We start from the raw sequence: 288358 nt of genomic DNA on the forward strand, positions 1-288358 counted from the left end.
GAAGCATCAATTCATATGCCATTTCAGAGTGGGCCTGGCTAACAAGCGCTTCTGTTGGAATCCTGAAAAGCTTCCAAGGATATCCAGGCACGGACACCAGGCAAACGGGAGCTGTCTGTTGAAACCCAGTGTCCATCCCAGGAGCTGGACCAGCTGAAAACCCCACCTGGTGTCTCTCTAGGTACGAGGACATCAACAGAGAGCTCAGCAAGGATGCAGCACTGAGACACAGGTCATGTACTGCACTCAGTTGTGCACAGTTAGTGACAGCAAAAGACTGAGGAGGGAATGTGCCACTTCTCAGTGAATATCCAAAGCCAGGAAAGTATAACTGATGTATTTCAGATTAAAATTTCTTAAAAATTACTGCTGTGATTATTGTATGTCTTGACGACTTTTAAAGAGAAGCATAAAGTTGTAATTAAAATTATTATATTTAAGAGAATGGTTGTTCTTTTAAGGATATTTGAATAAAACTAGAGAATGTATGTGCCATGCTAAGAAGAGAAAAAAGGAGAAAAGGAGAAAAGAGAAGAAGAAGAAGAAGAAGAAGAAGAAGAAGAAGAAGAAGAAGAAGAAGAAGAAGAAGAAGAAGAAGAAGAAGAAGAAGAAGAAAGAGAAGAAGAAGAAAGAGAAGAAAAAAGAGAAGTTTTGTCAGGGTTCTGAAGACAACTGTGAAGGAAATTGTGTGACTTGACTGCAGGACATATGCAGCCGACATCCAACCTGTGCTGGGGATGAGCAATTGCAGCTGTGGCAGATGATGGTGGGCACTGACCAGTCATAATGTGGGATAAACAGCTAAAAGCTCAAGAAATCCCAGGCAACCTCAGCAGTTGTGTTTTCTAAAGTGAGACAGCAGAGAGGGGAGTGACATCCCATTGAGAGGTTGCATGTTATGGCTGTGTGAGGAGCAGGCTGTGGAAATGTTGATGAATTGCTGTGCTGTGTTGGGTTCCTGCCCCCGGCAGGGATTCCCATGCTTGGACCATGTGTATATGGTTTATATTGTGGTTTATACACATGGTTTTGCAGAAGGGCACTGAGAGGTGAAGACAGCCTTTTGTTCAATCTATAGGTGGCTAAATGTAATGAACTCCTAGTAGTGCTCAGTTCTAATGACAATGCCTTTCACATTCAAAGGACCTTTCTTCCAAGAAATTTGAACTATTTCAGATTATCAAGGGCAACCTTAAATCTTTGCAGCTTTCTCTACTTATGCACCTTCTGTGCCTCCCATGCTGAAGCCACCCCTTGTTGCTCTCTGATGAGTCCCTCAGGTTTTACTGATGAGGCCATGGCAGAGAACAATCCTCTGGCACATTCCTGTACGTGCCACTTGCAAACCTCAGGCTGCTCGTGGCCCCCACAGCTGCACAAGGAAGGCGGTTCTCAATGGAAAAGTGAGCTCTCCCCTTTGCTTGGGAAGTGATGGGGACGAGAGGGAGAAGGAGGTGTAAATTTCCAGTTTACTGAATTGACAGATGTAGTCATTTGTAATATGTCAGCTTTTCTGAGATGTCTTTCTACAAATTTGTAAAAAATAGACTGCAGCAATTTTGTGCATGATTGATGATGGTGCGTATTTCATCCAGTTTTAAACTCTACGACTTCATGTGCTGAGCAGTTTTTCCATATCACTTTTTGTACGACAGATAAACACTATCTTGAAGTCTGCTTTGTGTGTTTTACTGGCATTATTAATATGTTTTGTGTCCAGTTCAGTCCCATTAAAATTGTATCTTCAAGCACACTCGCTGCTGAATATCTCATCAGGGAGAGATGTATATTTATAATCCCTCTCAAGAGCTTGCCAGTCATACAGTCTCATGCTTTTCCTCCTTCAGAACAACTTCATTTTTCAGTTTATCAGTAGCTGTGACGGCAGAAGCAGTGGGTGCTCTATTCTGAACTGTTTGCCTTTACATTATTACTCCTTAATATGTTATATGGAAGTTCCATCTTTCTATCTCCTTTCCTTTGCTTAGAGCATCACTGTAAATTTATGTTCTACAATCTCCTGTATAACCTCTATTACCTCTTGTACAAGTCTGGGAAAAACATGAACAATACTTTTTGAAGCCTCATTCTGTCCTCTTCAGGAGGACATGCATGTTAACTTGTTATTCATACAGAAGACTAAAATAGATTTTAAATCTCTTCTAAATCGACGTAGCTGGGTGAAAGGAATGGATACTTTTTTATTTCAGTAGATATTTGTGCGATAGTCACATTGCTTTATCATCCTACTCCTTTATCACTTGTATTAATAATCATGTTTATTTTCTATCAAATTGTTCCTGGAACTTACATTCCTGGAGCCATAAATTGTGCTGAAATACATTGAGATTGTGTACTTGTTTATACAATTGCACTAAAGCCAAATTGGATAACAATGGCTGAAAGTGATGAGGCTTTAATTCCAGTGAATACTTTATCAAAACCATAAAATAATAGATAGTAATTAAATGGTGCAAGCAACCTTGTGAAGCTGCACATGTAGTCTGCTCTTTTGCTGCTGTTTCCAAACAAAGGGCAGTGACAGTCACTCTATGCTTCATTGACTTGTGTGAAAAAAACAAAACTTGTACAGCCAGGCCACTTGCATGGTCATTTCACTGCTGACATCTCGACACGAACCCCTTGGGGTCTGACAGGGATCGCTGCAGCAGCACAGTAATGACCTCATTTGGTGCCAGGGAAATCAGAAAGCATTAATGCTAGAAAGCATCAGATTTCGCTCATTATTGTGTTAGGAAAACATTATTAATAACACTTCATGCCTGTTTATAGGAATTCTTAAGAGCAAGCTGAGATACTAAATGGTGGGTGGGTCAGCCATGCTCTTTTTAGTCAGTTTGGATGAAGACAGAGACTCCCAAATTCTACTTTCCTGAGCACATGGGACTTGTGAGGCAGTGCACACAGCTTCCCTCACAGGCCTGTTCATACACAGCTCCAGATTCCTGTCTGCCCAAGTCACTGCTGACAGCTTCAGCCTTACATCATTCCAGAGACCTGGCAAAGACACCCACATCCGGGCAGTATTGTCTGGTATCCATGCACAGCTCAACGCTGCTGACAGGAACGTGACTCATCCAGGTTTTTGTAGGTGAAGTTCTCCTCCAGTTCCACAATTGTTCTAATGTCCTCTAAAGCCCTGTGACAGGTGAGATGAGTCTAGCACCAGGGATCTTAGCTGCAAGTGTGAGGGGCAGCTGTGTACTTGCATCCCCTCAGGAAAGGTTAGAGCTGGTATTGCTGCCTGAGGCTGTATTAACATCTGATGCCAGCTGGCACCAGGGAAATGGTGACCAGGATCAGTTTCTTCAGCTCTTCGGGAAAACACCGTATTATTTCATGCACAGTGGCTCTTCCCTCAATGTTTCTAGAAGACACTGCTACTTCAGTGGAAGGTACTTTCTGGAGATTAACACTGTCACGTCATTTTACTAATGAAACAAAGGCGTTTCCAGCTCTCCTCTGTAGTGTAACACCAGGAAACATCAAACCCCTGGCTACTGACATACTAAACTTTACCTGGCTTCCTGATACCTGACCTGGCTTTGTGTTTTAAAGCACACATATGCATGGGTGCTTCAGAGGGGTGAAGTGAGGTGCCCAGATTCCCAGGAGCGAGTCACATCATCTAAGATGCTTTTTATGGCAGAATGCAAATGTGGCTTGGTGTGTAAGGAGGACAGGAGCAGGTTTGTCTCACTGGTCCCCAGTCACAGGAAAAGAGATGATGAGCACAAACTGAAATGCTGGGAATTCCATATGAATGTCAGAACCTTTTGCACTATGAGTTGGTTAAACACTGGAACAGGTTATCCAGGGAGGCTGTGGGGTCTCCATCCTCTGAGATTCTCAGAACCTGACTAGACACAGCCCAGGACAACCTGTCCTAGCTGACTCTGCCCTGAACAAGGGCTAGGAGTAGATACCTCCAGAGGCTCCTTTTCACCTCAACTATTCTGTGATTCCTCAGAGACCAAATATTTGATGCAGATTAGGTAATGGTGAGGAAGTATTAACTATAGATGTGGGAATACAGGACAGAAGATAGATTCTGCAAAAGGGATAACAAAGAAAATTTTTACACTTATTATCACAGCTGGTGTGTATTTGCTCCTGGAGAGAATGTGGACCTTACAATCACCTCTGAGAGGAAGGCCAGGATGTGAGCTAATACTCTTCAGTGCTTAATTAACCAAGGAAAAATATCAATAGAGGTGCATGTGAATGTCACAGATAATATGGAAATACAGTTTCTAATTTAATGCAGTAAAGTCTCTAGGCATGCCCACTCCATATAAATGAGATCTAGGCCAATATTAAATAGAAAGGGTTATAAAGTAGGGAAAGAAAATCTTATCTGGAACAGCTTGCTGCAGTGTTATCAGAGATGTACTGATAGGGATCATCTTCGCTTCTGAACAACTGTACTTTCAGTTTCATAAATATTGTTTTTAATGAGTTAATTTCTCATTCAGACTTCAGTTTAGTAGTCAGTGTTCCACTTTGGTTCATTTTGGTACATGAACATCTGGGAGGAATGTCCCTGGAAGTAAGGACAGGTGTTTGCTCTGCTCTGATGTTGGGAAATGCAGTGTGGCAGAGAGCTGACATGGTCATTGGTAAGAGAACCCACTCCCTGTTGAATCATGCAAACACAGCTAAATCCTCAAGTGTGCAATGAAAGCCCCGTGATCTTGGATTGAAATAACTCCAGTAAATTGGGCACTGCTGTCTGTAACAGGCCCATATTTGGAGGTCAGATATGCTTCAGTGGCATGGATTTACACTGAATTTCTGAGATGTCAACACCGCAATCTGAAAGGAAATGGCTCTAAAGTAATACCCACAATGTTATGTTTCCCTTTTCTATTGTTGTGGAAGTAATCCATCCTGCTTTAGTTGTGTCCTTATTTTCCTGCTCTTGAGCTCTCAGCTTTGCATAGCAGCCACAATGCTTTTTGCACAGCATATCAAATGGGTTGTGTAGGCCATAGCAGCAGCATCTGTTTCAGTTCTTGATCTAAGCCTCCTTATTCACCCAACTTCATTCTTCACTGTAACTTCTGGGGACTTTTTTGACAACAAAATAGTAAATCTTCTTAGATTTGATAAATCTCTCTGTAAGCATGTGTACTGCTCATGAACGCTGCTGGGCAGCTCTAGAAACTCTGCACCCTTTCCTTATAAACCAAAGATAGTGTGGGCAGTGATGATGGATATTCTTCACAACCTCATGCACAGTGTCCAATCTTCCAAAAATAATATTAATGCCCGGTGGAGGCCAAACAGTTTCTATAGTTTGGGTGCTTTTCTTGTATCAGTGGGAACATCCAATCCTGCCATACAAGGTCTTGTTATTACCTAACCTATGTAAGTTAACAGCTCTACTTAAAACTAAACCCGCTGGTGGTAGCAATGATAATGATCCAGGAAAAACTGATGAGGCAGGAATGCCCACAGGTATTGTTTGTATTATTTGAAGTCTGTGGATTGCATGGGCTACACTCTTTCCCCAAATGCCTGACGGGGAAATGCTAACCACTGATGGAAGGAGGATGTTGTGTGCAGATCCTTGCTTAGCCCAGTGCAGGAGCCATGTCCTTAAATCAGCTGCCTACTCAGGGTAACTGGCTGTTTCAAGAGATCTAAATTAATTTGAGCCAGCAATTTAATTTTTAAATGCTCTGTGTTCCATGACTGTAACACACAGTTCTCTGGTTGTGTTAATGATGACTGTATTCAGTCAGGTCAAAACAGCAAAAAGGGGGGTAGCAAAAGGAATACATATGGAGAGTCTCCTGAGGATGTGTGGAAAAAAATATTTTACAGCACGAAGGCACCAATATTACTGGGGGAAAAGTGATTTTCTGCTAGTAAGAAATACAATATGGGAGAAATGAGGAAATATAGAGATGACTGAATCCATGTGATATGGAGAACGAATATCTCTGAGTGCCTCTATCTTTCACACCATGTAATTGATTTTTAACTAATTGTATACCAGAGAAACTAATCCTTGTGTGAAAAAAAAAAAAATCATTGGATCTAAACCAGTTCTTATTTGGACAAATAGGTCACTGAATTCTGTCCCAGGAAAGCCTGTGCAGTGATACGGGTACAGATGTGTTGGTCTGCACCAAGTTTTAAGTGCGGGTCTGACTGGAATCCACTGCCCCCTGGAATCACTGCAGTGTTGTCAACTCAGGACAATCACACATCCTGGGAGAAGCACGAGCAGCAGCCAGGGATGCCCAGACCTGGGTGTTGCTCTTGGTGCTGCAGTTCCTCCTGCTCCTTTTCTCTGACTGCCCTTGCCTGCAGTGTGCCAAAGCTCCTCCTGGCCATGACGGGCTCTGTGCCGCTCCCGGGCCCTGTTTGCCTTCACAGTCCAGGCGGGGCAGGCTGAGCACGCTCAGCGTTGTTCTCTGAACACCCACTCCTCTGCTCTCTTAAGAAACAACACCAACCTGTACAATCACACCCTGCTGTGTGTTCCCTTTTTGTGCTTCACGCCAGCCCCCAGCCAGGAATATCGCATCGCTGCACAGGAACGTTTCCATTAATGTAAGTGTGGTTTCCTGGTGCTCCAGATCCCTTTATCTGGTGCTCGTATGCACAACTGCCTGTATCTGTGCACTGCAGAAGGGTGCATCCAGAATTCATTTTCTTTCTCACATAACATGAAAGGTATTTCTGAAAGAGTAACTAGTGAAGTGATGAGAATCCTTCAGGCTTTGAAGTCTAAGCTTTGCTGGTGTGATTATTTTAAATGGCTTATTTGCCATTTAGGGAAGTGGTATTGATGGGTTTGGTTTTCTTCACCCCCTTCTTCTGTTTTGAAATTTGATATCACCCAACAAGGCCTATTTGGAGCAAGCTCAAAGCTGCTGTTGTTTCCCAACAAGAGCCTTCCAGTATATGTACGAAGAGGAAATTATCTGGCATTTCTGGACTGTTCTTTTGGTTGCCCCTGTGCTACTGATGCAAGTTTGAGAAGATGGTGGTGGGTGTGTATATACAAGCTCTCCAGAAGCATAGGGTACTTCTCAACATAATTGTTTCTGACTCACAGAGTTCAATAAGAGCAGATCTGAGTCCTCTGTGCACCCAGCTGGACCTTTTCTGCAACACTCAGCTTCCCAGATAATCTCCCACAACGAGGATTTGTCTCGGTGTTTGTTGCCTCAGTCTCATCTCCCCCTCATTAAAATGAACTCTCAGCCAGAATAACCAAGAGACATTTGCCATTTATGCAGTCCAGACCTCCCTGTGGCTGCACATTAAGAGGGACTGTATGATGAAAAAAGTCACCTATGCTGCAGAACAATTTGATTTACCAACATAAAAAAGAAAAAATTATCTTGGAACTCATCATAAGAAACCCCTTACATCATTTAAACCCTCTTTTACTCAACTACTCTGTTCCTGCTCTCAGCCCTGGCTGGAGTGGTATTTCTGTGTGTTGGACTTTTCCCATGGAAAGCCATCTGCAGGTGACAGTCCAACACCTCCGTGGATTGGGTCCAGAGACTCCAGAGCATCTGCTGAAACTCCCGACTCTGCATGCAGAGAACACGGCCTGCTGCAGCTGAGCAGGTTTCACTGCAACCATGGCAAGCCTTAAGTCAGGCTGGGCACAGCCCACAGTGGCAAAGGAGCTGCCTGAATGAGAGTGTGAGGAGGAACAGCTGGGCTATGCTGCCTACTAATAAGGCATACAGACTGTGCATACACCCACTTAGAAAACCTATGACATAAGTGTTAAAATGACAAAGTTTAGGTCACAAAAGTTGAGCTTTCCTATGTTTCCTGTACAGCATTAATTCAGCTATTTTACACACTTGAATGTTGTTAATCTGAAATTACGGGTTTCCACGCTATATTTTTTTGCTTGGGACCTTTATTTCATTTAAGAGCTGGCATAATGAAATGTGCTCCGGAAAGAAATCAGAGAAATCAAGAAATCAAGTAGGGAATGAGCACCAAAGCCTTTCCTGTTGAGAAAGCAAAAGGCAAACAACCAGTGATGCAAGGATCTGCAGAAGGCAAAATGATGGGTTTGTGATGATTTTTCTTGTGGCAAGTGAACAGCACAGAAATGGGTTTTATCTCTAAATGCACCAGAGAGCTCTTGATTCTCAGCATCCTACTCACATCAAATGAAACTTTTCAAGGCTGTTTTCTACTTGTGGGTTTTTCTGGTTTTGTGCTGCACAGCTAAGATCCCAGGGTTGTAAACTGTGTAATTGTTGAGCAATCATAGTTCCAGCTGAGGCCACTGTGACCTTAATCTTGAGTATAGGAAGTACTGTTTAATAGTCTGAAAACTCAGTTTTTAAACAGCTTGTGTTAGGCACCCAAGTTTAGCTGATACTTCTCACTCAGTTCATGTGCCGTAAAAATGGCAAAAACTGTAACCTTAATACCCCATAAAGTTTATAAAAATGAATGCATTGATGTCTGAAGCACTCACACTGTTCTGATAAGCACCACAGAAAAGCCTATGAAGAAATGAATAATTCTGTTTTCAAAGCAGAATCTGAATAGCGTGCAATAAATAATGCCTGGTGAGAGTGAATAATGAAGGGAAAATAAACTATTGAAAGCTACACATTAGTTGAACATTGTTCATTCTGCGCACTGAATGAGGCAAGGGCCTTATGGAAAGCAGCACATGTGACAGTGTCATTTACAGTGCTGTCGTGGTGCCTGTGCACCGAGCACATGAATTACTGTTTCACAGGCAACCACACCACTCTGTGTGCTTGATTAGCAGCCTTTATAACGCAGGCATAGCATAGTTTTTGTATGCAGTAAATAAGTTACATGGTTTTTAACTCATTTGAAGTCCCTATTTCAAGATCTGAGGACTCTGAAGCCTTTTCAGTTAAATGGTTCTAGGGTTACTCTGTTCTTTTATGCGGGGGAACAATTCATTCTCCCTGCTTTAGTTCTCTGAATTATGCAAACTATTTTGTCTGAAACTCAGAAAGAAAATAAAGAGTGAGCCTGGTGCAGGTATTTCACATGATGAATTTTATTTATATTATAAAAACAGAATTTCATCATGGAAACTGGTGGGCAGGGTTGGTAATTTCCTGTTGCACCACTGTTATTTAGGAACATGGGGGTGGCTCATGCCCCTCAAAATGTTTGGAGATGCCAGACTGGTCAGAGGCACCAGGCTTGTTTAGATGTGTGTGCTATGCTGCTGTTACTCACAGAAGGGAAAATGTTTAATAATTATCCCCCTTCAAGGCTAGAGGGGCAGTCTGGTTGGCCTCCAGGCACTGAGGAGGAATTCCCTCGTTTCATAAGTGGGTTTGCTAAAGAAATACTGGACAATACCAATAGGAGTTGAAGGAGACTCTACATGTGAGAAAGCAATGCTGTGAACTGAGATCTGGGCAGGATGGGAGTCAGTCATGAGAGGTGTTCAGGTTGTTCAAAGTCATTGTGAGGATGGATTTATATCAAGTTTGCTGCTGCCTAGATAAATATCAGTGCTGAGGACAGAGAAAGGCGCCAGAAGATGATGGCCAGTCTAATTTCCCACTTGGTAGGAGACAGAGAATTTGGGATTAGACAAAAGCCATGAACAGCCTCAGGGTCATTAAGCAATAAGCGCCTATTGCCCACCACAATAGCCAAAGAAAGGCTACCATTCCACTTAAATTTTGCTTTTTGGCCTTCTTCAGGGGTAATCATTGCTTTTTATTCACTGACATGTTCCCATTCTACGTGTAGGAATCAGACACTGGCTTATTTCATTATAAATTCTTAGGTATTGGCATCTTTTACATCTGAATCCTTTTGCTTGGTTAAAAAAAACCAGCCCAAACCACCATGTTGTACTATGTCAATTGTTTACTCTTCCATTTAATCACTGGATCACTGTCCTGCCCTTTCAGCTTCCTTTGGAGATGCATGAATTCCATCTAAAGCAAATTAGGGGGCTTTAACTTAACAGGAAACAATGGCAAGTTAAAAATTTCATAAGGGTGCCAACCACACTGGTTTAATTTTTGATAAGGGATGATACTACATTTCTGCATTTTTAATAAGGAGACTGACAAAAGACTCACTTAAGAAACCTAGAAAGAAAAACTTCTACAGCAGGATTGTAACTAATTCCAGTGTTAATGGTAAAGATACCAGGACAGTCTGTCTTACAAAAAACATCATTAAATACTCACTGGTGTTGCTCCATAAAAGTCAAGAGATTACTTTTGATTTGTGGACTCATTATACAATACTTTCAGATTCTTAAGATTGATTTAAATTATTAATTATTAATTTAAAATTATTTGGAAATTATTTTCATATTTTGAAATGATGATGTAATAAAATTCAGGAAAATACCACCCCTCACTACAGGTAGAATCAGAAAGAACTTTACTGAATTTCTGTTTGTTCAGGGAATTAGTTTTTGAATTTATATTACCAGATATTTTAATGCATTTCAGAAAGATAAGTAACCTTAGATTACTAAACTCTTAAGAATATGTACAAGAGAAGATTGATGCCATTGGTTCAAATTTCATTTCAAGTCTAGGATATGTGTTAGGACCAGTAGATCATAACACAGGCATATAAGGCACAGTAATGTTTGATTTTGAAATTCTGTACTATCTAGTTTTAAGAAGATAAACATAGCTCTTTAAGAAGAGCTATGCTTATCTATAAAACATTTATATTGTGAGGACCACTGTAAGAAATATGATGGGCATTCCTTTCCAGGCTGGGCTTGTGCACTTTGGCTCTTTTGGTGGGGGTTGTATTGTGAGTTGAGGTCTGTCACCGTCCATGCCTCAGATCTGCTGGATGGCAGATGGGAAGAGGATCAGTTCAGAGGATGGGGAGTAGGGGGCTTCTCAGAGGGTTTTGTGAGGGCCCTGTCACTTGTCACTCCCTCATTGCAAAGCAGTTCCACGGCCCACGAGCCAACCCTGTCACCCCGGCCCACCCATCTGCATCCTGCAGGGTGGCGCAGACGGGCAGAGAGGCCACGGGGCAGGGCTCCCTCAGCATCCCACACACCTCGCTGTGGGGAGCGTGCAACAGGAGATTCCTACACTGCCCTCAGCCTGTGGGTAAGAGCTACAAGGTTGTGATTGTCTTTCACGGAACTGCTCAGCCCTGCCTCATTTTTCTTCCCTCTCTCCTGTATAAATTTTCCTGGCCTGGCAAATTTTTGAGAGGCCAATAATGCTGTCAGACCCTAGATGAACATGAATAATAGCCTGTTTGCACAGCTGATAACTGAGCTGTAAAAACGAATCTGCTCCCAGATGAAACTTGACATGCAAAATTTAAGCTTGGGGAACAATTCTTTGTACGTATTCTGAAAAAAAATAATTACTTGGACTGCTTAATTTTTATTCATCCCTAAAATAAAAAACCCTACAGGAGGTCAGCAGAGAAAGCTCCTGTGTTTTGACATAGAACTTGGAATTAGCTTTAAACATAAAATCCAGCAAATGTTTAATCTGCAATAAAGTTGAATCTGCTCATTTTGCAGAAGAACAATGGCTGAGGGTCGAAGCCTTGGGTTCTGCAGTTGCCAGATGGGATCATTTCCAGAAGGGAATTTGGATGGTAATCAGTGTCCGCTGGGATCCATGCCCACCGCTCCAAGCCCGCGTGCCACAAAGGAGAGATTAGGGGCAGAATGAGAATGTGCAAGGCTGGCACGAATCAAAGGGACTCCCTGTAAAACCTATTACATCTGTGCTCTAAAAAATGCATAGAGAAACTGACAGTCAGGAAAATGCAGTTTTGATTGTGCTTTGATGGCTGGGAAGCTAAAATTGTGTGGGTGGGTGGCTAAGTATAAACCCATGTCCATGCCAGCTTTATTTGACTGGGAGAGCCGGAGTCAGGCCAGTTTTCATTGTCCTTTCAAGACTTTGAGAGCAGCAGGATAAATAAAGGAATGAAATGGGGAAATGAATTTATAGAGTTTGGGTGTCAAATGATTAACAAAAGGCCCAAACCTTGTGTTTTGTTCTATTGATTTTGTTTTGGCAAGGCAAAGATAAGATTGTGAACCTGTACAAAGGGAGGTGGTCTTTACTTCCCTCTGTGCCTTTGTGGTGGCTGGGTAATTTGCTGAATTGAAGTTTCACTTTTGGACTGAAAGCAGGTGTTACTCTACACTGAGATAAAAAGCACTATGCCATGTTTTTGGGGCCACACGGTTGGTTAGTATTAAATCAAAACAGACCACAAACATTTGGGTGGGAATATCTGAATTTCTCCAGTGCTTCCTTTGTGATGGTGAGAGAAATCATCCACTTCCCAAATCAAGGTGAACTACACAAACTTGTTGTGGTCCTTGGGAGCCCCTGTTAGTCCTTGAGGCCTGTGCCCTTAGCAGGTGAGTGCGCCCAGGATTTGAGTCCCAGCCCTCTAAATCAGTTTCCTTAACCTGACCTGGCCACAGGATTTATCATTTTCCAGGGGAAAGGAGCTTCCATTTGTGCAGGGCCGTGACATTGGCTGCAGCCTTTCAGAGCTCCCCTCCAGTGCTTTGTGTTGGTTTCCTGGGCATTGTGGGCTCCTGTGCAAGTACCAAGACCAGCCTTTCATGACCAGTGGGCAACAAGTATCCAGCAATTCTACTACTGTCACTGGTTGTATTGCAATAGAGACGTTCTTTTAAATAAATAGAGGAGTTCTGAGATTAGTTTGGACATGTTTAAGCTTCCTAAAGTGGAAATTAAAGGTAGGCAAGGTTTTTCTGAGACAATGGATTAGCTCGGTTGGTCAGTGCTGATAATGCCAAGGTTGTGGGGTTGATCTCCGTATGAGCCATTCACTGCAGAGTTGGATTCCGTGATCCTTGTGGGTCCCTTCCAGCTCAGGATATTCTGTGATATGAGCAGGAGCCTCACAAGGAACAACTGCAGTGCTTTGAAGAGCTGTGGAAAGTGTTTGTGGAGGTTCAAAGTGTGTGAGTGACAGGAGCTGAGCAGACAAACCAGTGCATCATGCCCAGGCTTCACCCCAGCCACAGGAGAAGGCAGAACTGGAGCCCAAGAAGGCAGCAAATCCAGGACCAGCTGAATTGCTAGGTTAGTTTAGACCTACCAATTATGTATATGCTTGTAGCCTTTCTATCTTGATCCATCTGGTTAGAACTTAACATCTGTGGATCTGAGAGAAACCTTTGCCTTTGGTGAAAGAATTGGGGACGCAGCAATATTTTGAAGGGTGTAGTGGAAAGGGTAAGAGGAGAGCTGTTTTATGCTTCTAGAAATTCATCTCTAGGACATATTAGTCTGAAGTGCATCTATCACTGGATGCTTTATGTGATATGACAAAATGCCACAGGGATTTATCCATCAACTGCTGTTGTTTCAACATGGTGTAGCAGGCAGGGAATCTGAAAAGACGTGTTTTCTGAAACTTTGTGAAAAAAGCTGTGGCTCTGGGAGTGCCAGAGTCACGTCTGTAACTCACACACGCATGGATTCTACACACGGCCTGAGCTCTGTCCTGACATTTGTGAGAAAAGGTTTCTCAGCTTCAATGAAACCAGTCTTTCACAACTCAGTTACACTGATGACTCTTCTCAAACATTTGGGAATGAGGCTGCATTGCACAATTCCAGTGTCTCTAGTGAAGCTATACTTAGAGACTCCCCAAAGAATATTAGCATTGACTAAGCAAATCACCATGGAAAGTGAAGACATATTTGAAACCGGGCCCACATTTCCAAGATGATAATTGGATTATTTTTCTATCCTGAAAATAGATCTTCCAGTGTTTCCCTTTTCTTCCCCTTCTCCCTTCCTCTTTTTGGGGGGGATTTTAAAAGCTAATTTGATTTTATCCACTCTGAAAAACAAACAATTTCCCTCTAACCAAGCTCATCTCTTTTGGTAATGCTCAAATCTCCATTCATTCTCTCATCATTCAAGAACTGAAAGTGATGAGATGGCAATATTTAATGGGATAGCTTAAAAAGATTATTAAATATAAGCTAGTGAATTGAAAGAGAAAGCAAGAAAAAAAAAATTCAGATTCCAGTCTTGAAAAATATGCTTTTAATGAGTTTTCACTTTAAAAAGGAAACAAGTACTGGGTTCACATTCCTTCATACAGAAAGACATCCTTGTCAAGCAGCTATAAGAATTCACAAATTGGATGACAGACTGTGCCCGCTGCTTTAGCACGAAGGCAATAGATCCAGCACGAGCTTGAAAGCAAGATGGGTTTTAAAGTGTTCTGCTGTCATACAGAATCCATACCGAAATAATGAGAAACATTCCACACAGACATCATCCTGAATTCCCATTTGGGTATTATTTTCTCATTGATGTTGTAATTAATGCTAAAATAATTTGTCTGTGAGCCTTCAAGATGCTTAGAGCTTTCCAGAGGCTGCTGGGAGCTGAGGGAATTTGGCACCTCGCAGAACCAGACCTTGTCTCCTCTTCTGCCATCCACACACAAAACACCACTTTGCAGTACTGGAGCTTGAACAAATAAAGTGTGGGAGAAAAACAGAGCAAGTATCTAGCTAGGAGGAATTTTTTTTAACAGGAAAAAAAATCTAATCCAGTCTTGGTGCTGCTCCTCATTTTTCCCTGTTTGTGTCTAAGCCCTTTGGGAGCCACAGAGCAAACACAGCAAAGCCTGTGGTACTAATCTGCTGCATTACAGCACTGGTATATGGTCACTGTAGAGCCACACAAGACACTGTCAACTTCAGTTTTGCTCCAATTCATGATTCCTTTGTTAGCAGTAATAGGATGAACAATTTGAAGTGAGACATCTTGAAAAAATCCCACTATACTTGTTACAAACTGTGGCCTCAAGTCTGCATTTTTGTTGGCTTTCACAGTGATTAGTCACTGTACAACAGCAAAGAGCAGAGCAGTCTACAGCAGTGCTCCTCTGGCATGCAAAGGACCTTGCCAGACACCTAATCCTCACTTTTTTCTCCTTGGTTCCTTCACTCTTATACTCATTAAAATGAATGGAAAAGGTCCCTACAGAGGGGGTAGGTTTGGATGCACTCATTGCCTAGGGGTACTCCTATGGCAGAGTGTTCAGCCTTGGCATGGGAAGGAAGAGCAATTCTGTGTTAACTCCTCTCTAGCTGAATATAAACTTTACCAATGGACTTCAAAGCATCTCTTACCTTCCCCATACTCCCTTGGAAGGATTGCTGTAGAGAGGCAGGAAGGAGAGCATGCAGTGATGGGGATGGAGCTGATGCCATGCTGGAACCGTGGTGTGATGTGACAGCGCTCTCCAGGGCGCTGCGTTCCCAGGGACATGGCCAGGGAACTGCTGCAGGCTGCTGGGTGCGGCTGCAGGTGCTTTGCTGAGGAAAACCAGGAGCTGATACTTAAAGTGGACTATCCTGGGTTGCAGTTATATGTAAAGTTTAAAATCTGTTTGTGTGTAAATGTGGTTATTGACTGTTTTACATTTCAGTGGAAGCTCTGGTCACTAAATGCTGCAGTCTCATTCCTGGACAAGAAGTGTCCCTGAGATTTTGTTTGGCCAGCGGGGTGGCAGTGCTGTATCATACTGCTACACATGCTTGAGTAAAGCAGAAGTGGGTTTTAGGACAGAGAATAATTATGGCTGTGGAAGCGAGAGATCCTGGCTTGCAGGAAAGACAATTCTTGGATGGCAAACTGATGGGGTTTGTAGTTTGATTTAAATCTGATTGTGTCCTCCTTTCTTTACTAGGCCATGAGCTAACTAAAAATAAGGATTCATTAGAAGACCTGGAGCATGTTAAGATGGTTAAATTGACCTTTTAGACATGAAACAAGCAAAAGAAAAGTCCTGATGGCTGTGAAAGGTCCCTAAAACTTGAAAAGGGGAGGTGTATCCAAGAGGCAAAGAAGTACAGAGCACAAATTTAAGTAAAAAATATAAAAAGCAAACCAGCAAACAGCTGACTTAGGGGATTGGAGTTCTCGGAAAGAAGTTGAAGTTAAAAGAGAATAAAATTAAGCTAAGAAACAAAGGAGATTATAGAAGACATTGAACAAAGCATTTTTAAACAATAAAAGTTCTAAAAATAAAGCATAGAAAAAGGAGATCAAAGAGACACCATTTAGTCAGATACAAATAAAAATATGAATTGGAAAAAAACCAAACCAAACTAAAGAATTAAGAACTCTAACTTGCTTTCACACAAGCAAAAAGGGATTTGTGCAAACGAAAAATAATATCTCCTGTCATTAACGTGCCCTTGCAAAGAGACAGATGAGGGTGGCCACAGGGCTGGAGGGTAAAATATTAATGACCATTGATGCTACAGTGACTGTGGTTAAATGCACGAGTTAGGGAAAATTCCTACAGCTACCTGGACAAGAGTGGAAGGATCAGGGAAATTAGTATGGGAAAATTGGAAGTCAGTCTAGAGAAACTATGAAAAGAGGAAAAGTAAAAGAAACTTTTCTGTGCAGTTTAAAATGGGTAGATTTTGAAGAAATTCACCAAACGCAATAGACTAAAGCATCTTAGCAGATAAATACGTAAGTAAAACATTTTAAAGCAGATTATTAAACAACGTACAAGCTAAAATAGGTTTGTGAATCCCAAAAGTAGGAAAGAAGGTTGTGAAAACTGCTGGTTATTTTGAACAGAGCAGGTAAAAAACCAGGAGCTGTGTAAGAATCTGAGGGACAAGTTTTGATCAGAAATGAACCTGTATTTATGCTCTGCTGGGCTTGTGGTTTGTTTTGTGCCTCAGTGGAAACAACAGAAAATAAATTTTAGTTTTACATGTAATATACAATACTATGTACAGCTGAAAACTGACAGTAGCTTTGGCAAGAAAATTTTGTTTTAAAATGTAAATAGTATTGTGGGCACTAACATATCAGTTTACGGTTTAAGGGATGTGGCTGCTAGTGCATTGGTTCAGCTAACTTTAATTAAAAGGTTTAATTTAAATATCTGTTTGCAAAACATATTACATTAGCATATCTAAAAGCTGTGACGGGATTGAAGGATTGCCTTGTTGGAAGACAAGACTGAAAACGTCAGCCTGTTGGAAAGGGCATATTTTCAAAGGTATTTGTTATACAAATAGAGGAGAATAGGTTTTTAAATGTCCATTTGAAAGAAGAAATAAATATATTGTAGAAAGACATTAAATTGTTTTGGGGAAAAGGGAGATGAGGGGGCAGTAGCACCCTCAGGAATAAACAATATCTCAGGAATATAAATAAATATCTCAGGAACTTGGTCCCTATGGCTTGAAGAGTTTCCCAGTTTTCCTGTTGTTTCTCTTCCCTCACAGTCTGTCGTCGTACTTTTTTTTACATTTAGCAAAGATTTTATTGACAAATTAATGAAGCACCCGCCATTCTTCCATTCCTGAGAGCTCTCTTCAGTGGGGGCTGCTCAGCTTCTTCAGCTTCTTCACATTCCCAACTGTGAGTGTGAGTAACGTCGTCGAGATGTTGGCGTGTCTTCACTGGAGACTAGAAGCTGGGTCGTTGTAAAAGCCAAGTCCTTTATTGCATGGCTAAATCAGGCCCATGAAGGCAAAGCTCTCAGAGTCTGCAGCAGTATTCAATCTGCAGAAACCTTCTAACATAAAGCTTCTAAGTCCCAAGGAGAAGCAGCAGCCACAACAATCTTAATCTACATCCGTGAGTGTCTTATCAATGGAAGTCGCAGTAACAGCAACAGCAGTGGCATTGGTGTTCTTTGTGAGTCCTGGGTGTGTGTGCATTCTTATTGTAGTGCATTTTTATTCTATTTTTTAGCCAATCGGGTAGAAACACGAGTCCACTGTTGCCTTGTTGGGCCTATCCTAAGCTAAGTTGATGTGCGACAATATTCGTCATTTCTTACACAAATTCTACGCATATAGCTCTATCTGTTCTATCTAGGAATGTTTAGCAAGGCTATGCTATTTTTGTTATGACTAGAATTTAACTAACTTTGCAAAAGGCAATGTTTCTGAACTTCAAACTAGGCCTTAGGGCCTCTCTTGCTAGCTTGCGTTTCTAGCTCATGTCTGTGTGGATTTAAGTATTTTAGATTTTCTGAAGGTTCTAATTCAATCCTCACATTTCTGGGCACTCCTGAGCCTGTGTGGATTTGGCCCAGGGGGATTCACACTCCAACAAGTAAAACAGCAGAGACTCTGCTCTGACTTGGCACCATCACACCCAGGCTCCCAGTGTTAGATTAGGTGAAATCTGGTGCCCTTCTCTGAGTCAGTGTGGGGGGCACTGGGTCACCTCATCTCACACAGCACCTCTGTGGTCTCTTGGCTGTGGTGTGGACACTGAAACACTCCTGGGCGCTGCACACACTTTGCACACCAGGGGCAAATGCCTGGAGAACATTGCTCAAGATGGACCTCGTTCTGCACCTGTGCAGTGAGGTTCTGCAAAACAAGGAAAGGTGTTCACACAGTGGGCAAAAGCTGGAAACACCAGAGGAATTTTCCACTAAAATAAGTTTGGTGCATCACTTTTCACATGCTCCTGAATGATTCAGTTTCCACTCTGTGATTGGGAGAGTGCATATCTGCACACCTGGGGGAATAAAGAACCAGTGAGTGAATACAAGCCTGCAGAAAATCCAGGGTGCAGGGGGTCAGTTACTCATCCTGACACTGAAGAGACTTCTCTGGTGTATAAGCTGTCACTATGAGAAATACATGAGAAATACATAAGAAATATATAGATCTAAGGGATCAATCATTAAGGTCTGGGTTCTGTGTTAAAAAAAATGGAGCTATAAAAACAATTTGTAAAACAGATTAAAGGAATGGTATGGATGACAAACAGAGAGCTGGCTGATGGAGCTCTACTGAAAGAACATTTCACTGTTTCAATGTATCCCTTGCTCTGTTAGTGGGTGCCTGATCTGTGATTTGTTGTTTAGTGTGCTGTGGTGTGCGACCAACTAGAAGCAATAAACCACAAAGGTAAAAGGTAAATTAGCAGTCTTAACTATTAGAACGTAATGGATGAAATGGTATTTCATTTCTCTTTTACACCAAATGGCTTCCTTTGCCCAATCTACTTCTATAGCAACTCCAGCTTCCTTCTTGCCTCTGCAATTCCTCGGAGACACATACGTCCACAAGATGGTACTAGGCTACCAGTAGCCCCTACAATGGTTGGTCAGCGAGGGCTCTTGAAATTGCTGCTGCTCAGGTGTCACCAGAGAAGCTCACTCAAAAAAAAAATCTCAGTGTTGTTTCCTATGAGAGGCATTCAGGCTAAAACACTTGTTTGGTTGTATTTTTAATGAAACAAAATTCCAGTAGGAATCAGAGCAGATCATTGCTGTGACTGATGCTCTGCACATTACACCTGTTTTGTACCAGATAGCTTCATTGTTGCCTTGGAGCCACTTCCAATTTAAACTAATAAACTAACTTACAAAAGAGAAGAACGAGGCCGTGAATTACAGTGGCTTTATGAATCTGTGTTTTGACACATTTAAAAAAGAGAGATTTGACCTAATGTATTATAAATACCTCATTTGCTTTGAGCAATTATTGTAATCTATCACATTGATGCAGCCAACACAAACATGCACTACATTTCTCACGCTAAAAATTGTTCAAACAGGCTTGAATAAATTGTTAATACTCTATAAGCTGCTAGTGGAATAGCTCAATGATTAGCTCTTCTCTTCACATGATTCAAACGCATTAGTGACACTGCTGACTAATGACTTGCAAAATTTTCCTTAAAGACACAGGTGCATTTTTAAATGGCAGCCCAGTTCTTAAGTCAATGGCATTTCAGACTTTGAAAAGCTTTGTTACATTGGTTTATGTAAAATTAGTGCTTGATTTTATTTTTTTTAAATGACACTCTACATATAATCATGTTAATTCTGTTGTGATGTTAGATTCAAGTTACTCTTGAAAAATATCTTCTCATAATACGAGTACTGGAACACTGTTAATCCTGACTGTATGAACAAGGCCACGGTGTTAATTAAAGACGGTGAACTGCTTTCTCATCAGCACCGTGCAAATGGAATGATAAATAAGGCCCTGATGGCTTGGACACCATTTGTCATTACTGATCATACCGTGTGTGCTTAGGCAGCAGAAAGGGTAAGCAGTCCCTGCGCCGAGAGGTGCCCACCTTGAGTATACTTGGTACTTGTTTTGCTAATTTTAATACAATTAAGTGGAGATGACCACATCAGTATGGTCATAATGAAATGCCTCAGTGGGAGATCTGAAGTAATGAGGAGAACACACAATTTGTGACTTGAGGCCATTTAAAGGAGTCCGCGTGTTTAATTGGCTTAACAAAATTAAGATCATGAATGAGGCTGTCACTGTAACGGGGCCCATCGAGGGAGGCTCGGGACCTGGGGGCCTGACCCAGGCAGGTACAGCAGGGCCCAGGCCCGCCTATCAAGCGAGAGCTCCAGGGTGACCGGCCCGGCCTGGGAGCGCGCGTCCGAGCGCGTCCCCGCCATCTGCGGGCCTTCGGTTCGGCGGCCGCGGGCCGCGGGGGAGCTGTCCCGCAGGTGTCCCTCTGGCGCTCCTCCGGGAGGCGGGATGCCCGCGGTGGCCGCGCTCTCCGGGGCCGAGCCGAGCGGGGCCCGCCCAGCGGGGCGCGTCACGGCGGCGGCGCGGCGGGGCGGGGGCGGCGCCGGCCGCAGTCGGCACGGGGCGGGCAGCGAGCGGCGCGCCGGCTGCGCGCACCCCGCACACGGCGCGCTGCCACCGAGGGAGGGAGGGAGCGAGCGAGCACCATGTGCCGGCCAGCGCTCGCACGGCTGCTGCTCCTCCAGCTGCTGCTGCTCAAGCTGCACCTCGGCAAAGGTGGGTCCGGCGCGGCACGGCTGCTCTCCCTCAGCGCCGGGATTCCCCGGCCTCAGCGCTGCCGGGGAGGGAGCGAGCGTCCTGCCGGCACGGGCACCCCGGGGTGCGCGGCCGCGGGTGCCGCTAGCCCCGGTGCCCTGCGCGGGGTTTGGGACCTGCGGAGGGCCGGGCACGCTGGGGGCTTGCGACCTGCGGGGGTCGGGCACGCTCTTCAGCGGGCGAATGCAGCCCGAGAGCTGGTGACAGGAGCTGCCACCTTTAATCCCTTTCAGAGGGGATTTGTGCCTCATCAGAGCAGCGCGGCACCGAGTCTGCAAAGCAGATTTGCTCCGCTCTCCCCCCGCCCTCAACTTTAGTTGGGTCAGGTCCCTTTTCCCGGGACGGCGCCGGTGCCTGTTCCGCCCCGCGTCCCCAGGTGTCGGTGCGCTTTGCCCCGGTAACGGATGCGCAGGAGGTCCCAGCATCGCGGCGCTTTATAATTTTTCTTTGTCTGTTGTATTTCGGGTTTAACCATCTTCTATTCCCAGGCTCCTTTTCCCTCCGCCTTTAAAACAATGCGGGGAAGCACGGGAATGGCCCCTTTTATCCCTGCACAAAGCAGCTTCGGGATCGCCGCCGTGCTCCCGCGGAGGCGCGTCTCCCCCAGCCCGGCACGGAGCCGCTGTGCCCTGGCGAGCCCGGCCCCAGCCCGGCACCGAGCCGCTGTGCCCTGGCGAGCCCGGCCCCAGCCCGGCACCGAGCCGCTGTGCCCTGGCGAGCCCGGCCCCAGCCCGGCACCGAGCCGCTGTGCCCTGGCGAGCCCAGCCCCAGCCCGGCACCGAGCCGCTGTGCCCTGGCGAGCCCAGCCGTAGCCGCCACCCTCGGCGGCGGCGGCTGCCGGCGCCTTGCCCGGGCTGTCCGCGGCCGGGCCGGGCGGCGAGGCGGCCCCGGGATGCCCCCGCCGCCCGGCCGTGGGAGCGCGCCCCGCTGACCCAGGCGCGGCCCCGTGTCTCGCAGGCGCCGTCAAGGAGTGCGAGGAGGACCAGTTCCAGTGCCGGAACGAGCGGTGCATCCCCGCCATCTGGAAATGCGACGAGGACGACGACTGCTCGGATAACAGCGACGAGGCGGATTGCCGTGAGTATCCGTGCCCAGCGGGGCGGGGGGCCGGGAAGGGCGCGCTTCCCAGCTGCGCTGCGCCTCTTTTTTATGAATGAATGAATGAAGTCGCGCCGTCCCCGGCCGCGGCGCCGATTGGCTGCCGGGAGCAGCAGATCCGTGACGCGGCGCCGCGGGGCAGCGGCTCCTCGCTGCCGGCTGGCCCGGCCCGGCCCGGCCCGGCCGGGACACCCCGAGCGCCCCGCGGCAGCGCGAGTGCGGCGGCAGCCGGCACCGGGCAGCTCCCTGCACTCCCAGGGCCAGTCCCCTCGCCGCCAGCAGCGCTTCTGCTCGGAGCGCCTAAAAGGAACAGCGCAGTTTGTGTCCTCAGGGCAGCTGGGAGAGATGTCAAACCCCGGGCGAGCCCGTACTTAGGGCCAGGGACAGGTGCTCGTGTGAAATGTTGCTCACTCATAATCATCCTGCAAGATGTGGGGTGGGTGTGAGTCGTGTGTTTAAATATGTTTGCAGTCAGGGTGAGAAGGCAGATGAACAAGTAGCACTGCTTGGCTTGGCAGTGTCAGCCATGTAACACTAATTCCTTCATAGTGTAAGGGAAGAGAGAGCAAGATCTGTACTTCTAATCCTGAGAAAATGACGCTCGTTCCTTCTCCTGTGGTGGCCCTGGTGCGTATCAGTGGAAGCCCATAAGCTCTGGATACTTTTTAGTGTTGTGCTGTTAAAACTTGGCTGTTTGCTTACAGCTTCTGATAGCCGGGGGGGAATTTATCTCGGCCATGGAGTGTTAGAAGTGTCTGTAAACGAAATTACAGAGCCTAAATCTTGAAGAGAAGTATCTTTAATTTGGCATTTAAAGTTGCAAATATTGTAGCAAGCACCACATCTCTCGAATTATCTCTGTAGAATAATAGGCACTGAATGTGCATTCAGAGAATGAACTCTTCAAAGCTCATAAACCCAGTGAAAATACCATGAAAAGAAAGGTCACTGGATATGTATTTTTCCATATGTGATTTTCCTGTTGTCTTCACCTGTAAGTTTGTGTCAGGTGATATTTGGAGTGAAGTCTAAGTAGATTAGTTTAAGGAGAGCAGGGATTCCCAAACTTAAATTATAACAAGACGTTCCCTGTGAACACCCCATGACATTTCTTTCTGGTTGCTGTTTTTATTCAGAGGACTTGATTGGCGTTAAGTATGATTTTTTTATGATCTGGGGAGTTAGCAGCATTAATTGAGATTTAGAAATGGCTTTCACAGGAATTATAATGGCACTATTTAGAAGCAACTTAGATGTGGAATGTTTCAAATTGCAAAAGACTCAGGAAAGCCAGGGTTGATGGAGAACTACCGTGGACTCTTGTGTAGCTGTAACTGGGAATGTTTTCTCAGAAGTGCCTGTATTTCCCAAGAGAGACACTAATCTGTGGAAGCACAGGGAGTCTCTGAGCAGGTATATAATGGTGTTCTTAAAGCCTTCTATTTAAAACCTCTGTGTGCTGTGGTACAAAGGCTTGGTGAGCTGCAGGTGACCTGTGGGCAGTTTGGAGCTGCTTTTCAGAGGTTGGGATCGGGCTGGAGGAGCATCTTGAATGGATTCTGGGCCCTGCATTCAGCATGGAAGAGTAGGTTTGTGTCCTGGGCTCTTGCCCTGCATGAGTGAGTGGTTCAGTACCTGGGCTGATTCCTTATTTTCTCCCTTTCCTTGTGACCAACCCTCTGAGCATTGTGTCAGAAGAGAGAGAGTGTGGAACAACATGCTGTTGAACATCAGCTCAGTGTGGATGTGCTGTATTACAATGCTATTGCATCCAATTTTATTTTCAGAGGGGTTTTATAGTTGCTGGGTTTGGGGTTGGTAAAAATATGTTCTTCACTTTAATCTGAATTTGGCATTCATTACTGATTGGGGATCTGACTACAGAAATTGCTCATGGACTGGTAATTTATTTCATATATAGAGAGACTTTGCATTTGCTTCTTGAAGAAGGCTGAAAGACAAAAATTGCATGTCATACGCATTTTTCTCACTTAAATTGTTCTGAACACTGTTTTATTTTGAAAGTGCATACTGCTTTTCAGCATATGGAATGTTTGGAGTTCTACTCACTGGGTGAAGAAATAGGTTCCGTGCTTTTGCTTCTAGATACCGCCTCTGTTATCACTGCTGTAATAAACAGATATTTATTTAAAAGGTATTTTATGAACATATGCAATAGAAGAAACTGTTCCAGAAAACTCAGCATGGCAGAGTGGTGATGGAAAGGGAAATGAATGTGCAGGTAGCCTGCTGGCAGTGAGTACTGATAAGGACCCTGATAACCTCTGTAATTACTTGATGATTCTTTTTCCCAGAGCTGATAATTTATTTCTAATTGCTCATTGCTGCTGGTGTATATTCTCCCTTTTTGAAGAGACAGCATGGTCTTTATCTGTGTGAAGAATTGGTTTATCAAACCAATTTCTTGTGCTAGACAGTCTAATGCACTGGAAAATTTTGTAACCAGGAGTATCTTAAATAGTTGGAAAGAGTTGATTTTTTTTTTTGCCAGGACTCTGTGGGCTTCCTTCCTCTTTGCGCAAGACTGAATTTTTATTTGTTTGTTTGTTTTTATTTGTGTCCCCTTTGTGTTGTGTCCCGTGTCTGTCCCTGTTTCCCCCATGCTCCCTGCCCCCAAGATCTGCTGGCAAAATGTTTTGGATTCTAAGGAGAATGTTTCACTAATCACACTGTATTGCATCCTTGGCCTTTGCTTCCCACTGAGTAATCCTTTTCTGTTGTGGCTGGTAGTTCAACTTACCTACCACGGGACTGATGTGTGAGTTAATACAGCAAAAACTGCAGTCAGTCCTAGTTTTTAAGGTGTGTTGAGTTTATCCAGGATGGGCTAGCAAAGAACAGAAGCCAAGGAGGCTGCCAGGAAGGGAGGAGATGGTGCTCGTTTGTGTGGAGGCACATGACTTGTGAAGTGTTAACGAGAGAAGGAGACACTAATTTGTGTGCATTGTAGAAATATATAAAAGTAAAGCAGTAAACACACTGCCTAAATATGAAAATGTCTTTTTGTTGCCGTGTTTTGGAAAGTTACACCATTCTGACAAAAGGAAAATAAAAAGGGAGTAGAGATGTTCCTTAAAATGTATCTATGGAAAGGGAACTAAACTCCAGAGAGAAACATAGTGGAAGTTCCCTTGTTTAGATTTCTGGGGAAATCAAGTTGTAAACTCTGGAATTAGAAACTCTTGGGTACCTATTGCAGTTTAAACCTGTCCTAAAATGATTTGTTCTGCTCTATGCAAAAGGATTTGCTTGGGCAGAGTGCAGTCTGTGTAGGCCTGAGAAGATAAAACAGCTGGTCACAGCTTACAGCCTGCAGTGCCATGATCTGCACTAAATGTGGTCCATACAATGAGGACAGGGCTCCAGGGCAGTTTTGAATGTGATTTCTATAGATGCATTTTAGTCTTTCCCTGTGATACGTGTTCCTCTTTGGAAATGCTGGAAAGACTCTTATAAATTATTTCAGACAATGCTTGCAGATGCACAGTCACCGAGACATTTTTTGTAATGGTACAGCAGCAACTTTATAGAACATGAAAGCTACTTTTGTAGGGAGAAAAATGTCCATTTTCTGAGGCACAGTGTTTTAGCAGAAGCAACCTTTGCTGAGGTACTCAAAATGTGGGATAGTGACTTTTTTTCTATGTCTGCCTCAGGAAAGGCTGCAAAGCCAGGTCAGACTAGGGATCTGTGTGCTGTGTCCAGGGTGCTGCTGCTGTGTGAGATCACCCAGAATGGAAAATCCTAGAGTGCTGTTCCGAAGGGGGAGTGGCTCTTTGAGTCTTTTCCCCCAGCTTTACAAGTTTATTCCTGCTTGCCATTGTAGCCAGCAGAAAACAAGGAAGCCCTTGCAAACAGCAGCCAGACACGATATATTTGACGCAAAATAGGAGCTCTTACTTTGATAGTTGTGTTTGATTTTATTTTTATGATGTAAGTGTGGTTCACATCTTAACCCAGACCCGAGTGTGGGTGAAAGAGATTGGAAGACCTCTGCTTAAATGTTTCACTGTTGAATAAACACTAAATGTGGCAGAGTGTAGTTGCAAAAAGCAATCAGTAGCTTAACCAGTTTCCTAAAATTAAACACAAGCTGCAGGATCATTTCAGCTTTGAAACACCTGCCTGCAGGGGGACACAGACAAATGCAGAATTACTATTTCTTGTCTAAAGCTCCATTTTCCACCTTTGCACTGGTACTCTTTCTGTGTTGTTGCTGTCTGGTGAGGACTGCTCAAGGGATATTTTATAGACAGATTTGAGGCAGGTTGAGAGTGCCTCTGGTATGAGATGCAGTCTGAACGGAGTTACTGTTTCAAAAACTATTCCCCTGTGTCCAGAACTCAGGGTAAACAGGTGGCATCAGCAAACCTCCCCTACCTCAGCGCTTGCCTGCCCTGTGGCTGCAGAAGGCGGCTGTGTACTGAGACACATTTCCTTTGCAGCTGGGAGGAAGAAGGACTCTCGTTCTTCCACTGGCTTTGTACAGAGAGTCTGCAGAGTCTGACTCCTGCTCCCTGTGTGGAAGCCCAGGAGGCAGCCTCATGGTCTCATGAGGCTTTTCAGTTTAGGTTTCACTAGAGGTGGAATTCGGGAGCAAAAACATATCAAAAAGCCTATTTGAAAACTAAGTTCTGGATCCTGTGCAGAGTTAGGTATGGTCTGGGTGGCTCTGAAGCACACGAGTGTGACGGTGTGCCAGGCTTGCAGGTTTTGGGGCGTGTCCAAGTGACACAGTAGGCACTCCCAATGCCACAGATATTCTATAACTTTTTGTCCTTGTTATGCATTGCTCCAGTTTTTCTTTCTGTTTCGTGTTGAGCCAGTGTCCTGCATGCTGAGTGATTGCTGCCTGCCACTCTGGGGGTGCCTGTGCACGTCACCATGTGGAGTTTTAGGGTCCCTTGACGTGTGCACGGTCATACGCTCTCGATGGTGTCAGTGATAGTTTAACTGTGTTGTGTGTGTAGCTTGCGTGCTTATCCCAAAACTGGGAGCACTAGGAAGGCTGGCTTGAGAGGCAGGACTTGTTTGCTTTTCTGTGTGGCTGATGCCTGCCTGTCCTGGTCTGTACTGGGTGCATGTCCAGCTTAGCCCCAAAACCAGGTTACCCATTTCTTGTGTTCATCAGTGAATGTTTTTATTCATTTATGACTATTTGGATTGCTGCTTGTTGTCTTGTGCATGTCCTTGGCAGAAAAGGAGTCTGCCTGCTCTGGTATGCTCTGCTCCCAGTGCAGTGCTTCCAGCCAAGGGGAAATCCTCACTATTTTATGGTGCATGTGTGGGAAGTGTTGGAAAACCTGAGTGTAGTTTTTCTAATTCCCCATCTTCCATTAAAATTATTAATACTTAGAAACCCACAAGGGAGCGGAAAAGGGTAAAAGGCCCTATGATAAAATTAATGCAGATTTTCTGCTCTGTGAAAAATTCTGTCTGAAATACAAGTGATAAAACCCTGATTAGACTTTGGAAGTTACAATAATACTGTAAGCCAGTTGAAAAATAAAATTAAACCCTTGCACACTGAAATATTTTCAAAAGCCAGATTTTAACCTTCAAGAAGCCAGAAGATTTTTAAAGCAGGGTTGAGAGCTCTGTCACTGCTGGTCTCTGAGGGTGAGATGTCCTGTTTCTTCCCATAGTAATGATGCCCTGGTAGACCGTGCTTTTGTTCCTGGCATGGCCCATGACTTTTCTTCCCAGAGCTGTGGCAGATCTGGCAGCCTTGTGCCTTTCTCCTCATGAAGAGGTGAATAAATGCTGTTAGAGCTCCTGCTCCAGAGTGACTCAGCTGTACAGGAGTCAGCAGCTGAGCCAAGAACAGAAATGAGGCCTCCTACCAACAGTCCAGTGCTCAACTCACACAGCTGCTCCTTGCAGAGGTACCTGTTGGACAGGTGGAAGGCTTTCAATTTTTCCTCCAGGTCTCCTGGTTATTTTCAGCCTAAGCTAAGGCCTGGCAGTCAGTCTAACCTCACACTTAATGTCAACAGCAAGTGTTAGAAACTAAGAGAGAACAGGATTTACAGCTGGCTTGGAGCAAGGCTTACAAGCCTTTGGGCTGCAGCCATGTAAAGTGAGTTTTATTGCCAATTTTTTTTCTTAGATGTTCTGTTTCTGATACTTCAATATTATTAAATGCATTATTAATATTTATTAAATGCTTGAGAGCATGTGGCACTGTACCAGGACGGGAGCAGTGAGGGCTCAGTTTCCATGGCAGCAGGAGCACAGTCCTGTACTTGCAGAACCAGAAGGACTCTTTTTGGCAACTGCTCTCTGTGCTGTTGTGATTACTTTTTATTTTTAACGATAGATACAGTATTTAAAATCTAATTCATTAGTGCTGCAGAATCTTGTCCATCCTGAGTGAGAATTTTCCCTGCTGTAAGTTTCTTTATCTTTTTCTTGAGTTTTAGCTTTGTTTCTGTAGCTTCTGTGGGCGTGATTTCTTTCTTTTCTTTCACTTGCAAAATAGTGAAAGGGGTAAAAGTGTGTGTTTAAAATTCATCATAATAGGTGGAAATTTTCTCAATTTTGTTTAAATTTGAAATGTTACATTGTTGTAGACTTCTTTTCCTTTACAGGTAGATGTAGCATAGATTTATCAATTAAAATAATTGTTGAAGAAACTGGTTTGTACAACTGACAGTAAACTCTTAACTGTACTATGTCCCTCATTTAAATAACTGCTCCAGTTCCAGGTTTAAAGTTTGTATTTTATTTTAACTGGCCTTGTTTCATACTTTTTTCATGCTGCCTTCCTTGATGTGTAATGTGATGTACACCGAGGTGATACTTTGCTTCATTTCAAGGGGTGAATTAAAATTTTCATTTGATCCCAAGTCTTTGTCCTGCTGTGCATTACCCAGTTGAGTTTTTCTGCCTGTCTTTGCTTTCCATGTATACAGTTAATGTGATTGATTTCTTTGGTGGCTTTTCAGGCTGCTTCTGTTTGTGTTGATCTAGGTGAGTAAGACTGCAGGCATCTTTCCAAGTGTGGTGCATGAGTCTCCTACGATAGATACCAGCTGCTTGGCTTGCTGCTGAGTAGTGATAGTATGTCAGTAAACCTTGCTGGATTTACTGGATGTGTTCCATCCAGATATGATACTACTCTGTGAGATCCAGGGAGTAGTTAAGAGCATAAAAATCAGTTACAGCAGGAGTAGTGAATATTCTTGCTCTGAGGATAAGAATTTCGGATATAAACGTACAATGTTCCTGTAGCCTTTTCATCCTGAATCCCTCTTGCATCTACAGAGCTACTCCTAAACACAGAAATGGCCCAGTTTCTTTGATAGCAAATGTCAGTGCTGACTGATATAGGCCAAGAAATACACCTCCTGCCTCTGTAACTCAGCACTTCTATTCTTGTTTGTGTGGTTGTGTTACGCTCCTTACACATTTGTCATCCCGTGGCTGCTTAGCAGTTCAGCTTTCTATGAATCTTCCCATGCAAGTGGGCTAAATATTATCTCAGGGACATGCAAATCCATGCTTGGGGAAGTTCCCCTCTGCCCAAGGCTGTAGAGTGATTCAGCAACTCATTGTGGATGTTAGTGACTCATGGAGAAAGGCCTCAGTTTCTTTTTTTCAGGTGCATTATCACGTTGTTTTACGCAGATAATTGTGTTCCTTGGATTAAAGAACTGCTCAAGGACTTAGCCTTTGCCTTTATCATATACAGTTATAAAATATTGAGAAAACCCCCACTGTTGAGACAATTCACTATTTCAAAATTTTAGTGCTTCAGATGTCTCACTTACTGCATTTACTGTCAGAGACAGAAAATACAGGTGTTTGAGGAGGAGCATAATATTTTTGTTTGTACATTCCAGCATATCCTGAAGCACAGCCTGTGTACAGACAGACATCACTGCAGCCCCTTCTTCAGCTGGTTCAAAAGTGCCTGTTGTGCACACAACAGACTTTTTGTTTGCTAAATAAACTCCATTCTGTGTCTCCAGGCCTCCTTCACCTCCTGCCCACACCTCACTGTTACCTGAGCATGAACTACTGAAGTAACTTATCACCTATGCACCCATTCCTCCATAAATTATTAGTAACGTATCATTTTCTGGAAGGAACCAAGATAAGTGAGGGAGTTTAATTTGCTATTGTTTATTTTATTGCTGCTACTCTTTTCCTTCTTCCTTTCTTCTGTAAAACGACAAAGATACAGTTTCGATTGCACAACTCTGAAGTTTGCACAAGGTGGGCTCGGTAATGATTTAGGAGGGGTAACCTAGATGGGCACTGCTCTTTGGCAGTGATAAATGAAGAGTTTCAAAGGGAACCTCTGGGCCAATCTGTGCCAGGATCACATTGGTGTGTTGAAATTGCTTTACTTCAAGCTCTTTGCTGGATGATTTCTGTTCCCCTTTTTCACAAGAGCTCTTTTAACACAGAAACCTGTCCTATATTTTATAAAATAATGTGTTATGTGTATTTGCCCAAGGTGCCAGTGCGTGTTGATCCCTGAAGTTAAATTAGGATTAAGGAGCTGCATTGACAGGTGCAGAAAAGAATCATATCTGTCCAGTTCTTGACTGCAGGGATTCTGATTGTGGCACGGCACTTCAAAGAGACTGACTATAGAGCAGAGGAGAAATCCTGGGGCACCCTTTTCTAGAGAGAAATGATAAATAATGTACTTCATTTTTCTCCATGGTTGTGGACAAGTATATGCCTGAGCAATGTGGAACCTATCCCAGCTTGCACACAGCATCTCAGTGCCTTGCTGTCCTTCCAGTCTTTCCCTGTGAGTTTGGCCTTAATTCTCAGAGCTCTGTTTCACTGAGTGCCCATCCTCAGCAGCAATGCACAAAGCCTTTGTTAACACCTTCCCGTACCCAGGCATTGCAGGGGACTCTGCAAAGCTTGGCTCAGAGCAGCAGGCACTTCTTCACATTCCATTATGCATGCAATCGTGTGAATATTGCAAGCCTTTATTTGTGCTAGTGCTCGTAGAAAGGATTAATAATTCCAATGCACAAATGCTGTACTTCAGCTGGCCAGAAACTGCTAAGATCACTTTTCCCAGATCTAATCACTTAATTTACAGTATTTTTATATTTTGAGACTAAAATGCAGATTGAGGCTGCCAGGGTGAGAAGTGTTGGAGATTCCAGAGGTGGTGTGGAGCTCCACACCTGCCTGCTGTGGACTCCAGCTCAGGGCATCGTGCACCAGACTGCTGGGCACTGTGAAGTGCTCTGGGAGATGTGTGTCACAGAACAAAAGCCATCACTGTCACTGAACAGTTTTGATCCTCCAGCTTTCAAGGTCAGGACTGAGATACTGAGCACCATGGGAAATGCTGCATTCCTGCAGCAAGTCAGGGTTGGGATGGGGATTCGAGTCCTTGGTTTGTGGGGCTCTTGCCCTGGCAGCTTCATCCCTGACTGCTCAGCACACTGGAGGAGTGTTTCAAGAAAACCTAAACCCAAAATATCCTTTCAGAAGACTCTTTCCTTTCCTTTTCCAAGCAGGCTGGATAGCTGTCAATGAGTTGTCCAGAACAATAAGGGTTGAGCAGTGATCTTTGTTGCTTACTGGTTCATTTTCTGAGCTGCGTTGTGCAGGCTTCATCATCATATCACAGGGTTAATTTTAGAATGCAAAAAAGATGCTTCTCTGACAGTGAAAACCACCGAGGGGGAGGAAGGCAGCCAAATACAGGACCTAATTTTCCCCCTTCCTAAAAGTGTTTTCTTCTTCTTGTGGGGGAGTGTGAGTTTGAACGTGGCATTAAAAACATATTCGGCGAGGGGTTTAGGGCAGAATCTTGCTGTGTTGTTTTTGAAAAGGGTTCTCTCCCTGCTACTTGTTTCTACTGAAGTCATGTGGGATTAGGTTTCCTGAGAGGAAAAAACAAAACCCGGTGAGATCTAGAACAGCAAACTGTAATTCCCTTAATTCAATTTATGGCCGTTTTTTGTGACTATGGTACACCTGAGAGCTGTATCACCTTTTCTGGAGATGGTTGGGGGTGAATTTCCTGTAGATGAAGCATTTTAGTGCATCAGCTTGACCTTTTACATAGAAAAAGGGCATGTGTAAATGTCACTTTTCTACAGTAATCAGTTGGGATTATCTGCCATTGTGTTGGGTTTTCCTCTCCTTTTATAATAGCAGAGATTTTTACAGCAGTTTGACGTGTAAGAATGATGGAGGTTTCACTCCCTTCTGCTGGATAAATTCTCGTCAGTAGATGAGAAGGAGATGATTCATACCTATTAGGACTCTGTGTGTGAGAGAGTTATATTTCTTATTGGGTATGAAGTGGAAGATAGAGGATCTCATTTCACTCTGAACTGTTAGAATTCAAAATGTTAAATGATGAGTGTCTCGGGATTTGGGGAAGATATTTGCTGTGTGTTCCACTCTAATTAATTGCGATGTTAGGTGGGGGTTCCTTATGACTTTAATCTGCGGACAGCACCGTTCTCTGATGTTGAAAGTTGAAGAGAGAAAACATCTTGTCTGTGTGAGGGCTCAGCCTGATCTTGCTGCTGCAGAATTCTCTGAGGAAATGCTGATTGGTTATTTTAGATTGCTGACTAAAACTTGGCTCTGTAGCTTCAGAGCACAGACGTGACCCTCTCCCTGCTGGCGTAGTTCTGTTGAGATTGGCATCTCTTAGCTGGAAAAGCTGCTGCTGCTGTGGGTCCAGAAAGGCTGAAAGGGGATGGATTGGTGTGGTCCATGAGGGAAGAGCCCTGGCTGGGCACGGGGCTGTGCCTGAGTAGCTGTGCTGGCAGAGCTTCACCTCGGGTACCTTCTATCTCCTGAGGTGAGCCTGTGAAACAGTGGTGAGGGGAGCAGTGTTGGCAGGGGAATACTGCATAAAACATGAGTTTTAAGTGATATTCCAAGGGATCTTTGTTCTTTCATAGTTACAGTCACAACTGACAATTAGAAACCTTTCCAAACTCAAAAATCAGTGGCTTCAGGCCTGTGGTGTTCACGAAGTGTTTTCTGCAGCAGTGTTCACCAGGGCATTACCCTGTCTTTCTTTTAGCCTCCAGGAGCGCATAGAGCATCATTGTGGAGCTACAGTACAAGTTCTGGCCTTGGACCACTGTTTTGTTCCAAGAGAGGATTAACTGCTCTCTAATTCTGTTTTAGGGGTGAAAGTACAGCTTCATTCCATTGCTGGTCTCATGCATCCTCCAGTTACAATGTTGTGTGAGGACTTGCCATTGGCAAGCCATGAAAATAGAAATCATCCCTGTTTTATTGACCATTCAGTCTCTCTCCAGTACTACTTTTGCTTGTGTTTCCCAGTGTCCTGCTGAAGAAAAGATCAGTTGCAGGCATATTTTAGTCTGATACCCCTAGTTTTATAATGATCTTGCTTTCAATTTGGATACTGTAAGATTGCTCTCTTAGGCTGCTTAGTCTGCATTTACAGCTCTGCTCTTTGGTGGAAAGGGCCAAGCTCACTCCAGTGCATGGTGTGTTATTCTACAGATAAAGCAAGTTCTTCCTGTGCTAAACTTCATGTGTGTCTTTTTTCTGGGACAGAAAGACCCAAAGCTCTCAGTGGGGTACAGGTGCAGTTCAGAAGTGCAGGAGATCACAAAATTAACATGATATTTGAATTTTATTAAGAATCTGCTTATGGCAGGAAAATCTTCACTGTGGCTTTGACTTTGCCAGTGTCTGTGGTGTTCACCCTGCCCTGAACAGCACAGCAACTCAAGTTTCTCCAGGCTTGGCTCACAGTTTGCAGTTGTCTGTCACAGCAGGAATAGACCCAGGGACGATGAGCAGTGTTCCTCAGTCCCACAAAATGGAACTAATGCCTGGATTGAGTATTTCCAATTAAAGCTCCTTGCCCTGCTTAACAATATTGTATCCATGCCTGAATATGGCTTGGAAAGTCTCAATATTATCGCTTTAATCCACTTGGTTATGAAAAAACTTGGAGTTCATGTTCTGGTTTAGATATTGTGCAATATATTCAACTGACACAAAAAAGGCAAAGCAAGAAAACTCCAACCCTGAGCCATTTGGAGGGGTGGTTTTTCCTGCTAAGCTGCAGGCTATTAGATTGCACAGCCAAACTCTTGGTGAGTTCAAAGCGAGTTTATTGTTGCTGTGTGGGTATTTAGTGAGTCAGTGTAAACCTCTTTAATTCTGTTACGTCAGTAATGCAACTTCCATCCTGCTTTTTCAGTACCCTGTCTCAGGTAACATTAACAGGATTTTCCTGTAATATATAGGTACTAAACCACTTCCAGTATATTAGATTTTTTTGTTCGACTGCAAAAAATGGGCAGGAAGAATTGCCAAATGTGAGCAGGCACATCTCCATCTCTATCACTGCTGTGCACTTGTTTATAAGTGTATGAACTTGATGGATATTTGTTTTGATGAGCTTTTGCCAGGTTGGCCTTTTGTTCCAGCAGCATTATGTCTGACTAAGTGAGTCAGATAAACTGCCGTGGAGTTCTCCAGCGTGCTGTCTCTCCTCTAGATGAAGAGCAGGTAATCGTGACTCAGTCCTGCCAGATCTACTCTATGACAAGAATTTCTAGGCAGGTGCCTGTAGAGTAAATCTGTACTGCTCTTGCAGGGATCTTTGCTCCTGAAGCCATTCCAGGGACAGTTTTCAGGGGGAGCAGGCAGGCGAGAGCCAGGGTCTGAAGGGTCATTTGGGTGCTTTGGACAGTTCTGCCCTCAGGTCTCCACTGGGAAAGAGCTCCCTGTGCAGAGAGCACAGGGCAGCCTGAGTGATTGGGCTCCACACCTTTGCATTGACTTACTCTTGTTGTTTTCCATGGAATTGGCTGCATGCAGAAAACTCCTGCTGTCAATGCAGAGAAATGGAAGGGTGCAACTGCATGTCAGGAAGGTGCTCCTCTGCTGCAATAAGTAGAAATAGGAAAATAAAAATGCCTACCCTACCTGTCTGATTGTTAGTGGGGTGGATAGGCCCCCAAAGTAATACTAAGTTATTCTGTAAATGCCCTATTTTTAAAAATGAAACCAAGAAGTCTCATTATAGCCATTGAGGGTATGTACTCAGAGCAGGGTACCTAGCTGTATTAAAATGTGCCTGATCAGGCAGGTGCAGGGACTTGGTATAAAATCCCTTTCTAAGCTTTTATTCAGCCTCCTTCAATTCTCATTTTCCCAGTTTGCCCACTTGTGAGATGGGGAAGTGGTTTGTCTTTGTTTTCGTAGAATAGTGCAGTCAATAAATGGTCAAAAGAGTGGAACAGGAGCTTGGTATTGCTGTTTAGTTAAATGTGTGTGCTTGCAAACAAAATCAGCAAGTTGGCATTTGGTCAAGAGAAGCAGCTTTCAAGTTTAGAGGGACGGACTTCTGAATCCAGTCAGAATATTGAATGCAACCCAGATGGCATCCTGGAGGGAAGTTCTGTGGCATCAATTAGCTGGTAGGTGACCATGCTTCTAGCCAACTGTGAGTTACTTGGCAGGTTGCCATTTGACTGCTAGTGAAAATTCAAGAGCAATGAGATGAATTAAAGTTCCTCAGAGACAAAGAGAAAGATGTCTTCACTTGAGAAAAGAGATTTGTGGGTCCTATTTCTTAAATGATTTAAGCTGTCTGCTTTTGTACAGCCACATATCTCAGCCTTGCTTGCATACGTTTCTTTGCTGAGTTTGTATATGTAAACCCATTTAAAACTTCTCTCAAATTTCACATGAAATTTGTTCTGAAGAAGGAATCTGCAAATAAAAGGGCTACCAGTAGCTGGACCAGTGCCCACCACTGCCCTTGTAGCTGCTAGAAGGAGAGCTTAATTTAACATTTCCCTCTGGAAATGATGTTCTTATCTAGATTTTAGGACTTCTATATTTCTGCTAAGACTAAATGAAGTTGTTGCACTCAGGACTCAAAAAGAGCTGCCAAATCCTGAAGAACTGGCTGCACTGTAATAGATGGCATTAGCACAGTTTCAGATCATCCCACTGAGGACTGAGGCTAAGCAGCAGTAAGAATAAACACTCATATGGGATAGATGTGATTTATCTGATATTAGAATGAGCTGGGACCAGTTTTTGGTGACTTTGAGTTTGTTCATCAGTAACAGAAATACTTATGCATGGCTTTTTTTTTTTTTTTTTTTTTAAAGTAATTTTAAACGGACTTGAAATCATCTGTGTGTCTCAAGTGCCAACGCTTCAGATGTCTTTTGCATCTGTGCAGTGAGGGATAATTAGGTTTGTAGAGCAGATGTTGTGGAAGCCTGCACTGCAGCATGCCTGCCTGTTTCTGGTCACAAAGATTTACTCCTGGGTGCACTTGCTTTCTTTTTATGGCAAATTAGGAGAATGGCAAATTCCCAGTCTTCTGTATGCAGTAAGAACTTCAAGATCTCATATGAGATTTAAGCAGTAAATGCTTCACTAAGAGCTTTATAAATGAGTGGTTTTTCTCTCAAGAATTTATTTCAGCTGCTTGGTGCTGACTTTTTACTCTGCACTGAAATGTGTTGTGGCTTTTTCAAAAAGAGCAGAAGTGCTTGCAAGGAAGCTCTGATGGTGAGATTTTTTCACTCTGCTCTTCTGAGACATAACAATTTGAAAAAAAATGTCCCCATGGAAAACAGGACAATGCCATTATCCCAGAATTGCATTCGGTTGTGTACAACCTTGTGTTGTGCTGCTTGCTAAAGGGATAAAAAGGATTTTATAAATAGCCAGATAGGAACAAGGCTATGAACTGTAAGTATGGATGTATGCTAAGAGTGACCTGTGACAGTACAAACTGTTCTTCATGACACTTTCTGCTGTGGAGATGTGATTTTGCTCAGTTTTATCACATCACACAAGGTTGTGTGCTTCTCCTGTATAACTGTTAATGAAAAAAACAATGTTTTGATTTTGCAAGCATTACATGTGAACAGCTATTAAGTGGAGGTTGCCTTTTTATCAAGAAGTTTTAACAAACTGACAATATTATTTGCAGAGGTGCTTTCCCTCGTGGTGTCATCAGGTGTGCCTGTTTGTCACAGACAAGGCCTTAGGGAGCTGCTCCTCTGCCTTTCAAAGGCCACCCATTTGCTTTCATTCCAGGAGGGCTCGAGGCTCTTTCCCAAATGCCTTTGCTGGGTCATTCCTCCTGCCTTTACTCCTGTACAGCACACAGGTTTGTTTTTACAACTTCAAAAAGATGTGGTATGAGAAACAACAGCTTCAAGGAAGGACTGGGAGACACAGCACTAAAAAATAAAAGCTTTCAAAGCTTCCCAGGAGTGCATGTATGTGGAAAAATACAACGTGCTCAAAGCAATACAGTGGGAGTTGTGTTGGGGTGTGCTTTCAACTGAGCATCAGAAATGGGCGTGAGTTTCACATTTCTGTCTTACTGATGCTCAGTTGGGTCAGTTGTGTTCCAATGCAGAGCAAAGTCATCTTCAGTTTGAAATTACTGGAAGTGTCAGGGATTTCCTCCACCTGGTTCTTGCTTTCTTAGTGACTGCTGAAGGAAGAAGCATGGGCAAGCACTCCCAGGCATTTTACAGGGAAAGCCAAAGCATGAAGTTATTTTTAGATCTGATTTTTTAAAATGCCTGCTGAAAAAGCTTTCTCTCTCTTCTTTGCATAAGAATGAACCTGGCAATCAGATCCTTATATAAATAAAACCTGAAGCTCACTCAATCAATATTTTGTTCCTCTCTTGGCTCATATAGAATAAAATCACAGCAGAGCTAGTTAGTTTTCACAGTTAATGCTGATCTTGCAACAACAGTCACAATTTTAACAGTCACCTGATGTCTCTACAAAGTCCTGGTCAAAGAATTTTTCTTCTTTCTCCAGAGGCTGCAGTGTCATGGCACTCTTCTGCTCTGAGGATTTTATTTTTAATATCACTTTTGGCAGAATCACATTTGAGAGCTGCACGTTTCTCCTCTTTAAATATCGCAATAATTTGGAAGTCATCCTGACAACTGAGTCATCTGAGTGACTTTCCTCTCATCTTCATACAGGGTGAATTCTCTGCTTGCTGCACAGGAACATTCAATTCCTTCCTCTCATTTACTTCCAGTGCTTTCTGCAGTTCTCTGGGGCTGTGAGAGAGGAGAGAAGCAAATAAATATGGCAGAGGGTTGCCATGAATATACAATTTCTGTTGCTGGCAAAGCTCAAAATCTGTTTCAGTTTTCAATTAATCTTTCCAAAGAATCCCTCCAAAAGGTTCTGTTATCTTGTCAAAGCTGTGCTCCAAGGATCCTGGATGAACTCTCAAAACCCAAAGCCTCCAGACCTTTCCCCATGCAGCAGCAGCTCTGCAAGGACGAGTGGGAGCAGTGCCCTGTTCCTCCTGTGGGCAGCAGCAGGGAGACCTTGCAAGGGGCACTGTGATATTTTAGTACCTGCTGGGACAGTTTATTTTCTTTTGATCTCTGAGGCAGAAAAGTCTCACAAAGCTGTAAAGGACTTAAAATTTGGAAACTCAGCTGCTGATCATCATCACCAGTAGCTGAACTTTGAATCCGATGCAGCCGAAGGTGTCTGAGGCTAACACACTTTTTATATTGGGATGTTTCCACATATAAGATCATTAATCCTCTGAGTAGAACAGATCTTGATTTAACCTCTGCACCCTCTTGAGTGTCTCTTGAGGTGCTGTGTTATTGGTCAGTATAAAAAGTCCAATTTAATCCTCAGTAAGAATTTGAACTTCTGTGACTTTCACGTTTCAAAGTCAGCTCTGCAATCCTCTGGGATCATCTGGTGTGGGTTTATGCAGGAGCTGAGAGGACATTCGTTTTTCCATGAACATGTGACAATTGCTCATGCTCCTCTCTCTTTTCCCCCCCTAAGGCTTTTGGCATGGTACTGCATTCCTATCAAGCCATTGCTCTTGGGCTCATGACTTTCCTAATCTCACAGGACATTTTAAATTCAATTTTTCATCATAGTGGGTACTACTTGGTGGTTTTGTTGAATATCTGATCTGAGTTTCTTTAAAATGCTTTTCATATTTTGTAGGAATGACATAAGGAGGACTCTTCTCTTACCCTCTGCTCTAGTGACTCAGCAGCTGCCTGGAATTCAGGTCAAGTGGCCCAGGGTGATTGGTGCTCATAGTCCCAGGTACAGAGACCAGAAAAAAATAACGTGTGGCCTGGAGAAGGACATCTGTGTTCCTGTCCTCTGCTCAATTCCTGTATTTCTGTCATCTGGCCATCTTTGTCTTTATGTCTGCAAACAGAGTGGTGGCAGAATCTCCCCTGCAGACCTGTTTTGGCAGCACCAAAACCAGAGGGGAAATGTGGTTTGTTTTCTCTGCCTTTGAAATCCTCGTGCAGAAAGGGAGCAGGACATGGGGGCAGAGCTTTCGAAAGAAAAAGCCGTTGGGTGAGCTCAGCCTCCAACCACTTCCCTCTCAAGCAGGAGTGACACATTTTGGTGACTGCTTACATTGACTAGAGATAAAGCAGTATTTTAAGTGCAAACCAGAGGTATCCAGCTATACTTTTTGGGTGTTTGATAAATTCTTCTTGGGATCTCCATTTTTCCAGTCCAAGTCATCACAGCAAGGTTTCAGGACTTCTAATTTCTTTGGCTTCCATTTGACTTTAGTATTACACAAACCTTTGGTCTGGTGCCTCATCTGATTACCTCCTATTTAGTACTCTTCTGAGATGAGTACCTGAAAAGCACAACCAATCCATGACACTAATGCCACTAATTACAACTAATGAGTGTGTTTAAAAGCATTCTCACAAGCAAATCCAGACCCAGCCTAACAGCGATGCTGGTTTGTGCTTGAAGCTACAGATACTCTGATTGGGCTGTCAGTGCATCTCTGACCACCACCAAACAGGATCTGTGCACAGAATTTGCTTTCCTTTAGTTACGATGCTAATTCAGAGCTTTCTCACACAAGCTGTCATCTGAATCTATTAATACAGTCCCTATAAAGATGATAATCTTTGAGACCTACGCTTCATTTTCCAACTTGATTGAAATTAATCAGCTGGTTTGATTAGTAGATATTAACAAGAGGTCTAACAGAAAAGCCATGTGATCATGTAATCATCATGAATTTAAGTTACAAGTCCACAAACAGACTTGACTTAACTGGAGTTCCTCCCCTGTCCCTGCCAGGAGCAGGGGTAGGTTACAAATACCTGACAGTGCTGAGTTCTGCTGTGAACAGAGGCACCACTGATGCATCCTGGCTCTATGTGAGTGCCATACAGGAAAGACACTTCCAAAATACAAGATTATCAATGCTCACAGCTCCAGAATAATGAAAAGTTGAACCTTTGATGGTGCAGTTGACTGTATTTGTTCAGTTTAAAATCATTACTCCTTGTCCTACCACTACAGGCCCTGATAAAAAGTCTCTACATCTTTCTTGTAAGCTCCCTTATATATTGAAAGGCTGCAATGAGGTCTCCTGCAGGAGCCTTCTCCTCTCCAGGAATCTGAAGGATGAGTCTGTGTCTCCTGCAGTGAAAGGACCCTTGAATTCTGTGATACGAGATGAGTTAGGAGTGGCTATTCAGCAAGAACACAGGGAGAAAAATGCAAGGATGGGAGCATTCCAGTGGGCACATGGCAGAGGACACAAAGCAGTGAGAATGTAGAAATCCAGGCTGCTCATGGAACAGAAATTCCAGCTGTATTTGAATCTGAGTGGGAGGCCCTGGCAGATAAAGGCTGTGGGCCCTGATTTAGTTTGGAGCAAAGGCCACTTGGGGAGCAGTGTGTGGAATCTTGGGGCTGTGCCTGCCTGCTGCCAGGCTCTGTCTGAGGGGATTTCCTGGTGTCTGTCAGTGCTGAGAAGTGTTCATTAAAGGAGATGGTGCTGGTGTCAGACGTCCACATGCAGGGTTGTCACAGTCTGGTTATTCTGCAAAGATTAGTTCTTTTATTGACTTCTTGCTGAAGATTGGCATGCATTTCCTGAGGAAAATCTGGACATCCTGCCCTAAAAATAGCCGAAGACAACTGGCTTCTGAGGAGTTTGCAGTCAGTCTGTGGCCTTAGAGGAAACAAATCTGTTCAGGAGCTTCTGGTGAGCCTATCCAATATGTGACTCTGTCCAGTCTTTGATGTGTTCTCTTAGCCCAAAGCTTTGACTTGTTCACCAAATCACCCCAAGTGCAACCTCTCTCAAATTCAGGTAGGATTTAGGTGTGACTGCACCCTTGTGCTGGCTATGGCTGCTCCAGGTACAGTGCCACAGTGGGATTTAGGATCTGCAACCCACAGTAGCCCATGGCTTGGTCTGAGCTCTCAGGCAGTTGAAGCTCTGCTGGACTGGGCTGTGTTCACAAAATTGTGATGTGTCTGTGTAATCAATGAGAAAAATCAACAGGAGCCAGCGTGTGTACACAAGGGACAGGATTGATGGCTGTGTAACTCACTGGCCTGGGACAGGTCTGCAGGCCAGGGAAGGTGATGAGCAGCAGTGTGGACAGTGAGATGTGGAGGTGGAAATCATTTGCTGTGTCTTTGTCTACTGACTTTTGGGAAAAGTGTGACTCCAGTCAGATGGGAAGGGCTGTGAGGTGATGGCAGAGCTGTCAGTGCATTGAGGTGAGGTCTGTGCTTCACTGCTTCTCAGAAATTGCTCTGTCCTTGGCTTCAGCTGCATTTTTATGTGACATTGGACAAATGGCGTGACCTCTCTGGGCATCGTTGCTTAAAATGAAAATGTAAATATTTTCGCCAACCTTTGTGAGCTATCACTGGATTAATGGATAAAAATTGCTGCATAAAGGGTGAGCATCATGTATGATGCATTTAATCTTGTTTATTTGCAGCTGGGCTACCTTGATGTGTCACAACTGCAGAAATGTGTTTGCCTGAGCCAAGATACCTCCAAAACTAACTTCACCTATAAATTCTTCAGATTGGTTTAAAAACAGATTTTAAATAGGGTTTATTTAGTGTTTGTAGAGCAGAACTTCACTTTCTCTAATGGAGTCTTTGAGCTCCATGCTTTCAAAAATTGCTTAGGAAGATGACAGCACAGACATTGACAAGCACGATCTCCAGGAACAAACCTGGCTAGGCAGAGGAAAAGAAAATATATCGTGGTACTTCCAGATAACACATCTTCTGCTTGATTTGTTTCATTCCCTGGATCTTTAACCTCCTATTTTTAAGCAAACTATGCCCATGTATTGTCGTTTTAATTACAATATTTTAAATTACAGTAAGTTTAGTATCTTAACTGTTTTTACTGAGAAGAGTCTAGATACAAAAAGTGACATCTCTCTCAATGCCTAGAGTTAGCAGTCCACACTAAACCTTGTCCGTTGGACTGGCTTGTCTCTGAGGGTGCCCCAAACTCTGTTTTTGTGGCATGTAGCTCTTGCTTTTCTGCTGGGGAATCATCATCCAATCCTCCAGTTTACAGCCGTGCTGCCTCCATCTCTGAGCTGGTGCTCAGCCTTTGGGGACTAGTGGAAGTGGTGAGTTTTGCTGCCAGGTTGCTGCATGTCTGTGGATTCTGTATTGCAGTGGCTGTTCGCTGTTCAGACACATCCTCGTGTACCAGACAGTCACTATTCCAGAGTGAGTTGGAAATCCAGTTACACTGGAGAGACAAAGCTGTTCCCAGCCAAAACAGCCCATGGAAACAAAGGGCCAGTGGGAGAGCACAAACTGGGGCAACACATGTGGAAAATCTGGCTTCTCCAGTGGCGCTTGGTGGTCTGTGTCAGACCAGGGCATCCTGGTGTTTGGCACTCTACAAACACAGCAGAGACCTGTCTCTGCGAATTTTAATTCTCTGCTAGATGCTGACAGCTGGGAAGAAGCACAAAGGCAGAATTTCGTAGCAGTGGGGCACTGTAAGAGCAGAACAAATGTCTGTGAGTATCAGTCCCTCCCTGTCTGTGTGACCTTTGCTATTTCTTCTGCCGGTCTCTTGGATGTATTGGTAGAATCATGTTTTCTTTCTCACTGCTGGAAAAACTTAATGTGGCAAATGTGGTGTGACTCAAGCTGTGATTGGCAACGACTGAGACTGTCCCACAAAACCTTGTTGGGGTTTGTTTAGGATTCAGAAGAACAACAGGGAAGGGTTGGGGCAGGAAAGAATCAGTAGCCAGCAGTGCTGTCACAGGCCAGGCACTGCCATCACAAACCCCTGGCACTCAGCTGGGAGGAGGATGCTGGGGTGTTCGTTTTGATTCCTTAAGCCACAACGGCTGTCTGCTTTTGTTAGTAGGCTTCCCTGTTATCCCACAATCCCTTCAGACACTTGAATTTGTCTGCATTTCTGCCTACATGGTGAGGGGTGTTGGGAGGCTTCTTGTTTCAGAGGCACTTGTGGTCTTTGAATGCGACTTTTTACCCTAATGTGACAAAAAGGAGGCACAAGGCCAGAAATAGCATGCTGTGCTGTTTATTGCTTGATTTATTTGTGGCCATGTCTGTCACACAGATGCCAATATGTTTTATCTTCATTTACAATAGCCCAAAATGTTTCACCTGGACTGACACATGGTCCTAGACCAGACAGGGAGGTTCCATAGGGAGGTTTTTCTTTTTTTCTTAGCATGTAGCTTGCTGCTGTGATTTTTTTTTTAACCCCTGCTTCTCTCTCCGACCTTAAGTTCTCTTGTAAAGCTGTGCATGTTTTCCATGCACAGTTTGGATAATTAAAAATAGCTGCTCACGGCGCTTGGCTTCTGTGCAGTCTTTTATCAATAGTGCCTCTGAGAATACCTTGTGTTTGGATGAGTGGTTTTAAATAGAGTGGTGAGAACTGCAGGGAAGACAAACCAAACAGGCCTCTCTCGCAGTGATCTTTTTTTACTTTGAAATGCCTAGAAATAATTTTCAAACTGAAAACAAAACATATTGGTATTTTCAATTTAATGAGTTCTTGTTGATCTTGTTTTCCAATCATTATGAATTTTTCTTACTGGTGGAAGAGTTCACAGGTCTGGCGTGGGGGCCCATCCTCATTATTCCGTTCTGTTATTGTTCTCAAAACCCAGATTTGCTACTTGATGTGCAACAGGCCAATAATTACACACTGCAGAGACATTGATTATTTATTTCAGAGCTGCACAAACCCGGGTGCTCAGTGGTATTCCACAAATCAAGCACACCAGCTATCAAAACTTTACTATTTGCACCTTTCAGCAAACAAAGAAATTAGTGTTCAAGGGCTACAAGTGACGTAGTTCTCTTATTAATTAATATTCTATTTTCTATTGGTTAATAATTCTCTCGCTTCTCATGCTAATTAGGCCGCATGCTCAGTCCCTCTCTCCTTTTGAGTCAGTGGGTTTCTTGGGTCAGTGGTCATGATCTGCCCCTGCCAGAATTATTTTTTACCCAGTTGGAGCTGATTTCAGCACAACTGCTGAGTTGGCTTTATCAGTTTCCCCTTATCTCAGGAGTTGTGCAAAATGCCCTTGTGGCCCATAAATTCTGCATTCTTTGTGTCCAGTCTCAGTGGGATCTCTGTCTCCCCAGCCTTTGTTAACCTCCCCCTGTGTCAGAGAGAACTGAAACATGTCCAGCCCTAAACCTTACCAAGGCAATTCTACCACCAAATAATTTGTTTTTCTAACACCTGGACATCACTTAGAGCTTGTTAGCTGCTCTCAGTTTCACAGTTAAATCTCCCTTTTTGTTGATTAGGCTTGAAAGTATACAAAGATCAAACACTAAAGAAAAGCCTTTTTAAAGAAAATTTTAACATATTCCACATTTGCAACACTGTGAAGAACGCAGTATGGTGGGCTGAAGAGGATGGGGCCAGAAGCTAGATAGAAAATCATCAGTGAAAGTTGCTACATAATCTCCTTCAGTGCTCATCTTGGGCTCTGAAACTGAAGACATAGCCCATTAAAACTACAATTCCCATTTAATAAAAACCTCTGAATGTACTTACACTCAAAATAGTTGCCTAATTTCTTTTCCCTCTTTCTGCAGAAACCTCCTTTCTCCCACTCAAATCTTGAAGATATGTTTTCTACTGGGAGTCGATTTGTAAATCTTTCACTGATTTATTAGTGACTTTTTAGCTTCCTAGTCTGCCAGGATCTATCTATTGTAAGACATGCAGAATTCCTGATTTCCTTTTTTTCCTGTGCCATTTACTACATTAAAATACTTTCCCATGCTTTCTCTCTACCACCTCTGTATGTTAAACAGTTCAGGCTTGCTGGAGGCAATAGAAATATAAAGGAATTGCTGTTGTCTGTGGCATATTCAGACTGTGAACTTAAATTTTCAAAGCCTTTGTTCCAATATGTTTCATCAGTGATGCATTCACTTAAGGGTGTGTAGATGTAAAGGAAAAGGGTTTCTCCTCTTTACCTGCAAATTTTGAGTCTTGTGTGCTATTTCTCAGAAAAATCTCATGTAGGTCTCAGTATCCTATTTCTTTCTACAAAAAGAGGGGGAAGCTCATCTGAACACACAGAATATTGCATGAACATGAGAAATTCTAAATCATTTTTTAAAAACAGGAAAGCCATCCTCATAGAATAGACCTACACCCCTGTAGTATTGTGTTCTAATCACAACTTGCAAATCTGCATGTGTAATCTTGTCCTGTGCAAAGCTTTCTGACTTTCTAGGAAGCTTCTGTCCATATACTGAGAAGCAAAGACAGAATTGGGGGGGTGTGTGCCTTTTATGACAGGTAATTAATGTTATGTATTACTGCAATATTGATTTTTTTCATCATTGGCAGACATGGTGCTGTCTGAACCATTGATATTTTGAGTCCTGGAATTATAGGTAGGCTGCCTGATAAGTTTGTTACTGTCCTAAGTCATTTTGGTACTGGTTTAATTTTACCTTTGGTGAATTTCCAGTGCTGACTTTGTTGAGAGAAAAATAATGTATGTGGTCTGAAGACTGTTTGTCGAATAACTGTGAAAACATTGCTAGAAAAGCATGGAAGTGGAAAAAAATAATAAAGCCATAAAGTCTTGGTGATGTTTTTTACTCCGTTTTTCTTCCCTGTGCCCCATTTTGCATTCATACTGCAGAGAATTGAGTTAGTGAACAACTGCAGAAGCAAATCCCCAAGGAAGGAGAAATCCACAGGAGGATGTGAATGCTTTCTGCAGGAGTTTGCTTCCTAGAGAAAACCTCATTTACACACTCACTGGTGGTGGGGTTTCCTTTTGGAATTACCAGCTTCCCATCATTCTGACACCCCGAGCAGCCAGCAGAGCTCCAGGCTGCCTCCGTGCTGAGCCCTGTGCTCCTGAGCAGGCAGGCTGGGCTGGGGATGGTTTGCAGTGTCAGTCCTTCTGCCTTCCCTCACTTCTCTTGAATTTAAATGGAAATTCCATAGATCATCAAGGCCTAAACCCTGCTAAGTGCTGACACAGCAACAATGTCCTCTCTTCTGCTGGTGCAGAAATGAATATTAATGCTTTCCTGTTGACCAGCACACTGGTTGACTTGGCTCTTTCATCTTCTGCAGTGAAGTATGTGCTTTCTGCTTTCTGGCTGGGTCATTAATAAAACAGCTCGTGGTGATTTATTTCACCCAAGGTACTAGTTGGCCATTGTGCCTCCAGTGTCAGCAGTGAATGGCTTTTTTGCTGTTGTCATGGTCTCCCTCTTGATAATCACAAGGATTCAGGAGAATGCAAAGGCCCAGCATTGTGGGGAACTCGCTTACCACAAGTCTTGCTCCTGTTATTGTGTTCTTTGTGCAGTTTCCAACTCCTAGGCCACTAGGTAAGAATGCAGGGACCTTGTCACATCCCTCGTGGTGCAGGGCAGGTGACTGCTATAGCTAGCACAAAAGAACACATAAATACATAAATAACTAAATAAACAAACAAATTCCAGGCTGCTGAAGATAGATGCTGTCTGTCTCCTTCCTGGAGGCTCTTACCAACCATCTCTGTGTGTCTGGTGTCTTTGTGGTTCCAAGTCTTGGCTTAGTTTTGGCTGCCATGGAAAAAAAAATACCTGATTACCTGTCAATCCTAGCAAAATGTATTATTTAGAGTAACTAAGTTGCTCTAAAGTCAAAGTCAAGTGTGAACTCAACAATTTTAATGCAGTGAGCATGAGAACATGGTCACCTGCTCTGAATAGAAGATCTATTAGAGATTCTGTAGGATCTCTAGATCATTATATTTAAGGTTCTTTCTCTAGAGAGTGTCAGAAATGGGCTCAAGTTACTTGTTCTGGATCTAGACCGCTGTTCAGGTCAGTTACCAAAATAATCTAGTTCAAATATAGTTCAGCAGTGAACTGTGATGTAGCAAAGAGAGTCCTGGCTTATGGAGACACAATAAAGCTCTGAAATAGAGCTAACAAAGGTGGCTTGGCACATTTTTTTAGTAAAATGAATGTGTTCCTTTCTCCAGCTAATTTGGGGATATAATAATCTTTCCCACTTGTTTGCATTCATTAAAAAATCTGGAACAAGTCCTGGTTCTAGGGCAGTTGTTCCCTCTCCTCTGGTTTTAGTGGAAGCTGCAGATGCATGTGGTGGGTACTGCTGAAGTAGCTAAAGCAGCTCTGAGAATTCTTGCTCATGGATATGCTCTTTCAAGAATGTGATTACAGGTCTAAAGGAGTAAGTAGAGAGCCTCAAAGGCTTCTATACAATGTACATCTTCTTGCATGCAGATGAATTTTTCTGATTTCTTCTTGTTCTTCTCTTCTCATTTTTTTTTTCAGGCACATTTTTGCCATCTGCTGTCAAAAAATTTACCCCTTCATTAAGATGGCAACTTTAAAAGACACTGAAAATCTGAAATAACCATTTCAGCTGGTATAAGCAATTACAGATATTTCCAGACAGCAGGATGACAATTTCAGTGAAGCTTGGACAATTGCTACATAGATGTTAATCAAGAGGGACATGGGCGGATTCCTGAATTATTAAAAATGCAATCATGTTTCTAAAGCCTTGCTATGGCTTAGTGAACCATGCTTAGGGAACAGATTTTGCCTGTCCCAAGCTCTCTTATCTTGTGCAGCAGAGTAAGAACTGAGCAACCTTCTCTCGTTGCCTTTCATCATTTGGAACATCTTTTCAGCTTTGAATTTCCGAGGCTGTTTCATTGTGCTGCCATTCCCCCTCCCACCCTTCGCTTTGTTTGCTTGACAAGGAGAAAAGGCAGAAAGTGAAGCACAGAGCCACATTTCCATAAGCTTACACAAACTATTTCTTTCTTTTTCTTTCTACTCCAGACAGGGTGCTTATAATTAGTCATCCCTGCTGTGGTTGAAGCGGAGTTTTTAGAAGGAAGCTTTGGTGGTTTCTTACCAGCAAGAGTGAAAAATAAAACTCATGCAGTTCATCATTAATTTGGGGGATACTTGTTAGCCTCATAATCCAGGCAAATAATTTCTTTCAGCCATGTTTGTTAGAAATGCTGGAACAGAGACCTAGTGGTACTTTTCCCTGTCATGCTGAGATCAGACAGTGCTGGCAGCATTTGGTGTCTTGAAGCTGAATGCAGAATTAAAAGCTTCTTTAAAAAGCAGGCTATTAAAGTGGCAGTGAGAAAACTCGTTACACTGCTTAGTGGTTGGGGGGGATAATCTGAGATTCTGCTTTTAATTAAAAGTGGACCCACTTTGCAGAATGCAGGCCTGGGCTGAGATGGTGTTTTGTGTGTGTATTTTAAGTCCTCCTGAAACTGGCGGTATTGAGCTCTTGGGTTTTGGCCAATGAGCAGTTCTAGTGTTGGGAGAGAGAAGAAAGAGAAGTGGTGAAATAAAACTTGAAAGAAATTTTCATTTCTGCATGGGAAGTCTTGAGTGTAAATGGTATTGCAGCCTCTTCCTGGTAAGAATTTCTGATGAACTGTTTGGTAAGATGTGAAATACACGATTATTAACCTTTTAGTCTAAGTGTTAAAAGTTATTTCTGTCACTGTTCTAAATACTGTGTCATTATCCTGTCTTGTAAGTAGCTAAAATGTTATTCATCCTTCTCTAACCTTGCAAAGTTTGTCCTTTTTTTAGTAGAATAAGAATGAAAAGAATATTCTTAAAAGTATGTATCTAGACCCTGGCTGTGGAAGTCACGTTGCATTGGAGCAGCTGAAGGGACGAGTCCTTGTAAGTAATGACAAATTTCCCTTGGATTTCCAAGGCACGGGAGTGTTCAGTGCTTGTTGGGCTCATGGCTGAGTGTGCAAAGCTGAGCTCCACGTGCAGCTCAGATGTAGTGTGAGCTCAGCACTTGTCTGCATCCTCTAATGCAAAAATCAGGCCCTCACTGCTATTTTTGCCATGCAATAGATTCTTAGAACTGTTGGCTCCCATTTAATAGATGCAATATAAACACCAGTTCTTCAAATCTGCGTGGTTTCTTCTCTGTTGGTAATCAGAGACAAGTGAGGTTGTTTCCTGCTGTGAACATGAAATTGCATTTTTAAGTTCTGTTTAATTTTTCTGCAAAATTAATTCTTTCTGGAAACTTATATCACTGCTTGACTGAGAAATGAATCAGAATTTCTTGATCATTTGGGGAAGGGGAGGAACAAAATTGATAAAAAGGATTTGACTTTCTTAAACAGTAGAGATTCAGGATTTGAAAGGTAACCAGTGAGGCGCCCAGTTTTACTTAGTTTTTCTTGAAGTAACTGAAATTCTCTTTCAAAGTCCACTACACAACAGATTTACACTTAACTGAGTTTTAATTGCCCCTTTTATTATTATAATGATGGGAATAATGCTTTGGTAAATGTATTTTCCAGTTGCTGACTTTGGTAATAAAAACCAGCCCTAGATTGCGAAAGAGAGAGACTCAGTTTTGTGGAAATAGGCTGTCCTTCCATTGTAAAGATAACAGGGTCTTCTTGGAACCTTGCATGGCACTCCCTAACTTGTTTCCTGTCTTTTCTTCATTATGTTGGCTCCTTGCCTTGAAGAGGAGATGGCTTTTTAATACAGCCACTAAATTCCACCAACTCAGAATCTTTCAATCCAATTACTATGGTACATTAGCTCTTGACTCTCTCCCTCTGCAACTACAGCACTCATGAATCAAGTGTTTGTTTTTCATTGCAAGTTTTTTTTCTAGAATCAAAGGATTTTCTCTTTTTTTTTTTTTTCTTATGCCTTAGCTGGCATTGTCAGTAGGACTCTCAAACGTTAATGACACCAGGTTTGCATAAAGCATCAGCTCAGCACCGGCTGCTGTGCTTTGCAAGATAAAGCTCCTTGTAAAGTTGAGCTTGGAGACAAAGCAAAGGTTTATATCCCAAAGCTGTGAGTATGACTGGAAGGGGGTTTATCCTGTCTTGATCCAAAAGAACAACCTGTCCACTTTCCCCCTCAGGAACAGTAGTGTTTGCTTTGCACAAGAGTTTGTGTTATAGATAGCAGTTTGAAGACAACATAATTGTTAAATCTAAGGAATGTGCCATAAATCCCAAGGGAGACAGTATTATTGTCTGGAAAGGGTAACAATCCTTCTAGAAATGCTAGTTTTGAAATAGTTGTGCTTGGGGTGGTACAGCTCATGAGCACAAGATATTTATTAGAAATTACCATGGGATTTGTTTTTGAATTCTAACCTTGCAGGGGATTCCACTGAGTGCCCTCAGCATGGGGCGTGGTTTGACTTTCAGCACTCTTGGTCAGGCTCTGGCAAGGGAGGGCTTGGCTTTTGTGTTCCACTGTTCCTCCTGTGTCTCCAGGGCCTGGCTGGCTCTGGGATCCTTCAGGTGAGGTCTGCCCTGCTCTGAGCCATGCAGGAAAGTCACTGTGCTGGCCAGGAACCACCACACTGTGACCTGGTGTAGTCCTTGCACGTCCAGGATGTCCTTGGTCTTCTTTCCTTCCTTGCCCAGCTCATTCCCCCTCCTGAGGGACTCCACAGCCATTGCCATAGTACACATCAGCCCCAAGATTATTATTATACTTGGGCAGGGCCAGTTTTGAGATGTAACCCTTGTGTTCTGTGACTTGTTCTAGTTTTAGTCTGTGAAGTTTGGCAGAGAAAACCACCACTATGAGAAACTGGGATGCCTGGATATTCCTTCTAGTACAGAGCTTGGTTCATGTTTAACTGGACAGATTTTTGCTTCCAAATGGGAACTTGATTTCTAAGCCAGTTTCTGCTGCAGTTTAACTGAAAAGTCTTGGAAGTAGCTGGGGCTGGATGCACTGTGAATACATGAAAGCAAATCCTGTATTTGTGCTCCATTCCCTGCTATAGGAATTGAGCATCTGTTTTGACTGGCAAGTGTCCCTCAGCTGTATTCACACATACAACATCACATGGGAGTTGTGGACAAATGAGATGCATCCATCCAGAATCCCTTGTACATTCAAAAATGTGCAAATGCCTTTACTGCTGGTAATAGAAAGAGCTGAACAAAATATGCCAAATGATATGGAATAAATTCCAGGTATTATAGCATTTTTATTATAAGTAATATATCAAAGTTATAGCGTGCTGACAATAGGTTGGAAGTTTTGAAAGCCTCTTTTGTTTTATAAATCTAAAAAGGCAATTAAATACTAAATGAAAGGTAACTTGAAATGTAAACTTGAAACTTGAAATGCAGGAAAACAAGAGGTAGGGTGGTTACCTGGGGTGCTACACAGAGTTAATGTGACTTAGGCAAGGATGTTGAGACACACTGTAATGTTCATTTTGAGCTTTACTCCTCCACAGCCAGGAGGTTGTGTGATTCATCCTGCACTGGCAGGTGATTCCTCCTGGGCGTGCAGGGATCTGTTCCTGTGGGACTGACTGCAGGTGGCTTGTCACCGTGGAAGGAGCTGCAGGAAAGGAGTGAGCAGCCATGAACCACTCCACTTCTCTCAGGCCTCATTCCTTTGAAATCCTTCATGGATTCTGCAGTGGATTGTACCACAAAAATGTAATGGGAACAAACACTCTTAATCCTTCAAACCAGCAATACGTATTCAAATCACTAAGCATCAAATAAATATGAAAAAGGTCTTTGGAAAAAATGTATAAAGTTCACGTTGTAAATGTACTGCAGTAGTTTCAGGGAAGTATTTTAAAGGAGTTTTTAAAAGATTGTATTTAACAAAATAAATCTCAAACTCTGAATACAGCAAGATACACATTTAAGGGAACTCAACAATGTAGAATTTAATTTCCAGTCTTTGCACCCAGCTCTTGGATGTATTTATGCAGAGGTTTATGCATTTCCAGCATTCCCTGTTTTTAGCATCCTGCTGCTTTGTTAGATGAACTAAAGCCTGCTGTTAGCTCACTTCTTGTAAGGAGCCTCCCTGAGCTTCCTCTGAGGCAGTTTACAATTCTGTGCTGTTTTACTCCATTGCTACATCACAGATGGGGTTGGGTTTTTGTAATGCAACGCAGCATGATTCATTTTTATAGGGAGGCAGACTTTATGTATGCACTGGATGAATCTAGCTCATGGGAAAACCAAGCCCTTCCAAATTTTACAATGAAACATGGCACTTATTAACCATCCTGCCTTGCAAGGAAAAAATACCTCAGCTTTCTCACCGTTACTTCAGATTGTTTATTGATTCTTTATTGTATTTATGGTATGGATTAAATTCCTGTTTAAGTTTAGCTTTGGGTTCTACTCCTTCACTAAAATTAAAAGGTTGTGTCACTTCAAATACTGATATCAGAGTTTGGCCTTTCCTCCCTTTAAGAGGGAGAAGACTATTCATATATATATACACACACATGCTCATATAGTCATTATCTAATCAGTGTATTTTCAGAGAGATTCCAAACGTGTGCTTTTCTTATTCCATCTTCATTTAGTTTGTGATTTTTCTAGCTATGTCTTTATTGTCATCACTGTCTTGATGTTCCTAAGAATGGTTATAAAGAAAATGGCACCAGCACACACTAAGCATTGAATTATCATTTAAGAAAGAACAGTGCAAAGAAAGACAAACAAATGAACATTTCCTCATTAAGTATGTTTGGCAGATTTTTCTAGTTTTTAAAACCCTGTCAGCTCCATCAGTTTCTCCAGCAGAACTGGGAATTTGATGCACACTGTTGTTTGTATTATACTACTTAATCTTGTTCTGTGCTTAAAATATTAAGAGGGAGCTGTTACACTCAGGCCCTCCACATTACTAGTGTGGAATTTTGAACAGTTGTTGACAGCACAGAGAACATTGCACAGTTTTAGATGAGACCGTGAAGGGGAGTGTGTTTAAAATAACAGGACATAAAGGCAAAAACATGTTGGAGAGAAATCAACTCTTTTAGATAAGATTTTCTTACACACTTTGCAGCAGAGAGAAGATTGGAGGGTCTGCAAAATCTCTGAACAAGTGACTTGCTGGGTTCTGTGTCAGGCTGAGATTTCTTTACCTTAGGGCACAAGCTGCCAGTGCATCCTGCAGAGAGAACGGATTCTCACTTGAAAACACACAGAAAACAAAAACTTCTGTGGATGCATGGCTCTGCAGTTGCCTTTATAATTTATGCCTCTCTCTTGGTTCACTTCAAGCTCCAGCTCTGGTGGTGGTGAGGAGCTGAAGCCCTTTTTGCTCCTCCTGTCTCGTTTGAGGCTCCGCTCTCGGCGTGTGGTGACAGGGTGACCCAGATTCCCAGGGGTGCCCCGGCAGTGCCATGCTGATTCTCTGCTTTCACACTCCTTGCTTAGCACAGCTCATCCCAGCCACACAATGCCATTTTCTTTCCCTGCTCATCAGTGCCCCTGCCAGCAGTGGTTTAATATTGTTAGCATTACCTAGCAGCGTGTGTGCTGGGAATGGGGGAATACAAATGGAATAACAGTGGGATGAAGGGGCAGACAGGTGTGTTTAATAACACCGAGCAGCAGGAGGGGGTGGAGAGAGGAGAAAAAGCCCACAGGCAGAGGAGGCTCTAGTGGAGCCTGAGAAGCCACGAAGCCAGGTAAACTGGAGGGGGAGGGAAAAGCCACGTGGAGCTGAGGTGAGGGTGGGCGGCTTCTCCCTGGTTATGGGCAAAAGGAGAAGAGGGAGTGGGAACAGATGGCTCTAAATTGTACAGTACTCTGATGGGCTGTGCCTCTGTGGGATCAAACTGGGATTGACTTGTTGTTTGAAGGTGGAACTGTGTCTTTTACAGTAGATACATAGAAAATCAGATCACTAAAAAACAAACCCACAATTCTGGTAATTCCCGAAAATGAAGAAGGCTTGTGGGTGTGTGCCTTTGCTAAAAGACAGTGAGGTGTGAACAGTCAGGAGCCTCTTCTGATGGGTTATTTTGTTTAAAATACACCAGTCTGTTCATCTTGGATTAGTTTTAGGGTTTAGTTTGTTGTGCTCTCCCCCCCACCCCCCCCCAAAAAAAAATAAAAGCAGGGTAGGTTGAAAGATTGTTTTCAGGAGCTTTCTGAAGCAAAACACTGGAACTGGGGTTTGTCTACCAGGAGTTCTTACTACTGCCTGTAGGCTCACTATGTTTAAAGTTGTTTTTGTTGTTTTCAGTAGTGGGTTTTTTTTTTAGTTTTTATTTGTAAAAACAGTTGAATCTTACCTCACAGACACCTCCAGGTGCTGCTCCTTGGCACAGCCTGAGTTTGTAGCTTACCAGAGGAATGCTTTGTGCTTTGGGCACTGCAGGGATCCCAAACCAGATTTTATTTTTTCTGCGCAATAAACCATGGATGTTTCTAGGAAAGCCCACGCTGAATCCTGAGAGGATAAATGTGCCCCCAGACTTATTTGTAACTTGTATGGACTCTCCAGTGAGTGAGATCCCAGGAGGAGAGTCCCTCCTTGGACCCCAAAGCACAGTGGATCTATGCTGGGCTGCTCCTGTCTCTTTACCAGGACAGCTTTTTCAGCTTGGTGGTTTCCTGGCAGTCCATTAGGCAGAGGAACTTTTTTTCTGAAGTTCCAGGAATCTATTACATGATGCATTGCTGTGGACACTGCGAAAAACAGTTCTGCTTTAAAAAGCTTTTAATATGGGAAACTACTAGGAAAAATGGATAGCATTTAGTAAGAATAAAGAATGCTACTAGATTTTATGCAGCTTCTCAAATATTTTTGCATGTTCAGCAGAATAGCTTTTCAGTTTCAGGCTTCCCACCACCCTCCAGTCTCAGACATATTTCTGCTAATTTTACTGTGTGAATTTGGAGGCTGTGTAGGTCTTGGAAGCAGTGTCCTTTGCTTTGGGATCTCACTGTCTTTTATCAGAAAGCTTCAATATATGCCAGTAACTAATGAATTTAGCTCCAAAATAATTATTTAATGGTCCCTGATTTTCTTTTATTTAATTATTATATTATTCCCTTTCATTTTCTATCATACCTTCTTTGGCCAGCTCTTTGTACCAAAATTTTATTTCCTGCGCTCCTCTCAAACATGTTTAATTCAGCTGAGCCTTTTTTGATGTGTTTTGCCAAGATTTTAGTCAAGCCAAGAGGTTTTGTTTGTTGAGGACAAACAAGGCACGGAGTTTCAAACTGCTGGTTTAAATGTAGTTGGCCCAAGGGCATGAAAGCCTTGCAAGCAGCCATTTGCAGCTGCACAGAAACATGGGGGTGCAAGTTAGGAACCCTCAGACTGTGAGACAATTTTGGTATCTCCAGCCAGTGCTGGGATAAGCTGGCACAACTCAGCTGGGCTGCTGCTTTAGGGTGGGCAGAGTTTGATTGTGTTTATGACCCTTTTGCAGGACTGCTGGTCTCCAGTATATTCTTCCCTTGACTGTCTTACTCTTGACCCTTCAGGGAGGGGAACTCCTATCTGTCATGATAATCAGAGCCCTGAGAAATACTGAGGGATGTCATGTCCTTGTTCACCAGCCCCTGCCTCTGGAGATATCAGCACCTTTCTGGGCATCCCTAGGGTGCAGCCTGGGTTTGGCTGTTCTGGCTGAGCTGAGTGGAATGGGATGAGGATGGTTTTAGGAGAGCAGCACGAGCAGACAGAAAGTACAGCTCAGTGGAAAGTTAATGAACACTCTTGGGTTCAGTTCATGGCCTCCATCACATTGCACTGGGGACAGATGGAGGGAATGGAAGTGGCTTGTGACAGAGACTGCAACCAAAATGAGATCTGAGGAGGCAGAGACAGCAGGACAGGAGCTGGGGAAAGGGTAGAGGGTGTTACATGTTGGAAAGGAGGGACTGAACTGCAGCTTCAGTTATGTATTGTGATGTTCCACTTCCTTATGAAGTTCCTTGAGTATTAGAAAAATTGCATTTGTGGTATGGTGTGTTTGGTACAACTCTTCACCAGAATCTGAAAGAACCCTTGGAAATACCCTTTGCTGTTAAAGGCCTCAGGGAACCTGCTTGCTGCTGCATTTCTGGGACTGAGTTATTGCTCAGTGCTGGATTGCAGCCCTGCCAGAGTATTTTCTGGAAGTTTATTCTAGGACAGTCCAGACAGGTGTGAAGGAAAGTAGCAGTGACAGCATCAAACACCTGAGGATTTTGGATTGCATGGTGTCACCTGTCTCAAGCAGTGGCCTGCAGAGAGCTGGTACTGAACTGAGGGCAGGAGGATCTCTCATGGCAGCTGGACAAAAAGGCTGCAGAACGTGGCCAGTCTGCTGTGGGCAAACCCAGCAGCAGTTGCTGCTCTGAATGCCTGATGCTTTTCAACCCAATTTAAAGGATTTCCATGGTGCAAATGACCTTTCCCTCTTCCTCTGTTTGTGGCAGGCATTGAAATCCAACAGGAAGAACACCTGTGGACCAAGAAAGTCCAACTCTAAGATTCTTTTCAGGTTTTGCTGAGATAAAAATTTTATTTTCCTTTTGTCAGGTTGTTTCACAAGACTAGCAGGATGTTTCTAAAATGCTGGCCTATATTACTGCCAAAGGAACAAAAACATATGCAAGAAGGTCTGTTTGCTTGTGAATACTGCTTGAAATTATATCTTCTTCTATTCTGGGACTGTGTTTGTCAATTATTTGGTGTGTCTTGATCATCTCCCTCATAAAATTCCTGTGTTTACTGGTGAACCAGGGCTGAACTAAGATTGTACAACTCTGTGTGCTCGACACTGCAACATACTTTTAAAAACATATATTGTCTAGATAATGCAGTGTGTACTATTTATGGCAACACAAATAATTCAAGATTATGCCTGGAGCAATGACAGCAGGGAGAGTTACAAGAATTTGGAGATTGTAATATGCAAAGGTGGAACATACAGAACACAGGCATTTATTACACTGAGGAAAAAGCTCACTGCTGACACAGATTGCTGAAAATGATAGGGACGGGGTCAGAGTGGACCCTGATATCCCTTGAAATTGGCACTGGACAGCATCATGTGCAAAAAAGAAAGGTCACTAGAACTACAAAATGGGCAAAACTCTCCATTGACAGATCCAGCAGATGCTGGTGGGTTATGAGGAAGCCTGTGCTTAGAGCTGAGTAGCAGGTACAGGCACTTAATCCAGTTCAACTCAGCTTTACATGAATTAATTACTGAACATGCAGCAGCTGCTTCTGTCAGTGATGAGGATCCATCATGTAACATCATTGCTCCAACAGAAAGCTGTAGATGATTAATTTTTTTGAGAACAGTTTGTCTTTCACTACTATTCTCTGGCTGTTGTGAAAACTGCATGAAGAAGGCTGAGGATGTGAAGATAAGAGTAGGTATCTCTTCCTCCATTCTCCTGTGGCATGGTAAAAGTCACAGCTGGGTAGAAGAAAATGCTGTTGGTTTCCACACTACAGAGTCTTTGGTATGTGGTGTTGAATGCTATAAAAATAAACTTGAACAAATATATGCTCTTCTAACTGTCAAAAATCACAAAAACATGCACAAGGTTTGATGAGCAGTTGTCTAGGAATTGTAAATATATTCCTAAGAAACCGGGTTTGACAGACAGGGGAGGACATGCAAGCTGTAGGATTTCAGCAATTTTGAAATCTCATTTTCATTTCTGGACTCTCTATCTTCTTTTATGTGCACATGCACAAATACCCATGAAGGCAGCGTTCTCATTGCAAACCAGTTCCTGACTTTGATGGGTTAGAAGTCAAAAACTGTGTTGTTTGCACCTTTGACGTTGTTGGATTTGCTGTAGCACAGGGGTACCCTAAGCAGCAGCATTCCCACAGGGATGGCTTTTGACTGCTGGGTCTAGAAGAGGCCTTTTTGTGGTAGCTCAGAGTTTTGTATTTGGGGAGAGCTATTTTGGTAAACTTTCAAGTGCTTCAAGTACTTCCCAGCGCCTGATTTTCCTTCTGTACTAATTGCCTTAGGCTTGTGCCAACAGCTGCCCACCCCTTGCATATGGGAGGGTGGTTTTGGGCAGGGGGGCCAGGGCTGGTGGGAACCTCAGGCAGCCCCCCAGTGCTGTGCCCCACGGCCTCCCCACTGCGCAGCCCCGCAGAAGGGTGGGAGGGGACCCCACTGGGGAGCTCCATGGGGCACAGGCGGTGCTTTGGTCTCCAATTCAGGGGATTAATACCACTTTCTGTTTCTTGGACACTGCAGCCACTTGGCCTTGTGTTCATATTCAGTTTGCCCACTTCTCGAGTGCACTTACTTGTGTAAATCTGCTCAAGCGTTTAAGTCTGAAAGAGCGAACAAACAGGGAAATGAACAGACGGCTCTGCTGGCTCTGGAGGGGTCGCTTGCCTCCCTTCCCTTGTCTCTGTGAATGTGGCCCGTGCAGCACACACAATGCTGTCTGCCAGCCCTCCCCTCCCCTCCACACCCGGCCTTTGCTGAGCTGCAAAGCGCCGTCTGTGCTCCGGCAGCTCCGCTCCTTTGGAAGCGCTCCGTGGAAGCCGGACACGCGCTCCTTCCTCTTCCTCTCTGCAGCCTCCGTGTGCCCCAGGGCCAGGAGGGATGGCTGAGCCCAGGGGCTGCCAGGAGCAGCCACCCCAGGCCTGGGGGCTAGCAAAGGCACAGGGGGTGCAGGCATGGGGACAGCCTTGTGTCCTATGAATGGCATGAAGGGTTACACCAAGGGAGACAGAGCCCTTTGGCCATGGATGTTCAAACACCGTGACTTGTCCAATAAATGATGGACCTCTGCTTTATAAAGTAGGGTGGTGAGGGCTGACTTGTTTCACTTGTTTCATGTCATACACAGCCATTTATGAATTTCTCAGGCTCTTATCATCTAATAGGCTTTCAGAAAAGGGCCTCTGATGTTTTATTGTAGTTTATGGCTTGGTTTGATACTTACATGCACTTGTTACTGAAGAAATTTGATTATATTGGAGGTTTGCAGGTTATTTTTCCATTCTTTATTGCTTCTGTAAAATTGCAACAGTTTTGTTAATCCCTTGCTGGTCACTGAATCTCTGGTTTTCTGAATTCTGGTCCCCCAGGATGTTGAAGGGGTTCTTAGAGACACCCTTCTCTTGCTTCTAGATCTCAGCATATGCAGTATTTCACCTTCTGCATTTTGGCACAGAGCTTTCTGTGTGTTACCCTGCACTCTTCATAGTTCGTATCATCCCAACCTTCCTACCTTTCTGTCTTGCACTCCTGATTTGAGTGAGTTAGACAAAGCAAACTTTCTGACCAAATTCAGGTCAGAGATTCAGGCTGTATTTCTCATGGGTAATTTAATTTTGCCTATTTTAAATTTCCACATAACCACCTTAGACATGACATTTATTCCAATCTTTAAATCATCTGTGGCACTGTCTGTACTGTTTTCAAAGGCTGCCACAGTCCATCCTGGAGTATCTGGTGTTATAAAGGTTTAAGGAGTGACTTAGTGCAGAATCAATCCCGACAGGATATTCTGGATTGAAAGAAAACTGTAATGGCTGTTGTTCTCTCATGGAAATCGTGTTCTTTTTAAACAAAGGAATGTCATTGGGCTAAAGGGAAAACATCTAAGACCTGCCACATATTTTAACAGTAATTTCTAATTAGCCCGTTTTAGTCAGTTTAGTGCTTATATGTATTTTGTGCATTGGTGATTGTCTGTGGTTCTTTGGGGCCAGCCAGATGTATTAGGGACCTTCAGAGAGAGGTGTGAGGGAGGGAATGGGGCAGGTTCTGGATACTTCTGTATTCAGGGTCTGTTTGCTCTGTCTGTGCTGGACCTGCAAGTATCTGGCATTTGGTGTGATGGCCATCCATCTCAACTTGTGCTTCCCAAAGCTGACTGGTTCATTTAAAAGCCAATGGTTTTTTAGGAACCCAGTTCTTCAGGCTTTTTGTAGTGAATTATGTTTCAAGAGCTGGTGGATTTTCCTTTTTAAATTAAGCTATGATTTTAGTTTTTTCAGTGGAAGTTCTGTACAAAAGTGGGTCTCAAACTTCTCTGCTTGTGTCCCCGTTCTCTGGTGCAAACTCTTCTACTGTAACTGAATTTTATGTGACTTGTGATGCCACCTGGGATTCTTGCCCTGTTTGCCACTTGCCCACACAGTGCACTGCTTTCTGCAGGCTCCAGCAGAAGCAGCTGCTGCTCAGATCCCAAAGGGTGTTCTTTTGGTGGTACTTTCACATGTTTTAGGTGCAGAATGCTGGGCCAAAGTAATTCCTGACATACTTGGATCAAAAAAGTGACCTACTTTTTGTGTTGATTTTATTGTTATTACAGAGTGTTTGTCTTTAGATTAAAATATCAGCCCTAATCAAACATTCAGGAGTTCCCTGTTGATTATGTCTAAGGTTTCCTCCAAAAAGAGTTTGTATATAAATAATTGCAGTTTCTGTTCAAGTCCCATGTGATCTCCAGTGAAGACACAGCACCACTGATTCTTTTTCCTTCCTCATTCATCAAGGTAAGATGTTTTCTCTGGTGTCTAAAAGGTGCTGCCAGACTCAGCCCTCTGTTGGGACAGTGCCCTGTTACTTTGCATTCATCCAGGTTTCCATCAAACACATGTTTAAAATGTCACAGAACTCACCAGCCTGCCTTTTGCACAGTTCATTTATGGTTATTTATTTTCCTCCTGGTGATGACCTGCTGCAAGTCAGGAGAGGAGGAAAAGTGATGGAATTGCCTGAGACCTGAGGTCACCTCCCAGCTAGAAGGTCACTGTCACAGTAGGAGCACTGAGAGAGCCTCACTGATGGGAGCAGGGAGAGAACCCTGTGGAGTGAAGGTTTGTTTGCACTTCTGTCTGTGAAGGGTCAGTCTCGAGGCAGGGACAGAGGCCTGTCGTATGTTGGGTAAGACACCAGGTAGAGGTGTACATTGTGAGACACCAGGAAACCTTGTCACAGCACTTTATGGAACAGGATAAGAGGAGAAAAAATGTGGAAGATCCTAGGAACTACCAGGGTAGCGATGATTTTGTGCTCCAAGAAATATTTTTCATAAACCCTTGCAGCTCTCTGGGGGATAACCAGGGTGCAGAGTCCTGGGACACAGAGATTGATGGTTCATTCCAGTCTGACCCTGTTTCTCTTCTTGGTTGTCATTGCTGTGTGAAGTTTGGTATTAGCAGTACCTCCTGGTCCAGATCAGGGAATTCCCTCGTGCTAGTGCACTGCTTGACTCACAAGTCATGTTCTCTTTGCCTTTGTTTCAGAGTAGAATTTTGCATCCCTATTAAATGGGTTGCCAAATCCAAACTTGCAGTAAACAGAGGCAGCTTTCTGGCTAAATTCTGCCATCTGTCTTGGGTCTGTGTGCAATATCCTAATCCTGGACCAGGCACTGGGTTCAGTGTGCTGCAGAAGTGACCTGGATTGTCTCTCATGCTCATCTTTGAGACATCTGGACCAGCATCATTGTGTAACTGAACTGTGTCTTAAGGACATTTGCCAAGGCACTGTATATCCCTTCTTTGTCATTTGAGCAGCTCTCTTGATCATGTGCATAGATCTTGGATCTTGCTAGTGTTGAAAAATCCACATCTTTCTGAGTTTGGACACTTGGGACAAAGTAAAAAGAGGTCAGCATGAGGGCAGATCAATTTATTTGGATTTCACCTGCTTCAAGGTCAGGCTTCTTTCCACCAAAGCAAGACTGGTTCATTACCCTGGTGCTACTCTGCACCTCTGCCCCCCTCTTATGAATTTCTTTCGGGGCTGCTCTGAAGCAGTAATCAAATGTGTGATCCTCCAGCATGCCAGGACTCCTGGATCCTTTTTAGTTTTAGTTGATGTGGGGGGAACTGAGAGGCAGAGATGATTCCTGGGAGCCCTTAGAAAAAAAATAGTGTGCCTTGTAAAAACAAGTGATTTTAGTTATTGCAATTGAGGAGTCAATTAACTGGCTAATTAAAGCAATTTCTCATTACATAATTGAATTCTGGTTCATCACCATTTCTACTCTGCAAGACTGCCCCAGAGAGCAGAGCCATTTCTGAGCACTCTTTATGACAAACAGAAGAACCATTCACTCTCACAGTGCTCAGATGTGTCTGGAAAAGGAGGAGGTGGTTTGGTGGGACTTCCCTCAATTGCTTGTGGAAGTAAACAATGGAATGTCATCCATTGATATGTGATAGAGAAAAAGGCAGTTTTCTCACACACGTTTCTAGTGCCAAAGATAAATGAAGAAAGGAGATGAGGAATACTGAAGCACAAAGCCCACGAGGTTTAGGATGCCCTGGGCTATGGGACTCAGGGTTACAGTCTGGAATACACTCTGCTCAAAGCATTACACTGGATTTGAACATGCTAGTGCTCATCAAATATGCTCTTAAATTGGATGTGAGAACTGAAGGCTTTTAAATTGTCAGCTTCCTCCTGTACAGAAAGGTAGACTGAATATGAAGTTATTTTTTAATGAAGGATGAATTAGAAAAGTGGCAGTGTACTGAAATGTTGGATGGTTATGGAAGGTGTGTGTGGGGAAAAAAAGACATGAATTAAAAGAATTTGAAATAATTTAAAATGCACAACCTGAGATTTTATTGGTCATAGTTAAAACATGGTGTCAAACCATGCCCCTGCAGTAGCAGAGGAGGGAGGGCTGGGTCAGTGACATTTGCTGCTGGTGAGCCATGGTTTGACAAGGAGGGACTGTGGCAGAGAAATTTTTGAAGTTAGGATAGAAGTACTTCAAAGCTCAGAAGAAATTGCATTTGGCAGCTGATGTGGACTTTGAAGTCTGAATGAGACACAATTAAAAGAGCTGAAAGTAACATGTTCAGCTTCCCTCACTGGTGAGACCCAGGGACTCAAATGCCCTGGTCAGGCTGGACCTTGGAAACAGGGCTCAGGTGGAACAGAGACCATCTTCTTCTTTAAAGAGGAAACTGGTTAAAATTAGTAAATGCTGTGGATTTAGTCAGAGTTCAGGTATTTTAACTGATGTCTCACTAATGAACTCAAAGTGCTTGAGAAAAAATTACTGTGTGGGAGGCTTTTTTCATTTGTTCGCACTTTTATTTTTGTTTGGGTTTTTGTGTGCTTTTTGTTTGTTTTGTTTGATGTGTTCTTTTTAAATGTTCAGACTACAGACTTGGGCTTCTTCCTGTGTGTGAGACACTGATCAGGTAGCTTGTTCCCTGAGCCCCTGAATTTATTCAGAAATTAAATGTACTGGGCCGTGACATCACAGAAGCACTGTGGGGCACAGGCACTGGTGTTTGTGAATCCATTGAACCTTGTTGATAATGACCTCTAATAAACATATGTAGGCTTTTAAAATTCAGGGGATACTGTACTTTGAGAAGTGCAAACTTGCTGGAAAGGCAGAAATAAGAGAGTAATTAAAAAAAAAAAATTAGGGCCTCTTGGTAATAGCATCTCCAAAGAATGATGAAGAGAGAAAGGAGAAGCGGGTAATGATGGCTTTGCACAGTGAAATATTTGTTTTCTGTACCTGGATTTTTGGTCCAATGGAAGAAAGGGAAGCAATGGTGACAGGTTGCAACATGAAAACTGGGGGAAGGAAGAGGAAAGACTAGGAGGAATAGAAATGCCCGTGTTCACCTGTGTTGTGAGGTGAGGGGAAGTGGGTATAAGACCACTAAGTGGGAGAGAGCATTAGATTGTTAAGGACTGTGTTCTGGTTGATAATGTATTGCCAAGGACAAAGCTAACAGAATTTGGGAAATAAAATCAATGAAAGCAAAGTGCTTCATAAATATTCAACCAGAAGCTGGAATGTAAAAAAGCCCTAGGATGTGTTGTAGGGAGCTGCCTGGCATTGGTGGAGACAGACCACCCATAGAAAATGTCTTGTGGGTTCAGTTCAGTTGGGTTTTGCTGTGCAGGGAGTGTGAGGGAGTTTTTGTTCTATGGGCTGGAGTATGGAAAGGGAAAAATCATGGCAATTTTTCTTTTTAATTATTAATATTTCACTTCTGACTGCCACTTCTTAGTATCATGATTCTGGTGGAGCTCAGTTCCCACCCCTGACCAGCGGCATCAGCTCCATCTGTTCCTGATCCCACGGGTGAAATGGGCATTCCCGATGCAGCGCAGCTGGCAGATGCTGGTTTGTTCAGTGGCAGCCTTTTCCTCTCTCCATCGAGTTATTAGTGTCATTGTCATGGAGCACTCAGCATCTTTTAGCCCTCAGGGAAGAGCAGCCCAGTTTGGAACAGAAACCGGTGCATCCTGACAGCACAGGCTGAAGCACCGTGGAGTTAAACAGACTCATGTTCGCCGTCCCTTAGGAAGCAGTCTAATTCCCAGGCTGGCACTTCTGACATAACTCAATTATGGAATCATAAATAAACAGTTGACACAGGCCAGGGAACTTCAAAGCACTCGGTACAGTTGTAATAGGTTCTAGCTTGATAAATAAACCATGCTGATATTGTCTAAAGGATGCTTAATTTTTTTTTTTTCCTTCTGTCTTAGATCAAAGCTCCTTCCTTGAACAGCAGCCTGGCAACTCTCCCTAACCCCTTTCCTTCCCCCACGTCCCCTGCTGATCTCTTGGTACAGGCATCATTACCATGGGACTGGTGTCTTTGCAAAGTGTACTCACTCCATCTCCTAAATTAATTGGCTACTGATACACAGTTGCATGCAAAGTAGTTTTTGGAGAATGATTCTTGGCCAGCATTTTGTTTTTGTTTACTGAGTTGACTTGCATAGCCTGGCTCCTTGGGTAACAAGGGTCATTTTACCATTGGTCCATTTTTGTGCTTTTAGTTGCCTGTGTGGGAGCTTTGTACCCACATAGCAGGGTCCCAACAAGATCAAGACACAGTGGGGTGGTGGCTGAGATGGAGTTGCTTGTGCAGCTCAGAGATTGCTGAGGCCTTTCCCCCAGCCTGCTCATCACACTTAGAATTTGCTGGTTGAGGCAACTTACCTTCATTGAGCCCATCAAGACATCTTTAAAGGTAAAGAGATCTTTAAGATATCCCATCCTCTACCAGCTTGAAAGCATCATGGACCATCTGACTGTCCTTGAACCAGTGGCAAGCCTTGTGATAGACCTGCTCTGTGCTCAACACCCAGTGTTGGTGCCAGCTGTTTCCTTGTGTGTTGTCAGAGTCAGGAGTGAGCTGGCCATGGGAAGGTGTGGAGGGGAGGGTGCCCTCCATCCGCCTCTGCCCTGCTCTGTGTGAACATCCAGTCTAAAACACGGTCACTGACGTGTCAGAGTTCACAGTTCCAGCTCAGTTTGGAAGTGTGAACCCTCTCAGTGAATATACTGCTGACAGCCGTGGCATGGCCGTGGCTCCAAGGGAAAGGTGCCTTCTGCTTCTGTGTCACAGTGTCAGAGCCGTCACTGTCTCTGGGACAGCGAGGCAGGCAAAGGGGAGAGGGGGAGCAGCAGGTGCATGCAGGCTCCTGCTGGGAGCACTTAAATGCTGACATGTCAGAAGCTGGAAAGTGTGTGACAGGCAGTTTTCCTGTGACCTGGATCCTGGGAGCTTAGGGAAGTCTGAAACCTTTTTTTGAAACAAGCTGACATATTAATGAGAAGTCTATTGTTTGTGTATGTGGGAGAGTGGCAGATTTTCACATGGGATCTGTTTGAGAATCCCATGTGATGCCCAACACCACATATTACTGTGCTGCCTGCTGTCCAGAGGAGGAATTTGCCAAAATTCTCTGAGAAGAAACCAAATAGAAACCTCCTCCTAACTCCAAGTAAACAGGGAAGGAGAAGTCATTGGTGGTGTTAACTTCCTAACAGCTGCCTTTGTGGTGAATGCTGTCACTGAGAACTAAAATCTCCATTTTTAACCGAGTCCAATCTGAGGAGATCATACTTTCTAATGTACCAAGAGCTCCCTGGTTTGCCCTTGACCAAACAGTCCAGAGCCCATGCATTGGTCTTTGGACCAAAGCTGTTGGGTAAATATTTTAGTGTTTTGCACATTTTGTTGCCAGAAATTCAGAGTCTAAAGCTGTCTTCCAGGGAAAGGCATCTTTATGCATGCTCATGTTTGATTCAAGCAATTGTTCTTTACTGCTGCAAAAAAGGCAGGCTTTATAATCAATTCTGTACTCCATTAGCATCCTCAAAGGATGTCTCTGGCCACATCAGAGGCAATCTGCTCTCTCTTTTATTATTTGTTTTGTTTAAAACTTCCTTGTCTATGAAATCATCTGTCACCCTCTGCAGAGACCTGTCAGGGCACTGTCTCTGTATTTGCCTCTCCTTGGGAATAACAAAGAAGTTTCTCCACTGCAGGCTGCCTGCCTGCCTCCCCTCAGCTGAGGGAGAAGTGGTTTGCTGAATTTTCGTGGCCCATTTAGTCCTTGGCCTCTTTGCTTGTGCTGCCCTAAGGATGCCAATTAATGTTAATCTGAAGGTATAAGCTTCTCTGTTAGGTCCTGGAGTAATGCCATCAGCTGGTCCCACATGGGCCACCAGGCAGCTGTCAAGCAATAATGTTTATTGCATTTTTACTTCGTATCCTTTGCTTCATGATTGATCACTGGGGCTTATATAAAACCAATAAAATTGACAAAATTTTCAACCATTGTAAAAGCCAGTAAGTGAAATGTGGGCATTAGAGCAGGGGGTTTGTAGCCTGTAGCTTTCTTACAGTCTTTGAGAATATAGAGAAAGGAGACACAGTGAAATCAAGAGCAAATAAATTTGTGTTTTGTTTAGATTTCATACAGGAACCTTGGAAGTTTTCCTTGTCATGTAAGGATGTGATGTTTAGTAGGACACTTTAATGTATTTATCTTACCTTAGTGATGCTGTATCTGCTGTCTGCCCTTGCACCTCTGCACAGGAACAGCTCTCAGGGTGATTCTTGCCTGCCTGGGGAACAGGAAGAGACTGTGTCACATTTATGCTGCTCCTCAAGGGGGTTATATTTGTCTAACCAGGGAAGGGGACAGCTTGGACCCAGTGCTGGTTAATTGCTTCCACATCAAAAATAAAGGTACCTATTATTTATTTATCCTAAAGTGCTTCTGCTGAGCACCTGGATGAAGTGAGAGCAGGATTAGGCAGGTGGGTCTGGGAGCTGCCTCCTCTCCGAGCACACCGTGGCTCACTCTGGCAAATCCCCGAGCGTGCTGGCCCTCATGGAGCCCAGGGAGCCTGCAGTGCTGAAAATGAATTGCTCTGTTGGACTCGAGCCACAGGCCTCATTTTGATTGTTTACAATTGAGTAAATCAGGCCTGTCCCCATGGAAGTTAATGGGATCAATCCTGGTGTGACAGCAGAGCAAAACCTTGCATGCTTGAATCTTGCATGCTTAATGCAGTCCGTGTTTTCCTGTCTCAGGTCCTTTACTCGTTATCATGTGTCTTTCTTCATGAATGTATTCCTTTAAATGTGTCATGGATCAAAACTGCAAAATGCCATCTGTCAGCATGGGTGAAATCCGTAATCCCTGTGCTGTTCAGGTAACCAGCAAATTGACATTTGTTGGAAATGGGGCCCTTAGCCAACCTACCAAGGCTATGGATTTGCTCCCTTTTTTTATTTTTTTTTTCCCTCCCCTCCCCCTCCAGCTCTCCAGATTATTGCTTACATAATGTATGGACTAATAGTTGCTGTATGGTTTACGTGTGAGATGCTTTCTGGAAGCTGTGTGTAGGCAGGGAGCTCAGGATGACATAAGGTAGGATTAAATAATTGCAATATTGAGTTGCAGTGCAGAAAAGGGGGAGACTGCTGTTTGTGAATGATGCTGCCCAGTTAAAACTGCATCCAGACAGATCAGGCAGGAGGGGCACAAGGTGCAGGTGGATGGGTCCTCCTTGCCCTGTGTTCTCTGCAACTGAAATTCTTCCTGCTTGGATAGATATCCTCCTGTTGGACAGATTTGTGAGGACAGAGCTGTCCTAGTCATGCCACTGTAAATTTAGACTGGATTTACCCCAGTGTCGCTGAGCTTGGAGCCTGGCTCGTACTGGTATTTATTAGCATCTTAATTATGCATAGCTTAGTTTGGTATTCCCCATTGGTAAATTTTGCTAACATTTCACAAATTAAAAATGTTCTGACTCAATTTTCTCCCTAGTCAGCACCAACTTTTTAGATCAACAGTTTGCAGCTTAAAATATAAGCATCCCCGATTTTTTTGTTGGCTTTGTTTGTTTGTTTTTAATTTTGCTTTGGAGCTGTTTGTACCTAAACTGGCTGTGACTCAGTGTGAGGCCTTGCTGCCTTCACTCACATATGCAGGTTTGCTGAACTCAGCTGGAAAAGATTTTTTTGTCAGTGGAGAGTGGAGAGGTGAAGAGAAGTGCTGGAAAAATTCAGTTAACACTTCACTGCAGTGCTATAGCTCAGCTATTAGTATGTCTTAGGAATGTGAGAATGAGTGCTGATTATGAACAACCCAATTTTTTAATATCCAAGATGAACCAAAAAGAAGCAAAACCCCTAAGATGTAGGCAGGTAAGTTACAACTTAAAATCATTTCCCTTACAGATACTCAGCAGTTTCTATAAAACACAACTTTTTTTTTCCATCAAGTGATACTTTTATCATTATCAATTTCTTTTATTTATCCAGAGAAGCTCCTAAAGAAAGGTTCTGTGTCTTTGTTTCCGTGATACTTGCAAATTTCTGCTCTGAGAACTGGGAAGACTCAAGCCCAAGCCTCAGTTGAAATCTCCAGGCAGAAACATTCCAGCAGAGACACAGATGTGCCCTGTCCCTACAAGTGTCTGCAGGGCAGGCTGCTGTCCCCGTGTGCATGCAGGAATATGTTCCCTATCAAACTGCAGGGCTGCCAGCAGCAGAGCCTTCGGGCTCATTATCCCGTGCAGACAATGCAGCGTGACAGAGAAATGGCTGATGAAATCTAATGCTGTCTGTTCAGTTAAAAGGCAGCGTGGTGATTACAGCCGTGCTTTCCCGAGGGCAGCTGAGTGACAGGGATTAGGGAGTGAGGGGACTGTGCTACATCCAGTGACCAAAGGTTGGGCTGTGTGTGGAGCGCCCCACCTGCAGAGCAGCCAGCCCAGCTCTGGCCTGAGCCCACTGGGTTTGTGTCACCAGTGTCACTGTGATCAGCTGAGGTCTGAGCTGTTTCTCCTTTGAGATTATGTATGCAGAAAGCAATTAGGTTAAAGCCCAGGCTGATGTGTAAATGAATGTGTGTGGTCAGCATAACTGTTTATTGATGCTTTGTGGGCATCTATGTGTGCAAGAGGGGTGAAGTTTCCCTTAGCCTTTGATGCTTGTGTGGTTCTGAATCCACAGAATCTCTTCTTCGATGGTTAGTGGCTGCTGTTTCTTGTGTGGAAGTGTCTTCTGTCTTCTCTTGGGAACTGGGAAGGCTGTTGATAACATGGCTGGCCATGAGATATCTGAAGACCAGCTGAAAGTCTGCAGGAATCTTGTACTTGGTGCCGAGGCTGTGCTGTGGAGATAAAGGACATGTTTAATAAGGTGCACCTGCAGCCAGGATTGCATTTTTTTTTTTTTTCTGTGGTTGCAGACATGCACCTGGGATGTTGTGGGTCATCAGTGGAAGGGGGATAAATTAAATCAGAGTAAGTCATGTTCTTCCTCAGTGTGGATTTTCCTATGCAATGATTAATCTGCTTTACAATGTTCTGCCAAGATGCAAATAGCAGCAGCTACGGCCATGATCAGAACTGGACTCTGTACTGACCCTGGAAACAGCACGTGAATCTTTAATTACCTGAAATTCTGTGTTACAGCTTCTCAGACTTACTGTGGAGCATCCTCTGCCTCAGTGGATGTTCCTGGACCTGGCTTTCCCCCTGGTTCCTTGCAAGGTGGTTACAGGCAGTGTCTCTCATGCTTGGAGCAGTCCAGCCTTTGGTGATTTTAATGGAACTTAGCGGTGGAGGGGCGATTCCTGTTGACCCCCATCCAGCCCTCGCAGGGCTGATGCCAGTGCTGACATCCTGAGCAGCAAAGCCTTTGCCGGGCTGCTGCCAGCACCTGGTGCTGCCCTGCTGTCAGTCAGGGGGCTGCTGGCTCCTGAAATGAAATGCTGTCCATCTAATTAGTATGTGTAGCAGCAGCAGGTTTTAATTATATGCTTAAATACACAGAAATATAGGATTGTCATGTGGGATCAGTCTGTTGGCCCTTTGTGGCTGACATTCTGCCTCCAGCAGTAGCCAGTGCTGGATATATCTGTGCATAAAATACTTCTTTTTGCCCTTGCAGTAATATGCACAGGCTGCTACAGAAAAATTTTCCATCTTGCTTTTTTGAAGGCAGTTTGTGTCCAGGAGAGAATTCCTCCTCTGTGAACCGTTTCACTCTGCTGTGGTTCAGGTTAACCCAGGGATTTATGTTTTCCAGGCAAAATAAGTAAGATGAATGAGCTCTCTTATTTTTGCACTGGCTCTGACAGGAGGTTTAGTCTTTGCGCAATTTTCTGAAGTTTGTGGTTTCTCCAGATTTTCCAGTGCTTTCTTGGGTCTAGTGGAAATTCTTCTAGGTGACCAAGTAATGAGCATCTAAAGTGTTTGTTTCTAGCATTCTTTTGCTTTAACCTTTTGGTGTGAATATTTCTCAAGCAAATCAATCTCTCCATTTGTGTTAATAATTTGAGGTTGGTTTAGATTTTGGGGTTTTTCTTTATTACTTTCACTCTCTTATTTGATTATGCATTGACTGCTGGCAGGTAATTATGCAGTTCTGATCTAGAGATGCATAAAACACTAAGCAAAAGTTGTATTTTGGTTCACATGGGATGTGCTGTGTGGTCTCTCTGCTGGATTGGTTGAGTATGAAAAGGATGAAGAGAGCCAAGATTGCTCCTGGTAGTGATGTCCACACAGAGGATGCTCCACCACATGGATGGGGTGTGATGGGGAAAGTTGCTGATTCTTTAGCATTGTGACCATTCTGCCTTCCTGTTGTAGAGGAAAAAAGATGGGAAGCAGCTCTTGGAGGATCCCAGCCCAGTGAATTTTGATTTTTCTCTGTCTTGTGCTGTATGGAGGGCTTTGAACGCTCAGCTGTGTTGGTGGCAGCAGGAATGGTAAAGTCACTCACTGAGAGTCGGGAGGTCACAAAATTTCACCCACTGAGGTCACTGAGTGTGGGAATTCCAGGCTGCATAACACATTTTAATCCATGGCCACCCGGGAGCCTCAGAGCAAGGCTTTGCAGGGTGGGGATGACTCAGCTGAGCCTCTGGGACAGAGGCAGCTGTGTCAGCAGTGGAGTATCCTTGCTGCAGTGCTTTCCAATTTCTCTCCCAGAGAAATCAGTGATGCCTGCAAAAACTACTGAATTACTGGAGTTTAAGGGCACAAGGGTTTTTCCAGAATACAAATACAATTATAAAGTCCCCATGGCCCTGGCAGTTCGTTTCTCAAGCTATAGACCAATAACCCATTTACCTTGAAGAGACTGGGGATCATACACCAGGGGTTGAAATGCAGTTTATAAAAAGGGTCACTGAAAGGCTCTGGAAACTACAAGATGCTGATGCTTCTTTGGATGCTTCCACACAGATCTGGGCACAGTGAGGGTGCAGGAAGATCCTGGAAAACTGGACTGCTGCCCAATGTAAATTCCAGTCACTCTGCAAATGCGTATCAGACTGTGTCTAGTCTGGGCTGAACAAGTGTGGGTGTTATCTTATTTTTCATTGTGAATGCTGATAAAGGATTTAGAGATCCCACTGGACTGAGAGATAAGCCCAACAGGAATTTTCATGATTACTCATTACTCTTTTGACACTAACTAAATTGGAAGGGGGAGGGTGGAAAGATGTGGTTGTAATGGTTTTTACTTTTGATTGCTTTAGATGTGGTTGTGGGGGTGCATTTTCCCTAATTCGGATAATGTTGTTTAGGGCTTTAGGTAATGGATTTTCTCTATGTGTGAAATACACTGGAGGCAAATTGATTTATGGACAAATTAAATGTTACATTTTCACAGGTGGAAAAGTTGCTTTCAGAAGTTGCTGTCCTGGCAAATTCCCAGCCATGGTGTTAACCCCACACCTCAGCCCCCAGAGCCCTCCCTGGGGCTGAGGTCCTCTGGGCCAGTATTACAAGTGGGTCATCACAATGCCTGTGTGTTTTGGGGATTTGTGTGTATTTTTCCTTAATCGTGTAATGCCTGGCTGTGCCCTTCTCTGCATGAGTTCACAGGGGGTCTCTGATAACAGTATTTGGTGCAGTGTAGGTGTGAAAATGCAGCAATCATCCAGTGCTGCACAGAACGTGCTGATTGAGGAGGTGAAGGTGAGAGGTGGTGCTCAGGAGTGATGCTTTGGGTCTGAGAATGAAGGAGTGCAAGCATTTGCAGTAGGGATGCTCCTGTCTTCCCAGGAGCAGCCTTTCCTCACTGGTGCCTGCTCTGTGTCCAGGTGCTGCCCGTGGAGTTCTCCTGCTGGAGATTTCCAGAAGCTCCTCAAGTGCACGGCTGCCTGTATAGATTGGAGTTTTTACCTGCAGTCTGCATCCAGTCCTTGTGCATGGAGGGGAATGATGGGTGTTAGTGGGGAGTGAGGGTAGCTGGACATTTGTTCTTATTCACAGCATTTTGCTGTGTAATTCACAAAAGCATGGCAACAGTTTACCTTGCAATTTATTCTTTCTTTTGTTGTAGATTGCTTAACAAAGACACGTGTTCTCCTTTCCTTTTGGGGCGTTGGAGTCTGTGCATCCCTGGCAGTTAAATGGAGGTAGCAAAGCTACATGTGGTGAACACTGTTCAAAACTTCCATTTTTAAGACCCTGCTTTCTGTTGGCCTAGTTTAGCTATCTGAACCCAAATATATTCTACATTTGCTTCAGGCAGGTTTTGTTGATAAAGCAAAAGATAAGCTATTTATCAGAGAGACAGAAGGAAAATAGTCTCACTTATGTGTGTGTATTTGGTCTTCACTGAAGAACTTGAGTCATTAAAAGCTTGAAATCTGTCATGGCTTTGCCTTTGTGTTGATGATCTGCTTTTAAAAGCCCCATTAAAATTCGGCTGGGCATGAAGCTTTGTGCAAATCTCTGTAGCTTCATGTTTAGCTTCCATCCTGGCACTGTAATTTTTCTCTCCAATTTTTTCTTTCCTTTCCTTTCCAAAACCTGAGAATAATCTTCAAGGATTTCTATTAAAAGAATATTGAAGGCATAGTCAAGCACTCAAAAATATGATATTGTCAGAATTGACAATAGGAGCTGTTTTTTGTAACCTCTAATACTATTTTAATCTAACTCTTTATCTACACATTAAATGTGATAAATGTGATGTGAACCTGGAGACAGAGTCCCACAGTTTCTGGTTCCTTAAAAGGAATTGTACTTTGCTAGAGTAGAGAAATTATGACAGATGATTTAGGGGAGAAAAAATAGACAGGCAGTTGGGAATTTTTGGTGACATTTAGTTAAAAGACTACACTGTAGAAGGAATCATCTCTAGCTTGTGGTAGCACATGGTGGGAACAAGCAGGACCTCATGCTTCTAGCCTGGTGATGACATAAGCTGAGAGTCCAAACTTTTGTCAGTGGGTTCAAGTTGCAAAGAAACTTGAGCAATTCAGCAAACTTCTTTGGTTTTTTAATAATGGATGATGTTATTTAAAACCTCAAATAGAGAAAACAAGGAGCATCACCTTCATGTAATTTAGATTGGTAATTGTCAGTGTCAAAATATCACAATCCCAATCAAAACAAGGCTCCTGTTATTGCTGAGATGTCTAAACAAGGCTACTTGGTGGGTTTTTATAAATTTTTCTTCTTTTTAAAGTGCAATACCTGTTTTCTGTTTGAGCAGCCCTGAGACAGCCGTTCATAAGATTTTCTGCAGCACCTGCTCGAGGGTATCATTCACTACCAGTGGAAGTGATTGTTTGCTGTACCTCCCGTTGTAAGAGGAGGGGATGCCACAAATCCTGAAGCAAAATAAGTCAGAGCAGCCCAGCAGATGCTGTTCCCATTGATTCACAGGTAGTACAAATTCGATTCTGTTATTAACACTTTTTTCTTGCAGTGGAGTTACTGTGACTCCACTGTAACTTTTTATATCAAAGTAGTTGAGAACAAAATTCGCCCCCCTGTGCGTACTGATGAAATAATGGTTCCAGGATACAGCTCTCTAGCTCTGCTGGTATTCCCAGTTCTCCATATTCCAGTTCTTTAGGAATCCCCATGGCTCCAGCTTCTGTTTCTGTGCTTCCCCTGGTGTTGCTGTGCTGTGGGACTGACTGCACCAAAATCCACTTTGCAGCTGCATCTGCCCTGGCCACACACCTCTGTCACATGGGGAGGATCTCTCACCTCATGTTAAATTCTTACTAAATGAGCAACTCCAGCTGTGCTTGATGCATGTTCCAATGCCAGATGTGGCTGCCAACAGCTATTGGCTTTGACTTTCTCAGTTCTAATGTCAGCACCAAGTTGTGTGTCTTATATCTACTGTTATTATTGATTTGTTCCACACTAGAGTTAATTTTCACCTGAGATACTAGAAGTAATAAATGTTACTAAAATAAGCATTTCTACAGCAATTGAGCTGAGGCAGTAGGACCAACTCAGACTGCAGAGGCATTTTTTTTAGCCCTGAGATTGTCCAGAAATTCTACTGTGTTCTGAAGTAGCAGGCGAGAAATTTCCTTCAGTGGATGACGCCTGGTCTCACAGCTTGATTTCTGAGGTGGATTGTGTTTGTGCTGTGCAGCGTGCTGGGTCAGATGATTGGGATTTGGGGTTGGGAAAGCAGCTTAAGTGCTGACTTGCACTGTGAGTCAGGGCTCACATGTCTGGGGGCTGGGGTGTGTTTGAGCTGCTGGATGTGCGTGGGACAGGAGGGGCTCAGGTGAGCTCGAGGAACGGAGAATGCAGCATGTGCAGGTGGAAGTGAGAATTCTGCCAGTGCAGGCAGCCAAGGAAACCTTGCCAGAACAAACAGAGTGAATACAGATCACATAACCCGAGTAATATCAAAGATGATGCTCTGGAAGGTGAGGAGGAGAGGAAGGGTTGAGATTTCTGCCTCCCCATTGAGCAAGACTGCAGAGGCCTTAGAGAGCTGGAGGGGAGCAGTAGGGAAGATGGGGACGTGGGGTCAAAATGGATCCCTGTGATATGCAGAAGAGAGAGGCACAGATTTTGGAGATTGAGGGGCTCTGTGAAAGAACAGGAAGTAAAAAACAACTTTAAAAGAAATGGTGGTCTTTTGAACAATGAACATTTGAATGTTTTGCATGGCTCTTCAGATAATCCTGTTTTATTGTCTTGTTATATGGAGAATAGGTGATTTTTGCTTTGCTTTCCTTTCCTCACCTCTTTGAGCAGAGGACAGCTGGACTTTCCCCTGTAGCTGGGATTTGAAATGTGCACCTTTCATTTACATGAAATGACTTGATAACAGCAAGCCCCAGGTGCCACAAGAAGGATATGAGCATCCCTCCTCTGAGCAGACTCATGGGACTGAGTGGCAGCTCTGTTGCTGCTTTAGGTATCATCCAGATTTCATGAAATTGTGTCATGGAAGTGTTTATAAGGCACACATTGTCAGCTTGCTGTGAAGTTCCACTGAAACTAGAAATAATAGGATAAAAATGTATTATTAATACTGAGATTTCTGGATACAAATGGAAACCATTTGACAGATTTCAAGTGTGCTATGGTTTTCAGACAGAGATAAAGAGAAGAAAACTGCCAGGGAGGGAAACGGGGGGAGATATATGAATCAAGGAGACATCACAGGTTGTGGTGTTTGCTGCGAGACAGAATTAAAGATGTGCTCTTTGTTTTGGGCAACAAAGTGGGAGATTTGGGCTGATGTATTACGGGCCTTTGTGCCACAGGCAGTGACCTCTTCCTCCTCCCAGCTGCCCCCTCCTGCCTGGGAAGGGACAACAGCACCAGCAGGCTGATCCCAGGGAAAGGGATGCAGGTGAGATGGAAGGGCAGACACAACAATGCTGCGAGAGGGGGACATGAGCCTAAGAAAGATAATGAAAGTCTCCACATGAAAAACAAATCTACACTATGCTATAAAGCTTTGTTGCCTCCCCAGCAGGTTCTGTTTGGAGTTCATGCTTAGGAGATGCCCATGGAGTACATAAATGGCTGACAGTTAGCAATGCTGTGTGCAGAGAGGGGGGTGGGGGTTTTAATACAGGAATTGTCCCACAGAACCTGCAGCAAATGCTCTCCTGTCATGGCAACTCCACCTGTTAAAAGTCTTTAAGACTGCACTGAAAGTGCCAAGATCCCAGTGAAGGTGTATTGCTGTGATCCCGCAATGCCAACAGCTCTCATGAGTCCCCTTCACCCAGTTCACACATTCCACTCTTAGCTTCTGCTTTGGCTTCTTGCTCTAAGTGTTGATCTGATAAAATCCAACACGAAGGGAAGACCAACCTCTTGGATGACTGAGCTGAGCTTTCATTGTAGCATTTGTGCTGGCACCAGTGAGTGCTGAGTACCCCTAGAAACTGATTGCTGCTGGGCTGTTGCTGCTGTCTGCACTGGAGCTCGTTCTGATTTCCCCTGCAGCGAGGGAGGCCGGCAGAGTGAGCACCACAGCAAGGGAGAGAAACCCTGAGAGAAAAATGCTAATTACATATTTTGACCCTGTTGCGTTAGAGATGGCATCACCCACATTAGCCACTATTCAAGATCGTTCCCCAGGGCCTGAATTGCTTCTGGACAAGGAGAGATGTCTGGGGCTTTTATTGTGGCTGCCTGGTTAAGTTACAGAATGAAATATATACCATGTAATGGTTTTGGACAAATTCAGTGGTTCTTAGCTGCTTTTTGCCTGTCATTTGTCTTCTGTAGCTGTAAGTAGCTTCTGTAGCAGGCAACAATTACAACACCAAAATAAAATGCTGGGCAGAGGATGGGACTGAGCTGCCCAAAGAGGGGAGGGGTGGAGCACAGTGATCCCTTTGTGGAGGAGGAGGGAAATTGGTCAGTAAATTAACAAAGAAATTTGTTCTACACATTTGCTTTAAATATTGGCAGGTGGCTCAGTTGTTTGTGTGCATGACTGCAGGCCAGAATTTGTGTTGCAACGTTGTCCTGCTCAGTCATCCTTTTAAAATGTTCTTACTCCTTGGTACCTTGTACAAAGCAAGATTTCTCCCAGAAGAGAATTGGTAACGGAGCGAGTTAAGTCTGCTCGTGATCCAAGGGTAGGATGGGAGTGGGCAGAGCAAGTGGGAAAGAGACACTCCGTGAAGAAAGGAGAGAACAAGTTATTTTCTGTAAACCTTCTTAGATTAAATCAGTGCTGTGTTTGAGAGAGGTAGAAGAACTTGGTGCCTAGAGGGGGAACATGACTGGCAATGACTGACTCAATATGCACTGCAGCTTCCCTTTGTGGGAGAAGTGCCCTGCTGCCTACTCTGAATCTGGATAGAATTGGGGCCAGCTTGTCACAAGGTGTGTTCAGCTGCCTACCCTCATGTTCCTGTAAAAACAAGACTTGCACACACTTTTGCATATAGGTGTCTAGCTCCTTTTACTTGTGAACTGGTTTTAATGGCATTTGAATGAAGATGGGGGTCTCCTGCCTCCATTTTTCGAGTTTCTTGCATTTTATGGGGCTGCAGGAGTTGGTCTTTATGTGAGTATATAAGACACCACAGAATTTGCAGAGAGGAGTCATATTCTGGTCTGAAAACCACTTAATTAGTCTCTTTTAACATCTTTTACACTAAATCCTTTGAAAACTGAGCTTCAGAACTGCACAAAATTAATTTGCTTCTCCTGAATTAGCACTGATTCCATGTCCTATTGGTGGGCAGTTGGCTTTACCCCAGTCAGACACCTGCTCATTTTGCAGTAAGGAATGACAAGATTCTCCATGGTGGTCAGTCTTTCAACTCTGCCTCCACAAACTGAATAATCAGAACAGTACAGCACAGTATGGGATGCTGAGCTTCCTTTGGGATTACCTGAGCTTCTAAAACTGTGGAAAAAACCCATAAATATAGTATAAATTTTAAATCACAGTATGACAATATAGACTAGAGCTGCCTTTATCTTTTTATGTTACTCTTCCCTGGGAGAAACCTGTTTAATTTTCATTAAAGTGCTAATTTTCATTCAGGCATTAAGCGGATTGTCCATCTCTGCATTCTAATGGTGTCATGGTGTGGCCTTCAGTAAAGGTACTGACACCTTCTATCCTGGGCATAGAACAAGTTGCCTCACAGGGTTCACCCTCATCTGATTTGTCATTAGTTCATCTCATTTTATAACACTCTATTTTATATTGTGTTGGCTCCAAACCTGGACAAAGCACAGACATAGTCTAAGCTATTGGCTCATTTTTATTTAAGTCCCAAGCTGCCAAGTTGACCCATTTTTTTCATTCTACCGACTGTTCAAATCTTGCAGATTAATTAGTCAAGGAAGGCACAGCTGATCCTGGAGCGAAATCCATACCCACACATTCGTGGTTTTCTCCCCATTCTGGGATGTCAGCATTACACTGCTCTGTAACAGACCTCAGTGGCCATTATCATTAGCAGTGGGTACCAGCTTACAAACCCAGCCATCAAAGAACAAAAATGCTGGCAGCTAAATGGAGAAATCCAGCCAGGAGGAAAACAACCCCGAGCATCAGCCAGACAGCCGCTACTCCCTGGACAGAAGAGGAGGGCCGTGCAGGACGAGCTGGATAAATGCTGTCTGACATTTAAAAACAATTGTTGTGTTGTATTTGAGAACATTGTTAGGAAACCTCAGGCAAATGCAAATTGCCTTCAGCACACCTCAAATTGACCACAAACAGGCTGAACCCCCTTTCCTCTGTGTGTGTGTTTATTATAGAGACAGGCAATTATCTCATGCATTCTGAGGCGCCATGTCCCTCGTTTATTAGAGCCCTAGGATGTCTTTAAGCTTGCTCAAACCTTGGCAAATGCTGTTACACCTGAGAGCCCTATTTGTGTTCACATCCTACTGAATTTCGTTTTCTCCTTCTCCCCCCTGTTCTTTTTTTTCTTCGAAAATGTTATTAACTAGAGCATTAAATGCTGGCCTCCAGCAGGGCCTTCTCCATATGCTTACAACAAATGTTTCCTCCACAGACAGAGGATGTATGTGTGTGAGAGAGCATGCAGATATAATGGGGCAGCTCCCAGATCCAGTCTCCCTGCGAGGCAAAGCTCAGGCACTTGGAAATGGTTATCAGCTCAAGCAATTCAGATGGAAACAGATTGTAACATCTCCCCACGCACCTTTCACCCAGGGTGAGGAGAGGGCTGCAAGCTCCATGAGCAGATTTTTCTCCCCTGTGATGCCTGAAGGTTGGCCCAGCTCCTGGGGAAACCCAGGCTGGACTTTTAATGTGGCAGGTTGGACTTCAAAGCCTGTTAGACTGACTTATCCCTCCCCAGTCCTCTTTAACCCAAGTTCTGTGCACAGAACACGTTTCTTACCATCCACCACGTTCATCCCTGTGAGCAGTTGGGGGATGTAGAGCACCTGCCCTCAGCATTCCTGAGTGTCTCCATGTGGAGCTGGAGGTTTGTGGGTGCCACGAGCCCTGAGCTGCACCATTGCCTGCAAGCAGCCCTTTCCAGTAAGAGACAGGGTTAGAGACTGGTGAAATGCAGTTCCCGTGTCATCAGCTGAACTGGGCATTGCTGCATTGCTCCCCTCACGGCACTACTGGGTGCATTGACTGCTGAGGTGACAGCAAAGGCAGAGTTAATTGATTGCAGCTGTTTGGAACTGGAAATACCCAGTAATATTCAACAGTAAAATCTCCCTTTCAGTCTGTAATTAATTCATGTGCTGACCCTTATTTTATGCAAAAGTGTGGTCTTCACAGTGATGTACTTTGAAGGACTTAACTTTTATTTTGTGTATGCTCATCAGCTGCTCCACCTTCATAATTTGTTTTACTGTGGCTGTTGCCCAACAGTGAAGGTTTTGTTTCTGCTTCCAGCTCAGCAATTGAAATTTAAATGGGGAGAAGCAAATAGAGTTACAAATAATATGCTTTAGTACACATTTTCATGAGGAATAATTGTTTGAACTAAAAGCTTTCAAGATTCATTAAGCACTGGGCGTTTGTGGAAAAGCTATCAGAGCATTTATGAATAATGGAACATGAGCAACTATTGCACAGTGAACTCTGCCCTTTTAGATTATGCATATATTTGTGACCCTAATTGTGTACTAGCATAAACATCTCCTGAATCAGCTCTCACAATTGCAAGGAGAGGAGTGGAAGTAAGAAAATCTGGTTTCCTTAATTATGCTGGTTCCAAAGTAGTTGTAAAAACTCATAAAACAGTTGTTAAAATCAAATGCTGAATGTTAACATTAAAAACATCTTTTTAAATTGGGAGAACCACGCTTCCTCTGACTTGAGACTGGTATATTTATGTTGTCTGACTTCGGGGTGACGGAACAGAATGTACAGCCTGTGCTATAGACCATATGTAGGACACTGCAGTTGAAATTGTTTGTTTGGCAAAAGTTGTTAAGGATGGAAAGCCCAACCTATTATACCTGCACTGCACCTAGTCAAACATCAAAGGTGTATCAATATATCTTTGGGAAAGCTATCATTTGGAAAGCTACCTTAGCCATAAGCTATGTAGGCCATTTCAATCAAGTTCAAGTAAAAATAACCCCACGCTGTAAGATACCCACTTGTGTTCACAGGTTTTATATACGTTACAAACTGCCTTAATGTTCCAAACACGTTGAAAAATGAGAGCAAAATGTAGCACAAAGCTTCAAACATGTCTGTGGCTGTATCTGGGCAGTAGTGATACCCATAGATGGTTTTATTTGAGCTCTCTCCAGAAATTCTTCAGTTTTGCCTGGCTGCAGTTTACAAAGGCTGTGTGGTCTCTATTCTGGAGCTGTGTGGCCTGCTGAATTCTGCTAGGATTAGTGCTTGAGGATGGTGTGCAGCAGACCTGGTGCATTCAGGAGGGATTTGAAGCAGTAAAGGGGTAGTGGATCAGCTGGGAGGTTTTATAAAGGTGATGCCTTTGCTTGTGTCCAACCCAAAGACATTCTTGCTCCCGTGTTTGTGTGTGGGCAGAATCACTGATGGTGACTGGGAGCCTTTCTCCATGAGATCAACAGCAACTGCTCTGGTGACTGCAGAGGAAGCAAAAATGGGCCAGTCCTCTGGAAACTCATGTTCCTTAAGGGTAATTCTGGAAGCCCAACCAAACTAATTGCAGCATCTCTTCAGTTACTGTCAGATGTTAGCATTTCAATATTTTCTTTATATTAACAGCATCTTCCACCTGTTTTCCCAAAACAGCCCCTGCCTGCTCCCCTCAGTGTGTTGCTGCCTTTCACTGGCCTGCACGCACCCGAGGTGATTCCACTCCGCTGAGGAGGCCTTTGGAACCCGACTCACACTGTTGGTTTTACAGTTCATGGTCTGCTGCGGGGGCTCTCTGTCTCCTGTGCAGCCTGGCCTGACGCTCCGAGCACGGCTGGATGCATGGGTGCTGCTCCGGGTGCATGGGTGCTGATCCAGGTGCACGGGTGCTGCTCTGGGTGCACGGGTCCTGCTCTGGGTGCACGGGTGCTGTTCCACTGGAGGTGCCACCCTGCAGATGCCTTGTCACCTCCTGATTTCCCACCTCACGTTTCCTTCTGAGGTGATAGCCAGTGGCATTTGCTTGAGGGAACCAGCTGGTCACTGCCGTGTGTAACAAGGCCTAGGCCAAACTGTTGGTTCGATTATTTTCTGGTGATCCTTTCCTGATTCTTTTAAGAGCTACCTCATTACATCTCAGTGTCTAATGGTTTATGAAGCACATGAAATTATGTTATAACTTCAGGGCTCATTTTTGTAATATCAATTGCAGTACCTAGATAAGTTGGTTTTCATTTTATTGCTGTAGTAGCTGTTCTGGAAGGTAATGTCAGCAGTTTGGCAGCACTGGTGGTGCATTAGCATCTTTCTCTCTGAAGCACGTGCCCTTCTCTCTGTGGGGGCCTGGTCCTGCCCTGGGTGAGTGGCCTGTGGAGGAGGCACACGTGGAAGGATAAATCTTGAATGTTTATTCTCATGTTTTGAACTAGGCTTGGGCACAGATGAGCAGAGCTGTCATCTGTGTGATTGTCCAGGATTTGCTCTTTGCTATGCAGACAAGGTCATTCCCCTTTTTCTTCTTCCATTCATCCTTTCAAAGACCCAAATTTCATTGAGCAGCTTATGCTGCAGAACCAGCACTGGACTCCTCAGTGCTGTCCTGAGATTTACTGGCTCCTGGAAATGATGTTACACTTCCAGTCTGAGCTGACTTCAACCTAAAGTCACTGGAGCACAGCAGAGTTGCCAGCTCAGCTAAATGAACCTTCTAATGCCCAGTTTTTGTTTGCCAGGTAGGTGCTCCCAGCCAGTAACGAAATTGCTCTCCCCATCTGCTTTGATAAGCTACAAACCCTGTTATTTCTGCAAGGCTATAGCACACCAAGAAAAACAACTGGTTAGCCTGACAGGATTTCATTTTATAAACTGCTGTTGGTTGTCTTAAAATTAAAGACGAATGTAATTCACTGCCTTAGCTTAGCTAGAACTGGGATTAGGTTGACAGGTCAATAAGTACTCATTCATTATATTTAAATTCTGACATGACATTAGCTTTCTTTGAGTCTACTGGAATGACATAGGTATTCTAAGATTTAATGACAGTAACCAGTATTTTTTGTTACTTCCCTTCAGCCAGCTCGTTTAAACTCTTGAGTGCATGTTACTTGCCGTAAAATGTCTAAATTTAGTAAGTGCTGTGGAACAGCCTTGTGTACTCAGTAAAATTGAAGTATTTTGTTATCTTCTGTTGTGGAATGGAAGCTATTTTTGAGCACTTTCTACATTATTACTGTCACTTTTAGTGTTTTTAAAAATGTCTTTAGTCTTTAATTTTGCTGCCTGGAAAACGTCTTCTTGTATCACCTTCCTTGAGTGCTGCTTTCAAGTATTCCTGCCCTGCATTTTTTGCAATAATTTGCTTTTTGACTTTCCTCTCTTCTTTATGGGGGTTTTCTGTTAAAAAAGTTAGTCTGCATTTTTATTGGCTGTGGATTGAACTTCAGGTGCAGTATTCTATCCTGGAAATGTGAGGCCAAGGTTTCAGTCCATCATTAGTTTGTAAATGGTTTTCAAGCAGAGTGTCCTGTGTGTTCTGAAGGGAGTCAATGTGAATTTACTGACTTAGCTTCAGCACAGGCTGGAGAAGCACTTGAATATCAAAAACATGCTAAGGAGGGCATATATATCCAAGGAATGCTAGTGACTGTTCCATTATTATTCATTTTCCAGTGAAGTGATTTAGTAATGGACCTTCACCGCAAAGATAATTTAGCTGCTAAATTATATCTGAATTACATGGGCACTTCCACTCTACACAGCCTGTTGGCACTTCTGTTGAAAACAGATAAAGTTTGAATACATTTGGTAAAGGAAAGCACATTACAGAATAGAAATTAGTTTAGTTCTGCTAAACCCATCAACCTTTTAAATATTTTGTATCTTTTTTCTTTTTCTTTCCTTTTCCTTTTTCTTTTTTTTTGAATTGTTTTTTGGCTGTCTGATTTCATGCAGCTTTCCCTGCTCACGTCACCTGAACCAGCAGGGCTGTCCTGGTTCATCTGTTCTTCGTGGGAGAGTTCCTTTGTGCCATCCATGGCTATGGATTAGGAGCTTTCAGTGCATTACTGACAGTGCAATGTTGCTGAACTTAGCAACAAGCTTTTTCTCTCAAGTGTTTTTAATGAAACAGAAGTTTCTTGTTGCCATCTAATAGGTTTAAATACTGCTAAAAAGAAATCCCCTCCATTGCAGTTAATCAGATTTTGTTTGCTCCCCGTGATAACATAAGCTTGCTAGTTCTGACATGTTGAGGGAGATGAGACCTGAATGTTTAATTTTAAGAAGAAAGGCAGAAAAATAAATGGGGTTTGTGTGGGAAAACTTCCCTTGCAGTTCATAAAACCAAGCAGTGGGAGAAAAGAGAGTGTAGTAATAATTTTTTTTTCCTTTACAGCTCGTCTTAGAGCAGAACGCATGAAAAATACTTGTAAATTTATACACAGTAATGTGATTATATTTTCACAACAGTATAGTTTTCCTTCAAAATTAATATCAGAAATTTGCTTTCTTTTTTTCGAAGACCTATAGCATGAATAATGTTTGCCAAACATTCCTGTTTTTAACTACTTCCCTGAAGAGCAGCTTGGGAACTCTCCAAGGATTACCATACTGCTGACTTCAGAAGAAATTAGAGAGTACAGAAAGAAATTTATTTGCAACCCAGGCAGCAAGAGAAGAACAAATCCCAAGTGATCGTAGTAACTGCTGACACGGAATTGCCTGGAAACGACGTTTGGTGCATTTTGGGGTTGGGCTGTTGTGTGACCCAGAGAGGCCCCTGGGTTGGAGGGAGCCAGGGGGCTCCTGCAGCAGAAGCTGAAATTGTCCCTGCCTTGAATGATTAAGAGCTTGATTCTCCCAGTTTATCATTTCTAAAAATCACACATAGCTGGTAGTAATTGTATAGCAAGGGCTCATCTGACACTTCAGATTTATCTGACACTTCAGATTTATCTGACAAGCTTTCCCATGTTTTAACATTTGCCAGTCTGTGACCTTTTCATCTGGCCTCTTCTGGGTGCAGTTGATGGGGGTTATTTTATTGCTTATTTCTAAATATACGTTTTTGGTGAAAATGAGTTAGGGATTGTTGGGAGAGCACTAGAAAATGTCCAAAGGGAATTGCCAGCTTTGCATTCGGTGGAGAGGCTGGATAATGTTTGCTGAAGATCTAATAACCAGGTGTAATATTAAGATGAGGAGCAATGTTCCCTTCCTCCCTGTAACTCCGTGCTCTTCAAATGAGGCTCAGATGGTAGGGAAAGAAAATAGCCCAGGAATATATAAGTCTATTATGCTGTAAATACACAAGGGAGCTCAATTAAGGTTGTTCAGGAAATCTTGCTTGACAGTTTGCTTTGAATGTGTGATTTTATAAACTTAATGCTCTTTTGGAGCAGTAGTTTCTAAACTGCTGTGTGTTTTCTAAAGCAGTGTGTAATGTTCTTGCTTCAGGGGGAACCTGCAAGCGAGAACTGTGGGATGCATTCAGCTCACACCAGAGCTGCTCTCCCAAGATGCTGCTCTTGCCTCCAGAGGAGTGTGAGCTGTGCTGGGGGCCGGTGTGTGATGCCATCAGGACATGTTTGGGTCTCTGGTGTTGGGAGAGGACCCATCATGTGCTCCTTGATCACTCCTGGTTGCTGCTGAGCAGGGAAATCCCAGCACTGCAGTCATGGGTGGTCCTTGTTCTGTGTTGTGTGGGCAGTGTTGGGAGTGGAACGGGGCTGGGAAGGGATTTGCTGTGCAGACCTTTGGTGCTGGCAGCAGTGAAGTGTTCAGCCTTGTCCAGCCACTCCTGCCCCATCTGGGAGGAAGTTTAAAACCTTGTTTGGGTGAAAGATGAAGGCCTGGGTCACCCCTCCTCACCTCAGGCAGCAGCTTAGGGCACTGTGAGTGTCCCAGCTTTGCTGAGACTTCAGCTCCCCACGGGAGCATCTCTAGGGCTGGTTTGGTTCCCAAGGCTCTGCAGGGACGGGTTTGTTGGGCTGTGTCTGTGGGACCTGTGACTCTGGGGGTTGTTTAAAGGTCACCCTGGTGTCCCTTTCTAGCTTTCCTTCCTCTGCTGCCTGGATGGGGAGGAGTGAGGGGTGATGCCCTTCAAATCATTAAACTGAACACAGAGTTCTGTCACCGTAGAAAGATATTGAATAACAAAGGAGTATTACACCACCACATATTGTGCTTCTTGAATACAGGATTAGTGAATTGTCCAGATTCCTGACTTTTAGACGCAGTCCCTGAGGTCTCACAGGTCATGGCCACAAAGGGGAAGTACATACATGTGTGATACTTACATGTTTACACACGTGTCTGAAAAAGTAGGTGGTTGCTTCCCTTAAATCTAGTAGAGTCTTTCTCCTTTCCTATTTCTGCAAAGAATGTAATTTGCTTCTGATCCAGTAATGTGCAATGTAGTCTTTTAAATGGTTGATTTCTTTATTCTTATTTTGGTTTGTTTTTTTACTCTGGCATTTTGAAAGTGAATGCCAGTTGGCATTCTGCATAGGGGAACAGAATCATCTGCTTTGTCAATATTTTACCCTGATGTATCTTGTTCAACGTAAGTTGAAATTAATTGCCTTTTTTCTTTCCTCCACAAAACCAATTACAATTCTGTCATCTATTTAGAATTAATACTACTAAATGTATCCCTTTTTCCAGATAAATATTCCACTTAGTACACAGGTATTCTACTTACCAGGGGCTTGTATGTAGGCAGAAGTTACATCAATTTCAATTAAATCCCTCTTGCCTGTTGTTATAGAATTTTGTGTTTATGTCCTTAGTTTGAGTTAAATGTGACTTACATTGATGGAGTTTAAATAATTACATCACTTAACATAATTACTATTGCAAAATGAAGATTCCAAATGTCCAGTTCAGTGGTTGGGGTTTCCCCCCACCCCTCCATGAGTTCCACCCTGTGATACTGGTACTAGATATATTTAAATATTTCAAATGTGATGGGGACAGTGAAAGAGTGAGAACCTTTGGTGAAACTCAAGATGATGGGAGAAAAGATCAGGATTTTACTTACAGAAAGAAAGACCCTCCTATCTTGGTTTTGAATACCAGATCCTGTTTGAATACTTTGGGTGTTTTGAGTGGACTGACTTTACTGAGGGTGGGAAGGACAGGTTGTCTATATGATATTACTTTTTTTCTCTCTCCCAAACTTTGTGTTTGGCTATATTTTAAAGAAGGAATGGACTGGTGAGAAAGTAAAATTAAGCAATGGCAATTGAAATTAGGATTTCAAAAGTCCTCAAGTCTGAGGATGCTTGGCTTTTCTTAATAATACAGGATATATGTATAAAAGTCCCCAGATTTATCACTTTCAAAGGTATCACAGCTTGTCAGAACTGCCACTAATTGTTGTCCCTTTGTGCCATTGCCAGCTGTACTGTCTCACCCTAGGACCTCTCCAGGCCCTGAGGGACACGTGGAGCACCAAGCCAGAATTGGTCCTGATTATGTAATATTGATCCATACAAGCAGGTAAAAAGGAAAATGATGAAGGCTTTTGCAAGGGCCCACATCTGTCAGCCTCTGCAGGTTTCTGCAGGATTCCTTCTGCTTTCATTTTGTCTGAGTTTGCTTTTTTGTTTTGAGTTCACTAAGTACCAGACTTGGCCCTCAGCCCTTAGTCTGTCCATGCAGGTGGAGTGTGGTTTTCACAGGACTGTGATGTGAACTTCCCAATAATTGGTCTCACCAGCATGGAAATTTCCTCCCCATACACCCCCCATGCTTCAAATTGGCTCTGGAGAGTTTGTTTTTATTTTTTTAGTGAAGTTTAACAAGAAGGAAGTACAGTTTGCATGAAAACAGCTATATATAAATTAGTCATCTGCCCCTAAAGTGATAAAAAGTGATCTAAATACCGCTGGGAGAAAAAAAAAAAGTGTTCTCTAATCTATACACACATTGAAGAATACTTTTGTTTGGCTCAGGAAAGCACTCAGCATGAATTCCCTCCTACCCAAGTACTCCAAGAGCTGATGTTACAGTGAACCAGTCATGTGGCAAATTAAAAAGTCTGGTGGACAGATGATATGGTTCCGAGAACTCAATAAAACTTATTACCTACAAGACTGATCTTTCTATTCCAGTGACATATGTGCTGCTACTTCTGCAACAACAGGAATAATTAAGGAAAAAAAATACTGGTTTAGTATTTTGAGGCTTCATTTTAATGGAACAAAAGAACTAATTTCTACCGTGGTATATACAGGATTAAATGGAAATCTCCCCTTCACTGCCTTCCCAAAAAGATGTAAATTTCCTAGTTGAAGTCATGCTTGTTAAGCTCAAGTGATGATGGAGGCGTGAATATATTAAGGGAAAACCTGAGAGGCTGAAGTAGACAGGAATGATTTGACTTTCCTTATCAGGAATATGAATATATCAGTTTAATATGGAAAAAAGCCTTGTTGCATTTAGACCTAGTGGCAGCTGAGAAACACACAGTTGGTATTCCCTGTGAATCAGCTGATCTTAGAAAACTTCCACTCGAGATAGTTTAAAAACAGAGCAAGTTCTGTCATGCATCTCTGGTCCATGAACTGATTGGTGTTGGTGTGTGATTATCCAGGACAGGAAACAAGAGGGAAACATTCCAATCCCAGCATCCCACGCCAGGCAGAGCCCTGAGTAAGAGTTGTTTTGAACACTGAGGTAAATACGATGAGCAGCAGTGCAGGAAATCCAAACTGCTCTTCAAGATTCTGCCTTTTGCTGTGCCCCAGGGGTACCAGTGGGAGCTGCAGGAGTGATGCTCACTCTTGGCCATTTTGAGATGTATTTGGAAGTTCAGTCTGGAAGAGGGGCACTGATTTAAGCGCTACAAACAGGCTCTGGTCCTGCTTGGTCAGCCCCTGGGGGAGTGGACGATGGAAGTGGAGGGTGGCAGCTGAAACCCTGCATTGCTCTCTGTAGTCTTTTCCTAAGAGAATGCCAGAGAGCTCCTTGGAGCTGAACTCGCAGGCTGTGTGCAGAGGGGACCTGCACAGGACAGCTGGCAGCCTTACAAGTGTTATAAGCACCCTCCTGTTCCTGGGATGGTAGGAAATAATTTTAGCTCCATCGTTTTTTCATGTGAGGGTGTCAGGAGGAGCTAGATCCCGAGTGCTCTGAACTGTAAATCCTACTGGACAGTCATTAAGGTTGGAAAAGATCTCTAAGATCACCAGGTCCAGCTGCTAACCCACCACCACTGCTAAGCCACATTCACACACTTTTTAAACACTTCCAGGGATGATGATTCCACCACTTCCCTAAGCAACCTATTTCGGTGCCTGAACCCTATGATTGTGTATGGGAATTGCAGTATATTTTTAGATCTCAGGGAAAAAATCTGGGGTTTGTCCATATTTATATGGGTTTAGGCTTATGCTGGAGTATCTATTTCTGTGTAAGTCATTCAAAACAACTGTCATTATTTGGTATAGGCCTTAAAAGTAATAGGTAATTCTAACTCTAGGCAAAATTATTTTTATTTTTGTTTCTACTTGCGGCAACATTGTGTACACCAAGAGAAATTCTCATTATACCCTGCTTTTATTTCAGTGGTTTGATGCCAGCACCACAACTCTGTGTCCTTGATCTTCTCTTTCTTCCTCTGAGCTAAATAACTTCAAGAAACATTCTCAGCTAATGATGACCATGCAGCAACTGTGACTCTGCATTTCTGGGAGCTCTCAGCTATACCCATAAAATCAGGAGCTTGACTGTAAGAAGTATTTGGGGGTGTTCCTTTTGTTCTGTTCCCTTGGCTTTCTCCCCTCATTTGCTTATATTGTCTTTGGAAGGATGCGTTTCCTTCATTTGACTAGCAAGGACGGCTTGTGTTGCTGGGTTCTTTTTATAGTCAGTTCTGCTCTTCAACAGAATTTGCAGATGGAGTAATTGCTGTGCACACAGCACCAGCTCCCTTTGTTCCTGCCCTGACAGGTTGCTTTGCGGTTGACTTGACTTTGAAGCTCCCAGTTCTCATTTCTTAGAAATTTGTTGTGGTTTTTTGACATTATTTCTTGTATGTTTACGAAGCTTTCCATTCACGTTGCCTCCTTGTCACTGCCTTTGCACTGGCTGGTTACGAGAGAGGTTTGGGTGTTATAAATAATAAAACAGAAGGAGCCAGTGCAGTTCAGCAAGGCTCTTGGGAAGCAGCTTTCTTACCAATGCTCATCCTCTGGCTGGGGATGGACACACATGGCTCAGGGGGTGCATTGTGGGCTCTCCATGGGTTTTGTCTCGAGGTGTGTTTGCCTTGGACACAGCCTGGCTTGGGTTGTTCAGCTCTCACACAGGATCATTGTGGAAGCAGTTCATGTCTGTTAGCTGTGAACAGATGGTAATGCATTATTTTTGGCATGGGGAAGGAAAAGGAGACCTCACGTTGCATATGAATAGACATCTCTGGGGCTTGTCCTACCAAAGTGAGGATGCAAAAGTAAAAGGAGAGCGAAGCTTGGCTGGCCCTTTGTGCCTTGCTGTGCCCTTCAGTCAGTCCTGACTTTATAACTTTATAGCTTTATGTTGTTTCTGGAAATTCTTTAACCTTACAGTGGATACAAACACAGTAGGATTGATGAACATATTTATTCTAGCTTGTCAAAAAGATACTGTTTGCAATTTTTGGAATAGAAATAGAAATGGGTTGGTAGATGGGCCAGCAAGTTGGGTGAGAAATGTAAGGAGTAGCCTGACTGTAGTAACATGATGTAATTTGGGTTTTTATTATCAGTGTGGTTGGGACTGTGTTGTGTATTGGCCATTGTGTTACCACAGGCAGAAAGACCATTTCTCACAGAGTGATGTTGCATTCCTTGTGTGGGGAAGCAGGGGATGCTGCCATGCTGAGGCCGGGGTAATAACTGCTACAAAAAGCTCATGGCAAGCTGTGTTTGGTGACTGATTGAGAGCAGAGGTTGTGGGGAGCTGGGAGGAAAGATCAGACTTTTGTTTTAGACACACAGACTCTATGATGAGAACCTGAATATTTGCAAGGAGCCAAGAAACAGGCTGATCCTGCACCACAGGAAGCTTCTCAAGTCCTCCCTCCCCACACACACCTCTCTTGCTGTATTTCCTCCTCTCTTCACTCACTATTCAGTGTTCAGTCCAGCTCTCGGGCTGTGTGGGCTGTGCCACAGGGGCCTCGTGACCTCCAGAATAAACTCTGCAAACCCAGAGGTGGGGAGCAAACCCAGAACGACACCGGGGAATTGGAAATTGGGGCTGTTTAGCTTTTAAGATGAATCTTAAAAGGTGAGTGCAGTCAACAGATGGAGGAAAATCTGAGAAGCTGAGAAACTGCAGGAGTTAATGCATGCTGGGTGAGATGTGGCACTAGAGGTTCATCATTTTAGCTCCCAACAGCATTTTCCAGATTGAGGAATGAATGATTCGGGGTGGGAAAGCTCTTTATATTCTTTGCAGAGTCCAGCCTGGGCTTTCAGGGCTGAGGAATGAACGATTCGGGGTGGGGAAGTGGAAAGCTCTTTATATTCTTTGCAGAGTCCAGCCTGGGCTTTCAGGGCTGAGGGATTGCTCTCCAGTACAAAGCCTGGGAGATCCTGAGCTGCACGTGCTGCCTGGTTCCCTGTAGTTTCTTAGTTGTCTGTCTTTCAGGTTGCTTAAATAAAACTTGACTTGTAGCATGAGCGAGTTTTTTCTTGGATGCGTTTTTAATGAGCTCTTCTACGGTTGGTAGGACCCATAGGTAGTTCAACATCATCTGCTCAGTGCTGCTGATGCTTGTCAGAAATTAGTATTTGACAACACTTTGTGATTTGAAAAGCCACTGAAACACTAATTATATATTTTATATTTAATTCTGAATGTTTTACAGTGGTAGGTTGGTTTGCTTTGAGTCGCTGCCACTTTCAGAAGTGACTCCTGTGGTCACAAATGTTTTCAGGTCAGTTCAGAGTTATGAAATGCTAAGACACAATTGCTCATGAGTGTTTGTAAGGTCAGCTGTGAGGTTTGCCTTCTGAGGGGGTCATTATATCTCATCTGACCCTTTAGCTAAAGGTGTGTGCTGTAACCAAGGCTGGTCAGGTTACTCACACTGCGCTGCGCAGATGTGCAAACACACAGGTTTGTATATCAGCTTTTGACACTAGTATGCCATTGCCTTTTAATTAATTCTCATGGCCTTAATGTAATGACCATCATAAGGCATTAATATGCTAAGATGGTAAAAAAAGATGGTTTATGTTTTTACTACAGTGTGAATAAGAAAGCAAATGTTATCAGCATTTTAGTTGTTTTTATAAATGACAAAAACTATCCACTCAAAAAAACCCCCAAAAAAACCAAAAACAAAACACCAAAATTATGGCACTAAATTTACAGAGACAAGACCTGGGCATGTGTTTTAACCCTTTGATCAATGTACCTTGCAGTTTAGTTTGGATCCAAATGGTTTAAAAGCTGAAATATAGATTTGAATTTTATTGATTTCTTTGTAGCAGGCATAAATTGATTTGATCTTTAAGATAAAGGGATAGGGGAATGTTCAATCATAGGCAAAATGATTTTTGGACCAGAAAGAACCACCTCTGGTTTCAGCATGTCTCTGGCAGTCAGTTGGGCTGAAAACCACCAGCCTCTCTAAGCAGCAGTTTAAATACTTTTGCACATCAGATTGGGTATATCTTTAATATCTGCTGTTCTTGTGACAGGCATGTTTCTTCCCTCCCTTTTAAGTAATGCACGATCAAGAGGGAGAGACTCCATGGTGATGGTTTCTAGTGGCTCTAATTCTCTGAGGGAAACCTGTAAATCTCTGGGCTGCTCTAGAGTAAATAAACACTGTCCCTTTCTAGCTGTGATAAATTTCTGAACCTGGTGTCTTTGTGAATTCTTTCTGAAAAATGACAATTATTTGCCTAAATAAGCTCTATAAATCAGCATTCTGTATTTTATCAGGTGTGGTTGCTGCTGCAGTACAGCTGCTGTACTTGGGGAGAAAAAAAGGTATTCTATTTTAATGAAGTAGCAGAAAAGCTTTGTATTTCTTTTCTTGAATTCAGTGCATAATTGAAAACATAGGGAGTTATTTTGTAGTATGTATACTCCATAATACTTAGCAGTAAGTAGGTATCACACATTATCTTTGTCAAGTGAGTGTGAGGGAACAGAGCATGCTACCAGCAGCCATGGATCTGGTAAAGCTTGTGGGTTTGGTGATAAAATTCCCCATTTCACACTTATTCTCAAGTCAAAAGGGACAGGAGATAGCTGAAATGCCTGAGGGGGACAACCCTGAACATCTCAAAGTTTAAAAGGGCTCTGTGGTTGATTGCTAAGTGCAGGCTGGATTTACACTGATACATGCTGCTTTCAGAAAACATTTAAATTTGCTAGCCAGTATCAGTTCCATGCAGGTTTTGTCCACCTATTTTGGGTCTCTGTTTGGCCAAGGTGTGAATTTTGTACAAAATTTTCCTGGGTTTTTTTTTTTGTATTGAGTTAAACACACGTGGTTCTACAGCTGTCATTGGTGCTCTCTGGACAGGGGTGTGTGGTTGTATCTCATCCCTTTGCCCTATGATAAATGTGACACTTTGCTTTGCAGGGGGAAATTGGTTGTTTTTAAGAACAAATTCAGCTCACTGGGTGCACTGGCAATGTCAGGAGAGGCAAGGTGCATAAATCTCTGTCTCCCAGGCTCAGGAGCAGAAGCTCTCACTTTGTTTCACCATTAGGCAGAGTCAAATTCTGGTGTATGTTGACACAGGCTCTGAAGTCAGTGAACCTTTCCAGTGATCTCTGGACACAGATGGTTGTTATTACTTCCAGAGACCACCAAACCTAAGCTCATCAAAGAGTGGAGTGATAAAGCTGGTTCTTGATCTCTGAATCCTAAAGTTCGGCAGTAATGACAAGACCCCCCACAAAAATGGAGAGCTCTCTGGCCTAGAAAAATTCCCTTATGTCCTTGTGTTTGCACCAGCAAAAAGGGATGCAATTATTTCTTTCTGTAGCAAAAAAGGCATTGAGGTTTTTCCTGTCCATGTCTGGAAGCTGCAGCTTTGAGTTCTGGCCTGCCTGTAGAGCAGCCATGAGTTGCTGTGCCTTGCAGGGTGCTTTGTTACCCTGCAGAGATGACTGCAGGAGACCTTAGGGAAGAAGACTGGAAGGAATTGCTGTGCATGGGATTTTCAGGAGATGTTCTCGTGGATCAGAACTGTCCAACTGTATTGCAGAGGTGGCTCACTGAAGGCAGGTGGAGAAACAGATCCATGAGTAGTGACTGCCGTGGAATTGATGCAAGTCAGCTCCTGCCAGCGCTCTCAGCTGTAGGTGCAAGGATGTGAGGCAATTCTTGCAACAATCCCTGAGCATCACTGGGCAGGTTCACATGCTGCCTCTGAGCACCTCTTTAATACTGTGCAATAGTCTTTGTACAAAGTGGGTTTTAGATTTTAACAACAGCTCTTTCTGCGAGAGCTGATATTTCTCAGTGTTCTCACAGCATTCAAAATGTCAGGGCCCTTGGGAAATAGCAGGCCTAATGTACAGTGGTCAGTGCTAATGAAACTTCTAAATATTTTCTCTTGTGTCAGGATGTTGAAAATTCTTTGCTTTTGTTTCACTTGCTTTGTGATTTCCATGCTCTGATTATTTTTTTCCCACCCAGGTTGCTTAATGCATGCCATAACCAGAACACTCGTTTCTCTGTGTGGAAAACATACAGAGAGAAATGCAGAACTTATAACTGAAATGCTCACCTCTTCCTAATTATACTTGGTTTTTATTTTAACTGTTGTTGTCTGTGCTGATAATTGTCAGGTGGTCTCAAAACTCTTTTCTTGAAGAGTGAACTTTTGAGTGTTGTTGGGGAGGGCTGCCTAACCCAAACAGAAGAGTAATTCTTTGTAATCCATAGTTCGCTCTGAGTCAGTTTGTGCTTGTGGAACTGCCAGATTGACTTAAAGCTTTCTATTGCTTCTTTGGGGGGTTTTGGCAGGGAACACGTCTGGCACGCTGGGCACCCTGTCCTTCCTGTCCAGGAGGCTGATCTTCCTGAGAAATAGACCTTGTTCTATTCTCCTCTACAGCTGCTCTCAGCCTGACTTGCTCTGAAACTTTGGGAGGCTCTTTCACAGGCCTGGTCACGTTATCCAGAGCCAGCAGCAGGGGGGGTAAAGTCACCCTGGGCAGCCACCTCCGTGTCCCTCTGTGTGGGAGTGCTGCTGCCTTTTGATCCCAGGGATCAAGATCCCACTGAAAGCCAGTCATTAACAACCTTTTGCATCTGAGGATCTTTATTATCATTGTGTGTTTGCACAGTGCTCATTTCTCTATGCTGGAGGACAGCAAGTAGGAAAAGCTCTTTGGGACTGAGTCTGCAGGCAGCATCACTCTGGCTAGGAGGTGTTTCTGTCCCCATTCCTTTCCATGTCACTGCTCTGTGTGTGACCCTGTGACATTTGCATATGGCTGGAGTCAGAGACAAGACGGTGAAGGATTTGCCTGAAGGAAAAAACTCTGCTAAGAAAAGGAGACTGAGCCTGGGTTATATGCACACAGTCTCAGGGCAGAGGCTTGCTGGCTCTAGATATTGTTAGTGTGGCACAGAAATGAGGGTCTGTGGCTCATGGCAGAGACAATGGTCCCTGAAAGACTGGGAGATCTCTGGCATAGGGAAAAGTTTGTGCAGAAGCAAAATCTTGGGTGTGAAAATGGGGTGTTGGAGACAGTGAACAGCATCATTCCCATGCCAGTTTCTAGCTGTCCCTCCTGGAAATACACATGTTCCTAGGATAATTTTTTATCCTGCTTCCTTCATGTGATGCAATGATATCGCAGATGTTAGACTTGCTCAGATGGAGACTCGGTGCCTCTGTAATTGTTTTCCTTCAGATATCTTAGAAAGCATCCCTGAAACGTTACTGTGTTGATGTCTCCCTGGACTTGCTGAAGTCTAAGGGGCTATTTTCTCATCTATGAGTCAGAAGTGCCGTTCTCTAACTTTTGATCTTAGGTACTTCTTTCCTAAATTGTATGGCTTAGAGTTTATTTAAACATTTTCTGCAAGAAAGGCTCCATGACGTTGCTAGGGTTCACTTAGGTGCAAAGTGACATGATATATTATTAGAAGAAAGAGTGGGGAAAAGAAGAATTGGCATGTTTGCATTACCTCATCTTTTGTATTAGTGCTGCCCAGAGAAATAGAAATGTCTCTGCAAAGAACAAAATCAGGAAATGTTTTTCTTAGTCCTTCTTTCTGATATATGTGTGCCAATACAGCTGGGATCTAGGAGCCTAATGGATTTGTTGGTGATCAGTATTTGTTGTGAGCCTACCAGACTAATTTTTATGTTGCTATTGCTGAGGGCTTTAAAGATAATCCAGACTTTGCTAATCTTCAGCCTTCTGTATGAAGGAGGCAGCTGGGAAGGTGCACCCAGGGCCATTATCCTTGCTTGGAATCCCTGCCTGGATGGTTCCCTCACGGACCTGTCCTGGCTGTTGCTTCCAAGGCCAGCTCTTCCCCTTCAGCCCCAGATGCAGCAGTGCAGCTGCTTTTGGGAGCCCTTAGGCACTGCTGTGTTATGCTAATGCAAGGTTTCTCCTTCTCCATAGTATCCCTATTATATAATATCACTATCCACCAAAGCAGTGCTGGAAAGAAGCAGAATTGTCTTAGGTGTGGTGCAGAAACATAGTTTAACATAGATTGAGACATTCTATTTTTCCTTAAATTGCATATTGCTAATCAATGCCATACCTTCTACAATAATCATTAAAGCAAAACCACAGGTTAAATGATTCCAACTATTTAATGAATTAACCTGTTCAAGGAATATTTTCCAAACCTTACAGCATATTAGGAGGGGCTTTGAAGTGATGATAGAGCTGAGTATTTGAGAGAATGTACTTTCCTTGCATGAGGGCTGCATGCCTGATGGGATTTCCTGACATGGTATGAGCACAGGACTGCTACATGGGTATGAGCACAGCTCGAGTTACATTTGTAGAAGTGCACCTGCCACAGGGGATTTGGTCCATTACATCTCCTCAAAAGTGCTTTTCTTTGTTTCTCACCCTAACTCTTGAGTGGCACTCAGGGCTGCACCAGGTATCTCGTTATTGTCCTGCAAGCATAGCTGCTTCTCAAAAGTGGGGTTTTTTTAGTGCTGGAAGGGACTCTGACATCTAGACTGAAGCTCACTTATTTGCTTGCTCTTTTTCCTCTGAAGAGTAGTGAATTTTGCATGGAATTTTCCTTCTTCAACCAGCCCAAGCAGGACTTCCTGGATCAGGGGAGACTCCACAGCAGCAGAAGAGTAGGAAGCCACTCTTCCCTGAGAGAGGAGCTGTGATTTATGTTCTCTTTCCTCCTGAATGGTTTCAGGGATAAAAGCTGGATCCCAAAATGACATGCTCTGCTGGGAGTTATCCCACAGCTCCATGGAATTTTGAGAGTGAGTTAAATGCTTGTGCTGACACTTGGTATCTTCTTGTAGCCTTGAATGTGGCACTGCCTTGGTAGTGCAGGAAATGTGAAACCAGTGATCTGTGGAAGGGGAAAGAATTCAAGGCTTTGTTTTTTCATGTCTCATTTCTCACATATTGGATTTATGCATGGAATATTGATTCCTTTTTGCTTTAAAGGTCCTCCTACAAAGCTGTAAGTCTGTGAACAAGCTCGATAACTTTGGCTGATAAATCAGTGAACCTCTCTGGGACTTTAGATGGAACACAAGGCCTGAGAACTGTCAGGGAGAGGTGCCCAGGCTGGTGTCCATGAGCTGTGCAGGTGCCTTAAAAGCAAAAGTGACCCAGATGAAGTAAGGGGCTGAAATGGCTGCTGTGGTAGAGGAAAAATGCATGGGGGGAAAAGGAAGGAGTGTCAGGGGCAAGACCACTGAAGGAGACTTAACTCCCTGAGGGATGTGGAAGCAAGTCAGGTTACCAGATATGAAATTGGCTTCTCTGGTAAACTTCCCCTGCTGTGACTTCTACCATTGCTGAGCTGTGGAGGTTTTACAAATACACCTGGTAACAGCACTTAGAATACATGTGTTCATTATTTATAATCTGGCAAAGTGCACATACTGCTTTTGCATGAATGGTGTTGGTTGATGATTGTGTTGGAAGCTTCTGTGATGATGATTTTAAAGCTTGTACAGCAATAAACACAAATCCTGCAGTGTTGTGTGTTTTAAAGTCCCCATTCTCAAACTGATCTGACATTAAAGGACTGAATGTAAACAGCTGTGCAGATTTCTGTAAAGCTACACTGGTTTACATCAACAGAGGTTGCGGCCTGAAATACTTGGGTATGTTTAACACAGTGCATTTGTCCAAAAATATGATGAAAAGTCTCTTTGCAGTGCCAAGAAAATTGTCCCACAAGCAGTGGAGCGCACTCAGTCCATCATTGCCAGTTCAGTCGGGGCTGAATAGCATCTGACAAGCCCCAGAACTGGGTAAATGCCTCTGTAATTTGTCTTCTGACACTGCACTGCCTGCAGCTCTGCCAAGGAAATGGAAAAATGTGGAGAGAGCCCTGAGCAACCCGTCACAACACAATGAATCCAGCTTCCAAAACTATTGTAACTGGGATGCTGCTCTCCTCGCACATGCCAGCAGCTACAGCAAGCTAAACAAGACAAAACAAAAGCAACAACCCTCCTCTTTGAAAGAAACAAAGAGGGAGGAAATCACATATTTGATATTTTATGAAAGTAGCATAAACACGGCAGTTTGTGCAGCAAGGTTGGGAAACAAGAGGCAAGTCTAGATCCATACAGGCTCCTTGCTTCAGGTCCCAGTTTTCACACACCTCTGACCAGCAAGAACTCAAGGAAGCACAGAAGATTTTCCTTTTGGTCGTGTTCTGCAACGTGCACTTTATTGTGGCAGCACATCCCGAGACAGCTTCGGTGAAGTGGAGCAGGAACTGCTCATGCAGACAAAAAACCTCCGCTGGCACCAGCAGGTGAGGTGCTGAATTCACAGGGCATGGCCTATACTGTGTTGTTGTTGTAGGTATAAAGTGAGGGGAGCTCAGCAAGAGGCAGCTCTTGAGGCTCAGGACCCTCAGAGTTTGGCTGCAGTACAATTGCTGCCTTTGCTTTGTGTCGTGGACACGTAGGGTCACGCCAGGGATCTCCTGAATCTCCAGGGTGCTTTGAGAGACAATACAGCTTTCTGATCATGCCACGATATAATGTCCAAAGTATTTTCCTGTTTTTGCCATGTTTCCTCTTTATTTTTTCCTTTTTTTTCAGACATGTTATTAAATACAGTACTTTTTATTCATATAAAGTAGATTTTTTCTTCCGATAAATACATTCTTCAAACAGAACTTGATGGAAGAAATTTCCTGGGCAAAAATAAACCACATCTCTGGGCTGAAGCTGTGCTAGTGAGAAAACATAGCTCCTTTCATCTTCAAAGCACTGTGCAAACTTTAAATAATGGCTGGGATTTTTTTAAAATCAGGCCTGTGAAGTATGTATTAATGTTCCAGATGAAAGATGGGAACCAAGAAGAGAGGTTAAGTCAAAGTTGTTGGGATCAGAGCCAGCTATGCATACTCTCTGAGCTGCTTGGACCTATAGAAGATGAGGTTCATACTCATGCACACTTCTGCCAGTCTGCAATCACAGAATATCCTGAAGTAGAAGGGGCTCACAAGGATCATCAGTGCAGCTCTGCACAGACACTGCAACAACCCCACCCTGTGCCTGAGAGCAGAAGAATTGTCCAAACCTGGAGCTCTGGCAGCCTTGGGCAGCCTGCTCGGTGCCCCACCACCCTCTGGGGGAAGAACCTTTTCCTAAGGTCCAACCTAAACCTTCCCTGGCACAGCTTCCTGCCATTCCCTCAGGTCCTGTCCCTGAGCACCCGAGAGGAGAGATCCGTGTCTGTCCCTCCACTTCCCCTCATGAAGAAACGGTAGAAATTAGTTAGATGTAATAAAACTTACAGGGTGGAGATCCACTAGGAAGAAATTTGTTTAGCCTCATTCCAGTGCCAAGGAGCAGCACCATTGAGCAAACAGTCCTCATTTATTACCTACTTTTGAATAATTAAGAAACTTTCTACCTCTTGGAAAGAAAGTAAAACACAAAGTTTCCAGTGTGCTTAATTCTGCAGCCCAGGATGATGCACACACTCAGGCTGACATACACAGAATTTCGTTGTGGGATTTTTCTTGTTGTTGTTGTTGTTGTTTCACTGGGGAATGTTTTTATTGCTCTGGTATGAGATGCTGTGCTGTCCTTCTGTACAGCAGAGATATGAATGTGGCCTTGGTGCTGCACTAATGACCAATTTACTGATTTACAAGCACAGACCAGTGAACATGATCTGTTGTAAGTGTATAAGAACTTGTAATTGATACTAGCATTTGGCAGAACATGGAAGTCTAAACATCCCTCATTTAAGTCCCTGCAGCCATTGCTGGCAGTGTCCATCCTTTAGTCCCAGTGCCCTGGGAATCAGCAGGAGCAGTTCAGAAAATGTCTTTAATGAATGTGTTAAACAGCTGAGAATGTTCTTAGGAGTGGATTAAACCTGTTTGGCTTTGCCATTGGTATTAGCTGTTCACAGGAAGTGTTTCTAGGACAAGGGCCTCTTACGGGTGTTAAAAAATAAAGTGTATTTGGAGTTTTCAGGCTCTGGAGAAATCTCAGCAGTACCTTCAGGGATGGATGTGAGATATTGCAGGGTGGTGAGTTTATGATGTCCTGGCAGCTGTTGGGGTGGCTCAGCAGGTTGTGATGATAAGGTCCATTTATTCCAAGCGTGGTAACACAAGAAGCATTGTAACTTAAGAATTTAATTTATTTCCTGACTTATTCTTGCAAATGTCACAAGGCAAATAAGAAGAAAACAGAAAATTAGGATAAGATCTGGGATACCTGAAGTGAGAGATTTTTGAGTCCAAAATGTTTTGCAGATGCCAGAAAACTACGTTTGAACCAAATGGAAAAAAAAAGTTGATTTATAGAAGCAACTGTTGTTTATACACAGGTCACCAAAGGAGCACATTATGGAAATTGGCAATAAATTAAGAGGAACTGAAGGCAGGAGATGGGATGAAAGAAGGAGCCTACCAGAGTAATTCAAGCACCAGCCAGTTGAAAGGTCAGGTTATTGAGTGGTAGCTACTGTTCCCATGAGATCAGGCATGGGGAAGGCAGCCAGATGCTTCCCAGATCCTGTTTTATTGTCAGGAAGACTTGACTTACTAAGGAGCAGGATTTCCATCTGGATGTCAGGGGGTTCAAAATGCAATCCACGGTCTAAACCCGGCTTCAGACATTCCTTGTTCTCATAGAGCACTGCCCACAGCCACAGCTGGGCTTGGCAGTCCCTGCCCGCAGAGCTGGACCACGAACATCCCCTGACAGGAGGGGGGGAAGAGGAAGCTCTGCCCCCGAGGCTCCCGGGGCTCCAGTGAAATCTGAGCTCCTTGGCTCTGGAATAGCTGCTGCCACTTGCGGTAGGCTGAGGCTTATGGCAGCTCTGGGGGAAGTGAGCTTTGGGTCCAGCTGTGCTGTTCAACCCAGGCTCTTCTCTGCCTGTGAGACCTCAGCAAAGCTCTCATGGGGTGAGAGGAGTCCTCAGGAGGACTGAGTGTTCCTGCCTGCCCAGTCCTGCCTTGATTTGTGTGCAGCTCCTTGAGTTTGGAGAGCCCTGAGAGGAGCACAGGTTTCCTTTTGTCAGAGCCTGACACTGCAGAAGTGGCTGGGAGGTGTTCCAAGGTGTGGGAGCTGTGGGAAGGCAGGGAGGTTCCCACACAGCATTAGGTGTGCATCCTTTGGTCACAAGATTGCACTTATGTCTACTTAATCTTTGAATTAATAACCAAAAACAGGTACTTGAGCATTATAAACAGTGACCACGTTTGGACAAGCTTGTCTGGGAGGTTGGCATCTTTTCTGTTTATTTTGGTTAAACTCAGCATCTGATTTGCCATGCTGCCTTCTGCTGTGTTTTGAATGATATCTTTCAGACTTAGCGGGAATGAATTAGTTGCTAATCTTCAAAGAAAGTCTTTAAAAAAGAAATTGCTTTAGGAAATGCTGTTAAACATTGTTTATGTATCTCTGTTTTTCTCATCTTTTCCCCTGGACAAAAATCAATATTCCTTCCTACTGGTAAGAGGATGTAAAGCTACAGCAGGTGTTGGCTCTCCAGTGCATACAGATGAAGGAAAAAGAATTGACTGTTTGGGATTGATCTTTTCTCAGATTTTGGGGGGAATGTGGTATTATTCTGTATTCGTAGGTTGTTTGATGCTTTGTCCTCTCATAAATAGTTTAGAAGCAGCTGAATTTCTTGTGCAGGTAGATTTGTTTTGGGGTTTTTTCTGCTTGGTCCTTACATTTTATGTGGAAAGGTCTGTAGACATCTTACTGCTTTTGGTAAAGGGCTGCATGTGTTCAAATGAGAGACTCCAGTGTGGTGTAATGCACACATATTTAAACAACACCAGTTATTTTAGAACTAAATTAAAAATATTGAGACATTACCTTATTTAGCATCTTCTGTGCCTGACCTTGAATTGTTGTCCTTGACATGGAATAGATAAAAATTCCCTAGCTAGCATGCCCTTGCTGCCCAGCACTGAGGGAGGGCCTGGAGCAAGCGGGTGATCCCTAAAAGGTTTTAATAATGTATGAATGGAATTAAAGTAAATGCAGGTAAAATTTTGACCTTTTATATCTATAAAATTACAGAGAGAGGCATCCTGGGAGAGGGGTTTGATATATAGGTGCCCTGGGGACAGGGAGAGAGCATTGTTCACAAGCTTCTCCTGTTCTGCTGGGATTTCTTCCTGGGATCCAGAAAAGGAAGAAAACCACGAGGAAGGCAGCCACAGAACGGGGGTTTGGATAAATGGGATGCATCCTCAATGTCACTGATTTAGGGCTCTGCTGTGCCTTTGGAAGTTTAGAGGGTGGTTTTCATTTTTTGCTGCCTTCTTTCCCCCCTTCTTTTTCATGGTTATAAAACACTTCATTGACTTTATAAAAGAAGATCACAAAAATTTAAGCTAATAAAAGGACTAAGCTACAATGTAAAGCTTCATCCTGGCAGCCTCTTTGCTGCATGAATAAAGACTCTGTGGTGTGGCAAGTTGTACAGTAAAATCATACTAGGAAATAGCAATGAAAACAACTAATAAAAACTGATATAAACCTCTAGTTTTAGGAATTAATTCAAATAGAGCAGAAAACAATGCATAATTTTCAAGGTGATTGGAAAAGGGTGGAAATATCACTTTAGGCTTATAACTTTGTGTTCGTGCAAATCAAATTTAAGTAGTTTCCTATTGCTGACTATGGAAAAACTATTCCAAGCTGTAATTTTGTTATATGCATTTCTTGTGAATGGTTTTATTAGTTTTTAGATAATATCAAATCTCTAAGGACAGGCTTAATGCTGGAATAATTGTAGATTTTCTCTTGCTCTGCTATTTAAAACTTTTTAACCATTCTGGTCTCAGAGCAGAAATGCTGGTCCAGAGGAAAATGGACTTTGAGTACAGGAATCACAGCAGGGATCTATGGCTGTCTGCTTTGCTTCTTGTTTTACTGTAGCTAAAACACAGAAAGGAGCAGATTTGAGCTTACATAAATTCAGATTAACCCTTTAGGAAAGCTCTTCAGGCTGTTTGGAGGCACGGCATGACTTGGGGAAGCAGGAGGTTTTTGGCTTCTGGCTTGGCTTTTGATCAGTGAGGATTTCCTGTAAGGAAATAATTTTGAACAGTGGTCTCCAAGTAGCCAGTAGCCATCATAAGTTATGTTTTAAATATTAGTGACTGGTCTTCATTTGGCCCTGGAGGGCTTGTGGAGAGGACAGTGAGGGTTTGATCTCAGTCATGAGCCTGTGATTGAATGGAGTTAGCAAAGGACTTGATGTTTTCACAGAAAACTTGCATAAGCCTGAAAGCTTCTTAGCAACTATTTATAAATTCATCAGTCTCCCAAGTAACTTTGTACCCTTGTACATAGTGCATCTGACTTTAGGGCAGAGTCAGATGATGTTTTCAGGAGATTGCCAGCAAACCAGTTCATGTTTGCAGTGCAGGACACGTCACTGTGGGCAGTCCCTCATTTGGATTTGGGCACTTGGGGTGTTGTAGCCTCAGAGCTGTGCCTTGCCCCTGTTCCTGTGCAGCAGCCTGGCTTGGAGAAGCCCCTGTGCTGCAAATGCAAGGAGGACAACCCTGAGGGGATCTGACTTGGCTGCAGGACCCAGGGGTTGTGATTCTCTGCAGTGCTCCCAGGCTTTGTGTACATTTGACACGCTTCTCCTTGATAAACAGCTATTCCAGTGTCAGCAGGCCTTGACAGAGTTACTTCCATGGCAGGGGGAAAAAAATACCACTGTAAGGCAGCTCCATTACATAACAAAGGTTATCTGGAGACACAGATACTCTGAAAGTCCCCTCTGTTCTTTTCTATTTCCAGGGACAATCAGCTTATTCTCATTTTAAGAGCTTACTATCAGTTCTGACCCATTTAAAATTCACCTGCCAATTGAATTGTATGACAGGACCTGGCTGACCCAGGAACAAAGGGAAATGTTCATATCTTTTAATGAACTGCCACAGACTGAGAGCCGAGAAGAAAAAAGGGAAAGAATAGAGTCAGCTCTATGAGAAACAAAACTTTTTTTCACAAGGCAGGGAATAGATCTTTCTTAGTAAAATATCGTAAGTGGCTTTGCTCTATTATCTGTTAGCAGCTTCACATCCTTGAATCATTTATTCTTGCACAAGAAAGGAAGTTTGCAAGTGGGTGTTTCTCTGTGCATAGGCCCCTTCCCTTTTCTAGTGATTGCTCTGCCAGCCTGCTCCTCCCTTCCAGGCCTGTCCCGACAGAGAGCTGAGGGCAGAGGGTGGTAAATCTGTGTTAGCTGCTCGTGCAGGACACAGGAAGGACTCTGGCAGCAGAAGGGAAGTGCTGGCCAGTGGCTGTGGTTCAAGGATCAGGACTTGCACAGCCCTTTGGAGAAACACTTGCCCTCTAAATGCCATGCCTTCATTTTTCCCATGTTTAATGTTGGTTGGGTTTTTTGTTTGCTTTTTTGGGATGATGGTGGTTGGTTTTAGATATCTGTACTTATTAATAATTCATTTCATGATATTTGCCACGTGCATGTCCATGATACCTGTTAGGTGATTATCAGACCTGGGACTGAGCTGCTGGGGTCTTGGCAATGGGTTGTACTTTATTAATTTGCTTATTCTTTTACCTATAACAGCTAAAGAAAAGTGAAAACTATCAAATCCAGTGTGCAGTTATTCCCCCATCCCTCCCAGTTCAGGTGGACTGTTTCCTCTCTGTTCCTTTACCAATTCCCTTTCCTTTCCCAGAGACAACTAATGGAAAAAAAAATGTGCACACAGACAGCAAATGGAAAAGTGACCACTGAGAAAAGATACTGGGATTGAAGTTCCCAATGCCAAGTACTGCAGGACAGAGTCATTAAAAGAGCCTCATTTCTGACAGTAGTAATTTGAAGTTCTTTGGATCTTTAGGCTTCCTGAGGGATTGGGGTCTTTTTATTCCCATCTTCTGCTTTTGGGTAGACAAGCAGTTGGTAATGGAGGGATGAGATGAGCCAGATCTCAGAACTTCTCCTTAAGGGCTGTTCATTGTAACTGGCAAGTGGTAGAGGATGGTGAAGAATTTTTTATGCCCTTTTAAATGTTTCTTTTCAGAGTGAAGATTGTAATTGATTCTGTTAAGTCTCAACATTATTTACCAGTATGATGAGTTAGTGCATCAATTATAATTGGTACCGAAGCTGATCATGTTCTTGCCACTGGCTTACAAGCAGAGCCAATCACAGCTCTATCCCACTTCTGGGGGCTTAAAAGTGCCTTTGGCTTGTGCATGTGCAGCATCCTCCTCCCATGGTGTGAAGCAGGATGTCCTGGAAAAATCCTGTCTTCTCCCATCTCAAAACAATCAGAGCAGGACACGGCCTTTAAGAAATGGCTGGTTAGCAGGGAAGGTTTTTAATGCACAGGCATGAAGAGGGTTCTCTTGATTTTTTAAAATAAGCTCTTCTTGGATTTCATCAGTTGCTCCCAGCTGGGCAAGGAAAGGTCTGATAATGGGAGATTTTCTCCCACGTCATCTTCTGTGGGATGATCAATGTCTGAAGTGATTGTGGCTGCACAGAGTCCCACCGGGCAAATTGTCACACTCTCACAGAGGCTCCTGCCTGGTTATGCAGATTTTCCAACAGTAATTTCACCTGGCAGGAGAATGGGAATTTTTACTTATAAGCTGCAGTTCATGAATCTGGTAGGAACGACTTCACCTTAGCAAAAGGAAAGATGGAATAAAGTGGCCAGGCTCACGTTGGCCTGCTTCTGGCTCTGTGCAGTTGAGCTGTTGCTCTTGATACCTTAATAAGTAAATGTTATTGTAGCCAAGCACTTGATAAAGTGTCACTGTGAGAGGGAAAATAAAGGGGTGTGAACACTTCAGCAGTTTCCAAGCAGTCATGTGAGTTACGGACAGCAGGACTTCCCTGCTGGCTTTCATTTCTGGGGAGATCTGCAAAGCTGCCTGAGGGTCCAGACCCCCTGTCAGGGATCTTTCAAGAGTCTTGCTGGAGGAATATAGAGCCTAACAATCAATTTTTAATTTTTCATATATCTAACATAACAAACAAGAACTGAAGTGGCTGTGAATGCTCTGGTAGCAGAGTGCTTTATTTCACTTTCTGTCATTCCCATTGCTCCACTGCTTCCTCCCGAGGGATCCAGTTTAAGGTGCTCCCCCCAAAATGCAGGGTTTTGGGGGTTTTGTTGTGGGAGTTTTTTTGTACAGTCTGCATGAGGATAGGACAGCTGGAGAGGAAAGAATTTGGCTGGAACACTCCTGGCCTCGCCAGGTGAAGTTACCTCCTGATGGAAGCATGAAATCAAGGGCACCACTGGTTTCCTCCTGAGGAACTGGCTCTGACTGTCCTGGCTGTGAAGTGTTTGGGACTTAGTGAAAAATGTTCTGAAAGGGTAAAATACTACTGTATGCCACACAGCTTTAATGGGGGCTGCAGCTTTTGGTGTTTCCCACCCCTCCCTTGTTCTCAGGTTCCAGTGTCTGAGCTTGTCACACATCTGAAATTCTTGGTTCTGTTGCCCGAGTCCTTACAGTTACTCTTGCTGAAGCTGTTTGCTGATGTAATTTTTCAGGGCAGTAATGTAAGTACTGCTGTGCTCAGTTTATCAGCATTTTTTCAAAACATTTTGTACATCCAGAGCATTTCTTTAACACTGAGTTTTGAAAATGCCTCACACATCAGTGCCAAAGGCAATATTTCTTTCTCTTTTTTTCTTCTTTTTCCCTTTTTTTTTAATGCATCTGTTGGAAATAAAATGCAATGCACAGCTCCAGGGTTGTTTATAACCGGCGTCTCTTGGCACCCAAAGCTGCCTGGCTTCCTTACATGTAAAGTTTTGCCCCAACATCAGGCCTAATTTATAGTTGATATCCAGGACAAGGAGAAGTCAAAGGAAAAGTGATGTTTCCTAGGGAATGAGAAGCCCTCGCCTGGCACTCATGAATTACAAGGCTGAACTTTTTAATGTGTCTCTCCTCCTCCTTTTGCTCGGTTTTGTTGCTGCCTCCAGTAACATTTTTCCTGACTATAGTACCATTGACTCCTGTGATAGTTTAATAGTTTCTGCTGTTTACACAGTTGTCACTTAAATTGTTGTGATTTGAATTTGCATGCAGAGTTGGTAAGGGCTCAGAGTTTACGGTGCTACCCCAAAGGTAATTTGTATTCTGGGAGCTGGAGTTGTCTTGGTAACACTTAGGTGACTGGAAACCATTTGCAGAGGGGAAGTTTAATTCTGATATTGCTCACTGGTTCCAGTCCTGGGGATCCAGTCCAGGCTGGATGGTGTTTGGTAGGGACAAAACCTTCTAACTTTACCTTGTGGCTGGGGCCTTCACAGGGTCTTACCTGTGCTGCTGTTTAGAGAAGACTTGGGAGGGACATATGAAAATTGTTCCTCTACTTGTACCTTCATTTCTGACATACTGAGCAGGGAATGCTTTTCCTTCTGCTGGAGGCTGAATCCTTATCTCTGAAACTCGGTTTTCGGTTCTGATGCTACTTTTTGATTTCTGGAGGGTACTGATTAGCAGGGGCTACAGGTCACTTGCTGCACTGCCAGTACATGTGATGTAACAGACATAAAAGATAAAAAAGTTAATTAAAAAAAAGCCTATCGCCTTAAAATTGTGCACACAGATTAATGTTTTAATGTATATTAATGTGGGGACCCAGAAATTTACTGGAGAATTACAAGTTTAGCACTCCATACTGTAGTAGCCAGGCATTTACAGACTGCTGTTTTGAATGGTCTAAAGCCATATTGCTGATTTTTTTATTGCTGGAAAATGTCTGGTGCTAAATTCTAGCTGCCCTGGAGAGAAAGAATTGGTGTTTTCATCACCTACAGGGACCCAGTACAGAAAAGCATGAAAGCATAATAAAACAGTCACCTCAGAGACATTTTCATGGTCACTATCTCCTCTAAATCCATTCATAGCTCTTCTTGTGAAAATCACAGTGACAAAAGACTTAATCAGGAGACAAATGTTGATACAGTGTCTTGAGTTTCTGGGGTTTCTTGCAGCAAAAATACGTCTTCTGTACTACATTTAAATCTGGACTTAAATAATACCAGTGCATTACTGCAATACATCTTGGTGAAAGAGGCTTTTAGAGCTAATCTGAATTGGAGTAGCTACAGTGACTTCAGAGCAGACAAGCAATTTCTCACCCCAGCTGAGGGCATGGTGCACGTTGGGTATTTGGAATTACAGACTGAAATCTGCAGAGCTGTTTCTGTATCATGCAAGAAATACTTTCTCCACTTGTTTTCCTTCCTTTTGTGAATGAACCACAGGAGAATAAAGCCAAAATCCACTTTTGTATTGCTGGAAGAAAGATTGAAGCTTTGGTAGTGACTTATCTTAATAGAGTCTTCTCCTTTTTATATCTCTGGATGGTTTCCATAGGTTTTACATAGATTAATCACTTGGCCTCATGGAAAAAAAAAAAGAAACAAATGTGTGTGGGGGAAAGAAATAATCATTGGGATCATTATATCTATGAATGTCTTTGGCTTATGGTACTTGATCTTTCAGCAGTGTTCATATGGGACTCCATAAGCAGTAAAAAGTTCACAGTTCCATAAAAATTTATATTCCCTTTATTCTCATAAAACACAAGTAATAACAGAATAGTTTGTATTGAAAGAGAACTTTAAAGGTCATCTAGTCCAACCCTCTGCCATGGGCAGGGATGTCTTCAACTAGATCAGGTCGCTCAGATCCTGTCCAACCTGACTTTGAATGTTTCCAGGTACAGGGCACTCACCAGCTCTCTGGGCAAACTGAGCCAGTGTTTTGCAATAATGTAAAAAATATCTTCTTTACATCCATCTATATTCCTTGTATCTAATACTCTCTACAAAAATTTCTTCATTTTTACACTTGTATCTAGTGCACACTCCTTTGGATGCAGCCCAGGACACATTTGGTTCCTGGGCTGTGAGTGCACCTCTCTGGCCTCACATCCACCAGCAGCCCCAAATCCTTGACAGGGCTGCTCTCAGTCCTTCTCAAATACCTTTGGAAATCAGTTCAAGGACACAGGAGACTTCATTATGCTTGTCAGTCATACTTTGTAAGGTTATGTTTTAAGATGCTTTTTTGTTGCAGAGTCATGGGAATTGCTGATGAACGTGATTGCTTAATAATGGAGTGAAAAGAAATACTCCTTCTGAAAGCAGAGAAATCTGTCTGCATCTGATGCTGTGCTAGCAGTGACACAGGGATTGCTCATTAAACCACACCTTCTCAGGGTTTGCTTTGGGATCATTTCCCCCCAGAGCATTAACGGAGGGAATGCTGCTCAGGGCCAAAGGCAGGATGCTCCATCCACATGGCTTTGTTGCATTTGGCTGGAAGGGGCTTGGTTTCTTAAATCAGGGGAAAACTCAATTCATCAACATCTCCTTGCACAAAGGGGGAGGGTTGTTTGTGTTTAAAGGCAGCAGGCAAATTGGTTTCTCTTTGTCTTGGCCTTCCTGTGCTATTGCCTCGCTACTCCTCCATCTCCAGTGAGTCTCCCAGGTCCTTTGTGTCTCCTGCTCATTTCCATGGCAGCCGATCCCGGCGTGGCAGCCCAGGCCAGACAGCCCCGCGTGGATGGGAACGGCCGAGTGTGGGAGCAGGGCAGAGCAGCAGCGAGAATGGAGCCTGTCACTGGGACTGCCTGTACGTAATTGCAGAAATTCCATCCAGTGCATCCCAGGGTTTCGAGCCCCTGGAAGCTGTAAATAATGTGCTTTAATTAATGGGTTGCCAGGAGCTTTAAAGGAAATCAGATTGGACCGAGGGCTGCAGAATTCAGCAGCTGTGGTGGCTGGAGCATATGAGCACTTTGACTAACTGCTGGTTGTTCATTCCATTTTAATTAAATGACTTGCAGAGCTGAAAGCTCCTGCCATCTTCACCTGGGTACTGCTGAAATCCATGATGAGTGGAGCTGGGGAACTGGGCAAAACTGGTTGACAGTAGCAGGGGAGAGACTGTCTGAAGGCTGTGCAGGGCTGTTAACTTCAAAGTCATGCAGACCACAGCGTTTCCTGTATGGCGTTTCTTTGTGTGATCCTTGTGGTTTGGGTTTTAGGTGTTCTACATGTGCAGTGTGATTGGTGGTGACCAGGAAGCCTCTCATTTCCATCCTGTGTCAGCGGAGTGTTAGGGCTGGCAGGGAGAAAGGAGCAGTTGCTCTTTGCAGACGTGTAAAGTTCTGCGGAATGACGTGTGCTGTGCGCGCGATTCGTGCAGCATTTGGTAACGCTCTGAGCTGCAGAAATGAGCAGAATGAGCAGTGTGAGGGCCACTAGAGGGGAGTTTTTGGTGCCTTTTCCTGTCAGTGTCTCCCAGCACAAGCAGGGTTAGACTGACTGTCTCTGCCTCGTTTTCTCTCAGTGTGCACTGAGGTTAATGGTGCTGCCATGTGGCGTGGGGATGTGGTGGAAAGGAGGTGTCAAAGATGGAGCTGTGTCTGTAGAAGTGGGAGCACAGGGTACCTCAGATGGACAGATAAAAGGGGACTGCCAATCCCTGGTGGGGTCCTGCTTACCAACAATCTGCCTGCTGCTCCGCCGACCTTGGATCACGGCAACTGGAGAGTAAGGGGAAATGTGCCCACTAAAAATGTTGACATGGTTCCACCATCTGCTTCTACTGTATTAACTTTCCTGACTAATTGCATGTGTGATGCCGTGCCACATGGTAGCTTTGTTCTTTACATCAAAAGACAAAGCTGCTTTGTGTTTCCTGTGGACCTTTGAACCACACTTGCCATTGAAGGCCCTGTCAGAGTCACACAGTAGCTGTTGATGTCTTCTTGCCCTGATGATTAGAGAGCTCCGAATAAGTGATCTTGGTCATACTTGTTAATAGGTTAAAGGCTATGGATGCATGCATCATAATTTCCATGTTGTGCCTATTCAACCCCCATCCCCAGGGTACAAGTATTTAATATTGCAATGCACAAAAAAGCATCTGACAGCACACGGCGATGGGTGAAGAGGTTTGTGCTCGAATGGGGGAGCTGCGTGACCGATGGCCAGCTCCTAACCTGAGCCCTTGCCTTAATGCAATGCAGGAGCCCCTCTGCTCGTGCTTCCTGGCAGAATATTAACAGACATTTGTTTGGCGCTGTTCCGCCGCAACAGACTTGGATCCGAGGATGAACCTGCTGTTCAGTCTGAAACGATGCTGGCTTTGGAGACGGGCTGGAAAATGCTTTTGTGTGTGATCCCTTACAATTCCCAGGGCTCTGATTCAGTGCTCTTAAAAAGCAAGATTGCTGGCAAATTAGCCGTTGGATACAATGAATGTCTTCTTTACAGAGCAGCTAACAGAGCTGTAGAAAAGGTGTCTTCACAGGTGCATGCACAGGGACATCTGTGGCACTGGTCTGTTTAAAGATCATTAACAACCAGGCTCTATTTTTTTAATTATTATCTTGAACATTCGCAATGCATTGCTGCTCAGTAATTCTCTTTAAGTTCTTTTACTGTAGCTATTGGGATGAGATAAGAAAGCTTTCTGTAGTGGTTGTTATGGCATAAGGGGTTTCTGTGCGTATTTTTGGGTTTTGTGGCATTCCAATTGTTACTTTCCATTTTCCATTTCTGTTTTTGGTGTCTGAAGGAGTTACATATTTCAGGACTGGGGAACTTTCTAAAATAAACCTAGGGAAAATTTTTACTTCAAAAGTACCATCATTTTGTTAGTAAGAAAGTAAATGCAAAAAGGAATGAAGCTGAAAAACACTAGATTTAAGTCTTTAGAAAAATCTCTGTTCCTTTTATTGTTATTGACTCTTCATTTTTCCAAGACACTTCAGTGGGTATTTTACTTGTAATATTTTAGCCTCACAGAAAGTAAACCATGGCACATAGGGCTTTTTCTTAACTGTACAGAGCATTTCTTGCATGTTTTACCCCGCAACTTATTGATTAAAGTAGGACCAGAAGAAAAAGAGGAAACATCGATCCAAGATTAAGCAACTGGACCATGTATAAATTAACATAAAATGCAGTGCTGTTTCTAATTTAAAAATGCATAAATGCAGCAGAACCAAGCAAAATAACAGCTTCATTCCCTCTGCTGTTGGCTGCCAAAAAGAATGCTCAGGTGTGTTGTTGCCCATGTAATTCCCTAACTGAGAGTACAAACCCTCATTGCCTTTCCCTACTGTCCACCCACATGGATTTGTGCATTGAACCAGCAACACCTCCTCAGGCATCCCAGCTCTGTTACACTTCTGGTATCCCCTCTCCCTATTTCCTACCCACACAAGGCATCATTTTGCCACTGCATGGATTGAGTCTTCAAGTCTCTGCTTTAGTCCATTGATCCTGACTCTTCCCTTTGCTTTTTTTCCTTTATTTCCCTTTCTTTGTTTTCCTAGAAATTCGGAGCTGTGTCTTGACTTCTGTTGGGTTTCCAGCATGTCCTTAGGTTTGTATAATTTATATGACAGGTCAGAGATACTTGTGCTGTTAGACATTCCCACATTTTTGGAAACACGTAATGCTCGTGCACAGGAACGTCCTGCACGTGTGTTTTACTGTGCTTACAAACACAGAGCTTGCAGGTGTAAATTTAAGGTTACTGTTTTTCCACACAGTTGTAAGGATCAGTATGCAGCCTGGACCCAGGCCAAGTCCTGCAAAACAGGGTTTAAACGGTGTTTGTTTCTCTTGCTGTTTTTAGGGCTGATTTGCAGAGGAAGTGAGTTAGCCTGCAGTTCTGGGCCCCCCAGTGTGTAATGGTGCTGCTCTGCTCTCAGTGGCAAAGGTGGCTGCTGAAACTGCTGCTGTTCCCTGCAGATGTTTTGTGCTCTCACAGCCCGAGCGAGCTGAGCCACAGGGCTCACACAGCTATGTCAGGGCAGAGCCACCACAGCAGTGACAAATGTGCAGCCAGGGGCTGAGGCTTGCCAGAAGTGCCTGATGCTGGTTTGAACCCGAGATCAGGCAGCTGCAGTGGAAGTGAGACAGGGAGTTCATCGTGCCTGGCTCTGCGCAGGCTTTGGGGCCCCTGGGTTTATCTCCTGCGTGCAAACTTGGTGTGAAATTCTGCTGGAGGTGCCATGTTTTGCTTTGGTGCACTTTAACCTCACAGTGTGTACACTGAATTCGGGCAGCAAGAACTTAAATGCTGTGTCCCGAGCTGTGAAAGATGAATTCTGCACGTGTAAAATCCAGTGCTGTAATGTTTCAATGTGATAGCATGAGCCAGGTGAGAAAAGATGGCACATCAGGCTTCAAGGGTATTCTTTGCTATCCTCGCCACTGATCTTGGAGATCTTCTTACCACCATCTATGAAAAAGGAATCATGCTTAAAAATATCAAACAGAGCAGGGAGCAATGACTGTGTAGGGAGGCCTGCATTTTCCTTGTATCTCACTTGGTGAAAGGATCTGCATTTACATGTCTTTGTCTCTTTTCCTGTGTCCCTGCTCACACGCCTTAGCCTCATTTCTCTAATTTTCTGACTAACTGAAGGCAATTTTATCCATGAAGTATGGCTGTTCTCTTTCCCTGGTACCTGTCTGATAAGCTATGAGCATATGTGTAGGTGGGAACCAAAACTGCTCCATCAACCCAACCACTTCTGCTTTTCTCTTACTGTATTTGCTCTCAGAAATAGCTTTCAGTCTGTTTTGTCCTCAGGAAACCTGGCTTTTGTCACTGGGGCGTTGACTCAGTGCACCAGGGACTTTTGTCATCAGGGGCTTTGGTTTAGCCTGGGGGTTATAAAATCTGTGCTGAAAACAGACATTGTAGGGTGTCATAAAAACATCTGAGAACAATTTTGCACAGAGACCACTGAGACCAGTAATTATTATGGACTTTGGGGATGTTTCATCAGGGTAGAATTTGGCCCCTAGTGTTGAATTCCCAGAAATAGAAAGACAGAATAATATTAAGTGCCTCTTGAGGAATCTGTGGATATCCTTCATTGTGAAATAACATACATGTAGTTGCCACCCCAAGAGCTTCTGTCTTGCAACAATGTCTTGCTTGTTAAAAGAAGGCACAACAAAACCCAGAGACAGACAAAGCTGGCAATTCTGTCAGCAGAAGTCAGTGTGGATGAGCTTCAGTCAAAGAAATATTTAGAAACAAACTGGAAAGTCAGAGCATACCAAATCCTTTGAAAAGGTCATGACTGCAGCAATATGGAGTTCTGGAAACACGCTCAGCTTCCACAGCAGAGCGGTGGCTGCTCTTTTCCGCACGCAGGGAATCCTGACTCGAGCGACAGATACGGCGACCGCGCCGCCAAACGCCGAGGGGAGACACGGGCAGGCCCTTGGTGATGCCACAGATCTGCTGCACAGTTCTGGCGTGTCCTTTAATGCCTCTGGGACGTGTACCTGTAAGGGAGGACACGACTTGTGCATTCTCAGGTTCTCAGAGCTCTTAAGGGGAGAGAGATTTCTGATAGCCCTTCCATTCAGTGCTGCCTTGTATAACCTTTGTTGTAAGAAAAATTCCATTTGCTGAAGGCAAACCTTGTGAGCATGCACTTGGCAGCCTTCTTGTCACTGTTGCTGCTGGATGAGGAAGATTTTGTCAGTGGCGTGTTGTGACACTGAGTGGTGAGTGGTTTCTCACACCTGCTGCACAGTGTGACACAACAGTGAGGTTCATTGGTGGCATCCAGAGGTGGCTGCAGGCTGGACAGGGCTGTCAGCCTGTTTCTGAGCAAAGCTGGAGAGTATTTCAGGTGCTGGTAGGAAAATCTGGCCCTTCTTCCCCTTCCTCTGCAGAAAAACATCATTTTCCAATTTACAAATACAGTTTGGGGGAAGATGGTTGGTTTTCTTGTGGGTTTGTTCGTTGTTTTTAATCCAGAGACTTGAACATTGAGGTGATGGGGGTTCCTGGAGAATAAAAATGAGGAAATTGCCACCAAACCTGGGTTTGTACAGCTTAAAACACGACTTATGAGTGGATTTAAAAAAACTGGAGAGAGCTGAGAGAAGAATGGAGGGAGCAGATGTTGGAGGGAGCCTTGCCTGAAGGAGTGTGGGGCATGTTCCTCTGAAGGGAGCGAGGCAGCACTCAGCTTTCTGCCTGGGCTGTTCCCAGCTGTGAATCTCCGTAGGACAAAGCCCCAGAGCCCCGACCAAGCCTTCAAACCTGCAAGGAGAAGTTGTCCTGAATACCAAGCAGTGTGTTCAGCAGACCTCTATTGCCCTCCAAGGAGCACACCAGCCCAAGTGGACTTTTTGTCCTTGATTTCTCTTCTGGGAAGAAGAAAATTCCTGCTTTTCCTGTTGGTGAAACATGGCTTGTCAGGACAAGTGCTGCATTCACTAGACCAACAAAATATTTGGTAAAAAACAGAACAACCTTTGAGCATGCAGACCCTTTTTAAAGGCTGAAATGACAACAGCAACCTGAGGATAGGTTGGGGAAACTGTTCAGTTTTACCTTGATTTTATGTAAGCAAAATTAGGAAGAAAGGCCTGTATTTGTTAGTTGAAGTTACTTTCATTTCATACATGAGAACAGTGTGTTGTTTCAGCATTCTGCTTTTCATAGGTTTCAATTAGGTTCTGCCATTTTCCTTACATTAAATTCAATATTAAACGTGAAAATGGATTTAAATAATTCTTAATAGGAGCCTATACATATTACCATTTAAAATGTACAAAAGTGGATACTTTGATACTGATGAAAAATCACAGGTGACATCTCTTTTTCTTCTTTTAAAGTCTTTGGTTTGGTTAGATTTGATTTGATTGATGTGAGGAGCTTCAGGCTCTGCAGCTGCATGTTTTGGTTACTTGAGCAGCAGCTTTAGGCAGCCCCAGAGCCTCTGACTGGGTCTCTGTCAATGGGGTGTTGTTTTCTGGGGCTGTTTCAGGGGGTCTCGGGGACAAGTTTCTTTAGAATGTGTTTCATGTGGAGTATCAAAGGGACCGTGGTCTGTGCCTGAGCTCTGGCTCTTTGAGGGGATCTGATTAATCTTGCTTTATAAAAGTAATTGCCTGCTGAGATAGCAGCGTCAAAAGAAGTGGCCAGATTCAGAGAACGGTTAAATATTCCCTTTCATTACTTCAAGGTGTCCTTAGTTGTATGAAAATAAAAAGGACTTGATGATCCACATCCACTAGGATTTCCTGGTATTTCAGCTCTGAGATCTTCTCTGTTGCCATTCTATAGCTGCAAACCAGCACATTCCTGGGATTGCCACTCCAAGGGCTTGGCAGAGGTGTGTGAGGGGTCAGGCTCCCAGCACAAGGGTTGGATGCCTGAAGCAGGGAATGCAGCACCTGCTGGGAGCAGGAAACCACTCCAGGGCAGGTTGTCCACACTCCCTGTGACACTTCCTCCCTTGCAAAATCAACAGCAGCAACTGAGAGGACTCGGCTGCACATGCAGGTTGGGATTTTCAGATCTGCTTAAGGACAGCTAAGACATCCTTGGGGTATAAGATCTGATCAAAGGATTGCGGATCAATAGCACAGATTCTTTTTGAAGGGCAGGGATGCTGTCAGAGTATGTGGTATGGGCTCAGTCTCCAGCTCCAAGTGTTTTCTGAGTTTGGGAGTATATATCAAGTTTGTGGTGAACATAACTTCGAATTTTTTTTTTTTATAATTTTCTTCTGTTGCAGGAATTTCTGTTTGGGAGTGGCATTTGCAGTGTCCTGGTGGCTGTGTTTGTGATTCAGGAGCTGACTGTGGTTATAAGCTGAAAACAACTGTTTGCTGTTGGGTTTTGTGTAGCCCAGAAGCTTTCCTGAGCTGAACCATGAGCACAGCCCTTTCCTTTCTCTGGGAAGCAGAAGACCTCGCTGGGCCAAGCCAGTGACTGAGCTGGGCTGTGTTTTGCTCACTCTGCCACTGGATTGATGGGGGTCCTTAGGAGGTGCAGAGTGACCTATAGCAAGGATATCTTTTGTTCTGGGAGGAGCTGGCTCCTGTCCATTGCCCACCGAGCTGTGGTTGGCACAGGGCAGAGTGGTGCTGATGGGCTGTGTTTGAGCTCCTCAGCTCGGGCAGTGCTGCTTCTCTTCTCCTCACATGGAGCCTTGGCAGGGGCTCTGATAAACAAACCACTGATCAAAGTTGCCATTGAAGTTCCCCAATATGAAATGAAACCCTGTTTTGTGAATTTCAGCGTCTCTGGCCTCCCATCATCTCCCCATTATCACACCCTACTGGGCTGGGCTATTTTATTGCTGCAGAAGGATCACAGCAAAACTTGCATTGTATGGTATTTTACTATATTTTGTTACGTTTTTACGGCAGCTTGGGTGAAACTGTTTTCTGCTAGAAGACTGAATGTTGGCTGCAAATGAGAGCAGATACACAGTTTGGTGGGAAGTCTGGTGTTGATTCAGAAATTAAAATAGGAGCAGGATCTGCGTAAAGGAATGAGGGTAGTGGAACAAATTAAATCAGGTTTCAGTGAGTTTGGTGTCTGGGGTTTTTCATCTCTAATTGCCACCTTCCCTCTGCCATAAGCCCACGTTGGGATGAGATGCAGTCTGGGCAGCCCTGGCTGTCTGGCAGCCCATGGAGCAGATCAGCCCTGTGGCCACTTTCTGCCCTCATCTCCCTCAGTGGAACTGTGACTGTGATTGTTCTCTATTCAGCTCCCAATTTTATGAAACTTGTGGGATTAGATTTATTTTCCACATCTTTCCCCTCTTTTAGAATTGGAAGTTGGCCAAGAGTTACTGAGAGGAGAAAATGGGAAAAGGGCAGGGTTTGCGGGGTCTTTGTGGGTTAGCACTCAAGGATGCTCTCATTGGCCTGGTTTTCTGTCTTGGATACAAAGTCCAGAGTTTGAACAAAACCCTTTGTCTAAAAATCCAGTGTTTAAAGTGTTAGAACTATATAGGGTTCATTGTCTCATGGGGAAAAAACAAACCCTCATTTTCAAGTGTCCTTTACAGCCAAGTTGTAGTAAGAAAAGATGCTTTTTAATGTGGTTTTGTTACTGCTGCTGTTGAACAACTGCATAGAACTGTTGATGAAAGAGGAACTGTGTTCATTCTGCTTTTCAGCTGCTTGTTTGGGGAAATCAGGATTAGCAATAAATGAAACTATTTTAGAGCTGAGTATTGCTTAATATTAAAGATGTGCAAAATAGGAATAAATGAGGCGTGAATTGGAAATTGAGTCATGGAGAGCCTGGTGTCTTACAAGGAGTAACTGGAAAGATGTGCCTGCCTTGTAAAGCCTCTAAAACTGAGGCAAAAGTTAAGTGAAGTTAATTGAGGTGACTGAGGGCAGTGAGTGGATGTTGAGTTTATTATTAGAGAGAGGAAAATAAGTCCTGGACTTTTCCATTAGATTCAGATACCTTGTTTGGGTTAGGGTCAGGGAACTGATCTTTCTGAAGCAGGTATTTTTGGAAGCTGGAAGTCACATTTATATCATCCAGTCCCTGCAGCTGCCCAGTGCAAGGCTTGTTCCTTTCTGTGTATATTTATTCCCTCCAGTTTAATTAAACATGTTCCCAGTCACTGCGTTTTTATGAATTCAGTCTGTAAATGCTCATGCTCTAAACCACTCTCCCTGGGTTCCCTCTTTTTAATTTGCTGTAGGGATGACCCCTGAATCCTTACTTGAATTCAGGATAAGAGATGTGAGTAATGGAATGGAAAAGGACATTCTGGAAAATGAGGGGCCACGTTGGGTTTGATGCAGTTTTATTTAAAATTCAGCGCGTTAGGGCATTTTTCTGTCACTGCTGAGTAAAATTGAAACCTCCTTTCCCTCTTCCCTTGCCTTTCTGGGAGAAGAGAAGCAGAAATGCCTGACTTTACCTAAGGCCTCCTTTGGAGAACTGCCCAAGCCAGGCTCCCTCCCTGTGGTCACACAGGAGCCAGAGGAGCTTCTGGCACCTCTGTCCAGCTGCACCCGTGGGGAAGGAAAGGCAGGAGCCAAAGGCAGATGAAGGCAGAGCCCACAGAGAGGCAGGCAGGCTCTGGTGTCACTGTGTGCAGCCGGGCAGGGCAGGAGATGAAAGCTCCACGCGCCTCGGAGCCACCTCTCTTCTCGTTCCAGGGGCTGCTTTCCCCCCAGGAACAGGGGCTCAGGGGGCTCTGAATACCCACTCCTGTTTGTTTGTGTTCATTTGGAAGAGACGTGTGAGCAGGGCTGCCCGGGCTGCTTACGGCAAAGGAAATGGATCTCAGGGGGACAATTAATTTTGCTCGACTATTTCTGAGCCAGGTGAAACTGTAAAATGAGCCTGTGTCCTCCCCATTGTCTGAAAGGGATGTATTTATTTATTTTACATTTTAATGCACCGCTGGCAATTTATGGTGTGAGCCTCGATGAATTATTGATAGAAGGAAGGTGTATAACATGGGAGATTAATAAAAAGGATTATCAGACTTCAAAAAGAGAAAGGAAGGAAAAAACAGAGCGCTGATATTTTAATTAACTGCTCCCTGCCTGCATTGTGATCCCAGAGACATAAGGATTGAGCGCCAGAAGGTAAATCTGGTTGGAAATAAAGTGATTCCAGTCTTGTATTAGAGGTGAGAAATGAGCCAGGGCTTCAGTATTCTTGCAGTTTGAATAATCTGGGTTGCTGTTTGCAAGAGAAAGTGGAGTTACTGGAATTGAGACAGTCTGCAGAGCTCTGACCCAGTGCTGGAGAGTAACAGTAGTAAAAAGTAACTGCAAATAAAAGATAATATTTAAAATATAAATAACAAAAAGAAAAAAATAAATAAAAGAAGTAAATATAAGAATCATAAAAAGGTTTGAGCTCCCTGTCTCTTAATCCTGCTCCTTGAAGAGATTAGTCAATTTAGAGTCAAACAAAGACCGAACACTTTTGTATCCTGGGACTTTTGGACCTTCAGGAGGGTGTGGGGACACGGTGACACTTCTGGATTCGGCCACTGCTGGGGGGTGGCTGTGCCAGCCTCATTTTGCTGAAGGGAGGGAGCACATGAACCCCTCCCGAGGGACGCCCCAGGACTGGCAGTGAAGCTTTGCTGCCTTTCTATGAGCCCCGGCAGGGAGCTGCTTGTGGTGCATGAGGAGGAGCAGTGGCAGGGAAGGGACAAAGCCATCGGTGCCACCATGCACGGAGTGCCCCTGCCACTCCTCCCCGGGGCTGGCCCCTGGCCCCTGCATCCCCGTGTCCCAGAGGTGTCAGACAAAGGAGAGGTTTGCTTTGGGGACAATGGTGGTTTTATTGCTATTTGGATCTCCAGAGAATAAGTTAAAGCACAGTTTTGCTGTGGAAAGCAAGATATTAAAGCATTGAGAGAGCAAGTACAAAACAGAATACATTTTAAAAATTAGGTTTCTAATGTCTCCGGTATTACACTGGTCTCTCCTTTCTGGCTGGAGCTGTGATTGTTTCATCTGTTGATGCCACAACCTTCCCCTGAGAGCAGACAGCAACATTTCACCCACTGAGCTTCCCAGCAAGCAGGAGAGTGCTCTCACTTCAGCCATGCATGGCTATCTTATCAGTTCCAGCATTTCTGGCCATTAAATACATCAGATTCATTAAAACTCGCATCAAATACCCCAGCAGTGATGTGCAAGAGCCAGTTTCACAAGCTTTGGATTTCTAAAAGGAGATATTGCAGAGAAAGTGTCTTCCCTCTGATAACAGATGTGCAATGTCTTGGGATGATCCTTAGTATGACTGGTGTCTTGTAAAACTCTTGGTTTATATGGAAATGGTTTTTCTGTCCTATATTAGTCCCTAATATGTTTCTGAATGACTGAAGAGAAAATTGAAAATGGTCCTTTTTTTTCCCATTCTCCAGAATCTGGTTCATTTAGCAACAGAAGGGGAGTAAATGTATGTTCTCTTTAAAAAGTGCATTCTGAGAGATTGTACAGCTGCTTAGTGGTGCTTTGCAGTGTTTTCCTGCTGGATGTGTGCTCAGGGAGGCTGCATGTTTTGTGTGCTAGAAAATGGCTTTATTTCAGCCATGTAGGTCTCTCCAGCACCTCACACAGAAATGCTCCATGTTTCCTGTGTGGGCACGTGAGTGATATTGAACGTGACTCCCTTCCTGACAGCAGCTCGTGTAGGAAAACAAGAAAGGAAAGGAAAAGATCAAACCCCAGAGGCTTAGTTGTTGTGTTTAATGCTTTGAAAATGTTTGCTGGAAGAAATATTGATGTAGCAATATGTGTGCACATGACTTGTAAGAAAGAATGGCTTGGCAAGCCCAGGTCTCACTGTGAGGGCAGCTAAGCCACAGAACTGATGCCTTGGAAACTGGAGGCATCAGAACAGGTTGCCCAGGGAGGTTGTGCTGGCTCCATCTTGGGGTTTTTTTCCTTCCAGACTGGATAAAACACAGAGCAGCCTTGTGTGACCTCAGAGCTGAGCCTGTCTTGAGCAGGAGGCTGCACTTGGTGACCTCCTGAGGTCCTGCATTACCTGAGTTTTCCTGTGATCCTCTTAGGTTGTGAGCAGCTTTGCAGGGGGAAGAGACAGATCTCCCTGCCAGCACTTCCTGTGTCAGATGGTGGCTAACAAAGGTGGATACCAGTTAGCCAGAGAGCATTTCACTGCAGTGTGGTGACACTGAGCCCAGCCACTGAAGTCACCACTGCTAAAGCAGTGAGCGAGTGTTGTCACATCAACACTGAGGCCTCAGCCTGAAGGGACCAAATATACGTAGAATTTTCTCTTTCTGCCACAGTGGGAAGATGCTGACTAGAACTGCAGAGCTCGTGGCACAGAGGAATAGACCAATTAATTGCTTGAGCTCATGTCTTGCATCTTTCTCAAGCCCTAGATTAATGCAGGCAAAGCAAAGAGCGTGGAGTGGTTGACATTTAATAAAATGAATGTCAGTGTTTGAAGGAGTGCTTTATGATCATCTGCTGTGGTGACAGATGTACTAACAAGCCATGAATAGATGGCATAGATAGAAACATTATTATTTAGGTTATAGTACTCGAAAGGTGGTACTTGTTTGTCTTGCCTGTCTGTAAATCATGCAGCATGCTTTCAGTTCCATGAGGGCAGCAGCTTTTTGTAGTAAAAGCCTTAGAAAATTATCTTAAAAAAGAACATCCCTGTTTTTTGAATGGCTGGAAAAAGACATGGAAGGGTGAATCCTTGCCAAATAATGGAGGGATAAGAGTTCTAGTGAGAGGAAACACCCATCTATGATATATGTGGGACTGTCATGAAGAAGCGATGCTGAATGTGCAATAAATCCTCTTAGTACAGAGCAATCCATATCGTCCTTGGTGGGGCTGGGTGCAGTGGAGATCTTCTGCATTGTTTATATTCATGCCAAGTACTTTCTTCTTTTCTTGCAGCAAAGAAAACTTGTGCTGAGTCGGATTTCACTTGTGACAACGGGCACTGCATCCCAGCCAGGTGGAAATGTGACGGGGAAGAGGAATGTCCCGACGGCTCAGATGAGTCAGAAGCAGCATGCAGTGAGTAGCACAAAGTGGAGTCCTCAGACATGTTCTGTTATCAAAGCACAGAGAAACTGGAGCTGTTATTCCCAGCACTTGCAGGATAATCTGTCAATTTATGCTCGTGTTAGAACAAAAATTACAGACACAAAAGATTCAGGTCATTCAAATCACATGGTTTACAAACTTTCACATGTTCCTGTTTCCAGACTGTGACACAGGCAGGGCTGTCTAGTCTGGATTTCTGTCTGCAAGGGAGTTGTAAACATCCTGAGCTGCCTGTCAGGCTCATGATCAGCAGCTCTGCGAGAAGGGTCACCCTCACCTGGGATCAGGCTTTTAGAAACTGAGATTTGGTGTTTTTCTTGGTAACATATTGGGATTTATCATCGCTGCAAACAGCACTTCTGTTATTTCAGAGGAGCTTTGCAATGTTACTGCCTTGCTCAATCTTCATTTCTTATTTTTCCTCTGAGAACAAATGAAAAAAGCAGCAGAAGAAAGATGAGGAATGTAAAATAACTAAAGCTGAGAGTAAGTGTTACTGCAGGTAACACCCTTTAAAAACCCAGTAAGTAAAAAGAACATTCTTGATTTTCATGTAGTGCATTTTATCATGTCCTTTTGAGGAGGCCATTTGTGCTCCATTGTTCTAGAACTGTGAAGGGTCCTTCTGATGTTGAATTGAAGGGAATCTCAGAGATATTTAAATGAAAATACTAATATGTAGACTTTTATTTGTGTGCTTACTTGTATCTACAGATTTGTTCTTGCCAGAGCAAGAAACTAGCACAGGCCATTCTATTGAATTTCCAGTCATGTACTTCACAAATATTCCCATGAGTCAGAAACAGTGTTGGAGGAAGTTTTTTATCAGATCTCACCAGATTGGAGTACATAGAGGACTTCAAAATCAACCATACTTTTATTTTTAATCCTAGTACCAGTCCTACTTTCTCCCTAATTAAGGGAGATGAATGTGCTTCTCGTGCATAAAATGAATTGAATCATTTTTGCAGCGGCATACAGGCTACAGAAAAAATTACCTCAATAAATACATTAACATATTTATGTACTGTATTCGTTGGTCTTTCACCCTGCATCCTCCTTAGTTAAAAGCTGTCTCATTAATGCTACTTCCACTACCTGATTGCCTGGAGGGGGGCTGAATAACTAAGCAGCTTCATTTGCTGCAGCCTCTGCCTGCAAATCTCGTGTCAGAGGCCGTAGCACAGGCTGGGGATGGGCCACGCAGCACTGAGATCCCTCAGGATTTCTGTTCATCATCTTCCACTCCTTTTCCACCCATTTCAACTTCCGTTTTTTCCCCTGCTTATTTCATCCTCTGGGGAAATCAGCCTTAAATCTTAAGTATCACGAAAGAAACTTGACCTGAGTCTCATACGAGACTGCTGTCCTCAGAGAAAAGTAATTTGTTCAGATTTTTGTGATTTTTTAAAATTTTTTAATCTTTTTTTTTCCTCCTACTTGAAATTTCTAAGAGACCAAAGTCTGTGTTTCTCTGGTGGTTTTTCAATTCAGAAAAATAGATAGCCCATGAAACATCTTCCTGCAACACGGGAAGAAGTTTGTTCCTGTTCTGTTAAAGAAACTATGAAAGAGTGTTGAGCTCTCCTTGTAATTTGGCCCATTACTGTAACAGACCTGACTCTTCATCTGTGTAAATGTTATTTTAGATGACAGACATGTAATGGCAGAAAATGCAGTGACAGACAACATGTATAGATGGACATTCCTGTAGGATACTTCTCTGCAGTCCCATTTTCTTTCTCCCTGATGAAATCAAGGCTGGACTTTCTCCTGTGTCAAGGGGTGACTGCAGGGCCTGTGATTGTCTCATTTTCCTGCTTAGAATGCAGCACAGCCCTGTGGAGGGGCCTGCCCTGCAGAGCTTCCCTAGGGAAGGGACAGGTTGGGAAATAAGAGATTTCTCTCCTCTGTTAAGATCAAACTGCTTTGTAAAATCAATGGCTTTCAGACAGGCCACATAATTACCAGCACCTCTGCCAAGATCTGGGGTTATTCCTCAGTTAATGCAACACTGGGACATTGTCCATAGTCCATTCAATCCAGGGAGTTTAAGAGCGTTAATAATGCTGAATGTTGCATTTTAGGAGTACTTCCAGCTCCGAATGTGATGACAACAAGGCTGTTCCTCTCGGTGTCTAACCACCTGCTAAAAGGCTTTTTATTTTCTGAATGCTCTTGGGGTGTGTTTTTAAATATAGTTTGTGCTCTCTTTTTGGTAGTTAGGGATGTCCTGTCCCCATCTCTTATGCTTGGGTGAAGGTAACAGTTTGTGGGGTTTGGTTTGGTTCCGGATTTTTTTTTTTTTTTTTGGTTTGGTTTGGGATTTTTTCTACAGAATCAAAATTTCGCTTTGGTTTTTCTGTTTTCCCCAGTCGCTGAAGTTGCTCAGCTTTGTACCTAACAATGTCCTCTGTAGGGACATGAGCCATTCCCAGGTGTTCAGGACACATGACCTGTGTCCTGTTGGATAGGTGAGATGGCATCACAGCTGGCCTGATCTCTGCTGGACCTTTTCTGTCATTCATGCAATTATTGGGTTTTTAGCTGTGTTCTTCAAGCCACTGAATGTGTCTGGGAGTGGTGGCTGTGAGGGTGTTGCATGAATCCCACTGAGTCCTCAGCTAATGAAATCTCCAGGACTTCTCCCTGTTGTGGGTTTGGTTCTAGTTGAAGGTTGATTCGTTTCTAGCACGGACTGATTTCAGAGGAGATGGTTATCCAGGCTTTTGCTTTGAAATGTTTTTAAAGGGTTGTAAATAAGAAGCTGCTTATATTTCTTCATTTTTCTGCAAGACAGGTCTCTGGCCCCTGCAGAAGATTTTTGGTAGCTCACTTGAACTCTGCACTGGGGAGCCACCATATCCAGAGCCCTGTTTTTTGTTAGTGTCACTGAAAGCAGCCCAGCGTGGCTTGGTGACACCCTGGGGCTGACACACACAGGCTCTGCTCATGTGGATGGAAATATTCCTCACCTTTTCCTTACCCAGTTTCTTGGAGCTGAGAGAGGGGGAAGGGAAATAATTTTTCTGACTGAGCTAACAGAGACCTCCAGCAAAATGAATGTTATCCACCTAATGCATTTCCAGCACAGGTACTGAATCATTCTGCTTTTTATATGAGAAGGAAATTTTAAATTTCCCTCTGAAGGATTTAGATTATTTAATCAGTGACTTAAGCAAAAAAAAAAAATCTCAAGAGAAAAATAAAAACAAATGCTAACAATCAGTAACAACTGATGGGAACACAAATTAAAGGGATAGAGCAAGTGAAAATCTAAGCTGGCAAACTCTTGCCTTAGGACATTGTATATATAATGAGGTCGAGGAACGCAGAGAGCATAAACTCACCACTTATTTCTCTTTCAGATATGTGACATTCTCCTGGTTAAGAGCAGAAATTATTGTACAGAAAGGTACAGGGTTGTGAGAGTGTAGGGTGTTAAGAGGAAGAAAAAGAGACTGGGAAACCTTAATTCATATTGCATTTAATAGGGGAATGATTTAATAGGGCAGGCTTAATAAGCAGCAGTTCTGGAAATAGATTCTAAAATGGAAGTAGAATGTAAAATCAAACCCTGAATGTTGGATTGAAATACAGCACCAGTTCAGGCACTTCTTTCTTATTTTGAAGTACATGTCACGAGTGGTTCAGGGAGATGTATCCAAACTTGACAGTTATATTTTTAATGGGTATTTTCCATGGTTCCAGGCACTCTGTGTGCTGCTGCTGTGTGTGCTGATTTCTCACAGTGCTGGTCAGTTCTGCCCTCATTTCCTGTGAAGTTGCCCAGATGTAAAATTCTCTTGTTGGCAGCGCTGGTGGTGTCGTCCACCCCCAAATGCACAATCCTCTCCCAGCTCTCTGTTCAGCCCAAAGGATATTACTCTGTTATTCTTCTTTGATGCAGATCTCCTGCATGACTGAGTGGGTTTGGTGACATTACTGTGCTTTTGTGGAAAAGGACTTAATAAACTGTTCCTTGCCCTTGGAAAAATTTTCCTGGAGAAGGATGGAATGTTCCTTTCAGGGCATCACGTACACTGGGCCATTGAATTCAAATAGCAAAAATAAAAACTAGGCCAAATCAGCCAGGCACAGCCAGATACCCAGGTTTGGGACCTGGGGCAGTAAAGAAAGCTTTTTTTTTCTTCTTTTTTTCCCCAAGGTTAAGAGCAGATCTGTTGGTATAAATGTGATAAGATGCTGGGGGGTTGTAAACGCAGTGGAACATGTAAATTAAGGACTGTTCTGTTGGAATAATCTGTTAGAGATCCTTCAGGGAATCGAATAGGGTGATGTTAATGCCAGATGTACAGGTGTGCATTTCTGCAACACTCCAACTGCAGCCACGGGCTGCAGCCAGCATAAAATACAGCACTGTCCCCTGGCACTGCCCCTGCCGGGCCTTTGGGAGCACTGCTGAGCTGCAGCAGCTGAGGACCCCATCTGTAAAGCAAAAATAGGACAAGATGCTGGATGTGGAAACACTTTTAGAGCCACAGGATCCTCCCAGAGACAAGGCACAAAAGGGGCAGTCTCATTTTCCAGGTGCCCAGATTGGTTTGTAAGGCTAGTGATGAAAGCTTTGATTTGTCAATGTGATCAAATTTATTGAGACAGAATAAAATGAAAACAGCCATGATCATCTCTCCATGAAGTCATGGAATAATTTAAGACAGAGGTTCATAATCTGGACCTTTGGGATTCATCTAGTTCAATTCCTTTCTCAAACTGGACCCCTGTCCTCATGTTGACCACCCCTATTAATGGAAAAAATCCCTTTATCTTGACTGACCTTTCTTTGTTGCAGCATTTTGAGGTGTCTGTCACCTCCCATCCTGTCACTGTGCACCTCTGAGAACAGTCTGGCTCCATCTTCACTATTCCCTCTCATTTTGGAGTTGAAAGCAGCAATGATGTCTTCCTTTACCCTTCTCTTCTGTTGGCCAAACAAGTGCTGGTCCCCCAAACTCTTCTTATTCATAATCTCTCATTTCTGATTATTTTGTCAGGTAATTGGCAATGATGCAATTCTCTAATCAGGATGCAGGTTTTGCTTTGTTTATTCACCCCTGTCAAAGCTTTATCACATCCAAAATATAACTTGAACACTAATTAATGTCTCAGGTTTTAAGCACTTAGCTCCCAGGTCTGCTTTGCAGAGGGTTCCAGACTCCTGAGAACTCCTTTTCCATGGGAGGGTTTCTGTCAGCAGAGCTGTAGTTCCCTGGTGGCTTTCAGGCCCTTTTATTCTCAGTGTCTGTGATTCTTCAAATCCTCACAAATGGACCTTTCCTGCTGCTTGACCCGTCCCATGTCAGCCCCTGCTTCCCAAGGGCCTCTGGATCCACTGCCTGGAGCTGCCTCCAGGTGTGAGCTCACTGAGCAACCCAAACCAACCTCAGCGTCCCAAAGGATCCGCAGGGACCAGCACGAGAAGTTTTTGACAGACTTAAGGAATCAAATCCAGTTTTTCTGGCATCCTGTTCCTTTTCTTGAAGCGTGAAATTATTCTTTTTACATCAAAGGGAATTCAGCAAACTCAAAGCTGAGCAGTTTATCCCCAGCAGTGGGATAACTTCGTCTGTGACTCGTGGGCAGTGAATTACATCTCCTTTTGATGATGATTACATGGCTTTGGTGATCTCAGCATTTTACTTAGCTAAAGATGTAAATTCATTTAGGATTCGCAATGATTGTGCTGCAGTTCTACCAGTGCTGAAAAGTTTTAAGTAATACCTACACAAAATGTGTTTTTCCTTTATGTGAATGTGTTTAGAGCCTAAATCTCAGCATGACCTTTGCAGAGGGCTGACCAAATTCTGTAGGAAAACCAACTGAAAAAACCTGCTGGGTCTGATGTTTGTATTGTTCTGTTCTTGAGCAGAGTTACCTTGTGAGGGAGTCACTTTTTCATGTAGCATTGCCTGCTTGGCCATTTGCAGTGTTTCCATCCCCCAGATCGATTTGAGCTTTTACTTGTTGTTGACAGCTACAAAGTTTAAACACCAGCATTTAAACGGTTTCCCTATCGGTCTAATGCAGTTTATAGACAGGAGGGGTAATAAAAGAGTTGGATGCTTTATGGCTGCAATTAATCTTGCAGTTATTTCAATAGGAGAGAATAGCAGGAAAATGAAAGTTGAGTGTGCGAAGCTCTTGTATGTGTAATTATTTAACAGGCTAATAAATTGAACTACTAAAAATATAAAAGGTTTTCAGAAATCTCAAGTAGCTTTTCATTGCTTAGTGCTTTTGTTTTTTCCATTCTCTTGCTACTTGCTTTCTGAAATTCAGATTACCTGGTTTTGGTATTAATCTTTTTGTTTGTTTATTGAGGGAAGGATTCAGGAGTCACAGTTGTTTTAACTATTATGACTGATGTGAAAAGGAAATAATTTCTGGAATCTAAGGCAAAAGATAATTTGCAAATTGAAATGTTTTAACTGAATGAAATAGTATTGCAGTGCAAGAGCACAGTCAGCAAACCTTTTCTCCTTTTTTAAGTGGGTGAATTATGGTGTGAGGAAAATAAGTGAATATCAAATGACTTTATCTTAACGTTACTGACATTAAAATAGCTGCTGCATTTTAGTATCAGAATGACTTGTATGTTGAAGCTGGGTTTCCTTGTTCTACCACCTTTTCTTTGATGGGTATTTTTCCTCTCTTTCTTCATTCCTAGAGGTTTAAGATCCTGTTTCCATTCACTCGCACTGAAATCTTTTGAGGTTTTAATAAGGGTCTCATGGCACTCCATCCTGCTTCCTTTAGGACTGAGATCTTGATTAAGACTGGTTTAATACGCAGGCTCTGCGTGCTTTGGTCTGTAATTTCTGTAATCTAAGCCCTGCAGTGGAGATTTTTAATGCCTGCAGTGCTTTGGGTGAGGTTGTGCTGTGGGGTGAGGGTCACAGGCAGCACAGGGGTGTGGACCCTCCCTGTGCCTCTGTGGATGCACCGAGAGCCCTCACCAAGGCTTGGCTTTAGCAGCAGCTCCAGCCTCCTTTCTAGGGACACTGTGTTCGTGACTGTATTTGAAGTGACACATTTCAGCTCACTCTTTTTGTCTTGTATTTTAACCTATTACAGCACCTTAGGAATCCTGTGCACTGAGACACAGAGAACTGAGTGCCTTCGTTAGAGCACACGTTGGGCTCACACCAGTTCTTGCACCCTTTTTTGGCCTGTGCTCATCATCTTACCCTGTCACTGGAGCTCTCTGAGTTGTATGAGACTGTGATTCTCTGTTTTGGCAGGGGTTGCAAACATAACCACACTTCTCTTTTTTCCTGTTCAGGGATTAACACGTGTAACGTGTCTGACAATCGATTTCATTTCTAGCCACTGAGTGTGCATTTATGTGTGTAAAATGATACACGTGTATTGAGAAATGCACACAGACACACAGAGAAAAGAACAACTGGCCATTCAAGTATTTCACCAGGTATATCAGCCCCGTGTGGAGTGTGACTGAGAAACAGCAATTAACATCCTGAATTCCACTGGAATTTGCATTGCTGCTTCACAATTCCTGCCTCTAGACATGTTGCAAGTGTCAAACTTGGAGCTGAGTTGTGAGAACCAGCAGGGATATTTGTAATGAAGTCAAGGTGTTGGTGGTAGGGGAAAGTCTTTTCTTCCTCAGCCACGGGTCTACACATCAGTGTTCTTGTGCAACAGCCCGAACACATTCAATTAAAATTGCCATCTAAGCTGCCTGTTTCATCCTCTAAAAAAGAAAACAGGTGGGGGTTTCTTTGTATGTATATAAAAGGTGAAATGTTCACTCTGAGATAAGAAACACAATTATTTAATAGCACCAGAGCCTTTTCAGACTTACTTTCTTTTCCACATAAAAGGGTGAGGACATACTAGAATTAATTAAATCTATGCTTGTCTACTGAATCCTTTTTTTTTTTTCTCTGAGTTCTTCATATCCTCTTGGTTCCTCTGAGCCAGCATTTCACTTCTCAATACCTTTAAAACCTCAGAAGAGTCGTCACTTTAGCATGGAAAAAACAGCATCTCCCCTTGGTATGAGCCTGGGCCTTGGTGCAGCAGTGTCCCGACTGTGGCCATGCAGGAATGGCGTGGGAAGGCCTCCCTGGGGCTGCTGGAGCTGGCCTGGGACACTGCACTCAGATTTTCCTTTGTGGTATGAAGTTTGGGAAGTCCTGAATGCTGTTTTGTTTCATTCAGTCCTTTGGTAGAACGGAGAGGAGATACTGGCCTGGCAGATATGAGGTGAAATACCAATGCTGCACCATCCTCAGGCAAGCTTTTAATTTTCATTTTAAAAGTACAGACTTCAGAAAGCAGGAAAAAGTGTTTCACAATGAATTCTGGCAGTGTCCTGGAGACCTGTATAATTTTTCTTTCTATGATTTTATCACTCATCTTGGCAGGTTTCATTATGTTTGCTCATCAAGGGACCTTTTGTGCCTTTATTTTCCCTCGTGACAAGGAGCACTTTGCGACCATAATCTCTTCTACAAATAGATCTCCTCTCAATGCTGCTCAACTCTATCCTTTGTACAGTTTTGTCCCCCTAGCGTTCTGTGGGGCTTTTTCCTCCCTGTTTTGATTAGAATTGGAATAATCTCTGTGCACAAGAGAGAGAAAGTGAGCCTGGGAGGAAGGAGAATGAAGGAGCAGCCTGGCATGGCTGCTAATTCAGTTCTGGACTCTTCCCTATGACTCTGACATCCCTGCCTTGTTTTAATGATATTCCAGCTTTTCAGAGGAGGAACTGTAAAGCTTTTCTGCTTATCAGGTACCTCTAAGTGTAATTTCTACTGCTCAATTTTTTAAAATATTTGATTGCTGGCATGCTTGGAAACAGCATCTTAAGCAGGTTGCTTCAGCTGAAAATGACTGGGAAGAAATCAAGATAAAAAGCTATTGGTAAGATTTTCTAATCTCTTAGATTTCCCAGAGTACACCAAGCTTTTGTATGGAGTATGTAAAATGAAAATATTTTGTATAGTGTATATAAAATGAAAAAACTCACCCTGTAATAATAGATTTAATTAAATGAATCTGTATGAGGAGAAATTAAAGTGGGCTTTGGAAGAGGTAATTCAAATACCTCAACTATTGTATCTCTAGTCAGAGACCATGTTTTGGTTTTTACAAAGGAAAAGCGTGTCCAAGCTTCTAGTAGGGCTTTTGATTATTTTAATCAATGGTTTCTTTCCAGCTTGCACAATATGTTTACTTCTAAGAAACAGCATTGCTGTGGAAGATCACAAAAGAGCAATCTATGTTTTTTCTCATAAATAAAATTCTATTCTGTTTCCATAATTACCTGTTATCTGATGTGAAACCTGGAGAAATGGTTCCTGATTTGTTATATTCAAGCCAGACAGTGGACTAAACAGCTCTTAAGGGATTAAAGAAACATTGTCACCCTTAAAATCACATTTTTAAGTTCCTTTTTGCACATAACTACTCTACTGCAAGCCCATTCTAAATTGTTCTTCTGTCTGATAACCACCAAGCACTTAACCACCAACTTACACCATGATTTGTAATTTCAGCACCAAGACATGCTTCAGAAAAGCAGATCCAACACAGGCCCTGTAATAGCAGTCCCAGTTTCCTTTGTAATTAAGTAATTGTGTTTGCAGTGTAATTAAGCAATTGAGTTTGCAGCAGGGCATTGCTGCAGCCGGTGGGCTCTGCCCAGGCTGTGCAGCCGCCTGCTGGCTCAGGGCTTACAGAGGGATCTGATATCAGAACAGGCTCGAGAGAAGCAGGAAGATCAGGGAAACTGAGGAACAGCAGGAGGAGTGAACAGAGATTGCAGTGAGGTCAGAGGGTCCCTCACCTGACACCAGATGGGGTTTGAGTGTTACTGAGGTATTTGTATTAATGTAGGTACTGCACATTTAGCCAAAGCAGCCTCCAAAGGGGGCTGTGAAGAAGAAGAGCAGGAGCAGGAAATACGGGAGGGTGCCTGTGCAAAGGGCAGGGTGAGCACAGGTCAGGGGAGGGAAGGGCTGGCAGAGACAGGAGTTTGGTGCTGGTAGGGGAGCACAGCTGGCTCTGCCCTCCGTGCTGAGGCAGTGGTAGGAAATGGAGATACCAGAGTGTGGTTCTGAGGGCACTTGCAGGACACCTTGCCATGCAGCCCTGGAGCTGCAGGCCTGGCAGTGAAGAACCCAGGGTTTGTTTTGGCTCTGCTCTGCCTTGTGGTGGGGCTGTGTGCGACTGAAGTGGTTAAAAGCATCACCATCTGCAAAAGCAGTGGTGTCATTTTGTCAAGGCTGCTGCTGTGTTGTCATACAGGGTGATTGGAGTGTGTTGTCTGATTATATTCCTCTTTGGTAGACACCAGCTAATAATAGGGCTATAAATTGTGATTGGATTTTTCCACTGGGTTAAAAGTGTTAAACTGTGGTACTCTTGTTGACCTAATTTCTTGCCAGGTTTTTTTGTTAACTGAGTAAAAGTTGAGCACATGGGACATTTTAGCTCTACCACAGTCCCTTACCTAAATTTTTCATCCACAACTCTTTAGTAAGACACTCTTAAGTTACTATTTTCCAAGAAGTGTAGGTAAGCAGTAAAGCCTAGATGTTCACAAGGAAATATCTACAGGATCCAGACTGCGACTTCTGAAAGAGCTTGTCAGTGTTTAAAAGCACCTTTTAGGATGCTTCAGTGCAGGCAGCAGCTTCCAAGGTAAAGGCTCTAAATTAATGGGTTCCAGGAAGCAATTCCTTTTGCAGACTCTCCCTCTGTGGTGGTAGCTGGAAAGGGGCATCTGGCCATGCCTGTGCTCTGCTAACATGTGTACATGCATCAGTAGCTCAGTGAAGGCAGCGAGGGGCACAGGCTCTGACAAAAACTGAGCTTAAGCAACTTCTTCTAAACCATCCAAGTGAATGTTTAAAAAAAAAAAAAAGTGAGAGTTTTAAATGTGTGTAGCCTTTAGGCACAGATCATCTCTCCCATATGTGCCCTCAGATTTTGCCTCTTGCTGTAGCTGGATTTTATTGTCCTGAAATGTAAAGGTCACTGTTGTTACTCCCAGCTGCTGTTGGACTGGGAGCATGGATTTTTGGGTTGCTGAGAAGTCGGCCCATCATTGCAGAATGGCATTGTCTCAGTACCATTCATGCTCCATTGCTCAGTGTGTCTTGAGCTATTCCTTGTTGTGTTTTGTGAGCTGGGAATCTTGACTGAGAAGGTTTAAAGAGAAGTATTTAGGCAGAAGTGTGTATCAGGATAACGGAGAAAATTGAGAATTCTTCATATTTTTCCTTCCTTTCATTGTTACACTGTGCAGGTGTAAACATTATACCACTTTTTACTTGAAATGGAGATTTGTCCTTTGAAATGATACTTGGAATGCAAACCAGAAGTAACAGATCTAAACTGCTGGTGGCCTCAGATCAATGGTGGCCTGAATTCTGAGCACAGTTTGAGTCCTAATGCACAAGTTTCTGTTTATTTAATGGTGGCCTTTGCATTGTGCTTGTACTTAACAACTCCTCTCCACCCCTCTGAGTTCTGCTTTACAGTTTCTTTCCACAGAGTACTGAGCAAGGAATTTCCATGTGTTTCTGTTTTCTTTATGAGACTGGAGCCCATGATATTCTCAGCATATGGTATGAAATATTTATTATTGTTTTTAAAGGTTGATTTTAGGAGACAGTCTGTGATGTGACTGCATTTAGTAACGTAAATGAAAGTCCTTTCCTTTTTGCATATATTTAAGCTATGAGGAGTTAGTCATGGTGAGTTCTAAATACCAGGGAGACGACCACTGTGAAAACATTTCAAAAGGAGTAGCTGGAAGCTACAGAACAATGTTTAGAAAAGGCCAATTTAAACTAAATAAAAATGTAATCCCTGTTATACATAATAAATGAAGACGAAATCTCTAAAATTGTGTAAAAGAATTAAAAGAAAAACATGTCTGGGATTCAGGTTCCTGCAAAAAGTGTATTCAATGACTACACAAAATCAGGAAGGAATTTTAGAACTGTGGGGTCAGGTTTTAACTTTACATAGCCTAACAACAATTTTTCATATTCGTCTCCTTCCCTTGGGTTTTTTTCATTCATCTCCTATGGTTTTGGTTTGGAAAAAGCAGTGGTTTTTTCCAGAGTGTAAAGCAGCTGCCACTGGAAGCTGTCGTGTAACGTATGTTCCAGAAGGAGTGAAAGTGTCCCTATCTGCTCATCAAATATTTTGAGAACAAGGGCTGATGTTTCTGCCTTTCAAGACACATTTTCTCTCCTCATGAGAGTTCAAACCCACACATGTGCTGACTGACTTCCTCTGTACTGTAATTACTTAAGCACTTTCCTAAACTCCAGAGATCCTGAGAGATCAAAACTGGCTGGATGGAGAGAGTGGAGAGGTGTGAGAGGGGAGGGAGGACCAGTAGCCTCGAGAGTGATGGTTAGGGCAGCCAAGGATGACACAAGGATTGACAACAATGGAGGCAGAAATGTGTCTGAAAGCAGAATTACTACACGTGGGGCTTGAGCACACTGTGTAGAGTGCAGTGGTTGTCAGCTAAAAGCAGGTTAAGAACTGGAGCTACACTGCAGAGAGACTGGGCTGACCAGGTCGTGTTGTTCTGTTGACTGGAAATCAGCAAGAGCACCACGTCCTCTTCTGTAACAGGCTCACAGAACCTGTGTTTGCTTTTCTGTATGACCTGGGTCAGAGAGACTGGGTACATGCTGGAATGGGGATGCTGGGGTGATTTGTAGGCTGGTTTAATATTTTGTGGCCCCACAGTGTGACCTGTATTGAAAATGTAATCAAGGAATACATTTGAACATGGTTATGAGCACACTTTCCCAGGCATAGTCAATCAGGATATCAGGGGTTTTTTCAAACATGAATATTTTATTTTGATTATTTCACGTGGCTACTCTTGTTTTGGATTGTGATTTTTGTTGGTTTTAATTTTTTTAACCTAACAGAATGAAGCACTCTTTAGGTATGCAGACATTTTTCATACTTCAGTTGCTTTTTAGGGATGATGCAAGAGAATATTTCCTTCACATTCTGAAGGTTATATTGGTTCAGCTCAGCCGTTGTATTAATTCCAGCTGGGGATCATGAGAGATGTGTGTTGCTCCAGGACTGAAGTGTAATTGTGACACGGATCAAAACCTCTGCCAGGCTGTTCTTTCCCTCTCCTAAAGCAGATTAGCAGCCTGGCATCTGTTTTCCTTGGGGAGGATGGCAGAGATGCCCAGAGAGCAGAGGAGCTGCTCACAGCTGCCCGTGTGCCCTCAGTGGAGGTGTCTGTGCCTGCCATGCCCTGTCCCTGATGCTGCAGGCAGGGCTGGGCCAGTGCTCTGGGCCTTGAGGAAAAGCTCCTCAATCTGCCACAGCCTTTCCCCTTGAGCTCTGTGCAGCTTCAGTCCTGCAGCTGCCAGGTGGGAAAGACCTACATAAAGACAGCTCTGTCTCATTGGCAGAGAAGGGTTTGGAAAGGTTGGGCACTCTGAGTGCAGTTATTTAAAGTTCTGACATCAGAGTCCCTCAAGCCTTATGTGGCTGTGGAGGAAATTATAGCTGACCTGCATAGGAAATGAGGTGTACTCTCAACCTGAATGTCACAAAAATTACTTTATCTAGACCAAGTGCAATCTTACTATCTACTCTTACTCACAGGTGACAGAACTTGGTCTCAGAGATCTGTTCTGCTTCTTTTAGTTATGGTAGGTTGAAAGGAAAGTCTGCCTGCTGAAAGCATTAAAAAATCATGTACCAGCCCTTAAGAACCACATTTCTCTGTATTTCTGTGAGCTTTTCTCCTGCTTGCTCTGTGGGTGGGATTTCTGCAAACTAAGTTCAGTCACTGAGTTAGCAAATACTTCAGGAGCACCAGAACTTGTGAATTTGATTTCTCTTCCATCCCTGACTCCCGTTCATTCATGTCCTGGGCTTGATTGACTCCTTGGTGCATCAGAGAGTCAGAATTCCAATTAAAAGTTTCCCCAGTTTCTTCATGCATGGATTGTCATCCAGTACAGGCTGGGCTTTTAGTGGAGCTTTTTTCTTCTGCAGGACATTCTGCCCTGCCATGTATTTTCACTGAAGCTATAAAAATTCTCCTCAAGGTATCGTATTTTTTTTATTTTATTCAATTTGACCACATTTGGCTATGAGGACAGAGAAGCAGATTGTTGGGGGAAGGCATTAATTGTATATGGAAACTTTGTTTCTGTAGGAAATTAGTGTAAGAATCCATAATGTTGAGAATTTAAATTATTACAGTCTAGGTCCAAGGGGGAGTTAGGTGATCAATTCATTGAAAAAGGAGAGCCAGAAGGAAGCATGAGAATTTTGTGTCCAGGTGTAGGAGGGATTGTAAGGAATTCTTTACTGTGTGGAAAACAAATCCATAGTGTGATACTGGTCAATGAGAGTGGAAGTACAGGCTGCAGAAACTGAGTAAATACTGAAAGTATTTCTAATTTCTGTTCAGAAGGATGAGGAAGTTGCATTTGCACATTTAATGACATGCCTGCTTCTCATGAACGGCTATTAACGCTTTGTCTTTTAAAGCAGAAGCACTGACAAACTCTCATTGAGGAACACAGCAAGCCAGTTTTCCAATCTGTACTTTTTTTTTAGAACTTGCACCACTGTTTTTTGCAGATGTTGGAACATTGGTGGAAGCTTCAGTAAGTTAGTAAAAGCTGTATTTTTAGGGTGGTTTAAAAGGTTAAACAGAGCACAGAACAGAAACTGCTGTAGAAGGCCCACAGCCCAAACCTGGAGTTCCTGACTGCTACAATAACAATTCAGCTCCAGAGCTGTGTGTGCTGAACTGGCTCTTGTTCATTCTGGACAAAACCACAGAGAGCCTGATAATGGAACATAATACATCAGCATTTAAAAAAAAATCCATGTCACTGTGTTAGGGAAAACAAGAGTTGTGTCACTTCTCAGCGGTTCTTGATTGAATCATGACCTTGTTAATAAGATACTGTGAATGCTAATAAGGTACTGTGTGTATTTTGTGATATGTGATTTGACTTAAACATAAAGGTTAGAAAAATGTCGTTTACAACATAATTAGAGGTTGTGCTAAGCAAGTTGAAGAGCAGGTGGTTGAGAGGTGGTAAAAGACATGGGCAGCTGCTATAAAGTGGAAAGGTTGTTAGACAAGGGGCTGTGAACAGCTTTCAAGGCTCACATGATTAGAGTTGAAAAATAAACCTCATTAGAAGGGTATTTGGTATTAGATTTATTGAAGAGAGGGTTGAGAGTTTATCAATTTACACCTCTCTCTTTGGTTTCATCACACAGTTGTTTCTTTAGCTGAGCAAGAATCAGCCTGATCCAGGAAACTAGATAAGAGGAACACGGATAAGATACAGCCCTTAACAGTAGTAGCAAATAAAGTGGACTCACTTGTACAGAAATCCTTACTGACTGAAGTCTTTCAGTCAAGATAGGTACCTGTCTTAAAGATACTCTGTTGTTGAAACGAGGTGTTGATGCAGAAAGTCAGCCTTGGCCGTGCAAGCCTTTAATGGTCCCAAGGCTCTGAGCCCTGGGGAGCTCTCTCAGCTGCTGCACACAGGCAACAGTGATGCTCCCAGTGATGCTCCCAGTGATGCTCCCAGTGATGCTCCCAGTGATGCTCCCAGTGATGCTCCCAGTGATGTTCCCAGTGATGCTCCCAGTGACGCTCCCAGTGATGCTCCCAGTGATGCTCCCAGTGATGCTCACAGTGATGCTCACAGTGATGCTCCCAGTCTATGGGTGCAGGTGTTTGGCCCAGCTGCTGCACGGCACAGCAAGCTCCAACACTGGAAGAAACTCCACCTCAGAATCAGGGAATGCTCCATCCAAATCTCTGGGAAGGAATTTTCAGGGCAAAAACTGTGCTGTTCAATTAAGGGAACTCCACAGGTGAGGGAGAACCGCTCTCCTTTCTTCTCCCCAACCACACATCATTATTTGAAGGTCACAGAATCTCAGATTTGTCAGGGTTGGGGATCATCCAGTCCAGTGCCCCTGCTGAGGCAGGGTCACCTGCAGCACGTGACACAGGAACATGTCCAGGTGAGTTGGGAATGTTTCCAGAGAGGGAGACTCCACAACCTCCCTGGGCAGCTGTTCCAGTGCTCTGCCAGCCTCAGCATAAGGAAGTTCTGGAAGAAGTCTCCAGAGAAAGTCATAGGTATCAAGAAACCTTTCTTTCTGTTCTGTGATCCTTGGAGATGTGTTTTTCTCAACACATGGAAACCAGGAGAAATCTTTGAGACGTGCCAGGTCACACTGATGGCAAACATAATTGGGGAGATTTTGCACACTGCAGTAGCTCATCACCTGATTCGTGATTGATGGCAGAGTTTTCATGGAGTTAATGAGTAGAAGTTATCCCATATACATCCATGTAGGCTGTATTATACATGCTACCTGTATCTCACATATATATAGATATTCTTTTCATCTGTGATGTGCACAGAATGTGCCCAGAGATAACGAGGCTCTGTGTTTCAGGTGGAGGGAGCTGTTTTGGCATGTTTTGCTGCTGAGCCCGTTTGAAGTCGTTTGCAGCCTTTCAGGATTGGGAGGCGACAGTCGCGCTCCAGCAGCCTCTGTTGTCTGAGCGAGCTCGGGCTCCTTCCCTTCTGATCAAAAGCATTTGGTGAAAGGTGCAGCTTGGATCCTCTAAAGCATCTCATTATGGGTTATATTTAGAAGTGTGAAGAATATATTATTAATTACAAGGATGCTCCAAAGCAAAGAAGCTGTTTTATCCATGCCCTTGATGAACAGAAAAGTTCCTGTGCTGAAGGAAGGTTATGCAATTAACAGTATATTCATTAGGAGTTCATCAGATAGCAAACTATGCTTATCTTCAGGATGGTACTGGAATATCAGACAATTTCCTAGTTACTGCCTAAGTGATAAGGAAGAGCGAGAGACAGGAACTGCCAGTTCCTGATATTTAAACTTGTATAAATTTCTTGATTATATAAATTTTACTGCCAGTAAAATTTATATAATACAGTTTAGATATCTGTTATATGCTAGTTTTATATATATATAATATTTTACATCTCAATTTACATACCAAGTACTCTCTTGCTGCCATCCTGGAAAGAACTGGGGGTGGAAGTTGACCCCAGATATTTCTTGGTTGCTAAATGACAGTGTATGGATACTGTGAGGAGCATTACAGGTTTTTGCTCTCTTTTGTTCCCACAAAACCCCTCTTACCAGGGTAGCTGTCCCCTGGGTTCATCCAGTACCATTCTGGATGTTTGTTTCAACCTGCTCAGTACTCTCAAATCCAGTCTGTGCTCTGGGCCTGTGAATTCTTCTAACTTAAGGGATTTTTGCCATTATTTTCAGTACTTAAAAAATACAATAAGTTTTTTGTCTCCAAATTCAGACTGGCATCTAATAATTGGTTTTTGCTAATTGCAAAACAGTAAAGTCAGGTGATTTTTTTTAACTGTGCTTTAAAACTTAATTTTGAGTTGAGCATTAATTTGCTTCCAAAGAAGTGGAGAAGTCAAGTGCCTAAATATGCCAGAATATGTATGAAATAAGCTGCCATCTGGAATTTGCTTCTGGATTTGTTGTAATAGGAATGGAGCAATCTGGGATGCATATTTTGGGGCATTCTAGAAATTAATATATAGGAAGAAAAATAGAAAAATCTGTCCTGGTGCTGTGCTTAGCTGCTTGTATGAGAATTTGACAAGTGACCAAGGTGATAATGTCTGGTGGGCTTGGACTGAGTGAGATACTGCCAGTGGAGAGAATGAATTATTTTTAGAAACTAATTTTTTTAAACAGTTCAGGGTCACAGTGCCAACAATTTGAAGAGAGCCTAGACAACTCTGTCAATTTTATCTATAAACTAAAGCCAGTCAAATAACATTTGATTCAATAAAAAGTAAATTTGTCCCTTTTCTAAAAGTATCTGTGCAGAAATTGTTCCAAGATGCTTTCAAACTGCTGCGTTACAAATCCACACGGGGAGGGATGATTGATTTATTGTGTGCTGCAATCTGGAGTATTTTATCACTGAATCTTTAGTGAAGCGAGTTGATGTTGTTAAAGCTGCAGTGTATTTAGACCCAGAGCCTGGGGATAAAGCAGGAAGCATTATTGGATCAGTGGAGATCAGGAGAATGTTGCTGGTACCTGTGTTTGTGTGGAGAGCAGCTCCTGCCATGGCCTCTGCAGCTCACTCCGGTGGGATGGGCTTTGCATGCAGGGTGGGCTCTGGTGTGCCCGTGGGAATTGGGTAACGGGAATCAGGGACACGGGTGACACCCGGATAGGTGACAGGAGCTTGTGATGAGTCCCATCTGGGGGAGGCTGGGGCTGTCCCCCCTGTGCCACCCCCCGAGTGTCCTGTCCGGCAGCGCAGCGCATCCATTTGTCACCTCTGGCTGCGTGAGAAAGCTGCGGTTGTTCAAAGCTCTGTTTGCCCACGGGGCTCCGCAATCGCTGCCCTCGGGCACGGAACAAGTTTCCCTTTCAGAAGTTGCATTTCTCGGGGTTAATGAGCTGACTCCATTCATGCCCAGCTTGTGCCGCTGTAACCTCCCGACTCTCATTTCTTCCTTGACACTCCCCGTTCTTCCCAGAGCACGTCTGGGTTTGAACTCTGCTGATTCCCAGGCTGTGCTGGGTCAGCTGTCAGCCTCGGGTGCTTCATTCTCCTAAGGCTTGCCTGAATCAGAACTGCCTGAAAAGCATCACACACCACTAATCAAGGGGGAACACAGAGGATCGTGATAGATTTTTAAAGGTTGTTTGTAGCCAGACTTAGTTTTTCACAGTAGGCATCCCTGGGAAAAAGCAGAGGTAGAAGATCGGTGTTGAGAAACAGAGCTCAGCTCTCAACCATGTCAAAGATTGGAGTTCCATTTGGTTTCTGGGCTATAGGAGAGGCAAAACCCTTTTATTTTTTCATTTTTGCCCCCTTTTTTTCTTCTTTTTTCTCCCCTGACCTCCCCCATTACTGTTACTACAGAAGGGAAGGCTGAACTGCATTGCAACTGGCAATGTGTACATAGATTGACAGGGTAATTATTGATGTAGACAGCGGTGGAATGGGAGGTTTGACAGGACAATGTTGTACATCACTCTCTTTGAAACAAGCTGTAGAAACAATAGAGTTTGAAGAAGATGTTATGTTCAGGGTAGAAAAAAGCAGAGTATTTTTTTGACCTTCTTAAACAAAACCATGTCATTGTTGGAAATTTTTTTTAAGCTCAGCTTTTGATTGAGCATGAAAAATGCCTCTCACAAAAGGGAATATTTAATAGCTTTTCTATTAGAAAACTATCTCTAAAAAAATTTTTGAGTCCTGGGTTTTGCTGGCAGGCCTGGGTGTTTGCTAACTACCAAAGTCAACTGTCAGTTTAATATGAAACTGTTTGAGATCAGCACTGCACACTGCTGCTTTACTTCTGCCAGGAACAGGTTCTTCTTCAGCTGTTCTGCTTTCTTATTTTGATGTCTAGGATTTTCCCTGTGGTTTTTATTAGTATCTTTTTGCCTCTGTGCCAAGCTAAGGGCATGACCAACTGATCCTTGAGAGAAAACCACCAGTGAAGAGAAAATAAAATTTCAAGTAGTACAAAGTGATCTGAAGAAATCTGATGTGGAAGCTCAGGATTTCAGTAGCCAGAATAATCTCTTAGAGATACAACTCCCCTTGAAGGCAAGGTCTGCTCTGGTTTAGAGGAGGAGCAGAGAAAAAGGCAAGAGTTTCTGGTGGTTTCACAAGGAGGGACCATGTTAGGGTTTTAAACAGCTCTCCCAGTCCAGGGTAAATTATGGATTTTCCTCTTCCATCTAGAAGACACGCAAAGGGCCAGTGTTGGTAGAAGTAGGGGGGAAAGTTGGCAGATGGCCTCTGACTTGAGTTTATCAAAATCCCCTTTTTGTTCCTCTAAACAATGAGGGCTGTGCTTCACTGTCATTAAGCAGGGCTGTCACTACAGGGCAGTATTCATTTCTTCTCTGGATTAATCTGAGTAAATGCTTCTCATGACCATATGGCTGTGGTGTCAGGGAAGATGAGAAGCTGGCATTCCGAGGTGGCACGTGGCTGCTGGCTCTCCCGTGGCTGCACACTGTGCAGTAATGCTTTGCTCAGGTGGGGCTGGGCTGCACCAGCCTCGTTCTGTTCACCTTTCTGCCTTTTCCCATGGAGTGGAGCTCACTCCACAAGTGTGGTGTGGTCATGGTTATTGTGTGTTGTGTTGGTGTGGTCCAGATTCTATGGAAACTGGTAGCAAGGAATGAGTTGGAATCCCAGGGTTATCCCATGTCTCAGTCAGGTTTATTGAAGGATTTGTGCATCCCTGACCAAAGCAGGGCCTCGAGGCATTTCCCGTCAGAGCCATCAGGGCCCTGCTGATCACACAGGGAGGGCTGGGTGCAGCAGGAAGGCCAAGGCAAGCCAAGGACTGGCCTTGAGGGATTGCTGACAATATCTGTGGGAGTGTTCAGTTCCCCCTGGAAAGGCAGCTTTTGTCTCAAAGTGCTTGGGCTTAAAAGCTGCTTTAGGAATGAACTTTTGCAGAGAATTCTCATGTGTGCAATGTAAGGAGATGTAGTTTGTTGGGGAGCAGAATCCCTGACTCTATCATGTGCATCTCTCTCGTGCCTCATAACCTGTCGTGGTTTCTCTGGGCACAACCAGACTTGACAGTGGGGGAATGTCACAGCGTATTCTACTGACACCAGTTTAAAAACACTGTTGTTTTACAAGCACTAGATGGTTAAAAAATGGAATTTAATGAGGATCAGCAGCCTTATATCCTCACTGCTGTTAAACATCTGATCTTTGTAAATTCTGACATTTTGGAAGTATGACCATGAGGAACAGTTTAAAGGCAATTTAAAAGCTTTCTGATTCTACTGAAAGTATCACAATATTCCTGCAGTTTGAGACCAAGGAGGATCATGTAATCATCCAGTTTGGCCTCCTGTTTATCATGGGGCATTGACCTAGAATTGGATTTACCCAAACAGACAAACTGACTTGAATTGAAGGACTTTATTTCTCAGCAGCAGGACCTGTTGGGCACATCAGGAAGAGAACAGAAGTGCCATCAGAACAGTTTCTGGAGAAGCTCTGATGTGAATTAGGTGAGATGTAATCAGATGATTGCAGCAAAAGAGCATTTGCTGTGTTTACAGGAATACAAAATCAGCTGAAGTCCTGCCAGTCAGACTGAGGGAAGGAAATGCTTTTTGTAGCCAAGTTTGATGGTAGTGTTGATTTTTGCAGTGGGTGAGTAAGACATAGGAGTGGAAGATAAAATGGTGCCCTGGAAGCCCGAGGGCAGCAGTCCTTTCTGTGCAGCTTGCTGCCCTGGGCTGTGGCAGTGTTCAGGGTTCCAGGGGTGCCAGGATAGCTCTGAACCTGGGATTCTTCCTGACCCATGCAGGTGCTCACGTGGTGAGACATGGAGCTTAGCTAAAACCTGATGCCATTTGTCTTTGCAGCCTCCTGTGGAGATCTCTCACCTCCTTGCACTGTGCTCAAATGCAATTATTTATATTGTTTTATACACATTAAAACTATTGGCACGATACTAGAGAATCATTTTGTTACTTGAGGTTGTTTGTAGTGTCTGTGCTTTCAGAACACACTTTTCCTATTAGTGTTACCTCACTGTTATTCTGACAGTGAGGCTCTGTTTCAGTAATTAGGATTAATCCTGGGATTTTGAATCTGTGATTATTTCACTCTGATGTCAGAGGTGGTAATCACCAACGTGCTAATCTGCACAAAAGCGAGGTTCCTGCTACCTGTCTGTTTTAGCCAAGCTGAACCCTTTGTGTGCTAAGCTTATTTCCTCCTCCAGTTTTAAGGTAGAGGAGTTGGAGATTCATCAAAGACTCCTAAGACGTGGTGTTGTAAAGGAGCCCCTCTTACAAGCACACAGGAATGGAGTTAATAAGGGCTGTACTGTGCAGTGCAATGGAGGGAAATCTGTGCAAATCCTCTTCTGTAACCTGGGAACATGAGTCATCATCAAACAAATCACACCCCTGAATCCAACTATTTATCAGGTGTATCAGTTGTTAATACTTTGTTCCTGACATTTTACAGTATAATTCTTTAGCTGCCTTTCCTAATCTGTCTTTTGAGTTGCTTAATGTATGTTGAAGGTTTAAAGGCAGTGCCCATAAGGTAATTATCTCTTTGTGCAGGAAGAACAGATTTTTCACTGTTTCTGTGCCTTTGCAGGCTGCCACAAAGGTTATGGCACATCAGCCTGCACTCACACACTCACAAATGCAGAGTTGGGCAGCTCCTGGGAGTTGGTGTTGTCAGCGTGCCCCAGCTGACCAGAACAGTTTCCTGCGGGAGCAGATGGATGGGGCGGCTGCCTCTGTCAACAGAGGCGTCACTGGTGGTGGGCTGGTCTCATTCCAAGTCTCACTGCTGTAATCTTAATTCACTTAAGCCACTAATCATGACATTTGTTTTGGCCCAGGCTGCTTTCAGCTGAAGTTGTGGAGTTGCCTGTATTTTCTCAGAGATCTCGAGTGTCTGTGTAATACAGATATGGTGAGCGACCCAAGTGCTGCTGCTGGATGAGTTGCACTGGCTTTGTAGAAGTTACAAGTTCATGTAAGTCCTGCTGTCCCAGCAGGCTGATGCTTGTACTGTGCTGCTTTACATGACAGAGGGGAGTCAGTGCCGCTCCTAACCTTAGTGAGAGCAATTCTGTGATTGGCATTCCCCACAGTGTGTTCTGTCTCTGTGCATTGCTGATGCACAGATCAAACTCAAGCACCCAGCGAAAGCCGAGGCCTCAGGGCAGTCCCTGTGTGCTCACAGTGCTCTGTGCACCGGGGCCAAAGAAACTCCCAGGACACGGGAATCACCCACCAGGGGTGCTGCTGTCCCCACACAAACACTTCTGATCCTAACGTGTCACAGGGAGGGCATCAGGGAGATCAAGTGTAACAAATATGATGTAACAGACCTTACAGAACCACACCCAGAATCTGACGTGTCTGGAAGGGTTGAGTAAAGCAAACTAAACCAGCAGTGACCTGTCCTGAGTGCTGAGCAGAGTGACCTGGTGGTGAATGGGCACAGGCCAGTGTTCCTCACACCCACCTGCAGCTGGGATAAGGGGCAAGGCAAGGAAAGCACAGTCAGACACACCTTCAGCTGTGACAATGGTTTAGGTCAGAGGATGGATTTCAAACTGTGCTTCTTATGCACCTTAAATACTTCAATGGGAAACTTTGAGTTGTAAGTCAGTAGTGAGTGCAGACTGTGATATACATTGATACACACACACATATAAAGAACTGTACATGCAAACTTGTGACTGAGATTTTTTCCTGAATCACAAATCTTCAGTGATTGAGAACACTGAGTTCTGAATTTGCCTAAGCAATCTCTGCCTGTCAGCTCCCTTCTCTCTGCAGAACAGTTGCTCATTTAGCAGTTGGGCTTGTTTTGTCTGAAACAAACTGATTCTAGTGCTGTACTGAGCAGGTAAGAACACTTATTTTGTTCTTGGTACACCTCTGAGGCAGTTCTGCCTGCTGTGAGAAAGGAAGATTTAAGGGCAGTGTTTGAGGAGGGGAGGTCCTTGTTGGAAAACATTCCTTTAAAAACAAAAAAGCTGACAACTAAACCATTGCTGGTGGAAAGAAGGAGGCAGGAATTTTTAAGTTCCATTATAAAAGTATTGGAAATATTTATGGGAACAGTTCATTGCCATGACAGAAAATAATTAAATCATTTTAGTATTGAGTTTTCTCTGTTGTAGAAAAAAGAGTTCTGGGTTGGAGCTTCTGAAGAACCTGGGAAAACCACAAGGGGCAGTCTGGAGAGGCCGGGGAGTTATTTCAGCAGAGATAGAGGAGCTGTTCAGACCTGTAAGATGATGTATTTCCACAAAGGGCGTTCTTTTCAGTCTGCTGATGAAAAGTCTTGTGGGTTTCCCACCAGTAGAAGCTGCTTAATTGCATTTTGTGTATGCCCTTAGAGTACCTGTTTGGTGAGAACCTGACAAATGGTCTTCTGAAAGTAAATCAATTTTGTTTTCTTGGGCTTCCTTGAATATACATGATGTCCGGAGCCTGAAAAGCACAGCAGTGGCACAAGAGGAAGCAAACAGTGGGGCGCCAGTTAGGCTCTATGGTGCTCTGAAAGACTTTGTAGCCTCCTGTAAAGAGAAAGAAGAATGTGCCATTGGCGGTAGTGAGTAAATGGAACCTTCTTGTCTTCTTTGCTCTTGTCTCCCTATAAATAAACCATTGTTGTCCATCCTTGGCATTTGCAGTTCATTGTGATAAATTGGTGTTGATGTGTCTGACATTTCAACCAAGTTGTTTAATGGTGCTTTTCTGAAAAGGCAGATCTTGCTATAACTCGCCCTGGTCCAGAATGCATCCAGGGTAGGAGCACTGCCCATCACACACGGCACTAACCCTTTCCTTTCTGGCTGCACAAAGAGGGGAGGAGGAAGTAAAACATTTTGGTCACGTCGGCCCAAGAGGCCTGGGTCTGTGTAAGCCGTGCACAGAAACAGAAATGTTAACTCTGGACTGCAGTTGCTGAAAGCCTCTCTAATAGTGTGGACAGCATGGACTCCACTTGCATCTGCAGCCTCTTGGCGGGAGGAGAGGAAAACACCCAAGTTGCTGGAAATGCAGGTGTGTTTTCACCAGAGTTTTGCTTTGAGTTTTGTGTGAGATCCCCTCTCTGTCACCTGCCAGTGCTTGCAAGTCCTTGGCTTCCATGCAACGATTGCTTGGGTGCAGAAACCACTGGAACGCAGAGGTTTGAACTGTGACCAACAGCGGCTTCTCTTGCTGCATCCCTGGAAGTTCAAGCTTTGATTTACATATTTAAAATGCCTTTAATTATTCTGTCAGGGAGATGATTAACACAGAGATTGCTTTCCATAAGTAGGAGCCTTCTGTTCATACCTTTCCAAACCTTTCACTTCCCCAAGCTATTAAGCATCTGCCCACAGCAGCCAAGCAAAAGTAATGCCCATCCTTTAAACTGTGACCCATGAGTAACCTTTTGCTGGTTAGTGAGGCCACTGTGTGACACCATTTCATGATTATAGTTCACCTTCCTCAAAGCCAGGTGTGTGGAACGTGTTCTCACCTGTCTTGACCCGCTTGGTTCTCAGTGGAGAATTGCAGTGAGGATGGAAGACCTGGTCTTACTTGGCATCGAAACAAATTCTCCTTTCCAACACCATTGCCAAAGCAGAAAGAACTAGAACAATTTGGGGGGGATGCAGACCAATAACCTGATTAAATGTCTCTGTGACATTTTTGGTATCCCAGTTTTCCCAGTATGCCAGTCCAGTCCAGACCTTGCTGCAGCTGAGAGGGATGGGGACACAGGACCTGAGCTGACAGATACACTGATCCTGGTGGGGTCTTGCTGGGGAGCCTTTCCAATGTTTTTTATCAGTAATTTGCTGGAAAAATAATCCCAAAGCCTAACTAAGGATCTCTTTTCTCCTCCCCCCCTGTAATCATGCAACATTCATAAATGTTATTTAGGTATGCAAGTGAGCAAATTTCAACAGAAATGCTGTCATGCCTCAGGGTTCTAAAACTTCATTACATCTGTTATTAACTGTCTGTCTGTGGCAGGACCTAATTTTTCTTGATGTATTGGTTGCCCACAGCTTCTTGAAACTGCTTCTTATAACACGTTGAGGCGCTAAGACAGAGCAATCCTGGATTAAGTGGCACTGCTCTCCAAGTGGCTGATTGATGCTCCGGGGCTGGGAGATGCCCTTTCACAGCCTCCGTGTGGAGGTGCAAGGGGAGCTGTAATTTCCATCCTCTCTCGCTCAGCACTAGGGAAACTGATTGACTTTGTGTAAATACCTTTACCAGGGCAGGATAATGTGAAGGTTTTAAGTCAGAATTTAGGTTTCCCCCTGCTCAGTAGACCTGCAGCCATACACAGCATTATTATCATTAATACCAATGGAAGAACTATTTGGATACACGTCATTTTTTGAAGAGAGAAATTGGTCTGTTTAATAAGCAAATCCTGCCAAACTAGATGATGATTCCAGCATGCTAAACAATTGTTTAAACTGTGGAACATTTGCATTTCAGCAGCCTTGTCACAATAAATGTAGATCTGTTGCTCTTTACACTAGTATGAAGGAAAAAAATAGGAATTTTAGCAATGCAAACTAGTTATGAGAGAATGAGCTTCACAGCTTACTTGGTTCCAGATAAATCTGGCAGATTCTTTTTCGTAGTTGTGTTCTTGCCTGTACTGGGGTTTTTGCTTCTGCAGGTCCTCCTGTGTCTCCATGTCTGACATCACAGTTGCCTTCAATTTACGCACTTACAGCTCAATTTGTTAAATATCTGTAAGTTCCTGCTTGTCCTTGCTGCTTTTTCCTCAGCTTTGCTGACCAGTCTGCCCAGATCATTGTTTAGAAATTGCTTTGCCAAACACAGACATACACCTGGTACAAAAATGAGGGAGTTTGTTTTTCCTGCCTTAGCTGGAGATGGTTTGTGCTGTGCTGTATGCGGGGGGCAGTGACTGAACAGCTCCACTCAGTGCTGGGCAGGGAGGCAGAGCTGGGCAGTGCTGGAGCTGCACTGAGCATCCCTCCTTGCTGCAGCCAGCCCCAGATTCTCAGCTGGAATCCTGCTGGTCTGTTGGAACAACTTTCTCAGTCCATTCTGGCTGAGTTGGGCTCGCAGTTGAGAGTGAGGGGTGGTGTTTATTTTATTTGCAGCTCCTGGAAGGGGTTGGCTGGGGCAGGGACAGGGAGGGCCTCGTTCCCAGGGCAGCAGACCTGACTGAAGAGGCAGCAGGTGGACTTGGGATTTCATTCCAATATATCTCAGTATTGAGCCATTCAAAGTAAGAGTAACTTTACAGCATAAACAATGTTAGAAATGTTTAGAAATGTGTTTCACTTCTGTTTATTTCTTTGGTTTTTTCCTTCCAGCCAAACAAGTGTGTCCATCTGAAAAAATCAGCTGTGGAGACTTGAGCAACAAGTGCATCCCGTTGTCCTGGAGATGTGATGGGCAGAAGGATTGTGAAAGTGGAATTGATGAAGCTGGTTGCACTCCTGGTGAGTTAATGTGGATGCAATGTCTCCATTTAGGACTATGAAAGTCCTGGAGTGACTGTTAGAAATTCCATGGAAAGGGATGACTTCTCTTGCCAACAATTTACTCACTCTCCTTTGCAGTGCTAAGTGGTGACTTTCAGAAACAGGGAGGAAAGAAGGATTCTCCAGTTGGGGCTGGCTGGAGAAGGTGTGAACTCTGAAGAATCAAGTACTGTTATTAGGGTTAACACCAGGGGATATGGAAAGCACTCCAATAAGGTTCACACCTTCCTGTGGTAGCTCAGCAGGTTCCTGCCGTGTCCTTGTCCCTGCAGGGTGGGGACAGACTCAGGCTGGCTTCTGCTGAGGTAGAATAGATGGGCCTGGACATTGGTGGCGTGTTGGTTTCAGTGGACAGAGACAGAGAGATGTACTCTGTACCCATCACTGTTTTAAATTCAGTCCCTAAGTGGCCACTGCCTTTCATCAGGCCTTTCTGTGCTGAATGAAAGAGCCCTTTAACAGCATTTAAATTTCACAGTCTGTGAAAACTCCTACACCGTGTGATCAAACCATTTCTCAGGCTGCCTTTTTGATAGACCAAATATATTTATTCTTTATGCTTCTTGATGCCAAATATTCTCTTCTGAATGAATGCTTGACTCATTCTTGTGACTCTCTTTGGTATTTCAGTTGGTTTTCCAACTTTCTTTTTACACAGACCACCAGGATTTAGGTAATATCAGTCTTGCCAGTCTGTGCAGAAGTAAAATCACCTTTCTAATTTCTGATACTGTTATGATTAATTCTTTGTGTGTTCACATGATCCCAGGCTTTTAAGAAGCTCTCTGAGTTCTGTGTATTCACCCATCCCTCAGTATTTCTAGTGTTGCATGTGGTATCAGCAATGTTATTTTCAGTTCCAGGTTACTGGTGAAAGGGTTGAATGATTACATTCAAGCACAAATTGAAGTTTCTTCATTTGAAAACTGGATTTTGGGCTCTAATTCCTGCCCAGTTCGTAATCCACATTATATTTTTATCTTTTCTTTGAAGCTGTATAACAAAATATGTTTTACATGAACATTTTGGGGCTCTGAGTAGAATGCTGTGGACAAATTGATTTCTTTGCAGTCAGATTTATCAAACAAAATATTATCAAAGCTTTCACTTTGTGAGCAACTTGTTCCACTATTTAATTCTCTTTGTAAAAGTACTTTTCCTTGGTCATTTTTTTCTTTTTCCTTTTATTGGTTTTCCATGGGAAACTCTTAAGCGTTTTCTCTTTAGCGTGTACATTTTTTTCTTTGAATGGGAGGCTTGAATTAGAGACAAATTCAGAAGAAAATTGTAACTGCTATTTTCCTGATATGAGTTAGTGAAATGAGAGCAATTTTTACACTGGTGGCTGCCTCCCCTGATTTAATGCTGCTGCTGCTGCTGCTGCCCACACCACTGGGAATGGTCTCACAGAGTCTTTTAGTTATAATAAAAATCTACTTGAAATTGCTTTGAACTTTTTTTCAAAGCCTTAGGTAACCCCCCAAATGAATGTAAATATGTTCTGAATGCCACATAATTTCAGCATAATGATGCTGTTAATGGACTTGGAAATAGCTGAGTGTTTCTGTTCTGGATGTTTCAGCATCTCTGCTCTGAGTTAGCTACCGGTGTTAGTGCATGTGCAGGTTCTTAAAAATGGAAATCTAATCCAAGGACAAATTACCACATTTTGATGGTTGTTGGGTAACTGGTGAGAAATTAATTAGTAGTTTTTAACCAATTTGTAATGACTGAGCCTTGTCCCCACACCCTGGAAATCTCTGCTGAGCCTGGCTGTGGGATGGGCCATTCTCTGGCATGAGGACCAGGGGAAAAGGCACTCCCAGGTAAACCTGGAGCATCCTGGGTGGGTGCAAACATCAAAAACTTTCAGTCCTGAGATCTCAACTCAGCACCTTCCCAAGGTCAAAACTGGCTTTGAGAGGGAGGCAGGAGGCACTGCTGAATGGCTGCAGTGGGAGCACTTTCAGGGAGGCTGCCTGTCAAATGAAAGTCTTTTCCTCTTGGATGAGAACAATTGAGTGAGCTGTTTCAGCAGGGAGCTTGTGGAGGATTGATAGCTATCCTCTCCCTTATCCAAATCTGATAAACCTCACTAAGCTATCCACTGATACTCTGTTAACATCCCCATTTCTTCTCTGGTTAGAATCCTGCTTTCTCTGTTTCCTCTTATCTCAGCAGCACACAGTATCCTGACCACTTCAGACCTCTTCTTCTCTTTGTTTTGTTAATTTAATCTCTGCTCTCGGGTTTTTGTTCTCATTTTATAAGAAGCTTCAGCACTGCCTGTCACCCGCAGCCCCTTGGAGCTCAGCCCTTGTCACAGAGGCTGCACTTCTCACAGAGCTGACCAGCTTGTCTATAAATAACACATCTTGCTGGATAAATGTTTGGAAGGGCATTTATTTGTGCACAGAATAATTTCTGTGGTGAGAGGCTGCATGTGCAATAAACAAGGGGATGATGACTTGAAGATGGCGTGAGTGAGGGCATCCAGAAGAAAAACCCCTAAGCTCTTTCTAAATCCATGTTAATAAAGCTATTACTGCAACCTCATGTGACACTTCAAAAACATTTTAACTGTGTAAACTCCTGATTTTTTCATGGGAATAACTGGCTCTTGGGTTTATAATTATTCAAGAGGATTTAACACAGAGTTTGTGAACCTTATTTATGCCTGCATTTCTGCATTGGTAGTTTGTAGCAGTAACAAGACTGTGCTGGTATCCAGGAGCAAAGCTTGGCTGTGCTGAGGCTGTGCTGAGCCCGTCCCTGTGTCAGAATGTTCACAGCCCGGGCTAAGGGAGGATGTCCTGCAGGAGGGGATGTAATGATCATGGTACAGAACCATCCACAACTGTAGGAACAGCACAAGTGTGTTATGGTTCTTCCTCCTCCAGCAGTTTCTTTCCAGCTACTGCTCTGAACCTTGTAACCCTTGCTGGATTTCTGCTCTCAGAATGATACCATTGCTTCTTGAATCCATGTGAAATGTGTCCAGTGCAGACACTGGCACAGGCAGCTGTTCAGAGACTCGGGGGCAAAAGTAGAGAATGTGAACAAGGAGACAAAGCGGTGTGGTTCTCACCCTGTGGAAGAACTTGACAGGGAAGCAATGGAAACTGCAAATTCTTTCAGCTGCCATGGATAAAGCACCAATGATCAGGGATCCAGGCTCTGCACAGGCTCTAGGTGCAACAGGGATTAATTGCAGGTATTAATCCTTGTACATAGGTAGTTAAGTGCCTAAATAATTGACTTCAAACAGACAGGCTTTAAAGAACACTACTGCCTTCCAGTGCACAACGATTTTTGAAAATGCAAATATCTGCCTTTAAAAAACAAGACTATATAAAAGAAAAATCTTATTTTTCAGTTTTTGCAGCAGAGGTATTTAGAGTCTTCACAATACCGGGTGTGCTGTAGTCATAGGTCAGGGTTAGCAGTCTTGAATTTGCTGGCTTGGAGGTGCTGGCAGCCTGCTTATTTCCCTGGTGAAGGTTTTCTGCTCCCAGTGCACCCAACCTTTGTCACAATGGATTGGACAAGCTTAGGAATGTGTTTACTAAGGATAAAAGAGAAATTATGTATGAGAGGCTGTAATTAAAGCAACACAACTCGAGGTCCCTCTGTACTTGGCTAACTACTGCAGGACTTGTTAAATCTCTGCTGAGAGAGACAGTGAGCAGTGTTTTGTCAGCTGCTCAGGAATGCAGAGAGCACTCGGGTGGCTTTAGAAGAGAAGAGCTGCAGTGGCACTGAGCCCCTTTAATGCACACATGTTCCTCCTGAGAGGACTCTGGGGTGCTCACAGAGAACAAGGCTCTGGCCCCATCTCTTCTGCCTGTGTCACTGGTTCTCACCTGAACCTCTGCTTCTCTCACTGTGGAAACTGTCTTGCAAATGAGGAACTGGCAGTGCAACCCTCTCCCAACAGCCAGGTGCAGTGAAATGATGTATTCATGGATGTATTGATAGCAGAATAAGCTGTTTATCCATACCATGGTTTATTCTGCTAAACTATAGCACAGAGACAGTGATCACAGGGAGCTTCTGCAGGCAGTGGACTGCAGATACTGACAGCAGCCCCTCCAAGTGAGGAGTCCTTTTCTTGGAAGGTCCACGTGCAGAAAACTTTGAGTCAGCTCTTGCCAGTGCCCTGTTTAACAGCCCTAGGTCACCTGAGAGCCACTGGCTGAAGGCAGGATTTAAAGCAGGCTAAAGCTGTTCATCCCTGCAGCAGATCCACCTGGTGATGAACCAGCTGAAGGGGGGAAATTGCAAAGCTGATTTAGAGTCACCTTCCCCCACTCTGCTCCTGCACCTGCGCTCACATGAAGTGACCTTTCTATTGACAGCTAAATTGTTTTATCATCTTTTAGCATTGTCCTGTAACTATAAAGAGCATCCTGTTGTCCCAGCACTGTTTTCTTCTTTGTGCAGTAAAAGGTCCCTGTGCTTTGCATGAGTCTCCCTTCCAGTGCTCCCTACTGGGATCTGACCATGCTGATCCAGTCCGTTCCAGATCTCCACTGATCCTACTGAGACCTTTTAACTTGGTGACAATGTAACACTGATTTTATCTTTCACTGCAGTTTGATTAATGTGTGCTTTTGTCAAAGTTAGTTGTGTTTACGAATGAACATTCATTATGTGCTGTCCCTCAGCTCAGAGGGACATCAAACCCAAAGGATCAGATTTTGCCACGCATTCTCCTTGAGAAACCCACCAATTTTAACAGGGTTAAAGCCCATAGCATCACAGTCATGCCTGTAAAAGAACTATTTATCCACTATCATTATTCATTATTTTAGTATGTGGTGAAAAGAAACATGGCTGGTCTGGAATTCCTGGCATTTTATAGAGGGTAGCTGTAGCTTCAGTGCACTTGCCATGGTGGAAGAATTTACATTTCCAAGAAGGAAAAAAAGAATTTCTAGATTTAACAAATGCAAGTCCTTCATAAACAAGATAAGGTAGCACAGCAATGATATCCTCTGGGCTTTACATGATGTTTAATTACTGGACAGCTGGAGGGATTAATGCTTGTGCATTATGCCCTGGCTCTCAGAAATTAAACATGTACAGCTGCCACTTTATCACTGCTTAAAGTATTAGAGCTCCTTCAAAAGCAGTAGTAATTTGCAGAAAATCCCCATTGTTATTTAGGAAAAATCTCAACCCATAATCATATTTGTCCTTAGTTTCTTTAGAACAAAATGGCAAGAAAGAGAGATTGGGAGTTACTTTTAATTGCATGCTGAGAGGAAAAGTGAAGATAGTTGCATTTTTAATATATTGGATGCTGATTGTAATTCAACATAATTAAACAGTGTGTGAACTTAGGTTAGAGGTAAGACAGTCGTTGTGTAAATCCAGAATTAAACCCCAAGGCCACAGCCCAAGCTGTTCCAGAGCTGTACCTGCAGAGGGTGAAATGGCTTTGCCTTCCCTGCTGCTGTGCCTTGGGTTTGTAGAGGAAGACGTGTGGCACATCTGCCAGCACAGAGTGGGGCTGTGGGGCTGGCCCTGTGCTGATCCTCCTGCAGAGAAATTGTCCCCATCAGTGTCCCATGAATAATTTATTCTCTACAGCAGTAGATGAAAACACAACCTGAAAACAAGACAATGCAGCAGTGGTGCTTCTGCAGCGCTTCCCTGAAGGGGCGTGAGGGCAAAGGGGGAAATGCAAAGAACAGCACGAGCACACTCACACCCCACACTGACACAGCCTTCACACCCCAGGGGAAATCACTGCTCACAGGGTCTGGAGAGGGCTGGGAAAGAGCTGCTTTTGTACAAAGATTTGGGGATCATTAAAACTAAAGCTTAACAGAGCTGGACTGCGGCTACCTGTGCACACCCACACGAGCTTTGGCCTGCTGCTCTTTCTGCTCTTCAGCTGGAGACATTGGCTCTGATTCTTCTTTCCAATCTCACACTACACTGGCAGAGGAGCAAGAACTGGCCTGTAATTGTGTTTATCTTTTGGGTAGTCTGTCTTTCAACAGTTAGAACTCCTAGAGTTGAAACAGTCAAGGAATTACATCTCTTATTGCCAAATACAATTGTATTTCACGTCCCTGAAGTGCTTTCTTCATAAGAATGCAGCTATAATTTTGAGCCTATTCATGCAAAAAGCAAGAATCTGTTTCATTTTATTCAGGGAAATCTTCTGTAGCTGGCAGTGCCAGTGATGATGCTATGATGGCAGATATGTGGGTAGGAGTTGCATCCTGCAGTGGCCACCAGTACATATGTGTTACACTAATTAGCAGTTCTGCTTCCTGAGCATATGATCTGAAGGCTAAATCAAAATCAGTAGCCTGAGCTCAGCACAGTCCTACGCAGGAGAGGACCATGTCATGTTTGATGCAAGAGGAAAAAGGAAAAAAAGTTGGTTTATGAGTCATATTAACAGATAAAACTAATCTGAAAGTCATCTTAGTGGCTGAAATACTCTTCATAGAGGATGATATAAGGGTTGGATTAACTTTGCTTTTACTTTGCAAAGAAATTTGTTCATTAGATAAAATGTAATGAGAAAGGTTTAGCTCACAATGAACACCACTTCATTACCCATCTTTTTTCCAATAACTTTAAAATAATTGCTCGTGTTGAACATGTGAGTCTTGATCTCAGCCCAAATCCAGGGAAGTGCTGCTTTCATTCCCAAGTCACAGAAACTGCAAAGCAAATCCTAATGCCGTAGAAATCTCATTGCTGTTAATGTGAGCACAGTCAGCACACGACCCTTACAGGTTTAATTGCAGTGAGTGTCACTCAGTGATTAGATTTTCCATTTGAGTAGAAAATCCAATACTGTTTTTTGAGAAATGATTGCCATTCTTTTCTGGAGTTGTGGCTACATAGCTACGTTGTCTACATCACATAATAGCTGTGCCCCCTAATTATCACATAACTGAAAACAGTCGGGGGCTGGTTGTTTCCTGAGCAGTCTGACAGTCTCTCCCACTCCCAAAATCACCACAGGGCTCTTGTGTTTATGGACTTGGTCATTACAGGATGTGCTTTTATTCATAACCTTGATTGGGGCTACACCAGATTCTGCCAATTGCCTCGTTGCATCCTCAGTGCTTCTTTAAGGTACTTCTTTCTCCCTTCAGATCTGTTTTGCAAACTGTTTTATTTCAAAAGCATCTTTTAATTGTTATTGAACCAACGTTCAAGCTCACTTTGGTTCGCTTTCCTAGAGGAATGTGAGACATGGTTGGGTAAACTGGGGAGTTTGGAAGGCAGAGCTTTCAGCCTTGCTTTTCCTGAGCTCCAGGACAGTTAACAGAGCATGTTCCAAATGCAGTGAATGTTTAATAGTGAAACAAACTGCAGTAAGCAACATCTCCTCTTACAGACAGTTCTCACCAAGCAAAGTAAATTAGTGGAAATGGAAGTTTTATGGGGCACTGACCTCAGTGCTTGCAGTGTGAGCTCTGCTTTGTCCCTCACTGCTCAGGTGAGTTCAGGCCTGTGAGTCAGCAACCTCCAGGATTCCCTGCTTAGTTACAGCCTGGGCTGATTCTGGGGAAATGGCTCAGCTTTGCCACTGGTTAAACTGGGACCATCCCTGTGCTTGGGAATGGGTAAGGGGACAGTGGCAGTGACGTGGCTGTGGAGCCATGGACTCCTTGCCTTTCCCACATTTTCCTAACAATAAACCCAGTTGTGCTGTCATTTGCCAACGTGACTGGAGTGTAGCTTTTAGGATTTTGATGAAGTCTCTCCCAGGCTGGATGTAAGGAACCAGGAAACAGGCAGGTCCTGTCTCTGTGTCAGCAGATGAGCATGGAGTGGGAATCTGCCCAGTGGGTGGAGGGTGGCATTCATGGATTGGCTTTTCCTGGCAAAGTGTCTGTGATCTAAACTCCACAATGGCAAAATTAAATCATGATTGTGCAGAAAATTCATAACCACAGGGAGTCCTGCCAGATCCAAGAGCTCTGTGTGTGCAGTAATGTGGGATTTGTGTGCACTGTCCCAGGATGAAGCCCTGCTCAGGAATGCCCTGTTCTGCCTGCTGAACGTTCATATATTCCTCAGAAATACAGAATTTTGTGTGATAACATTAGAGCAGCTGTTAGTTTAATGGCTATTATCAGATGTTTCTGAGGGATTTGCCAAATTGGTGTAATTTGTAAAATTGCCATTTTAATAAGCAAGTCGTGTCTAAGGGAATAGGAGTGAGATTGTCCTGTACAGGCTCCAATTTTCAAAGTCAGGAAAGAACTCAGTAGACACTTCACAGCACATTTGTTTTCCAGTTAAATTTTGGCTAGTACCAAACATCTCCAATCTGATTCAGCTGATTATATTCCAGTCAGAATATAAAAAATTAATAATAATGTCTTTATCCTCATGAGATCCCTGTGGGGTATCTTGGATTGTCACAAAAGCAGGACAATATTAACCTTTGGTATTCTGACCATCCATTTTTGTCTTTCAAGCTGCTTTATTTTACCCTTAAGCCCTCTACACTGGATTCAGTTGTTCTTATTTTGAGGTAATTTCCTGTCATTTAGCCAATAGAACATCTGATAAACTTCCCAACCCTTTCCTGGTTTGAAGGAAAACTGAGGAGACCACAGGTATGAGTTGCAACCTTATTGCACATAAATAAAATTAAAGGCAGACAGTGCAGAGTGTGGATACCTTTGTACATAAACTGCTTCTCTCTGTAAATTGGGGGTCATAATTAATTCTATTTCCAGATAATTAAACCACTTGGAATGAATATATGAATCTCAGGAAATACATTCTAAATCACCAAATAAATTTTTGAACCACCTATTATTTGTCAGCAGGGGCTTTGGCATCTGGTTGCTGGGTTATAATTAACTGATACTATGCAAATAGTGCTGCAGAGAATGGGAAAATGACTGATTTGTGTTTGAGGGCAGCGTGTGACAAAGGCAGCCAGCACATGCAAATATTAATTTGCAGGAGGGCGTGAGATGGCTCCTGAGCTCCATTAGTGATTTGAACAATATCAGGAATTACTATTCCTTCTGCAGCCTCCATCGAGATGGGCTTTTCGGTATCAATCACCATAGCAACAACCACTGGTGGGAGTGAGGCTGCAATTCCGCTGCATTATTCCCTCCATGGGAGGCCTGTCATTTTTTCAGAGCAATGAGCTTCAAGGTCATCTTCATTTACCTCCATCTCTTTTGCTGTCCTTCCTGGAGGGCAGCTTTCCATGGGAAACTTTTCCTTCCAGGCATGAATCCTTGCTTTAAAGACTGGCATTTGACAGAAGATCTGTATGAAATATTCAGGTATTTGGTAAGCAATTGACTGCAGGCAAAATAAATAATTTAGACAGAATTAAATCTGAAAATAAATACCAGTTAAGCAAAACTAACATGCTGACAGAGCTGCTAACTGGGAGTCCCAACATAATCTACCATGTGTGCACTCTGTGACCTCCTTATCCGTGGGCCAGCTCGGAGATTGGTTCCTGTGGGCTGGGGGAGCTGGACTTGCACTTGGGACAGAAAGCCCGGGCAGATGGAGTCAGGAATTCCATCCCTCAGCCCTGCAGAACCCAAATCCTAAATCTGAGAGCTTGAGGGAGTTTCTCAAGTCCAGCAGCCTCTCCTGCTGTGTTGAAGCAGCCATGAATCAACAGCAGATCTCTCCCTCCCTGATGCAAATGTTGGTATGCACAAATCATCCTTTGCCTGCTTCAGAAGACCCATTATCAGATTTAAAAAACCATAAATTTTCAGACACATTTTTTTTAAGTTGCTTTGGGGACAATGTCAGAAAAATACAGTGTAATAATTCATCTTACTGTCTTTACTGTCTTGTCTTCAGCATCAGTGGATAATTGCTGCTATCCACTTTATCACAAATTTTACCAAATAATTATCATTCTTTAAGCCATTAATGTAATTTCAAGTGGAAATGGCTCTTTTGGAGGAGAGATGAATTAAACACCTCAGTCTTACTGAAAAGCTATAAGATCTTTAATTAGAGATTAGCAATGACAGCAGTTATAGTCATTGTACATAATTCCCAGCTCCTGGTAATGATGGACATACCATTTATTTCATTTTTTCAATTTTATCCAGATTTGAGGATCCATGCTTGGTAGAGTTGTTCATTGTAGAAATGTTATGTACAAATATTTATTTTTTGAAATGACAGTTTTTAATGAGCACCCTGTATTTTTAGAGAATTCTATTTCTTGAGAGCATTCTGCTTTTTTCTAAAAGCACTTAAAAAGCACGTGGCAGAATTATCTGAATTTTTGGTGCCATGCCTGAGCTAAGATTGTCCCTGCTGCACCAGACTCTCACTAAAGCCTCTGGTTAAATCATGGCTCTGGGCAAAAGAGAACCAGCCAGTACTGAAACACTAACTCCACAACTGCAATCTCTCTGATCTTCTGTTATTTTATTATTTCTAACTTCCTCTGTCCCAAGGCTGCTTCTGCTCCACTCTCCTCAGGAGAAGTGACAAGAGTGCAGCTGCAGGCTGTGAGGCAAAAACTGTGACAGATTGGCACATAGCACAGGGCAAAAAAAATTAATGCAGAACACCTCTGGTATAGTTTGTCTGTAGGCAAAATCACATCTACATAACCATTTATGTGTGATATTTTATTTCCTAAAACTGTGAAGAACCTTTACACATTACAGTGCTCTACAGTAAACTGGTGTTGTAATTATGCTTTGAAGACTGTTGGTTAAACACATTGACAAACATTTCCAAGATTTCTGTTGGGATCACCCACGTTTGAAGTAGGCTTTCCACCTTAGAGTACAACATTTATTAATTTCTTCTGTGCTAAAGAAAGCAAATTATTATTTGATTCCTTGGTCTTGAGTGACTCAGTCTACAGTAGGACAGGCAGCAAATGTGGAGAATGCAAACAAATTGCTCAAGTCAAAAAATACCCCAGTGATCATTTAATTACTATTGGCACATTTTCTACTGAAGTGCTCTGGAGGCAATGAAATACTGCAGTGATGGGACTGCGAGGTACCCTGACAGATTGATGGAAGGGGATGTGAAGTAAACTGTCCCTGGGGCCTTCCTGCCCATGCCCATCTCTCCAGGTGCTGTGTAAGATAATCGTGGTGCTTTATTTATTGGGCTCTCGGCTCTGGTGCCGGGCGGGGCTGCAGGACCCGGCAGCAGCGGCGGCTCTGCCCCGGCACCCGGGCACAGCTCCGCTCCCGGGGCTGGGAGCTGCAGCCCGGGCACAGCTCCGCTCCCGGGGCTGAGAGCTGCAGCCCGGGCACAGCTCCGCTCCCGGGGCTGGGAGCTGCAGCCCGGGCACAGCTCCGCTCCCGGGGCTGGGAGCTGCAGCCCGGGCACAGCTCCGCTCCCGGGGCTGGGAGCTGCAGCCCGGGCACAGCTCCGCTCCCGGGGCTGGGAGCTGCAGCCCGGGCACAGCTCCGCTCCCCGGCCTGGCCCTGCGTGCCCTGAGGATTTCAGCCGTGGGAGGACGAGGGAAGGGTGAGCGGTGCTGGGACGCGCTCTGCCCTCCATGGAAGCAGCAGGGCACACGGGAGGGGTGGACGGAGCTCTGGGCTGGGGGCAGGTGTGACCCAGAAGGAACTGCCTGATCCCCTTAAGGGCTGTGGGGTGAGAGAGGAGTCACCACCAGCCACACCGCTGTGCTTGTTCGTGGAGAGAGAGCTTGTAGTCTCTAGTGCTGGCAGCACACTCAACTTAATTTTTAAAAAGAAATAAAATAATCATGACCGTGCAATTTTTCTAGCTAGCAATTCTTAGGCTTCACTGAGAAAGTCCTCATGAGAGGTTACAAAAGCTGAACTGCTTCTATTTCCTGGCTGTGATTATCAGTAATTTTATATCTGTACTGGGATTTGTAGGTGCAAAGGAGGAGCTTTTGTGCAAACTTCCATTGTCTGTATCCCACTCCTATGGATACAGTCGCCAATTTGCCAGTGCAGCAGATTTCTGAAGGGAAATATGTACAAACAGGAGGAGGGGTGGAGGTGGGACCAGGAAAACAAGGAGGGGAAAGAGGGGCTCATTACAGTTGGTGGAAAGGAAATTTATGCACGTTTGGAATGTGCAAATCATTACAATCTTGCCCAAACATTAGGAATTAAAGAACTGTGCAAGATTTTTGCCCTCTGATCTGTTTCTGAGATTCATGAAAATAATGCCAGAAAAGCAAATTCTTCTTCTCAGCCTTTATCTGTTACAGAAGCTGTACATAGCCATAGAAATATCAGTTTTCCCAATGCCATTTTAAAATGGTTTGGCAACATTGTAACTGTTACCTTGAATTTCCACTTTTTGGAGGAATGTTCCATATACAGTTCCATTTAATGGCTCCTCTGAAGACAGGGTGAAGTTATACAGCTGTGTACTGATCAGTAGGATTAATAGATGATTTCTGGTTATGGGGTAAGGATAGAAAAATCTGCTGAATGGAGATAAAGAGCAGAATTTGTGCTTACACTTTAGGTCCTTATGAGAAGGATTCACCTCCTAGTGTTAGTTGTCTGAGCTCAGTTCCTTCTGTTCAGACAGGAGAAACTGTGGCTGCTCCAAGGGACAGGTGCCTGCTGAGGGCATCTCATACCTCAAATACTCTGCCAAGTGCAGAGGGAGCGCGAGCAGCTCCTCTGTGCCTCGCTCTGCTGCGTTCTGTGATTGGTGTCATGGGGCAGCTGAGATTCTCCTTAGCTCCTGGCCAGTGCAGGGTAGCTTTGCAGCAAGGAAGGCAATCCTCTTTATTCTCTAATTAGGTGGATTGCTGTGCTCTGACATCTGGAAAACTTGGGACTAAATGGGACAGAGCACAGGGCAGGAGGGGAGAGGTGTGTGTGTGTGTATATATATATATATGTATGGGTGTGTGTATTTTTTCATGTTCTGATGTAAAATGAGAGGCTGCTTAGGTTCTATCAGACAGAGCCCAGCAAGTTTTCCAAACAGAATGTAACTAGGCATCAGTGCAAGTGGACATGTTCTAAATGGCTGGATAAATACAGCTTTATTCTCAGGTATAAACTAGACATAATATTGCAGTAGAATCCCACTGGGTTCCTGTCACTGGCTGAAATCTGGGATGTGACAGGTCCTTTAGAGGGATTCTGCTGCTTTCCAGGGGCAATTGCCATTGCAGTGATTGGTACCATCTAAACTCTGGTCTAGTGTAGGGGCTCTGCAGATATGGCAGTAATTAGTTCTGCTTCTGAAGACAAAAATATTCCCAAGTGCAATTTTTTTTTTTTAAAAAAAAGCTTATTGTAATATCTATGCATTTATATTCATTGTACTTGTAATTTGTCAAAGCCATAACTTCCCTGTAGAGGGCTGAAAATGCAGAAGAATTCTTTTGGAAGTAACTACCTCAAAGTACTTACGGAGTGTTGGTTCCCCCACACCTTGATGGGATGAAGTGACTTCGAACTGCACTTTGTTAGGAGTATCTGAAAGTTTAATTTGAGCAGGCATCTCTGGTTCAGCTGTCCATTAGCCTTGCAGAGGAGAGTGCTCCACTCAGCTTCTATCTGACAAGAGCTTCATTTGTATGTTAATGTTGAGCTGTGATTTCCAGGGAAGGCATTCAGCGTGTTGTAAAGGGCCTTACTGGCAGATTGCAGCTAAATTGATGCTCGACTCACTAAATATTTACCCTACACATCCCACTTAATATGTCCAAAACCAGGCATACTGTGAAATCCTGAAACCTGATTCTGTGCTTATGAAAGTCAGGAAGCTGGTAATGTCAGCATGGAGCCGAGCAGAGCCCGGTGCTGCCAGCACAGCCCCATCCTCTCCCTGCAACCTCCCATTCCCATTCCCATTCCCATTCCCATTCTGTGCTGCTGCTCTTGCCCAGGGCTCCCCTGGCTGCTCCTCAGTGCCAGGGCAGCGCTGCCCCCGCTTCTCCCATGGGCAGCTCCCACAGCCCTGCTGCCCCTCCTCCTCCAGGGCTGCCCGTGCTCCCTGGAGGATGCGTCCCGAGGCACAGCTGAGGAGCGCTGTGGCCTCATCACCACGTGGTAACCACTGGGAGAAACGTTCCGGGGTGGGACAGCCGCGGTAATGCCTCTGTGCCTTTGCTCTGACATCCCTGATGTGCTGAAGTCGGGGCAGTGGTGAGGGCTGGGTTGGAGACCTCCCAGCTCACCTGTCTGTTTTTATTCCCAAGCCTGTTCTCCCAACGAGTTCCAGTGCAGTAACAAGTCGTGCATCTCCATCATCTTCGTGTGTGACGGTGACAACGACTGCGGGGATGGCAGCGATGAACGGAAGTGCTCCCCTCTGACCTGCAACCCCAACGAGTTCCAGTGCAACAACAGCATGTGCATCCCGGAGCTGTGGGTGTGCGACAACCAGCCCGACTGCGAGGACCAGTCGGACGAGTCCATGGAGAAGTGCGGCTACGACGCCAAGGCGCTCAACACGTGCGCGGCCCACGAGTTCCAGTGCGGCAACGGCGAGTGCATCCACCTCAACTGGAAGTGCGACGGCGACGAGGACTGCAAGGACAAGTCCGATGAGCAGGACTGCCGTGAGTGTCCGCAGGGGAGGGCCGAGGGCTCTGCGGGCTGGGTGGGAGGGCAGGAGGCTGCTGTGGGCTGGGTTGGAAGGCAAGGCTTTGATGTCTGAGCAGCAGCTGTGCCAGACAAGGAGCGCTTGTGTCCCACATGACGTGGCTGGGTGCCCAGCCCAGCAGGGTCAGGTGTACCCCACACTCCTTTGTGCTTTTTCCTTGAGAATCCGTAGAGGAGGTGTAAGAGCTGTTGGATGGTACCGTGCCTCAGAAGGGATCTGTTTCACCAGAAAGACAAGGAGTGAAAAATGGGAAAAATGTTCAAAGCCCTCAGGCTGCATGGTGAGGTCACAGCCTGGAGGTTAGAAGCTGCTGTGCTAAAGGGAATATATGATCAGCAGAAAAAAATAATTCATTTTGTGCTTCTGGAGTTGGAGTATACTGAACAAGGCAGTCAAGAGAAGTACCTCTGAAGAATCCAGTTTGAAATGCATTTTGAGCTTGGCTTGATAAATGCACAGAGCTAATAAATAATGGATTTCTTTTCAGCTGGCTTTATGCATTTAACATGCTGGTGTTGGTATGTGTGGTATTTTGAATGTTTCATCCATTTTTAGCCACTAAACTGTTCAAGCTGGTCACTTACCTGAGGAATGAGAGAGAAGAAAACAAAAGCAAAATGTTTTGCTAGAATATTCATAATGACAAGATTGAAATTAAATATTTACATAGCTGTTTATATTTAGCAGCTCTGACATTGGGCCACCTCTGGGGAGAAGGGCAGCAACCAGCTGCAAACTGAGGGATTTTTGCAAGGTATCTAAGAAAATTTATCACTTTTGCCAACACCATCTTTACCATGACAACACCAAGGCCAGGCTGATGAGCAGCCGTGTGGGAGAGCCCTTCAAGAGCTGGGGATCAGACTTCCTTCCAGGCAGAGAAGCAGATGTAAATTCAGTGGCTTCTTTAACAAGAGGAGGGCGTAGTGAATCCTGGACACCACTGTCTGGACTGCAGGAGAGCAGGAGGATGAGCCACAGGTTACCCTGGAACTGCTGTGCCTTTAAAATAGCCAAGGACTCCTTTAAGAGAGGCAAGAGCTGAACAAGAGAAGCCAAAAAAGTCTTGTTAGGAAGACAGCAGCTGTGGCTGCTGGGTGCAAGGCTGTCAGCCCCTCCCAAGGAGGGGGGGATTTTGTAGGCTGTCTTTTCCCTCATCTCCAAGAGGGTGCTAAGGTTGCTGACAGAGCTCTTGGGCAGCAGACAGTACTGCCAGGGGCCCAAGGATGATGAGGACTGTGGAGTCAGAAGACAGAGCTGGTTCCTGACTCTGTTTCAGGAAAGCCGTGCAGGAGCACAGCTGCTGGAGATGGGCCCTGCTGGCTGGGGCAGCCTGCGTGGTTTGGTGGGTGCTTTCATTCTGACACCTCCCGTGGGCACTCCTGTACCCTGTCCCCTCCAAACCGGGAGGCAGTGGCAAGGGCCACGTTACAAACAAAGGTGAAGAACTGGTGTCTGGTACAGGGGACTCCAGCAGAACTGATGTCTGTCCCACGGGATGCATTCCCAGCAGTGACAGCAACGTGACAGGATGGCTGAGTTTGGACAGCCCAGGAGAGGGAAAGGAGCTTCCCTCTATTGCCAAGTGGAGAAAGAGGGGAGCAGCTCACTGATGGTGCTTTCTGATGAAATGCCTCATATTTCACCCCCTGTTCAACTTGAGAAGTTTTCAGTCTTTCACAGGCCCCATTTATTCTGACATTGTGCTGGGTGAGAGGAGTAAGGCTGTGCCCAGGTACCTTCCTGAGGCAGAGGGCCCACTGCTCCCCAGCTTCTTTCCTTGGTGTGACGGGCACCAGCCGTGCCCAGCCGAGCTCAAACTGCCGAGCCGTGAGCCCTCAGCCAGCAGCACCTGCAGAGGCGCCAGAGGCAGCTCCGGGGGCAGAGGACGCAGCTGGACACCGCTGCAGCACAGCACGGTGCTGACAACCAGTGGAGAAAAGGGGAAATGTGGCAGAAGTGACCATAGAGAACTCTGAGCAGTGGAGATTCAGCACAATGAGGGTCTCTTTCCAGAAAGTCTCTGCCCAACACAATGTGCAGTTTGTCCACCTGGGAGAAACAAGCACGTGAGCTGATTCTGCTGCCTGCAGTCCTGTGGATTGGGAAACAGTGGGATTCAAAGCCCATTGTTTTAGCTACCTCAGTGCTCCCCTGCACAGAGTGCCTGGTCCTGGTTGCACCCCAGTGCCACAGCAGTGTGTGAAGCCATTCACACTGCATGGGTGGGATTCTCTGAGGCAGCAACCGGGAGAGGCCTTGCAGCACTGAGTGCTCGTGTGGCTGATGAGTTGGCTGGGTCAGAGCCAAAATTAATGTTGCTTCCCCATACTAAATTCAGCTGTTGCTGGCGTGCACCTGCCTGCAGTAAGAAAGGGACATTTGGGAGCTCTGGAAACTCAGCATCACTGCTCATGTGTTGGACTGAAGAGTTTAGGGACCTTAATGTTTCTTTTCATCTCCAGAAATTCTGTTTGAGATCAGTATCATGGGGCATGCAGAGAGTTACATGTGTGTGACACAGCTCTGTCCCCTCAGCAACAGGGATGGCACATGGGCCCCTTGGCTGGACTTGATTAAAGCTGCAGATCCCACCACTACATCTTCCCTTGCAAATGGGGATCATATGGGGTTTGTGCAGTATAAACAGAGGGATGGGAGCTAATGCTTTAAACAAAAAGTCATGAGGCCATCACCCATCATTTGTTATAAACATTTTGGATTGGGAAATGAGTAGAGCAGAAATGAAGGGTGACAATTGGTGAACAGGTTTTGGCAGCGAGACAGCAAATAAATAGGAGGGAATGAGTCATTTCAGGAAAGCTGTGTGAGAACATTGGGTGGCTGGGGTTTTTTCTATAGCATATCTATTCAAATATGTATATATGTATATTTATAAAATGAACATTAGGTTAGATTTATTCGTCTCCAAATCTGGAATGGTTATATTTTAAAATGTCCTTTGCAACTTGCATTAGGGCATCCAGGAGGGAGAATAAATAACGCTTACAACTGACAGCAAGAAAGCAGACCCCTTGAGACCTGACCTCACACTTTCCTGCCTCTATCTCCCCATCTATAAAATTGGATTGATGCATTTTGCAAAAGTTGGGATTTTCTTTTTTGGGGAGGAAGGAAAAAAAACCAGAATCCAGAAGAAACTGAGGCTCAGGTTTGGAGTCTGGAATAAACCTGCTGAGTTTGGGTGATGCAGCTTTGTCCCCAGGATCTGTAAATGGGAAGTGTGTCTCTTTGAGGGCGCCTGTTAATTTAGCAGGGCTTTGGTAATTTGTTTTGTATGTGATTTGCAGAGGAGATGGCTGTAAAAATACTGAGATTTCAGTGATTTAAACCTTCCAAATTAGGCACATCAATTTTCTGAACATCTTGTGCAAATAAACAGCACGGCTCTTCCCTCTTCTTGGACCATTGCTTTGCCTTGGGAATAGCCTTAATGGGAACCTGCTGTCAGCTCTGCCAGTGGGACTCAGACGGGTCAGTGTCCCAAATCCAGGATAACATGGAATTCTCCAGAAAAATGCAGCAAAAATTAGAAATGCCATACATGCATTTTAATGCCTTTGTAATCTCTAGGAGCTGTTACTGTATCTGCCTTTTTAGATGTCTGTTAAGAGGCTCAGGGGCTGTTCCTCAAAGGTCTGAACTTCCACAGCTCTGGCGGGGTGAGAAGCGAGCCAGGAAACGCAGCCTGCTCTCCACACTTCTGTCTCTTCTTGAAGCTAAGCTTTGTGCAGTGGAGTACAGCCTCACATCTGTGTTTTGCAGTCTCTGTAGCAACTGAGCTAAGAATTGTGCTGTCATTCTTCTCTCAGTCTTGTGGTGCTTGTGCAACATTGTCTTTGCAATTCCTACAAAATTCTCCTTAATTTTAATTCATTTTAGGATTAGAAACCTGTCTGTTCTTAGCATTTAGCTATAACTGCTTTTTAGAAGAGCTTTGAAGATTACAGTTGAAGACAATTATAGGTTTTATAACAGCTATCTTCCAAATCTGTAGCTGTTGCCATGCAGATTTACTTGATAAACTGGAGACCTGTTTCTGCTGCAGAAAAGACAAAACCCCATTTGCTTTAATTACATGTTACACTTTTGTGAGGGGTTAATATTTATAGTCAGAAATGGAGGACCATCCTATCCTAGCCCCACACACAGAAGTTGCTACAGAAAAGGTGAAGCAAACTGGTTTTCAGGTTAGGGGTGAAGGCAGGAAATAATTGTGGTAAAGGAATTCTCAGTGAGACAACAGGAAAAGCCTTGCAGTGGCCAAGGCTGAGCTTGGCAGAAGTCAGGGGTTCCTGGGGAGGAGAGTGCTTTCTTCATGGTCAGGGCTTCCCAGGCAGGTGTCTGAGCATGCCATGAACAGTTTAAGCAGAAGTGACTCTGCCTTCCTGCAAGAGTTCTTGGTGCAACTCCCAGACCACGGCTTCGTTTCTTTCCCTCCTTCATTTTTCTGCATTTGGTAGAGCAGCAGATCCCATGTGCTTCGTTTGGAGCTGCTGTCCCAGATGTCCCACGGAGGGTTCCCATTCCTGTGCCTGGCTTTATTAGCTGAAACATGGCAGCACAGCTGGTCCCATAACTGTGCTTATTGCTTGGGACTTTTTTTGTCACTTTGCAGCTTTTTATGAATACAGTGCATATGGCTTTCCTCTCTAAGGAGCAGTGCTATTTCCAAACTTTCCTCATGTGAACACTGTATTTCTAATGACAGGATTTCTCCCTTCCCCCACCAGCCTCACAGTTGTGGCTTTTCCTGTCTCTGGTGTCTTTTTTTGGCTGAAGATGCACTGGAACTGTGGGAATGCACAAGACAGAGTCAAACAGACTTGATTGGCATAGCTGGTTTGATAACCAAGATGCCATGGCAGGAACAAACAGAAGTGTGAAAATTACAGAAGATGGGATTAAACCTGCTTATGGGAAGAGAGAAGATTCAATCAACTTCTGCAAGCAAAGAATTGTCATAAAATGCATGAGTTTTCTGTGTGATTTTTAACATGATTATTGTAGTAGAAATTATTACCCTCTCTGAAATAGTATATAAGCTTTTGGGAAACCTGAGTAAAATCGAATTCTGATCACTGAATCAGTCTTCCCATCCCTCAGTCAATTGCCAATACTGAACTAAGTCCAGTGAAGCATCCATGAACCTGGATCCTGCATCCTGAGGGATGCAATCACCAATAACGTGCAGTCTTTGTGCCACTGATACTTTATGGTATTGGTGCTGGCTCACTTCATGTCTGCAGCTCTTCCTGAGTTACCTGAGAGTAGTCATTTTTATATTAGAACCAGTTTGTCAAACTGTGCAGGGAAGTCTGAGACAGCTCTCACCTCCCATGTAGTAACACCAGTGCTGGCCTTCCTCACTACTCAGAAGCAGTGATTTTCTGCCAGACCATACCAGGACACAATCACGTGATGAAAGGCTGGAACCAGGAGCTCCCCAGGGTGTGCTGCCTTTATAGGATTTTAAGAATACACCTGATGGCCCCCTCAGAAGGAAGCTGCAAAATATATCCCAGGAGTGAGGAGCCTGTTTTCCAGGCTGCCTGTTCTGTCCCTGTGTCAGCACAGGGCTGGTCCCAGCTAGGGAGGTCTCTCATTCATTGTAACTTGGGGAGGGAAATAACGACTGCTTTTACCATGGTCAGTGCAGGTGTCTGGTTTATATTTTTCCCCAACTTTGCTGTTTATCAGATGTGGTTTGAGTCTGTTATAATCTGACCTGGACAAATGAATTTCAGGCATGAAAACTGGGCTGATATTGCGGATGTGTTTAGGGCTGGAAACCCCAAGAAACACCACAGTGCGGTGGAGCTCTTGTGTCTTCCAGTGGGCTGTTGGCTCGTGGCCATTTGGTAACCTGATGATTGGGTCTCGTTGCTGCCTTCATCCCTGCTGTGACCACACTGCTTTGGCAGAGTCACTGCAGGTCCCTTGCCTGGGCCTTAGCCCGCACGTGTTCTGAAATGGATCTGAAATGTAATTTCTGCTGAAGGAGGGAGAGCTGAGGGGCAGTTGCCTTTGCCTACCCAGTGTCACTGTACCCTCCCAGCTGGAAAGCAGCCTGGCCTCACACAGACTGCAGCCCCCAGAGCTGCCCCACTGCTGGGAGTTCTGCTGCCTGCTTGCTTTGTTCTGTGTCACCTGAGAAGCCTCACTGCTGGCACTGGGTCTGTTTTGACTGGGTGTCCTCACATGGGCTTTGATGCTGTTTCCCAAGGATGTAGGGGGTGGTCTGGGACAGCAGAGGGGCACAGGAGAACAGGGGCTGAGGCAGCTGCTGCCTCTGCTGCTGTGGTGGAAGCACCCTGACATTTGCTGACCGAGGATGCACCCCAGCAGTCAGAGGGACATGGCTGATAGATACCACACAAATGACTGAGTTCTGCGTGGCTGATGCATGAATGTGTTGTCTTAAAGCTCTGGTGACCTGCCAGCCAGATGAATTCCAGTGTGGCGATGGGACCTGTATCCATGGAGCAAAGCAGTGTGACAAGGTGCACGACTGTCCTGACAAGAGTGACGAGGCCGGCTGTGTCCAAGGTGGGTACAGGTGCTCCTCATACTCCATGGGGTAAATCTGCCAGGCTGTGTGGCCTCTGGAAAGGAAAGAGGCCTGTGCTGCTCCTCTGGGCCATGCCAAGCTGCTTCCTGTACAGTTTTAAGCCCTTCTGGCAGGGGGATTGCTTGGGAGAAGTGATTGTGCTGACCAGGCAGACTGCATGACTTGAAAAGTTCTTTGCATGCTCAGGCTCAATGTTCATTTGCTTAATCCCATCCCATTTCTAATGACGCCCTCCTGAGCTTTATGTCAGCCTGTTTGTTGTCACGAGCCTCATCTAACTTAGTTGCTTTCCTCTCTTGCCCAACATGACAGAGTCAGCATGTGAAAGTCCCAGCAAGTTTCAGTGTAAGAGTGGAGAGTGCATTGACGGAGGCAAAGTGTGCGATTCACATAGAGACTGCAGGGACTGGTCTGACGAGCCTCTGAAAGAATGTGGTACAGTACTTGCCTTCTACGTGTTGCTCCTGTTGTAACTGCTTCCCCTCTTCTCCATCTGCTGCTCACAGCTTTGAGTGTAACCACATGTAGCTGCTAATGCTATTTCTCACTCTGCTCCTCTCTCCTTGCCTTTATTCTCTCATCACCCTTCATATGAATATAATTAGTAGCTTAGTCTGATCATCTGTAAGTTTGAACTGTGCCCTTCTCCACTCAGTTTTTATTCTTGGAGGGATGTATGAACTGAGCATGGGACTAGGAATGAGGAATTCCCCCTCCCCAAATACTTGTGTCCTCCACAACACAGACCAGTTTATTTAGCCTCATTGCCTAAATTATCTTTGAATTCTAAGATGGTGATAACAACATAAAAATATAGTGTTGAAGGTGAAAACATGTAGAGTGGCAGCAACCCCTGAGACAGGACTTCAGCCATTTCTGGGTTGTACATGTTGCTGCTTCCCTGCAGTGACAGCAGGCTGCTCTCTGCCAGCTCTGGGCTGTGGAAATGCCAGCAGGGTTGGGGCTGTTGGAGCCAGAGGAACAGAGCTGTGCCCCTCTCCACAGGACAGCCCTCTCTTGCCTTTCCCACCAGACATTGTGGGCACCAGCCCCGATCTGCAGCATCATTCAAACACATCTGTGTGTAGTTTTGTGTGTTTTTTGTTTTCCCCAGTGCAGAGATGTCTCCAACAGGCATCTCCTTCCATGGCATCATGGAGCTCAGTGGCTGCCCCTTAAGTAACTGCAGTTCAGGAAGAACTGTCAGTCTGTCCCTGTTTCACACAAGGAGGAGTGTGTGCATGCCTAGTGCAGGTGCTCCTACCTCATGCTTCCAGCATGCCCTTGCTTTCTTCCACTAATCCACATCTTACTGACTTAATTGGGTTGTTTCCATTCCTTCCAAGAGCAATGGTTACATGGCTCTGCTATGCTGCTCACATGCAGAGGGCAAGGAAGCAAGAAGTAAAAAATAAATGAAAAATTTGCCTTTAAATTGCATTATAGGCTGGAGCAAATTTGTTTTCCTTGTTCTGGTGAGTCCACTATCTCAGAAATCCCACAGCTCCTGTTCAGCAGTCTTCCTTAAGGAGAGAACTTCCTCTCACCTTTTGTAGGTCAATTACAACAAGAAGAAATGTTTTCTCTGACAGGAAACCAGCTTTTCCCAAGCTCTCATTCAGTTCTACTTTCAAGAATCCATTTATTCTGTTTTTCATTTCAGCACTTGAGAGCAGGATCAGAGAGGTGGCCTTGGATTAGAAAAGGCCCCAGGAGAGGATGGGGGCTCATAAACTGCACACTGGGGCTGCTGGGGGCTGCCAGCAAAGACTCTTGTGGGGGATGTTTTTGTGGGAGGACTGTATCTCAGTGCTAATGGAGTATCTCTGACAGACTGCACTTCAGTGTTTTCTGGAATTTTTCACATAAATCATTTCTTGGAGCTAGATGGGAAAATAGTACAGTATTTCAAAATAGCTGGCCCTTGGGAGATGAGAGTCCCCCAGCATGAATTATTAAAGCTCAGAGAGACTGTTCAGAAAAGTCAACATGAACCAGCACACGGGGAAGGAGGAGGATGCTGGAGAGAGCCCTCAGGTCCCCTGGAAGTTTCTCACATGTGGCAGAACAGCTCAAAGCAGCACCTCTCTGCTGGGATGAGATGCAGAGACTCACATACGCTGTATCCCCAGGGCTCCCCATTCATTCCGCCACTAGCTTTGAGTCCAAATGATCCCCCAGCGTGGGTTTGGAATAATAAAGAGCAAGAAAGTGATACAGTGGAGGCTTCCTGTCTCTGAAGGCACTTGTGCTCTACAGGGCCAGTACCAAAACTGATAGAAATGGGGAAATTTCTGAGGAAATCTCTTCATTTTATTCAACCTCACAACTAAAAGCTCCCGTTTGTCATGGGTGATCTGTGTATCCCCTGCAGGTGTTAATGAATGCTCGATGAACAACGGTGGCTGCTCACACATATGCAAGGATTTGAAGATCGGTTACGAGTGCGAGTGCCCGCCTGGATACAAGCTTCTGGATAAAAAAACGTGTGGAGGTAATTGACATGCAAACAGCAGTCCCTTGTGTTTCACCATAGAGAGACGTGATTATATTCACTTGAGCATTGCTCCATCACAGATGGTTTGATTTCAAGTTATTGATGGGTTTCAAACACTCCTTTCAGACATAGATGAATGTGAGAATCCAGACGCTTGTAGCCAGATCTGCATTAATTACAAGGGAGACTACAAATGTGAGTGCTACGAAGGCTACGAGATGGACACCCTGTCCAAGAACTGCAAAGCTGTAGGTAAGACAACGCCACAGGCACTAAAACTCTGCTTGCTCAACAGCACAACTCCGATAAGAAAACACGCTCGCAAGGCTGAGGCAGGGGAGCGGAAACAAAAGGAAACACGCGAAGCAAGCAAAGACGTTTCACTGCGAGCAGCACAGAGCTGCTGCAGCAACAGCAGATGCGTCTCTAGGCAAGAACTACTGATCGTGCAGATCAGAATATTTTAACAGTGTACAGAGCAAGATTGCAGTCACTACTTGGCTGTTTGAAGCTGAAACTAGAAAAGAAAGTCTCTTGACAGGTGTTATTGAAAACAGTGCAGCAAAAACATTTAGTAGTAGTATTGAAAGAAAGAAAACATCCCGGTTAAAACAGGGTATCTGAGCCACCCCTCCACCCTCCCAGCTGTACGTCACCAAAATCTGGCCCAGGATTTTGTGCTGAAATGAATTGAAGATGAGGCCATTCCCCAGAGTTTTGCTTGTGGCTTAGCAGAACAGGCTGTCCAAGTGCCAGCGTATGTCCAGGGAGCACGGGGTGCCTGCCTGTGTCAGCACTGCCTCTGGAGCAGTTTCCTCTTGCTTCCAGTGTGCTGTAAAGCTTCTGTACAAACACAGCTATCAGTGACTGATAGTTCCATTGCTGTTTGAGAAATGAAAGCTGAATCCAGCCCTTGGGACAGCTGCTGAAGTGACAAATGTGCTGATTCTCTGTGGTAGGCAAGAGCCCGTACCTGATCTTCACCAACCGCCACGAGGTCCGTAAGATAGACCTGGTGAAAAGGGACTATTCCCGTATCATTCCCATGCTGAAGAACGTGGTGGCGCTGGATGTGGAGGTGTCCACAAACAGAATATACTGGTGTGACTTGTTCTACCGAAAGATCTACAGGTAAGGGGCAAGAGGGGATGTGTGTGTTGGTCCCTTCCCAAAGCTGCATTCCAGCTGTATCCCCTGAATCAGTCCAGAGAGCAGTGCAGGGTACAGGGCACCTGAGGGCTTTTCTGCCCTGACAGGATTACCTGCTGTGACCCAGACTTGGTAATCTTTTTTGGGAATTGATAAAGACACTAGAGGCTTGTGCAGTTATCCCTTTGATAATACAGGGTGACTTTTCATCAATGCTGCACTCATGCAGTTAAATGTAGGCTCTTATTTCCTGAACCATGGATTCTGCAAAGCAGGGCTGAGGCTGCAGCCACGCTGTGAGTGTTGTATGGGAGGCCACTATGGACCTGGCATCTGGAAATGCAAAGCAGGTGAATGATAGGAGCAAGGAGGCAGCAACACAGGCACAAGCTGCTGCCCACTGTAGTCTCTGGTAGACTGGATTTAAATTCACAGCACCAGACCACATTACATGTTCTGTAACTCCTTCTCACTCCTCCTTCAGCTGTTTTTATGGCATCCATCACAGCTATTATGTGCTGGGGCTTGTGAGTGTGCTTAGCCAAAAAAGCATTTAATTTATGTGCTGAAAATCCCCCGTGCATATCCTGATTTGCACAGCTATTGCAGCTTCTGCAGTGGCCTGCTCTGGGTTTCAGCTAATGACCAGGCACAGGCTGACTGGTGTCAGCACGGGGGAGCCGGGCCAGGGTTTCTACAGGCTCTGGTAGCTCCCATGCTCTGCAGGGATACCTGCCCAGGCTGTGCAGGCTGTGGACCACCAGTAGCTGGGCAGGTACCCCGAGGGGCCTGTGGGGCTCTGAAAGGGGGGGGTATGGTTCAAAAGAAAGCTGTCAGCACTCACTGGGTCTGTCTGGGCAAGGGCTGAGTTCGTACACAGAGAATTATCCGAGACACTGCTCCCAGCAGCAAACATGCTGGGAGTCCCTGGGAACAGGCAGTCTCTGCTTGACAGGCTATTGCAAGGTGAAAACTGCAGTACAGGAGGTAATCGCTGGCAAGAGATCCCTTCTTTCATAATGGTCACCTCACTTGCCTTTCCAGATTCTGTCCTGTTGAGGTGATGTCTCCTTTGGGGTGTCAGATCTTTTACAGTATTTAGTTACTGCAAGAACTGAAATGTCACCTGGACTTGAGCCCTTCCCTTGAAGATGCAGGAGCCTCTTGGCTTTCCCTGCTGGGCAGGCATAGGTGAGAAGCAGGGAACACAACTGTTCCACTGGCAAGGGAGTGCCTGGCCTGGAGCTGTGCACTGAGAGCACAGGGTGCTGCTCACACTGGAATCAGGGACTCTTGGGAGCACTGTCACATGCCCATAGAGCCCTGGGTCAGAGACAAACCAAAACCGTTCTTGTAGGGAAGATGCAGCAGTGTGCTGGTGATCCAGACTGACTCTGCATGGCTATTCCAGCCCTGACTGCAGACTGTAAAACTGTCAGGAATTCCTGGGTTTAGACGGTTCAGTTCCAAGGCTCTCATCTGATACTGGAGAACTCAGTTCCCAGACAATTCACCTTCTCATTCCATGAGCAAAGGCAGGATGGGCAGTGAAGGATGTGAAGCATCTTACGATTTCAAATGTTTGGGGTGAGGGGCAGAAACTTCCTGCTGTTTTAGAACTGTTTTAAGATGTACTGAGATATTCCAAGAGCCAGACAAAGCTTCTACAAACACTGATGCAAACTCAGAATAACTAATTTCAGTTCACTCAGCAGAATTGCTATTGAGAGCAGAATCAGCCTGTGTGGTTGTAGGAGCAACATTCCAGTTATTTATGAAGCATCCATGTGGAGTCTGCTGCCTTTCGTTATCATTTGGAAAGATTTTAAAGCTGCCACTAATATTTAGTGAACATTTTGTTTGTATCTAGTGAAATCACTTGCCAAATTAATGCAGCTTCATGAATTCCTTTGATGAATCATAATTAGCTACACAGCCCCTAATTCTGCGGTACATTTAAGCACATTTATTGCATGCTCAGTTCAACTCTGTTCAGCAGAGCCCTGGAGATTATATTTTTCATGTCTATAAATGCCACAAATCAATGCTGTTGAACATGCCTGAGTAAAATGTTTTCGTGAATTGTGCAGTTATGATAGGAAGCAGGTAGAACAACGAAATGAGCAGTTCCCTACTGTGGAAATGCTGCTGGACAGGAATGGGGAAATAAGAGGCTGCAGGAGAAAGCAGAGGGTTGCAGGAGCACTGTAAGGGTTCCTGTGTCAGCCACAGTGCCCCTAGCCCAGCCCTGGGAGCTGTGTGGGAGCCCTGTGCCCCCTGTCCCTGCAGCGCCTACATCGACAAAGCGAGTGACACGGCCGAGCAGGTGATCCTGATCGACAGCCAGCTCAACTCCCCCGAGGGCCTGGCCATTGACTGGGTGCACAAGAACATCTACTGGACTGACTCTGGAAACAAGACCATCTCAGTGGCCACTGCAGATGGAAGCAGGAGAAGGACACTCTTCAACAGTGACCTCAGCGAGCCCAGAGCCATTGCTGTGGATCCCACACAGAGGTAGGTGTGAACACCACAAACACCCCTTTGCCAACAGAGACATCCCAGCCTTTTTGCCCCTCTGACAAACTTGAGGGTAGTTTTCATCTCACCAGGACTTCAGATGCCCTTTAAGATACACCCTGCAGTGGGACTGTGGAGACGCTTTAACTAACCCTTGGCAAGGTCCCTGCTGTTAAAGAGAGTTCAGGGCCAGTTCATGTGTTCAGTGGGCCTGAGCTGGTCCTGGCACAGAGGTTGTGCTGAGAAATGAGGTCTGTCTGACTTGTGTCTGGGCTGTTTGGATGAGTGAATGCCAGGTACCTAACAGGCACAGAGGGGAGTTTTCAGGAGTTAGTTACTGGGGTGAGATGCTGCATTTCGGTGCAGGTTTTGTGGCAGATTACCCAACAGGAGAGATGCACGTGGTTCCACCAGCAGAATTAACTGCTATAATAAGGAGAGAACCTGCAATCAGCAGTGCAGGTTTCTTAGTCAGGAGTCCAGGTTATTGGTGTCTGACCTCTGCCTCTCAGGTTCATGTACTGGTCTGACTGGGGAGACAAGGCCAAGATCGAGAAGGCCGGTCTGAATGGCGTGGGGCGGCGGGTGCTGGTCACCGACAACATCGAGTGGCCAAACGGCATCACCCTGGGTAAGTGTGCCCAGTCAGGGCTGCAGCACCCCTGGGGCTGGAGGAAATCCGCTTTTATTGTAAAGCAGGAAAAACAAAATTGTAAATGCTCAAAGGCACCTGCACACACAAACTGATCTGTCACTACTGCTCACAAATGTGAGTTCCCTTGTTTCAGCAGCACAAACAGGAAGTCTTGATGCAGTCAGAACCTCATACTGCAGGAGCTGCCTGTCATTGTGCCTAAAGCAAATGGAAATTTTGGGGTAGGATGCAGAGCTGTGACAACCCTCTAGAAGTCTGAAAAGCTCTGAATCCTCGGTGTTAAATGTCTCTGTATGGGCCTGTCTCAGGGCAGTGTCAGGATCCTGCTCTGGACTGAAGAATGATGCACAGTGTATCAGGGAACGGCACAGGGCCTGCAGAACCCATTCCCTGTCACCATTCCCTGCCTGTCCAGCTGCTCAGGGCAAGTGGAACCCATCAGAGGGCTGTGGTGGTTCTCACTGCCACACCAAGCAGCAGAGTGGGCAGGAGGTTCCGTGGAGCAGCAGGGAACATCCTGCTCTGGAGTTGGAGCTCTGTGTGTTTAACACTAAGCAGATGTGGGGTTCTCTCCTTGGCTTTGAAAATGCTGGCTGTGGCACAGATGGTGGAGGAAATGCTGCTGCCATTACGTACTGCTGAAGTGCTACTGCTGTGAACAAATAATGTCATCATTTAGTAATTAAAAAATTAATTAATGACTTGCTTAATTATATAACTTGTTTTGTTGGTTCTCATCCACTTGCATTCTGTTCAGTGAATCCCATCCAAAATGAGTGAATTTGCTCCAGAAAGAGAAATGCAGTGCTTAGCATTCCAAATATTGGATCCTTTCCTCCCACTCTCACCTGCACCCTCCCCAAACCTGGCTGGTTGTGGTAGGGCTATCCCCACCAGCAGGTTGTCCCAGCCTGCAGCATAAGAAGGGTTTCTGGGCCCAGGATCCTTCACTGAGAATGTGTGAACCTGACAGCTCCTTTAGAGAGGGGTTTCATTGGAATCTCAGTAGTTGTTCTCCAGCAAGAGGCCAAGGCCTGAACAACCTTGGGAGGGATGAAGCTCCTCACTCAGGCACTGATGGAGGGAATCTGGGAAGCCCAAACTGCTGCTCCCCTGCTGCTCCTGGTAACAAAAGAACCTCATTGTACAAGGCTGTCAGTCAGGCATTCCCCACACACACACACAGCAGAATGTTCCTCCTTTTTAATCTTATTTATAGGGTCTTATCCCAGCATATCTGGGCACTGATTCAAAATCAGAACTAGTGTTAAAAAAAAAGAAGCCCAGTAATAAAGAGATTAGTCATGCTGCCAGCAGGAAAAACATGCTGGGCAAGAGCAAAAGAGTTGCAAGAGCTGTGTGTAATTTTGCTTCATTGTGTTTTACTTTCCAGATTTGCTGAATCAGCGTCTCTACTGGGTAGACTCCAAATTGCATTCACTGTCCTGCATTGATTTCAACGGCAGCAACAGAAAAGTTCTGATCTCCTCTGTGGATGATCTGAGCCATCCTTTTGGCTTGGCAGTGTTTGAGGTAAGAGTGGAAAACGGATGCAGAACAGACTGGAGCCTGTAAGAGGCCTCAGAGCTCCTCTTGATGAAAAGCTCTGCCTTTTGCACAGCACAGAGCTCAGTGTGGGCAGTCACTGCTATAGAAACCGATTAACCTCGTGTGGGTTCAGCAGGGAAATTGGTTACTAAAGCCCTTAATCAAGAGCAAAGTGTTATCTAATGCTTTTACCTAATGCAGCACCAGTGCATTAAATGATCAGGGAACAAAGGCTTCAACTTTGGTGCTCTCTGTAGGTAAGTTATAGCAGGGAAAGGTCCAGTTGCCTTGTGGCTCAGGAAAACCCTTGTCCTTAAATCCCTTACTGCTCCTATGTGAAGTGTGATATCTGGGCATCTAACTTTGGGCATAGGTTTCTCCAGGTCATTGTTGTTCTTTAGCGCTATCCCTATCAGCAGCATTTGGAAAGATCTCTGAAGTTATTTCACCTCTCTCCATCCTTCCTGGTATGAATGGCTGAGCAGAATAACAGACAACCCTTTTGCTTTTGCTGAGCTGCTCTTGTTGTCCAGCAGTGTGGCCCTCCTTACAGAAATACACACAGGCTGAGGAGGCAGCAGCACACACGGGTGACCAAGCTGTTAAACTGTTTGGGAACTATGATTCCTGGGTAGCTCTTCCACCAGTAGTTCTGCATCTCCAGTCATAGTACGCATGCAAAAGATAGTAATATAAAAGAGAAACGAGTGCTCAGCTTCCAGATGTGCTCTAGGCACTGGCCTCTTCACCTGTTTAATGCAGGTCTTATCTTGGGAAAGGAGGAAAAAACCAGCAAGGTAACAAATGTTTCTAGTATAGAATGTATGGCCCTTTGCTCGTGATCTACCCCAGCTTACAAAGAAAAAGCAGTCCAGAAACAACACGGATGCACCCTGTCTGTACCTTACCAAATTTCTGCTCCCCCACCTCAGTGTCAGAGCTACTCAAAATTCCACAGCACTCTGTAAACTCGTAGGAGTGCTGGGCTTTTGAACATTGCCCAGAATAGAAAAAAGCTGCAGACAGAAGTGGCGTGAACAGAAGGTGCTCCGAGGTAGGAGCATGGTGCACTGACTTTGTGACTGCTGGAGTTTAATCCAGCTGGAGCAGGATTGGAGCAGGCTGGGTCAGGAGTCTGTGCATTCCCCACAGGACAGAGTGTTCTGGACTGACCTGGAGAACGAAGCCATCTTCAGCGCAAACAGGCTCAACGGCTTGGACATCTCCATTCTGGCAGAGAATCTCAATAACCCTCACGACATCGTGGTGTTTCATGAATTAAAGCAGCCCAAAGGTAAGAGGTGTCCTCAGGATGTCACGGCCCTGTGAATCAGGTTTGTTTGAGCTGGCAAATGAAATGCTCCCTGATGGTTCTTGATGAGAGAGAATGCTCAGGTAATAATGGGAAATCAATGCCTAATGTTTGAAGTTCCTGCATAATTAATTCAGCAGCAGCATTTATTGACGAATCTGCAATTTGCTAATAGCTGTTTAATTAGCATCTTTGATAACAGTGAGTTACTCTTGTCACTGTGATGCTTCCCATTCATTATGTATTTGGGAAGTTTTTATAATACTTTCTAAGGTTCCACTCCACCATATGAACTGTAAAGATGCTTAAGCAGCCTGATAAATTGAGGTAGGGAGTGGGAGAAGGTCTTTTCGGATGATCTGATATTTCTTTGCCAAGGGCAAGAAATAAATAATTAGAAAAATAACTTGTCTTTTCTTCCATCCTTGCACAGCTCCAGACTCCTGTGAGCTCAGCCCCCAGCCAAACGGAGGCTGTGACTATTTGTGTCTTCCTGCACCTCAGATCTCCCCCCACTCCCCCAAGTACACGTGTGCCTGTCCTGACAATATGTGGCTGGGTCCCGACATGAAGAAATGCTACAAAGGTAAATACAACCACGTCTGCATTTCACTGTCCCAACAAAACCATACAGTGAATTTATCTCCTGATGGTGAAAACACAAACACTAACTTCTGTGTTCCACTCCTTGCTGCCCTCTGAGCACAGCAGCACCATGGTGCCCTTTGCTGAAAGCTTGCTTATTTTGGCAATCTTAACCAGAAAAAGATACAGCAGGAAGGGGGGGAAAAGGGCTAGGGACCAGCACTAAAAGTGTGAATAGTCAATAAACCATTAAATTGATTACTCATATATTGACATATTGATTATGTAATCTATATATGCAATATATACTTCTATATATTTAGGTATTTATATATCTATCTGTAGATAGATACCAGATCTGGAGAGGCCACGGTTGTTGCTGATAATATCCCGAAGAGATGAGTGGCTTCACTGTAGTTTTTCCTAACATGCAATGAGTTCCTGGCACAAATTCAGAATCTTAGGAGGTTCTCAAAAACCCCCAAGTTTATGAACTTCTTAGCTACCTTCAACACAAAGTGCTTTTTTTATTAGTATTTGTATTAGTATTTAATTAATCAAGTTGTGCTTCAGGAAATCATTTCTGTAGCTTTAGGCAGAGAACTGTTGATAGTTTGACTGCCTGGGAAACAGAACTGGAATTTGGTTTCTGCTTCTCTTCATTAAACACAACAGCCCTTCCCTGTTTGTATCACCATTTGTTTGGTGTCCTTTCTTTAACCAAGTTTCACCGTTGCTCTTGGTTTTCAGACCTCCCAACCCCTGCAGCTCCTGCAGTGGTTTCCACAAGCACAGCGCCCCGCACTGGTGGCACCACCACCATCGCCGCTGTACCTGGCAGCGCCAATGACACCACTGAAGTTGTCCCCAAGGCTGTCCCAGAAGCTACAATCACCACCCCAAGTCTCCATCTGCCTTCCACCACATCCATCCTGATAGATTCTGAGATGACCACTGGAAACAGCAATTTATCACAGCACTGTAAGAGAATGAGATTCCTTTTCCTCTTCTGTATCACAGCTCCTGGTGCACTGATGTCTGAGTTCCAGGGGGTCAGGTGCAGGCACACGCTGGTGCACAGCAGGAGACACCAGCTCCTCTCTCTGCAGGCACTGGGTTACGATGGCTGCTGCCATTCCAGTCCCTTGGCATGTCAGGAACTTGTATCAGCTTTTATCCAAGGCACTTGAACAGCCCTGAGAGTTCACATCAGCCCTTGCCTTGTGCCCAGTACTGGCTCATCCCAGCTTCAGCACTGCAGACAGTAGAGTGGATGATTCTGCAGGTGCTTCACCTATTTTAATTGTTTAATTATTAATGTGATCCAGCACAAGTTGTGGGTGAGAAATTCCCCCTGTGCATCTTTGTGCTGCTGGCCGTGTGGAATCCCTACAGCCCAAGACAAGCTGCCTCTGGTTTGTGTGGCCGTGCTTGGCATGTAAATGTGGCCTCATCATGACACAGGTTTGAAGTTTTGCATTATTTATCAGAAGAGCATCCCAGTGGAGAGCACTAATAGGCTCCCCTCAATGGAACCAGCCTCCATCTCAGAACCATCAGGCAATCCCTCCAGGTCCTGCTGCCAAAGCAGAGCAGAAAGGCTGAACTGCTGTCCAAAAAAAAAATTCTAGTCCAGAGAGAAGATTTTGCTCTGCAAGACCTCAAACAGACATGTATGTTTAAAAACAGTAAAATGCTGCTTTTCCCCAAATGTTTCACTGTTTCCATTACTTCTGTAAAGCAGCAATACATCATCCCTAGGTGCAGAGCTGTACTCTGTGAGGAAAGCAGAGTCCAATGGTTAAAATGCTTCAGTTCTCTTTGTGCAAGTTTCTTTCAAATGCAATAATTACCTTTTTAATAAGCCACGGAAGCGAGGTGCTTTTATTGCCCACTTTGGAAATAGTCTGGTTTGTTATTAAGTAAATAACTAATGTTTCAGCCTGCCACAGGGAGGTATTTAAAAGTTGCATGATTTCATGTATCAAAAGAAAAAGCACAGTTAGTTTCTCCTCTTGCAACTCCTGATATTTTAACAAAAGGAAATTTTCTCTACTGACACCCTACATGAGAGCTCAGAGCGAACATTTTAAAGTAGAGAACTTGAAAGATTATATTGAATTTTTAAAATTATATTTTCTGTATTTTCCTCTAATTGCTTTTTTCTCTTATAAGTACACTGTTGAGTCTTAGGACCATTCTTGCATGCTGAGGCAGGCTGCAGCAATGAGGGATAGATGTGTTCAACTAACTCCTTAGCTGTAAATAATGAAAAAAAAAGGAAAAAATCAAACAGAGAAGCTGTGCAGATGGCTTTGAACTACATTCTTTTTCTGACAGTCAGTGAGTCATTAATTGTGTCAGTACTAGAAAGAGTTCTGCTGTGGATTTTTAGGAGCACTGTTTACCATCGCCTGATCTGTGCATGGCATTTCCATTAAATGTCAGGTTTTTAAAACTGGCCTCCTTTTTTGTGCTTGGAAATTGAAGGCCCGAGCACAGTCACCCATTTCTGGTCAGAGCTTCTCTGGCAGCCCTGGACCAGTGTGTCCCTGGCCCCGAGCTCTGGGGTGTCCCTGTCCTGGCGGGGCGGCAGTGCTGCAGGGACCGCGTCCCTCAGGAACTCAGCCCCGACCTGTGTGCGCTGCTCAGTGTCACCAGAATAATTTTATTATGAAACCTTTTGTAAATTCTTTAATTGCAAAAGCTTTCTGATGGGCAGAACAGCACGGGTACTAACAGAAAACATTCTTTAGAAGCAGCAAACAAGTTAAATGATCACAACACTTCTGTAATTACAGATGCAAATGATGATGAAGGCTTCGGTTCCACTGTGACAGCAGCTGTGATTGGAATTGTCATTCCTGTGGGTAAGCAGATTGGATTTAACCTTTGAAGATCACACCAAAATATTGTATTTACCACACTAAATACACTTTTCCAGTTTGCAAGGGTGGGGTGGGAAAGAGTACAGGAACTGCTAAATTGGGGTAAAGTAGCCCAGCTTTGAGAGAATGTTCTGAGGATGGCTGCCAACATGGGACCAGCCCAGCAGATCCTGCCTAACAGCCCTTTCTCTGCCCTTCCTCAGTGGTCATTGGCCTGCTGTGCATGGGGGGATACCTCATCTGGAGAAACTGGAAACGGAAGAACACTAAAAGCATGAATTTTGATAATCCAGTGTATAGGAAGACAACAGAAGAGGAAGATGAAGACGAAATCCACATTGGGCGAACTGCCCAAATTGGACACGTGTACCCAGCAGTAAGTACCTGAGGGGATGGCTGGTGAAGATGATTCATTCTGTTGAGAGTTCCAATACAGAATTTAGATTAGTGTTGCTTATTTGCCACGTAATGACAAAAACCAGAGCTTCTTTAGTATCATTGATTAGGCAGAAGCCTTAACTTCTGGCAGCTCATGCAGTTGTCTTAGAATTTAGTGCTCTGGGTTTGATACTCTGCTCAAATGAAGAATAATTGTCCTAATCAAGGTATCCACCTGACAAATGTAAAGCTCCCTCAAGAGCTGCCTCAGGATGGGACAGGTGATTACTCATCCTCTACTGGATTCCATTATATCTGTGCTTAGGCTGCTACCAACTGTCCAAACTATCCTAAGGGTAAATTGAGTTCCTCTACAAACCAGGGAGAGTATTTTCTCTACAGTAACACTATAAAGAAAAGTCACATTCCTCACAAGGAGAAGGGAATGAGGTTCTGTAAGAAATTAAGGAAAAGGATCCTCTGCCAGAGCAGCATCCCTGGGGAGAGAAGCACTGGCAGCTGTAAGTGCATTGTATTTTCAGAAGAGAGCAGGAAGATCCAGAGCAATGAGTGAAGGCAATACAGCTCCTGTAGGCAGGCAGGTGGGTGGATAATGTCCCCTGTCATCTGACAGTCCCACACAAGATCACACTGGAGAAAATGCCATCCCTTACAAGGAATTTTATCCAAGATACATGGGCAGGAAACTTCCCAGCACCTCTTTAGTAACACTTGAGCAAGTGACCTCATTTGAGGAGGAAAAAAATCATTATCTAGAATAGACTTGTCACCAATAGAGCAGGGACACCCATGAGAGTTCTACCAAGAAATACAAGCTAGCACCAGTATCACAGTTCTCAAGAGTGTGTTTTTCCCTCCCCAGCGTGTAGCATTAAGCTTAGAAGATGATGGGTTACCATGAGGATGAAGATGCTGCTCCAATCATCTGAACACTGAACAAATCTGCTTTGGGTCACAGAACCTGCTTCTTCTTTTTGATCGTTATTTATGTTGCAGAAGGGTAACCACAAAGTTATAATGAACTGCAAACATCCAAAGGATGTGAGAGTTTTGTATGTATAATCTTTTATACACATTTTAACTTGTTGCACTACCCATTTGTGATAGTGAATAAGCAACAGCTGAGCTACTAACTCAATGTACATAACCAGCCAGGCTGAAGGTTCGGTAGCTATTGCTTTATTTTAAGACTATATTTATAGATATTTTGTAAATATGTTGAATATGCTTTGTGGCTATCCATCAACATAAGTAAAATAAATTCTGTACAGGCAGTTTAGAAATATTTATTAACAAAATCTGGATTATAAGATCTGTTCTGTAAATATAGTAGAGGGGTGAGAGTATTTATTTTTTGTATGTTTGGCTTGCTGTGCATAGATTATCTGTGTATATATCTATCTGGACAAGATAGATATATAGGTATATAAATATATACATATATAAAAATATATATACATATATTTTAAAACTACTAGCCTACATTTATGAAAATTAGGGATAATTGAATTTTTACAGGATGTTTGCTTTGAAATCTAAAGACACTATATAAGAAAGAGCTGTAGTGTAAGGTAGCTGACCAGTGAAGCACTCCAGAACAAACAGCTCCCGATTCCTATCCTGACTCTTAAGGGCTGCTTTCACATTTTCCAGTCTATCCATGAAGAATCCATGCAAGTGCATTTAACTGGAGAGCTACTGCCTACAGCATTTCAGTCAGGAGAAACTCCTACAGCACCCAGGGGTTTTGTGTTGTTGCTTTTTTACAGCTCGGTACAAATCTGATTTGGTTTTTGTTAGTTTGTTTTTAAATGTAAATCTAAAAGCTTTTCCACACTGGGAATCTTGCACCTCTTGAATCAGCTCAGATTGAACAGAAACAAAGATTTAGCCATGTATTTCCACACTCCCAAGTGAGCACTCCCCCTGGCTCATCAGGAAAATAACACAATAACAGAAGTCACTTCCCTCCCTCCTTGCCCTTGTCCCTGCTCATCCTGATAAAAAATCCAATTTCAGGAGCTGCTGTGGCACACACAGAACTCTTCCAAAGCTCCAAACCCATGGAACAAGCTGCCCCATGGCAGGAGCACAGGGCACTGGGCAAAGAGGCCAGAGCAGGTTACAGACTCCTGGCCTTTGCAGCGTCTCTGGCTGAGTCGTCCTGCACCTGGCAGGAAAAACACTTGGTATTTCTCATCTCATTCTCTGGGATTTCCTGGGAATTCTGTGGGAAGTGAATACACTTACCTCCCACTGCATAATGGACTAGTGCTTCCTGAACTGTACCAAATCCTAGAGAAATCTTCATCAGTTTTTATGTCAGTCCAAGCTTTTGTATTTGAGTGAGTAGAAGAAACTCAGGCTGAGTAGGTTTGGGGTTGTTTTTTTTTTCCTTTTGTTTTCCTTTCTATTTGAATAAATTTACAGAGTGATGTGAGCTGGAAGCTGATTCTTGACTAAGAGAAGGAAGAAAGTGTGTAAAGCCCTGGTATGCATTACAGACATAATACATACTCTCAAATGCCTCATGGCCTGCATAGACAATACAGAAGTAATCAAGCATCCTTCTAGTCCAAATTTTAGATTTTAAGGCAGTGACAAAATGAGTGACATATCCCATTATTATTGTTTTAAGGTATGAAGCTCTCTTTCTACAAATCCATGCACTGTGTGCATGAAGAAAAAAGCTGAGAAAGGCTGTATGTGATAACACTGTAACTAACAGACGAATGTAAATATATATGAAAGTTCTACAGTTTTGATACTTTTTTAAGAACACACAAACAAACCTGTACAAACCATGTGTAAAAGGCTGCAGGTTTTTTCAAACCATTGTAAATGAACTCAATGTGCAGTGCTGATTTCAACCTTTACAGATTTATAACTACTGAGAAGTCAAACACCAAATTTGTTTTTTAAGAAATTAATTATTTTAAATAATGGCTCAGATTGGTAGGGTGATATTTAACATTGTAATCATTTCTGCTCTGTCTTGTCATACTGAAGTTCTGTTAGAGTAAGTTCTTGCTTGGTGCCTTTTGTGTTTCAGTTCTTACCTTCCAGACAAAAGGCCCAGGGAGGGGCGGGGGGGCTCTGTGTAACACTTGCTGTACTGGAAACCAAATGAACACGTTTGTAAAACAGTGCACTCTTTCTATAGAAAGATTAAATTTTTTTATCTGGGATTGCTGAACTGATTACTTCATGGTGTCTGAAAGGGGACTGTATCATATTTTGGTGTGAGTTTTCCCTAACTCCAGAGTGGGGTTTGGGAGCAGTGCTGAGTAATGCAGCTGTCCAGCTGCAGTGTCACAGCAGCAGCACTGGGGACAGTTCATATCTCACAACAGAGCACTTTGTTCTCCACTCTTTTTCTGCCACGTTGGTATTGGTCATCTGCAAATCACATGGCAAACAGCACCAGCTGCATTTCCTTCAGCTGAACAAGTCCATCAGTGCTGTGGCTGAGTAAAATCTCCTGTGGTACAAGTAACCAGTCCTTACCCAGTGTGAGAAAATGTCCCAGAACTGAACAGTGCCCACAACACAACTGGTGGGGTTTTTAACCTGGACTATTGAACAACTAATTGCAAACGACTCCATTTCTTCCCTGAGCTTTTGGTAAAACACCTACAGAACTGCAAAACTCCCTAGAGCCACACTTGTGCCATCTAGGAAAAGAAAAAGAAATACTGCTGTTCTTGGAATCGTAAGAGGGAGGCTCAACTTCTTTTAAACATACAAACAGTCCCTCCCATGGAAGTAAAGCTGGAAAAAGGTTCACTGTACTGGAAGTACGACAATAGTTTTGGCTTTACACATAAATGACTCAGAACTAAACACACTGTTAGTTTGCTCTCTCTTCCCTCTCTCCTGAAAAAATGAAATCCTGGATGATACAATGCAATACTACACAACACAACCTTTCCCCACCATGTTATTTAAAGCCCTTGGAAGCAGTGCATTTATTGAAATTCTCTTTCAGTCAGTTGTTGGTCCCAAAGGAAGCAGCCAAGCAGGTAAAACTTTTCAGGCACAAAGAGTTATTACCAAACTAACATGGACTGATGTACTGGTAAATATCAGTGGTTTAGTTTTCTATTTAACTGGAAATAGGTTTTTCTTACTTCAGAACATTCTTCCCTTTCACTTAAGTATTTTAGCAAAGTAATATGGTAGCAAATAGGAAAAAGTGGAACAACAACAAAATTCTCTCCAGGTCTAAAAGCAAAGACAGCACAAAATAAAATTGAAAGAGCCTCCTAAGAGAGTCTCAAACCTACCTCCCAAAACAACTCCCTTTTTGACTTACTTATGCTGTATTAGCAATAAAACTATATTTTTTGTTTCACTTCTTACATACAGGGACTGTACAGTCTGAGCTAACCCACACCAGCCCTGTTCTGCCTACTCCCATTAAGATGCTCTGTGGACTGCAGGGACTCATCTGTGTCCCTCAGTGTTTATATAACACATGTAACTCAGTCACCTTTCTGCCTGCTGCAGGAATATGTGTGCTCATTTCCTTCACTGTTTGTTCTCCATCAAATCAGCCCTTTAACTGTGGGAAACACTTTCAAATCTGTCTTCCTAATTTACATCCTTGCCTTGAGGGGCCTCCAGCCATGGGCTGTTGTGAGCTCTTTCACTGCTCCAGTGCAGGCATTTATAGAGTCGTGCCAGTTCCAGTTGTTTGACTTGTGTGGCTTTGAGCCCAAACTCCCTTGCCAAGACACAAACTCAGAGTCCAGCGTTACACAGATAAAGATGAACTTGTGGCTTTTGCTATAACAGCAACAGAGACCATGACACAACCAGCCTCAACAGATCACCTCCCAGAGTGTCCCCAGAGTGTCCCCTGTATGCCAGGGTGCTGAATGTGGATTTCTCCTCCCAGCTTCCAGAAGAAGCCAACGAGTTCCAGTCCAGGCTGAGTTCTTGTCTTTTACAGGAGGGCAGTAATGCTAACCTGTATCTGCACCTATGCATCAGAAGCAGAATGAGAATTAACATGCTTTAAAAATGATACTCCTTTTTCAAATTTCCATGTACCTCAGTGGGAGAACATTTCCTTTTACAGGATTAGCCACAGCTGCCTGCTGAATTCCCCACACTATCAAGGAAAGCACTGTAATCTTGTCAGTGGTGATAAGGCAGTGCCTTAGCAGGGCTGAAGTTATGTCAGTGAAACAAGCAAATCTCCCTGATAGTTTGATAGGCCCTGCCCAGCTCCAAGGATGATGGACACAGGATTACAGGAGGCTGCACTGATAATTTTGTCTTCACATCAGTTCAGTTCTTCAGCCTGTGCCTCAGCTGGAAGTCAGGTGGAAGAGGAGAAGTTTTACACACAGTTCTTGGCCAGGTGCAGCTGAGGCCAAATAGCAAAGACATTCCACGTTACCCTGTTCAGGACTTTATCTGCTGAGCCTGCCAATCAAGGAATCACTTAGTTCCTACTGCAGTAATTTCTTTTCATCCATGTATTCCCCCACTGGGGCTCAGCTGAAAGCTGCAGAGGAGTGGGTGAGGTTAACAGAATCTCTTGCTACAGAGGTCTTTGCAGGAAAGGCCAAAGTAGAACCCTTTTTTCCCCTTTGGGAGATCAGAAGACATAAGCTCCATCCCAGGGTTGTGAGGCATGAACTCTCTAAACTACATCTCTCCTTGTTTCTCCATTTTTTTAAGGTGATTTAAGAACTATCCATACAGACTCTAATCATAAGAACCTACTTTGTCTCCTGCAGACTAAGAGACAAAAACAAGGTCTTGGCTCACAATCCCCAAGGAAAGTTGTTCCTTTGCCTTGGCTGTGGCTCTGCCCAGGATACAAATAAGCAGTGATGCTTTAATCCTTACAACTTACATGCACAACCACCAAATACAGAACATTCTGGTATTTTCTTCAGTCATGCTGTCGGTTTACAGAAGCTCATAGAGCTACAATATTTGCTGGAGAAGGGCTGCAGTTTCTCCATCCATGGAAGTGTGCAAGGCCAAGTTGGTATATCCAGGTTTAGTGGAAGGTGTCCCTGCCCATGGCAGGAGGCTGGAACTGGATGATTTTAAAGGTCCTTTCCAACCCAAATCATTCTATGATTCCATGAATATGCACGGCACCAAGATGATTAAACCAGAGAATGTATGATATTCAAAGTATGATCACTGGCCCAGAATAGACTCTAAGTAATACAAATATACACAGATAGGGATGCACCCCAAGCCTGATTTATACACAACCAAAGACATGGGCCATCTGCAGACCTAGATAAATTAATTGAGAAGCTGTGACAAGACCATATGATGATGATGTGTTGTTTGTAACACATTACTCTGGACTTTGAGCTACACTATGCCAGGAATTAGCTACAGTTACGGTTTCCCATAGCAACACGATATATGGGACAAATTGCTCAGGAAAACCCAGCTGAACAGGAGCTGTACCTCCCGTGGTGAGCCAGGCCAGGTGTTCCCTTGCTTTGCAGGAAAGTGAAATGCAGCTCCTCCATGTGCATGTGCAGCATTTCTTGAATTTAGTCAAAATGTGCCCCTTTCATAGCAGCTGGCGTTTTACCACTCCCACACTGCTTCAGACCCTGCAGACGAGCCTGGTCAGGCCAAAGAAGGATGGAGTAAACCCACTCAACTTGCCCCTAGGTTCCCTGTTGTTATTAATTTAGTAAGTCTTGTGCACAGGAGGTGCAGATGAGGTCCCTGTCCCTGCACACTGATCGTGTTTAAATGCACTGCAGAGCACTGCAGGTGACACCAGTGACTGCAGATCTGCACGTCCTGACCCAATAATGACACCCAAAGTGTCACCTGAGACAGCTTCTCTGTTGGGATTTCTCACAGAGCAGGTGGGCATTAGGCAAATCCACCCCCCAGCACTGCACAGGGCAGGGATGGGCCAGGGGAGCGAAGCGGAGCTTTCGGGGGCAGCACAAACAGCACAACATCAAAAGCCTGCTCACATCTTGGCCAAAACACAAACACACACCAGCATTTGTACTTATATTTTAATGTGAGGCAGAATTATCTCCCTCTTCCCTCAGGGACCTGTGTGCCATCTGTGTGACCTACACAGACAGGCTACCAAGGGTTCAATTTAATCCTAAATACTTGAGCAGCACCTTCTAATGAGCAAGTATACAGAAGTCTTTCAATTTCAATGAGTCACTTCAAGGCAAAAATACTAATGAAGACAACATAATTTGTAGTGTCAATAGCTATTAGTGCTATGAGGGCTCCAGAACACGATGAGCTTTGATTTAATGTCTCCCTTTTAGAGCACACTCTACCTTCAGAACAAGAACAAGGCCAAAGAGGAATAACCTTCAGGTGCTCCTGCAGATCAGGAGTCCACAGCCATACATTACTTTGATTACCATTCCCTCATTTGAGAAAAATCAACACAGTGCTATCAGAATATTTATGTCATCAGACCAAATGAATCTCCAACAAGATGTGAAATAATATTCATAAGTATTAATTACTGCATTTTTGAGACTCTAGAGAGTACTTCTTGTTTTTGGGACTACAGGGAATCCATCTTTTCCAAATCAAGCAGTAACTTTGCTGGGTGACACTGATCTTATGCAGTATCAGTTTTGCCTACTTACCCCCACCTCTGCAGCAGCAGGCCTTCAGTATCTCCTTTTCTCCACCATTTTTTAAAGTAAATGCTGATCAAAGTATAAAGTTTGCCTCCAGAGAGGGTGAGATGAACTGATAAGGAGGGAACATGAAACAGGAATGATCCGAGAGCAATGGCAATTAGGAAGAAACAAAGAGCAGCTGGGCTGGAACTGGGGGAGGGCAATGGCCCCAGCTGAGACTTTTTCAGAAGGATTTGATGATTCTCTAAAGAGGGATTTTAACATCCAAGTGCATACACACAGGTGCTGCTGACAAGAAACAGAACAACGATAAAGAAAAAATACAGAGGATAACTTTTTAGATGTGAATTCACGTCAGCCTTTGGCACCTGATTATTAGTACCAGCACTTAGTATAAAGCAAAAATATTTGGCAGTTTGAAAATTGTGTTCACATGTAATTACTGTGCTGGCATTCACTACATTCAAAGGAGCAAAGAACTGCATGGTAATTTCTGATAAAAAGGCAACTCCACCAGCTCCTTCTTTACACTGCTGTGACAACACAGGAAGACAAAGGTGATTACTTTCTCTTCTACCACTACCCTAAAATTAAGCCTTTCCCCAATGACACTCATTTGGCTTAACAACTCTGATTTGATGAGCACATTGAAGGAAAACTTGTCTAGTTCTCCGACCATCTCAAAGACTGCTGGAGTAGAACTGAAGTAAGGCAAACAAGTCAGTGATGAGCTGGCTGTGAAGAAAATATGATTTCCTTAGCAAATGACTCACATAATAAATTTTCCATCAGACCTCCATACTTTTAAATATTTTCATTTTTCTTTCTTACTCTGTGCAAAAAACTCAGTCACTGTCTTCTACTTACACTTCATTTTGAGACAGAATGCAATTTACTCCCCTACAAAAAATACCAGAGTGGGTATCATCTCTTCAAACTCTTGAATAGTGAACAAAACCTGAAAACAAATCTATATGAACCTAAACAGCTTATCAGGCCAGCACAGCCAAGACATTCATGTTTCTATAACCCAAACAAGACAGGTACAGTCTCATGCAGGCACCTTTGATCTACCAGACTGCAGGACAAACCACCCAGCTGGAGCTGAGTTCACTTAAGACAAGTGAAGTTGGAGGGGGGAAACAAAGAGAGGAAAAAATGCAAGGAAAGAAATTCATCTTTAGCAAAAATAATGCAGTTTTAATGGACCACAGAATATCAGACCCAGCAAGAAGATGACCTTTTCTCCAGTACTGACATAACAAAGCAATAGAACACAAATGCTGATAAACCAACTTCAACTTTACAAAATCAATTTATGTGAGAATACAAGAACAAAATCCGTGACCTTTTCTTTACTATTAAATAAACCAGATCCATCTACTGAAGTCTTCTTTTTGAACAAAAGTGATTGCCTGACCTTTCTTATTCCACTGCAGGATGCAAAGTGACTGGGTGATTTAAGCTCTTCTGTTCTTCCCAGATCAGAGGTTTGTGCCACCACAGAGAGGAAGCTGTGCCCATCTCCCCAGCCCCAAGACAGGAGCAGATTCTGCAGGTACCATCAGAGATCTGTGACACGGCCCCAAAATGAGGGACAAACACCAGGCAGGGCTGGAATAGGAGAGGATATTTAGGCTGGAAATTGCCTGTCCATCCCAACCAGCCCTTGTCTGCACAGCCTCCTGCAACACACAAGTATCAGCTCATGACCTGCTCAATGAAGACTGTTAAAAGTGATACACGTTAATAGAATATTTTATCTTGTATATCAACACCATATTATATACAGAACACTGACATAATTTTGTATGCTATTCTCAAAGAATCAGAAGCACAAAATACATTATCTGAAATTAACCTTTTCTTGATAATTTACTGGATTCTCTATACACACAGTTTTAGAAACACCATGAAATAAAAACATAATGTAAATGAATGATAATTACATAATTAATGTAATGACAGTCTAAACATAATTTTACCTGTAATATTTCTCTTGTGGAAGCAATGCCCAAGTAATGTTCAACAGATGGATGCTGCTGCCTGGGATAATGGCAAAATAAGTTTATTCATCGAAAATAGAAGTGTTTTATTATCTCCAATCCTTTTAATCCCAAGAGCCATCTGTGGGCAAGGCCTTCTGTTTGACACAGAAAAAAAAACCATATGCAAGTGCATTTGCCTGTGTGGAAATATATAAAAATATATACATTAATTCCTGAAGCTGGCATCCAGCACTCTGTCAAAGGGCTGTCAATAAGGAGATGCTTGTGCACCAGCCCTGGGGTTTGACAGGATGGACTCAGCCACAGTAATCCTGACTGACTGGAAATGAGGAATAATTCCTTGAGAGAGACAGATCACTGTATTTTGAGAAATAACTCCCTGGCCTCTGGAAGGAGATTAGTGTATTACAGCCAGTATCATCCTTTTCATCTTGGTTGTTTCCATTCTCTTATTTTTTCACTTTTAAATCACTGAAAAAACTGCTAGTGGTATGAACATGGAACAGAACCAATGTGATGGCTCCTAGGGGCAGGAGAGCCATTACACACAGCAGAACAGAATCTTGAAAAAGATGACCAAGAATTCTCAGAGATGAGGGGAAAAGGACAGGGGAACATCAAGACTGAGAATTGTATCTCCTGGCTGCAAAGCAATAATGCTGAGAACCCAGAATCTGAGATGATATGGTTTCATGCAGTATGGAAGGGACAGTTTTCTGCCAAAACCCAAGAGGTGGAGAGACTAAATGCTGGTATGCTCAGAGCTGAAGAATAAAGAGCATTAGTGAGCAACGAGCACCTGTGACACTGCTAATTTCAGGGCCTGCCCACCTATTGCTCCTAGGAGCAATGAGACCCCTGAACAAAAGCCACGGGGTACTGTGGAAAGGTGCATTTACTGATAAAACAACCTTTTCCTGGATAAAGAAAAAAAAGGAGTTGCCATGACAACCCTGAATGGATTCAGCACATCACCTGTGCATGAAGTGTCTCTGCAAGGGCTCTCTTGAACGCTCAGGGTTTGCTTCTCACTTGGGACTCCTCAAAATTGTACAAGGTTTTAAAAAATAAGGATTGCACAGGAAATGGATGGGACTCCTGCATCCACCAGATCAAAGCCTGCTCGAAGGCACAATTATCTATGCTAGAGGAAAGAGGTGTATTTTTCTTGACAAAATTTTCAAATGACTGTGAATATGGGAGAGTCTGGTGCGTGCAGGGGACTAGCAAGGCTGGAAGTCTTCCATGAGAAGGCAGACACGCCTGAGGTGTTTCCTGTTTGGCTAATGAGGCCTTATGCTTGGATTTACTGACCTACTACACCAGTTTCTTTCTTTATAGAATAAGAGAAAAGAAAAAACTCAAATATTGGAATCAAATACATTGGAAGAATGAGTGTTTTAGAGATTATGACAAGCATAAGAAAAAAAATGCAAAACCAATTAAAAAGTACACAGGTAAAAATGTTATAAATAAATAAAATTCCACTTAACTTTTTGTCAAATTGTAACAGAGAACATGAGGCCCACTTACAGCAGTATAAGCATGCCTAGAGGTAAAATCTAAAGTTTCTGTTATAAAAGCAGTGCCCCAGGTCTCTCATCTCTGTAAAGCTTGTGAAATTCTGGTGTGTCAAAAGGTTCTGTCACAGCTTGGATTTAAAACAAACAAACAAACTTGATAAAGCATTTCAAATAAAGAAAAAATAATAGAAGAATATTTATTGAAGATAAAGCAAAGCCACGTGGAAGCAAAGAGAAGTTCCTTTGCAGCCCTTGTCTGAAGTGTCACCTTGAGAAGCTCAACACAACCGGGATGTCCTTCCAGTCAAGGAGGTAAAATGTCCAACACTGCTTTGATATTTCCACATTTACAGAGACATAACCCACCTCTAGAGCAAGGTCATGGGCTGAAGGCTAAATAAATACCTGTGCTCACTCCCTGCCACCAGGGAAACCTTTAAAGAGTTTGGCAGATTTGTTTAAATAAAACCAATTTACACAGAAATACATGACTGGAATACAGCACTTGGCTAATGGCAAAATGAAGAGCCTGAAACATGCAGTGACATAAAATACATCTTTCTTATGTAGTTCTTGGGGAACTACTTAGAGGACAATTCACAAAGGCTAATTTCAGTCTAATTGTGCAGATTCTTCCTCAGAAGCAACCACTGGAGATAAACTCCCCATGTCAGCCCTCATAACTATCTCTGTGAAATTTTGAAGTGAGAATTAACACACATCTGTTTTTCAATAAGAGCAAATCCTATTTTGTGTAAGTTCAAGACACAGTTCTACCATGAAAAATAAACAAGCCATTTAAATAAGTTATCTTTGTTTTCTTAAATGATTTGTGGCAATAAACTCTAAAGAGTTGGATTCATCAGTACTGGAGCCCAGATATTCTTCTCAGTCCTCATACACCACTGTACCCCAACTTCCAGCCTTGCCAAACCCAGCAGACTCAGATGGGGGCTGACTTGTTAAATGAGGAAGTCAGTTACATTATAAATTTGCATTTGACACAAAAACAATCTGTAGAAAAAGCAGGGAAGCAAAATCAATCAATAAAAGACTTCCTTAAAACTCACACAAATGTTCAGGTGGGAGAGCAGATCTTGTCTGAGGGCAGGGGGATGAATACAGCAACAATGACAGACCCTTCCAGTCCTGCTTTCTATTAATTTCCATAAATCTTTCTCCTTTTCAGGCACTCATTTACACTCAGGAGTCTACGCTAGGCTTAGGATTTGGTTCTTCTAAAGCAGAAGTCAATACACCCCATTTTTGTTTACTAAGTCATCACCAGTGAGAACTGCCCTGTGAGCAAACAGAGCCTTTCAGTCAATAACCAGCCACTGTGGGGGGAGCCTCACCTCAGAGGAACAGGATTGTTTTACTTGGCACCAAAATAATTCATGCTCTTTCTTAAAGAGGTGTATTTTTAACCAAGTAGATGAAACTTGGCCATATTTGCAATTCCAAAATACAAACTCTACTAAATTCTGCATAAAAATGTAAAGTGTAGGGTTAACACAGCAATCCCCAGTTTGTCTCAGCAGCCACAACACACTGCTGACTCAGCCGGGTTTGATACTCATTATCTCTCGCTTAATGAAGAGGCAAAGAAATTAACATTCCTCAAAACCAGAGCCAAATTCTCTTCCCAGCACCTAAAGAAGTTGCACAGGCATAACAAGGATCTCTGTGCAAAGTCAAGATCCACACCATGGAGCACGTTAAATGCTACAGAATGCATTTTAAAGAAGTATTTTAGGGATTTGTTCACTTTCAGAGATTATATTATCTTAACTTTCCTCAGCAAAAGCAGTTTCTTTGCTAGGGGAAGCAGTAAGAATTAGAGCCTCTGCAGATACAAGGAAAAAGAGTTTTATAAAATTCTCTGTGTTTGGAACACAGTTTCACAAGTTACAGACACAGAAAAACATCAGAAAACAACCTATCACAATCTGTGAAAAAAATTCTGTCACCCCGTTCTCCAAAGTGTTCAACATTTCTAGTAAAGAGGAAAAAATAGCAGAAATACAACTATTTCAAGAAACAGTCACAAAGCTTGCAGTCTTAAAACTAAGTTAAATTATGGATCCAAAGTAGGTTGATTCATTGAAGCCATCTGCTCTTTTATTGACATGAGACAAAACCCCAAATAAATGGAAATATTCAGAGCATGTTTATCTGATTTCTCCCATTTTTCCAAGTCCCACAGATACCTGCTCCCCATAGGTCAGATGAGAAAATCATGTAAATTTTGCTCTTCTTCAAAAACAACAAAAAACCCCACCCTAACCCAATCCCATTATAAACCAGTACCAGTATCAAGATTCCATATGCACACTGTTATATTTCAGTCCTTCTATCATATGTAAAAGAATGCTAAAAATATGTGTTTATACAGATATTTTCTTCTGAGGCAGAACAACCATGTTTACACACGTTTTTAAGCAGAATGAAAAGCACTACAGTGCACACATTTGTGCCTTTCACAGATACACACTTAAGCCAATGCATTCAAGCATAATATGTTTGGGATTGTAAATGTGTCAGGATAACCCAAACAACACTGGCAGCAATTCTTTACCCATTATATCGCCACCAAACATGAAGTTTATTTTACTCAGACAAAATCCTAAAATACTCACAGCAAAAAAACATTTTTTTGTCTCACCTATAGTATGCACTTATCATAAAATATGTTAGAATTAATGTAGAGAACTCAAAGACAGTTGACACCCCCAGAAGGAATTGAAATGCAAGTTGTTGGGATAACTCCTATGCCAGTTTGCTCTTCCCTCCAATACTATAATTTAAATAAATTTACATTAAGCACTGATATTCCTGAAAAGGCTTATAAATAATTTAAACAATTCCAGTGGAGTAATTCTCTCACAAAAAAAAATCCCAAACCAAACAAAATCAAACCACTGAACTTGGGGACAAACCACAGAGTACTTGGGTATTACTTTTAGATTGAACAACCAAGTTCTCGAAATAAGCAGGGTAATAATTCTGCCAAAAAAATCCTTCCATCTGGAATAAATACAAATGTTACATTTTTTAAGGTTATGTTTTGATTTCTTTGCAGTACCTGCAGATGTTATAAAGCAACAGGTTGACTATTTCTGTGTCAGTAGGACTCTTCTACTGAAGGGACAACTTTTAGACATTTTATAGAATGGACATTCTATAGAATGCAGAATGCAACTGAGAATATTCAAGCACAATGATGTGAAAAACAATGAATAAAAGGAAATACTGCCTAACTTAGCCTTGCTATAAGTCTAAGGAAAGCAGAGAGGGCTCCACTAGCCCTGCAATGGGATGTGAGGCAGCACCATCTAAATGGAATCACATTCATCAGTGCAAATGCATTTCCAGTGCCACCACAGTACAAACCACCCTCCTTCATTCTCAATACAAAGCATCCCACCTAGTGATGAGTACAAGAGATACCCTGTTTCTGAATTTTTCTTGCAGAAGGGAATATTTTACAGAAGGCTGTGCCTCTGGCTATCTCCTTCCAGCAGTTCCCAAAGCAGAAAAGGGCAGGATTTACACCCAGTCCATTTACTCTGAAACCTCAGGGCACCAGTGATGAGAGATCTCAACACACCAGTCCCAGTGAGGCACCAAACTGCTTCAGGAGACAGAAAATCGTCCACTTGTGGTTCATTTTGCTTAATGTGATAAAAGCACGATGCTTGTTCCCTCTGTGCAGAAAGGCGATCACAAATGTGTCTGGGGTTAACTCACCTGGGGGAGGTGTGCCACTGCCAGCTCTGGGATCAGTCACCATCTCCCCCGGGGCTAGCCCAGTGGGTAATGTTATCAGGCTGACAATGGCAAGGGTGTGGCTTTGAGCCTTGGGTGGGCCACTTAGTCAAAATATAAATCTCATGGTTCTGGGGGCCCCCTTCTAACTTGGAAAAAATGCAGCATAACAAGGTGTGGGTCGATTTCTTGTAGTAGCACTGGATGTAACCATCAGTGCTCATCACAAATGGCCCCTTATACATCAATGGTATGACTAATATTACTAGAAGGCTGTTATTAGTAATTAGTGAATAACTGTTCCCTCACGGGGCCCGCGGAGGGCCTGGGACTCTGCCCTGGGAACAGCGGAGAGGCGGCGATCCCTCACCTGACACGGTCTCGTGTCGCTACGGGCTGTCCCCAGCTGGCTTTGGGCCGTGTCCCGGCGGGATCCCGGCCGTGTCCCGGCCGTGTCCCGGTGGGGGCTGGCTCGGCGCCGGTGCAGCCCCGCTGAGCTGAGGGAGCGGGCCGGGCTCTCCCCTCACGGGCCCGCCTCGCGCACCGCCGCCCGCCAGGGGGCGCCCGCGCCCGCCGCCGCCGCTCTTCCTGGCGCGCGCCTGTCGCGCTGTGACGTCCATGCCGGGCAGCGGGGCGGCCATGGCGAGCGATTTCTACCTGCGCTACTACGTGGGGCACAAGGGGAAGTTCGGACACGAATTCCTCGAGTTCGAGTTCCGGCCCGACGGTGAGAGCGGGCCGGGGGGCCGGGGGGCCGGGGGAGGTGGGCGGCGCTCCCGGAGGCTGGGCTGCCGGGCCCGGGTAGCCCCGGCGGGGTTTAATTCCTGGCCTCTCCCCACAGGTAAGCTGCGCTACGCCAACAACAGCAACTACAAGAACGATGTGATGATCCGGAAAGAGGTGAGGGCGGCGCGGCTGAGGGCGGGTGTGCCAGCCAGAGGGGCGGCTGGGCAGGGCAGCCGGCGGAGGGGACCCTGGGCAGGGCTCGGGGTTGCATTTCGCTGCTGGGTTGTATTTATTTCTCTGCTGGAATGTTGTGTCCAGGCTTATGTGCACAAGAGTGTGATGGAGGAGCTGAAGAGAATAATCGACGACAGTGAAATCACGAAAGAAGATGATGCTCTGTGGCCTCCTCCTGACAGAGTGGGCCGACAGGTAGGGTGCACAGTGTCTCTTCTAATTGCTCTTTAATTTTCATACGTTAGCTCCTTGGAAGCATAACTAAACTTTTTCTTCAAGACAGTATTGTTTTCAGCCGAAAGGGAAACAAATACTGCTTTAAAACCTGAGTAGTGCCTCAATGGCAGTGTAGTTGTGGAAATATAATCCACAGACCTGCTGCATTTGATGTCTTTGTTATAAAAATTTGTAATAAAAAAATAAAAACCATCACAGTACTGAAGTGTTTCTGTAACTGGTACCATGAAGCAGTGAGTTCCTATAACCTTTCATTTTTCAGGAGCTCGAGATAGTAATTGGTGACGAGCACATCTCCTTTACCACGTCAAAAATCGGTTCCCTCATTGACGTAAATCAGTCCAAGTACGTACTCTGCTTTTTATGCTGCCCTTCTTTCTATTTATTAATCTGTATTAGAACTTCCTGATTATTTGATACATGTGTATTGTTTGAAAGTGTGAATCAGCTCCTGGGGCAGCAGTGCTCTGTGTTGCAGCACAATGTGCCAAATGCCTTTAGACTGTGACTGTGGCATTACAGGCTGTGTTCTCAAACTCACTGAGAGCACACCGTGCTGTAAGAGCTGTTACATGCATAGAGAGTCTGAGCTGCCACTGGCCTGTTTGTACCAATTTCTTTGGGAGAATCAAGGTATCTGTATTTCATCTAAGCTGAAAAGACTGACTTTTGAGGGGGGAGGTGGGGGTAAAATCCTAAGTGCTGTTGACAGTTGCTTTCATGATAAAAATGCTTATTTTGTAAAGACTTAAAATGTTCACAGTTGGAGTACAGAGTATTTAATCAATCAGTGTAGAAGGAAATAAATTTGTTAACGTCTAAGATGACATCTGAAAAGTCCCCATATAGGCTCTGGGGTTTTTTAATACATTAGTGCTGTAAACTGTTCTCTAAGAGCATCAGTCTTCATTTTTTTCCCCTTTTTTCCTTACGTTGTGCACTGCAGAGATCCAGAAGGCTTGAGAGTGTTCTACTACCTGGTCCAGGACCTTAAGTGTCTCGTCTTCAGTCTTATTGGACTCCACTTCAAGATTAAGCCAATTTAAATCAGACAAACTGAAGTTTGTATTGCAGTGTTAGCAGTAGGGATGGGAAGAGAGGATCCTGTTCCAGTTCTTCACTGTTGCTGAAATTTTTTTGTACTTTAGATTATTTTTTTGATTGTTGTGTTTGTTGTTGTTACGAACTGTCAATGACTCAATAAAAGGGTGAGAGTTGCATTTTTAATTTTTAAGCTGTGGTGAGAGACTGACTTCTAACACTTTTATAATGGTGCATTCAGTGTCACTTCACTTGTATCACCCACACAAGTGTACTTCTCTGCGCAGTAATAGAAAAAGGAATGAAGCCAGGCTCTATGAAATTACACTTTTGCCAGCTGTCAAAGCAAACTTTTGTTAACATCCTGAGCTGGTATTCTGTTGGCCGGACAAGAACATAAGTGGTTACAGCAGACACACATTCCAGCCCGGGGATACCGCTTGCCTCTACAAACTAACAACCCAACAAGCCACCCAGGAGACATCCAGGATCTTCACTGATCGTCGTTCAGCTTCAGAGAAGCTAAAAAGCAACCTAGAATATATTTAGTTTAGTTCTAGCCTAGCAGATCTGTTGTGCGGCATTAGTAAAAGACTCTGTAACAGACTCTGAGGGTGGACTCCCATGGTAGTGCTGGCAAACCGCGCTTTTGCTTTCTCTTAACGTCTGTGTTCTCTAAGAAGACGCTGCGATGAAAAACAAAACAAAAAAACTAAACGTGATTACTTGACGTGTTTAAAACAGCGGTGCCTCCCGCTTTCCCTCCCCTGCCCAGAGGCACCTCCCGCCATCCCGCGCGGCGGGGCGGTGGCGGCCGCCATCTTGGCTGAGGGCAGACGCGGCTTCGCGCCGGCTCAGCCGGGCAGGGAGCGCGGGGCCGCCATCTTGGCTGAGGGCACGGCCGCGGGGAGCGGAGAGCAGGGAATTCCACAGAATCCCGGGGCCATGGGGGTACGTGAGAGCTCTGGCTGGAGCCCCGCGGGCCGTGGGGGGAGAGGGGAGCTCTGGCCGGAGCCCCGCGGGCCATGGGGGGAGAGGGGAGCTCTGGCCGGAGCCCCGCGGGCAGTGAGGGCACAGGGGAGCTCTGGCCGGAGCCCCGCCGGCCATGGGGGGGATAGGGGAGCTCTGGCCGGAGCCCCGCGGGCCATGGGGGGAGAGGGGAGCTCTGGCCGGAGCCCCGCGGGCCGTGGGGGCGAGGGGAGCCGGGCCGGCCGGGGCTGACGCCGCTCCGCCGCTTGCCTTGCAGAGGATCGGGCTGCAGCTCCGCGCCACGCTGGAGAACATCACCCGGCTGCGGGCCGAGGGCGAGGACTTCCGATGGTACCTCAAGGTACCCCGGGGCCGGGGCCGGGAGCGGCGCAGGTCCCTGATTATTGACAGCTTCCAACCTTCCGATTTGTGTTCTCCAGCTGAAATGTGGGAACTGCGGTGAAGTCTCGGAAAAGTGGCAGTACCTGCGGCTGATGGTGTGTGTGCCCCTCATAACCTACCTCTAAGCAAAAATGAAAACACAAACCTGCCTCTTACACACCTATCCGCATCAAGGATGTGACAGCTTACCCTCCACATGAGATCGTTTTTCAATAGCTATGTGCATTTAGAAAATTGTCATGTTCCATATTAAATAATTTGGAGACTGTTAATTGACAATTTGAATGGTTACCATTGGTAACCAAGTATTAATCTGTTTTTAAAAACACCTTTCTGTAAAAAAATAATTTAAAAAGACATTTTGAAGTAGTATTAAAATAAGGTTGTGCCTGTAGCATATTTCTCTGCTGACGGAATCATTTTGGAGAAGGTTAGGTAAATCAAGATGATTTAAGCATGCTAAATCAGCATTTGAAAGCTGAAAAAGCAGGATAAAATTTGTCAGGGATACTTGCCCTTAGCAATAATCATCCCTTTTTGGTGCATACAGCTGAATGGTAAAATATATTTTGTGGAATCAGTAGAGCATGTCTATATGGGTAAGACATAAATATCTATTATTCCCTATTGAAAGTCTAGAACAGATTCTTTGATAATTGCAGCTTGTTGAATTATTAATCTCTGTAGTTAAAAAAAATAAACTGCCTTGCTGCAGTATTTTTAAAAAGCTAAAGATCATTGTAAAAACGCCCTTACCTTTGCAGAGGTTTGCAGTGGTTCAAAATGTCTCTCTTGTGGATTTTAGGACAGTGCTCCCCTGAAGGGCGGCCGGGGAAGTGCCACGATGGTGCAGAAGTGCAAGCTGTGCTCCAGGGAGAACTCCATCGGTACGTGCTGGGGCGCTGGCCACGCAGCAGCTGTTTTACAGGTTATCTTTCAGTCCCCTTTTTTGCTTGACCCTGTTTGTAAAGAGCTTTCCCCAGGGATTTCTTCCCTTCTGCGCTGGTGCTTGAGCTCCCAACAGGCCCATTCTGGAGATCAGGTTCAGGAAGAGAGCAAGGCCTGGTGAGTCCAGGCTTCTGCACGAACAAAACTCATCTGTATTGTTATTTTACAAAAGCATGCTAATCTTTTTGCATTGGTATGGAAAAATGGTGCAGTGCAAACTTATCAGGAGAAAGGAGAAAAATTGAATTCTACCTTTTGAAGACCAGCTTCAGGAAATGCTTGCTGACTTTGTTTCTTTTGCTTTGTATAAGGAAATTGCTGTGAAAGAAGATCCTGGTGCTTGATTTGTGCTGAATAAAACTGAAGACACAGTGCCACTCACTTGTATACTTTTTGTTTTGTTTTAGAGATTTTAAGTCAGACAATCAAGCCTTACAATGTAAGTTTGTTTCCTCTTCTATGTAACAAGTGAAAGATAAACAAGCAGTAACAGTATTTTGAGGTTTTGTTTATCATCCTCCTTCAAGAACACAAAAAGCTGGTGTTGTCCCTGGACAGAAATTGACTTGTAGACTCCTGCACAGTCTCAAGTGTAGAATAATCTGATACTTTTCAAAAGCCAACACAGAATTGTATCACCCAAATTAGAGGTGATTATATAATGCCCTCTAGGTTTTCTTTTGAAGGCTTCCTCATGGCAGATTAAGAAATTTTAGTTAGTGACCACCTGTGAAATGAGCCCTAGGATTTTGCTCTCACCTGGGGCATCAGGAATGATAGTGCTGCCTTTAAAGCAATCCACTCCTAGCCTAATGCTTGTCACTGTCTCTATTAGATGGAAACTAATGGTTTTCTGACTCAATTACAGGCTGAAGACAGCGAGAAATTCAAAACAATTGTGGAGTTTGAATGCCGAGGTCTGGAACCAGTTGACTTTCAACCGCAGGTGAGTTCTTATTTGTGATTTGTTTCTGTTTTTAAAAGCACTTCTTCTAGAGTGATAAAATACACACTATTTGAAATGGTTCTGGTTACAGGCTAGTGCAAAGTACACCTCGAGGTTCAGAGTTAAAGGATTCTTCAGGGCCAGCCTGCAGTGACTCATCTCTTGTGCATGGTCATGCTCCATGCCACTTAACTCCCTGCTATAATTAACCTATTATTCCAGTCAGATTAGGTGTAAATAGACTGACAAATATAAACCTGTCTTATCCTTCTCTCAGACTGGGATGCTGTGCTAAGAAACAGCCCAGAAAAGCCAACCTACAACGAATTTGCTATAAATAGAATCTCCACTGCAGTGTGCCAGGGGGGTCTTTATTTTGGATGAACAGTTATTCCTTTGTTCCAGGATGGTTATTAGGTTATTCCTGCTTGAAAGCTTTGCTACTTAGGAACTTGCACTTTATGAATAATCTACGGGAAGACTACAAACTGTAGATGTTTATAGCTCTGCATTTTAGCTGCCAATTTTATCTACAGAACAAAGACTTTACAGCTGTAAAAAAGTTTTAATATTCTGAGTTGGGTGCACTTGACTAGAGAGTACCTGAATCCCTGAAGAGATATTTCAGTGAATTTTTGGATGCCGAAATTGGTAAATTAGATCTTTCTGATGAAATTACTTCTGCAGTTCAGAAGAGTTCTGCTGTTCCTATAGAAGATGAACCAGAGCATTTCCTAGCGCTGTCCTTTCTCCACTCCCTAAAAACAGCAGCAGTGATGGCAGTGAAGAACTGTCCTCTGTGAAATGCTTGTTTGAGATGCTAATCTGTTCACTCAGCCAGCTGATCCTCCTTACACATAAAGCTTGCTTGTCACTTGTGTACCTAAATCCAACACAAGCTGCTCCTTCTCTGGAGTGTTTTGCATTCTGACAATATTCAAGCTAGAACTGTTAATTTTCTTCCACATTTTCTATTACTTTCCTTGCAGTATATTATAAAGCTATTATACCTGTGTGGACTCTGAACATAAAACTGTTGGTAATAATTGGATGCTGCTACATCAACTTAGAAACTAAGGTTTAACATTATCTAGAATAGTTGAAAACACTTTTTTCTTGCTGGGAAAAATAGGGGAACAGTGTTGCATCATTTTACTCTGGTTGCTTGGATTGAATTTTCCCAATGCACAAGCAGAATCCCAACCTTATGCTAACCCTAACTAGGAAAGAGCTTGCCCACTCTTTCTGCCTATTTTAAAAACAATACAATACATTTTTGTGCTGAGATACTTTCTTCAAATGTTTCAATGATCATATATATTATTTTGTCAGTACAATGTAATTTAAAAAACTTTCTGCAAATGTGTTTGCAGGCAGGGTTTGCTGCTGAAGGTGCAGAATCTGGCACGCCTTTCAATGACATAAACTTGTCAGAAAAGGTATGTTGTCTTAGTTTCACTAGCAAAACTACTTCTCGAGCTTGTTTTCCCCATGTCATTAGTCCAAAATACACACCCTAGACTGGTTTTGCTCTTCCTGTAGCCACAGGAAGGCCACAGCTGGAGAGAGAAACTGAATCGAGTATGAACAACCAGCATTACTAACAGTGTCAGTTTAGAAGTATGGATTTGTTAACTTAGCAGCTGGCAAAGACTTCAGTCACTCAGGAATTCCAGAGAGCAAGAGCCTGGAATACCAAATAGCTGGGGTTATTCAAGTGGTGAGTTGATTTTCCTAGGAAGATCCACTGTCCTGTGCATAGAGAGGTTAAAGAGTAATACAGACACTGTCCTTCAAAGCTCAGAATAATGACACCAGCACTGCAAATCTTCCTTGGCTGTGAGCAGGAATCTCAAGGTCAAATCTGTTCCCTGGTATCCTACTTGGCAGGATCTGCTTGTCTGCTTACCCACCTGACTGGGGTATTGTAAATGATAGATAATCCTTTCACCTGCCATGGCTGCTGTTTGTCTGCCATGGGGACAGGCTGGGGACTGCACAGCAAAATAAACCCCAGCAATATATATATACATATGGATGACAACATTGAGACTGAAGCTCATTTAATTTCAGGATGGTGCTTTTGCTACTCTGTTAAAATTTTACTTTCTACACATATCTAAAACCCAAATTTTGAGTAATGTTTAGTTCCAATTTGAATTCCAGTCTGTGTGCATTTTGTCCTCTGTGACTAACACTGAAATCTTATTTCCTACAGGACTGGAATGACTATGATGAAAAAACAAAGGAATCTGTTGGAATCTATGAAGTTACCCATAAATTTGTAAAATGCTGAAGTTCATACCCCTAACAAACTACGACATGGTTATTGATGGAGGAGCTGTACACATCAGATATGCAGCTTCCGTGGGGTTACTTTTTTACATGGCTGCACCTCAGAAATGGAAACCTAAGGTCACAGAATCATTAAGGTTGGAAAAGACCTTCAAGATCGAGTTCAACCTTTCACCGACACCGCTGAGTTGTACTTTCTGTCCCCAGCATTCCCTAATAAAGTATTTCCCATGGAGCACTTGGACTGGCCTCAGTACAAACTGAAATAGTTCATATTGACTGAGCTGGGCCACATCCTTAATGCTGTGGGGTTTTGGAGTTACATGGTGGTGGTGGACTGTAGCTTAGCTAATGGATTGAGTAACTACTTACACAACTTCCAGCCTTAAAGGTTTTAATAGTTGGTCACCAGGAATTAGCCACATTTGATTCTCTAACTTAAGCAAATAAAGTCTTCCCACTCACCACTCCTATCATGAGGAAATGGCTACAAGCATTAGTGAAGGCACTGTGTTCACTGTTCAGGGAACAGCTACACCTTAAAGAAGCCTTCTGCCACTTCAGGTAAAGACTGAGGTGAGTTTCCTGAGAACACCAAAGCTTTTTACACAGTTACAATCCTCTGGAAAGCAAGTTATCTTTCCAAGCGTGTCATTAAGTAAACCTCATTTTTAGCTGAAGACAGACTTTGTACTCCTGGGGAGTGCACTCACAATCTTGCCAGCTGTTCTCATGTTTCAAAACAAAACAAAACAACCACACCAAACACCCCCCGCAAAAAAAAAAAAAAAAAAAAAAAAAAGCCCAGCCAACCTTTCGTGAATCTTATTCAGACTTTTGGTTTGATTATTGTTTCCTGATATGTTATTTCCTGCATCTTCCCAAATTACCACCTTCCTTTCTTTGTTTAAATGAACAAAAAAAAAAATCATGCCAAGTTTTAAAGTCAGTTTTAAAATACTGCTTTTCAGCTGCACACTAGAACAGCACATTACAGGAGCAAAGCCTTCAGGCTTACATATGAAAAGCCTCTCCCCTGCTAGAACTTTTATTTCATACTTCCAGGACAGGGTATTGCTTACACTTACTGTGCTAAATTAAAAAGACTCTGGGAGGACCTGGAAGCTTGAGATACCCAAAGGAAGAGCAAAGGGAAGTAGTTTCTGAGCCTCTGGGCCAGTGGGACATGAGCTGCACCACAGAAGCCAACACCACTGGGCAATTCAGCTCCACAGAAAGACTCGGCCTCCCAGAAAAAAAAAGAGTGGAAATCAAGAGGGTAAAAGGCAGGAATTCAAGGGCTACACACCAGGCAGAGTGCAGAATCCTTGCAGCAGTTTTCTTTCCAACCTTTGTAAGAAACATGAGCTATTGATAAAGGGTCTACCATGCTGAATGATTTAGATATGGCAATAAAAGGACTTTGTGGTTATTTATAGACAGCTTTATTAAAACACAGTCTTTTCCAGTCAGTTTAACAACCCAGTTGGTTGCTGCAGGTTACTTAAAGCCCCTCACTTCATTTTTTGTGTCTCTAAAAGCTGTTACAGGGGAAAGGCTTCAAGCAGTTGAGGCACAATCAGTTCTGATATTAATTCAAGTTTAAAGAGATAAGTGTGACAAGTTAGTAAGCAAGCTTACTGCAAGAGTGCAAATGGAACCACTCCTTCATGTTTAAAATTATTGCATGTATTTTTTTTAAAACCAAACAGTTCAAGAGTGGTATCACAGTACTTTAGTCTGTCCAAACACTCATGGAACAGGTGTTCCAAGTTCATTAACTCAATAAAAATACTTATTTTAGATTATGTGTTTTAAAAACACACGATCTATTAGTTAATTTGACATAGTTAATGTCTGTATTTCCTGAAATGCATTCAAAGTCTGTAATTGATTTCTTTAAAATAGATACAAATTTCCTAGAGAATCTAACAGTATCCAAGTTCAGTGAGGATACACAAACCCAATTAAGCTGGCCAATCTCAGCCATGCAGAACACTGATTAATATGTCAATTAGACATAATCTGCACCTTGTTCTGCAACTGCAAAACGTCCCAATGTCTTAATACCTAACTACTGATTTTCTTGCCCTTTAAAACATTAAAGATATCTTCTAATGACTTGTATATACACTGCAGGAACTCCTCACCATTCCTGGCTGGGTAAGAGGACACACTACAGCCTATCCAGTCATCCTGCACCTGATAGCCCAATCCAAAGCCATCGGGCACCACGGGCCCGAAGCCGCCCAGCTGCACGGCCGGGCTCACCAGGGTGCTGGTGGAGAGGATGTTGTGGTTGAGGCGGGCGTAGGCCTGGTCCTGGTAGAACTCGGGCAGCGCCACCCCCTTGGACAAGGCCAGGCAGCGCAGGCTGAAGAGATGCCGGTCAAAGCCCTGGCCTGTGGGGAAATAACAGCTGTGAGAGAGGTGCCTGGCTGTGGTGGGAAGGAAACTCACCTCAGCCACAAAAGAGGAGGGCTGGGGTTTATTTGTGTACTGGTAAGAAATATTTTTCAGACTTTCCATGCCCGTATCCTAGGAAAACGGGGCCTGCTTGTTTTACTGCAAGCCTCAACAGGATCAGGAGAGTACAAAAGTGCAGTGTTAACAGGCAATTTTAACATGTATCCGTCAATTCTTTGATTAACTATTTATCTGAACATAGACAAGTTATTTAATGCAGAAAAAGCCTATCCTAAAATGTATCAATCTGAAGAGAAAGAGCATCTTGCACCAGCAAAAGACAGCAAATTTTAGACTCTATGGGATAATATTCAACAGTAAGTTTTACTGCTGTCAATTTAAACACTTCTGGGAAGGACAGTTCAAAAGAAAGCGTTTAGAAAAATGCCAGGAGCAGCATGGCCAAAAAATTAGTTTGATTCGGAAGTTGTTAAAGCCTTTTTCCCCTGCAGAGTTAAGACAGTATCTCCTCAGACGTAAGCCAAAGTTCTTGTTCAACATGCACTAAGTATTTACGAAATCTTCAAATAGTCTAACTGTTCTAAGGACAAAAACTGAGGTATAAAAAATCTCTAACACATGAAAGGTGCTGTGGGAAGCACAGAGGGACTCATCTCTATCAAATGAGTAAGAATGAGGGAATACACTTTAAACTGCAGCCTTCTGCTACTGTTTTTGTCATTAGACCTCTATCAACATTAAATTATTTAGTTATAAGCATTTACAGCAACCCTAATAGACATTTTAGTGCAAAAGGAGGAGTGTTTGATGCACTCCTACTCACCCATAGCAGCCTCTTTGGTCAAACGGCCGTGGTACTTGGAGCACTCCACTATCAGACTCTGCAGCTCCCCCGTGCTGTGTTTGGAGAGCTCCTTGACAAAGGCCTCGGAGCATTTCTTTGTGTGCACAGAGGCGGGGCGAATGGTTTCCGTGCGGCCGTGCTTGAAGGCTGCGGTGCTGCAGGACTCGTAGGTGGCCACGGTCTGGTCGTACTGGCGGAGGAACGCCATCTGGAAGGCCAGCTGAGCCACGGCGTCCGGGCTCACCTTCTTCTGCTTCAGCAGCTCCTTGCCCCCTTCCTGGAACTGAATCATGTTAAGGGACAGCGATTCTACAGTGGCATCAAACTTCTGTTTGGCTTTGGTAATCCCCGCTTTTAAGGCATCGTTCAGCTTGAAGTCAAGTTTCTGCACTGCTCTGGAGGAGTCAACTGAGGCAGGCTGGGACTGGGGGCTGACGGCCGGGGTCTTGGTGCTGTCTTTGAAAACCTCATTCTGGAACCTGAGCACAGCCACACCATCTCCCCAGGAATGTTCAAAATTAATTCCTGCAGTGCCATCCTTAGTTATGATAAGATTAAAGGATTTGTCGTACCAGCGGTTTGCAGCATCTCCATGCAACATAGTGTGGGACAAGTGCACAAGGTCTTTAACAGGAAAATCATCTAAACTTAAACAAAACATGGCAGAGTCTACTTTTTGAAGAGCTTCTTCATTGCCATTCTCCAGCAGATTCTTCCTCAGCAATGCCCACGTGTCTCGGTTTTCACTGGTGAGGTAGCCAAGAGGGAAGGCCGGGGCCGGACTGTTGTCACTGAGGATGTATTTCAAGTGTGCTTGTATTTCTGAGGGTTTCAGCATGTTTCCATCTCTATCAATAACATCAAACACATAGAAATTTCCATTTCTCAACACTAACAAATGTTTTGCATTTTCATCTGTATAAAGCTCATCTTTGTTGAGCTTAGGAATCCGTGTAGAGTTGAAAAGCCTGAAGTACTGAGACATATCTAGGGGGTAAGCATTGACCATGTAGGCACCAAACCAAGAAATTGAAGAAGGCACAAATCGGATTATTTTTTTAAAGATCTCAGTGTCACTTTTTTCTGGATTGAGGTGAAAAACCTCTGGTTCCAAGTAACCAGCCCTGAAGGTCTTCATAAAACGTATGGCAGAAACAGTCATGTTTGTAGCTCGTATGAGCTGATCGTTGTATTCCGATTTTGGATCGGGATTAAAAGACATAAATGCATTAAAATTCAAAACAACAGGGTCACGTGCTTTGAGGTACATGTCAAACCAGGGACCTGAAAATTGAGAGTTGAGAAAGAGGTCAGAACAACAGCAGCTTCCTGAGTCAGACCAGAGGGTCGTGAATAAGCACAGAGTAAAGTGCCTTTAAACAAGACAAACGTGCAATAATTCACCCAAGGCTTCTCCAAACCCCCATTATGAAGAAGGATACTGTCAGCTAATCATAAAAATACTGAGTCTGGAATAATCCATGTCAAGGGGGTCCATGTCATTAGCAACAAGGGCCAAGTCCCTGTTTTCTTTATGGCTCAATGATGAACCTTAACTGCCAGGACATACAGCGCAGCTCCCCAGCTCTGTATTTTGGTCCACACCTCATATTTGGTCAGGTTCATGCCTTTACCTAAACTATTAATTTCTGCAACTCTCTGTCAACGAGTGCATCTTGCTGAGGTTGAACCTTCTACCTGGATTTTAAGAAGGGCAACAGGTAATTCCAGCGGCTGAGGTGCAACTTTAATTACAGGTTCTTACACGTAAGTAAGTAACACTCATCTACAGTTTTAAAACCACATCTGTCATCAACATGTAGCCTCTTAATCCCAGACTTGAAAGTCCAGGGCAGAGACAACTCCACATACTTTCAGAAATCAATTTCAAGTGGAACAGGTCTTTTATGAAGCATAAAGAAGAAAAATTACTGAACAAAAAGCAATACAGACACCCCACCATTCATAGACAAAAAGCAGCATACTGGTTAGCACTGATGAACAACATAAAGCCATCACTTAAAACCCAAGATGTTGTTCAAAGTGAATGGAAAGTAAAATACAACAAAGCAACCAGCAGTTTTTGTGAAATAATCTGGTATTCTCTACAGACTGGCAGCTAACACCTTATCAGGCAGTCTGAACAGACAGCAAAGACAGAAATTAACTCACTGGGCAACATGGAAACTTCTACTTCCATAGGTATTTGATTATTTCCATCTCTGCTGCTACCCAATACTTTCATGAGCAGACACTTGCACGTTGAAGCAGTAACAAAGCAGAATAATCAAAAGTATATATATATACACACATATATACTCTCCCTCTCCTGATTTGTTTCTATTTATTCTCATTTTCCTGTTTCTGTCACCCCTTTTCTTTGGCTCTTTAAAAGAACATAGTTTTGTAGTTTTAAGGGCTTTTAAGTCCTGAGTACTGACCACTTCTGCCTCCCAAAATTACTTATACTCTGTGACCCCTCCCCTCCCTCAAAGTTTAGTTTTCTTGCTAAATAACATGGAATTATTTGGAAATCATTACTTCAGTTTCCTTAAGGGAAGTGGTAGACAAGCTCCTCTTTACCTAAACCCTAAAAACTCATGAAAAAATACCATTGTTCCAGTACCCATCTACCCAGAATTCTGGTTGAATAAATGAAGTTAGATAATGAGCATTCTTCTTTCTACCAGCCTCTGAAATTGCTCAAATACAGCCACAGAGAGTGTTCGCAGCAGGTTATTGCAAGTGTCTGGGCTATTTAAAGCTTCAGCCTATTACATTTATGGCATTATGAGCAGTTGTGAAGTATGATGATCTACAGAGGTGTCCTACACCCAGAGGCCAACATACCTGTAATGTAACTTGTATGCTTGTTCTGATTGTCTTGAGCAACCAGCTGCTCATGCAGCTCTCTTCCAATCCCCTTTTCAAAGGCATGAGCAAGTTCTTCAGTTTTCCTACAACAATCAAGAAAAGAGGCAAAATGCTGTCACAAGTCACAGTTTTTATACTAACACTTGGCTCTGAAGCAGAACATGACACTGCAATGTGTGTTTGTCCATACCTGAACTGGTCATCATTTAAAAGCGGTTTCTGGGCATTCAGGTATCTCGTAATTGTATCTTCTAGCTTGGGAACTGGCAGTCTGAAGGACGGGGAACACAGAAATGTGCACTTGATGAGCAAGAGTATGGATGATGTATGAAGGTATGTGTTTCTTACAGTCATCTCTTTACCTCCTTGCTTCTATAGCCTTCCTTATACTATTATATATACTATACATACAGATATATACACACACTATACTGTATATACTATTATATTATCTATACATTTGGGTAATACTTATGCACATTATTCAAATGCCTCATAAGTTTCTTGTGGAATAAGGGACGCAAGGGAACTAGAAGGGCACCAGTCAGCACACCATCATGTTCTTGGGAAATAAGGCAGAAAACCGAACTGACTGTCATTTTACAAAGGTAAACAAGGTGCAGTGACGGGAGCTAATCCCTTACAGGAAACACAGTGACGGGACCACTGCTAGGAGAGGCAGCTCTGCAGAAGGAACAGTTCGGCTGCCAGCCCTGCTCGGGCCTCCCCCTCAGCTGAGTGCTGGACACCTTTCTCACAAATTTCCTCTTCAGTATCTTTGTCAACTTCTCCGAGCCTGAGTTTTGTTTCCTGTGGCACAGTCCCGTTACACTCACGGGGTTTCATTAGCAGGTTTGTAGTGGGTCACACCGGCACCGGGACAGCCGAACCCGCTCCGCTGCACTCGGCGGGGAGCGCGCACAGAGCGAGCCGCGCACCGCGGGCGTTCCCTCTGCCCTCTCCTCACAGCGGACACCCCGCGCCGCCCCTGCCCGCGTCCCCGGAGCGGCGGGCCCCGCCGTACCTGGGCAGGCTCTTCTGGTAGTGCATGGTGGGCACGATGCTGCGGTGCAGGAACTCGGCGGCGCCCGCGCCGCTATAGCCGCGCCGCCCCGGGGCCGCCCTCAGCAGCTGCCGCGCCGCCATGATGCGCGTCAGGCCCGCGCTGAGCCCCGCCCGCCGCCGCTCCCGGGGGCCACGCCCACATCCAGGCCACCGCCCCTCCCTTGGCCACGCCCACATCCAGGGGCCCCCGCCTCCCGCCTCTCCCTTGGCCACGCCCACCCCTAGGGACCACGCCCTTTGCCAGTCCCTTGGACACGCCCACCTCCCGGGCCCCGCCCACCGCCCCTCCCCGGCCCCGGGAACGAACGGGAAACGCGAGGCGTTTTTCTGTCGTTCCATTCCAAAAGTCACTTTTATACGTGCTGCTAAGGTAGCAAAGTTACCAGGGTGTTGGGACGGCTCAGCATCAGTCCTCTTACATACACGCTAATAAAAGGTTTTGGTTCATTAATAAAATTTTCTGCAATTTTCTTGGTTTTCTGCAATCCTTTTCTTTTTGCTTTATGTTCAAAATACACATTCCACATATTTTTTCTTTTATTCCCCTCCCCCTGGGTTTTTTTTTTTGTGTGTATCCATGTGTCCTACCGACTACACAGGATTTGGATTCTGCCCCCAAAAAGAACAGTTTAATCTCTCCTGAGGTTTTTTCACTCATACATGAGCACTTAACAACAAATACTTTATCACGGTATAAAATGTAATATTGTTAACACAAAACCTTGTAGTACTGTGGGGAATATTTTCCATAAAAACACTGAATAATCTTAGAATATACCAGAAACTACAGAAATGCTTTCATAAGAAAGCATGGCATGAGAATGGTTCTGGTGGTGTATTTTTATCAGACACTCACTAGCATAAAAACCAGCATTGGGACTGAATGCGGACACAGCAAAGGAAAGGAAAGCAATCCCTGTGGCTTAGTCTGATAATCCTCTGAAAGTAAATTGGCCCTACTCTAATCAACATAGTGGTTGGAAGAAAAGTGAAATCATTTCACTTCCAAGATAACAAATGCCCAGTGACAGAAGGTGTCCTTGCATGTTCCAGTCTGTGGCTATTTCCTGTTCCATGCGTGTCTCTCATGCTGCTCATTCATGCTTTTTTTTGGCAATGAAAACAAAAACCCCAAGCCTGCTTTAATTAATGAAGCGCAGTTTCACCTAGCTTGCCCTGCTGTGATAGTCCTGTTCAAAATGTCACCTGCTCTGCCCTTTTGGAGAACTGCTCTGTTCTCTGTTGGAACGTGGGCTGGCAGGGTTCCCTCTCTGGGTTTGGGGGTCCAGACCCCAAACTGGGGAGCCTGAGGGATGCATCTCCTTCCCCCCCGGAGTGTCACTTTGTTTTGAACTAGTCTTGTTTTAGAAATACTACTGCATTCTGTTCTAATTTTCCAGAGCTCCCTAATCTTCTTCCAGGCTCTTAATGATGTAGTTGATAATAGGATTGCTGGTATTAATTTGGAACAATAATGCCAGCTGCTAGCTTGGTGGCTATTGGCAGAGGGGTGACCTTGCAGGTCAGCTAAGCAGAACTGGAAGTGCTTTGATCTGATCTGTCCAGAGCCAGATCTGTGCACCCGGACAAGAGGAGCGAGTGAATTCTCTCCCCATGGGATGCTGATTCTCCTCCGAAGCGCAGGGAGGACAGCATGGCAGTGGCCCTGGACGCAATCCTCGCTCGGATCAAGGATGTTTGTAAAAGGAATGGTTTGCTCATCCTCTCGGTGCTGTCCGTCACCATCGGCTGCCTCCTGGGCTTCTTCCTGAGGACGCGGCGGCTCTCGCAGCAGGTAAGAGCGGCTCTGCACGGGAAATGCCACACTTACATAACAAAAGACATCGGGACCCGGGGGAACTGCAGGGTGGCCTTGTGAGGGTAAAAGTCGCGTGAATCTGTTTGCTAATATTGTTTCATTTCATGTTTGTCAATCTACGCTGTTCTTGGGTCTCTTCACACATTCCAAAGAACAGGTTAGCAAAGGGTTCTGGTCTCTCAGACACCTGCTAAGCGTGACAGAGGCACAGTAGAATGTTGCAGGTATGGATAATAATAGTGGACATTTAAGCCAGATGGAATGTAGCATTTAATATAGGCCTGCAGAAACTGGTAGTGCAATATATTGCATTTTATACTATTTTGGAACACATATAGCTAAAGAAAACTGGGAATATTTTTCAGCATCAGATACACAAGGTGCAGATGTTTATATTACGCTAATCGTGTTTCATATTAATAAATTTGAGGTTCCCATCATTAGCAGAACATGTTACTGAAGGCACTTGGGGAATTCTCCCCCAGTATACTTTAACTAAGCCCTTTGCTGGTGCTCATTTCTGCTGTATCAGTCAGACAGACTAGACAGCAACATGAATTAATAAATGCACTGTCTGAGCACAAAATAGTAATCTCAGTTTAAAAATAAGGCATCTAGTAAATGCAACTAAATTCAACCAATTCTGTCTTCTGGTACTGCAAACCACTGTCTGTCTGAACATCATTTGTGTCCAAGCCATAGCTTCAAACACACCTAGAAAAACAGACAAAATGCAGAATGGAGAGACTATTCAGGGCAACTGGGTAACAGCAGTCTCCAAGAGATGGCACATTTCATTTTTGTCTTCTCTTGTAAAGGAACAAACAATACAGTGTGTTTACTGAATAAGAACACATTATGTAATCTAATTGATTTTAAAATTACCTTTTAAAGCCTGCTATCTTTGCCACCTTATCTTTGCAGCAAAGGTGCAGATTTTAGCAATGTTATCTGATGCACAGCTCTAGCAGCACTTGTGAAGACAGTCAGTCTTTAGCTTAAAATAATAAGTATGTCTCCGTGTATTTGCAGGAAATTAGTTACTTCCAGTTTCCTGGTGAGTTACTGATGAGGATGCTGAAAATGCTGATTCTCCCTCTGGTTGTCTCAAGGTAAGTGAAGACAATGATTATTCCAATAACTTTTGAAGTTTCCTAAATGAGATTTGTCATCACGATGGTTTACTTGTGACTGAATAAGTGACAGTGCCAGAGGCATCTCTGCTGCTGTACATTGATATTTATAGTAGAGACATAAACACGTTTTAATTGATAGGATCACTTCTGCCATATATCACTTCTACCTCATATAGGTATTATTTGCTTTAAAATTAACGTGTTGGGGGGTTTTAAATTTGTTTTCTTTCCCCCTTGTAATGGGAGAATGTTTTCCTTCAAGCTACTTAGAAGTTAAATATATGGAATAAATAACCCACCTTATCAAAAAGCCTGCCTTAAGTCTAAGCAATTGAAATAATACAAAATGAAATAATAAAAAATACGATGAAAAAGCACAGTTAATTCATAGTGTCCTGCAGTATTTTGAGGTGTGCTGTAGTACGATAAATATTGAAAAAACTTGTGTCTCCAGTGAACTAATAATATAGGGCTGGCTTTGGCTGGAAGTGAAAGTGATTTCTTCATTCATTAAAGGTGGAGCCTCTAGCGGTGGCACTTTATTGGTAGCAGAATTAATGATCTCAGTGCTGGTACAGGCTGGTGAAGGCAGCTGCCTTTTCAGTGTGAGGGTGTAACAGGGCAGGCTTTTCTCTAAGTTTGCCTGTCTTCCCCACTGACTGCAGTCACAAAAACACACCAGCTGGATGGCCAAAAACTCTCATGTGCCCAAGGCTGAGAGGTAATTAAAGAGATGGAAAGTAATGAAGCTAACTTAACCAGAGCCGAGGAAAAATTACTGCAATATTTGGTTCCAGTTCTGGAACCTAATTCATACACCAAGACCTCATCTTCCACTTTGAGAAAAACACAAGTTTCTAGTGTTCGGATCACTGACAGAAAATGAACATGATTAACAGCAATAATTTTCTTTTTAAATCATATATCATCTCTTCAATGTACAGTTTCTTGATTTCCTGAACTTTGTTCCTGCTCCTGGAATTGCTCTATCCCAGAGCTCCTGCACCTATTTCTGATGTCTCCTGTCATCTGTGGTCTTCTTTCTTTTCCCACAGACGGAAAAATCTTGGAAAAGCAACCAGCACCCACTAGCATGTCAGTCTGAGCCCTGCATGAGCTTTTGTTGAGGCATGGGCCTTCATTAGGGGTGTGGGTTGATATTATTTCAGTTGTCTGGTTACACAAACAAACTTCATAGCATCATAGAACAACTCTGAAATAAGTATATATTTATTGCACTCACCCTCTGCCTGAGGTTTAGCCCTGCTCATACCTATTTAATGTCCCCTGTGTGCAGAGTTTCCTTTTCTCAGCTGTGAGAACTGGTACCTACACACGATGAACTTCTGTTGGCAAGATAAAGAAAATGGAAAATAGTTGACAGTTCGTGTCTGCCCAAGGGATACTCAGTACTGGAACCTTACAGGACCAAATTTTAGAGCCTGTAGTTACTCGATGTGCACTGCTTCCTTTATGTGTAAACACAGGATGCTGCTGTTAGACATGGGAATGGAAATAAGAGAGAAGCTTAAAAGAGCTTGAAGAGAATAGGAGCCAAATCTGACTTCGTAGTTACACATTTAGAAACTGCCCAAGCTCTTACTGCAGCTGGACAAGATGTCCTCAACAAGCCTGAAGGATCAGCTGCAGAAGCTCTGAAGTTCCCCGATTCTCTTTGCCACAGAGGCTTCCATCCTTGTTTGACAGGGACAATGCAAATAGTGTATTTAACTCCTTATATATAAAATGTTTCATCCTTCAGCTCCTCTCAGGTTTTCCAGCAGGCACGCGCACAGGTGCCCGTCCATCCTGCCCTGAGCTCTGTTTTTCAAACCCCTCAGGCAGATCCCGCTGCTCAGGTTTGTCAAACGCCCGTTCCTTGTCCCTCCGGCATTCCCGGGGCGCCAAGAAGAACCACAGCCTCGGGCTGCGATTCCCTGCAATGTCCCCTGCGGCCACCGGGCGGCTCTGCCGGGACACCGCGGGGCCGCGCCTCGCTCCCCGCGCCCGATCCTCCCGCCATCCCGGGGATTGCCGGTGTCACTGCCCGTGTTCCCGCATCCTGGGGATTGCCGGTGTCACTGCCCGTGTTCCCACATCCCGGGGATTGATGGTGTCTCTGCCCGGGTTCCCGCATCCCGGGATTGCCATTGCCCGTGTTCCCGCATCCCGGGGATTGTCGGTGTCACCGTCCGTGTTCCCGCATCCCGGGATTGCCGGTGTCACTGCCCGTGTTCCCGCATCCTGGGGATTGCCGGTGTCACTGCCCGTGTTCCCGCATCCCGGGGATTGCCGGTGTCACCGTCCGTGTTCCCGCATCCCGGGGATTGCCGGTGTCACTGCCCGTGTTCCCGCATCCCGGGGATTGCCGGTGTCACCGTCCGTGTTCCCGCATCCCGGGGATTGCCGGTGTCACTGCCCGTGTTCCCGCATCCTGGGGATTGCCGGTGTCACTGACCGTGTTCCCGCATCCCGGGGATTGCCGGTGTCACCGTCCGTGTTCCCGCCATCCCGGGGATTGCCGGTGTCACTGCCCGTGTTCCCGCATCCCGGGGATTGATGGTGTCTCTGCCCGGGTTCCCGCATCCCGGCATTGTCATTGCCCGTGTTCCCGCATCCCGGGGATTGTCGGTGTCACCGTCCGTGTTCCCGCATCCCGGGATTGCCGGTGCCACTCCCTATCCAGAAGATAATAAACCTTCCACTTTCTCTCACTGTGGTTAGTATAAGCTTCCACAGACACACACACTTACGGGATTCCTTCACCTGTTCCCAGGACAAGTTGTAAGATACTGTGCATCCCTCGAGTTTCTCACTTCTTAAATGCTTGAAGTAATCCAATCTGATCTCGATGTCTTTGTGCTCTGCACGATACAAATGACTGGGAAAGGAACAAAAACTCAACTTTCCCTTTAATATCTTCTCCCGTTTGCTAAAGACAATATAAATGCTCTGACTGCTCCTCCCTGTGCCAGCTCCAGCCCGGGCCAGCCGTGCTGGCAGGTACTGTGTCACCATTCACACACTGTCACCTTCCTTCAGAGCATTTTTGTCCTTGTGCCCATTCCCTGCCCCATCATCTTTAGCTCGTGTTACCAGCTTTGTACTGAACAGTTCCCAGTGGGCCAGAAACTTGATTTTCAGTAAGCATGACTGCTTTGACTCAAGCTTTTTGTGGAGGCCGGCACTAAAACCTGATCTGTCACAACTTCGAAGTTTTGAAGAATAATATTGTACTGGAATAATATTGAATAATTTACCACTGTTGAGGCATTTCTATGCTGCTGTTTGGCATGGATTCCTTCCAGTAGGCAGAGAACTCACACTCACACTCACACAGAGAAGCTTGCAGTCTCTGCTTCTTTTTCAAGTTAATTCTAGAAGCCCGCACATTCTTTCTCTCCTGTACATGTAAAGTTTCACAGACCTTTCAGGAACAGGACTCTCTCTGAATGAGCACGTTATCAGTAAGGGCTCTCACACACAGCACTTGACTGCACAAGCCCTGGTTGTTCAGAAAAGCAGGAGTTACCCAAGTTGGCACCAGCTGAACATCCTGAGCTCTCTTTGTCCTATATGTCTACCTATACATGTAATAGAAAGTTGCATCCTTTATTCCAGCACTCTCCTTGTTTATATGATTAAGGTTTTATCTGGAAAGAGATACGAGGCCACATTTTCTAGACTGTGCTTAGCAGTAAGAGCAGAAAGAATTGTCAGGGCAGACTCGTACAGTTTAGCTGTTGTAACAGGCTGGTCACCGCAGTTTGGAAAAAGCAGTTTAGTTTTTTAAGCTTAGGAAGATTATTACATTTTGTATTTATTTCCAACCATTTTCTAGATGTTTAAGAAATATTGAATAGCAGAGATTTGATCCTTTTCCATGAGCAGATCCTGTTAAAGAAATATTATTCTCTTTATAGTCAAAATAAAAGAACTGATTTGACCTGTATTTTTTAAATTATAGAGCTTGTTCCTCAAAGTATGTTGTGCCTGGTACAAATAAGTGTATGTTAATAAAATTTTATATTCATTTGAAGGCCCATTTGAGGGTAGTAATAAATAGTTACTATGGTGGTTTTGTTGATGAATTAAATACAATATTCTAAATATAGTACTGTCTTTCTTTAAAAGGATTCCTGTCCATAATGCCATCAGTTCTGGTAATCCTTCATCCTTCTGCTCACATTTCCGAGTTGGTGATTCTTACTCATGCTCTTAAAGCCTGGTATTTAATTAGAAACTTCTCTTTTTAGTACCCTTGTCCCCATATCCTTTCCCCAGCTCTCTGACTGGGGAACACGCTGGCATTTGAACATCTCACCAATGACAAATATTGCTCATTGTGTTTTAATGGGATTCTGTCATTGTTTGGCTGTACAGGCCATACCAAACTGACCACTGGCCTGGGTGGGTTGCGTTTGGCACTGGTTTTTTGCTGTCAGCTGCAGAGGAAATGGGCAATAAACCACACACTGGAGATTGTTTGTCTGTTTTGCTACTTAAGATCACCATTTGTTAGGGATGAAAAGTTTGACCCAAACTCTCCAAGACCTGTAGTGCAATTGACAATCTAAACCTTTTACCATGATTATAAACCACTGTCTGATAATGTCTGTAATATCCATTCGGAAGGAAAACACATGTCTAAAAGGTTATGAATTTGTTTCTGTTTATGGTTATATTAAAAAAAAAAAAAGAGGACAGCTAAAATTAATGAACTCAACAATACTGGTTTTACATGAATTAGAATTTGTGCAGTACTGTTGATTCCAATACACCCCTGGTACTAAGAGGTATTTTCCATGTTGTCTTGACACATAATTTACCTGAGGACCAAATGGGAAAAGGTGGATAACAGAAGGTTCTGGTCAGTTTGGGCTTGGTCTTTTCTGCTATGCCTGCATTAAACTATTACCCTAAATAACAGCACTCTGTTCCTGTCCTTGTGCTGCTGCTAGACTGGGGTGTATTTAAAAGTAGATGTGGCACTTGGGGACATGGTTTTGTGGGGTTTGGCAGTGCTGCAGGAGGGAACTGTTGGGATTAAAGATCTTAGAGGTCGTTTTCAACCTAAACAATTCTATGGTTCTGTAATCGAGTGCAATCAAATTTATGTACTGTATGATCTAGTGAGGTGCTGAGGAGCAGCTGCAAAGTGCTGCCTCGGGGTCTCTGAAGAACCTGCTCAGAAAAATGTTTCCTAAAGTACCAAGGCAGAAGGATATTCCATAGAATAAAATTGCTTTGGGAACACAGGGTTTTTTTCTTCACATTATTGGCCTCTGGACTTTTCCCTCTATTTCACCTGTGGTAGGAAAACATTGGCACTGAGGAACAGGCCTTCCGCGACAGGGGAGGGTAAACGCTCCGTGGGGGTGGGATGGGGAAATCTGTGGGGGACCTGAATGACAACATAAAGTGTGCAGAGGGTCCCATTTCTGCACTACCTGTCAGTGTAATATAAATAATAATAAAATTATTATAATAATTTCACCCCAGTGAGAACAAGCTGTTAGTGCTTTCCTAGGATATATCATCTCAAGTCTTTATTGTGGACAAAGCCAGTGTAGAGAAATGAGTTTTAAGGAGGTGTCTAGAAGGAATAAATATATTTACTTATAGAGTGAAAAGCAAAAATACTTTGGATGAAGGAGAAGGATTACCCAAGGGTAAGAAGAACCAGTCAGAAAGCAATCTCACTTGACACCATTATACTATTTTCAATTCTCCATATTACTTGTATGTTGCAGAACTGGTGCTAGATTACCACAAAAGTAATCATTTGAGATGGCTTCAGTTTGTAGAGGAAAATTTTTATTCCTCCTCCATGCCTGACACATCTTCAGAAGTTTCTCCACATTGCCATCTGGAACATTTTCAATGCTATTAGCTGTGTTTAGGGATATTAAGCCTAAAGGTCAGATCTAATGCTGTTTTCTAGTGTTTTCCTTTGTTTGTGCAACCCAGAGGTCCAGACAGTTTCAGTGAAAAATGACATGTTGTAATTACACATCATAATGACAAAATTGGAGAACTCAGTACAAATTATTTAGGGAGTGTCAGAAGGGATCCTGTGATGTGCAAGAGGAGTCTGTGGTCACAGAGTGAATGGGTGTGGAAAGCACTGAAGTCATTACAAATGGGGCATGAACTGTTTGCAACCTGACAGAATTTTTCTGCAGTCCTCTGAGAGCTCTAAAATACTTAGTGTCTCACAAAGGAATGGGAATGACATGTGGAGCTTGAGGGGCTGGCTGGATTCCATCTATTTTCTTAGACAAAAAACAGTTGAATAAATCCGACATTTGTTTATAAACCAAATTTGTGTTTCAAATCATTTTGCTCTTTGCTTTATCTAAAAATGCTCGAAAGAACTGACAGAAGAAAAAAATCAAGTATTAATAAGATTCTTAGCTCCTTCCACCATGTGAAGCTGCACATTAATATTTCATAGATAATTTAGGTTTGTTTGCATCCTGACCTTTGAATTTAGGAAACGCCTTATTTTTATCAGAACAGCTGAAGTCAACGAGCCAGCCTGAATTTGGCATGAGATTCACTGCAATCTCCTTTGTCAGTCAGGGACCAAAGGTTGCTGTTCATCCCTTCCAGAATTCACAGATGTATCCCAGTAACCTCACATATGCAGGTGACAGAACAGCCACTGGACATCAGCCTTCACTGTGTCCTGTACAAAGTCCTTCCTTGTTGATATTAGTCCATAAAAGCAGATTTCCTATTGCACAAGAAAGGAACATAAAATGCATCATGGGAATTCCTGGATTTTTGCTGTGTGTGTCAATTTGTCATTAAGAGTTACAAGTATTAGGTGATAAAGGAGATATCAATATTTTGGGTAAAAAATAAAAATCCTACTATTTTATAAAGCAATTTAAGAAATAAAATCTCAAAATGATGCATGTTACGATGCATTAGAAATGTAGATTGGTTTCTTTCCTAGCAGCCTAGCTGTAAAATTCAACATAATCACTGCAAACAGTGATCTACTGACATGCTTTTGTTGCTTGAAGATCAAGAGCCAGATTTTCCATCATGCCTGACACCTTTAGGCTTCCACTGTGTTTAGTAAAATAGTTACATACTGGGCTCTGAAAAGTGAATTCACATTTCAAGGGCTATTTACAGCTGATAATCCAACCATACAGAAACTGCTGCAGCAGTCCTGTTTGTAGGACAGCTGCCACTTTCTGCATTTGGGGTTTTTTCGAGCTTAGACATGATCTCATTTATTTCAAGATATCTAAACTTTTACAAAGCTGTTTTCTATTACTGGATTTGTACAGGAGATGAATCTTAGCAGCCCCTTGGACCTTCAGGAGGATTCTAGACTTGTCAGCTCCTTTGAAAATCAGGCTGCAATACTATGAAATTTTTAATAATACAAGACACTGGGGATCATTCCACTGGTCACAGTGACTGAGGTAGTCCCTTAGCTGTGTTCAGATCAGCAGAAGGCTGCAGCACAGTCTGCAAAACTCCTGTGCCACATCTGTCAGGAAGGGGCAGGGTGAGGCAGACAGGGCTGGGCTGTGATCTCCCCACCACCACCATTCCCCTTTCTCTACTGCAGCCATGGCAGGGTCTTGCTCTGTAAGTATTTTTCATATTAAAAGAAAGCAAAAGGATATAATGAAAAGAAAAAGTCATTCTGATCCCTATTTCTCGCTGGTGAAATAATTTTAACTACTCTAGAGACTAAGAGCAAATCAAGCATTAAACTATCAAAAGAGACAAAGTTTCTTATCTTTTTTTTTCATTACTGTAGAATTTTTTTTTCTCTGTTGCAAACGTTACTCTGAAAATGGGGCTCTACGGAAATGAAGCAGCCTCTTCTGAAAGCACAGATAAGGAAAAGTGTGATGGTTCACTGCAATAGAGAGATCACCTCAGGCAGATTTTTTTTTTTCACTCTAAGTGGTTTGTCTTTATTTAAAAGTGCCATAATTACTCTGTTTCCGAGTCCATAAAATGGAGATACTGCCTTCCTGCATTAGAGGAGGTTCCACTGGCGCAGCATTTTGAGATGATTAAATGGCTTGTGCTGGGGAAATGCACATTATTGTCATGTTGAGACTTGAAGGCACTGACCTTGACAAAAGGTGAGCGACAGCCTGCCTGCATGATCAGGCAGCATTAGTGAGGCCAGCAGCTCCCTTTCATGCTCTGCTGTAAAATAATCATCTCTAATGTAGCTGTCAGAGGCACTTCCCAGCCTCGCTGGCAGAACTTGCTCAGGAAGGTCTTTCCACAGCATGCAATTACAAAATGAGAATGGGAGGGAATGGGATGAATGAAAACAAACATCACTCTAGGAACAACTGCTGGTGGTTAATACTTGACCATTACTTCTTGACAGGATTAATGTCTTTCTAATCACACTAATCCCTTCTGATAACTTTATCCATAATCCATCTATTTCAAAGCAGCATCCAGATGGCTTCTGGTGGAGAGGAAGACAAAATAAACATGCAGAATGGGGTCTAAGCAGCAGCTTCTTGTATTTTCTCTTTCTGGGGATATAGGGTTTGATCTTGAGACGGGACAAAAAAAAAGTGCTTTCATCAGACAGCAAGAGAAAAACCTAGAGAACTGCAGAGAAGATAGAAAGTTCTATTTTTATTTGTAAATAAAATACCTGATGCTTATCTGTGACAGCCAGAACAAGCCTAGAGGTGCTCAAAAGGGTTTAGCTACTTGTTTGCATGGGACTAATTAGATTTCCAAGATATTGCAAAGAATTCCCTTCTTCTTTACGTCAAAATTCTATTTTAGTTTTGGGGGGTTTACATGGATTTCCCTCAAAGCAGATATGAAACTTAGTACTTGATTCTTTGGTTTGTACAATTACATATACTTTAAACAATGTAGAAACTGACTTTACCTTTTTAATAGTCACATGTAATTCCTAGAACTGAAGATATCTTCCCCTTCCCTTTAGGCTTGTCAGGTTTTTTCTATACAAGCTAAGAAATTATCTCTGAACATTAAATTACAATTTTGTGGATTTTTTCCCAGACTGATTAAAGGAGTGAGATGTACAGTAATTATTTAGAAAAGCTGCAGATTGGTTTTTATTGTCTTCATCCTGTTTTGTCCATTTGGCAATCATTCAAACACACTATGGAAGCTACATATGAATCATATGTGTGGAAGCTACTTAACTACACAGCATCTCAAATTATTTCAATGTATGTATCAAATATCTGCCCTCTTCTTCCAAAGCCAACCAGATTCTGAGGTTTGATAAGAATTAAAGGTACACTTTAATGGTTTTCCATTCCAGTGTGTTTCATGAGAGTCTAGCAGTGGAAACCATGAGAATAGCTTTGTTCTGGTTAATAAGAATCTTGGGAAACTCTTCAGGAAGTTTTTATGTAGCCAAGAGTGCCTGATGAAAATTAGAGGGAAGACCTGAGCATGATACAGGGATCTTGGTTTAAGCCAGCTGGAAGCTTATTCCTCCTGGAACCCTGTTCCCCAGCAAGAAGAGTTCTTTTTCTTGTCATCCTTTGGCTGCATTGTGTGAATGTCAGAACTCCAGAGATCAACAGCAATAGACTCCTGTGATGTGACTGTGTGTTACTTGCTTTGTACAATAACTATGATAACCACTACATCTCTTAATTTTTTTGTCCTTTGTCCTGTTCCTTCTGATATCAAACACGTGAAGTCAAACAAAAACTAGTGAATGGGTGATTGCTGTCTCATCCTAGTTACAGGCATTTCTTTCTGAAATGAATTTAAGCTATTGCCTAAAATGACATGACCACTGCAGCTCCCCAGCCTTTGGAGAACTGGTTCCAGTGCTCCCTTCCTGAGCACTGCAGGCCATGGAGAACACAGGGTTTTGTCTGAGCCCAGACCTCTGTTGGTGCTTCTGTCACATCACAGTTACCCCACTGCACCTCCATGGTTAATTACTTTTGATGACTTTCTCATCACAGCATGAACTGAGCATGACTTTATCTGGTGACAGGATAATCTCATTACAGATGATGATCTTGTTAATGAATATCCCCAAGACAGAGCAATCTCATTATTAGCCCCCTCAGGATTTGCCACCTATGAGCCAAGGTAAGATTAGATTCCATCTGAACACATCCTCCCAAATCCTAAGGCCCTGCATCTTGAGGCTGAGGTAACAACCCTAAACTCACCTGAACCACTGGACATGTTTAATTAGGATTTTTGTCCCTAAGTACTTCTGGAAATGCTTCTCAGGTGAGCAATCAAGACAGGGTTCATCCCTCTCTTGTTCTGTAGAGCCAAAATGGCCCAGAGGCATCAAGGAATGAGAACAGAGTGGCTTCCCCACAGTGACAGTGGCTCCAGGGCAGTTCCAGGGAGGGAAGGGCAGTGAACTGTCTGTCTCCTTGGCAATGCCCTCTCCCAGGAATTGCTCTGCCTACAAGTTACAGTCAGAACCCTGAAAATTGTTACCAAGATCAACCTGATTTTAATTTCTCCCTCTCTCTTTTTTTTTTTCCCCTGGGAATGTGGAGGTGGAACAGTGCTGTACTCTAGTACAATACAGGTATCTACTCTGTGCAGCAATGAGCTGTCAAACCGGCTCAATGGCCTGTGAAATCTCAGCCTGAGAGAAGAGTTCAGGCCTCAAAATCTAATAACAACACAGGGGTTTTTTTAAGAGAAAACTGTCACATTAATTTGAGATAAACATATTTAACTGAACTGTGTTATTAAAAAAAAAAATGTGGCTTAGAACATTTACTCTTCAGTACGGACTCATCTGAGGGAAATGTCATGGAACAAATGGCATTCCTACTACTGTATTTTCAATATGCAGTGCTTTATTTGTACACAGTACTTTGCAGACACACAGAAAGGTGGGATTTTTATCTAATCCAGTGATAAATAAAAGCAAAGAACAATGGGTACAAGAGTGAGAGTTACTGAGATGCTCATTTTCTGAATCACCCAAACTCCAGTGCACCCTTGCTCCTATAGTGTTAACAAAACCCGTGCTAGATAAGAGATTGGCAATGCAGAAAAGCAATACATTTTCTTAATTAATCTAGTGGATAGCTGGAACCTGAACACTAAATCCACCCATTTGATTTCATTAAATCTACTATAAAGGTTAAGCTGCACTTTAGCATTGGCTCTAGACAACCTCTCTCAGCAGTGTGGGGTTGAGATCTCATTCAAGGAGGTGCAGCTTAGTAAATATTTATGAGAACAGGCCTGATAAACAGGTCTGTTTTGATGAGGAAGCTGGGCACAGAAAATAGTAAATGTGGTATTTTACTTCACCTGAGATGTATGCCTTGGAGAGTTCACAGAGAATTATCCAGTTAAATCTCAATTTGAAGCCCAAACAACACTGCTGTCAGTGGAAACTCAACCCCCAGACTCAGGTCACTTGGAAACTGCATCAGGGTCTATGTCAGAGCAGCCTAAAGAAACCTCAGGGGCCAAGGAGTGCCCTGGCTACAAGAGGGTGAGTGGGAGCTGAATGTCATGGTAGAAAATCGTATGGCTTGGCACAGGCAAACTGTACAAGCAAGAGGATGGACACTGGTGATGCTCTGGCAGTGCTGGGAAAGAAGAGGAAAGATCCTGATGGGTCCCTTCCAACTCAGCATTTTCTATGATTGTATGATTCTATTATTCTCTGATTCTATGAAAAGGCTGAAGTGATCACAGCATGTGCTTTGCTCCCACATGGGCAGCCACACTTCCCATGCAGGTGTTTTCTCTAAATCCCATCCACTGTCCCCGTTTAGACTGGAGGCACACTGAATTACAGTCTGCTCCCAATGTGCCCCCTGGTAAAGCAAAAATATATTGTGCTTTGAATTGATTTAGAAAGAAAAACAAATTATTATTTTAAGTAAAGAATGGACTATATGACAAAATTGCCCCTTATTGTTTTTAATTTCAGAATTGTGTCCCCACTTCATACAGGAAGGGGTGAGTGGGTTGATTAGATTTTCTTCAGCGGTCCATTCAAGCCTGAATTATTCTATTCTGCTGTAGAATGATGTGACACACAGAGTTTTAGTAACTACTGCCACTGCTCCTGTGAACTGAGCTATCACATGTGTGGAATTTCAGGGAACAGTCAGTGGGATTCAGTCCCCATGTGCAGCCTGAGCTTGCGAGTTCCTTCCAGCACCCAGGATCTGACCTGGCAATTGGAAAACGCCTCTACAGACACAGAGACCACAGCTTTAGTGTTAGTGGCAAGCTTATTAAACACTGAAATGTAGAATCAGCTGTAAGAGAAGCAGGCAGGCCGGAATAATTCAGAAATGAGGCTTTCAGCTGCATTAATGTAACACAAAAGACACAATTTGTGCTGTGTTTTCTCCCACAGCTTGATGTCTGGGCTGGCAGCCCTGGATGCCAAGACCTCCAGCCGCCTGGGGATCATAACCGTCACTTACTACCTGTGGACAACGTTTGTGGCTGTGGTCGTGGGGATAATCATGGTCTCCATCATCCACCCTGGCGGGGCAGCACAGAAGGAGAGCACTGAGGAGGGTGGGAAGCCCATCATGAGCTCTGCAGACGCGCTGCTGGATTTAATCCGGTAATGACATCCATTCCTTCTGCTTTCTGCAGGCAGCGTTTTGTACAGAACTGCAGCAGGAGCTGTGGCCTGAGCCTAAGTTCTGAATCTAAGGATAAATATTTTGTTGAGACTGAGAAAAAAGTAAATTTCAGAAGACAGTTTTCAAGTTATCGTATGTTTATACTGGCTGTTTCTTGTAAAATTTAAATGAATGGCCACCAACCAGCAACAATGGAGCAGACCTTTTATACCCCACAGGACTCCACATAGCCTGTGGATCTCACCATCAAATCCATTATTAGGGTCAAGGGAGTATTAAAATGTAATGTTCATTTAAACAAGGGTAGAGATTTGCAGCAGGCAGTACCTTAAATAAAGGGGTGAAACACACATTTTTCAGAAAATAACTCTTAAAAGTGCTGTTACAGCTGTTCATACCAATTTGCAGACAAAGGACAATTAGAAAGACCACTGTTGTGTATTTTTTATTCTGCTTTGGGGCTTTTTCTTACTTGTTTTGTTTGGCAAAAGACACAGTTGTTCTTTTAGAGCAAAATTAGGGCACTGCTGGAATTTGATGGCCTTGCCTGAAATCCCTCTTTGTCCCCATATTTCAGGTGCTAGTGGGATTAGTTTGTTTACCCAAGGAAATCATAATAGCTTGTGTGCACATTTCAAGTATTCAAGTTTCCAAGCAGCCATGTACTTCTAGTCTGCAAAACCTGAAATTCCTCGCTGGTTTGGGGAGGTGTCAACAATGACAAGGTCAACAAGCCCCTCTCATTACCAAAGGTTATAAAGAGAATTAAGCTCAGTCCCCTTTTGCTGTGCTAAGCAGCAGCCACAGCTGCAATTTTTCTATCCTGAGAGCACAAGTGGATGGTTTTTATTCCTCTGCTACAGAAATAACCGCACTTACTAAATAAATAAATAATAACAACAGAACTGTGGGGAATGGGCTTTCAGCCTAGGCAAACACTATGGGTGAAATTCTGGCTCCGCTGCAGTCGGTTGCAAGACTCTTAAATATCTGTGTGGAAGTCTGGATTAAATGTAATGATGTATCTGCTGGTTTGAGCTAGAAAAGCTGATCCTTTAGCTCAATGATAAATCACTTCCATTCACAGCTGGAAACCATCTCTTTCGGCCCAGATTGGCTTATCTTCTCAATTCATTAATTTCCTCTCCATTTATCAATTGCATATGTGCCCAGAAGTTTACACAGGAAACATCTGGTATTCTGCAAATGAAGAATGCTAAATGTACAAGTGGAGAGATGATATATGTGACATTAGTGTGGGGTTCATTTTAAAAGCATGAATCTCGGATGGGGATACATGTATTCACCCTCATTGATTTCAGATTTGAAGCCACCTTGAAATGATGAAAAACATTATTATTTCTTGTGATGTTATATATGACATTGTCAAGTCTAGAATTTTTGGCAGGAAAGATATTGCTAGGAATTGAATATCTTAAATTTTTGTGTCTTTAGAAGTGGTTTTAATTAGAAATTAAAGAATATACTGAATCAGCAAAAAAAGAACACAAAAACTAGTGCAAACCCTTGTGGTTGTCCTAAACACTAGCAATACTAATCAATAAACACATTATTATTATTTTGCATTATTTTGTAGATGGAGTTTCCCCTATATATTTGTCCATTATGTTAAAAAACCCAAACAAACAAACAAAAAACCCCAAACAACAATGATTTGGTGAGGAGATAACAGTGACACTATGGTGCATAATTCTGAAATGGCTCTAAATCTCACATCAGCCAGGAAATACATAATCTCATCAACATCCTGAATTTCATGCCTCCAAAACTGCATCCATGGTTCAAACTTTTTTGGGTTTTTTTGGCCGCTCTAAACAGCTGTAGTTGAAAGATTTCCTTTCTAAAGAGAACCCCAAGAGACCGAGGGCAGGAATGTTCTGCTGCCCGTGGAAGATGCTCATTTACCCAGGTGCTTTCTGTGCAGGAGCCTCCCCTTGCAGAAGCTCCCCCTCTCTATTGGATCTGGGCTGAGGACAAGCTCAGGAGGCAGCTCTGACTCTGAAGCTGAGCAGGAGATGCTGTTCTGAGGATGCTTCTCTCTTTAGCCACCACTTTATTGCTGCACTGAGACAGATGTACAAATCTGCCCTCATTTTATTCAAGGTTTCTGCTGCAAGCACTGCAGGGCCCATGAAAGTTTATTTTCTTCCATTCAAAGCTGTATATAATCCTCAGGCTAAGGATCATGTTGTCTTTAAGCACCTGGTGCTTTATGAGTTTTTATGGATTCATTTTCATGATGTGCAATATTTCTGTGAGGTAGGCAAGGACCATTTTCCTTTCCTACAACTAGAGAATCAAAACACATGGAAAAGGAATTACTTTACTGAAGACTGTTCAGAAAGCTCTGTGGAGCCAGAAAAAATATTCCCAGCTCATACAAGACCTGGTAGGGTTCTTGTAGGAACGTGGCTTTGGAGCATCTCAACAGCAATGAATAAACAAACATCTCTGCCTTCTTCTTCCTGTGGGAATTATTGTAATTAACTTTATCATTTGTCCCCCAAAATAAGAGTGATATTTTAGTAGCCTTTTATAAGTTATGAAATTAAGAAGGGCAAGATACAATATTTTTTAAATAATTCAGATTTTGAGTGTTTATTCAAAAGGACAAAAAGTGACATACAGGAATGGTGTTCAATTTAAAATATTAGGTTTACTTTTGTAGCATAATCACCTGACTAGGAAAATAGAAAATGCCTGTAATTTGAGGACAAACATTTGGAAAACTCGTTCTGAGAGCCAGGAAGACACTGTTGACATTAGCAGTTAATATTCCCATGACATCTGTTACCTTTGATTTAGAAGGGGAGATTCTGCTGCAACTGAAATCATGCCCCCTGCATTTGTCACCAAGGGAAATAAAATTTGCCTTATGAAATAAAACAAACAAGCAAAGTCCCAGCCCAACTGGGTTCCCCCTCCTATTTTATATCAGGCTGAGTGCAGATTTGAGCACCAGCAGGTGCAGGGTTCATATACATTATTGGTTTTTCTCCAGTCTAACAAGACAGCGTGGCATTGTAAACTTACTCAGCTCAAAAGCCCCAAATAAACCAATTCAGTGGAGGCAGACAGGATCAAATCACACCTTGACACATGACAAAAAAAATTTGTACATTTCCAAGTTTACTGGAAGGAGAAATCAGAGCCTTTACCGCTGAATATTCAGAATTGCATCCAATTTAATAGCAGGTACCTAGAAAATCAATTTAGCTTAACCAAGAGAGGTTTTATTTTTATACCAGTAAGAGTCAGAAGAGGATATAAACCCTGTAGAGGATTTGTGTTTCCGTGGGAATCCTGAGCACTCTTTAAAATCACTCCCTTTCCCTTTTTTCAAGCTAAGGGCTATATTCTATATTATCAAAATTGTGTTTCTTGAAAATAGGGCAGGAAAAACCCAGGATCTATTGTAGTGTGGAAAAAGTCTGGGCTGTGCAGAATCAGGAATCACACCTTTAGAACTTTACAACTGAAGACTGAATTGTATAGATATTTTAGAGTGCATTAAATGATCCAGATTTAAACTAGGAAAGAACTTTTAAAAGATAATTCCATGATGAAAACCACCCTGAGGAGATGGGCTATGAAGCAAATTCTGCTCTCTGGTCAGGAGGCTTTAGTCACAGAGGGGGAGGTGCACAGGGGCCAGGAATTAAAACTGCTCTAGGAAAGCTTCGACCTTGCAGGGGAATTTGTTGTCCATCCTCCTGACAATTGGTCTGGACCTCTTCCAGTGTAAACATACACTTTGAATGGAATAACTTGCCTTGCTGGAACCACACTGGAAATACTTTGGCTCTGTCATGTTACCTTTGATATAATTCAGCCTTTTTGAGATGCCTAAAGCTGTGATGTACTTGGGCTTCCACTTTCAGACAGCCATAGCCCTGCTGGGGCTTTGTCAGAACCTTTTCTTTCAGAGGAAGCAGGGTAAGAAAGTTCAGATCCCTTACTGGAACTGAAATGCCATGCAGCCCTCAGGACAGATAAAAAGTCCATATTTGACAAAATGATTCATCAATGTGAGTTCTGCTCTGATCTTTGAAAAAAAAACCAAAGCAAGACAAAGTAACTTAGACCTGATTAGTGATTTTTGCATTCTCTAAGTCCTTTTTATCCCAATAATGAGGATTTTAGTGCCTCATTAATTCTGCAAAAGCCTTCTTTGGTCCTTTTAGCAGGAGGTAGTATGATTGATACTGAGAAATGAGATGAAGCTCCGGAGGTGACTATTGATGTGCAAGATGGTTTCTCCCATGGCCCCTGCTATAGGTTGGTGTTGTTTGGTCTTTCTGGATTAAATGTTGCCCTTGCTTTCAGCAGTGCAAACCCTGCTGGAGCCTGTGACACCAGCAAGAAGGTATCAGATGTATGACTAGGGACAGGACTTGTGGCTCATGTAACAGCAGTGAGGTGTCTACACAGCTGCTGATGAATTCGTGCAGAGGACATAAAAAGTAAACAAATTCTTGAGATTAAGGTAATGTCACTGAGAATGACCTCAGCCTTTAGTAAATAGGAGCTACAGTGCTGTTCATTCTTGGAAAAACCTGGAAAATTCACAGTTCTTATGTCAAGCCATTCAGACCCCGTTTTTTCTCTCTGTTCCTTTGGTGTATATAGTGACAGGGTAAGGTCTCAAACACTTAAATATTAGAATACTGTCAAATTCCCAGCCTTAAAACAATGTTCTTGCAAGCTCAGCTACGCTTGCTCAAATTTGAGAGCAGAGCAACCAAAGCTGCTTTATGCCTGGTGCAAATATAGGCCAATAAATATTATGAGGACACATACGTAGCAAACCCCCCAGTCTGGTGGCTTTAATTCCACAGCGTTGGAGACTGCAGCCAGACTGTCTGGTGTGGCAGGGATTAGGTGCTGATAACATCAAAGTCTGAGAGCAAAACCAGATTGGGGCTGCAGAGCACAGAGTGCCAGAGGAAAGGGGTGTTCTGAATCAAGGAAACATCTGCCGTACCTGTGGCAGTCCCGCAGCAGAGCCGCTGGCCTCATTTCTGACTGAAAGGATCTGCAAAAGCTGAATGCTTTGAGTTAATGACGCTGTGATCAGGACTTAGAATGAGTATTTCTATTCAGTAGCATTACTGAAACCAGAGTCTGGCCTGCTGTTTCTAACAGAAGTTATCCAGGAGATGTGAAACGAGCTGTCCCGGTAGCTGCAGGCTCCTGTTCTCTGGACAGTTCTGTTAACAGCACCGCAGTGGCACAGTGCTGCTCTTTGTGTCACTGCTGTGCTTCTCAGAGCCCTTCCAAAGGGACAGGAGGGCTCCCACATCCTGGGGCAGTGCTGGAGAATGGCTTCCTAACACAATTCAGCTTCCTAAAGCAGCTGAAATTAGAGGAGCAAAAGCAATCAATTCTGTTAATTCATAGGTCAGTTGCTGGGATAACAATGGGGAAGGGAAGAGGACCTTCCACCTTTGGCAACGATGCTGATTTGTCCTGTGGCTAATGGGAAGCTGCACCCTCAGACCTGCTGCTCAGACCAGGTGCTGCCTGCACTGCATACAAGCCTCTAGGATTTCCTCAAAATCCACAACTACCAAAGTGCAGAACATATGTTGCCATAGTTGTCTCCTATTACATGAACATACACGTTCCTAATTCAATATCTACATCTGACTCCTCTCACCCCATGCAGAGTTAGGGAAGGGCTCCCAAATGTGCTGGTGGATGCAGCAGCCTGTGCCCCACAGCGGGCTGCAGTCAAAGGTGGTGATTTGCAGGTCACTCGTGCTGCTGTCACAGCAAATGCAGGCCAGGCCGCTCTGCCAGCTGGGGCTCAGTAACTCAGCTCTGTAGAAGGTTCACTGAGCTGATCCTGAAGTTTCATGCACATTCACCCTTTTAGCCTCAGCTGAATACTCCTGCTCTATCTAGCAAAGTTCCTGAGGCAGAAGATGCTCTGGGAAATGTTATTCCTCAGGGCAGGCAGTATTCAGCTGTTAATTTTTTATGTGACTAGAAAGCCTATGTCTTCAGTTTCTGTTTTACAACAATAACCTTGTCTCAGACCTAAATTTATCTATGTTTTAAACCAGACTCAGTCACTGTAATGCAGTAGATTTAATTTCCCTCCTTTATGTAAAATTGTTTCTGCTAGGAATGCTGAACTGTGCCACTGAGGTTAGAGACATTGTTGCTTGTGCTAGAGAAATGAATCCCAGATCATGTTAAGTTTCCTGCCCTATTATTTTGAGACCTGTGTCTTGTAAGAAATCTGCAAGCAATGCTGGAACTTCAGAAGTATTTTATCTGCTTGGCTTTCTTAACTGAACAAACACAAGAGTATTTATAGGTGCTGACAGCAACGGTGAGCTCAGTTTGAATCACTCATTTGTAAGTGCTGGCAGTGTCTTTAATTCAGTGTACATCAGTGATAAACACAGTGCCTGAGCACACACAGCCTCACTTTATGATCCTTTACCAGATCAATGTGGGTACATCTGGATCTCATCCAGAGCCACAGGAAAGCTCGCAGGGATCTGCAGGGGCCAGTCTGGTGTCAGGCTGGGTGCCTGGAACAGGGGTGGGCAGACATGGACAGACTACAACACTCTGCCATGAATTTTGTGTATGTTTGGGCAAATGCACGTGTCTGGATTTGGAGCCAGACTGAAGCTCCCACTCCGTAGCATTCCCCAGGACTCAGGCTTGGTGGGCACGAGACCACAGGAGGGCTGTCCCAAGGAGCTTGGGGGGATCCAGCCAGCCCTCCCCATCCCAGTTCCGTCCTGAAAGTCAAATCCTCCATATCACTGTCCCTTCAGCCTGTTGTTCTGAACCATTCCCAGGAGGTCTTTTCCAAACATCCAGCTCATGGCTGGAAATATCAGTGTGCAGCAAAACATTCCCCTCAGGCAAGAAGTGTTTCTGGACAGGCCTGACAGAACCAAGAAACCCTCCCAGTCACCTTCCATCTCTAGGTTTCAATTCCTTCTTCTCATTTTTTGTTTTCAGTCCATTAAAGATCTCATCCGCCAATTGCTCTCTTAAATGTTTTTAATTAACAAAACTTGATTTTGGCTAATACTGGATTTTCTCAATCCAAGTAAACCAGCTTAAAATAAAAATAAGCCGAGGCTCTGGCAAACACATTCAGGTCATCCTTTCACCAGATAAATTGTGTATCTTTGGTGAGGCTAGTCTCAAAGACTGGATCACAGTGCATAATTTATTAAAAAACATTGGGAGAATTCCAGCATCTAGTATTAAGTGGGTAGTTGTAATTCCTGCAGGATAAAGAATGATAAAGAAACAAAACGCTTTAATCCTCTACAAATTTGTCTAACATTTAATCTAGCTACTAACCATATGATATTTCCTTTCTCAAGCAGTCTTAATTGTTCTTAATTCTACTAATTAGGATTATGAGGGAGAAAGTGGGAATCATCAGCAATTAAATTCACGTTTCTGTGTAAAGCCACAGCTCGTACGTGAGGTGCATATTCACAGCTGTGCTGGAATCTCCGTGTGGATCTCTGCTTTCAGAATATTTCACATTCACACAGCAGGTCAGAGAAAACCATCCCACTGAGCACTCCTGTAGCACCTTTCAGCCCAGCATCCCAAATCACAAAACAAAGACAACTGAATATTCATGAAGCCTTTAACAATCTGGAAGCAGAATTCCCTAATGAGGCATAATAAAGCAGTAACCACCTGTACTCTGCAGTGCTTCCTCCTCCCATAAATATCCCCTCCATCCTCCCAAGCCCAGGCCCATCCAGCTGTGCCTCAGTTGGTTCCCTGTGTCCGTCAAGCCCCAGGGCTCAGGCAGAAGGTGGCTACACATTTGACATTTCAGCCAGAGAATCAGCAGCTTCATGGACAGTCTGCAGAGACAATCCAATGCCTTTATGAGACTCTGCAGAGACAATCCAATGCCTTTATGAGACTCAGCAGGGCAACAAGTCCTTCTCATGTTCAGTGTTCTCTTTCAATCATTAGGCAGTCCTACTATCACTTAATTAAAATTTTTATCCCACAGTTCTCCCCAAAAATGATAATTAATTACCTCTTTGTAGTAATTGCTCTCAGTGATTGATGCTTCTGATGCAGAATCTACCTCATACTTTCAAGTGTGACCATAATATCATGTTATGATCACTTAAAATAGAGAAAAAATGCTGTTTTCTAAGTCAATGCTGCACAGTGACTCCATTAGCAACAAGTATGTGCTGCTGCTGCTGCTGCAGAGGGGAAAGCAGCTCTGGAAAATGTCTCTGGTTCAGCATGCATTTAACTGTCCATGCACACAGCAATTCTCTTTGGAATTGAGAATAGGCTTTTCACATATATTTGAGTCTGTCTTGGGGTTTAAGCACGACTTTGAATTAAAAGTAATTTTGTTGGAGAATTCAGGAGTTTCTCCTTGCATAAATACAGGTATGTGAAAGAAGATAACTGAGTCACTGTCTTCTGCCCCAAGGTTTCAGAAGCTTAGGGTTGGAAAAAATCAGTCCTGAAAATGATCCTGAGAATGATTAGAATCATCACACAAATTTTGATTCCCAAATGCTGCGTGGAAATGTATGACTTTTTAGCTGGTTTTTCCCAATTATACTATGATTCCTCTTTGAAGCCTGTAGAGGGTGTGCTCTCCATTTCAAACTAGGATTGAATGTCTTTCTGCAAAGTAGTATCCACCTCAAACTGAAGTTGTAAATTAGCTCCAAATAAAACAGTGTGAAATGTTAGAGTGAGATACACAGAAAGGCAGAAAAGGTTATAAAAAGAGTCCCTATTGGAATTATAAATCTATTGGTCTCCCTGCAATCTCAGTGCTGGGTCATTGCTCTCCTCTGTAGCTCAGCTGTGAGCAAAGATGAAGCCACTGGCCTCATTCGGGTTCTGAAGCCTCAGAACTATATCAAAATAAAATCAAGCTCTGTACAGCTCTATTCTCAACTCTTTTAATCAGGAATGAGATCCTCTTTCTGAAAAGAAAACTGTTCTTGACCAAACCACTGCCAAGTCTACATCACTTGCAATTTTAGTGATGAAAATACAGCAGGGGAATGACAGGTTTTGAATTAGCACAGGAGTACTTAGAAGTCCCACAGTAGATTACAGCACCCAGAGGTCTCAGGAATACATCCCTGACTGTCTAGAACAGCTCATTATCTAAGTAGAGAAGAAAAAATATGGAATAAAAGAATATTCAACCCCCAGTCAGCAGATGGGGAAGGGAATCATAGCAATTATGCCACCCCAGTTACAACATGGAGGCTGTGGCAGAGCCAGAATCTGCAGCCAGAGCTCCTGGGCCTCACCCCGGTGTTTGGAAAGCCCCAGATCTTCAGTTCTGAGGAGCTGTGTCTCTGAGCCGTGCTCAGCCAGGCACAGCCGTAAGGCACAGTGGGAGAGAGTGGCATCCTCTGCACCTGCCCAGCAAAGAACTGATTTATCATGGCAGGCCCAACACAGTAAAAAGAAGTTGGTTTCGGTTCCATAGAAATTATTCTTCTATTTGTTCATTTTTAGGAACATGTTTCCAGCCAATCTTGTTGAGGCCACATTCAAGCAGGTAAGTGGCTATCTTCCTTTTACTGATGAGAGACATGAGCCAGCATTATATGAAACATGTATCTTTGTAAAACACAACCCAGATACAGACATGGCATATGACTGCAGAGACTGTCAATACCTTCAGCATTTAGGAATTAATGAGTCCTGTTCCATCAGCCTCAGCAGCCACGGTATCTAAAAGCAAAACAGGGATAAAGTGCTCTCTAGTGTGACTAGAGAATAGATATGCACTCCTATGTCAGCTCCACATGCACCTGAGGAGAGCTGGAATATATTTAAGAGCACCTGGCAATACCACATGAAGGAAGAACAGAATACCATGTTCAATGAAAGCAATAAAATAATGTATTGGGGAAGAATCTCATTAGTGAGGTTGGAATTTGGCAAGAAAAGCTCATCAAAAAGTTCTGAGTGAGCAAGAGGTATGTCTGGTTTTATTTCACCTGGGGGAATATTTCATGGGAACCTCACAAAGAGAAGTGTACTCAGAACCTCTAGGGAGTCATTCCTAATTATGTCTTACAGGAAAGTAGCTTTGTCAAGAGGCAAAGTGTTTGCTGCACCAGGGTCTGATTATAGGAAAGTGGGGTTTTTTATGCTTTTCCAAAAATTCAACTGTTTTTACAGATTTTGTCAGATAGGGACAGGAGTGTTCATTCTCCCTTTCATGCCTGTCCCTTCAAATGCAGCATTGTTGAAACAGAGCACTTAGCAGTTCTCATTCAACTCTTAATTCCTGCTGGGCCATTGTAATAAAACCTGCCCTGTTTTCTTTCAGTACCGCACCAGGAGCATTCCCATCATTAAATCCAACAAAGCATCACCTGAAAGCACAACTCGCCGCATTATCATATACGGAGTCCAGGACGAGAACGGATCCAACATCCAGAATTTTGCCTTGGATATCACTCCCCCTCCTGAAGTGATTTACAAATCAGAGCCAGGCGCTAGTGATGGCATGAATGTCCTTGGGATTGTGATATTCTCCGCCACGATGGGTAGGTTTCAGACACATTTGGTTTGTAGTAATCCAAGTGTCCAGTTAAGAGAAAAGGATTGGGGTTGGGCTGCTTTGGTTTCTTGACTCAGCTTTTTAAACTGCTTCTATTTAAACTTTGTGGGGGGAAAGGCAAGACTGTTACACAGCTGCTCCCCCACCCTTTCAAAGACAAATTTTCAAAATCTTTGATGACTTTTGTTCCATGGACTTGTTTTCTGTGCATTCACTTGCAATCTTTTTATTTTATTTTCTTCTCAATTATTTTTGGCTTTTATTTATGACCCATCTTTTGCTGACTGTAAGATAACCTTGTACAGTGTGCTCAGAGGAGGTAGGAATTACCACCAGATCAGACCCATGGCCCCTCTACCACTATGCCAACCCATATTGTTTTATGAGTTTTAAATCGGTGGGTATTCCTTTTTGGATTGAAACCTCTTGATTTTATTTTGGGTATTCTGCAATGAAGATAGTTATGTACCACCTAGGAGCTTGTCAGAGTAAGAGCTTCTGTCTGGCTTATTTAGTTAGTTTAACTTGCTGGAGGAACTCTTTGGTGCCATGTGTGTTATATTATATTTGTGGATTTGAAAGAAGAAATTTAAACAAACAATTCCTAGTTAATCACAAAGTTCTGATGACTTTTATAAGAAAATGTTGATCAAATTTTCCTTATGTAAATTTATTCTTGGAAGTTAATCTGGTCAGCAAAGGTAGTTCCATATAACATATTTGACTATATTTATTATATTATGGTTCATACCAGCACAAGGGGTCAAGATACAAACCTGGAATTAGTAGATTTGTCTGTGTTTTTTTAGCTTCGCCAGTGGGTGGTATTCCCTGTACAACCCTGCTGGAATCTGGCTGTCTCCCAGTTTGTAGTGTTTTATAGTCCATTTCCAAAGTACAACTTTGCCACTAACACTATTCCACTCAAAACACACTGGATATGAATGAATGAATTGCACCTACTTATTAGGAGCAAGGGCAATTTTCTGCTTCTGAGAACAGAAGATCATTCATTGTCTGCCCAGGACTGAATGTACAACTTTTACTCAGTCTTGCTGGCTGGGGGCTCAGGAGGTGGAAGCTCAGAGCTTCTCCTGGCTGATGTACACGAAACGCACCAGGATTGTCACCCACAGCTCGGCTGCCAGGTCACCTCTGGCTGTATCAAACCTGAGACACTGAATCCTCAACAACTGGCATCACCAGAGACTATTTCAGGCCCTTGTTGTGAATAAAGGATGCAGCCAAGCTGTCTTCAGCCTTCTGCATCACCCCTGTCCCACCCTGCAAAACGGAAGCATTGAAACAGCTTAATGAAAGAGTGTTGTCTTCTGACCTAAAAGTTATGGCTGAGATGAATCCTAACAGGCTCCCAAACTCACATCTTGAGAGCACTGCTGTTGTGAAATCCCTGGATGAGGCAGCTGAAAGCCTCTGCCGTGCCTCAGCAGGGGACAGCCCTGGAAGCGGCGCTGCCTGAGACGTGGCTCCGAGCTGTGGGCTCCAAGGGACAGGGCCAGGCTCCCGCTCAAAGCAAGGAGCTGCACACCCAGAGCAGCACACACCCCCCGCCAGCCCCTGCTGCCCCAGGCAGCTCCCCTCAAAGGCAAACTCCCTTGGTGCAGCCAGTTTTTGAAGTGATTCCTTGAGCAACTGATAATCCTTTCAGGGAGGATAATTAACTATAGGAAAATGTCATCTATTTATATGCATTAATGGAAACTAACACTGTCTGGAGAATATATGGTTAGATGACACATCCCAGAGCTGTATTCATTTCCTTTCTGAGCAATGGGGGCACATACACGGGGTTTATTTGCTTTCTTCTTTACTGGTTAGTCTTTACAGCAATTTGGCCTTTCTCGCCATGAATCTGCATTTCCTTACCTCCCCCAAAACTGCAAAGCCTGGCTGATTATAAAGTTAATTATTATCATGTAGACAGAAAGCTACTAAAAATATGACAGAGGCTTCCTTACTAACTCCCCATTACCAGAGCAAACCTCAAAACCTGGCTTTGTTTCCCAAGTCCTCGTTGGTGCTGCCTGGTTGTAGGCAGAGAGATTCCCTCACTAGGAAATGTTTCTCATCCACGGATCTTCACTCAGAGCAGGCAAATCCCTCACAGGGCTCTATGACTGATGGTTAAGAACAGCCTTGCTACCAGGGGCTTTGAGTTTCAGCAGGGAGGGAAGCACTGGGGCTGTGTGAATACACCTGAGAGACTGAACCCAAATGCTTTGTTTGCAGGGATAATGTTGGGAAGGATGGGGAACAGCGGCGTCCCTTTGGTCAGCTTCTGCCAGTGTTTGAACGAATCTGTCATGAAGATTGTGGCAGTTGCTGTTTGGTAAGTAACTGTTTTATAAGAAAATCAATGTTTTTAAAAAAGAGTAAGAATATTTCAACAGAAGAAAAAGCACAAAAATCCCACAAATTTATTTCCAGGGAAATAAATGAGGATGAACAACCCTTACTTTTCCAGGACCTCAGCATTTGAGGATGCACATACATCTGTCCCTGGTCTGTGCCATCCTTTTGACGGGACACCTTCTGTGTTACTCCCAAATAACAGAACATGGTACAGCTGGGTGGGGTGTGCTGTACGCCCCAAGGGCACTGCCAATCCCTGGGCATGCCAAGAGGGATCACATCCCACACAAGGGAGAAGCATGATGGGATGCTCTAGCGGGTGCTTCCATCCCTTCCAGCACTGCTGCAGACCTGCCAACACACCTGCCCCAAAGGTCAGAGCAACAGCAGGTGGCTGCCAACAAGAGCTGTCAGCTTGGCACCTTCTCCCCACTTCAGGATGTCCCCCAGTGTGACGTGGGGCAGGGAATCAACACTCAGCACTCAGCCTCTCCTTCCAGCTACGTGGTCCGATCTGACTGAGCTGGGTCAGGGAATGATTGCTTGGGTGGATATGTCAAGGGAGGTAGTTTATTTCTGGAAAAATTAAGAAGTAATGTCAAGTCTCTGGAGATGGCACAGCTGCAAGTGGAAGATGGCTGAATGCTCCCAGACTTTTTTTTTTTACCTAAAGCTTTTTGGCATCCATGACTTTGTATGCAGCTGCACACAGAAGCACAACAGTTTTGATAAAGCACCTGTCCAGAGTGGATTCAGAAACTAACAATTCTTCTGCCTGTTTATCTGCCCCAAATCAAGCCCCCAGGCAATCCAAGAGCATGTCTAATGCATACTGGTGTTTCTCCTCTGTCTTCCAAAGGCAACATAAATGTTTACTTAAGAGCTTCCAACAAAAATCCATGAACAGCTACATGAGCGCAAACACATGAGAGGAGCTTAGGATTCATTCCCCCTCTTCCCAGTAATTTACCTGCTCGAAGCTAAAAAGCCACAGCTGCCTTGAGAACCAAAACATTTTAAAGTTGTTCCTTGCCAGCACCATAACCTCAGCTATGCTGATGGGGACCCCACAGAAAAAACTGTTCAGCCCAGAGCTCTGGGCATCCATCCTCCATCAGAGCAGAGACAGAACAGCCAAACCTGGACAGTGCTGTTACTGTCACTGGAAGGAGCTGCCAGCTTCTACCACTTGTCTCCAATAATGACTCTTTCTTTTTGCTCAGGTATTTCCCGTTTGGAATTGTGTTCCTAATAGCTGGCAAAATCTTAGAAATGGATGACCCCTCGGCCATTGGGAAGAAGCTGGGTTTCTATGCCATTACGGTGGTGTGTGGCCTGGTGGTGCACGGGCTGTTTATTCTGCCAATGATGTACTTCTTCATCACCAAGAAGAATCCCATTGTCTTCATCAGAGGGATCCTTCAAGCCTTGCTCATTGCTCTGGCCACATCCTCCAGGTATTATAGAGTTTCTAAACAGATGCAGTAAAGTACTTGCTAGATCCTTATTATATCTACCTCTTGAGGAGAGCACACTATTGCTGTACCAAACAGATATATCTGTATCTGAACAGTGGTCTCTGTCCAATTCACTGGTATAAATTTAAAAAAATTGTGTCTCAACATTTGGAAGTTATGTGTGAGCCACTGGGCAATAAAGATAAGATCAGCAGGTATTCCATCATTTTAAAATCATTTGTTTTCTTAATTTTCCATATTATGCATCAGCGTTGCATTTTGGTTTTATCACCAATTTAGGAGTCCTTTGCTGGTCTGGAAACTGATGAGAGAGAGTCTGTCTCTGCTGAGCCTCTTTAATGGAAACTAATTCTTACTTGAGGTTTTCTTCAGCCCCATTTCCTTGCCCCTTATAAGCTGGTGTGAGAGAGTCCTCTGATAGTGGGGAATACACAGGGAATTCAGCTTTCTCTTAAACCTGTGCTGACTTTGACTCTCCTGGCTCTGACTCCCACATAAGACTCTGTCTCTGGGGATATCAAGTGCGTTGAGACAGCACTTTCTCCCTTCAGCTGTGCAAGGAATAATTATTTATAGGCCCAGAGAGGGTGTCCTTTGGGAGCAGAGCTCTGGCACCAGATGGCAGCCCAGTCTGCACCAGAACCACCAGCAAGACTTGCTACCAGATTTAGTATCTTTATCAACAGAAGCTAAAGTACCACCAGATTTAAGGTGAGTCCTGAGGGAAGGCTCTGAACATATGGATTTAGGCCTTGGACATTTGTGGATTTAGCTGTTTGTCCCTCCTCAAAAGTCTGTATATTTTGCAAATCCAACACAGGCCCAACATGGTTTCCAATGTTTTTCTGCTCAAATCGCAGTGTCTTGTCGAGACATAGCTGAACTTTTCACCTTCACTACACTGAAAGGAATGGATGCTGCACATAACTGAGCTGTTGCCAAAAGAACATGCACAAATAACTGGGGCTGGACAGGAGAGCTGCCTCTCCTGACAGTCAACACATCTGTATTTGGTTAAATAAGACTTGCCACAGGGGCATTATATAACACTTGTCATGTGGGTATTGGATTTTCAGATCATCCTAGAGGAGAACAATGAGTTGATTTTAAGAATACTGATGTGTTTCTTGGAGATGTTTCTGTGTTGGTTCAGGTCTACATCTAAAGACAGAAAGAAAACCACGGGTCAGTGTGCTGATACTCACTGCAGACACTCTGCACCTGTGAAAGCTTGTTTTTAAAGCTAGAGATCAAACTACAAGAAGCAAATAATAGTATTTACAAAGCCCAAGAATGTAACACAGGAGAACCTGAAAGCCACTAAGCAGCCATCTGATGGCAAGGATTTTACTGAATCCCCAAATTATTTCTGCTCGTTTCCCTTTAGTGAAAGGTTCTGCACCCCATTCATAGTCCCCTTACACTTCTCCAGAAACCCCAACCATAGCAATATTTTGGTTTGCACCAATATCAGTGGAGAGGCAGGGGAAGAAAAGCAGACCTTTTCCTTTGGTGCATCCTTCAGGACACAAAGGAATGTGCCCAGCTCCTCTTTCCTGCACCCCTGAGGGGTGCACAGCACGTGCTGCCCTTGCCCACCCTGCTCTGGGCTGTCCAGTTGGGGATTTCTGACTCTGCTTTCTTCTCCTCACACTGCCCTGATCTTGCCACCTCTTACCACACTGAAAAAGCACAATTTGGCCAGCAGGCAAAATTCTTCTTGATTTTAGCTTTCCTCATTCCAATGGCAAGAGGGAATTTTGTTTTTCTAGGTCATCTTTCCATATCATTAATGAATTAAAGCAGCATCTTTTCAGTGGTACATCCCATCAAAAGAAGCAATTTTCATCTTCTCTGAAGACAAATTATACACCATGAGTTTTTCAAGGGTTTTGCGGCTTATGAAACACTAAGATCTTGGCTATTGCACAGTGTAAATTAAAGGCAGATTTAGAGAGGGGAGATGAGATCAGTTTGCTGATTTTTTGGAGCAAATATCAAAATGCATTTGAATGATAAGATAAACAGAGCAGGCTGAACAGCTGTTCCTCCACAGAGACTGGCTGTCTTTGTGGCTCTCACTAGTAAGAGCTTGGCCTGGGCCAGCATTAGCTTATGCTCAGTCTCTGCAGCTGCAGCATTTCATCCCAAAATTGAGATAAGACTCTTAAAATGTATTTTTAATTGCTAGAGTTAATGTTGGAAGAAGATACCTCTCAGCTGAAAGTTTTGAGTCCATTTTTAAAAGACTTAACAGATTAAGATCAATGCTTTAGAGTATTTTTCTCTTGTAATAAATATTAAATGTCAGGCTTTAATGTTACTGCTCCACTGTTTAACACTAGATAAAAGCAGCTTTCAAGAAAACATACTTCACCTAGTTTAACTAGAAAGAAAAAACTAGAAAAATTATTTGAGACTGTCTTTTATAATATTGAAATTATATATTAATATTACTCCAAAACTATCTAGGATGCTTTTTTCCCCTTTGCCTCCTGAGAGCCACCAATAGCCAAAGCCTTTAATAAGACATATTTTTCTGGTGTGGGCCAGATGAAATGAGTAAAAATGAAACATCATTGGACAACCTCTTGTTTTCAAACAAGAACAAAGGATGTTCCACATAACTTTTGTCAGCTGTATTCAGGATAAGTTGATTTCTATGGAACAGTTGTTGAAAGGGTAATCAGGGATGGAAAGTAGCAATCTTGTAAGTGAGAGGCTAAAAAGACTGGGTTAATCCAGGCTGAGAGAGGACATTAATGTTTTTAATGTTATGCATTGCAACAGCTGATTGTGCAAGGAGAAATACAAAAAGCACATAAAAGCAAATCTAGTACAAATTGAGAAGACTGCCTCTCGATCACAAATTAAATTTCTCATGTGAGCAGAGAGTTCTGGAAAGTCTTTCAGCAGGAGCAGGTAGGACACACATCCTACTAACTCTAAGATGCAGCATCATAAATTTGAGTGAGACAATGTAGTAGTTGCCCATCTAAGAAAGTATAAGAATCTAGAAACTTTTCTTTCAATATCTTGCATTTTTTTCATCATCATTGCACTTACATTCTGACGATTTTCTTTATTATTGTAATATTTAACAAACAACAAATCCAATGTGTTGTTACGTGCCTCAGAAATTTTACTTCAGTCAGCATAAAATTCAAATGAAAGAAATACCCGTGAGACACTGCACAAGCTTAAAAGTTGAATTTTTGCAAAAACAGTGTCACAAAATCTGTTTACAACAATGGAAATAGATATGGATTTTGCTGTTTATGACATTGGTATTATGAGATTGTTTTGCACAATATTTTTCACATCTCAACCAAATTTTAACACATTCATCAGCTAAAATTTGTACATTTGACAGCTCAGCTCTCTGCCCTCAGAACAGGCAGACCCTTAGGTTTAATATTCTGGTATGTCAGAGTGCGGGCAAGGTAAGATTACCTTTTGTCCTCATTCCCACCCAAAGAAATTAGATAGGGTTTTGTTACAGAAAAGCCAAATGTCTGAGGGAAGACTGTCTTTAAAAACAAGTAAAACTCTCCAAAACTGAGTAGCTGCAGAAAAGGGAGACAATAAGTTAAATGTTTTTTTCTTGGCAAAGCCTCTAGACAGAACATCTAAAAATGCCTCTGAGTCTGCTCCTAGTTGCAGCTACTCCCAGGGCTTTCAGTTCTACTTTATTTGTGAGCCACAGCCTCTTCATTGATGAACATTTTATGGTAAACAAGAGGCAGAGAATTTCAGTCATTCACAAATGACTGAGTGCAAAATGGCAGGCATGCCCAAGAGAGAAATGACATCTCAATAGCAGCTTGGGGATTATGGGGTTAGGCTTTGCTGTTTGTTTTGCAAAATCAATATTGATTAAATACTAGGACTGCCTGAATTTAAAACTTTAATATAACCCAGCTACAGGAGGTAATCAGATTTCCATTGCTTTCTTGCCTTTCTAGCATATATACATACTTATAGAAAGACTTTGGTCTGGATTTTCAGGCAGTGACTGCCAGTTTGTAGTAAATCATTCAGCAGTCAGACTTCATAAAGTTATAGAAAACAGGCGATGTCATACTGAAAACACAGCCTTGTCTTTTTTCTTTTTTCTTCAATCCATGGCAGGAAGTTACTTTTGCTTTCCAAACACAGTTCCTTTCCTTGAACAACAGCTTGCACAAATACAAAATGACAACTCCTACTCATGGAAACATTTTGCTTAGGCATTCCTGCAAACTTGGAGTTGTGATTGCAGAGTTTTTGGAAGCCCTCTGTGCTTTTCTAGGACATTTGCAACAACTGAGAAAGAACTTGCAGCTCCAATGTGTTATCTTCAATTGAGAACAGCTAATGGTCATTGTAAGATTTCGGTACTGGAGCCACACTGTGATGTGAGGGTCACTACACACGGTGACAGGGCAATCTGAGCTGCCAAACCAGGGGATGACACCTGGATTTTTCAGGGCATGGAGATCACAGGACAAAGGGACATTGAAGATCACAGTGTCACCATACCAATATTTCCCTAGTACCATCTTTTTTAAGAGGAAATTTTGAATAACTTTGAAGAAGTTTGCTATATTATATCTATTTAAATAGTCTCAGGTAGTGAGTAGTGTATTAAAATTGGTATAATAACAAGGAAAATATTGGGTGATTTGTGTATTTTTTCAGGTGTGTTTCTTATTTTCCATGCAAACTGATGTGCCATAAAAAATACCCCCTCACTTACTTGAATGCAGTCTCATTACTCATGACATTGGTGAATGGTACATCACATGGTAAAATGCAGAATGTTACCAAAAGATTGATAAAAAATACAAATAAATATATTTCAGTGTATTAGTATTTAAAAATGTGTGCCTCTTATTAAAAATCAAAAAAATATATGACCATATACTGTTTTGTTAATAGTCTCAGTAATGAAAACAAAAATCAGAAATATTTTTCAGTGTTAAACTCAATTTGAAATAAATACCTGTCAAGTGGTTGCATACCATGCCATTCTATTCCACACACATCTCATTTACATATGTACACAATATTATATGACCTGCAGTTATGTGATTGTTATATGATCACACAAGGGATGTGGGCAGACCTGTCCCAGGGAGAAAATGAGATTTTGTATTCCTAAATACAGATGTTTTGTCTGCATCTTTTATTTTCAGGCTGCTGTTGATATGATCTTTGTCTAACCCCTCACAGAAATACAAAATTGTTTACATATGAGGTAGGAAAGGAATCATTTTTAGAAACCATGAGTGTAAAACAGTTTTCAGAGATTTTAGTAATAAGCTGCACAGAGTGTTCTTCTCTCTTCTTGCATTTGAGTGTACAACACTGCCTCTGTGGGATTTCTGTCCCTTTGCTTCTGAAACAGGGAAAGAGAAAAATATTTCTAACTTTGGGGAGCAAAATCAGATCTAACTCCTTAATGTCTTTATCCTCCATCAAGCCAAGCAGTGACTTACCTGGCAAGTGAGTCACGTGCAGAGCAAGGAGCGAGGAGCTGGGATGGTTGTGTGAAACTTCCCCTGCCAGCACAAGGTTTGCTACAACCCGTTCATTCCCCAGAAACAAGAATGACCCGCTGTGTGCTTCTGTGCCCTTGTGCAGCTCAGCCACTCTGCCTATCACTTTCAAGTGCTTGCTGGAGAACAACCACGTGGACAGGAGGATCGCGCGGTTCGTGCTGCCCGTGGGAGCCACCATCAACATGGACGGGACGGCGCTGTACGAGGCCGTGGCCGCCATCTTCATCGCCCAGGTCAACAACTACGAGCTGGACTTCGGGCAGATCATCACCATCAGGTACCAACCACACGTTCCAGTGCTGGGGTTTGCTCATCTGCACAGAATATGGGGTCAGCTGAGCTGGAAGGGACCCAGCTGGGTCATCATTCTGTTGAATTTTTCATCATTCAGTTCATACTCATGTATGTAGCAAGAATAAAATTCAACTTTGGAGTTATCAAAGCATGCCTCCCTCACAGAAGGGTTTTCCCCAGTAACACAGATATCGGGGACTGCTCAAAGAGAAATTGTAGTGGTCCTGTTCAACAGATGCATGTGGACACCAGGAAATGTGTTTCTGTTTGAGGATAACTGTCTGATTTTTTACTTTTAGGCAACACATTGATAACTTCTAGAATTGGAATATTTTATTGTTATTGGCGTTTAAAACACTGTTTTAAACTTCTCAACTGTTTTCAACTTGAAGTCTGATTTGTGTTTTCAAGTGAAAGGAAAAGGTTAAAAAGTTGCAAAACTGGAAGTCTTATATCAAGTAACAGGGAATAATAGTGTGTGCGGGGAGGCTCTTGCAGGATTAGGGGAAGAGGGAAGGAGAAGAGCTGCTACTATCGGGGCACGTTTTCACAAAGATGTCAGATCACTCAGATCAGTTTTTTAGTTGTCTTCTCTGCTGCTTGTTAAAGCAGAAAGCTTCATACACAACCATGCTCTCAGTGGGTAGAGAGTGTTATAGCTGTGTACTCCATCCTTGAAAGGTCTGTAATGGATCCAAAAGACTGAAAGATCCAGCTGAGCAATTACTGCCAGAATAACTCCAGTGACTGCCAAAGAATTCCTCAGGGACTGAAACCTGCAGGTTTCCAGCAGGGAACAAATGATTATAAAAACATTCCTCATAGTCAGAGTTTTGTGCAATAAATTTGAGATCTGCTTAACTACCCACCCACTGACCTCACCACTGCCCCATTTACACTGCTGGGCCTTGCCCATCTTCTGCTGGACCTGAAAACCTTCATGACAAGGAGATGAGAGTCCTGAAACCAGCCCCAGATGACAGCTGAGGTTTGCTAATGGGCTTCTGGCAAGACCTGGTTGGACTACAAAAAGAAGAAATAAATTGTGCCCATATGACCTCTTGCTTCAGGCTTGCACTCTCTTTGAAAACTGTTGGAATGAGCCTCTGCTAAAATTTAGTCTTTTGTGATTTGAAATTTCGAGATTTTTTTAGCATGTGATGCTAAAATGTGGCCCAGAGCATGAGCAGACATTACACACATTTGAAGTAAAGATCAGTAATTTTAAAAATTAAGGAGAAGGGTGATAGTAAATGGAAAGAATGTAAGCTCTAACTTTTCCTTACTAGAAGTGCCTTTCATCTCTTTTACCCCCCACATTAAGTGCTAGTACATAAGGACCAGACAGAGTTAGACTGAAAATACAAGTAAAGATTGTAAAAAATCCAAGAAAAGAAGAAAAATAAAAAGACTAACACATGAGGAAGCTAAACAGGAAATCATGGTGGACACAGTACTGTCAATGACATAATCCAAATTCTAACTGTATTCTATAGGCCAAACCTACCCCAGATCTTGATACTTTAGGACTTGGTAATTTAAAATTCAAATAATTCTGAATGCCAGGATATTTTTGCCAGAGGGAAAAAAAAAAGTTAGACAAATAATCAGTCTACTTTGCTCACAATTTGCAAAATCCAGGTTAACAGTTTCTATCAATGCAAACATTGATGTAGCAGAGAATGAGAATAAAGTTCCTCTTTCCATCAATTGATCATCTTACAGAAAGAAACATCTGCATTAAGGTAAAGACAAAATGGGATCGCAGATGAGCTTGCTTGTAAAATTTTAGTTAAACATTCCTCGTTTTACTCTCAGTTCAGTCCCAAGACTTTGTGGCCTGATGTAGGAGGCAGGAGCAGTCGTGATCAGACAGCCAGTTCATAGCACTAACTGGAAAGCCTTTTAATGTTCATTATAGTTATCTCTTACTCAGCTACTGAGCATCTGTCCCTTCCTATCTATGCTCTGTTACATTGTTATTAGGATGCTACACAAGTTAACTTTTGCAAAATGTAATTTTAAGTCTTTCCCCTTCCCTATCACATCCACATGCTAAATGTATTTTTTATTTAAAGAAAGGGCTGAAAAGGCTCTAGGTAGAAATACTGCTGCTCTGTACTGGTACACTGTACAGCTGTAAGCAAGGGACTGGATATCCCTGTGTTTCAGTTTCCATATGGGTGAATACACTTATCCTCATTTTCCATAGTAGGTTAATGAGACTTAACTGCTTGCCAAAAGCTCTGACATTCTTGACTGATGAATGCAGAGGATTATCAGTGTAAATGCTGTCATCCTTTTACAACTGTCAATATTTGTTCTTTGTCTTTCTGCTGGTTGGCCTAGCTCTTGGAAGTCAATAGTTGGGTGGAAATGAATACATCCAGTCACTTTTGCTCTTGGAAAAACGAATTAAATCCCTCCCTTAAAAATAACATTATGAAAAAAAGTTAAGCCTGCCAAGTTTACTCTTGCCCTGGTCTCCCATTCATTTCTGCTTGCCTGGCTTAAAAAATGGTATGAAGGTCAAGTAAAAATACTTTCCAGAAACTGAACGTGTACAGTCACATTCACGCTTGCTTCATATTTAGATCCAAGTATGCAAAGCCATGTGCTGTGCAAGGGCTTCACCCCTGGCCCAGCCTCTCTACCCTTGGCCTAACCCCTGAGATGGAGCCGTGGATGTGCCTGGCACAGGAGCTGCCCATGGTGACACAGAGGTGTCAGGGAGCTCAGCTGCCAAGGAGAACAGAAACGAGTGGGGCTGGCAGAGCTGGGGGGTGCCATGACCCATGAGGAGCTGGCAGAACTCAGCCCACAGCCTGGCTGCCCCTCTGCTCTGCACCTTTGATACTGAGAGAGAACAGAACTGCCCCACAGTGCCAAGGCTGCAAAGGCTGAGGGTGAGAATTGAGCCCTGGGCAGACAGTTTGGCCTGTTCTTGCTGTCTCGCCTGGATTCTGTCCACAAAACACTGGCACTTCCATGCAGTGCCTTGTGTAAGAGCATGGATTAGAAACATGGTGTGGTTTCTTCGAGAAAGTAAAGCTTATTCCTTTCTTTCACTGTTGAAGTATCACAGCAACAGCTGCCAGCATAGGTGCTGCAGGCATCCCACAGGCTGGCCTGGTGACAATGGTCATCGTTCTCACCTCGGTGGGCCTCCCGACAGACGACATCACCTTGATCATTGCCGTCGACTGGGCACTGTAAGTAACACAAAGCTCTTGAGGCTTCTATGGTGGCAACTTTGCTGAAAAGGCAAATTGTCTCCAGGGGTACAGAAATACAGATATGTATCTCTATATAGATGTAAAAACATGTTACAAGTCCATTCTGTTATATATCCTATTCTATTCAACTTTTAGCCACCTATTTTTTTTGTACAAAGAATTGTGAGAAAAAAATATTTCCTGTCCAGTGTAATAGAATATTATTATTATTATTATTAGCACTAATAGGAGTCATGGATGTTGTGTTGTATGAATATTTTAAGACTGTATTACAAAAGCCTTTTCCCTTTATATTGCTCAGTTTTTGCCCAGCTCTTGCAACATCAACATTTCTTTGTTTTTCCAGTAAGCCTTCCAGTGTATATGGGAATTATTCTTCTTTTTGTCTTACACAACTTTTCAAAAGAACAGAGAAAAGACTTTTCAGGCTATAGTTCCAGATGGTATTAAAAAGTGAGTAAGGAATAGACCCAATTTTCTGTCTTTTGCAGATGACCTTTCAAACAAAAAAGCATATTTCTGCATTTCGGCACTTGGTGGTTTCAAGAGCCTGCAGATGCAAAGTGTCAACATGGTTGACACGATGAATATTTTCAGTATTAGTTTTGGAAGTACTGGAGTATGAAGAATGCTTAAAGAAGGCTGGTTAGATGATCTCACGAGACTGAAATACCCATTACAATGCACTGCAGGTATTACAACTCTCTTAGGTAGCCATAACGTGTATGTGACCTTCAAACCTTTAGCTAGTGCTTAGAGACATAAAGAAGAAAATCAAAATGCTTCCCAGCTCATTTATCAACCACAAGGTAAAAGTTTTGCATCTTTAATAATATCATCTACAGCTCAAATCCCACTGACTCACACGTTTGCACTGCACCAGCAGCAGGCTGGCCTCACAGTGGAGAAATGTCAGTGGTGTGTGCTTGGTTCTTCTCATGGGTAGTGCAGACTGCTCCACACCCTCAGAACACGGACCACAACTGGCAACGTGTCAGCAACAACTCCTTTTCTTTGACTTTCAGTGTTGAACTTTTTCTTAGAAAAATCCTGTCTTGAAAAGATGCTAATCAGAGCTCGAAAGGGAGCTCAAACTCTTGAGCTCTGCTCATACTTCTTCTCTACCACAGCTGACTTGTTGCACAATCCAAAATTCACAACACTGAATATCTTTCCAAGAACTGTTATTTGATAATCAAGAAAGAAGGAAGTCAGTGTGCAACTGAAACTTTTATCAGTATATGCTGTAACTGCTTTTTCCCCATTTAACATGTTCTTGTGGAAATTTTCTTCAAGGCAAAACTCAAAATCAGAACAGTAGGCATTTTTAAAAAATGGACTGAGCAAACAAGTGTAGGACTGGGCCCTGTAGGCTGCGGAATATTATTGCTGAAGTTGCTCGCAGTTGCACATACAGTCTGGGTAACTCCACACACAAATAAGCTTTCATGAAGGAGTTTTCATGATAACTAAGCAGGCAACTGCATAAACATTTATATGCACTGAGTACCTGCCTAAAATATCTGAAAAAAAATATCAGCACAGTTTCAAATCCTTTCTATATTATGATACAGGATCAGAAATCTGGGCAGTGTTGATATTGGACCATCACTGACTTTAATAAGCCAAACATCTGGAGATTTCTGAACCTCCATTTTATAACCTCCATTTATAAATTAAGTTAGTAATATGACAGAGTTTCAGATGTATATGTTTTTCTTGGAAAAGACGTGATGTATTTCAGACTTAGAAGCTATATCATCTATTTGAAATCTCATCAATTTTAACTAACACATTCCAGGATGATTCAAGTGTAACACTTGTCTTTGACAGCCAGTTACTTTTGTCTATTTATGATCTGTATTTTAATAGATTTATTTTTTAGACAGTGGGTAAAAGGTGTAAACAGGGAAGAAATCCTGTAAATAAACAAATGAAAAATAGTTAAACTATATATATACAGAATGCTGTCAAGCATAGAAACTTAAATTGGAAAAGGTAACTGAAAATGAAGAGTCTTTAAGAGCTACTGCATAGCCAGCATAAGAGCCAAAGTCACCACAGGTTTTACAGGAATGAACATCACTCGAATATGGTCAGTGGCTGCTTGATTTGTGAGTCTAGTTGTGTAGCAATCTTCTGAATTATTTTGATTGCATCCTGCCCATTCTACCACTACAATAATCTTCTTAAGTAGCACTTTGGTTGCTGAGATTGGTACCGTGATCACTAATATAAGGGACTGGTTGCACTGGCTGACCTCTGCTTTTATTGAATTAGACATTTGCAGCACCAGTCCCCAAATGAGGCCATGTTGCTGGACCTTACATAAACTGGGACAGAAATGCAGGTGGGATGTGCACTTCCACCTCTTCAGTGCTGATTCAGCTTGCATCTCTGGGGGGACACAGCTGCTCCACCTAGCTCAGTTACACAATCAAGTGTGGGGCAGCACAGCACACCAAGCTCAGAAAAGGCTGGAAAACACAACTAAGCTGCTCAATAACTCATGGATGCCTGATACCAAACTTCTTAACATTTCTGAACATTTAACTCATAAACCCAGCAAAACTAGTCTTCAGCCATAATTACGGCTGATAGAGGCACAGGCATTTACCCAAAGAGCTAACAGCTTCCCATTCCTGTTTCCTTCTCCAGGGACAGGTTCAGAACGATGATCAATGTCCTGGGGGACGCGCTGGCTGCGGGGATCATGGCCCACATCTGCCGGAAGGAGTTCGTCAAGGACGGTGATGAGGTAACCACGGTGTGAGCCGGGGTGGGCCAGGGTGTGCTGTACCATGGCAAAGAACCCGCAAGCTCCCACACTTGGTTCCTCCAGTTTATAAAAGGTGTTTCAGGGAGAGGACAGAATTGGGCAATGGGCAGCTTAGCACATGGGGTGGAGGGATCTTTTTCCACGAGGTCATGTGAGAAGCCACTGGAGTTCAGAGTTTGAGAGGCAGCTGTGTCTGGCACACCGGGGAGGGCAGCAGCAGGAGCAGCTGTGCTGCAAATGCGTGAGGTGCTGGGACTGAGTCCCACACTCAGCACCCAGGCCCTGACTGGACAATAATTTGTCCTGCAAGAAGTGTGACCAGCAATGGAGCAGGGTGACAGATGTCCTTGACTACCTGTGTGTAGTGGGAGGTAAAGGTATCTATGAGTGTGTATGTGTATCATCAATGAGCTCACATCAAAAGCAACTACCCTGGGCATTGCAAGCCCTTGAGTCAGCATTATCTGAAGCCACCCTTGCAATAATTTTCTTTCCAGAGTAGCACAAGCACATGACTCCATTCTAGACTTCATTCTCAGACCTCTTCGTGATTTCTACATTTAATACAAGTCCTTCCTTACATCAATTTTCCTCCTCTGTATCTTATTTCATACAGCACACATACCTCTGTACTCTGCCCCTGCCTCATTCCACTCCTATGCATTTTCTCCTTCCTCTTTGGCATGCATCATTCAGTCTTTCCTTGTAACAGGGACTCCTCATGTCCTTCCTTCAATCCTTGACAAAGGAGATTCCTAATTCCATGAGCACATCAGATTTGGAGGTGCTAATCTCCAACCATTTTAGCTCATGGCAGACTCTCATTACTTTTCTTCCACAAAGATTATAATAATTCATGCAGGAACATTTCTTCATCAGGCCTAATCTTCACAAGACATTTCGTTTCTGTGCATCATCTGTAGTATCCCACACAAAGAGCAAAATTTTTGTTTCTATCATTTCTCTCATTCTACAATTTTGTAGTCAATCCCATTCTCACGCCTTCCTGCAACATTCATCTAAAATTCCTGCTCTTTTAAGTATGTAGAAAGAAAGGCAGTGTCCTTTGAGGTAATTAGCATCTGCAGTAATTACTGATGACAGGATTAGGCCTGACTACAGGGGCTACACATGCACTACCTACAAACCCCCTAAAATACAACCTGTGGGTAAGGTAGGTCATCCATTGCAAAGCCAGAAGTGTAGGCTGAGCTCCTGCATAACATAGGCCTCCTGACATTTCACTGCTCTATTTAGAATTCAGCCAGAACTTAAGAGATGTTGCAGTAATACAAAATCCCTCCTGAGGGATTATTTAGTCATCTGTGATGAGATTTTTCTTTGAATCATGCTCTGTAATGGTATTAAAATATACTGCTAGTCTGCCATACATTTTGGCTGCATAATTTGTGCAGTTAGTAATATATACCTAAAGGCCATATTTTCTCAGCTGCAAGCCCACCTCCTTTCTTTGCCAGTATTTACGTCTTACTTTCCCCATCAGAATCTGGTTTGATTTAAAGAACACTTCAATATTGAACTTATGAATTGGTTAATAAAATCCCCTTTATTTCTTTCAAAACAGAGCAAACTGAAGAGACAGGTGTTATTTTATTAGGTTGGAAGAAAGGCATAAGGCAACAACAAATGGTTACTTGGTCTATTTAATTGCACCCAAGAGCAGGCACTGCCCAGAGCTCAGCACAGTGGCCATTGAGAGTCTGTACCTTTTGAAGTGAGCCCTGAAATTCTGGTCTCTGTTTACCCCACTTGTACCACTTTACTAATGGCAAGCAGCTGTTACCACGGGTGTAAGTTCAATTAGAGTTGTGACAGAATTTGCGTTTTTACACAGACTCCTTCGCTTCATGCAGATGGTGAAAGATGCCTTAGGGTATATGAGAAACAGCTTCTGGAAGTCTATGGAGGCTCCAGATAATCCTGGTGAATGTAAAGCAGCCCACAGGCTTTCCAAGTAAAAATTCCCTTCCTGTTGTATACAGCAACCAGTGGCAGTATTCCAGATCTTAATGCTTTTCACATAGGTGCCATTGATCTGTGAAACTAAGCCTATTAACATCCATCAGATTGTGGCTTACCAGAGAAATGGCTGTGTGAAGACCATGAATGAATCTCGTGGACCAGAAACAGTGAAAGGGTTGCAGCACCATATACCCATACAAGTGGAGCAAGAAGAAACCCCAGTGGAGAATCACACTAAGAAATCCAACAGTAAAGACCACTGCACTATTGAAATAAATGAACTAGAAACAAATGTGTGACTGCTACACTCAGAGGTATCTCACACCCCAGTGACCTGATACCTAATCTCTACCTCACAGCTGGAAGAAGGACTCTTTGCCTTGAACAGGAAAACGTGGGCGTATCGCCACGCTGCTTGTACTGGAGCTGGAAGACCAGCTGTGAACGTCAAGAGAGGCACACAGCTTGCAAGAGACATGGGCTTCTTTAGGTGGAAGATTTACTGCTGAAGAATAAATGAACTACTACTGTTTTATTCTGCACTCACTGACTTCAATATAGTATTTGACACTCCTTTGGCTTTTTTTTTTAAAGCTTTTTTTTTACTTGACCCTTTTTGATTTTCTAACCAAAGCCTTTTTTTGTGAATCTCAGTAATTACAAATACTGTAGAATTTTTTGTTATGTGAAAATGTTTCACCAATATTGCTAAAGATACGGATTTTGTCTAATATTCGCTAAATATAGAGTTTGCTTAGTTTTAGAACAGCAGTATAAAATCACACTGATTTCCTGATCTCAAGGGTTACATCTGTTCCTAAATAACAATGCAAGCTGAGGGGATGTGAAGCGTGCATTTGTGCAAGAAAGGGAATTCAGGTAATGGTGATGGGCAGCCTTCAGAGACAGGCAGTCAAGTGTGACACCTACACAAAGATTTCCTAGCTCACTGCAGAGCACAGTTTGCCTTCCAAGTGCCAGATTTATGAACCTTTTTTTAACCTAACTCTTCAGTGAAGTCAGTTCCATGCACATGCAGTGGCAGAGGCGATGTGAGCTCTAATCCATAAGCACTGGTGCTAATGTGTCCTCTCCTGTGACCTATAGGTGGTTCTACTGTAAATATGTACAAACTCAAAGCTCAACCTCATGAACCGTGTGCTGTGTCCGAAGGGCAGACCGAACACAAACTGGAACCTGAGCATGCTGAGTTAAAATGGGGTTTTGTGAGGAGTTTGCTGTGGAAACTATTTCTCATAATTCATTAGACAGTTATTCCCTTTCCACTGTCTACTGAATCTTTCATTTACAGTAAAATCTGCTGCATATGTTTCCAATGTTTGTGATAGAGAACATTTTTAATAAACCTGCCATTTAAAAACAGGCTGTCTGTGCACTTCTACTATTAGTGTCTTCTTATGTCTCTGCTAAAATACAGAGTGGAAGTGAGGGGACCTTTTGAAAAGTTGGGATTTGATCCAGAGATTACATACCAGCTCATAGCAATACACTTGACATATTATATTTAGCTACTTGTGGCATAGCAGCTTGAGATACCATGTGCCTGGTATTCTAATATGTTCTTCTCATCTGTAGGGAAAACATAACCCAGTCAAAAAGGACAATTTCTGCATTAACCAGAAGCAGAAGTGTTTCATGTATCATTCATTCATGATTAGTGGTTTTCCTGGGATGTACACATTCACCTCTCCTTTAAGGGCTCCTGTCCAGACTATTCTTATGTCATGCACTAAATAGTTGCCTCAGAACACGGTAGTATAAGTAGTTTAATTATCAAGCAATAAAGTCAGAAAGAATACTCATAGGTCTTCTTTGTCTGTAGCTCCTCAGAAATTATGTACTAATTTGAAAATATGTCTAGTTGGTATCTGTTTTCTCAATTTGACCCTAGAGTGAAAAAAAAAATCCAACTCAGAACACAAAGAACAGGGAAGAACCGAAATGATTCAGAGCAATTTGCTCCAGAACAAGTCCTGCAAAGGACCTGCTCTGCAGAGTGTCATAAGAATGAGTGACTGGGGAGAGCTGAGGCTGGTCTGTGCCTCCCTGAACAGGCAGAAGCTCTGACTGACAAACACAACATCTGATACTTTCCATCTCAGCAGCACTGGCAGCTCCAGGAGATCCCCCTCATCCTTCCCCAGCTGTCCATTCCTGCCTCCCCTCCTCTCCCAGCTGTACAGACCCAGTTATTTATGAGGCCAGACAAAGAACCAGATGAGAAGTATTTCTAATTCAAACCAGTTCACATGTGTTTTTAGCACAGTCCTAGCAGACAGTTGTGTCAACACAAGTGAAGGGGTGATGCAGGGACAAGATCAAGCAGCCAGGGATGAAACAGGGCAAGGCCATGTGGACAGGGCAGGGTTTCTGTGTGCAAACTGTGCCCACACAGAAAACATAACCTAAAGATTCAACTTCACTCAGTCAATTACAGCTACATGAAGTGACAGTATAATCCTGCCAGTCATCTATCAGTTTACAATCACCTTGCATAGATAACAGTGAAGGAAGAGGCCAAGTGGATCCAAGATTTGGAACAAGTGGTTCAGACTAAGTGGTTTTGGAGAGTCTGCCCACACACTGCTGCTGTGACACACAGAAAATGCTCTCAGCTTTACCATCACCTTCTTCCTCAGCCACCTTTTGCTAAGTACAAATGCAAATCCTTTTGCCCCTTGCCTGAGACAGCTTACTTGGTGTGACACTCTTCGGTGCAGTCATGGCTCAAAAGGTCTAAGTCAACTCTGGTGCTTAAGCAGCTTCCACAAGGAGAACTTCAAATGAGATAAAGTACCAAAGACCAGCAGTCTGTTGTGCTGCTCAAGCCCTACACAACAAAGAAAACCACAGTTTTGTCCTTTATGCTCTACATGTAGGTAATGTGGGAGTCTCATGGGTGAAGGCATATTTTATAGAACCCACAGGCTGGTTTAAAATCAGCTTTCTGCATTCAAACCCTACTCAAAGAGTGTCCAGTCCTGCTTTGCAAATTGGAAATCCATTATGTTTTTTACATTGTAGTGTTTGAATCTTTAACACTTGGAGTTTACAGCAATCTTTGCCTCCCATTCAGCTGGGAGGAAGGCAATGGTCCTGTTTCTCAGCTGCCCTTTTTAATTTGTGAAACGCTGTAAGCAGAGGCCTAAGGCCCTTTGGGTCTTGGTTCTGGTAAATGTGTGTTGCTCAGTGTCCTTGACTGCAGCCCCTGACTGCTACTGCAGTCACTCTGTACTGAACACAAGACACCGCTGTTAGCTGGGAGAGACGAACACTGACGTTATGAGAATTTCAGATAATTTCTATGGTAAGTTTTCCTCAGTTTAGCTATTTTCTGTGTCTTGTGGTGTGTGTTGTCAAGCAGCTTGATGCACAGTGCAATTAGACTAGCAGTAGGTTCCATAACATATTTGTATGCATGGATCTGTTCACATTCTCCATTTATAATCACACCTCCTTCAAACAAAAATAACAAAGCTGTTGATTATCAAGTTAGAGTGCAAGCTTTGTGTTGGTAAATATGTTTCTCCTATTTTCAGAGCTTAAAAACAAACATGTGACCTTTACAGTCTCAAAAATTTATATTAAAATATCAATCAGTCGACCAGTCAATCACTTATTACAACAGTTTGCATGGTATAATTTCAAGCATATGTGCAAAGAACATATTTCTTAACTGGCAACAATCAATCCTATTTTGAAGTTGCCTCCTCCTGCTAAACAGAAAGGGAATGTAGCCAATTAAAGTATTCTAAAGGCACAGTGGGGAAGAGTCCTGAGCAGGAAAAGAAGATAATTAGGAAGGGTGGTGCACTGCATACAGCTAGATAAGAATGAATTTGAGAAGTAACCCAAATTAGCACACACTTATCAGAGGCAGTGGTTTTATGCTTGCTCATTTGCAACTCCTTTGCTCTGATGATACTACTGAGAGGAAAGAAGCTGCTGCAGATGGTTGTGGCATAAAACATCATTAAAGACATATTAAAACAGGTTCTTGAGGATTTTGCCAATGCCAAGGAAGCTCTGCAGTGTTGAATTGCTGTAATAAATCCTTGTGCAACAATTAGAACTCAGACAAAGAGACACAAGCAGAATTTACACATCCCACTAACTCCCAAGAGCTTTTGGATGCCAACCCAAATATAGAAGTTTATGGAACCAATACAATTACTCATATGCCCTGCTAGTCTTAATTGATTCCACTTAAATTATTTAATTGGAGCCAAGTTTATTTGTGCCACCTGAATACGAACCCTAAAATACAAATGAGATGATCTAAATAGTCAAAACATTAAATTGGAGTTGCCCACCCTGCTATACCAGCAGTTCTACAGCACGTAGAAAAGAGAGAAACTCTGTAACACCCCCATTTGATGAGGTCTCATTTTCAATTCTACAACAAACATCAATTTTAGTCTCTTTTTAACAACAGCAAACTGATTTATAATACTTTCAAAGCAGACAGCAAGCTTCATCTTCAGGCCAGATGGATGCTCTTGGAAATGACCTCAGTCCTTTCTGTGCTTTCCATAAAAATGAGGTAACTATTAGCAGAAAGTGGTTGATGTGTGCAAGCAAAATGTATAACCTGGGAAATGAAGTGAATGTGGAAAGCTCAGGCTGCCTTTGATCTTGCCCAAAGCTCAGCACCCCCTGTCTGTGCCTCTGCTGGCACCCAGGTGTGTTTTTGCAGTACAGCAGCTCTATCACTACAGACACACAGGCAGTGAGCAGTTGCTGCTTTTCCCTGCAGGCTCTAAAGTTGGCTGAGACTGCAGCCCCCCAGCTGAGGGCTAAGCACAGCGAGGAGAGAAAGTAGTGAGGGTTTTTATACATGGATGCTACTGTTGCCTGCCTTGCAGTGGGAGAGCACAGCTTTCTGCAGTAATAAATATCTGGTCTTGCTGCATTTGGAAAAGAGGCCCCAGAATATACAAATTTAACGCACCCATTCACTAAGGGCTGACCTGAAAATGAAACACATGCATTAAAATTCTCAGTTTAGCCTGTGATTTCACCTACAACTGAGATGAGAGACACTCAAAATTGCATTTCTCACTAACTACTCTGGAGCAAACTGATTGATATTCCTGGAATTTATAAGAGGGTTTGTCCCACAAAACCCCAAATGGATTAGATCAATAGAACAGGAAGGGTGGTCACTACTTAAGGTCAGGTTCATTATTCACTCAGTCTTCCCAAGTGACCACAAGAATGCAGGGTTTGCTTCCCATCTGTAAACAGAGAAAAGGTCCTTTCTAAACCAACATGGTAAGGATAAATGAGCTAAGACTGAGACAGTTATGTAACACAGTAAAGGGGACTCATGATTACCTTGGATTAGCCACTTCTGTCTCTCTGGAAGCACTACTCACAATAGCCACGGGAATTGCCAGGCTTCCATTTTAAGCGACAGAACCTCAGATCCCATCACTTATAAAGCAGCAACAGTTGCATCTCTGTTGCCTACAAGTTGATATATGGGAATAGATTTGGCACAGCTGAGACTTCTGGCAGATTTGTGTCACAGGGTATTTTAGAAATTTTACAGGCTGTCAAATAAAATCGTAGCAGTCTGTTGCTGAGAGAGTCGTATTTTGGGGAACGAGTACAGAAAGCTTCAGAAAGACAAGATGGGGAATATGGGAGGTGAAGGGGGAAAACGTTCAACCACTTCTCCTGCAATAAATCAAACCTTCTTTCCTGGCTGGCTCCACAATGAGGTGGTACCAACAGCTGGAGGTGTAGAGAGGGAGCAAGGCCCCCTTTCCTCACAAAGCTCCTGTCCTCCCGTGGCCACTGAAGGCAGTCTGCAGGTAGCCACAGGCATCTGTGACTCCCCTCACAGCTGTCCTTCCTTCCAAACCGGCACAGAGCACTCAGTACAGCACAAGAACCAGCAAATGTTCTTCCTCAAGAGTTTGCAAATAAATCATTATAAAACTCTAGATTTCCCATTCTACTGGGAATTCCACGGGGATGTGCTCAGGTAGGTCACAGATGTGCATTTCAGGTTCCACCTCTGGAAGTTTTGTTCTGCAAGGCACAAAGAGTTCTACATCTGTTGCTTTAAAATCAGCCATCTTTCATCACAAAGAGGTATCTGCATTTCATTTTGGAATTAAATGTGTGCTTCTGTCTTTCTGCACACCGCACCAGCTGAAAGCCAGGCTTTGACCCACCACATGAAACTCACTGTACTTAATCAATGCTTTTGAACTTTCCTAAAAAGGATCTGATATCTCTAGCCCACCATTTGCCCCCCCACCAAAAAGGTATTTTAATAAGATGGAAAAAGCAGGAGAAGCAAAACAAGAAGTGTTTTATGTTCACAGATATCTCATATTACATCTGTTACAAATACTGCATGGGCTAAATGGCAAAACCAAAAGAAAAACGAGACTGACCTTGAGATATTTCATTATGATTTCATTGCTTCTAGTGGTTTTATTGGGTTTTACCACTAGGCTATTAAAAACATGTGGAAAATATACAGAACTAAGTCAAACTGAGCATTTTCAACCCCTTTTCTTTTCCATTTAAACATTTTCATATTTCTTTAATGAGTTTTCCTGAAAACAAAGTGCAAAGATTTGGGTAGTCTATACTGATAGTTAATCAGTATAATCTTTGTTTTAGAATAAATCATCCACTTTTTTTAAAAGAAAGAATTTCTGTGACATGAATCCTTCCTAACCACGTATCTGGAGAGGGAGGAATGGGGATGGACAGAAGGGTGTCAGTCCAGCACTGTGGTTAGATCCAGCTCTAGCAGGAAGTTTTGAAAGGAAGTTTAAAAGCTCTGCAATTGGGAGAATTTCCACAGCTCCCTCTCAGCTGTGGTCTCCACACTGGTGCTGAGCACAGGACTGATGTACAACTCCACACCTCACTTTGTGCACAAGCCCTCGAGAGTAAATCTCACAACTGGTGTTAAGAAGAGATCTCTTGAACAAATACAAGAGTATTTGTTCATCCCACAGGTGAGAAGATTCACTCTGGTTGTTTCTGCCTGGTTTGGCACTGGGAGATTCACTCAGGTTCTTCCAGCCTGCTTTGCAGGGAGCACGAGGAACCAAAGTGAGTCTTCAGTGTCAAATCATTCAAGCTGTGGATGGTAAGGGTGCCTTAGTGCACAGCAACTCAATTCCTCAGCACACCAGGGAAGTGCTTTGAGTTTTATTCCACTGCTGCATTTGCAACAAACAGACCCAAAACAGAGGTGCACCAGAAAGGAGACAGCTAGAGTGTTATGTAAGTCATTGAAGGTAATTTTAATCCTGCATAGAAGATGTATCTTAAGATCTTTTAAAAGCTAATTCCTGTGAGGACTCTCAACAAACACACAATTATATCCCAAGTAACAAAATGAGTCTCATAATTTTCTTGTATGCAACTGGAGTTGAAAATACTGAAAATCAATACAATTTTTTTATCAGCAGCAACATTCTCAGCAGTATCATAATCATATGCTAAAAACAGATTCTGGAACTATTATGGGGAAAACTTGAGTAGCCTGAACAACTGTGCATTAAAACACTCTTTGCCTGACTCAAAACCATTTAAAGAAGGACTTTACTGATGGACTTTTTAATAACCTTGGATACTTCTGAAGAATTTTTATGGAAATACTTTGTATACTGGATTACTAGAACACATTTATCATCCATGACCTGCACATATATCTCACAGCTGGCTGACTTCACAATAGCAGCATGAATCACAGTTACAGGGCACACCAATATTTTCCTCACTAAAGGCAATGGAATTCTTTAGGGAATTTACTCACTGTTCTTGTATTAGCAACATAATAAACCAATTACAATGACCTCCATAAATTAATCCCATTAGAGACGGAAATATTTTTAAAAAACAAAACTAAGCTTATATTATATAAGACTCTATATATGTTTAAGTTTTTAGGATAACTACACCTAAACCCAGGAATCAAGACTCGCCAACATTACACTGTAGAGTGAAATCAGTTAACAGGATATTGGACTACATCACAGAAGCTTCCCAAAGTCTCCTTCCCATCCAAAATTCTATTTGTAAAATATGTCTTTATTTTTACTAAATAAGAATACATTTGCTTAGGTTTTTTTAAGCAAAATGTTAAAAAATGTTACTGGGCTCAGTCACCATGATGAGAAGGTGCATCAGAAATTAAACTCTTATTTACCATCACGAAACACTTGCAAGAGAGAACAATCACGAAGTTTTGATCGGACCCCTCCCACCTCCCTGCTCTGCGTGGATCCCTGGGGGCAGAAGGGTGGCAGTGGGGTCCCAGGAAGGAGAACACTTCCCATTCTCATGTCCTTTGCTAATGCAGTCCCTAGCCTCAACCTGCGAGCACCGAGCGCCTGCTCAGCAAAGCCCCCTGTGTCTGCCTTTGGCCACAGCTGCCTCAGGAGCAGCCCCGCCAGCCCAGCTCTTCAGCACCTGCAGGAGCTGGAGGATCATCTCCCCAACTGCCCTTTTAATGTACAGTCCTGAAGGATTTATGAGAGTTAAGATAAATAATCTCCAAGTCCCCAAAGCAGCGATTCTTCTGTTGAGCAGATGCAGCAGCGCTTCGCCCCAGCAGGGCTGCCTGGCCCAGAGCCCCCGGCAAGAGGGGCAGCGGCCAGCCCCGGGGAGCAGCCCCACGGGGACCCTGTCCCACTGCCGGGGACACTGTCCCACAGCCAGGGACACTGCCCCACTGCCAGGGACACTGTCCCACTGCCGGGGACCCTGTCCCACTGCCAGGACCCTGTCCCACTGCCGGGGGCACTGTCCCACTGCCAGGACCCTGTCCCACTGCCAGGGACACTGTCCCACTGCCAGGGACACGGTCCCACTGCCAGGGACACTGTCCCACTGCCGGGGACCCTGTCCCACTGCCGGGGGCACTGTCCCACTGCCGGGGGCACTGTCCCACTGCCGGGGACATGGTCCCACTGCCGGGGACACTGCCCCACTGCCGGGGACCCTGTCCCACTGCCAGGGACACTGCCCCACTGCCAGGGACACTGCCCCACTGCTGGGGACACTGCCCCACTGCCGGGCACCCTGTCCCACTGCCAGGTCTGCAGTCAGTTCCTCAGGAGCTGTCACTGCTCCTGAAAGGCTCCTGCCACAGCCTCCCTCTGCCCCACCCCATCCCCCTTCAAATTTCATCCATCGTTTTTCTTTGGAGGTTTTTCTTTTTTTCATAGAATCTTTGGATTGTAAGGGAATCTTGAAGATCATCTAGCTCCAATCCCCTGCCATGGGCAGGGACACGTTCCACTATCCCAGGTTGCTCCAAGCCCCATCCAACTCATCTTGAACACCTCCAAGGACAGGGCAGCCACAGCTTCTCTGGGCAACCTGTGCCAGGGTCTCACCCCCCTCATAATAAAGATTTTTTTCCTAATATCTCATATAAATCTACTCTCTTTCAATTAGAACACGTTCCACCTTGTCCTTTCACTACATGCTCTTGTAAATAGTCTTGTCCCATATTTATTAAAAAAATATTAGTTTCAAAGTATTTTTTCCTCAGAAGAATACCTTTATACTGCATAAAGCATTTCTTTTTCATTAAACAGAACACTTAGACCACAGCGTGAGGCCCTCGAGGCAGGGCAGGACCCTCCTCACCACACTAGAGAGGCCTCGGCTCCGCCTCTCGTCCTCCCTCCCTCCGTCCCACTCGGGCCCTCTGGAGCTCACCCCTCCTGCCAGCTGAGGCTGGGGACATCGGGATCATGGTGCTCCTTGCAGAGGGAATCACAGGGTACCAGCTTGGCACTGGGAAAGCCTCGGCCTTGTGTCGCCTCCCTCCCCGCAGAGGGGCCGGCACGGCGCGGCCGCTGCTCCCCCCAGGCGGCGGCAACGCGCCCGCTCCGCTGAGGGAGCCCCTGTGGTCGGGAGGAGCCGCAGCTCCGTGTGGGGAGCTGAGGGAACAAACAGGGTCCGCGCATCCCGCCTGACCCTCACAGCAAAGGGCACAACTCCGTGTGGGGAGACCAAACCTCTGGGGAACACCCAGCACTGGCGGGCCTTTTTGCCCATAAACCCCCAAGTGAGGAGCCGTGGGGCTGTCTGGAGGGGTCCGGTGTGGGGCAGGAGCGGCGCTGGGTGCCCCGGTCCCCGTGAGGGGATGGCCGCGGGCAAGGATCCGGAGGAACGGCCCGTCCACATGGCACACACAGATGGGCTACGTGCCCACCGCCTGAAATAAAAGCTCATTATCCATGAGCTATTTTTGGCACCTGATTAATTCTTTATAGCTCTCAAGCTGCATTTGTACTCCTGTCGCTGTGAAAAATCATAGCTCGGAAAAATCCCATTTTCCCCCATTTTGTGCAATGTCCTCTGTAATGAGGAAACATGGCTTTAAAAAGAAAAACAGCAAATAAACCCAGACTTCAGTCTGCATACAGACCACACAGGAATACTAACCATGCACAAATGCATATTTAGGGATAAAATTGCTAACTGAACATTTTAGACTTCAAGTTTTCACTATTCATACATCTATCTCAGCCTTGAAACCCTTCTATTCTTCTCTTTCCCAAATCCAAGCAACTTACAAGAAGAAAGTTACATGAAAGCAATGTTTGTGTTGCCTGTCTGAAGCCTAAGAAAAGGCCAACTTCCCAACTCCCATGTTCATTAAAGGAAATAATAAAACTAGAGCCTGTTCCTGGGTCCTGCTCCATACAAGGTCTGGATTGGATTTTTGGATTTTGGGTACCACCTACAGTCAAAAAATATGTAGGCTTAGTCCCATGGACTTCTGATTATTCCTCAACATCCTTCATGGCTCTTACCCCTCTAAGAGAGAGAAATAAACTACCATTTTGGTGTGATGGCATTATGTCCAATGTCAGGTGCTGATGATACCAGGCAAGTGAGGAATAAGGCCTGTGGTTCTCCCTCACCAGTCTCTTAGAAAACAATCAAAGAATCTTGGAGCATTTGAGGCTTTTACTGGCGGTGTTTTTTGGGGAGGAGTTGCTGCTGGAAAACACTGCTCCATGTAAAGGACAGATTCAGTGTGCAACTACTTGAAACAAACTTGGATAAGTGTTTCCTAACTTTACCTGGTCTGTATTGTATGCACCTTAGGTGGGTCTCCTTTGGCAAAGGCTGCTGCTTGCTCAAGAAGATTAACAGTGTATGGATGATCCTGACATTGTGGGCCTGAATCTACAGGTGCTCAAATGAACCTTCACCCCTGCACTCACTGCCTCAGACTCTTAAGGGATTCAAAGACATCTGAGGCATCTGACTTTTTGTAGAATTGTAGTCCAAGGGACAGAAGTTTAAGGACAATAGAACAGTTCTCCATAAAAGTGTACAAATCTGCATATTCTCAGCTTGTTCAGACGTTTAATAAATCAGTAGTTTTCACAGAAGACCGGCAGAACTTCCACTGGTGTTTGCTGGAGATAGCTAATTGACTTGAGCTATATTCTGTGGACTTTTTATATAGAAATCCATCCCAGCAGTCAGTTGAAAGGATATTTTATTGCTCAGCTGTATAGCTGGTATTCAAAAATGTGTGGGTTTTGCAATTTCTAGGGCCAAGCTTTTAGTTTTTCAGGAAGCAGTCTTTCCTTTTATGATTAATGAGTGTGTTGAATTGTCTAAGGTAGGGAACAACAGCTTGAAATTACTGTCATGTGCTATGGGAAACCAAAGGGAGAGTGGGGAACTAGATCTCCAGCAGGAAAACAGCTGGTAAAAAATGAAGCCAACTGTGTTCCAAGTCAATCCTGGAATGCAGTATGCAAAACAACACGTGTTCAGTCAGAAATCCTCAAAAGACCAGTTCATCAAGCAGATTAGCTGCCTCAGATGAGGGACATTACAACCAAATGAGAAACTTGTACCTCTGTAGGTCTTCTTTTCCTTAATTTCTTTATTTTCTATGATTCCAACAGGAGCTGAGAGCGCTCAACATCATAAAATAGGGGAGGCTTTAAGGGAGTATGACAGCAGGCACTGTCTCCAGACTTGAACTAAACTGATTTCTTTTGACACTTAATGGTTTTCTCCTAAGCCCACACTCACTAATCTCTTCATCAGTTCACTCCTGCCTCTCAGTGTGAATAAGATACACTGGAAAATTCTGCCACATACATTAAACTCCATCCTGTCACTCCCTCCTCTGATCACACCTTCGGGGACATTCACCCAGCTGCCCCAAGGGCAAACAACAGCAAGACAGAAACTTTACCAAAGCTCTGGAAGGCAGACATACAGATTTTTTATATATATATATATATATATATATATATATATATATATATATATATATTCACAAGAGCAATTGTTTTATCTTAGAACCTTTCTAAAACAGGAATATACTGCAGGTTTTGGCAGTAGAGATAAAATATTACGGGATCCAGCCTTATTTTGTTTTTCTCATCCAAATATACACATTGTTATAACAGAGAAATAATTGCATCCAGAATTATTACTGCTGCTTGATAACCAAAATTCCTCATACACTGCTCTGCACATGAAACTACTGCAAATATCCATCTACCCTGGCCAACAACAGCTTCTTTTGGGTGGAGGAAAATAAGAGAGGCATAAACATGGTTCACTTAAAATGCAGTGACAAAAATGGCATTTGAAGGCCTGTGTTCAAAACAGTCCCATATTGTTATTACAGATGGAAACAGTGAGGGAACAGAAACAGAAGAAACAAAAGCCAGCTTTTGTGAGTTCCAGAGCAATCCCTTATGATCCTGGGTCTTGTATAAGATGATTTGGAAGCTTTGGAAAGGCATTCAGGGTCTCTCCCTGAATAAGGCACTGAAACACACTGTATTCCATGAGCCTGGCCCAGTGCCGTGACAGTTTCTGCGTAATTCATTGCACGTTTTGCTAAGTGTTCTCTGTATATCTATATAGATATATACACACAGACATATATGTGTTTTTCCATATGTTTTCCTGCAAAACAGAAAGATAAAATAAGTTACATAATGGAATATGGAATTCAGAATAAGACAAATGTAGTACCTGTTCACATGTCACACGTGCCCCCAAACTAAACCAGAGATGCATTGATTTTGAATGCATCCTAAGTCTGTAGATATAAATTATTTCTTGTTTAATAAAGTTTTCAGAAAGTCCAGTCAGGAGGGCTAATGTTTTGCCTCCCAAGTACCTTCTGCCCTTTTCAAGCCCCATCATCTTTTAAGCTTATTAGCACTATTCCTAGCAATTCCTTGTGTCATTCGCAGTGACAAAATGTTGATTAGGGACAAAACTATTTTTTCCCCACACTTAAGTGTTTAGATCTCCTGAAGCAAAGAGCAGTCCTGAACCTCATCATCTTTGACCATAAGATGCTTAAGAGATGCAGTAAATAGATCATTATTCTTATGGAAAAAATGCATATTCTTCAAATATCATTGTCCCTGTATCTTTTTTCTGCTGTTGAAAAGAGATTCAAGTAGAGATGTTGTTTTTTCCATAAGAAATACCTGTTATTTTTCCCCTCTGAGTGGTCAGTGATTTAAATACTGCTTGAGATAGAGTTTGTAATCTAATGACACATTTAACAGACACCAATGGGTCTAATCTTATTTTAATTTTTCTAATTTTTTAATCTGTTTTCACCTCATGTCTTCTGCATCAGCAAGCTTCACAGTTTGTTCTTTGTTTTCCATTTGAAGTATTTGCTTAAAAATATCATGAAATACCTTGGCATTTTTTGTTATCAGAATTAGTGAACAAGGACCCGCATGTTTAACCAGTGTCTGCTGTGGTTATAAACAAGCCAGTAAGAACAGTCTATTAAGAACTGTGATAAAACAGATACATATTGCTTCATGTTACAAAATATTGTATGTTCAACCCTGTTTGATTTGTGATTCCCCATCATGTTTTAGTGGAAGCCTTTAAGTTCAGGGTTCAGACACCCATTTGTTACGCTTCAATCACGTGTGTGAATTGGAATTATTTACACAAAAGTCTGAGAACTGGGGCCTTGATTCAACTCAGCTGCAGTTGTTACCTCTCAGGTGATGGGATTGTATGAGTTCACATTTTATCTCAGTTCTTCTTCCTCTTCCTCTTCCTCATCTTCCATTTCCTCTTCTGAGTCATCCTTATCCTTTGAACTGTTGCTGAATTCAAGGTTCCCTTCAATATCCAGTACCTGTAAGTGCTTCAGGTTTTGGAAGGTACTTTCTTTCAGTGCTCCAACTGCAATCTTATTAAACCTTAAACAAAGAAAAAGGCACCCCCATTAAAATAAACCCATTTTTATATACAACACATGAATTGGGAGACTAAGAGGAAACCATTCTGCAGCTACTCTACACCGACCCAAGTTACTCCAAGTTTACACTGACTCACAACAGCACTCTAGAAGTGTTGACTCCTCTGGATGGGGGAAGAAAAAAAAGCATAGTATTGGAATTCCTCCCCCACAAATTCTTTCTCCTGCTATTCTCCTTTCTCCTTCCCAGAGAGGAAAGGCATCTGCTTCACAGCCCACATTTTAAACTATAACTGATTTTTCATAAAATTCTGTGTCATTCCTTGACAGTTTAATTCTTCACCTAGAAAACTCAAAACAAAGTAACACTTTAAATATAAAGCAATGATTTTTTCAGCTGTTATTTGCATTTCCAGGAATACAAATAAACTAATCTGCAGTTTAAGAACCTATCACATATACTGGTCTGTTACTCTTGAACATACTTAAAATTGTATTCTGTGTAATATTCTATATGTATATTATTGTTTCACAGCACTGCAGTGATTAATGGCCTCCCATTAAAAATACGACTGAGCTTGGGTGGAGTTGCCTCCTGAATATGTTAGTGAAACTGTTTTGCAAATTCCTTTTTTCTTTATACAGAAATATAGAATGTGGTATGTGGTTTCTGGTTCACATCCAAGCATTCACTAAAATCTCATAAATGTGAGCAGCTGAATAGACAGACTGCTCTAATTTACACCAGACTTTGTAATTTTATTTGCTTGCTATGGAATCATTCATCCATAAAGGTATGCTCCAGAACTGTTCTGAAATATGGGGCAGTTTAGGTGCATATAGACAAAATAACACTATATTTAGTCTTGTGCAGCTGAGGCTTTTTGAACACATCCATTGGATAAGCTTAATCAAATATTCTGCAGGGATTCATAAATTACTTCTAATTAAGATTTTCAATAATACTCCACCAGATTAAAACTGAATATATTACAGGGACAGATTCACTTCTTGTGGTATAAATCTCTGCTTAAATCAGTTGTTACTGTGAGTTTACATTACATGTCAAAGAAGGTCAGTACCTGTCATCTATAAAAATAAAGTCCTCGTCCAACTGCAGAGTGGGAAAAACCCAGTGAAGCCCCTGAGCTGAGTTACGTACCTTGTCACTTGTTTCTGACAAAGCTACCAAGGGAATGCTCACAGCTCCAGGATCCCTCACACACACCTCACTGGAGGGGGATTTTGTCAAAATCCAGAGCCAACACACAGAGGAAAAGCTGTGCTTCTGCAAGGGGACTGTAAACCTTTGGCTCACAGCTGAATATTGGAATATGACATCATGGTAAACATTAATTGCCCAGAATTACTGGCATGCTCAATCCATTCTAATAAACATAGAAAAGACAAGCTCTCTAAAAAGAGCTTTTTATGTGTATCCATGTCTTTTCTGAGCAGATGAATACAATTTTGTCACATAAAGCAGAGAAGCTTTTTCAGAAAGTAAGGGTTTTAAATACTTTCTAAAAAAGTAAGCAATTATAAAGTGGATGAAGAAGGAAAAAATCTTGTGTGTTGAAGGGGGAACTTGACCTTACCTGAGGTAAATCCCCTTTATTTTGGGTGTGGATTCAAAAGCATTCTCAGACACCGTTGTGATCTTGTTGTTCTGGAGATACAGATACTCCAGGGATTCTGGCAGGCCTAATGGGATAGATGTCAGCTGGTTGCCAGCCATGTCTAGTGACTGCAAAGGAGACAAAAAGGGGTCAAGTAACTGAATTTAAATATTAGAAACACTCCAGAAAGAGACTGAAGCTTGAAGTTATATTTATTATAGAATAAACTAATTTAATCTACCTCTAATTTGCATCAAGGTAGGTGTGGCCAAGACAATTCTACTCTTACACTCCTGTTGAGCGTCTTGATTTCACATGATAGGTCATGCTGGTTTGTTTCAGAGTTCCAGACTTTCTTTATCTCTGTCCCCAGGCATTAGCCCATGTCTGCTTTAAGTAAATTAAAACCAGGCTGGGTTTCAGAGATGCAGGAGAATTCCTTGGCATCTGCAACTGCAAACATTTCACTGGCTAAGGGTGGTGATAGGTACAGTTCCACATAAAACCATCTGGAAATATTCTAACAACGAGAGTGTGTGAAGTCAGCAGGACTAAAGGTCATGGTCATTTCTCAGATTAATTTTGTGCAAGAGAATGGATCAGTAGAAATGTTTTGTTATCCTGTATTGTAGCATTTTCATAGCACCAACCTGACACTCACTGTTTACCCACTACTCAAAGCCACACTTCTGCAAACAATTGTTCTCATTCCAATGTTTTTATTCCTCACATAATGCCAGTCTGGAAAACAATTGTCATAGAACCATTGAATTGTTTAGGTTGGAAAAAAGCTTGAAGATCATTGACTCCAACTGTTAACCCAGTACTGCCAAGTCCATTATGTAAATGTCTCGCTTTGCAGTTGCAGTCTCCAGTGATTTCCATGGAAACTGTGTGGACTGAAGCATTTACTGAGTATATGCATGATCAGGATCTTTATGGATGGTTATTTGCCAAATTCACTTCAGGGTAACAACTCAGAAACCAACTGCAGAGTTAAGCAGGTAATGATAAAAATTCAGCTGGAAAGAAGCAACAAGAAGTAACACTGTTCCAAGGAAAAGCAACAGCCATAAATGCCCATTAGTGCACAGAACTTTAAGTCTGTGCCATTATCTGAACCCTGCTTACTGGGAGTGGGGTTTGCTGTGGGGATGGCCAGTGGTTGAGTCATCAGCACCTCTGGTTTTGCACTGACTGCAAGGGAGTGACAGTAGAACAAAAGTTCCTCATCATTGTGAATCAGGACCTTTGAGAAGGAAAGCTCAGCATTCCGACCTGCCACTCCAGCTGCCCAACAGGGCTCGTGACCCATTTTTGTTGGGAAATAAAACAATCTACATTTTATTAGGGTACTGCAGAAAAGCAATCCCAGCAGTCTGTAATTTTCAACAGCATCTTCCTTCCAGACTGCTTTGCATGTTAAATATATTTACACACTCACACTCACACATCAGTGAGCCAACAAACAAATACAAAAGGTATTATTAAATCCAGGGACCAAACCTGCAGCTGATGCAAACAGCCCTGCAGACACTGTTGCTGCATTGCTGATTGACATTAACTGAGAAACAAGCTATTGGTTATTCCCAGACACAACAGAAAGGGAAACGTTCCTATAGATTAACATCAGGATAGTCTGAAAACACACTGGGGGCCAGAGTGACATATGCTCCCTGTCCTTATCCCTGATCTGCTGTGGGATGTGCACACTTTGCCTGTGCAGTGACCTGACCACATGCACCCTCCATGGCTGCCATATGACACAGGCAATACCTTTCACTGCAGGAAAGGGGCCGTTGCCTAAAAGGAAATGCAGACAAATCCTTCAGCCAGCGTAACAATTCTGAAAGGTCGTTTTGCTCAGCAAAATGTGTTTGTTCCTGCCTGCCTTATGGTTTGTGTTTAACTTTCTCCAACAATTAAGCAAATGAGAAGGCTGCTGATTGAATCCAGACCTCCGAGCTGCTCCCCAGGTGCCTTAGCCAGCTGAGCTGCTAAATCCTACAGCTTGGCTTGTCTGACTATAAGCTGATGTGGGGGCTTTGAGAATTAAGAGTGTTTTTGTTTATGCATTCCTTCCTCCTGCTGTCTCTATTCAGAGCTGATTTTAAATCTTTTGGGAGACGAGCTATTTGAAATGCCTAATTTCAGTTTTAATGACAACATCCACTGATGTTTTTCTGAAAATGTAGGACACTGTCAGGATTCAGAATCAAAGCTGGACTAGCCAGCAGTGGAAGGTACCCACGCCTGGCACAATAGCACATGATTTCTACTCTAGAAAGTGTGTGGCATTTACAATGCAACCCAAAGCATGAGAACTAAGCACATTTAGTATTGGTGCTACATAATTTCATTTAGGCAGACAGACAAGGACATCAGCATCATTAAAACAGTTAGAAGGTGATGTTTCTACCTGAAGACTGCTGAGTTCTCTCCATGCTCTTGAATAAATTGAATTTACTTTCAGTTTATTGTTGCTCAAATACAGTTCCCTCAGTTTTGTCATCCCAGATAAAGTCCCTTTTGGGATGATGCTTATCTCGTTCTCCTTCAGCTTCAGAACCTGCAAGTTCTTTGGAAAGCCAAAAGGCACCGTGTGGAGGTTGTTTCCAGAAAGATCCAGGGACTTCAGTTGCCGCAGTTTGCGAAAGGCCTCCCGATGGATCTGGGGACTTGTGAGCTTGTTGTAGCTCAGGTTCAGCTCCTCAAGGAAGTAAGTGGTGGCAAAGTCATTCCTGTTGATCTCTGAGATCTGGTTATGAAGGATCATAAGTGTCTTCACTCTCCGGGGCAGCCCGCTGGGGATCCTTTCCAGCATGTTGTTGTACAGGTGCACAGTGTGCAGCTTCTTTAAGCCATGGAAGGCCAAGGGGTGAATACCTCGGGCTTTTAATTTGTTATTGTGGAGCAGAAGGTACTCCAGGTTCTTAATTTGGGTCAAGACATCTCTGTCGATCACCTTAATTGCATTCTTCTCCAGATGGAGGAGGACGATGTTTCGAGGTAAACCACTTGGGATTTGTGAGAGGTTATTGCTGGACAAATCCAGATATTCAAGACTAGACAATTTCCTTGGGAAAGCAGGAAAGAAAACACTTTGATTCTGCAAGGTGAAACAATGACCAACTTCCTCAAAGATTTAAAATCTTTGCTTTACAGCCTTTTTACCCAGCACAGCTCCCACTACTGACTGCCCTTTTCTGACTTGTGATGTGAGTGATGTGGACACCAAAACAGGGAGCTCCCATTTTGCCATTAGGGATTAGGACTTGGCACTGCCACTGCTCCCCAGCCACACCAGCAAGAGAACAAGTCAGAGTCCACAGAAACCCAAACTGAGCTGAGGCCTGAGATCAGTTTTGCAGTCCCAGATAGCAACCTATGAGAATTTCAGTAAACATCACAAGGAAGATGCCATTGGAGCACCACCAGAACAGAGTTTAGCTCTCTGTTTCACAGAAACAAAACCTGAGCATGAGTAATTTCTGTCTCTCTGAAAGTATTTGCTGAAAGGGAGGTCTGGTTTCTAGATGATGAAATGTTACTTTTATGAAAAGCATAAATGCTATCTCAGTGTCCTAGGCTAAGGTAGTGAACTTCTCCTGACCCTCCAGTATTATTGAAGTGAGTCAGGGCTAGAGCTGCTTTGTGTAAGCTACTGAATCTGGATTCCACGGTCTCAGTTGAAGCTAAATTAAATCCTCAGACCAGCCACTTATACCAACTGGATGTGGATCAATGGTATTATGTGCCAGGACTGAGGAACCCTGTATTCCCTTGTATTTCAAGTCAGTTTCTCAGTTCAAATTAGAATTTTAATCTACTTGACACTACATAACCCATTGCAGATGACTAGAAAGTTTTCAGGAAACATGAGAACTAATGTGTTGCAGACATTACTGGTTACTACGCTGCTAATCCAGTTATCGAAACATGCTCTAAATGAATAAATAAAATCTTTAGGTGAAACACTTCACTGCTGCCATTTGCAGGGTTTCCCCAGGGTGGGAATACCTTAACAGAAATTTTATGTCCAACATGACATGGTGGATTCAACACAGATATAATAAACTACTAAGGGAAGTTTCTGGGAATGGGAAATGGGAAAGGAAAGCATAGTTTGGTACATTTTCATGTCTGGAGATCAGGAGAGTTTGCAGAACTAAATTATGGGCAGGACCAATTGTGTGGTCTGGATTTTCAGATAGAACAAGGGCAGCATTCAGTGCAAGCAGAGAGAAAAATGTTAAATTTTTGAAGTGCTAAGTCCCAGGCTAAATCTAGGACAACCAAAGGCTATTTTTGTTGCACCAGTTGGTAGCAAAGCTTTTGCAGCCATCTGGCTCTTGAGCAGCTCCACTGCATCCCTGCCTGCTCCAGCAACCACCTGCACTGGGGTACAGCTGGGCCAGGGGAATTCACAGCTCTGTGTCTGTGGCTGCTTTCAAGCCCCCTTCACAGAAACACACGAGTGGCTCCAGTGAAGATGAAGGTCTGGCTTTAACGCCCAGGGAAGTGCCCTAGAAACTGCAAAGTCCCAGGTAACCTCACTTTTGACTGTTCTGGAAGAACAGAGAGTAGCTTTCAGTGTGGTTCTAGGTGGCTTTTCCCAGCAGGGACTTAGTACCTGGTGTGACAGGGTCTGTGGCAGGCAGGGAGGGGTGCAGTCTGATGTTCAGTGTTCTGTCTTTTGGATGAAACTCCTGCAACCACTCACCCAGACCTTTGCTTTTGAATGGCAGCATCTGCATCTCAGACTTAGCAGTGAAACGCTAACATCATCCAGCTTTTACTAACTTCACTTTTTACTGTGTCCTTTGTTCAGTAGATGCACAACCGTCCCAGAGGGGGCAGACAGACACAGAGGGACAAAGTGCACATCTCAGCCTCACCAGAAAGTTTCGTTGTCCATCCCCTCATTAGACAAGTAGTTATTCTGCAAGTACAGCTCCCGCAGACCGGCAAGTTCGCTGAAGGCTCCTTTGGGAATCTTCTCCAGCTTGTTGCTCTAGAGTCACCAGAAGCACAAAGCATTTGGCATGAATCAACACAACATTCGGGTTCTGTTCAACTAACACGGGCAATTAAACTTCGGGCTAGTCATAAAATATTTAGGGGCATTATAATGTGATGGACAGATTAATTTATCAAGTAATATAAAGTAGAAACTGACACAGACAAATTTGGCTGAGAGTCTCAACAAATAGTAAAAGAAAAAAATCACATCTGAAGTACACCTGTCAGATATTTTTCATCCTCTTTTGGCTGCCTCTCTTTTCTCATTGTCCTGGTTTTTCCCAGTCAAAATATCAAGGTAAATGTTACTACTGACTGATGGTGCACTTGCAAATAAAACACTCATTTCTCTGCTCATCTCCTCTGTCTTTAACAGAGCTGAGGACAGCAGGGAAGGAGATGAGTTCAAAGTGTAATCCTCAAAGTGTGAGATCCTTGGGGAGGTAATGATTATCTGTAAGTGTCAAAAAATGCAGGGGACAAGTAAGTTCATACTTTGGAGAGAAATTGCAGCAATTTAAAGGACTGGACTGGTTACGTTTGCTTTTCTCGAAGCTGGAGAAGCCTGCTCTCTAGAAGAGTTTAACAGGAATTGTGGTGAAACCTTCAAGGGAAGAGAGAGCTGGGAGGCAGCTCAGAGCTGCCTCAGTCCAGGGCTGATAAGAGACTCCAGTCTGTGCATGTCCAAGGAGCTGTCAACACTCAGACAGGCGGACCCAGGACTCCCCACCGCTGTGGCTCTCCCATTGCTGCGGCTCAGAGCTCCAGCTCAGACACGATGAAGCATTTTTATCAGAATCAGATGACATGGAATTAAAAATGCTGGAGAGCAGTTAACAGCACAACTCTGCTATTGCACTATTGCTGGAGGAGTTGTAGCAGTAGAGAATGCCTGATCCAGACTGAATTGCCAGCTCAGTAGCAAGCAGCAGCCACTAATGCTGGGAGGCAGTGGTGTGTATGAAATGAGGCAGTGAGCAAAGCCAGTACAGAGTGGGTCAGCAGCTGACACAAGTGGCATTAGTGGCAAACTCAGCTGGGAGCTCATGAAGACGTGGCCATGGAATGATGAACTTCCTGCTCTAATTCGTACTAATATTTTTGTATGCAGGGAGGAACCACAATGAACCACACAGGGGTTTGCAATACATCCCCCTGCAAACACAGAGAGGCATTTCTGCCCCCTGTGAGCATTCTGGTGATTTGCAAGAACACACCATTGCTTATGGACAGAACAAGGAAGGAGATGGGCTCAGCTACTGTTGAGAATACAGCAGGCAAGGCTTAAAGTGGGCCTGGAGATGTTTCCAGGTGCACTGGGATGTCTTGGCTGTGTGGTTGAAACCCACACAATCACAGTACTTCGTCACATTCCTAAAGGATTAAAAACTTTGTTGTCATTACCTGTAAGTGTAATTTATATAGTGCTGGAGGGAGATTCTTTGGAACATACTTCAAGAAATTGCTGGACATGATGAGTATCTCCACATTATTAGAGCCATTGAACATATTATCAGGTAACCCAGCATCTGAAAGCTTGTTGTTATGAAGATACACAGATCTGTTGGAAGGAAGAAAAAGATGAAATTCAAAGTATAGGGAGATCTGGAGTTTTTGTTTACTGACAGAAATCTTAGTTTAAAACATAATATCAATCTTTTTTTCTTCCTTTGACATAATTAGATTTGTTTTTAAAATATTCTTCTTAATTTAACAAGGGATACAGATGCAAAACCAAATGGTTGGATCCAATATTCTCTGAAAGTTAGGTCTGTTCTAAATCCAAACCTGCACATGAATACAAATTTCACAAGTGGCCTTAACTTCTTTCCAAGGAGCTGAGTGCAAGCCTGGGACTGTGCAGTACTTAGAAAAACAGAATGTCAGTGTGGGGGCCTCATTCAGAGGGTTAGAATTCACCTCTGTTTAACAGATATGGCCTCAATTTTAACTTCTGTGTGGAATTGAGTCTGGGCTGCTTGGGCTTACAAGATCAGCCTGGAGGTCTCATCAGAAAGGACCATCCCTGAACCCTCCATTCTTTCTGCTCCCATGGAGGCTGGAAATACCCCAGGAAACAGCTTCTCTCCTACTCCTGGAACTCAGAATAGGATACTGACAGAAAGACAGCAGATTTACTCAGTCTGGCAGACTTTTCTCTTCTCTGTGCTTTGGTTTTTAATGAGCCATTGGGATTGAGAGACAAGAGTTTCTTACTTTTGCATTGCCCTTCTCACTTTCAACCTTTAATACTCATAAAACAGTTTCTCCGAACAGATTTTCAGAAACTGATTCATCCTTACACAGGTTTCAATTCTGTACAAAGCAATGTACCCCTCTGAAGTTATTCCTCCTTTTCACTGGCTTAACTGCTAAATTGATTCATTTTACTTCTTTTTAACAAAAGAAACAGGCTTTTAGTGACTTTGATTACCTCTTCCTTTCCTGTGTTTACCCCCAGATTCAGCAGGCAGATAAATTTGTAGAGAGAGGTTAAAACTGCAAAAGTGTCAAAGTGAGCTTTTTTTAACTTGTTCTTGGATTCTCTACGAGTTGCAGAGAACTTGGCAACATCCTTCTGGAAGGAAGGAAAGGTTCAGTATAGAATACAATTGTGTGATCACACACTCCAGGGAGTTCAGAGCTACACTGGAAGTATTGTTTACCCTGCATGGTCAGCTGTACTTTTAACTCACAAATATTTGCCTCTCTGAAAAACTTACTCTCCAAATAATCAGTCTGAGATCATGAACTCTGCTGGGGGCAAAAAAAACCCAACTGAAACAACTGTGTTGGGATTTCATATGAGTAACCTTGGAAATCTATTAGCTCTTATTCTGATTAAAATTCAAGTTGGTATAGAAGAGTGTGCAAATCACTTCAGAAGAGTCAATAATTTTAATATGGAATCAAAACACACCAGCATCTCCACTTGAGATTAAGGAAGAAAACACGTATAAATGTAGCTTCTTTCATTATGAGATATTGCCAGAAATCTGTGAGTGACTCAGCCCTTTCAGCTTCCAGGAGCCCAAGAGATTAAAGGCCCAGAAAGTGCAGAGCAGCCCCAGCTCTCAATGAATTCAGTAGGAATGGAGATTCTTCAGTTCATCACAGGACTGGGCTGTAGGGGCTCAGCTGGGTCAGCTGTAATGAACTGCTTCCAAACCTGGCTGCAGGAATTGCTCCCAAGAGTTTGGGATATCTTTGCAGGATGGTGCAGTGTGGGTGCTGCAGGTTAGTCCAAACCCCTTTAGAACAGCCCACACCTCACAGGAGGGGGTCTGTGTGCCTCTGAGTTTGACATGGATGTGCTGCTGTCAATCCAGATGGGAAAATCACAGCCTGAAACTAGGAGAGGCCTTTGGCAGCAGGTCTGGAGTATGAACCTTTTCTGAAGGTGCTGAAGTGCTTAGCTTGAACAGAGCTGAGTTACACTGCACCGAGTACTGCACTGTCCGCCTGAATTTACTGGTAAAAATGAACAGACTATAATAAAACTACAGATTTCTAAACAACTAATCTCTATTTTGAGAAACTGAATTGTTCTTTTCAACTCAAATACACAAATAAAATGGGGACAACTTCATTTTATATTTGCAGAAGTGTCTGGCAGCTAGCAAAAGCCTTTGGAATGTGTTTGTTTGATCTTTCATGCTGAGAATAACAAACAGTTTCTTTCCAAAAACACAAGTAGGCAATAATATAGTTTAGCCAGATAGTTTCTTATCACCCACCAACTGCATCCAAGCAGTAGCAGAACACCAGTATTGTTTTACTTCCCAGTCCCTTACCTCAAGTTTGGTTTCTGTCCAAATGTGAGCCCATATATCTTAGTGAGATAATTGGCTGCAAAATCTGCACTGATCAAGGTATTTGGTAGGAATTTTGGAGCCACTGTTAGCTGTAAAAGAAATATACAGGGGAGTTCCAATGAAATGCAGGAAATGTTTTAACCAAGTATTAGAGCAGCAGCAAAACACTTGCAAATTTATCTTCCCTAAACAGGCAAAGATAAATTAAACTGAATGCAGATTGCTTGAACAAAAACAAATTGTCCTCACTCACTAATCTCTCCAGGAAGGAGACAGACTTTTGCTCTGAGATATGAAAATGTTTGTTTTGGTTGGAAGGGTCCTGTCTGTTTTTGGTGCAAGAAATCAAGAAACTGTTATTCAGAGAGCAAACACTTTGCTTATTATTGTTTCTAATTCCTCAGTCTGCTGAGCCAAAAAACTCCCACCCCCCTCACAGTGACCTGCTGCTTATTCTCTTACGAAAGTGCCTTGTGGAGGGGAGGTGTCACTTCACACTTGTGCTCCACTGCACCCACTGATGATGATCTCTCAAGGGGGATCCAGGCTCCCAAAGAACTTCTGAGCCAAATGATGGAATATTGAATGGCACTTCAAAGCAAAGTGTACAGCCGTGCTTTGTTCAATAAACAAGTGATGCATCGGGAAATACAGAAAGGCCCTGTCCTCAAAACTTTATAGCTGACAACAGGTGAAGGATTGTGTTGCTCTTGTTGCTATTTTTATCAGTGATTTTAAAAGCTAACCCTAGAAATGCCTGCAACTGAACAAATTGGTGGAGTGAAAAGCAATGACCAAAAAAAGTTCCATTTTAGAGATCATCCGGGTAATACAACAGCCAACTTCACTGAGTGGCTGTTAATAACAAAGCCATTCACCTACAAACCAAGAATAAGGTTACAATCCAGGCTGGGTGGAGGACAGTTTTCTGGGAGCATAAACCCAGAAGCTTCATGCATCAAGATAAAGCCCTTGGGAAACAAAATTTTAACACAATGGTGTAACAGATGATTCCTGAGTAGAGAAGACACTGAATTGCAGTTGGCAGGTGCAGCCACCCTGGTTACGGTGTTCACTGCAGTACTAATGGGGCCAATCCATGTTTTATGTGCACTGCAAAGGAGATAGGGAGATAGTGAATTCTTTGAGATCAGGATGGGCAAGTGGGCCAGTGGAAGAGATCTGCCTTCTAGCTTGAAGTTCTTGGAATCTGTCATTGTCCTCACAGCTCTGTTATGTGAAACAGAACCTGGTCCTTGCAGCCTACAAAGCACAGCAGGACTCATACAATGAGAAACCATATTTTTCAAACTTTTATTATCATAAAACTGCAGTGGGTTATGAATAATAGTGTAAAACCAAAAATATTTAAAATATGAACACTGTGTGAAAGAAGAGACACTTCATTGGAGAGCTGCCTAACCCAAGCCTTAAACTATGTATTTATCTAAAGGGTGTCTACACCCCTCTCTGCTGGTATGTCAAGAGTGCATTGATGAACTCCATCCATGAAGTTACTGGACTCATGAAACAGTCTTTTTTAAAAAAAATTGAACACATAATTTACTGTTTTTTGTTTTCAGCTGTCCTAATCACTCCATCCTTAGCCTGTCTTAAACATGAAATGGTCACAAACACAAAAAAGACGTTTCCCACAAATCACACTCCTATCTGCATTTCCAGATGGTTTGTGAGCACTGGGATGAGCCACTCTGCATATTCCTGCAGTTGCTCTTGGCTTTGGTGGCAATCTCTCACCTCCAGATCTGGGAGATACAATTTCAGGGAGCTGGGTAAAAGCACTCATCTCTGACTAAGAAGGTCTGACAGGGCCTCAGAAAGAAATAAGTCTCTGCCATGATGTAATGCTGACAATTCAGACACAGGAAACAAGATTGAATAGTTTTCATACACAGGGGTACATTAAAGCTTTTGTCCAGTTAGTTTGGTCATAACTTTTGCACAAAGCAAAGGGCATGGCTCAGACATGTGAAATAACGAGACATCAGAACCACAAGAGAGAGGAAAGAGAAAGAGAAGTTTAATCCAAAAAGAGTTTTCACTTGCTTAGGACTTTGGCATTTCAGCACTTGGTCATGAGACTGATTTGCACTGATTACCTTCTTGAAGGATTCATGCTGGATTGTTTTATGTGTTAGCAAAAATAAAGTTGACTTGAATAACTTTGTCTAATTTATTGCCTGACAAGGAGCAATCTGCCATTTCTCCTACTGCAATTGTCTTTCAACTTTACTGCTGCACCTTCCTTTCCATATGGCAGAATGTTTCTCCACTGTTAACTAAAGAATTCAGAAGGTTAATGCAAAAATCATTTCCAGTTTTGAATTGATTGGATTTTTCTTCCTTGGATGAAGCTTTGATAAAAACAGAAGTGCTGGATTGGGGTGAATCCCACACCTCTTTGAGGATATGGGGAAATGCAAACCTTCTGTCCCCAAAATCACCTGCTTACAGCCCATAATAATGACAGCTTAGGATCTGATCTATCGTTTGGTGGATCAATTCTTCTCATTAATAAAGTTTAGTTTGCACTTTATTTGAGAGATACAAAATATGAGGGTGTGGTGAAAAATTAAAAAGGAAACTACAGCATCCACTCATTGCTTTGAGTACTTGTTACTCACAGACCACAAAAGCCTTTTAGTCTCTTACATTTCTTTTCTCTCACCAACTATGCCAGTTTAATGAAAGATGATTTAGCGACATCTGATGGGATCACAATGGAAGATAAAGCAGCATTAAGATAATCCATAAAACAAGGAGAAAACTACCAGCAAATCCCTGCTCTCCTCCAGACACCACAGTAACTTGATCCACAGTGTTTCCTGCTGCAGAGGAGATGCAGTTTAAAGCCAATCTGGTTTGTCCTGGCTTGTGATTTATAAAGAAATGTGTTATTTTTGTGGGTCCACAGCTTCTCACTATAACTGTTTGTGACATTCGCTGATGTTTGCAGTTTCTTTTGGGATTCTTTTCTCTCTGCAGCAAAGCCAGAAAAACCAAACACTTTGTTTTGTTACACAGGGAAAATCAGAGTGCAAGGTTCTGGAATATTAGTCACAGTCTGGCTTGTTCCTTTTTATGGAGTTATTAACTGCCAAGATTGTTACATGGAAATGGTGCTTGAAAGAGAGAAAAGAACACAGTGTTACTGTACTGAGGAATGGGTTCTATTCTCAATCACTCCACACAGAAATGTAAGGAGTGATTCTGGATGTGTCTTGGCCTGACTGGAACCTGAATGTGGCCACATGTATTTAATCAGAACATCAAATGGTCCCAGATTTTAAGAGGATAATAAAATATATATACAGACATGCAGAGAGAGAGAGAGAGTGGGATGGAAGGGCAGGATTTTTGTAGACAAAGAAGCTCTGCCTGATGTTTTAACTTATATTTTTCTATGGAACCCAATTTCTTCTGTAGTAAATATTTGTGGACAATCACTGGGGATAAAGGAAGTTGTAACAGGAACCACCCAGATGCAAGGGTACATGAGAAGCTATTTCATTTCCTAGCTTTGGCAGGAAAGATGTGCTTCTGCCAATACATCCAACCTGGGTCATAATAGGAAAGCACCTGGGATCTTCTCCATCAAAAGAAGAAGTTCACCACAGCTAAAAGAATAAATTAATGACTGGCACAGTTTCACTGTGTGTGGGGTATCCTCCCCACATCCAGCCTAATAAGAATGGGAGTTAGGGAAAACTGGGTAGCTTTTTACAGATCTTGTTGGTTCAAACACAGGCACTAGGATGTGTTTGTTCACTATTTTTTCCATCAGCCTCATCTGATAAGGCAGCATTTCACATAATTACCCCACAGAAAGGCAGGAACCAAATCTGCATGCAGCTGATCCAAAGCCTACTGAAGACAGTGATAATTTATGCATGCAAGGCTCTCTGTACCTCCCTACACAAGTGAAACTTTTCACCAGGTGCACAAATAAACAAGTGTTCAAAATATACCTGCATGTGTAGCCTCTGAACTTTTCACCTACTGTTTTCACCTTAAATGAACTTGTGTTAGAATATCACTTTAGCACAGTTTTACTTACGTAGTCTGTACATTTTAAAAGAATTGATAACTTGCTCATTGAATTTTCAGAACCCAACTAGAAAAGAGCTCTGAAAGGCTTCAGAGCCTCTTACCTTATTGTTTGCCAGATACAGGTAATTCAGGTTCTCCAGATGCTCAAATGCTTCCTCTGGCAACCCTTAAAAACGGGAATAACTAATTAATGACACCAGGACTTTACTGCCTTTCTGAGTGAAAATACCAGAGGGCAGCTTCCCCTCTCAGTATCTTCCACGTGAGATTGAAACACTTTTTATAGCCCTCAAACAATCTGATTCAGACCTATTGATGTCTCTTTTTTTTTTTTTAATTGGAAAAAACTTAAACCCACAAACCAAATCAAACAACACACATTGTTAAGAGCAATGGAGGACTATTTGAAACCCTGATCACACAAGGCTTGTGGCCAAGCCCACTGGCAGGTGTCAGGTACAGAGCTGTGTGGATCTGCTCTAGGGCTGACTATCAGTGCTTGCAGCAACCACAGGATCTGAGAACTTTCTCCTGTAATTTGCATAAGATCCTGCAAGTCTTTTTTCTTGCAAGGATATAATCTGAGGTTGCCTAATGATCAGATCAACCTGATGTATGACTGTATTGCCAAAATAACCCTGGCACCTGCATGTCACAACCATCCACAGTACAGATACCCAACCAGTAACCACCTCAGAGAGCTGATCCAACCCAGGCCTTATCCTCCCCCAGTAATAATCAATTTTCAGCTGAGTCACTGCACATCCAGCTGATCACACAAGCACAATTGCTGTCACAATGGAAAGCCTGCAAGTAACACTTTCACTGGGCACTTAGATAACCATGAGTCAAAGGTGAAGCCATTTCCCCTGTCAAAACATACTGGAAACTCAGGGCTGAAGTTTGTGAAAGAAAACACGAAGGCCCAAAGGTAATAATGTCAAAGGGTGGATATATTAAGCACAGCTTTCCCTGTGCTATGTAAGATTGCTGTGCCTTGGGGCCCATGTATAATGTACCCACATTCTCAACAAATTTTGTTCTCTATAATTTCAATAAAGATAAGAAGAGCATTCAGATCAACTGGATGACACATAAATTAATACCACCTTTTATATTCCATATCCTCCTCTCTTACTGTTTACCCCAATTCCTCTTTTCCTTTTGCTTTCCTCACTAACCCCTTGTTATGTTTCTCTAATAAGCATAACACTGAGTAAGC

The 288358-nt window shown here is 43.4% G+C and overlaps 6 protein-coding genes and 1 long non-coding RNA gene across 9 annotated transcripts in view; 4 read left to right on the forward strand and 3 right to left on the reverse strand.

Moving 5' to 3' along the window:
* Positions 1–20646: 20646 nt before the first annotated feature.
* Positions 20647–187709, forward strand: LRP8 (LDL receptor related protein 8). The gene is made up of 19 exons (XM_063407063.1): positions 20647–20818; positions 21815–21934; positions 122598–122720; positions 149717–149845; positions 164052–164414; positions 170906–171028; positions 171363–171485; positions 173425–173544; positions 173674–173799; positions 174507–174678; positions 176986–177213; positions 177729–177847; positions 179265–179404; positions 180572–180713; positions 181165–181317; positions 182067–182297; positions 184118–184186; positions 184408–184580; positions 185466–187709. Exons 1-19 carry the CDS (start codon positions 20749–20751, stop codon positions 185502–185504), a joined length of 2763 nt encoding a protein of 920 aa, XP_063263133.1. The 5' UTR covers positions 20647–20748; the 3' UTR covers positions 185505–187709.
* LOC134555468 (uncharacterized) lies at positions 151768–164147 on the reverse strand. Its single transcript, XR_010081434.1, has 4 exons — positions 162169–164147; positions 159062–159163; positions 155311–155430; positions 151768–153452 (listed from the first exon to the last, which is right to left on the reverse strand). It is a non-coding gene; the product is annotated as an uncharacterized LOC134555468 (long non-coding RNA).
* A 12385-nt stretch (positions 187710–200094) lies between the features above and the next one.
* Positions 200095–201956, forward strand: MAGOH (mago homolog, exon junction complex subunit). The gene is made up of 5 exons (XM_063407065.1): positions 200095–200252; positions 200367–200425; positions 200570–200680; positions 200985–201067; positions 201669–201956. Exons 1-5 carry the CDS (start codon positions 200144–200146, stop codon positions 201766–201768), a joined length of 462 nt encoding a protein of 153 aa, XP_063263135.1. The 5' UTR covers positions 200095–200143; the 3' UTR covers positions 201769–201956.
* A 473-nt stretch (positions 201957–202429) lies between these two features.
* CZIB (CXXC motif containing zinc binding protein) lies at positions 202430–207567 on the forward strand. The gene is made up of 8 exons (XM_063407066.1): positions 202430–202714; positions 203010–203093; positions 203173–203229; positions 203940–204021; positions 204490–204521; positions 204951–205028; positions 206402–206467; positions 207247–207567. Exons 1-8 carry the CDS (start codon positions 202709–202711, stop codon positions 207322–207324), a joined length of 483 nt encoding a protein of 160 aa, XP_063263136.1. The 5' UTR covers positions 202430–202708; the 3' UTR covers positions 207325–207567.
* A 140-nt stretch (positions 207568–207707) lies between these two features.
* CPT2 (carnitine palmitoyltransferase 2) lies at positions 207708–214671 on the reverse strand. The gene is made up of 5 exons (XM_063407064.1): positions 214493–214671; positions 213659–213739; positions 213445–213551; positions 210574–211878; positions 207708–209725 (listed from the first exon to the last, which is right to left on the reverse strand). Exons 1-5 carry the CDS (start codon positions 214612–214614, stop codon positions 209394–209396), a joined length of 1947 nt encoding a protein of 648 aa, XP_063263134.1. The 5' UTR covers positions 214615–214671; the 3' UTR covers positions 207708–209393.
* A 1516-nt stretch (positions 214672–216187) lies between these two features.
* On the forward strand, positions 216188–258677 carry SLC1A7 (solute carrier family 1 member 7). The gene is made up of 11 exons (XM_063407071.1): positions 216188–216328; positions 217385–217464; positions 229853–230068; positions 239625–239667; positions 240448–240667; positions 242932–243031; positions 244278–244511; positions 250158–250352; positions 253447–253581; positions 256264–256363; positions 258430–258677. Exons 1-11 carry the CDS (start codon positions 216188–216190, stop codon positions 258664–258666), a joined length of 1701 nt encoding a protein of 566 aa, XP_063263141.1. The 3' UTR covers positions 258667–258677.
* An 11593-nt stretch (positions 258678–270270) lies between these two features.
* PODN (podocan) overlaps positions 270271–288358 on the reverse strand; it is a 24044-nt gene continuing 5956 nt past the window's right edge. For all 3 annotated transcript variants that reach the window (XM_063407069.1, XM_063407068.1, XM_063407067.1), the window contains 8 exons: positions 287238–287302; positions 283045–283154; positions 280655–280811; positions 279127–279242; positions 276648–277305; positions 274208–274356; positions 272403–272610; positions 270271–271333 (listed from right to left, as the gene is read on the reverse strand). In XM_063407069.1, the coding sequence (XP_063263139.1) occupies positions 272436–272610; positions 274208–274356; positions 276648–277305; positions 279127–279242; positions 280655–280811; positions 283045–283154; positions 287238–287302 (1430 nt within the window). In that variant the 3' untranslated portion in view covers positions 270271–271333; positions 272403–272435. The remainder of the gene's footprint in view (positions 271334–272402; positions 272611–274207; positions 274357–276647; positions 277306–279126; positions 279243–280654; positions 280812–283044; positions 283155–287237; positions 287303–288358) is intronic.

This window comes from Prinia subflava, chromosome 10, assembly GCF_021018805.1.
Source record: "Prinia subflava isolate CZ2003 ecotype Zambia chromosome 10, Cam_Psub_1.2, whole genome shotgun sequence".
Classification (NCBI taxonomy): Eukaryota; Metazoa; Chordata; class Aves; order Passeriformes; family Cisticolidae; genus Prinia; species Prinia subflava.

Bases quoted from the DNA above. Each gene is read 5' to 3' on its own strand.
- LRP8 (XM_063407063.1), top strand. From the start codon at position 20,749: ATGTGCCGGCCAGCGCTCGCACGGCTGCTGCTCCTCCAGCTGCTGCTG. The intron at 171,029-171,362 runs GTGGGTACAGGT...CCAACATGACAG, and splicing joins CGAGGCCGGCTGTGTCCAAG to AGTCAGCATGTGAAAGTCCC. The intron at 184,581-185,465 runs GTAAGTACCTGA...TTCCCTCCCCAG, and splicing joins TTGGACACGTGTACCCAGCA to CGTGTAGCATTAAGCTTAGA.
- MAGOH (XM_063407065.1), top strand. From the start codon at position 200,144: ATGCCGGGCAGCGGGGCGGCCATGGCGAGCGATTTCTACCTGCGCTAC. The intron at 200,253-200,366 runs GTGAGAGCGGGC...CTCTCCCCACAG, and splicing joins GTTCGAGTTCCGGCCCGACG to GTAAGCTGCGCTACGCCAAC. The intron at 200,426-200,569 runs GTGAGGGCGGCG...TGTTGTGTCCAG, and splicing joins ATGTGATGATCCGGAAAGAG to GCTTATGTGCACAAGAGTGT.
- CZIB (XM_063407066.1), top strand. The intron at 205,029-206,401 runs GTGAGTTCTTAT...ATGTGTTTGCAG, and splicing joins CAGTTGACTTTCAACCGCAG to GCAGGGTTTGCTGCTGAAGG. The intron at 206,468-207,246 runs GTATGTTGTCTT...TATTTCCTACAG, and splicing joins ACATAAACTTGTCAGAAAAG to GACTGGAATGACTATGATGA.
- CPT2 (XM_063407064.1), bottom strand. From the start codon at position 214,614: ATGGCGGCGCGGCAGCTGCTGAGGGCGGCCCCGGGGCGGCGCGGCTAT. The intron at 213,552-213,658 runs GTATGGACAAAC...TGATTGTTGTAG, and splicing joins TTAAATGATGACCAGTTCAG to GAAAACTGAAGAACTTGCTC. The intron at 211,879-213,444 runs GTATGTTGGCCT...CTCAATTTTCAG, and splicing joins GCATACAAGTTACATTACAG to GTCCCTGGTTTGACATGTAC.
- SLC1A7 (XM_063407071.1), top strand. From the start codon at position 216,188: ATGGCAGTGGCCCTGGACGCAATCCTCGCTCGGATCAAGGATGTTTGT. The intron at 240,668-242,931 runs GTAGGTTTCAGA...CTTTGTTTGCAG, and splicing joins GATATTCTCCGCCACGATGG to GGATAATGTTGGGAAGGATG. The intron at 253,582-256,263 runs GTAAGTAACACA...TTCCTTCTCCAG, and splicing joins ATTGCCGTCGACTGGGCACT to GGACAGGTTCAGAACGATGA.